Genomic DNA, 286,378 nt, shown 5'->3' with positions numbered 1-286,378 from the left:
ACACAAGTTACACTTTTAAATGCCGAGACAAAAGCAAAATGTAGAACTACTAGCAGCTTTTTCTCTAAAAACAAAACTATGAACACAGTACTGTTAATCACTGCTTGGCAGTCAAGGATACGGCTGACTTGAAGCTGCCTTGGTTTACTCACCACAGCTAGCATGTACTGTACATGTAGGGTGACTGGAGAAAACACTTCAATAGACCTGGAGATTTCACTCAATTATCAACCAAACAAGAAAAGTGGATTTAGAGACAAGCAAGCTTAATCCAATTTGAATTAAGTTTATCCAAATTTCACATTAAAAAAGGTTAAATTAGGTTATGTAAAATGAGGTTTTATGTATTAAAAAAGCATCACAATAAAGGGTAAAGGGCACGTGTTTAATTTCAGTAATTGTATCATGTGTAGTTTTGGAAAAGGTGTTCCTCAGATCTGAGATACAATTCCGATGTTCCATGAAGCAAAGTTGACAAGGATTTATAGTTTGTACTGTATAGCCAAAGACAGGTGGAGCTATAATGCGCAAAACATTAATAATATTAATAATATTGTTCACACTGCAATGCTTCATACTACAGCTATGGCCAAAAGTTTTGCATCACCCTATAGAATTAACAAACTGTGCTTCACAAAGTTGAATGAAACCTGTTGAATAATGGTACGTTAACTTATTGAATTACACACCGCTTTGTAGTTTTCCATATACTTAACAAATGTGAGATTTAAAAATCGAACATGAAATACTGTACTGCTACGATGGCTTTCGGTAGACTTTTGCGATATCATTATGTACTTCCTTTCGATTACATGATGCCAAATAAAAGATCTAAATTATGTTCATAGTTTGTTTTTTTTTTCAATCCTAAAATTCGAACTTTTGGCCAGAGCTGTACAAACCTAACAAACCATCCCCTGTGCCAAACATGTTTCCTTCTCCTTTTTCTTTTAAAGACAGACCATATGTATAAAACAATTTGATGAGCATTGTGACATAACAGCCACTTCACAAACTAGTCCACAACTTAAAACAGAATTAATAAAAAAAAAAAACAGGGATTAGAATGGAGCTTAATCTGAGCCAACGTCCAAGCGCTCTGAAGCTCGCCCGTTTCCGAGAATTAAAAAAAAAAGAAAGAAAAGGAAGCAGCGCTTTCTCTAAAACTGGTGGGGGAGGAGGAGGAGGAACGCTGGGTGTGTTTTCAGGGGTACTGCTCATTGTAGCCCCCATAGCCCCTGTATTCATCCTGCCGTGGCTGGAGATCTGGAAAGAACTGGCGCTCCGCTGGTGGAGCGGCTGCCTGGCGAACGAAGGAGGCAGCCTGGCGAACGAAGGAGGCTGCCTGTTTCTTCCCAGTCACACTGTCAACAAAGAATATGCTTTTGTTCAGCAATCACACCCAACATCTCAAACCCAGACCCCCTAATACCCCACTGCAGTCTGCTGCAAAGCGTGGCTACAGCCAAGTAAGTTTACTTTAGAGAGGAAGCTAAACAACATTCTTGGCAACCCTTTCCATACACACTCCATATCTCTCTCTCTGTGTGAAGTGTGTCCTGTTTTTACAGACTCGCATCATGCCTGGTTGGATGTTTGATCTTCATAACCTTGGTAGACACATTTGAATGATCTCAGCGGCAGTATTGGATCAATTGAATAAACCCCGGGTTGGATGCCTTTGGGTTTTTTTTTTTGCACACACAAAATGTTCAACAATGATGCTGAAAAGCAAATGCAATGGACATTATGAATAAAGACCCCTGAACGGCACTTACTTGTTCTTGTGTTTGGCACCGCTGATGTGTGCCTGGTATTGCTCTACGGAGTTCAGCTCGATGTTACACACTGAGCACGGGTAGCCTTTCACTGTGGAAGCTGCGGAGAGAAGAACACAAACACTGCTCTGTAAATGCCAGTGCATTAAAACCCCACATGCGCTTGTATGAGCAGCACCATGCTGACGCACACGTCCAAGGACAAGGTAGTAGTAGATAGTAGCTGGCTTGCATGTGTTACACACCAGCGAATTCCTAAGGACAGCAGGACTGTGGTTTGTGTGAGCTTCTGAGAGCTGCTTACCGGGTGCAGAGGAGGGGCCAAAGTGCTCCATGAGCTTCACCTTGGTCATCTGCTTTTTGTGCTTCTTGCCCACATAGTGCTGCTTGGACATGAGCGGGTTGTTGAAGGAGGCATGGCAGATGGAGCAGAACTTCTCAGGGTCGTTGCCCGCCGACACCTCTGGGGGCGCACTCACAGGCGAGGGCTTTTTCGGGACGGTCTTCGACTGTGGGTACACTAAAGCGGGGGCAACAAATAGGACATCGATCATCAACGGGACAGGGGTAGGGTAGAAACATTGTAACTTATAAAGAAGTAATTCGAACAAAAGGCAGACAGATATCCAAAAAGCAGTGCCATGCCCCCTCCCCACCCCCCTCACCTTTTTCAGGGATGCCCTGTTCTTTCAGCTTCAGGTTTTTGGAGTGAACCTTGCCTTGGTAGTGGGACTGAGCCACAACAGGGGAAGAGAAGGTCATGTTGCAAACCGGGCAGGCCTTCATTCGATCCTCCTCCCCGTTACTGCTATCCTGAAGAAAAACAAAGAACACACGGTACTTTAAAACAGGACCCTGTGCGTGACATACATTTACCCAATATCCGAACGTCCTACTTCCTGTCCGATTCTCTAGTGTTGTTTGTGCTCAGATCATCATTATTTGCCATGCTTACTAACAACCTAATTCCAGCAGGAACTGCTTTTGAAGAGATTCCTCACAGCTGACTGGGGGAAATATATTACTGTTGCACTGCGATTGCCAATAGATTATTATTATTACTATGAGTTTATTTAGCAGACTCCTTTATCCAAGGAGACTTACAGAGACTAGTGCACAATGCCCCATTGTGCAGTGAAGTTTCACGTTATAAAATGGACAACCTTGAAAAATGTGGGTCAGTGGGAAATTTTAAAACCAAACCAACAATTTGCTAGTGGAAACAGAGCCATATCTTACATTGCTAGGCGATGGTGGTTTGAACTTCTTCACCACAGGTTCTTCATCCTTGTGGATACTCAGGTATCGGCGCACTTTATTTGCATGTTTCATACTCTACACAGAAAGAGAGTGCAGACTGTAAGTGCCAAAACCCCTCAATGACTTTTCATGCATTACACAATTAAATTAATAGGAGACCAATTTTTATTTATTTTCCCCCAATTTGGAATGCCCAATAATGTTTTTTTTTCTCCTCACCGCAGCGGGTCCCCACACAGCACAGACGTTCTGATAGCATGTGAGCGTCCTCCGATCTCACAAGCCTAAAGCCAGAATCGCTTTTACACCGAGCCATCCAGAGCAGAGGTGGGCGGGCTACCGATCCCGGAGAACAGAGATCAGCCCTGCCTCTTATCCACTCTGAATGTGCTCTTTGTCTGGCCAGCAGGGTTCGCTGTTGCGCGATGAGGAGAAGCAATCCCTGCCGGTTTCCCACCCCCCACCCTGGGAGCATCAGAGCTAATGTGACGCCCCCTTCGGATTCCCCAGCAAAGTCCGGCCTCTTTGCACATCCCAGACACGAACTGGCGCCGTCCAAGCTGTGTGACTCATCCTGCGCTTCCAGCGTCAGCGCTTTAACTGGATGAGCCACTCGGGGATCCTTATATATATATATATATATTTTAAATTAGTAAGCTGTTACCTGATAATGTGCAAGTTTCTGTGATTCTGAGATGAGAACAGCGCTGCACACTTTGCAATGGGAGTCAGAGAAGATATCACTGTTTTCTCTGATCATTTTGTTCACTGCAAGGGAAAAACAGCAGATCTGATAAATCTGCATTTTTTTTTTTTTAACATTTTCTAGCTGTTCCCTCGTACGGTGGTCAACATGACTCCTGTAGTCCTGCCAAGCAGTCTCCAGAACTCCACTGGAACAACATCAGCTGGTTATTTTCTAGTTAAAAATCCTAAACCCTTTTGGCCGGTTTCACAGACCCTGATTAGCACTAGTCCTGAACTAGCCAGTGTTAATTTAGGGAAGGTAAACCAAGATTAGTGTTAATCTGGGTCTGTGAAACCAGCCAATAAAGTCCTGAATTATTTTTGTTGTGCTGAAGAAGTAACTCCTGTATTGAGTATACATTAACAGGACCACAAAATGTTTGACATATTTACACAGTACCTCAGACTGGGAACATGGAGTCCCGCGAGGCTCCAGCGTGATTTCCAATGGCATAGGTTAACATACGCTGCAAAGATAAGGCCTTGAGGTCCCACCATGACTGAAAGGGTTAATCTCAGGAATGGTCCAGTAAATACTGCAGCTGTAATGCTCAACCATCATTTTATCTTTGCATGTTGCAATGGATGCGGGACACGTTGCTGACCTCACTGTGAGCTCAGACAGGGCTAAAAGAAGCTCAGATACTGTAAAGCCCGGAATGGCTTGAACAGCCACACAGACGTGCTGTGTACCTGTCTACTGAAAGTGTTTAAACTCAGAGTACAGTGTTCTGTTATGGTGCTTCCATTACATCACAGCTGGCTGACATCCACTACTTAAAATATGACACTGCTGGATGGGCTGTCCAGGACCACATTGGTTTCTCTCTTTTTTTGTTCTATTGTCAGTTGAGATTAATTCCTTGCTGCAGAAGAGAGGAGAGGCCAGCTATTTATAGGTTAAATTAAATTGGACAAGGGCAGGTTAGGTAAGTCTGTGTCATCTTCGTTTTGTGTGCCTGTTTTTTCAATGTGTTCACTGTTGTGCCCAGACACTCATCTACAGCACAGCAGTAGTATTGCACATAACATAATCCAAGCAAATCTATTTTAAGAAAACTACGAACCTTTGGTTTAGGTTGTTTTTATGAAATAAGATTTGTTTTAGTACCAAAATGTATCACCCTTATCAAGTGATCGGACTGTAGCGTCTAATGACGTTTATTACGAGTTGCGCACGCAGCACTACCCTGTGCGGAGCCTTCGTTCTGCAGCCATACACTCTTCCATGCAACAGCAATATCCCCGTCAGTCACTGTGTGCACAATCGCACCACCTTAACTGTCATATCTATGTATCTGCACCATTTTACAATACATATGTTGTTTTGTTTTTTTTCCCCCAAAGTTATGGCAGTGCAACTTCTCGAACTCCACAGAGTTCGCACAAACCGTTTTAAAATTGTTAATACAAACTCGTGACCTAAGCAAGGGGATATACGAGCAGCAGTGTCCCTGCAAGAAGCAGCGTCTCGGGGTTGTCAAAATGATGCGCTATTTATACATTTAGACACAGGCACGTCTGGATTTGCGGTGTGTTTGTTGTTTTTCATTACCACAACGAATTGCAAAAGCGACGTTAATCCCAATTTTCTTAGGCAAACTACAAACCCTCAGAATTGCAACCCCCCTCATCTCTGCCGTCCTGTAGCCGACCTTGGCGTTGTGTATCTAACACACATCGAAGCATCGCTGCGGTTCATTCATTTAGCATCACAGCTGCGCGCACACGAGAAGATAAACACAGCGGTGTCCCAGCGGGCGACGCTGACCTCCATAGCTCTGTCTAAAGAGACTGCTGTCAAACTAACTAGTCCCCGAACCGCACACACCCCGGCTAAACCAGCTTACCCGCCGCAGCCCCCTTCGGTAAAGAAACCGCTCCGTTTTGTTGTTCGTCGTCCATCTTCGCAGACCCAGTCGACACAACAGCGCAGAAGCCGAGAATGACAAACCATCGCGAGAGCTCCGAATGAAGACGAGAGGGGGGGGGGGGGCATGCGCGAGCGGGTCACCATAGAAACCGAGCCGAACCATAGAAAGACCGGCAAGTCTGTGAAACTGTATTTGTATTTGTATTTAGTAAACCGTTTTATGAACAATATGTAGAGTACAATACACAAACAAGATAGAGATAGCGCTAGCGCTTTTTTTCCTTGACCCCCTCACCCTTGTTTTATTATTTAATGTTTTTCATAAATTGTTCGTTGCTGTTGGAGTGCCGTACTTATCTGCACTAACACTGTCAGTATCACATTGCACACGTTAATACGATAACAATAACTTGTGTATAAATGTTGTTGTTTATACAATGAAAAGCTCTGGTTTTACTATAAGGATACATTTAAAAATGAAAGACCTACAAATCCGATATTTATTCTGTGATATTGATCTAGTGTTTTGTGAGATGTCGATGGCAGTTAGTCAGCCAGGTTCCCAGCATTCCGTGCCCCAAGTCACGTGACCGTGGTTGTTGTTGTCTGTGTGCCAGAAGCCAAGTACAGGGGGTCGTATTTTCCGGGAAGAAGTAGGAGGATGTTTAGCGTGGATGTTGTTTTTTATTAAGTAAACACAAACCATTGACACCAGTTTTAAATATTTGCGGAATCGCACTGTTTGCTGATACTTAGCAACTCGCTCCTGTAAGCAGCAACGCTATCGATGCTGTCAAACAAATAGCGCATGTCTGTTTGTTTTTCCCTCTAATATATCCTCGTTGCTTTCTTTGTCGTTAATGCCCAACAGAAGTACGTTTAATAATATAAAAACATGCCACGCAAGAGACGAAATCCCTCGGGGGAAGAGATGGCGGTTTCTAGGAGGACGAGGCAACGCACCAATACCAATAAAAACACCAGCCAGTCTATAGTCATTTCTGACAGCGAGAGTGAGGTATGGCATGTGTCTGTTGTGTGATAATAACACCCAAAAGCTGGCGACTCCTGAACCGCATCTATAGTGAGCGCCAGCTTTTGAAAGTTTCTGCAAACGCGAGGTGGATCGAACATTTTAAAGCCAGCATGATTTAAGGGATGGAAATAAGACCGGAGTTTTGTCCATTCCTGGCTTTACGAGGAGTTTAATAAGACGTATCGTAATTTTACCTGCATTGGGACAATGGTATGGGGTAGAATTAATTTCATATTGTTTGCCTTACTGACTGTAGGAAGGAGATAATGGATTGATGCAGAGGCAGGACGGACGTTCGCGGGACAGAGAGAAAACAAAACGACACAGCCCAGGTAGCGTTGTATTTCAAAATTAAATTGCTTTTCACTTTTTGTAACGGTAACTTGTGTAGCAGCTGGAGTCACTCCAAGTTGTACTGATTACCTAGATCAGACACATCTGCGCTTGAGACCTCTGTGGTTTATTTATTAAAGGTCAAGCAGGGTATCATTTTAAATCTACCAGTTTCTAGCAGTTTTGGACACACGGTGCATCTTTTGTAGCTTTTGTAGAGGCCACTTAAAATGAAGTGAAACCCAGAATGTTTCAAACCGCTGTATTACACAGTGAGTTTTACTGTTGTCCCTGCTTTGGGTTTCAAGCCTGTGTCTCGCCACCCCAGGTGTGTGTCTGTCTGTCAGGGTTTGAAAAGTGAGTAGCATTTTGAAACGCTGTGTTAAAGGAATCCTATTCAAATGTCATGTTTAGATTAAACCTTTCTCAGTTGCCAATGTAAATTACTCGTCCGAGAACTGAACTATGTCCCTGTTATTAAATGCAGTAACGTACAGTGAAAAGCTTGCTTGTAAATAAAGAAAGATGTTCACCTTGCTGCTCATGTAACAACAATACAGCAGCAACCTTGTATATAAAAACAAGGGTTTTCACAGGGAGATGCACTTTGAAACTCTGTGTTACAGGAGTCCTATTGAAATGTAAGTTTGTTTCCTTTATTTATTATTTCAGAGATGACAGAGAAACAGATGCTGGACCTGGCAGTGAGAATGAGTGAACAGGAGGCCAATCAAAGACACGAGGAGGAGGAGGCCCTGAAGAAGGCTATTGAAGAGAGTCTTTGTGTAATTACCTCCAACCTTATTGACTTAAACTGGAGTCTTTATCCACAGAGCTGACTCAGTACACGGAACGACAGTGCAGTTTAACCCATGCAGCCCCATTCCTTCATGTTGGAACTGTGCTGTGTATTGGAGAGTGCTGGTCTTGTGCACATTGGTGTTGGGGAAACTTTGTAACAACATCATTTTTTTAAACTATTGCAGGAAAACGGCGTTTCCCATAAAGCTGACCAGAGCAGAGCAGACGGTGTTCAACAAAACCCAGGGAATAAAGGAAAAGAAAAAATGCACTCCACTCAACCAGATGCCAGTTTTCCAGGAGACTCCCAGTGGGAATCTGTCCTTGGGAATGCTAATCCTAAAGAGCGAAGCCCCGTTCTCGTCTTGGAGAAGCTGAGCCAAGATGTGGTTGGCAGCTGCCAGGAGTTGGGTTTCGTCGCCTGTTCACAAGAATGTCCTTTGACAGTAACACCTCTGTCTGCTAAAAGAACGAGCGAGGGGAACCGATTGAAACGCAAGTTGAGCTTCCGAAGGACAGATCCGGTAGACAGCTATCGAGCCGACGGAGGGGAGGGCTCGTCCGCAAACCTGTGCAGCGGCAAGAGAAGAGGGCAGCAGTGCAGCACAACTCCCCAGGAACCAGAGACCTGTCAGCATCCTGCAGATGACCCCCATTTGCCCCCAGTGCAGGTCAGTGCAGTGCAGCTTTTCAGTGTAGTCGGTATGCAACTAACACAGTCATTACGACTCCAAACCCAATCCAAGATTCAGGTTTGTTTGCTGATACCAGCTTTTGAAAATGAGTTAATATATACAGGGACCTTATAACATTAATTAGTTTCTGTGCAGGAGATTCCAAATAAGATGAGAAGTAGTTCATGATTGATAATTAGCAACTCAGTGCTCATGCTGGTGAGGCGTTGGGTTTGAAAGCCATGGGCCCACCTGAACTGTAACAGCAATGTAAAGTCACCCACCCACACCCCTATATCTGTCTGTCTATCTATCGATCTATCTATCTGTCTATCTATTGATCTATCTGTCGATCTATCTATCTTCTTAAAGGGCTACAGTAACTTTCATTTAAACATTTTAGGAAAAAAGAACATGCCGTAAAACTGAACAGAACAGATCCCCCCTAAGGATGGAAGAGGATGCTTCTCTAAATGTAATCACATTGGACGACTTCCAGGATTCTGAGTCCCTCCTGAGGAGTAGCAGCGGTCCCCAGTGCCTGCAAAGTGGCAAGCAGAGTCCCATACTCTTGTTGGGGAGTCAAGACATGGCTGGCAGCTGCCAGGAGATGAGTTCCCTCACCTGTTCCCAAAGTCCTTTGACATTCTCGCCTTTGAGGAGTCCTCTGCCTTCCGTGAATCAGGATTCCCCTTATCCTAAGAGTCCCACATTCCCTAAAAGAAAGAACGAGGGGAACCGCTTGAGGAGGACATTCTCAAGGAGAGACACGGCACACCGAAATCGAGCCAACGGAGGCGAGAGCTCCTCAGCGGACCTCTCCAGCGGTGATGGAAGAGGGAAGCAGGGCAGCACACCTCCCCAGGAACCAGAGACCTCTTGGCATTGCGCAGCAGCCCCCCGAGAGGACTCGAACACCCCTCTCAGCTGCCCCTCGACACAGGTGGCTACAGAGGGGGCAGGCAGCATGCCCCGGGGAGAGGGCGCGGTGCACTATTACTGGGGTGTTCCCTTCTGCCCCCAGGGTTTGAACCCAGATGATTACACCAAGGTGATCCTGTGCCAGCTGGAGGTGTATGAGAAGAGCCTGAAGCAGGCACAGAGGGGGCTGCTGCGCAAGGCAGAGTGGGGGGAGCCCGTGCTCACAGGCCCCCCTGAAACACACCCCTCCCGCAGGTCCAGGCTGTCCCGACTGAGCAAGGGGGCAGGTAAGAGCCGGAGCTTTCAGGACTCTCAGAGCCCTCGGGACAGCGAGCAGGAGGGGGAAGAGGAGGAGAGCTCTCAGCAGGACAAGGAGGGCAGAGAGAGAAGAGAGGAGGAGGAGGAGCAACAGGAAGAGGAGACGTCCAACTCGCAGCAGCAGGCAGTTAGTATGGGGAGTCCTGTCTAGTTCATTTCTAGATTTTAGTTAAATGTTTTAAAGTGATCTGTGCAACACAGCATGAGTTAGACAGACAGTGTTCCTGTTGCTGAGGCACATGTTTGAGGTATCAGAAGGTGTTAAAGATTTTGTCTCTTCTCTGAGCAGGCATCTTCAGCAGTGATCAGAGCAGAAGGCACCACGAAGACCTGGCTGAACCTGAGGTAAGGGGAGCCAGTGGGATGGTAAAGAGAAACAAATCAATTGATAGCAAGGAGACGGTAATTCAAATGTTTCTAATCGCCTCACATATAATTACTGTGTGCTGGAAATCCTGAATTGTGAAGGCGCTCTTTACAAGTTTACCCATGTCCTAATTTATTAACAAAGGGAATCTTTTTTTTATTTTTTTTGTTCAGCGACAATCTACTTTTTCACAATGTTAACACCTGTATTTCCTGGATCTCTTGCCCCAGTAAGATAGCTTGCTGGTTGTCCAATAGGGCAAAGGGCTATCAGACTCTGTTTTCACGCCTCTTATTAGCACTACTAATATTAATACTGGTCCACTGAACACTTAATGGTTCTGTTGGTTTGGAATATGCAGAGCTGTATAATATGCAGCGGTAATGTCAATAAGAGGTTAGAAATGGATTTTGAAGCATTGGTTAGAACTCCTTTTAATGTAGAGTTTTGAGCACCGTTATGAGTACAGTGTTAACTGTAAAATATAGTACTTTTACAATTTACTGTCAACATTGACTGACCATGGATTAATTGGAATAATAGAATCATGAAATATTGAGGGAGCGCTGTCTAAGCTGTTGCTTTGTCTCGTGCCTCACCTGCTCCTGTTTGCCCTGCAGAAGGAGACACGGCCTGAGGGAGGAGAGGAGCCCCAGAGAGCCAGAGGAGCAGCAGGAACAGAGAGCAGAGGAGGAGGAGGAGGAGGAGGAGATGGACTTGGACGTGTGTCCAGGTAGGCAGACTATTGAACTATATAACAGTAGCGCCTTTTATGTAACCTCTTCAGTTCAACTGTGACAACCTCGGCCAGGTCGAAATTTGATTTATGTTTTTTTTTTTTATTTCATAGTCGCCAGTTTTGTTTTTATAATTTCTAATTAGAATAGCCAATTATTTTTAGGCTCAGCTCACCGCTACCACCCCTGCACTGACTCGGAAGGGCGAAGACGGACACACGCTGTCCTCCGAAGCGTGTGCCTTGAGCCGACAGCTTTTTTTCACACTGCAGACCCACCATGCAGCCACCTCAGAGCTACAGCGTATGAGGACAACGCAGCTCTGGGCAGTTTACAGGCAAGCCCGCAGGTGCCCGGCCAGCATACAGGCGTCGCTGGTGCACTGTGAGCCGAGGACACCCTGGCCGAAAAGCGGAGTGCTTTTACAAGATGCGCCACTTGGGAGCCCTGCTTGATTTACGTTTTTAATCTCTAGTTCAAAAACCCAGGATTATCAGATTGACATTTAAATTCTGATGGCGAATTCCATAATCTGGGATGCACTAGATATTATCAAATATTGTCTGACCTCAAACCCTGTACTCTGCAGGAATGAACGATGGCAGGGAGGCCAGAACTGGTGTAGTATGCACTCTGGATTTAGTACGTGATGAATTATGATACAGTTTTGTTTTGTTTTTTTTGTGCTTTGCAGAAACCCAGCTCAGTGAAGAGTCCAGCCAGCCTCTGCTTAAAGATAGTCCTGCACGGACACAGGTAAGTCTAAATATCTGGGCTAAGTAAAGCGGTTTACTACTTCATTACCCTTTCTGCAGCCTACTAGTTTCAACCACAGAGCTACTCCGCCCCAACATCTAGCTTCTTGTAGACCTGGTGAACTCCAGCTGCACTGTTAACATGAACATATCTTTAGATCTGTGCAGTGATATTTATGGAAGTAGAGTTCACGCTACCAGAACAGGAAATAAGCAGAACTTGCTTAGGGTCACATATACAATTTCATCATACTCGTAACAGAAATCATTATTTGCCTTGAGTGGACAAAGCAAAGCAAAACTAGAGTAGCTTGTCATGTCAACTATACTCTTTTAAACTGATTAGAGTGAAATACAATGAGGGATTTAATAAAAACTTAAAATACCAGCACCTATTAATAAAAAAAAGTTTACTACTGTGCAGGTATACAGGCAAGTGAGCAGAACAAGAGTGTCCATCAATGTCCCACAGCTAGTACAGTAGAACTGTAGTGGACAGTGTGCAAGTGTCTCCCTCTCTGTCCCCAGTCCCTGGAGGATGTTGTGGAGAAGCCGGGCTCAGCCCCCGTGTCACAGAGAGCACAGCGTGTGGAGTGTCCAATCTGCATGCAGAGCTTCCCACAGAACCGCATTGAGATGCATGCAGCCTACTGTGATGGAACCAGGGAATCAGAAGAGCTGGTGGTGGAGGAGGAGGAGGAGACAGCCTCACAGGGTAAGACAGCCAGCCTGCGGGGGAACAATATCTCACATGAGGGAGGCATAGATAACATTCCTTCATTCTTGAGGGTATATGAAACTAGATCATAGTGATCTTTGGATTGATGAAGGCTGTACTTTAGGAACTGCTTGCCGATATTTTATAAAACCTTGCATGGAAATGTGCTGAATAATGCCACTGCTGAGACGAGCTTACACTTGAGACCTATATCATTGCAGAGGGTCACTTTCATGAAGTCATTTTCACCAGGTTAGATAAGATAAGCAAATGGAGGCTATTATATTTATTGAATAGGTTTTCTTCTTGCCAGCCATGCCTAGAATATTCAAATTGACATTAAAAAATCTACTGGATTCTGAATTTACTCCAAATAATGATAATGTACGCTCACAAACAAATGGTGGATAATTCACGGCATTGTAACTGTGGGATGTGTTTGTGTTTTCAGTGATGAGCCTGAGACGAAGCATCAGGAAAGCAGACTCCTCGGATGCTGCTGAACCCAGTCCATCCTGCTCTGACAGGTAAGTGGATACGGCAGCTTTGCAACGGCCCACTACGTCGAATGACACGGTGTTTCGTTTCTGGTAACACATGCACTGTTCAATTCTGTTTAGATCAGCTCAGAAGGAGAAGTGCTACATCTGCCAAGACTGGATTTCAGAAAAGGAGTACCAGAGCCACGTCGATAACTGCATCCGCAGGGGCAGAAACCGGAAAAGGAAGGTCAGGTTTAACCACCGCTTACTGCAGACGGACACAAGCTCATGGGGTCATTGCATGGAGAAGTACTCAAATCCTGCTGTAACATTCACCTCATGCTCTTTCTAAAATGTTGAGCAGTCTCAATGATGTGTATACTATATGTTTGAGAAGAGAGATTTCTAGTAAGGTTAGAAGAGATTTCAAGCTTTTTATCAGACCAATAAAAATAACAAAAAAAGAAAACCCCACATATTTCGAGTCGTATGAACGGGAAGTATCAGTGGAAGTGAAGTGTAACTTTAAGCCAGAGAGTGAGAGTGGAGTGGACAGCAATGATGCCTGACATACCAGGTTAGAGAAAGAAACCCTAGAATGGACAGTAGACACTTTGAATAATTAATTTGTTCTGTATTGCCATTCACAGAAGCTCCTGGCTGCCTTAGAGCATTCAGAACGTAAAGATTCAGGTAAGATTCTTTTTTATTCCTTGTTAAAATGCTTCTGCCTGCTTCAGATATATTATTGTATGATTATTTTAAAAAAGAACGAGTCTTGGTTGGCACATTGGGGGGGTGGGGGGGGGGACACAGGGAGATGTGCTCTAATGCATTTTTTTTACTTTTAGGAAATGCAGAGGTTGGCACTTCAGATTCCTTTTTCAACCACAGAGAAGACGGGTAAACAAAATATGTAATTCATTTTTTTAGAAAGCAAAAAAAAATGAATTCATTAATTCAGTAATTATTAATTATCATGAATAGGAAAAGGGCTAGTCAAAATCAGATGGCCCCCTGGACTGTGATTGCACACCCCTGCGCTGCAGTAATCTGTCGCTCCTTTCCTCTTCAGCGGGCTTGTCTCCTGCCTGGATGTTGAGGAGCAGGAGCCTGGCAGCGGTGGGGACGAGCCTGCTTGCCCCTTCCAGCTGAGCGATTCTCCCATCAGATCCTATGTGCCCATCTCCCAAGCCACGGACTGCCTCGTTGACTTCAAAAAGCAACTAACAGGGCCGACTGAAGGGCAGAAGAGGAAGAGAAAGAGAGGAAGATACAGATGAACAGTTGTGTTTTTTTTTTCCTATTTTTGTTAACGTGACAGGTTATTTATTCATTAAAACATGTACTGATTAAACAACCTGTAGCCCTGAAAGCAGATGATAATTGCTGCCTATGATTGGGTTTGCATTTCATTGTATTACAGGGTTGTTTTTTTTTTTAAAGGAATATTTTTTAAGGAAAAATATGTATTAATATTAATTTAAACAATGAAATAAAACAACTATTGTTTGGTTAATATGATTTTTTTTTTTAAACTGATTACAGACTTCATTACCAAAATAGGAAAGATCTTGACAGCCAGGAATCATTCATTCCTCCTCCATGGAAGAGAACATGTAAGTGATTAGGCTACAGGTGATGAAGATACGAACACAAGTGAAACTCCTATTCAGATTACACATCAAGTTGCACAGTACTACTTGCACTCAAACCTTTGCTTCAAAAGGGAAAATATAAGGGGACAATTTAATAAAATAATAATGATGCAATAAAAAAAAGAATTCACTTTTTTACAGCTGGTGTCTGTAATTTAATTAACAATTTATTACATCAACTGCACTTATTTATTTCAGTCATCCTTTCTTAAACAAGAATATTAAAAATAAATAAATAAACATTTAAATAATGTGCTGGGTCATTCTTCTTGACTTAACTATTACGTTTGGCCAGCCTTTTTGGTCCCCTCGTTCCCTCTATAGTGTGTGTGTGTGTAAGTGTGTATAGATAGATAGATAGATAGATATATAGATAGATACACACACACAGTAGCAAGACATCATGGGTGTGTCAGTTTATATCATCACGTTGTACAGCCCAGTATTAACAGGATTAATTAACAGGAACTTCTTCACAAGCACGTCAACATACTTTGGCTTGCAACTGGAAGTGTAACACACTGAAGGTAAAATACTTTAACTATTACTAAGATTATAAGTAGAGGTCATTAACAATTTCTGAAGATCATTGGGGATTTTGCCAAGGATAGCCTTATAAAGGAGTTCAAATAGTTTGCCTTTAACATGATCCATAAAAATATCTGTAATTGTACTGCATTGGCCTCCAGATATAATAACAAAACAAGAGGGTTCTTTACAACAGCCTGAGCTGCGGCCGTGTGCTCCCCAGGTTCAGCCAGCGCCTGCAGGCAGCTCTGCTCTCGCTGGCCCCGGAGTGCGACATCTCCTTCCTGCTCTCGGAGGACGGCAGTGGGAAGGGCGCTGCCATGGTGACGGCAGTGACCGAGAGGCTGGCCAATGGACCGCACCTCGTTGACAATGCCACTCAGGAGGAGTGAACAGCAGGAAGTGGCAGGGCGTGTGGAGAGGGAGACACGCTGCACGCAGTACAAACCTGCTCACTACAACACTCACAAACAGAAAGTGAAATGAGCACAACATGATCCTTTATTATATGAAGTATGAAGCGTGCGAGCAACAGGGGAACCCTAAGGGGTATTATTGAGAGGGCTGCGCTAATTAATGCTGCTAATGATTTTCACCTCTGGAGGTCAAAAAAAACACAATTAAAAAAACTCCCATTTTTACAACCAGTATTATTGTGTTGATGGCTTTATTCATTTCAATGTTGTTGTTTTTTTTGTAGTACATCAATTGCACTTTTTATTTAACCCTTTCAAGCATGGCGACCTCATTTGGGTATTTCTAAAAAAAAAAGTCTTCAAGCTAATGACATGCAGCGGAAATGACTTTATGCAGTACCACAGTCCTGCACTAGAGGGAGACGCTATTAGCCAGGGATATTTGCAGAGCATAATCATTCGAAATGAGGAGATTGAAATACATGTCAGACTTTAACGCTTTCATGTGTGGTCCAGTGGTTAAAGAAAAGGGCTTGTAACCTGGAGATCCCCAGTTCAAATCCCACCTCAGCCACTGACTTATTGTGTGACCCTGAGTAAGTCACTTAACCTCCTTGTGCTCTGTCTTTCGGGTGAGATGTAATTGTAAGTGACTCTGCAGCTGATGCATAGTTCACACACCCTAGTCTCTGTAAGTCGCCTTGGATAAAGGTGTCTGCTAAATAAACAAATAATAATAGTCTTTATATGGGGACATATGGAAGATGCAAATGCATGATAGCCTCATATGAGGATGCCTTTTTTTTCAATATTTAATGCATGAAAGCGTTAAAGTCTGACATGTATTTCAATCTCCTCATTTCGAATGATTATGCTCTGCAAATATCCCTGGCTAATTATTATTATTATTATTTATTTCTTAGCAGACGCCCTTATCCAGGGCGACTTACAATCGTAGGCAAAAACATTTCAAGCGTTACAATACAAGTAATACAAGAAGAGCAAGAAATACAATAACTTTTGTTCAAGTAAAGTACAAGTTTGACAAACCACAATTCAATAATACAGCAGGTAATAGTGATAGTTACATCAGGATATGATTAAATAGTGATAGTTACATCAGGATGTGTTTAAATACAAAGTACTACATGTTAAAAACTTGGCAGATTACAGTATTCTGAAGTACAGGATTAAATGCAGTAAAATAGGGGCTGATAAGAGCAAAATAAAGCACATTTACATGAAGGGTGATAGTGTCCCAGGATACAATAGCGTCTCCCTCTAGTGCAGGACTGTGGTACTGCATAAAGTCATTTCCGCTGCATGTCATTAGCTTGTGTGTTGTTGTGGCTATGCCCCCGTTCGTTGTGAAGTTCACACTGGAGATGATTACTGTGTGGCACGGAAATACAAATGTATTTCATAACCTCCTGTTGCTGCAAGTATTCCAGGCACTCTATGGTATTAGTTTGTGTGTCTCCTCTATGGTATTAGTTTGTGTGTGTGCTCTATGGTATTAGTTTGTGTGTGTGTTCTATGGTATTAGTTTGTGTGTGCTCTATGGTATTAGTTTGTGTGTGTGCTCTATGGTATTAGTTTGTGTGTGTGCTCTATGGTATTAGTTTGTATGTGTCCTCTATGGTATTAGTTTGTGTGTGTGCTCTATGGTATTAGTTTGTATGTGTCCTCTATGGTATTAGTTTGTGTGTGTGCTCTATGGTATTAGTTTGTGTGTGTGCTCTATGGTATTAGTTTGTATGTGTGCTCTATGGTATTAGTTTGTGTGTGTGCTCTATGGTATTAGTTTGTGTGTGTGCTCTATGGTATTAGTTTTGTGTGTGCTCTATGGTATTAGTTTGTGTGTGTGCTCTATGGTATTAGTTTGTGTGTGTGCTCTATGGTATTAGTTTGTGTGTGTGTGCTCTATGGTATTAGTTTGTGTGTGTGCTCTATGGTATTAGTTTGTATGTGTGCTCTATGGTATTAGTTTGTGTGTGTGCTCTATGGTATTAGTTTGTGTGTGTGCTCTATGGTATTAGTTTGTGTGTGTGCTCTATGGTATTAGTTTGTGTGTGTGCTCTATGGTATTAGTTTGTGTGTGTCCTCTATGGTATTAGTTTGTGTGTGTCCTCTATGGTATTAGTTTGTATGTGTGCTCTATGGTATTAGTTTGTGTGTGTGTGCTCTATGGTATTAGTTTGTGTGTGTTCTCTATGGTATTAGTTTGTTTGTGTGCTCTATGGTATTAGTTTGTGTGTGTGTTCTATGGTATTAGTTTGTGTGTGTCCTCTATGGTGTTAGTTTGTATGTGTGCTCTATGGTATTAGTTTGTGTGTGTGCTCTATGGTATTAGTTTGTGTGTGTGCTCTATGGTATTAGTTTGTATGTGTGCTCTATGGTATTAGTTTGTGTGTGTGTTCTATGGTATTAGTTTGTGTGTGTGCTCTATGGTATTAGTTTGTGTGTGTGTTCTATGGTATTAGTTTGTGTGTGTGCTCTATGGTATTAGTTTGTGTGTGTGCTCTATGGTATTAGTTTGTGTGTGTTCTATGGTATTAGTTTGTGTGTGTGTTCTATGGTATTAGTTTGTGTGTGTGTTCTATGGTATTAGTTTGTGTGTGTGCTCTATGGTATTAGTTTGTGTGTGTGTTCTATGGTATTAGTTTGTGTGTGTGTTCTATGGTATTAGTTTGTGTGTGTGTTCTATGGTATTAGTTTGTGTGTGTGCTCTATGGTATTAGTTTGTGTGTGTGTTCTATGGTATTAGTTTGTGTGTGTGCTCTATGGTATTAGTTTGTGTGTCTCCTCTATGGTATTAGTTTGTGTGTGTGTTCTATGGTATTAGTTTGTGTGTGTGCTCTATGGTATTAGTTTGTGTGTGTGCTCTATGGTATTAGTTTGTGTGTGTGTTCTATGGTATTAGTTTGTGTGTGTGCTCTATGGTATTAGTTTGTGTGTGTGCTCTATGGTATTAGTTTGTGTGTGTGCTCTATGGTATTAGTTTGTATGTGTGCTCTATGGTATTAGTTTGTATGTGTGCTCTATGGTATTAGTTTGTATGTGTGCTCTATGGTATTAGTTTGTGTGTGTGCTCTATGGTATTAGTTTGTGTGTGTGCTCTATGGTATTAGTTTGTGTGTGTGCTCTATGGTATTAGTTTGTATGTGTGCTCTATGGTATTAGTTTGTGTGTGTGCTCTATGGTATTAGTTTGTGTGTGTGCTCTATGGTATTAGTTTGTGTGTGTGCTCTATGGTATTAGTTTGTATGTGTGTTCTATGGTATTAGTTTGTGTGTGTTCTATGGTATTAGTTTGTGTGTGTGCTCTATGGTATTAGTTTGTGTGTGTGCTCTATGGTATTAGTTTGTGTGTGTGTGCTCTATGGTATTAGTTTGTATGTGTGCTCTATGGTATTAGTTTGTGTGTGTGCTCTATGGTATTAGTTTGTGTGTGTGCTCTATGGTATTAGTTTGTATGTGTCCTCTATGGTATTAGTTTGTATGTGTGCTCTATGGTATTAGTTTGTGTGTGTGTTCTATGGTATTAGTTTGTGTGTGTGCTCTATGGTATTAGTTTGTATGTGTGCTCTATGGTATTAGTTTGTATGTGTGCTCTATGGTATTAGTTTGTGTGTGTGCTCTATGGTATTAGTTTGTATGTGTGCTCTATGGTATTAGTTTGTGTGTGTGCTCTATGGTATTAGTTTGTGTGTGTGCTCTATGGTATTAGTTTGTATGTGTGCTCTATGGTATTAGTTTGTGTGTGTGCTCTATGGTATTAGTTTGTGTGTGTGTTCTATGGTATTAGTTTGTGTGTGTGTTCTATGGTATTAGTTTGTGTGTGTGTTCTATGGTATTAGTTTGTGTGTGTGCTCTATGGTATTAGTTTGTGTGTGTGTTCTATGGTATTAGTTTGTGTGTGTGCTCTATGGTATTAGTTTGTGTGTCCTCTATGGTATTAGTTTGTATGTGTGCTCTATGGTATTAGTTTGTGTGTCCTCTATGGTATTAGTTTGTATGTGTGCTCTATGTGGTTCTGAGCACTGTAGTCCGATACACTGTGCCGCTGCATGTTGAGGCACACACCGCGCACAGCCACAATGACTTGCAGCATCGTGCTTGAAAAGCGTCAGCAAGCCAGAGGAAGCAAAGGTATATAAACTTCGGGACAATTACATTGCTTATGTTACGCATGCTCGGTCTCCTAAACGTGCCTTGGCTTTGTTTCAGCGATTTAATATCACGGCAACATGAACTTCACGTTTGCGTTTAAAAAATTAAATAAAAAGTGATTCTGCTGTCTGGTTCCTTATATTTAAAACACACACACACACAAATATATACGTAGGGTTATTTTAGTAGGCTTTTAAAAAATCTGAGTATACATTAATATTTACAGTAACTCGTATTTTCCAATCCCTCTGTGGCCACACCTATATCCTGCCCTAATTTAACAAAAAAGAAAAAGCGTTTTGTTGTGTGCGGTGTTTGCTTGTTTCGTAGCGAGAACCCGGCTGTGTAATTCGATAGGAGTCCGTGGAGAGGGGAGGGGGGGGTGAGGGAATGTTGGGCAGCAATGGAGCGGAGTGCAGTCCAGGTAAAACCAATACAGAATGTAGATTATTTTAAAATAAAACAGAACAGCATTTAAACTTACACACGCACTTTAGATGAATCGAAAGCGAATGGAATTGATTTCGTAACACGTACACTTCGATCGCCGCGCTGGGTTAGCATTTCAGTAAAATAAAAAAAGTAACAAGTCGTGTTTTCTCATATTTCGGGATTGGCTGTTACTAACACGTTTGAAATGTAAACTTCGCTGGAGAAAGAAAGGGGGTGACTTTTCTTTTTTGTTGTCGAGTTCGGGGGGGTGAAACTGTCCGGTGGCGATATTTGTAACCTTTATGTCGATGACAATTTGATTTCTCTTCATATTTTTTTTTTAAATATCAATATTTTCAATACGATATTTTGCTGTTAATGATTAATAACGTATTTGTGTCGTGTCGAATGCTGCGTCTCCCCCCCGCCCCCACCCGGCGTACTTTTCTATATCAAACACAAATATCATTTTGAACAAGAAACTTGATCGCTACTTTTTTGTTCGTTTTTTTTTTTTTAATGCTGAATGTGCAATACAGCCACCAGAGCTGCGATATTAAACCGTGTTTCGACATTTGGGCTTTTAAGAATCGTTTTTAGGTAGAATTTTTTTTTTTTTTTTATCAAACCCTTTTTATTTTATAGTTGTTTTGTATTTTTTTTTAAATGTATTATTATTGTTTAGTTTATTTTAAGATATATTTTTTTAAACATATTGCGTGTATTTGAAAGTTGCAGCCTTTCTGAAATGACGAGGCGGAGCGTTAAAAGCAGTGGTTGGCCTTTTTTTCTCTGTGGAATTTGTAATTTATTTGTGTGCTTCCGAGAAGCACGGCCGGTCGAGCCTGTACTTGTGACTTGATCAGGGTGAAATGTTATTGTCGGATAACGCTGTACTTACACGATTACACGAAGAAAGGAATATGTGATATAAGCAGATTACTCTGCCTACTAAAAATGTTTTCATATCATTTCAATAGTTCTAATTTTGTAGTGCAAGTATTTGCATATCATTAAAATATGTCGGTCATATTTTAGAGCACGGTAACATGGTTTTTTATAGTTGCATAATTAGTCATTTAATGTTTTAATTAAAATATAGCATTTTATATATGTATACATTTATATTAATAACGTGTAAAAAAATAATGTGATATCTTGTAACAATTGTAAGTCGCCCTGGACAAGGGCGTCTGCTAAGAAATAAATTAATTAATAATAATAATAATAATAATAATAATATATGTATATATAAATACAAATAGAACACCTTTCAAGTAATGGTAAAGGTGCACAAAATACAATATACATACACATGTAAAAAAAACCTTATATACGGTATATTATCTATCTATCTATCTATCTATCTATAAATATATATATATATATGTGTGTGTGTGTGTGTGTGTTTGAAAGGAGGTGTAGCTGCACGAAACATCCAGAAATACAATATATATATATGAATTAATTTGTACATTACCTTACACACACATGTACACTGTTGTGCTTTTGTCCTTTGCTATAATATTTAATCAGAGTAAGATGGTTTGGCCAAGGTCACACAGTCTTAAAGTGTTATCATTTGTTATACAAAAACAGGGGATCAGTGTAGTGTCAGCTCTACCAGAATACACGCAGCATGTTTTATATATAGATACATAGATAAGTAGCGTTCTATTCAGAAAGCAGTTGCCATATTAACCAATGAGGAGATGAATAAAGTGAACAGAACACAGGAGATGCAATTTCAGTTTGGATTCTGAAGTGCACGATACTGTCTGGAGATGACACGCATAACATTCTAATACTGCAGTGGGTTACTGATGCCCTTCTAGACTGGCCAAACAAACTGGACAGTAAGCCAGGACTGCCATCACACAGTGGAGGGGTACAGCGCTCCTGATGTTAAGACCACGTTGTGTCTTGCTTGCCTGGACATTTCCTTTGGGTGTGTTGTTTTCTTGGCTCAAAGGGTTGTAGTCGAATTGGGAATTGATTTTAAAAACGAGTTGACCCTGACCCTGATGATGGCAGCCCTGTGTTTCAGGTATATAAAGAATATCAGTGACACATCTTGAGGTTTTCATATATTTGCACACTGCTGTGTATCAATTCCTCACATTATTTCTTTTCTTTAGTGGCTGGGCGCTCCGTGCTGCGCTCGTGGCACGTATGCTTTCTACAAGTCGTTCAGTTGCCGTGGCGCCGTGGCTGCGAGGTGTCCGGCCGTGTGGAGTCTTGGAGAGTTCTACTTCGTGCGCTGCGGGCCGAAGGAGCCCGTGTGCCTCGCCGAGCTCACACTGCTCTGGGAGGACCAGGCACAGCACCACCTGCTGGCCAGCTCCAGACTCTACTTCCTCCCAGAGGACACACCCAAGGGCCGGTCAGACGAGCACGGAGAGGTGAGGGGAGGACGGCGGGATGGTTTGAGTGGGTTTTTATATTTCAAGTATTTATAATTTTAAAGACCAGGGTCCTGGTTTTACACTGTGGGCTGCAAGTTTCTCATAGTGGCAAAATGCAGGCCTACATCTTAACCCATTAAGTACCAAATTCATTTTTCTTTGAAGTTATCATAACAGTATAGTTAAAGAGAACGTTCAAATAAGAGGCAGATGCCAGGTAAAAATAACGCTCCAAAACATTACAAAGTGCCTGTCCTGAGCTGTGGACGGTGGCACTGAATGGGATTAATAGTGACGTTGTTAAAAAGCGTGGCGTTGTTTCTGTGTATGTGTGGTGCGTTGCCTCAAGGATCAGGCTGGGATGAGCCCCTCTTGCACACTCTTCCTCGGCTCCTCACGGGAGTCCCTGGACACACTGAAACAATCTGCAGTGCAGCAACTGGTGCGGCCCCCCAAACAAACGTTTAGCAAAGTATGAAAACCAATGAGGAGATCTCTGTGCATGAAGAAGCACCTTTTCTGTTTAAACGCTTGGTAAAATAGTACGGCGTTTAGGGCTTTTATCCTGGTTTACTATTTAAACATTTTGAAATTTGCAGTCATGGTTTAATGTGTGTGTGTGTGTGTGTGTGTCCAGACCCGAGCAAAGACAATGCACAGTCACAAAGCCCCCAGCCTCTCCTGCACCACTGCGCTGTGTACAGATTAGTGATACGTGTCACAGTGGTGGCTGCCCATCATAAACAAGAGGAAGACACGCTTGAGGAATGGGAAATGGAGCATCCCAGCAGTGTAAGGGTTACAGGCCAGGGATTTCTGACCTTCGGACACTCCCCGCGCAAGCCTCTCAATGTACGGCGGGCTAATGGGACCAAAATAGAAACTTCAGTTTTCTGTGTGTGGTTATTTTTCACACAATGACTCGTTGGTATGAACGATACCGGAGAAGCTTCAGTTTTGGCACTGCTTCTTGTTGTATGTAGGTGACCCTTCCTTTGTCTCCACAGCCTGCTGTACACAATAGCTTGAGAACAGAGACAGTGGTGCATTGTTCCCCTGACTCTCAGGCAATGGGACTTGCTGTCTCGCGCTGGGATAGCAGACTGTCTCGCTGATGCCTCTCCTTTGTGAGCTCAATACACAGGTGTTACTTTCTGATGACCCGGAGGGGGGAGGTGTGGTGTTGTGATGTCATCACGGCACCCATTCTAAAGGCTAGGGTGGGGGAGGGATCAGGGAAGGTCAAGGTCTAAGGACATTGTAAATTACAATCCCAAATCTCTCTACCTACTCCCACCCAGTAGATTACTAAACTATACCAGTGTCATGGATATAGTGCCTTTTATGCACAGTACAAGCATCCTAGGCACTTTGCATTATATATAAACCAAATTAAAAAGAGCTCCCAATCTAAATATCCACACCTAGCCTAGATTTCAAAATGTTGATGGACTCACCGTTCTGGATTGAACCTCAAAAGAGCAGCAAAGACTCTCATTGGATTCCCACGTCACTGTCTTTGAATTGGAGAGCATTTCTTTATGTCCTGTGCGTTTATTTGACCGTCTGTCTGGATGGATGTTTTCCCCAGGATGAGGTGCTTGCTGTTTCTAAGAAGATCGTGATCCGGGTGGAGGACCTGGTGAAGTGGGCGTGTCCGGAGCCGTCCGGCTGGAAACGGAATGCTCGGAAGGACGGCGCCCCTGACAGCATCGGGATACTGCTGTCCGACCAGCCACAGGGGGCCAGCGTCCAGTCTGCGGACAGTGCCCAAGGTAGGGCTGCAATGGAGGGGCTAGAAACAGTTCTAATGGTGAGAAGCCCCCATAAGTCTTTGACTCGCTCGAAGTTCTACACTAATATACAGTATCAATCAATCAATCAATCAATGAAAACCTTTATTTATCCAGATGAGTCACTTGAGCCCACATTCTCATTTCCAATGACGAGCTGGCAAGAGGCTCCCACCACCACAACAAACAACATAAAACACAAGAAATAAGAAGTACAGATTAATTCTTGCCAGCGATAGACGACAGGGCTTGTTAGATGCTCTTAATCAGCTCGCCATGTCTGCTAAGACTTTACATACACGCATTTGACTGCTGGATTCTAGTGTAATAAAAGCAGCTGTTGAAGTCCTCTCTTGTTGGTGGATTCTAGTGTAATAGAAGCAGCTGTTGAAGTCCTCTCTTGTTGGTGGATTCTAGTGTAATAGAAGCAGCTGTTGAAGTCCTCTCTTGTTGGTGGATTCTAGTGTAATAGAAGCAGTTGTTGAAGTCCTCTCTTGTTGGTGGATTCTAGTGTAATAGAAGCAGCTGTTGAAGTCCTCTCTTGTTGGTGGATTCTCTCCCCCTGTCTCCCCTTACAGGTGTGAGTGTGAAGGTGCTGAGCTATCTGCAGTATTGTCGATTCCGCTCCATGCACAAGCGCATGCAGGGTGTCGCACACGCCTCCAGCCTCAAGGACCCACAGCTGTTGGCCCTGGGCGGGATACGGGTGACCAGTCACAATACCAGGATTCTATACTGCCGGGACACGTTCAACCACCCAACGCTGGAGAGCAACACCAGCATCTGGACTGAGTTTGGTAGGTCTGTGTGTGTGCGTGTGCGCGTGCGTGTGTGTGTTTATAGAAGTTTTCTTGATTTCAGCCATTGGGTTTTGTCCAGTTAGCAATCCTTTCAGAGTTTTCATTTTCACACTTTTCCTTTTTCAGGCTTTCTTGGTACAGGAAGTGACATAAAAGCTGGCTACTCTCCCTCTGACCTGGTTACACGTCCTTCGGGACGGATCCATTGTGTGGAGTTCTGGAGCCAGAGATCCACACAATGGGACAAAATGTGTGAAATATACAGAAGAATGTAGACATGTTTTGGGTGGTCTGAAGTCTGGACAAATAAAAGAATCAGATAATACACATTCTGCATGCAGTTTTCCCTTAGAAGCCTAGTTGGGAGTAATTGTATGTTGTCTGCGTGTAGTAAATCGTACACTGGGAATCGGGAGTTATCTGTTCATCCTCATAGAGCACATAGGCCCCTGTTTTGTGTGCATGCGTGATTTTTTTTTTTTAACTGAACCAATCCAATCCCAGGATGCACTTCTTTGAGCATGAAGGGAAGACCCCGGAAGAGAAAAGGAAGGGAGGGGAGAGGGGCGGAGCTTGGACCACCTGACCAATCGGAGGCCTGGATAGAGAGAATGAAGGTAGGTGTAAGAAAAACAGCTGTTGCTTGGATATCAATTTTTTTTTCCCTCTGAAACTTGATTTGATCGGTAACAAGCTCAGGTGTGTCTTATTGTTAAACTCATAGTAAAGCAAGGAATGGATCAAACTGCTATGCAATAGGAGTCTCATTACCATCCCTGTATAAATGACTGTATCAAAAGGAGATCATGCAAAGGAAACCAACACATCAATGACATCTGAAATAAACAACACACAGTAGACTGTTTATCACCTTTCGTTTACTCCAGTTATTTTGTATTGTAATATGTTAATATGCTGGTCTCTGCTGAGTTTAACCTCTCTCTGTTCGCTCTGCAGCGCTGCTCTCTGCTGAGTTTAACCTCTCTCTGCTCGCTCTGCAGCGCTGCTCTCTGCTGAGTTTAACCTCTCTCTGCTCGCTCTGCAGCGCTGCTCTCTGCTGAGTTTAACCTCTCTCTGCTCGCTCTGCAGGACACGGTGACAGGCAGTGTGGAGGAGCAGCAGGACTGGGGGGCTCTGGGGGGGCAGTGGCTCCCCCAGCCCGAGGAGCAGCACTTTCTGGAGCAGCTACACAGCTTCATGAGGGGCCGCAGCACTCCCATCTGCAAGGTCCCACACCTGGGCTTCAAGAAGAGTGAGTGGCACGAGCAAACACAGTGTCTACAAACAAAACACAGTGTCTACACACACGCACACACACACAGCTATTAAACACAGTGTCTACACACACACACAGCTATCACACATAGCTATCACACACACAATAGTCCTGAATTTAGAAACCCTTAAATAAACTTCATAGTAGACACAGGAGAAGTCTTAGTTATTTACAGTTAGGAGTAAAAAGCTTGGTGTGTTGAGTACTGTATTGGCCAGACTTCCCGCCTGAATGAAAGCAAATACCCAGTTCAGTCAACAGATGGCGCTATTACCCTTTCCCTTGCCATTGGAACTGCTTTCCTTTGTATTTCAGCAAGAACCCTGCTTACTAATATAGCAGATACATTTCTTGCCATGTTGTATTTTGTTAAGATTTACAGTCTCTGACTGTAGGAATATTAATGTCTAAAATGGCTGTTTAACCCAGCCCAGTCTCTGACTGTAGGAATATTAATGTCTGAAATGGCTGTTTAACCCAGCCCAGTCTCTGACTGGAGGAGTATTAATGTCTGGAATGGCTGTTTAACCCAGACAAGTCTCTGACTGGAGGAATATTAATGTCTGAAATGGCTGTTTAACCCAGCCCAGTCTCTGACTGAAGGAGTATTAATATCTGGAATGGCTGTTTAACCCAGCCCAGTCTCTGACTGGAGGAATATTAATGTCTGAAATGGCTGTTTAACCCAGCCCAGTCTCTGACTGGAGGAATATTAATGTCTGGAATGGCTGTTTAACCCAGCCCAGTCTCTGACTGGAGGAATATTAATGTCTGGAATGGCTGTTTAACCCAGCCCAGTCTCTGACTGGAGGAATATTAATGTCTGGAATGGCTGTTTAACCCAGCCCAGTCTCTGACTGGAGGAATATTAATGTCTGGAATGGCTGTTTAACCCAGCCCAGTCTCTGACTGGAGGAATATTAATGTCTGGAATGGCTGTTTAACCCAGCCCAGTCTCTGACTGGAGGAATATTAATGTCTGGAATGGCTGTTTAACCCAGCCCAGTCTCTGACTGGAGGAATGTTAATGTCTGGAATGGCTGTTTAACCCAGCCCAGTCTCTGACTGGAGGAATATTAATGTCTGAAATGGCTGTTTAACCCAGCCCAGTCTCTGACTGGAGGAATATTAATGTCTGGAATGGCTGTTTAACCCAGCCCAGTCTCTGACTGGAGGAATATTAATGTCTGGAATGGCTGTTTAACCCAGCCCAGTCTCTGACTGGAGGAATATTAATGTCTGGAATGGCTGTTTAACCCAGCCCAGTCTCTGACTGGAGGAATATTAATGTCTGGAATGGCTGTTTAACCCAGCCCAGTCTCTGACTGGAGGAATATTAATGTCTTGAATAGCTGTTTATCAGGCTTGCAGTATTCCTGTTTCTGATTCGCATTCTTTGTTTCTTTTCTTTTGTTTCCTCAGTTGATCTCTTCCTTTTGTATTCAGTTGTCAAAACAATGGGTGGATATGAAACGGTAAGCCTCTGTATTTTTGTATTTGTTTATAATGTGTGTGTGTGTGTGTGTTTATATAAGTATTGTTTAACCACTGGCTCCAGCAGATGTCATTGAATAGAATTGGGAGCAGTTCAGGTCTCCATGTCTCAGCACTGCATGTTTCCTGCCTCCTGTAGGTGACCGAGCAGAAGCTGTGGAAACACGTTTACAATGAGCTGGGTGGGAGTCCGGGGAGCACCAGCGCTGCCACCTGCACCCGCAGACACTACGAGAGGTATGACCCCGGGTCTAACATTAGCACTAGTGTCACCCTAGATCCCGCTCAGCTTCTGCGTTCTGATGGGATCACACAGTCCCAGGTGCCGTGGGCTGCAGGCTCGTCATTCCTCCTCTTGTTTCTCCCGCTCTTCAGACTGATCCTGGCGTACGATCGCTATTTGAAGGGAGCTGAGCAGCCTGCCCCCCTCCCTAAACCCCGGGCTGGAGCAGCAGCCGACGAGAAAGGGAAGCCGGTGAAAAGAACCGCAGCACAGCCCCCCCAGAAAGCAAAGAAGGTTGGAGTGCAACTCAATTCTTCTGTATGTATCCGGGCTGATCAGCAGGGCTGGAAATCAGACTCCTATTGCAGAGCAACTTCACCCATTCCAGGTTTTACTACAAGCTTGATCAGCCACAGCGTATGGGTAACAAGCTCAGGCGTGTCTCATTAAACTCATAGCAAAACCAGGAATGGCTCAAACTGCTATGTAATGGCAGTCTTACTTCTATCCCTGATCAGTCCCAGTTGTTCTGTAAGGATCACCAGCTCACTGATCGGTGCTTTATAGCTGGGAGGCTCGGTTCAGTTCAGTGACGGTCTGCTACATATATATCTTACCAGCCGGGTTGGGAGATCTGCCCTTTTCGAGTTGAGGGATAGGGTTCTTCCTCGCTTACTCTGAACGGTCCGATGTGACTTTTCAACATGTTTATTTTCAGGATCCCGTGGTGGTCAAGCAGGAAAGCAGAGTGGAAGTGAAGGTGAATGGAAGACCGAAACGGGCCAGACGAAGAGCGGGGTGCGCTTCGAAAGACAGCAGCAAACAGAGTGTCAGAAAGGAGCAGGGCCAGGGACGGGAGCCGGACTCCAGTGCAGGCGTGAGGATACAGGACCAGCAGACGAGCTCCAGCCCTGCCCTGGGGGTGCTGGCCTTGGGCCTGCAGGATGACAGTATCCCCCCTCTCGCTGCCCTGCAGAAGCTGCACCCTGCAGTGGGGGGCTTCTCCCTTCCGCAGGGTCTCTCCCCTCTCGACGTTCTCAGAAGCCGACTCGGATTGGGGCCTTCTTCAGAGGGCCCCGGGTCTGTCTCTCAGGAGCCCAGAAAGACTCTCGTCCTCCTTCAACCTACTGCCGGAGACCCAGGTAAGGAGCCGGGAGACCCAAATCCAGCCCTGAAACCCCATGGAGCACCCTTCGCTGCCGGCCAGGGTAGGTTCCCCATGGCACCCCTCAGGATCATCCCCCTGGACATCGACTGCAGCCTGCAGGTTCAGCAGCTCATGAAGAGCTCTCTGGGCCACGCACAGCTCAGCTGCTTCACCAAGAAGCTGTCAGAGGCACTGGCCCAAGACCTGAGCAAGACCCCGCGGCCCAGGGAGTCCGTGCCGAACACTGAGGAGCAACAAGCAGTCCCTCTGAACCTGAGCAAGCGAGCCAAGGTGAAGAGGCCAGCTGACTGTGCAGAACCCCCACCTCCCTCTCCCTACCAACCCAGCCTCCTGCACTCCTCCTATCCGCTCTACACCCCCCAGCCCAGCCAGGCCAGCCAGGCCGGCACAGCCAAGAAACTCAAAACAGAGCCGGGCCCTCAAGAGCAGGCTCCTGCTGGGATACAGAACGGCAGACTGGGGTCAAACCCTGCTGAAGCTGAAGAGCAGCCTGCAGACCTGAGCTCACCCAGACGGGCCAGAGCAGCCCTCCGAGACGGGGAGGAAAGAGCAGGCGAGCCGGGCTTGAATCTCGTGAGCAGGCCCACATCCATAACGCTAATTCCGCAGGGGGATGCCCCGTCAGACACGCAGGAAACCCGCGAGCCAGCGGCCACCTCCGCCATGTTAGAAGACCGTCACTCTGCGGGAGATCCCTGCACAGGCTCCCCCGCTCTGCAGCGTGCTTTACCTACGAGACCCGGCTCGCGAGGGAGCGTGGCGGCTGGGTCCGAGGAGCAGGGCGGGGCCAGTCCCGCAGCCTATCCCTTGTATCACTTCCGGGGGAGGCAGGTTCATCTGGGAGAGTCGGGAGCCGACTGCCTGAAGCAGGTGAGCTCGGAGATGAGCGCACTGCTCAGCACCGCGTCTGGGGCCCTGCAGAACCAGCACTCCTGGGCCCTGGCACCACATGGCCGCTGATGGACTCGCAGACTCTCAGAACCATAAACTGTTAAAGTTCCCCTGGAGTACATGGGGCAGTCAGGGAGCTCCCACTGTTAAGAATCCTCTACGTTTATATGACCTGGTATCTTTGAAGGTGACACTGTCTGCTAGAAGAGGCGCAGTCTCTGTAATATGTACGTGTATATCTCAAACGAGGTTGGCTGATGCTACCTGATAAAACCTATAGGCTATTGTTCAGTACATGCTGAAAAAGAAGAGGCCAGTACTGTATTAGAGGCAACTATGTCTGGGTTCAATACTTGACTGTTCTAACTGATAGTTATTTAAGGTATTCTCATAATCATTATTTTACGAGAAAGTCGTTCACTAGAAAAAAGATCCTTATTGCCACAAATAAAACTGCTGGTCACCTTGATAAAGTTTAGGAGTGATAAAGTGTTATAGTTATGTTTGGAACTTGCACAGGTCATTGCACAAATCCGATTCATATATATATATATATATATATATACACACTACACTATCTTGATTATATATATATAAAATCATAGTTAGCATAATGCAATTAGGTAGTATTTGTATTTGTATTATCATTTTTTATTCCATTTAAATGTTTCTAATGATGAGACAGTAAGGGTTGCTTAATAAGCTGTAAAGTATATTGCTGTTTGCTTGTATGTGATAGGTCGTGTATCGCAGCACCACATCAGTGTGAGGGGATAGGAGCGTTTAAGTGTGTTGAATAATTTGCTGGTGATTTCACAGTTTCACTACTCAAGGTCCGGCAGTCCAGGTCCAAGGCAGGCAGTCCTCCCCAGCAGCAGCAGCAGCAGCTCTATGAGGACCTGCACTGTGTGCTGGGTGTACGTGTGTGAATAATGTGCCATTGCTATTTATTATTGTGTCTACTGTTTTTAAATGTAAACTGATGCCCTCCGCCAGACTAACGGGAGTGGCTCTTTTTGAATGATCCTTTTCTTTCAATATTCAGGTGCTGGGTAACTCTGAAAGAGCTTGTGGGGGTAGGTCCTGCTGTTTCAGGAAGCCCTCATTCCTCTTTGAAACGTTGCTGTTTTTAGTGATTGATTTTTTAATTGTGTAATAATACTTTGTGGAATCCTAAAGCTAATCGAGAGCAAAGGATCCTGGAATGCAAATGTTTTAAATACAGTTACCACTGCCATGTGTACCAGATTTTATATATGTCAATCTCCGGACCCTATGAAATGTATTACGATGCATTGTTAATAAAAATAAATAAATAAACTTTACTTCAAAATAAACGCGTGTTTGTCATTTAATAATCCATAAGATCGTTTCAATGCAAGTAACAGTTGAGGGCGTCCGAGTGAGTTTGTTGTCTTGGTTTGTCCGAGCCTTTTTGGAACTTGAAATCTGAAACTCCAGTTTTGTCTCTCTGATGTTTAAGCCACTTGGACTGCACCCTGTGTTAAGAAATGTATATACATTTCATACCGGACCTGCCACTGAGAGCCAGCCTGCAGGACACATCTATCATGACGATTGAGTTTAGCATCATAGAGTACATGTGTGTAGTGGCTGAAAGTGGCCACTAGAGGGAGATGTGCGCCAAACAGAGTCGGCAGCATCTTGCTCCGGTTCCACATTTTGTTCCAGTTTCTGGAGAATTGGAAAGGGATCCCTGCTTATAATTTGACCCCACACAGGTTTCTTGCAAATTGTTCCCTCTAAGTAAGGCATGGCTTTGCTGCTGTGCCAGTAACGTTCAAGGCCCTTCAGATATACATGTAATAAAAACGATCAGGATCCTTTCCACGCTCTCACGTCAAGCTCCTCAATCTCTCCTTCTTCACCTGTCTGATTTGCATGCAGCCTGTGGACAGATCGAGAGATTGAGCCTCAATCGTGAGCACTGGCACCGGCTTCCTCCTGCAAGCAGAAGCAAGCAGAACTGAATAGGCAGTCATCTGTACATACAGACACTTACTGGGGCCTCCGTCAGATTCCCAGCCTCAGGTGGGTATAATAATGAGACAGTTCAGTTCTAGCACCTACTCTTCCTGACCTGTATAGCTCCTCATAGGCTGTAGAGAGAGCTCAGAGATACAAAATAAAAGACCCTTTTCTTGTGGAGACATTTTCATACGTATGTAGATTTTAAATCAGAGATTTGCATGTTCCCCTATCACTACTCCACCCTGATGCAATCACCCAGCTGGAACAATAGGGCTCTGTCTCCCTGTGCTCTTCTCCAGGGCCAGGCCCTCGCTCTCCTTCCTCTTCCCTCAGTGAATTAGGGCACTCACCCCAGCTCTGCTTGAGCTCTTCATGCAGTGAAGGAGCACGGCCACGGTCGTCAAACATGCATCCCATCGGACAAGGGTGGCCAATCCCAGTACTGGAGGGCCATTGCACTCCTGGTCTTTGTTCCAATCCTGTGCCAGTGCAATTGCATATGGACTGGAGCTTGATGAAAAGCTTTCCAAAGTTCCTACCAAACACATGAGATGCCTGAGGACACGCCTACTGTTCAGAGTGCAAGGGTTTAGTATTCCATTAATAACAATACAAGTTGCATGAGCTAAGCAGAATCTGCCTGGCCCTCGATAGCCTGCCAGCGAGAATATGAATCACATTTATAGCTCTATTATCATTGCTATAATCATCAGCACACGAGTGAAGGCCAGTCAACCCCCCTGAAATGTTTTTTTTTTCAATAACAGCAAGCCCACCGCAACCTCCTGCCTGCACCAAGACACTGGAGAGGACAGGAACAGAACTCTTTAGACTGACTGAAGCCATTAGAAAGACCGCCGTACTAACACAGCGTGAGGGAGCGGTACCATTGACATGCACTTCATTAGGATCGTCACTGCTTGACTGGAGTCTTCATTTTTAGTTTCTATTCTGATTGTTAACATCCTCTTTGGGCTGAAGTTCTCATCAGCAGGTGCTGTTTTCTGTGCTGCCATCCAGGCAGGAAATGTGTTTGACACAGATCCTCCACGGTATTAGACTATTGAAGCTCCGTCTATACACACAGAGGTAGCCTCAAACAAGCCAGGTTTCTATCCCATCCGGGTTCCAAATCCTAATTTAAACCCTGCATTGCTTTCGAGTGCACAGTGTCAGACTTACAGCAAATGCACATTACATGGAAGCTCACTTATCAGAAACACTGATCATCAGAACAGAATGTGTGGAAAAGTCTGGATTATGAAGTGGCTGCTGTACTTCTCATAGTAAAGTTACACAGACTTCATATGATTACTGAGAGACTGGGCTGACTCTTCATTTCTTGTCAAACTACAGCATGTTATTTAAAAACGTTGTTTACCAAAGCCCTGTATATAGTACAGTGAAGACCTATTGGCACCTCTCTGCATTAAACCCCACGGCAGAGCTCATGCCATGTTGTTCTTCACTGCTGTAGAAACGTGCATTACTGCAGCAGAACAGTAACTATCGCAGGCTTGTGACATTGTTAATGCATTGTTTGATTGCTTCATGTATTCCTGCTTCCTGGCCTTTGTTTAGTGACTGGCCACAGGTCACTTGTGCCCTGCATGCTTCATCCCTCCCTGTGCATTAGCCATCTGCTGTTTGTTCAGTGATTGGGATACGGGGCACTAGGACCCTTCATTTCCAGTCATGCCCCTCCCAATGGAAACAGCTTTCTTCATTGATAAACCACGGCCCCCCTGCCAGCCCCTCCAGTACAGTACAGTCTGGAGCCCTTTGTTCAGTAGGATGATGGGACACTAGTGCACTCGACCCAGTTAATATATGAAGCAATATTGAAAGGGTATGATCCAGTGTTTCACAGAGATGTCTCTCGCTCTGTGACTGCTGACAATACAGTAATGCATTCCTTGTGTGTACGAGGCAACCGGACAGCTCTCTTTTAAAAGATCCCTTCTCTCTAAAATTACATTTAGCTACATTTTTATGATTTCATTTCTGAATGTTAAGGCTGGGATCCCTGCCCATGTTATTTTTGAAAACAGTTTTTTTGTCAATGTTTCTCAAAAAAGGAATGTGAAATCTTCATTTGTTTCACACCCACATTGGCTGCCAAATATCAGCCTAGCCACCTTTCTTCAGGGCGTAGTCACCCAATGAGAGATTGCTTGTTTCGTACAGTCAAGACAGAGACAGAATTGTGTGTGTGTGGCTCTAATGTGAGAAATGAGAGTGGGTTTCCAGCTCAGATTGCAAGAGCAGATGGAGACGAGAGTTCTGGGGCTTGTTTTAGCCCAGTTCCTGCTGGACAGATGTCTGTCTGACAATAATCACCATCACAACAGGCACTAATTGATACCTTTCAGCCAGTCTGTGAGGGGGGCCAGTGATTGGATGGGCGTTGAGAATTAATTACATTTCAAACCACTGTGAGGGGGAGGGGGGAGAAACCTATGCTTTTTTGAAAAGAAAGAAAGAAAGAAAGAAAGAAAGAAAGAAGGAAAGAAGGTGCTGTTTTTTATTGCAATCTATAAATCAATTTGAAATATTGCAAAGACATCTAGAATTAGAGGTATGTCATTATAAAATAACAGTATCTTGCTATCGTTCATAAACATCCCAGTGATAATACAGACATTAAAAATAAATGTAGTTATTAATTTGACAAATGAGGAGAAATCTTTGGCAGGAACATTTGAAATATTCTAAGAGTGTGTTTGAGGGAATGTGAGGCAGTGGAGTAATGTTATTAAAGGAGTTACCCCAAATTTACCTCTCATCAACACCAGCAACATTAGCACTGCTCCCTGGTTTCTTGTGTTGAACATATTTCGTTTTATGCTTGCTATGTTTTTAAACTTTAATTTGGAGATAAAAAAAAAAAAACAAGAACTATTAAAGATCCAAAATATGTTCATCACATATGGTGAGGTTTCCCTGTAATACCCATTCCTGTATATCACATGTGAGACAGTGCTTAGTCACCCCTCTATATTATTATTGTCTAAATCCAGCCTCGCAAGCCTCCATTTTTCATATGCAGTACATCATGTGTTAGGAGTGTTTTGTACAAGAAACGGTATCAAGTTACATAAATAAAGTTTTTCTCATTTAAAAAATGCTTTGGCATTACAGGGTTAAAGCGTAGGACAGGTTATCACCCCCCATTTGAGATGGCTTGCCGTGGATAATCGCATACTGCCGGGGCGCTAAGACCCAGCAGCAGTCCGTGCACCCCTGTATAATTGCCGGCGCTAGGACCGGGTGGCTCACTTGTGTTAGTGCGGAGAAGGACCGTGCTTCTTTGTTCCAATCTCAATTTCTCTCTCTCCTCCACACTGTCTGTATCTGCAGTCTCGGTCTATCCTCTCTCTCGTTATTCCACTACAGTATTAGACAGGTCTGGATGATTGCAAAGACGGCAATATGGCTGTGAACCTCAGCAAGAATCGACTGAACCTTTTAACCGCTTATCAGGATGTTATCGACGAGAAATCCTCCACGAACTGGTAAGAGAAAACAACAACATAATGAACACAAGTCACTTGTGTGCTTAGAGGTGATAATACGCGTGGTCCTTCTTTAATCGCCGCACAGTATGGATACGGATTATCGATGTAAGGGTGCTTCATGCGTCGTCATTGGTGTGTGTGCTGCTGTGGTTGCAGCATCCTTTGCTTTGTTACTGGAAACACGTTTACTAACAGTAAAGCGTCAGCTAGTCTAACAAGCGTGCAGAATCGGGTGCTTTGCATGTTCCAACGCCAGCTGCGGTTTATGGAAATGTAATCTCATATCTCACTATGTGGTCTATTAGCATGTCGATTTAATCCCCCCATAAATACATGAATAAATGAATAAATAAGAGAATCGGAGCCTGTCACATTTCTCCACAAATCCGTTATTTCAGAATATCCCAGAAACGTGTACCCAAAGCCTTTAAGTACTGTTGTATTAATTTTTAAAACTAATTTTTTTTTTTTTTTGCAAATGCCTTAATTAAAAAAAATAAAAAAAATAAAAAAATAAAAAAAATTCTTGCAAAATATTCCATGGGACAGAAATGGTATGGATGCTGATCGATACTGCATCACGGGTACCGTGTTTTAATTCGATTTTGTAAAGTGCTGTGCTAGGAATACAGGGGCGTCCTTGTGTGTCCGGGCTGTGTGAGCTGTCAGATCTGGACTGTTATCCAGAAACACGGTATGCTCGGTAGTTTGGTATGCATCTATATTTTTGCCAGTTTAAACGGACATCAAAGCCCGCTGCAGTATGACTGATCCTGATTGTGAATGAAAAGCGTTTACTTTGATATTTATCATCAGAAGAGCCAGCTGCAGTCTTCCACCCCCCCTAGAAGAACATTGGGTTAGATCGGCAAGGTGAAGCAGTCTGTGCTACCCTCGCATCAGCTGAGCTTTCCTGAGCTGCGTTTGTTTGCATGGGTACACCGGTTGTGACCTCGCTTGATCCTGTACATCATAGTTTTATACACTAGCGTTTATCCCAGCTAGGTAAGTGAAATAGGCATGGAATGGCTGTTGTGTCAGTGCACACATGCTTTCTGTCTGCACTGACCTACACAATGCTGCAGAGCAGGTTTCAAAGGGGCCTTTTCTAGGTTTGATTGAGTCGTTCTCCCTTTAGATAGTTAGCCTGGGTGCTCTTGTGCTTGCTTGCTGTGTTCTGAGGTCCTGCTGAACAGTCTCTTGTATGTAACTGAGAGCATGTGTTCCTTCCTATAGAACAGTCTCATGTGGGATCATCCCTGGGGGGTGATGGTAAGGGTTAACACCTGGTCCAGAATCATTATTCCAAGATGGGCCGGGCGGCTGGGGTGAGGGTAGTGTTGGAATAGGGAGAGATTTGGGGTGCTGTTTACAGCAGCAGCAGTCTGAATTGTACTGTATGAAGTGCAATTAAAATCCCATGCAGAGATGCTGAGATCAGAAGTGTCACCTGATATATAAGAATAGGGAGGCGGTAATGAGTGGAAGCCAGCAGTCCCGTGCTTTGGTGTGTTTTACATTCTTTATCATGCGTTGGTATTTTCTATGCTTGTACCAGGGTGTATACCATTGTAGACTTGTCTTTTTAATTGATGTGCTTTCACTGGGTGACGTGCACCGTTTGAAACAGAAAGCAATGCTAGAGCTCTAACCCAGATGTTAATCCTGCTCCTAGAATCCTGTTGTCCATTTCTCCATGTGTGACTCTGCATTCTTTGTGGTCAGTTGTTTTATGCTTTTTCAAAGTCAAGTTATAAAATAGGTGTTCTCACTAACTAAAGGATGGAACAAACTAAAAGAAGCATGCCAAAAAAGACTTTCTAACTAAAACGTTTAAGCCAAAACAAAAAACAATCAGGCAGGCGCTTCTTTTCCCTTTTCAAGGTCCTGTGGGTTGGGGTGGTGATGCAGTTTGTGAGCCCAGGCTTGCAGTTTTATTTCAGGGTGGGAGCTGACTGTCAGCAGCCTGGGCTTGTCTGCTCAGTGGGGAGCTCTTTCCAGCCGCACCTTCCCTCGTCTCGAAGCCGTCTGCCCAGCCCGGGTCCCAGTCCAGCACCTAGTCCAGCGCCCAGCCCTGCTTGACCTCAACGTGAATTCCAGAGTCTGCTGGCAGGCTGCCCAGTCTAATGTTAAAACAAAGGAAGAGGAGCGATGGCGTTTTGTGCTGTTGTTACTGACCACAGTCTTTTCAAGGATTGCATTTAAAACAGTACCCCCCATTGTCTTGTGAACTATTGAACTGTTTTTCTAATATTCAGAGCTTCAAATTCACATCATGGAGGAGGAGTGCATCATGAAGCACATGTGACAGAAACATTTGGCAAACATTAGGCAGTGACATCATACTAAAACCCACTTTAGGAAATCCATCCTTTTAAAATGATTATTCTCCAGATCATTGACTGCCTCTGTTTACTGAGCACTGTCGCAATTGCCAGGGAAAGCGTAACATCGTTATCTGGTCATAATCGCTGCTACATTGAGTCTTCTTGCTTGACTTCTCCCTTGTTAGTTCGACAGTAAATTCTTGTACAATAGCACTGTCTCTGTCGTTTCCAGAGGAGGCAGGTTTAGCGATCCCATCCTAACGTACAGTACAGCACACGCCCCGTTAAAAACAGCACATGGATCGTACAGCAAGTTCACATTTCATGCCGAGCTGGAACACACAATGGGGTTCTTTCCAGGAAGCGGAACATTTTCTTTCTGTTCTCATCGTGGAATTTAACACTCTCTGAAATTAAAATGTCAGAGTTTCTGATGAATGCAGAAGGGCTGCCTTCGCCTTGTCATGCCAGATTAAACATCAAGGTAATTGAAGGCACCTGTCCTGCACTGTGAAGGAAATGTAAATCGCTACTGATGGTGTGACTCAGCCTTGGGTCGGGGTTTACATAGAAGTGTATTTGGTTATTGGGGACCAGAGTAACCAACCAGCTGCTGCCTGACATGATTAGAATCAAGTCACGAAACAAAGGAAGTGCCACATTACACCCAAGTCTCTTAGATCCAATCACTGGGCCACACTGTCTAGCGGCCCCTTTGCTCCAACCCCTGAGCCACACTGCTGCCCAGTCCCTCGGCTCGCTGTGGTGCACTGGGGTTTGAGATCTGTCCTCTAAATCACTGCAGGAAGAGGTTTATAAAAATAACTAAATAAATAACATAACAAGTGCTCTGGCTTTTCAGTTCTGTACCACATCACGGATCATTATCGCTGTGTTACCTGTTTGACAATGTGAGCAATAATCCTGACCCTATCGGTGCACCAGAGCGGTCATTTTGAAAAGAGCTTTGAAACAGACTTTGAAGTTCGAAGTGTAAAAAGTTGTCGGGATGTTAAATATGAAAATAAATTACAGGTATGTTATTTAAACAGTATAAGGTGGGGACAGATAACGCTGTATTTAAACAGTTGTATAACATGTGGGGACGGGTAACGCTATACTTTTCGGAACCCCACTACTTCCTCTTTAATGATACAGTACATGCTGATGCAGACCTGTCCCTGAAGATCCACGTCGACGGCAATTCTTTAATATCCTCCTATGCTCTGAACTTACAACTATAAAGTATTTGATAAGGGTTTACTGCAAAGACAGTGAATGAGAGCACTGTTATTATTATTATTATTATTATTATTACTATTATTATTATTATTATTGGATGGGCCAGTGACCTGCTCCCTCAATCGATCGTTTCTCTCCAAGTTGTTTTACCAGGAAATACTATCTTTGGCACGAGAATAAAAGAAGAGAAAACCCTTCTTCCTGCTGTGCGACTGTCAGTTAAATGACATGGAAGGGATCATGCAGTTGAATTGAGTACTGTAAATTCAGCCATTGTCAGCAGCCCGACATTACAGTCACACTGTAAAATGAGACAATCCTGTGAATGCAATTGAGGATCAGGGACGTAGAAATGATTCATTGTCCCAATATTAAGTTTTAACATGAGCGAATTCTGTTTTTCCGCAATCTGCAGTTCATTATTTATTAATAATATTGCTTAATAACACATTGCAACTTTGAAACTGACAAACACTAATATCATATTGCAGTCCTTTTGAAAAAAGGTATTAGATTTTCCCCCAATAGCTTTGGTAAAAAATGTCTTCCTGCCACCCCTCAATGAAGAATACAATGAAAACTCTGCATTTAAGACTAGTCAAGAACCAACAAAGTGTGGCCTTAATATTGAAGGTCTCTTACGCTGAAGCCAATGGAATCTGGACTGTATAAATACAGCCTTAATTCAGGGATGGCCTTTGTACTGAGATGGTTGTTAAGCAAGAAAGTAAAATATAAAACCTAAATATTATAAGCATTCTAAAAAACCTAACTAAATATCATAAGCATTCTATAGCCACTGTGGTTCTACAATATTTACTTGTTCTTCAAACTCCACTTGTGATCCTGTGATTCTTGCACAGATATTTTGTTGCAGTTAACCTCTAAAGAAAAATGAAATGTGGCTTCTAATACTCCAAGTAAATGCCGAGAGCCAAGTCTGCTGTGTAAAACCGGACAGGCTGGGATGATATTGTCACAGTTTGTGCTTCAATGTATTCCTTCACTTGTGTCGGATCAGAACCAAGAAAAAAATTGATGGTGGAAATAAAGCTAATGGATTTCAAAGCATTTGAGGTGTTCTGTTAATTTAAGAGCTTGCTTTCATATATCACCCCCCCCCCCCACACACACACACACTGGCTATCATGTGACAGTTTGCAGCCCTGTCTCTCTACTTTTTCTCCATGTTTCATCAGTGAAGCTGAAAGCTTCCAGCTTCTCTAGCCCAATAGTCTCACCCTGAACCAATTCCATAAAGAATAGAAATATTGCACCACACCTCAGACAAAACTGCAGACCTCTGTTCTTTTAAGGGAATGTTTAGGAAAGGGCTGCGTAAGCATGGATTGCTCCTGCTAATGGAATTTCTTGTGGGCTGATTCGTATTTGTGTGCATCTGTCTGGCTCTGAGTTCAAGCCACTAACACTCCTCATGAAACAAACCCTTCCCTTGGCATGTAAACTAACCTCTGCATGAAAAAAACAAAGACGCAAGTCCAGAATCTGTCGGCTTCTCGGATAATGCATTGAATCAAATGTGCAAGTCCCATGGATCGACATGAAAGAAATCATTTCTGTCACACAGCTATCTTTGAGCCGTTCACAAAAACCTGCCGTTCACACCACACTCATGCTTCTCTAATGAATCACAGTGTTATACACATCGGATTTCTAGGGAAGTGTCCCAAGGGTTTCTTGTTGAATTGCCAATTCTGTTTAGAATTCCCTGTTGAAAACCCCTTGTTTGGACAGAATCTTCACAACAGGGCTGACTGGTACTGATGACCCCCCTGTTAAAAGTTCCCTTCGTCTGTATCTTTGAGTCCAGTCTTCGGGAATTCCCTGGGATTCTCCATCAGTCCCGAGTCAGTCTCTTGTATTAAATAGCTGAGCACAACCATATCTCCACCCCCACCCCCTTATCCAGCCCATCATCAATATATTAATTGTAGTCTCTTTATTTTGTATGCCTGGGCAAGGCGTTGGAGAGTGTGTAATATTAAAAATATCTCCATTTACTGACTTCTTTATCAGTTTACAAAAGACTGTAAGTGCTGTTTTATAAAACGCGTGTTGTTCCTCTACAGTTAGTGCCATGAATACATTAGTTGTGCTGTGTCTTCTTTCTTTAGAGGAGTGAACCTTGACTGATAACTACCTCCTCGACCATGCAGTTAATAACTTCATATGAAAAGGCCTTTATCGGTGACATTGTCATGGGCCATATCTTCAGAACGGTTTGTGCTCCAACTGTGATATTTTGCATGTTATCTCTGTGGTGTCCACATAAAAGGTGGCTTGAAGCCAAATCACAGAAGGTTAAATAAAAAAAAAAAAGTGTTGATTTTACATGGAAGGCCTCCTTGTTTGATGATAATGCACTAACCGCTGCTCCAGTACTTTGAAGGCACAACACTTGAATGATTAACCCTACAGTAAATGCTCCTGTTCCCTTTTCTACACCACCACTGCATGGTTTGGTTAAGTGGAAAACGGAGTAACATTACAGCGGTTGAACTGTGGATCTCCAGAGCTATCCCAAGTGGGTTGGGTTGGGTTGGGTTGGTGACACATTTTGGTTTCAATCCAAAACTCAAACCACTGTGGCTTTCAAACTCCCAAGCGCTCCGAATCGAGCAGGACTTATTCTCTCTCGGTAATTGAGCCAGTTCTACCACCCTAAACACTTTCCCATGATTCAGTGGGACTATGAGAGGGTCACTTCGGGGGATCAGTTTCTCTTAAATAACCCAGATAGTTTGGATGCAGCTGGCCTCTTGAGAGCAGTGACCCTGTACCTGGGTTTGATTATGGCTGGATTCATGTGTTTTTACCCCTGGGTTTGCCTGGTCCCTTGTGATGTGCAGCCAGGTACATTAAACATGATCTGGGCATGCAACACTTGATGAAGGGCCTTTCCATTGCTGGTTGTATTAAGCCAGTCCATAGCAAATGAAATGAAAGCGGTGTGTTGAAAACATGATTGATTCCGTGAATGACACACCGGAGCGTGTTGGATATGGTGCTGTGAGGCTCGTTGAAGTTCCTGGAAGTGTGGCTGGTGCCTCCTGTAGCGTTGGAATAATAATCTCTCTGATGTGTTTGCAGGGCTAAGCCCTGGTGTGAGTTACATAATTGGGATGACACGGGGTTGGTCTGTTTGGAAGCTCAGACTTCAGGGATCGAGGGGATGGGAGGGGGAAGTGATCTCATACAGATCAGGGCAGCCAGACATTTCAACACAGCACTTTTACTTTACGCAATCTCATTGTATCCAAGTACTGAAAAACATATTTAAACGACCCTGTGATACATTACCATGTGGTTTCTTTAAAAGAGCTTAAAGTACGTGCATTGCAATTGAATTCTGGACCTGCTATCTCTTTATAGACTAGTGGATTTTAAAAGCTACTAACACTTATTTAAAAAAAATGCATACTCTTCCTTTAATCCACAGTCCTTTTTCTACACTGTAAGGTTGCAGAACCTGTCATGCTTTTGGGAATTGGCTTGCAGTAACAGAGCTAGGACCTTGTGCTGCAGAGGACACAGATCGCTCAGAGAAGCCTGCCTAGCTGCTGGTGCATAAAGATGTCCTTCAGGATCAAGCCTGTTCGTGAGAGCTCTTATCTAACAGCAGGAATTCCTTACTTACTGATGAGAGCAGAAATCCCAGGAGCTCCAATCTGAAAAGATCTGTTTAAGGATCCGAGACTGTATTCCTGCCTCGGAAGTCAGAGTTCAGTCGTCATGACCAGACTGGAACCCGGTTCAACATCTTTCACTGTTCAGGACAGAGAGAAATTGTATATCCTTTTGAGGCATGATTTTTTTCAAAAGCATTCGATTTTTAGAAATGTTCTTTTCATGTGATAATTTCCACCCAATTATATCTGAGCGTGACCTTTAATGTGATTCTTAAGGTCAAAAGTACCGGAGTCCTCATTCGGTAATAAAAAAAAAATTAGCTGCACAAGTTAACTAAAACAAATCGCTGTGAGCACACTAATGAGCACCTTAAAGGGTACATGAGGACCTTTTTATTTGATTGTGTTACATGTTCCCATGTGTTGCTACAGCTGTTTATGTAAGGTGTGTGTATTGTTTTAATTTTTGTACCTGCATGGACCTCTCAGAACTACATTTCCCATCATCCTCCTGTTCACATATGTAACTGAGATGGATTGACCAGTGAGCAGAAGGAGGATGATGGGAAATGTAGTTCTGAGAGGTCCATGCGGGTACATGGGAAGCTGTCTTGAGGCAGGGAATGCAATTTAAAAGTTTAAAAAAAGTGGTCAAAATGTACAAAAAAAAAATTAAAAGCAACATATGGGAACATGTAACACAAAAAAATAAAAAGGGCCTTCTGTTCCCTTTAAATAGGTGAAAGGTGGGGAAACCATCAGAACTCATTTCACAAAGCCTCTCGCTGACACAAAATCAAATGAACTCTTCTCTTCCTTCAGCACGCTGGACTGGGTCATGTTTTTGTATATCGCGAGGATGTGTAACACACACAGATGCAATCTAGCCTATATGTGTGCAACTGCCATCTGAGTCCATGCAAATCCAGAACATTTCAATACAGAGCCCTATTATTGATGGAACGAAGCCTTGCAGTAGAGATTTGTGTGCAGTGGGATCGATGTGTGCCTCAGAAGCTTGCGATGACTGTGTGTGTGTGTGTGTGTGTGTGTGTGTGTGTGTGTGAGAGAGAGAGGGATGCTGCTGGGAGAGGGATGCTGCTGGGAGAGAGGGAAGCTGCCTGCATTTTGCTGAGGTAAGAGAGATGCTCATCACAGCAGAGCGGTCATGCTGGGTAGGATTTTGCTTCAGAGATCCTGTTTGTCAGGTTGTCTCCTGGGCTGCATTGTGCTGGGCATTTAAAAATAAACGCCTACACTAGAACGGCTTGGTGTGATTCTGATTAGGAGGAGGGGCAGTCAGTCTGTCGGTCTCTTCAGTCTTTTAAGCCGCTTATTTTTTATATGTCTCAACTGAGATTCTCTGCCCATCCAGGAAATATCAAGAGTAAAGAAAAATGTATTGATTATTGATCACCATATCTTTCATTTAGCAAGTTTCCAATAAACATTTATTGATCGATTTAATTATCCTGGTGCCCTGTTTTGAAGCATCACTTCTATATCATATTACTAGCACATGCATGTTTATAGTTGTGCTTTTGTGAAGAGACTACACTTGCTTTTTCTTCTATCTTTCTCAGAGCATGTACTGTATTACTATGCATAATAATATGCATGTGCATGTTTTAGGATTTATTGCGAGGCTTTTGTGTGCGTCTTGCTTTTGACTGGTAAAGTGACCCTGATTTATGTCAGATATTCGATTAGGAAATTGGCGGCCGATTGCACTTCCACCAAGGATACCTCCTCCCAGACTAAATCCGTGCAGTATTGTGCTCTGTGCAGTATTTGAGGTGTGGTGCCAGGTGGCCATGCTTCCATGTCACCGTGAGAGTGCTCGGGGTGGGTGGGGCAGTATGAGTGCTAGAGAGTCACACAGAGGGGCTCACTCTAGCCGTCTCACCTGAAAGCAAATTAATATTCAAGCCCCCAAACCACCCACCACAGAGCTAAAAAAAAACAAAGCACATTTTAAACTGATGACAGGGATCAGAGCTGTTAAACAGAATAGGATTTGAATCATTTTTTCATCAGGAATTTAATCTAGAGGCCAGTCTGTGCTGTTCTAACTCGGGCATCCTGAGGGGTTCACTTTGGGAAACACAAACTGACGTGATCACCACTGAGAGGAGGAGCCTCAACTTCCTCCATTCCTTTAGCACTCGAACCACTGAGCTACTCAAACCCACTGCCTTCTGCACTGCAGCCCAGCACTCGGACCACTGAGCTACTCAAACCCACTGCCTTCCGCACTGCAGCCCAGCACTCTAACCACTGAGCTACTCAAACCCACTGCCTTCCGCACTGCAGCCCAGCACTTTCATTAGCCACTAAGCTACTGTCCACTTACTGTAAAGAAAATCATAGAATTGTGGGCATTCCGAGCTGCAAGACACTTTACCTGCTGAGTGCTAATCTTTATCAATGTCGTGCATCCTGTGTGCTTGTCTGTGTCAATGTCATGCATCCTGGTATCCAGTCTAGACTGGAACATCTGAATCCGGTGGAGGACTGTTGTGTATTTCCTGATAGAGATGCGGTTGGTGTGACAATTGGCAGAATGAGTTGAGAGCTGAAGAGATGCATAACCCAGACACATTGTTTCACATAATTGGAGTCGGATTGAGTGGGAGAGAGGCGCTGCGAGGATTTCTACATATTCATGAAGGCAGAGTGATATCAAACGCGTGTGTGTGTGTGTAGCGCTGGGGAGCAGGGCAGCACTGGGAGGATTGTGTTCTTCTGCACAGCTAGAGGAGAGATGCCTGTGTGAGAGATTAGCACTGCGGCTCCTTGTTCTTCAGAGGTTTGTGACCAGGAGATCTGTGAACATTGCAGTGGGTGTTTTCTCATTTAAAGATATTCATTGTGGGGTAGACCCCAATAAGATCCAGATACGTGTTGGTTCTTCTTTGTGTGGCAGCGAGTGAAGGAACAAAGGCTGACGAGAACAGTATTTGTTATGTACAGATATAGCACGCAGAGTTATTCCATACCAAGTTGACCCAAATCCTGACCTGGCTATTCTGTGAGTGTTTGAGAGGCCACACATGTAGGATGAATACATAAGGAGAGTGCTTTATTCAAGACCTATCCAGCTTTCTGATTTTCTGAACTCTTCTTGGCATGGGACGACCCCATTTCGTTTGAAATCGTTTTTATTATTTAGCCAGGGCTTGTTAAACACAATGCTGTTCTTCTCACTAATGCTGTGTTTTTCTTCAAAGAGTGGAGGGGGTCTTTTGTTTTTAATGCAATCTCCTTCCTCAATTGTCAGTGCTGTCAGGTTACAGATAGCTAACCAAGCCCCAAACACCTTACAGCACAGAAGGCTCTACAGAGTGACTAGAGCAAGCTGTGATTCGCCTCTGAGATGTGACAGGGTGACAATCCAGAGCGATGTGGTGGCAGGCAGAGGCACAGAGTGGGTGAACCGTGCTCTTACAGGACAGCTTTCGTTAAAGAGGGATTATTTCTATTTATGAAGTATTTTTACACCCCCTTTTCCTTTCCCTTTCTGGGACCCCCTCTGCCAAGTGGAATTATCCGAGCTGCACTTGTGTGTGCACGAGCTTGGAGCTCTGTTGTTGCAAACCCAATTTAAATGAAGTCTGTCTAGTACAATAGCTCTCGTAACTGGCAAGCCAATTTAAATGAAGTCTGTCTAGTACAATAGCTCTCGTAACTGGGAAGCCAATTTGCTTGAGTTTCTTTTACAGCGTTGGCGGTTTCTTCAGCAGATATTTTTAAAGGTCCTAAAAATAGCCATTTGATTGGTAGTCAAAAGTGGCAAACAAGTAGCTGCTGCTGTTTTTTTTTTTTTTAAGTTGTTTTTTATGGTTGGACAGCCGCACTAATCCATGGATTTCTCCCTCTTTAGCCTTTGAGGCGGGCCGATATAATTTGCTGTTTAACCCGTGAGCTGTCAGGTCTTTCTCTCAGCTGGGGTGGGTCGGGGGGGAGAGCAGCTGACGGCTGCAGCTTATCACGCTTCATGAAGCATCAGTGCACAGCCAGACAGTTGCTGCATAGGCAGGATTTTGTGAAGCTGTAGCGCTAACAACGTTCTGTGCCCACACACAATGCTGCTCAATACTACGTGGGGCAATGCTTATGGGCATCTGAATTGAGACCCAGTAGAATGAGCTTGCCTGGACTCTCTGGGCAAAATGACCTCAACCTCCGACAATGCAGAGCCTGTCTGTGTTTGGGAATGAGCCCTGATACCTCGGGAGACCTTCCAACAGCTAGTAGACTCATGCCAAAGGTGTGGGTTTTTTTTACAGTGAAGTGACCAGTGGGGAGGTGTTGACATTCCAGACAATCGTGAAGTGGGATAGATCTGCAATCCAGATTTGCTTTGTAGCCAAGCAAGTTGTTAGTTCTGGACACATTTTAGAACAGAAAGGGCACAGATTAAAATCCAGCAGCATTCGCTGATTCCCCCGTGTTTATTCCTGGCCCATCCAGTCCTGGTCTTTGCTCAAACCAAGTCCCTTAATGATTAAATTGAGCCAGTTACACACCCTGGTCAGGTGCTTAATCATTTTAACCCTTGGGTAAAATGGCCCTTCAGGACTGTAGTTGCCCACCCCTGATGCAAGACTGTCCAGTTGGATGATAATTTGTTCCAAGCGTAAGGGGTTTGCACTGTGACTAATTCCGCCTGCCGCATCCAGGGGTCCCCCGCGGATTTCTCATGTTGCCTCTCATGGGAACAATAAACAAAGCGTCTGTGCTGCGGGACGGGGGAGTCTCGCTGCTGCGCGTCCGTTAATGATTCGCACAGCCTGTGGGCCTGACCCTGAACACCCACAATGCAATGGGCATAGCCTTGTTAGTCCACTGTGGGGGCGATGCTGGAAGCAACATATTTGAGTGCTTTGTGTTTGTTGGAAAGCGTGCTCTAGACTCCACCTTATCCGCTGGACACAGTGCAGTCTATATCCTCGGTATGTATGTCACCCTGTCGAGTTTTACTTCCACACTGTATAGGGGAGCCCATCCATTACGTATTGCGGTGCTTGGAGTTCTGTGGGGTTTTTTTTTGGGAGCCCTGGTGAATTCCACAGACATGGAGCATTACCAACGCACCCTACCCCGCCACTGGAAGGAGCAGTGTGTGTCCTGGGTCCTGTCAGCTGTCATTCAGACAGGAGCCGGGGAGGCTTGTAAACTGGGAGCCCTGGTGCAAAATATACCCCCTGCAGCAGCAGGGTGAGATCTGCAACATGAGCAACCAACAGAAATTGAATAGCGTCAATCAGGTCATATCTGAATTGAATAGCGTCAATCAGGTCATATCTGAATTGAATAGCGTCAATCAGGTCATATCTGAATTGAATAGCGTCAATCAGGTCATATCTGAATTGAATAGCGTCAATCAGGTCATATCTGAATTGAATAGCGTCAATCAGGTCATATCTGAATTGAATAGCGTCAGTCAGGTCATATCTGAATTGAATAGCGTCAGTCAGGTCATATCTGAATTGAATACAGTCAATCAGGTCATATCTGAATTGAATAGCGTCAGTCAGGTCATATCTGAATTGAATAGCGTCAATCAGGTCATATCTGAATTGAATAGCGTCAGTCAGGTCATATCTGAATTGAATAGCGTCAATCAGGTCATATCCGTGGAGGGAAGCATTGCCACGTGTGCACCAGGATAAAGGGGAAAGATGGTTTAGAGTTGCATAGAGTTTAACAATACAGTTCTGCTCTGGAAAGTCGGTCTGATCCCATCAGATTTTAGAAGTCATTCAATTCTTACTTGTGTCCTAGTGCAGATATAGATACAGTAACCTAACATTTTAAAGAGTAATAAATCCAGCGTTTTATTTTCCCAGTGCAAAGATTAATTAAATGACTCGATCTCTTTTGGAAAGAAATGCACTGCCTTTACACGCTGCTAAGCTGCAACGTCGCTAAAATAAATGTGATTGAAAGACTAACCGTATTGACAAGGCAATCAATAGCGAGCACTCTGAGCTAATGCACGTCTCTCTTGCAATGAAGCGCCTGCTCCAGCATGGGGCTTATAAAACGGGCTCCAGTGGTGGTCCTGTTCAGGCTGCTCTCCTCTGCTCCTCCAGTGCCTGGGAGGGTTCCTGCTGGGGCTCTTAATTGAATCGGGAAGGAGCAGGTGGCACAGCCCCGTGCTCCGATCGGGAGCTGTCAGGAGAAGCATACTCAATATACTAATTGCACCAGAAAAACAAACCCTGCAGCTCCAGCCATGTGCCGGAGTCAACGAAACAAGATCAGGGAATCGCCTCCTCCCCAACCCTGCAGAAACCAGGCATCTAAATATATAAGGTAGGGGTTTTAATCCATTAATGATTCATTGATTAATCACACCTGTGGGCTTTGATCGATTAATCTCGTCTACCAGAGTGCGGTATCAAAAAACGGTGAAAAAAGAAACCTTGGAAAATGGCGGAGGGTACTTCTAAAGGCCTTGGCTGACTGCCAATTACATGCAAGCAAATATTTTCAAACTGTCAATTTATATGTTAGGAAATATGTGTATTAAGCATTAGATGGCATAATGAAACGTTTGCTGCAAACAGCATTCTGTTAATACTTTGTATTATTTGTAATGGTCTTTCAATACAATGTAATCGCTAGCAAACCTGGTGGAATCAGTCGACCACAGATCGGAGGATTAATCGATCGATAGAGAATGTCAAGATTAAAATCCCAAATAAAAAGACATTCCTGGTCCAGGCTCGCAGTGGCACACCTCGCTGCCTGCCTCTGACAGGTGTTGATCCTGAGAGACACAAACCAGAACGGACAGGCACCGGACTCCAGGCACAAATCTTTCAGGAATTTTTCACATTCCACAGGATCAGCTAAATATGTGTAATATGAAATACACTAGCATTCCAAACCGCTGAGGTGAGAGGTGGAACAGGACTGAAAGATAGCCAAAGTACTGTTTGAGAGTTATACACCCAGAACAATAAACACAGCCATGTTTTATCTAGCCATGACATTGAGTTAACCCAGACTCTGAGATAACCACCTCATCACAGAGCCACGCTGGATTTCAGGAGGGTTGAGAAATGCCAGACTCTGCTAGCTTTCAGGATGTGGCAGCTTTTAAAGTGTGGACAAGTTCCCCTTCTTCACTGTTGAAAAGTCCCAGGGATTTGGAGAGTAAGAAGTGAAACCTATGGGCTTGTCATGGAAACCACAGCAGTCTATTGCTGCTTTCTAACCTGAAAGTCAGTTCAGTGATTCATGTGAACCTGCAAGCTTTTATTGCTCAGAGGTTGTTGACAGTCGGTAGGAGTTCTTGGTGATCTCCAGTCTTCAGTATTAATTTCCCTCTCCAGTGTGTTGTTTTTCTCTTGAGCGCCTGCTAGTGGTTTGCTGATGCAAATGCATGCTTTCCCTGCAGTGTGTTCTTGAGGCTTAAGGAACGGTGTAAAGCAGGGGAATGTGCTGTGGTAGGTCCCGCTTGCATGTCCCCATAAGCAGGGCGACCAATACCTTGGGGGAAATGATTTTTCTTTTTTTAACCCACATCACAATGCATTAAAGAAAAATAGATGAAAGAAATGCATTGGAATTTGTGTTCAACAGAACTGTCCCACTGAAACAATTTATATCAATGGATGAAGTGCTTGGACACTGCTTGGGGTTAGAGTCCAGGGGGAAGCGAGGCAATGACATGCAATGCAGTGCACCCAGTGTTCATGTGAGGGCTCCCTCACCCAGGCACCTGGAGTCCTGAGAGCTCATGAGGTCACAATGCAGTGCACCCAGTGTTCATGTGAGATCTCCCTCACCCAGGCACCTGGAGTCCTGAGACCTCATGAAGTCACAATGCAGTGCACCCAGTGTCCATGTGAGATCTCCCTCACCCAGGCACCTGGAGTCCTGAGAGCTCATGAAGTCACAATGCAGTGCTGCACAGCTAGATTCCAGGATTAGTTCCTCTGCACCATCACCACCTCCTCCAGAGCATTGCATGATAAACACATTGCCTCAGCAGAGCAGCTGTGAGCCACTGGAGCAGGGCTCCTGCCTCCCACTCGTGTCAATAATCGGCAATTTAACGGGCCGCTCCAATTTCTGCTTCATACACGCTGGCGCGCACGCACACCGCTTTGGAAGACCTCATAAAAAGAGAGAACATTGCTGCTTACAGAGCGTGAAGAACTGCACTTCAGCACTTGAATTGTCAACGCTTTCCAACAAAAGGTGCTTCACCTGAAGAGGGCTCCAGCTCCTTTTAATATTAATTTTGGAGGATATTCTCATTTGATCAGGTCTGTCCGTCCCGTTATTACAGGGTCTGTTTAGTAGCTGCTGATGACTGCTTCTTAAACATGTATATATTTGACACTACTGCCTTGAAGGTCACATGAACAGAGAGACCTTGCCAAACCAGCTCTGGAAATGACTCTAGAAACTGAGTGTAATTCTTTAAAGCCACATGATTCCTATTACACCGTTGACTTCACAATTGTCCTCCCCTGCCCTTGAGATTAAAGAGTGATTATCTAATCTTTCCAGCAATGGCATGGTTTTATTTTCCAACTAGATTTGAACAGTCTTACTCAAAAACACTGACGTACCGGTAATTAGCAAAAACGGAATGTTGGCTGGTGAAATTCCGTCCTTCTGTACCAGTGCAGGACAAGAGGGAACATTGTGGCCTTTTACAGTATGTGCTATTGCATATACTGTAGAAATAAATAAATATAGTAAAATGCATTCGATTTTGACAGTGTTTCCCGTGACTTTAATAAAAGTGCAGGTGCTCTTAAGCCATATACTGTAGTGGCCTGTTCCTGTGCAGTTCACCTACAGTATCACTGCAGTTCAGATTAATGCACACTGATAGGCAATGTCATGCTACAATTCTCTGGCTTTTTTTTTATAGTGGAAACAAAGCACTGGATAAAATCTGAACTTTTTAATAACCCCTAGCTATAAAGTTTACACTGAAGACACTTGAATTTCATTTTGTAATGACAAAAAAAAGATTTGCAGTGATGCAGAATTGACATCATGGATACAGAGTGCACTGGCATTTCAAGCAGACGTTTCTGACTGGTCCAGCTTGATATCTGGGACCAGGGCATAATCCAGGGGCTTTACCATCAAAGGTGTCCCCCTTTGACAGAGGTACTGCAGACAGATTGGAAAAACTGTGCAGTGTCTGTTCATCCTATAGTGTCCCGATTTCAGATTGGACAGACCGAGGCACCCGAGTATAGCGGCCGATGCAGATTAATAACCATTTCTTTCCTGAATGGGCACCGCACTCCCGAGACAGCCAACCCCCTAAACATCGCACACAGGGGGCAGCGTTAAACAGACGCAGAATCTGAAGCCATGGGAGGCTATCTGGGAGGAATGAGCTGGACCCCTAACTCCTTGGGCTGGACAGTGTACAGAAGCCCTGTCCATTGGGGGAGTGAAGCTGGAAGAGTCTAATGATCTCAGGAATAGGATGAGTGTTGATACTCTGCAGGCTTGGGGGATGGGAGCGGAGCGAAGTGGTGTAGAGAATAATTTACCTCTCTGCTCGTTCAGCACTTTGCCAGGCTTTGTTTCTCGTTCCTCTGTTCTTTTGTCCTCTAATTTCAGCGGATCCCTTATTAGGGCCCAGTCCTTCCTTTTAAATCAAACACTGGCTCCTTTAAACTTTTTTTTTTTTTTTCTGGGCACAATCCCCCCCCCCCCCCCCCCCCGAATTCTTTGGACGCTGCATTTCCTTTTTGTTGCTTTGTTGTTCCGTCTCTCAACGGGAGTGCTAGTCAGCACTGCACTGAAGCTGTTAAATAAGAAACCTTTTCATACAGAAATAAAAGCAGCTGCTTCACTCTGTTTTGCTGTGCTTTTTGATAGATCACCAATGTAGTCCTAGTTCACCAGCCGCTACGTAGGGGGGACAGATTGCAGAGACCCATCTAAATGTTTTCAGTATAGTGATAACCTCTCCACAGTGTGCATGCCTGTACGACTGCCCCACGCAGAACTTCATGACAGATTGCAGAGACCCATCTAAATGTTTTCAGTATAGTGATAACCTCTCCACAGTGTGCATGCCTGTACGACCGCCCCACACAGAACTTCGTGACAGATTGCAGAGACCCATCTAAATGTTTTCAGTATAGTGATAACCTCTCCACAGTGTGCATGCCTGTACGACCGCCCCACACAGAACTTCGTGACAGATTGCAGAGACCCATCTAAATGTTTTCAGTATAGTGATAACCTCTCCACAGTGTGCATGCCTGTATGACCGCCCCACACAGAACTTCATGACAGATTGCAGAGACCCATCTAAATGTTTTCAGTATAGTGATAACCTCTCCACAGTGTGCATGCCTGTACGACCGCCCCACACAGAACTTCATGACAGATTGCAGAGACCCATCTAAATGTTTTCAGTATAGTGATAACCTCTCCACAGTGTGCATGCCTGTACGACTGCCCCACGCAGAACTTCATGACAGATTGCAGAGACCCATCTAAATGTTTTCAGTATAGTGATAACCTCCCCACAGTGTGCATGCCTGTATGACCGCCCCACGCAGAACTTCATGACAGATTGCAGAGACCCATCTAAATGTTTTCAGTATAGTGATAACCTCTCCACAGCGTGCATGCCTGTACGACCGCCCCACGCAGAACTTCATGACAGATTGCAGAGACCCATCTAAATGTTTTCAGTATAGTGATAACCTCTCCACAGTGTGCATGCCTGTACGTCTGCCCCACGCAGAACTTCGTGACAGGGGTTTCTTTGTAATCTATCTGGAATTGTTGTGACCGATGGTTTCCTCCCATCTTGTGAAACAGATGTTGCAGTTTCCAGGGGCAGGAAGTGATCTCATTGTGAATCCGAGAAGTGAATTCATTTCGAAAGAGACTGAAATAAATCCTGCATTTCCTCTACCCCACATCATGCACACACACGCGCGCGCACACACACACACACGCACACACAAGGCATTGTACTCTGAAACACCGCACTGCTCCCTCTTCTGAGCCCAGGCTGAGGAAAGCTGTTCCGCTCTTCCACTGTGGCCGCTTCTCTCTGTCTCTTGACATTGTTTTTGATGAGTTAGAAACCGTAGCTGTGTCTTCACTCCTAGGTTGCTGTCAGGTCGGGGTGTGCTGATACTCGTATCCTTTCCTTTTAAGAAGTATTTATCAGCAGGTGTTAAGTAAATCCATTCATTAACGTGTTGATTTCAAGAAGAGCTGTCCTTCCCTCACCTTTACAAATCCGTATCCGGGAATGGTAATTAAGTTCCACCCGGAGGGTTTAAAAAGTTACGATTTGGAAGTGGGTTTTCCTCTCATCCGGGAAGGACAGCTCTTCTTGTTTTGAAATCCACACGTTAATGAATGGATGTGTTTTAATACCTGCTGATTTTCAATACTTTTTTAAAACCAGCATTCTATCTCTGACTACAGTTCATTATACACTGTTCTGTAATTTCATGCCAGTTTGATCGCCTTACCAAACGCATCGCACTCCTTTCAAAGTGTTTCACAGAGGAGCACATCTAGCACTCGGCAGCTGCTAGCTAGCTGAAAAAAAAAACAAACAAAAAAAAAAAGAAATCCGCTCGGCTGCTGCTGTTTTCTAAATGGAATGAAAGTGGATTTAGCAGACGGCAGCCGGGGCAGAGTGAGCTCATAGTTCAGAGAGCATGGAGAATGTTCTGTGTGGTGATGTCATCCTCCTGTGACATTTCAGGAGAAGGACTGTATTGAACCATGATCTCTATACCAGTGCCACAGGCTTCCTGTATGTCAGTGCTGCGTGTCACAGGATGGTTATTGTTATTATTATTATGACTATCGTTCATTTTCGTAGAGGTGTCAATAGGCATAGGCAGCATGCCTTTACATCTTTATAGTTGGAGGGATCTGTAAAAAGGAAAGAGCAACAGAGTAAGAGATTAATATACCTTGTATGATCTTCCTTTACGAATGGTGAACCAGAAGTGAACAGTGTTACATTTAGACCGTGCCTTTTACATCTGCTGTCTCTCCCTCTGTCAGAAGTCTTAATATGTGTGTTACATCAGAATAATGTACTACTTGCCTGTATAGAAGTAGTGCCAGTGTAGGGTGTGTACCAAGTGCTGACCTGCAGACTCCCAGCAGTCCAAGAGCTGTGCTTTCCTTGCAAGTGCAGTTCAATATCCCCCGTGCAAAATCTCACGTCAAACTCCTATCAATCTGTGCTCTTGTTTTAAAGAAAAAAAAAAAGTTTGTCACTACAAAATGAAATTCAAGTGTGTTTTGGAATGAGGGAAATGTTCTGACAATTCATTAAAACTTCACGCCTTCTTTAACAGTAGGAGGGTGATTTGCCATGGCAGCAGAGAGACGGATTCCTGCACGATTCACTGCACACCCCCAATGTTAGAACAGAGTGACGTGCAGCACAGTAGAAGGTGTTTCACAGGATCAGTGTTCTCAGCACAGTAGAAGGTGTTTCACGTGATCAGTGTTCTCAGCACAGTAGAAGGTGTTTCACAGGATCAGTGTTCTCAGCACAGTAGAAGGTGTTTCACGTGATCAGTGTTCTCAGCACAGTAGAAGGTGTTTCACGTGATCAGTGTTCTCAGCACAGTAGAAGGTGTTTCACGTGATCAGTATTCTCAGCACAGTAGAAGGTATTTCACATGATCAGTGTTCTCAGCACAGTAGAAAGTGTTTCACGTGATCAGTATTCTCAGTACAGCAGTCGATTGTGCTCTTGTGTGCAGCAGTAAGAAGGACACAGACCGAGTCTCGAGCTGTTTAACAGCTGCACAATATTAGTGCAACAGAATCTCCTTTGTTTCCTTTTAAACCACTGCAGACTGACCCCAGCAGCAGCAGTCTAGCCAGCAGCAACATCCTTGTCAAGTGGATTGAGGTCAGAACAGCAGTGTGAATCTGTCTGTCTGTTCGTCTGTCTGTCTAACTGCTAGCAGTCTGCCAGTGGAGGGTCCTGTACTACGAGAGACATTAAATCAAGGGACTTCACTATTATTTATTATTATTTTTAAGGAGAAAAAATGAAATGTTAAAATGAAAGTTATTTTTAAAAGAAAAAAAATCTGTGTACATTTGTACAGCAGTCTTATAGGAAGTCATATGAACCCTATTAAATCCTGTAGGAATCGAATAGAATTTCATCAGATCCTATGGGACCAAGAGGTGTTTGGCAGACTGTTTTAAGCACCCTTTGTGTGTGCGTGTGTGCGTGTTGTACGTAGATGAGGTCGTGTTGCAGGTAGACCCAGCTGGAATTCTGAGGAGTACTCTAAAGCCTGCTTGGGTGTTTCTCATATAGTGCTGGTCTGGTTATGGGAGGCTCCATCCTCCCCCAGCTAGCAGTGCTGTAGGAGCTCCCTGGCGGGGATTTCGGTTTCCATGGTGACCAGGAGGATGCTGCTGGTTGTCGTGGCGATGTAGATTGGGGGGCGATTTTATAGGCTGGTTAAACAGAAATGAGTGGGAGGGGAGGGGTCCCCCGGGATCGACGTGGATGTGACACCCTGGTAGTCACGGCTACAGCCCTTGCACCGGCACACAGCAGGCAGGCAGGCAGGCTGGGCTTGCTATTAGTCAGGGCCAGCTGTCACATGTTACCACTTCACAGCATGCTTCGTTCTCAAGCCCACACTGGCCTCTGTTTCTTCATAAATGTGTTTGTTTTCCTTGACAGACTGGGTTTCTATCAGGGATTTTAATGTTGAAGCTTCACTTTTAATCGGTTTAATCAGGTGAACCAACGTTTATTCTCATATCAAGTCCTGCATTACAGTATATGAATGGTAATATTCTACCTCCAAAAAAGGTTGAATATTATACCATTTAGTACTCCCCAGAACATTTAGAACTGTACTGAACTGTACTCCCCAGAACATTTATTATTATTATTATTATTATTATTGTTATTATTATTTATTTCTTAGCTGACGCCCTTATCCAGGGCGACTTACAATTGTTACAAGATATTACATTATTTTTACATACAATTACCCATTTATACAGTTGGGTTTTTACTGGAGCAATCTAGGTAAAGTACCTTGCTCAAGGGTACAGCAGCAGTGTCCCCACCAAGGATTGAACCCACGACCCTCCGGTCAAGAGTCCAGAGCCCTAACCACTACTCCACACTGAACTGAACTGAACTGTACTCCCCAGAACATTTAGAGCTGTACTGAACTGTACTCCCCAGAACATTTAGAGCTGTACTGAACTGTACTCCCTAGAACATTTAGAACTGTACTGAACTGTACTCCCCAGAACATTTAGAACTGAACTGAACTGTACTCCCTAGAACATTTAGAGCTGTACTGAACTGTACTCCCCAGAACATTTAGAACTGTACTGAACTGTACTCCCCAGAACATTTAGAACTGTACTGAACTGTACTCCCCAGAACATTTAGAGCTGTACTGAACTGTACTCCCCAGAACATTTAGAACTGAACTGAACTGTACTCCCCAGAACATTTAGAACTGTACTGAACTGTACTCCCCAGAACATTTAGAACTGAACTGAACTGTACTCCCTAGAACATTTAGAGCTGTACTGAACTGTACTCCTCAGAACATTTAGAACTGTACTGAACTGTACTCCCCAGAACATTTAGAACTGTACTGAACTGTACTCCCCAGAACATTTAGAACTGTACTGAACTGTACTCCCCAGAACATTTAGAACTGTACTGAACTGTACTCAACAGAACATTTAGAACTGTACTCCCCAGAATATTTAGAGCTGTACTGAACTGTACTCCCCAGAACATTTAGAACTGTACTGAACTGTACTCCCCAGAACATTTAGAGCTGTACTGAACTGTACTCCCCAGAACATTTAGAACTGTACTGAACTGTACTCCCCAGAACATTTAGAACTGTACTGAACTGTACTCCCCAGAACATTTAGAACTGTACTGAACTGTACTCAACAGAACATTTAGAACTGTACTCCCCAGAATATTTAGAGCTGTACTGAACTGTACTCCCCAGAACATTTAGAACTGAACTGTACTCCCCAGAACATTTAGAACTGTACTGAACTGTACTCCCCAGAACATTTAGAACTGAACTGTACTCCCCAGAACATTTAGAACTGTACTGAACTGTACTCCCCAGAACATTTAGAACTGAACTGTACTCCCCAGAACATTTAGAACTGTACTGAACTGTACTCCCCAGAACATTTAGAACTGTACTGAACTGTACTCCCCAGAACATATAGAACTGTACTGAACTGTACTCAACAGAACATTTAGAACTGTACTGAACTGTACTCCCCAGAACATTTAGAACTGTACTGAACTGTACTCCCCAGAACATATAGAACTGTACTGAACTGTACTCCCCAGAACATTTAGAACTGTTGCGCAGGCAGTTTAGATTTGACCTTGCCATTAGGAAAGGCACCAATTGCTGTCCTTTTAATAATAATAATAATAATAATAATAATAATAATAATAATAATAATAGCACATTAATGTTATTCATGTACACACTGGTGTAAACAAGAACATGTGAAAAATCAAACCTTGAAGGGGAAGTGATTGTTCTTGTCCAGAGGAAATAATATACATGAGAAACATAACAATAAACTGTGCATGAAGTATGAGGTTATACAATAGACAAAATATATCAATAAAAAAAAAGATATCGCATAGAGAAATAGAAAGCTGTCTGCATATTAATTATTAACCTTCCCTCTGCGGTAACTTTGAATCTTCTCCAGATTCCGTTGATTTGAAGCTTTCTCTTCAGTGGTTTAGGAAATGTGACTCTGAATTTCCCCAAAAGAAAAAGAATCGTTTTAAAGAGCAATCGAGCACTTTGTAGCTTTTACAGCAAACTTGCTATAATAGATTTCTAGTGCTAATATGAATTAGTCATGTAGCTCGGTTGAAAAACATTATGCATGGCATATTGGGCTAGTTCATCTGGGGGACCGTCTTACAGTTTCTCTGCCTGTCCCATGTACGCATCACAAAGTTGATGAGCGTTCCTTCTATAAACTACAGCCCGTTGTATGCTTCTCTCTGTGACGCTGCACGAGTGAAAGATGTTCCCTCGCACAGCACTAGCTTTATCTGCAGTTTGGTTGTGTTTTAGTGTGTAAAGTTACTCAAATTGAATGTCTTGATGAGCTGGATGCTGTATCATTTAGTAATGGAGCTTGCAGTGTGACGTCACAGCGGCTGTGGAGAGGGACTGGCAGTGCTCACATACTGTTGGGACTGTTTAATGAGACAAGCGGTCTGCTCTCCCTGATAACACTTCTAATCAACACTTAGCGAACAGCTCTCCTATAGTAAAAGCATAGCAAAGTGTAACGAAGCACAGAGACATGCATGATAAAGCATAGGTGCTATAAGGGTTAGAGTTAGAGTGGTTCAAAAATACTGCGCTACACTTTTAGAAGGGATGTTGATTTTGTTCCAGTATCTGTAACCTTTTGCGAGATTGTGAGGTCCCTCTGTGATGGGCACTGGTTTATGTGTGATGGTTGTGAGGTCCCTCTGTGATGGGCACTGGTTTATGTGTGATGGTTGTGAGGTCCCTCTGTGATGGGCACTGGTTTATGTGTGATGATTGGTTCCCCTGGTACCCTGCACCACCAGCTTGTATACAACCAGCTGCCTCAGCGCTCCGTTAATTATCAGGAGTTGAACTCGCGACTTTGTGACAGCATGCCAGATTAGCGGTGAACTGAGCCCTGCTGCACTGTGCCCGTGGGAGAGCTGATTCGTACCTTTCCATTATCAACACTTCAGAACTTGTTGAAGGGCCCACTTCAGCTCCACTTGAGACAGATGCATGTAAAGCCAGGAAAGCGCTCGTGAAGTGTCATTTTCTTGTCTCTGCGCTTCACGACGCAATGTCAAAACATCTATCCACCTCTGCAATCTCACGCTGCACAATAGCAACAGCTGCTGCAAGGGCAGGGGCTGGTGCAGCTGCAGGCTCTCCTACAGCCGCTAGTCAGCAGTGTATATTTTACTTTCTGATGATTCCTTCAGGTGCTGGTAGGTGAGGCTGTCCTTGGCTGTCCTCCTGATCCCCAGCACACTGCGCTGCTGTGCTTGTGCACTAGATGGAGCCGGTTCAGCGACGCCGGATCTAAATCCGTTTCTTTTTTTGCGGCTGAAAGACCAGCATCCCACCTGCTCAGAGGTGACAAACACGCATTTCAGACAGCATTCTGAAAACCTGCTATTTAAGTTATTAACACGTATTTTAAAAATAACTCTGTTTCACAAAGACAGGTTTGAGGCTTCGAAGTGTGGAAACAGCAACTAGGGAGAAGGAACTCCAGCATGGAAACAGGAACGTGTGGTTGAGGGTCCCGTGTGTGTGTGTGTGTGTGTGTGTGTGTGTGTGTGTGTGTGCGCTCTCATCTCTCTGGGCTTGGTGGCTCTGGGTTTTCTTTCTGTCCAAGACTGCTTTCTGCCAACTTTTAAAATGGTAACAGGTTGCCTTGGAAACCAGAATTACTCCCCCCACAAGAAGCCCATTCTGCTTGCTTATTAGTGGTCTTGCATTTAACCAAGCCTGCCCCATTCTGTCGATTTTTTGGGGGGGGGGGGGTTGAATCCATAATCTCTATTGAGTTTTCACACCCAGCGTAACAAGCACGTCTTTGTTGCTGTTAATAAACTGTTTGGTTTGTAAGTAAGGGAGCCTGTTTCGCAGTAGCCAGTTTCCAATAAAGCTGGAGTTTGTTGGGGTGAAATATAAAAAACTTCCCCCAGAAACTCTCTTTCTTCTTTTCCCAGCAAGCTCTCATTAATTCAGCCTCAGGCTTCTGCTGTGGCGACACTTCTAAAATAGCACTGCCTGTCAGTGGAAGGCTGGGTGGTGTTGCTATGCCAACATGTTTTTTTCTTTTCCTCGGGTTAGGAATTGCAATCAGCCTCATCTCTCCCGTCACCGATACAGAACCCAGCATCTTCAGAGTAATGCGAGAGGTTCATTAAATCAGAACGAGAATATAATTATCACTCCCCACACCCTGCTAATTAATCAATTCAGGGGGAAAATAAATAATAGACACTGAAACTCAAATGCAGTTATTTTCTCGGCGCTCGTTGGGTTATTTTTGCCTTTTTAATTGGCGCTCCTGTTTTTTATTTGTTTCTATATTAAGGGTTTGCACAGGGAGCTCTGCTATGCGGCAGGATTCAGTACATGAACCCCTGCAGGAGGTGCTGAATCCCTGGTGACTGGGTTGCAGTGGAGCTGCCTGCACTCAGTGCTCTGTATTACAGTAAAACCTCTAATTGCTTATCTTAGTGGGACCTGGGCATTAAACCGAATTGTTCTGCTAATTGAATTACAACTGTGAAATGGCTTGTATGTTTCTCCCAATCAAGAAACCTCTTAAGCAGGGGTGCTGGCAACCCTTTACAATGTAACAAGCAGCACCACTAGTAACACTACTGGAGATAGTCGCATTGCTCATCACTTCTGTATATCTCCTGGTTCAAAGCTAGAAGTTTGTGTCCTGGGGCCTTGTGTTTCTCTTTCAGAAGTTCTCGGGTGTTCTGGCTTCGTGGATTTGTCCAGATCAGTGTTTAATGGAGGCCTTTCCCGCACTGCTCTGAGATCAGCCCCCACGGAACGCTTTTCCATACAGCAGAGACAGGAAAGCCTCCCCTTATTTAATTTGATGTGTTTACACTTGTCCTACTTCTCAACGGAGCGGCTGCATTATGAATTCTTTACTACAGCATGTGTCCAGGTCGAGGCTAATGGGGGTAGCGTTTACGGCAGCTGGGCTTTGGGATCAAGAGGTTGGGGTTCAGATACCCGTCACCTTTTCTTTAACCCCTTCATGCATGGTGACCTCGTATGGGGGAGGGATACAAAAACTCTCTTAGGTTTTATATGGAGACATATGGAAGACGCAATGCATGGTGATCTCATATGAGGATGCCATTTTTCCCCATATAAAACAATGGAAAAATCTATGAAAAAATGTTCAATGAAAAAATATATTTTTTGTACTATGTGTAGCACTCATCAACAACCAACAACCAATACACTTGCATAATAAACGGTGGCTGTTTGCAGGCTCTCTGACGAAGCCCCGAAATGTATTTGATCATTCCAGCTTTAGAAAACAAGACCATGACGTTTCGACCGCTCGGTCTCGGATCTTGGTTTCCATCTGTAAAGGTAGTCAGCAGCCAATCAGAAATTTGCAGTACACCAGCGGGTGACCTGATTGGTGGGAATCTCTGGCTCCTGCTCCACATTGTTGCCAGGCAGGAGTGATGTAGTTGATGTTCTAATTCAGCAGTAAGACTCCATGCAGTGGGCAGTATTGTCTGGTAATGCCCGGCCCTTAGTGTCAAAGCCAGGGACCACGTATCGGTCCCCTCACTGTGGAGGCATCGCCCCGTTCAGTCCGCCAGCCCTGTGATGTTCAAAGGATATTTTCTAGGTCAGTACTCTTTTCTATGAATAATAAGTGTCAGCTTAAAAGATAATTATTTATAGAGCCTAGGAGATGAGCTAATCACTGACAAACCATCCCAGTCCCTGCCTTCCTTCCTGCCCGCCTGCCTGCCTGCCTGCCTGCAGTGGTGTAGGGAGGGAGGCATTGCAGTAAGGGTGAGGGGGCTGTAGAACTCAGATCCTGTTGTAGGATTTAGTAACTGCTTGAATAACAAAAAAAAAAAAAAAAGTGAATCGCTCCAGGATATTATTAAGAAAAAGACAAGTTATTCCCTTGTGTTTTTTATTCTAAACTACAAAAGGATCCCATTACCATCACCACCTTAATTTCCCTCTCTGTCCCTCCGTTTCTCAAGGGCAGCGCTGAAGCAGTGATAAAGCAAGCTTGTACTTATTTTAATCAATCTATTTATTTTCATTAAATTTGCCAGACGGCATAGCTTGCACGGCCGAGACAAAGCAATTCAGTTTGAAGAAGAACAAGAAGAAGTGTCTGCCTTTGGCAGCGAAAGCAAATCCGCGCAGATTACTTGAAATTACATTTCCAGGGCTCTGGCAGGGTCTCCTTTGGCTCAATTTGTTAGGCTGCGCTGCTGCAGAAGCAATCTGATACCGGGGACAGAATTTTAGATCAAAGGAAAAAAAAAAAAAGAAGATGAAGAAGAAGAAACAGAATGCTATGTCTGTGACAGGAATCTCATTCTCCTCTCTAGTAAATCAGCAGTGACACCCACAGCTCAATGAGAGTGGGTGGAAGCATGTTCCCTTAGGCAATGTGAGCCGGCAGGGACAAGAATATTTACTGTACCACGGGGCTCTATTTATCGAGTACACCATTATGTATGTGTGTGTGATATATATATATATATATATATATATATAATTAGATCATGATGATTATTGTTATGTAAGTAAAATATATTAAGCTTGAAAAAACAACCAGCGTGACTCGTAGGGTTAATTTAATAACGCAAAGGCTTGCCTACGTTGTTTGCTACTTGTGATGTAAACGACTATATACCAGTTTTTTCTTTCTTTCTCGTAATAAAGTGCGGATTGCATTTGGAGGTAAAGGCTTGATAAATGTGGCTCGCAGGGTCTATAGGCGAGTGAAATGGCACAGTATAAGCCATTGACAGTGGAGCAGATGACAGAGCACTGGTACTGGAGCTGCTCCTAACCCGGCCCCTCTTCTCTCCCCGCAGGGCGCTGTACACATACGAAGACAGCACCGATGACCTGACACTGGCGTCTTCAGGGGGTGAGTTCTCTTTAAACACGAGGCCGAAGAACACAGCCAGAAAATAAATAAACCGCACCGGCCTCCGGATTTCCAATTATAAAAAGCAATGACAGAGAAATGCATAGCGGTCAGGCAGACTCTCCTGCCCCGGAGTGTGTTTGTTATTGAGAGTGGCAGGGATATACTGCAAAGAGGTTCTTGTTCGCCTGCCTGCTTGCATAGTGACAGGATGTACAGCATCTGGAGAACTGCTTCTGCAATCAGTGATTGAACTTCAGCAAGAGTACAGTATGCAAGTCACACTTTGAGTTTCTGCTGAATTTGCTGGCTGTTATGAAAAGTCAAAAGCACACAAGAGCTTCTTTGAACACTGTTGTCCTTTTAACTAAACCCTAAAGATTTACAGCTCTGCTGGTTTCCTGCCCCTCTTATACATGTTAAAAGTCTTGCTCATCCCCAGACGCCTCTGTTGCAGGGGAATGCTGGGAGTGGGATCTCTTTGTGCAGCCTGTTCTTCTGACTCTCCCTAATGGTGAGTTGTTTGTGGTGTTTTTTTTTCTTTCTCTCTCTCTCTCTCTCAGATGGGGGTCTGCCAGAGATCACAGTGAGCTTCGACAACACCCGGGTCATGTACGGCTTCTGCAGCATGAAAGAGCCAAACGCTGCACTGCCACGCTACATCCTTATCAACTGGGTGAGTAGCAAACACACGCTCACGCTCCCACAGACGCACATGCTAACACACGCGCAGACACACACACACAAGCAGGAATACTCCTGCCTGTGTCGGTATGGTGACAGCTCTCTCTCTCTCTCCAGGTTGGTGAGGATGTCCCGGATGCCAGGAAGTGTGCCTGTGCCAGTCATGTGTCCATGATCGCGGAGTTCTTTCAGGTCAGTCTCACTGAGGTAACTTCTCACACCCTCTCCTCTTACTCCAGGGCTACTGACCCTCCAATTCACTACTCCCCCTCCCCCTAACCCTAACCCTCTCCTCTTACTCCAGGGTGCAGGACGCTCCAATTCACTACTCCCTCTAACCCTAACCCTAACCCTCTCCTCTTACTCCAGGGCGCAGGACTACTGATGCACTACTTTTGCAATGTTGACAAGTGTTTTTTTCTGAGCTATAAATTCAACTGAGATCATCAGGTCTATCATGCTTATCTTGAGAGGTAATATACTAAACCTTTGCGCCAGTCTTTGTACGAGTCTGTGTACGATGACAAGAAGGAAGGGTTTCTGTTCAATGCAAATAAATCCCATCACTTCCTCTCAAAAGCACCATAAACTTCTTCTGTAAACCCAGCCAGAATGATGGTAGTGTTTGCACCACACAACGTGGAGCGCTTGGTGGCACCACCTAGTCCAGTGTTTGCTGTTTCTCAACGACAGTCCAAACACTGCAGTTAGTGCTCTGACCTTGCAGATACGCCTGTGTAAACTTCTGTTAGTGTACAGTGTGTTCATGTTGAAGCAACAGAGTAATGTGTGGAATAATGCAGAAAAGTTTCCCGTAGAGCATAGCATAGGCAGGCATTGTAAAGACCAGCAAGGCAATGTAAAGCATATTAAAAAGAAAAAACAAACAGGCAAACCATGGTAAGCTCTAGTAAATGCATAGCAAAACTATGGGGAAAGTGTGGTAAAACTGCAGAAGTACCATGGTAACTTCGAGGGGTCCTATAAAGGGTAACTATATATTTTTTTCATGTTTTGTTTTTTTACTTGTTTAAATATCTTATACAGTAGCTGGGACTTCTGTACCCTCTGACACGGCAAGATATATTCCATTGACCAACAGCAGCAGCAGCAGCTGTAAAGGGGGCAGACCTTAGTGGCACTCCCCCTAGTGGTCAGCCAGTAATGAATTCAATGAGATTGAAATAGAGGATGATAAGAGAACATACACAATTAGATACTGAACAGATAATAAAGTGGACGGCTATTTGGGCAAACCAAAGCACTGTACAGTAGGAGGCCTGTGTTTAGCCAATGTGTTCAAATGATGATGAAGCCCACTTCAGACAATGCATTCTCTTTATCTCCCCAGTGCTGTCTTTCACTGGCCTGAGGGCTGTTTGTGAGATTTCTGTTCTTCTTGTAGTTTAATGTGCAGCAGATTCATTCCGAGTCAGACAGACGCCTACTCTCTGTGATGTGTGCCAGTAGCACAGATGGAGACTGATTTAAGTATGGGGGTCAGGGCACAATGAATGGAAATGCAGCTGAACATGTGCTGCAACTAACTTACTACTAACCACGCCCCTGCCGGCCTGCCTCTGCAGGGAGTGGACGTCATCATCAATGCCAGCAGCATGGAGGATATCGACCCCGCGGCTATCGGCCAGAGACTGACCAACGGGACAGCTGTGATCGCCAGTCCTGTGCTGAGCCGACTGCGAATAAGAGAGGAGGAGCAGACGCAGCCTGTGGTGAGGGAGAGCTTTTCAGTGTGTGTGTGTGTGTGTGCGTGTTTGTGTGTGTGTATTGTACAAGATCACTTTGGAGCAGGGGTGTCCAATCACAGTCTGGAGGGCCATTCCATCCTGGGTTTAACTGTTGGAATGCAATAATGAACTGCTTTACGGTCTGGGTGGAGATGGAGGTTCAGTTGGGTCAATTATCCAATTCAAAACAGGATTGGAACTATGAGCAGGACCCTTGCCCACCCCAGTTACCCTGAGCGAGGTGCTTGTAATAACCTACTCTCCTATTCTTCCTGCCCCCCCGTTACCCTGAGCGAGGTGCTTGTAATAACCTGCTCTCCTGTTCTTCCTGCCCCCCCGTTACCCTGAGCGAGGTGCTTGTAATAACCCGCTCTCCTGCGCAGGTAACTCACCCAAACTCCCTGTCTCTTCCAACAGGGCACCTGCTATGAGAAGACCAACGCTGAGATCGAAATGAAAAAGATCAATCGAGAGGAGTTCTGGGAACAAGCCAAGGTACGAGCGTGATTCTGTGTGTGTGCGTGCGTGTGTCTGTCTGTGTGTGCGTGCTCGCGTGCGTGCGTGCGTGTGTGTGTCGAGGCACAGGCGCTTTGTAATATGGGAGAGAAAGATCTCCATGAATCCGGGCCTGGTGACCAGAGAGGACTGAAACTGCAAGGTCTCATCTTGATCAAGGGCTTTCAGAGCTTGCTGGCAGGACCTGCCATCTCTGTGTAATCAAGAGCAGTGAAAGAGGCCAGCAGAGCCAAACACAATTAACCTTTGACATGGACGGCTAGTTCCAGCTGCACATTCCAATACGGCTTCTTCTAATGTCCTGTCAGCAAGTGATGCACACTTCCCTATGTGCTGGAAGCTACTTTCTTTTTAAACTGTCAATGTAAATCTAGAGAGAAACGAATCAGAAAGGTCATTGAAGTCCACTGTCTCCTTGGCTTTGACAGATTAAAATGTAATAGAATGTGAAGTAAGCAGCTTTGCATGATAGCGACCCTTACCAATTGGTGAAATCAAAGATACTGATATGCATTCCTTGAGCGTCCTTCCCTTTCCCTAATTACATCCCTTTGTGTTCGTTCAGTTCGGAGTCATTCTGTCTCTCGCTGTAATGAAATTCAGGTGAATGTGATTGAAATGCAATGGATAAAGGGATGGCGTTGAGGTGCAGTGGGTGGTGATGAGGTGCAGTGAGCAGTGCTGAGGTGCAGTGGGGTGATTGTGCCTGGCTCCACAGCGCGACGAGGAGATGCGGAAGGAGGAAGAGAGGAGGAAGGCTCTGGAGGAGAGGCAGCGGTTCGAGGAGGAGCGCATGGAGCTGGAGAGGAGAGAGCAGGAGGAGCGAGAGAAGAGGTACCATGAGAGGGAGATGCAGATCGAGGAACACAGGTAACCCCTCCGCACCGGCTCGACCTCCAGGCAATTCAAATTGCAATCGCAGTTGAACCTTGGCACACACCTACGCAAGAATCATAACATATAGTCAATTGATTTATATAGTATGTTTCTGTATTTATAATAGAGAGGAAACATGTTCATGCGTGCAGTTTTGTAGTGTAATGCTAATTTAGAATTGTAATTACTGCAGCATACTTGTAAGTGTGACTGCAATTCAACAGTACAGCATTGTGACAGGAATTGCAATTCTGATTGACACCAGGCTGTTTTTTCTCTTGGACAGGAGACAGCAGCAGAGCAAGGAGGTAGAGGATGTGCAAGAAAGGACGAAAGACCAGTCCATTTTTGTAAGAGAAAGCTGTCTGTCTGTGAGTAAAGCATGCCTAGAGAGGAGCGCAGACCTCCCGCTGGCTAGGGGGCGCTGTGGGTTTCCAACCTGACTCGCGTTCTTGGCTTCACTTTGCACAATCGGCCATGCTCACGTGGACCCCACCGGCGCAGTGCATGTGAAACGTTCCTCCGTTCTCAATGTCCAGCGCACTCTCTGCGTAGAGATATGCATAGCTGTCTGTCTTCTCAGTCTGTCTATCTGCCTGCTTGCCTATCTGTCTTGTCTGTGTCAGCTGACTGTTGTGAGGATGCTGCAGATATTTGAATAAAGCTCGGATAGAGTATATCAGTCCCTATAAAGCATTGAAACAAAGATCTGTATTTAAAGCGCAGTGAGTGAAGTCCACCCCATACCTCCAGTGTGTACAATATGAGATCATTAATAACATTGCAATCTGCACCGTACCACAGCACTGCAGTGTTTGACAGGAAGGTATTGAGGGTTGTGTGGAAACTACAGAGTTGACTTTCCATTTAAAAAAACAAACAAACAATGAAACCGTCTTTTTAAAAAAAAGTCTTACCACATTTACAATCAGTGCAGTGGAAATGGCAACACTTTGTATTGAAGTTGCATTAGCCCTCACACATCCTAGTGCTGGAGAGAATCAGTTGATTTGGAGCCCCCTGCTGGTAAGAGACGGGAATGACGGTTTTAAAACGCTGTCCCCCTTTCCCTTGCTCAGGTAGAACAGGAGGAAGAGGCCAGTCAGCAGCTCAAGAAGATGGAGTCGGAAGTAGAGGTGGGTTGTTCTAGAGAGCATCCACAAGGGGGCGCAGCTTAGACCAGAGCGTTTTGTCTTCTTCCTTTTTCTTTCTGACTTCTTTTTTATGTTGATTATCTGGAATGTAGCCAGAAGATGTACGTCCAGTCAAAACGTTTGTCTTATTAGGTGTCCTTTAGTACAGGGGTGTCCAGTCACAGTCCTGCAGGGCCAGTCCACTCCAGGTCTGGATGCGGGTTTAACTGGCTCAGTGAAATAGTTTAGAACAGGGTTGGAACAAAGGCCAGGAGTGGAAGAGACAGCTTTGAACACCGCTGCTTTCGTATTTCTAAACCTTGACCTCTATTAACCCCTTACTTCCCAGCACCCTATTATAAAAACAGTTACAATTCCTGCAGTGCTTTAGAAGCCTCAGACTCGAATCCACCAATCAGCTGCACCAGAAGGCACGGCCACGTAGATAGATGTCTGTAATAAAATAAAAAACAGAAGAAAAGCAGAACGGTTGAAAATGCAAATAAATCTGTGATTTGAAAGAGGTTTAAAAGAGCCACAAAGGCTCAGTTTAGCAGGATCTACTGTCTATAGAGGGGTTGCATGTGGAGTGTGACTCCTCCTCCTTCAGCAGAACCATGAACCCTGACTCGGACTCAAGCACATTGCACACACTGTACCCAGATTATAAAAACATACCGTCACCGCGTCAGACTGCAAAACAACAGTAACATGGTACCCAAATATAGAGATAGTGAAGACCCCGATGAAGGCACTCTCTGGACAGCGTGCGTCAGAACTCCGTCTTGGTTTCACAGGGCCTGGTGAACACTAATCCTGGGCCGGTCGGAGACTGTAGTGCTAACATGGGCCTGTGAAACCAGCCGTTTTTTACTTGACTGAGCTTCTTTAATCGGTTCCAACACATCGTTAATAAAAATTGCAATCCGCGGTATTCTGTTAAAATGAGCTTCTCACTGTGGCAACAAATTACTTCAATTTAAGTCACTGTTAGTTAGTCAATTCAATTGGCTTCAAATGAAAGCAGCTGAACAATTGTGTAAAATGTCAGTTCCAATTCTCTCCCAAGGAATTTGAATTGGGAATGGATTTTAAAAAGGAATTTGAACTGAAAAGCAGGAACCCTGCCCCAGAGTGTGTAAGCATTGTATGTCTCCTGATGCATGTCCTTCTGTGTGTGTCCTGCAGGAGGCAGCAGCGATCATCGCTCAGAGGACAGACAACCCTCGCGAGTACTTCAAGCAGAGAGAGCGGGCCGTGGCCATCAGCTTCGACAGCTCCCCTCTCTCCAGCCACAGGGCAGGTAGGGTCACGTGGTTCAGTCGCCGTGAACCCAGTGATGCAGGCAGCACTCTCCTTCAAAGGCTTGTCTTTGTTTTCTTTACTAATCCATCTGGCACTGTGGACTCTGTTAGTGGCTGAACCGTCCAACCCCATCACTAATAATAAGAACCAGTTACCGTAGCAACCCTCTAGCAGGCTAGGGAAACCACAATAAAGATTCTGTGGGTTTGTGGAGTAATGCTGAGGCGGGCTCAGTGAGAGAGCTGCTGTGGTAAACTACTCCACCCAGATCAGAAAATAGATGCAGGCAGACCTCCTTCCTATCTCAGTGTAAAGATCACTTCACAATGAAGGCCTCTTTTTCACAGTACTGATTGGCTCCTATGGAAAGTCCCCCTCAGTATTAAGGCCCCCACTGTATTCAGTATTAAGGCCCCCCTCTCCAGTCCATCATCTCCAAAACTTTGAGTTGCAAAGTTTTCAGTTGATCCCTTGCATCTCTCAAGGTGTTTGGAAGATCAAGAACAGTTTCTGTTGCTGTTTTTGCGTCGCTAGACGGCATGTCTGTTACTGGTAATGGCAGTGGTCAGTCTGAACTAGCAGCTATTCGCTGGTCAGTGCTTTTCTAAGGGTCGTTGCACAGTGTTACACCGAATACAGCAGTAAGGATCTGGGACTAGGGGGGATTGCATGGAAAGCTGGAACAAGTTTTGCCCACATTTGAAAGCACAGCATATTAAACATGTTCTGGTGAGAGTTTAGACTCGCTTTGATCAGCCCTGTGTTCTGCCTCTGTGCATAAATTCCAGTTGGCTGTGTGGGGAGAGAAGGGTAGCTGCTCTCCTCACAGATCTGCAGCTGGAGAGGGTGTGTCCTGCAGCAGGAACAGCACTCTCCATACCCACAGCAGAGCCACCGCCTCCATCTCCTTGTTCTCCTGCAAGAGAGGAGACAGGCGCCCCCTGCTGGCTCTGAAGCCGCAGTGCGATGACTGTAACAGCAATGGGCAGGCAGGCAGGGTTACTGAAGGCATGACCTGCAACGTCTGCATGACGCTCTCTCTCTCTTTCTCTTTCTCTCTTTGTCTGTCTGTCTGTGTCTGTTTGTCTGTCTTTCGTTCTCCCTCTCTTCTCTGTCTGTCCCTCCCTTCTTCCTCCCTTCTCTCCCTGTCCCTTGTGGCCTCTCTCTCACTCTTCCATATACACACACTCACTCTATTACTCCCCCTGCCTTTCCTCTCAAACCCCACACACCTCCTCTCCTGTCCCTGGCTTATCTCCTTGTCTCCTCACCTGTCTCCCCTCTCTCTCTCTCTCTCTCTCTCTCTCTCTCTCTCTCTCTCTCTCTCTCTCTCTCTCTCTCTCTCTCTCACACACACACACACACACACACACACTCTCAATCTCCTCTCCCTCCCTCCTTTCACACCCTCTCCTCCTCTCTCCTTGCGTCTCCTCACCCACACTCTCTCCCCCTCCTCTCTCCCTGCCTCTCACATACTCTCTCCCTCTCCTCTCTCCCTACCTCTCGCACACTCCCCCTCTCTCCCTCTCTCCTCTCCCTCCTCTCTCCTCACACACACTCGCTCCCCCCTCTCCTCTCTCCCTGCCCCCCTCTCCTCTCTCTCCCCCCTCCTCTCTTCTCCCTGGCCCCCCTCTCAGGCCGCTTGGAGAGCCCGTTCTTGAAGCTGCACCACAGTCTCCCTGAACCCAGCTCGTCCCCCCCTTGCTCCCCGCTGCTGTCGCCCGCCCTGCCCCTCACCCAGCTGCAGCCCAGCCTGCCCGGTAGGTACTGCACTGGCCCTGTCTGGCTGGAGGGCTGCTACAGTGAGACCGCGACCCCCTCGCTCAGTCAGCACCCTGAGTTACACAACTGCAGGGTGGTTTCTGTACCACTGCAATGGTGGGAAAGGTGCATCACTGTAGTCATTTACTATATAGTCCTGACAGACACTCAGGGGGTGTCACTCATGAGATATATAGAAGTGCAGCACTACAAAGGATCTAGACAAACGTTTCTACTCTGTGTGTGTGTCCGTCCGTCCGTATGTAGGTGCGTGTGTCACGTGTTTTTGTGGATTAGGTGGATGTGGATCGTGTGCTTTTCTATCTGCTTGTTTGTTACTAACACACTTATTTTTATTGCCATTATTTTGTATTCTACTTCAAAAATAATTTGTTCAGTTTCCTCCTGGAACCTGGGATTTCCCTGAAGCACTGACCCCTGAATGTCTTTCCAGAAGATGACCTCATCAGTGCCAGCCCTGACCGGAGCCCCACCCCTCTCTTAACCACACCCATTCCCAGAATCGTGACCACACCCATCTTCGAGGAGACTGAGGATGACACGCAGCCGGACAGCCACAGCGACTGGGGTGAGTAAAGAGGACAAACCGAGAAAATCGAAAACAAGAGGCAGGATTCTGCAATAAATGGGCTACATTTAGCCAAAGTGTTTATTTGCAAATAGCTGCAACAACGTGCCAAAGCCACTAACTAGGACAGCTAATCTCCTACACAAGGACACTGTGTCCTGTCTAATGTGTCTGATTCCAAGGTTAGTCTGTGTCAGGTGTGTGACATCATAAACTGCAAGACTGAACAACCTGCCACTTGTGAGCTCCATTCTGATTGGCCAGGGCAGTAAAGCATGACCATCAGTTTTCATTTCAAAGTAGATTAAAATTTGTCTGATTTGCCAGTCCAATTAGAATCTTTTATCATACGATGTCTATTCTATTTCTATTACCTTCTATCACCTGAGTTTATAAAACGCAGTCAGTCATTGGGGTTGTTGTCCTTTAGAAGATGTTCACTTACTTAATTCAAACTAAATATAATGGAAGATGGTTAGTAAATTCAGTTATTTTTAATGTCATCAAAACACTCCTCAATGAATTTGCTTGGTTTCTTTTAGCAGGTCTGAATTATGCCCAGTTTAGTGTTTTTATAGTTAAACAAACGGTCTAGTTTTGGAGTTTCATTGCTTCCTTGCAGCAGCCCCCCCACCCCCCGAGCCTGCCCTGCCCCCCTGTGTGGACTCGTCCTGGGACAAACCTGAGCAGAGCGTCGCCCCTCAGATGCACGAGGAGGAACCCCTCATCTCAGACTTCCGAGAGATGCCCCCCATCCCAGAGCCAGTGCCCCCACCCCAGGACCCCACGGCCAGCCTGCTGGACCTGTGGGACAGCCCCGCCCCTCAGTGTGCTTCAGAGCAGCTGCCCCTGCTAGTGGAGGCCCCTCCCCAGGACTCCTCCTCCTCCGTGGCCCCCCTGCCCCTGCACTCGGAGCCCCCTGCAGCAGAGGGGACCCTCCTGAGCTTCGACGACCTGCCCGAGCCCCCCGCCACATTCTGTGAGGCCGAGGAGGGGGGAGACAACCCCCCCAGTCTGGTGGACATCAGCGGCCAGCACCAGATGACACTCGGGTACCAGCGCGCCCTGCAGGAGGCATCGGGGTCCGACAGCCAGGACAAGGAGGAGCTGCTGATGACCAACGGAGAGACGCTGCAGAAGGAGGGGACGCAGGTAATATAGAGAGGAGGAGGAGGAGGAGAAACAGGCAGCCAGGGTATTCATGGTTTAAAACGCAGGGAAGACTGATGACATCTCTAAAAGCTTTGTTATTTCTGTTATACACCACTAGAGGGCAGCCCAGGGTAAGGACTGTAGTGAAGACAGAGGCAGGGTATACCACCAGTGCGGGGATGGCATGATTTGGATCGTGTGTTTCAAGATTTATTTACATGATTATGGTGGAATAGTTTTGGACAAAATTTTCAAAGAAAAATATATATATATTTTTTTCTATTGCTTATATATTTTTTTTTATTTTTTTATCGAAGGCGAGCGAAGGATATTTCAGCCAATCACAAGAGGAGGAATTCGCCCAATCAGATGAGTGCTCTGCAAAAGTGGCCCCGGGACCCATCTTCTATAATAAGCCTCCAGGTAGTGTTGATGATGATGATGATGATGATGATGATAGCATGTATAGTGGCAGGATGGAGATGAGCAGGGCTGGGGTTACCCACAATGCAGTGTGGCCCTGCACAGAGAAGCTGAGCTGCTCAAACTGTGTGAAATGACAGTGTCTGCTACACCGTGTATTGCATTATTCTAAATCACAGCTACAAAGATCGGGCTCAGCAGGACTTGCTGTCAAACATTAACCAGTGAGGAATGACGTGTGTAAGCGCTGGATAAGATGCAGTGGAATTTCAGCACTGTGACTTGTCACTGCGTGTGGCAGCTGAACGCTGTGTCCTGTTTGTTTTGCTGCAGAGATTGACATCACCTGCTGGGACACGGACCCGGTGACAGAGGAGGACGAGTACGGAGCAGAGGAGTGAAGAGGGAGAGACGGAGAGAAACACTTCAAAAACTAATAATGTAACAATAAGCCTTGCATCAAAAATTCTGTAAAATGAAAAAAAAAAACAAAAAAAAAAACGCTTAAGAGTTCTTGTTAAAGGTGCAGCCTGTTTTTAATTCATTAAAAATATAAACTGTGGGGATTGTGGCGAATCGTGTTGGGAAGGATCTGCTTCGGAAAGGAAAAGCGAACTGCTTAACTTGCAATCAAACTTTTGATAGCCTTGCATTAGATATTGCCTTTGATACAGACTGCCTGTCTGGTTTAGTGGACAGGGCTACACTAGCGTGTTTGTGATGTTGGGGATGAGAAGCACATAGAAAAATAAGGATACATTTTAAAATAATAAATACCCTATTTCCACACCCTGTGCCATTTTTTATTTGTTATCATATTTTCTAATTTTTGATACTTGATCACTTCAGGGCTAACGAGAAGACGAGCTTGGAGGGAAATGGATGGTTTGTTAGATCTTTGTTAAACGTGTTTTATAATTTGGGGCGGAGATTCCGGGAGGTAGCCTTCCCCTCGTCCCCGGTTTACAGGACTGACGCCCCTACCCTACGTATTGAAGTTGGAGACGCACTGCACTTCAAGATCATTCATAGTGTTGGAATTCATATACATGCAGTGCATGTACATTTTTTTGTGTATTAATTGCATGATCAATCAACCCCTAGCTGCTTTTGGTCTTATACCCCCTCTGGAAATCAGGCTACCACAATTATAAATCCTGAAGCAGCGACACTGCGCCCTTGTATTCCTGCATCTTCAGTTATTCCAGAGTTAAAATCGGGGGGGTAAATGTTGTTTGTTGGTATTTTATTTAAACTATCTACCTCTGTTAAATAAAACACCCAACGCAATCGCTGTCATCGGCAATCAAGCTCTTTTTCTGCCGTGTTTCAGTACTACGAGTTTGACCTGCGCTCCTCTCTCTGTGATACAAACCCCAGCAGGGGTGGAGTGTGAGGTATTATTGGAGTTCATGATCAGTCCTGTAATACCAAACCTACACACAGGGGGAGCTATTTACATATCGAGGGAAGCGTATGTTGTGCAGGATCAGAAACAAGCAATAAAAACAATCAAATCACTATTAATAATAATAATAATAATAATAATAATAATAATGTTTACACCTACATTAAAGAATGTTTTGGGATGCTGTGGCTTTCCTTGGGAGAGGACAGGATTCGTTTGTGAATGAGGGAAGGGAGGGGGCGGGCTGTGGTTTTTATGGGGTGTTTTTAATTTTCTTTTCTGCTTTGGGGGGGGGGGGGGGGTCACAAATGATTAAAATGGAGCCGGCGTCTTTAACATTGACTCTGGCCCTTTGAAATAATTCTCTACATTCTACTTCTTGTTATTCTTCACTTCTTCTACTCCGTGGTCGTGTGTAATCCGTTCTCTCCCTCCACGCTGCTAGGAGATGACCCCCCCCCCCCCCTTGCAAGGCTAGCGGTTTCCTTTGCCTTTTTTACTTCATTCCTTTCTTACCTTTTCTTCTCCTCCTATTCTCCTATTCTTCTTCCGTCCGCTTCTCACGCACTCCGTTTTTCAAAATAAGCACAAGATTTGCTAAGTGCTGATGTATGTTAATAAAAGAATTCCAGAAACCTCCATGCGAATGTTTGGTTTTTTTTGTTAGTAAAAGCCGTTCAGTGTTCAGACTGGCAACTACCACTCGATATCAAAAGTCATTGTGTAGATGCAGCAGGGAAGTGAGGTACCTGGGTTGAATATCTTTACTTGGTGTGTATTTTCTCGATTCTTCCAGAGTCTTCCCTTCTGTACATTCTACCCCCAGGACAGGCCTGTGTTAGGAATGCTACAAGCACCCTGCCCCTTGAAACCTGCGCACGTATTCTCAGAATGGAAGAACGGAATGTCAGATGCACAAGGACAGAGAGAGCCGATAATCATCTCGGTATCTAACGCAGGACCTCGAACAAAATGAACTGGAATTTAATCTGCAGCTTGCCAGGGTACTGACGAGGCAAGCAGAGATCAGCATCGCTCCTTCCTTCTCCGTGTAGCTGAGATCCCTCCGTCTGAGAAATGAACTGGAGCATAATAACAACACAGCTGCGTTGAGGCGTTAGCTCCTGGAGCTGCTGACCCCCATCTACATTGAAACACTTTGGATGTTTGCAGAACACAGACTGTGAAACGCAGTGCTGCAGCAGCCGTGACCCGGCCTTAGCAAGAGCAAGCATGGTGCAATGGAATGAAACACAACCCTGCTGAACACTGCAGAGAGACCTGCATTTAAAGTAGCATTTGGAATTCGCATATCATTCTCCAGATAGCATGCAACCACGTGGCACTGTATGTTGCAGACTCAGCTGTTAAAATGAGTTCATGTGTTCACTGCAGAAAGAGAAGCAGTGTCACACCCGTGTAGTTATTTCCTCACTAAAGTGTTTTATGCTAAATGTAAGAAATTCAAGAGCAGTACTGGAGTAATAAAATGACAATGGATTGTCCCGGAACTACATTCTTAAAATGATTAGAGTCCCCAGATATAGGACTGAGTTTCCAGCAATTGTACCAGTTCCATGAACGCACTAACACACAAAAGGTGTTCCAATAACTGCACGCCTGGACCTGCAGATTAACAATGGGCTTTTAAAATATTAATATTTTAATTTAACTTGACTTTACAGATTTTGGTTCTTTTACATGAATATAAGCTATTCAAGTTCAAATTCATGGTCTGACTGCAGCTAGACCACTGGAGTGTGTTTCAACTACAACCCATGCATGACATGACTGAGTACCAGGAAGCAGCAGCAACGTCTATGGGTGAGAAATGTCAGCCTATTCCACACTGAAGTACAAAGAATCCAAGAGTTTTTTCTACAGGAGGAAAGGGGGACCCATGACATCATTGTTTCCACAAACAGCAGCTAAGAATAAAGTACAGGAGCTGTGTGTGTTGCAGAGGGAGGCTCGTTCTATTCTGGGCACAGATGGAATGTTGTTTAGTTGGGTCTGCAATTATGCCGTTCGTGTTTATGCCAGCTGCAGTCTCTTCAGCTAATGAAATAATTCCATGAATCGTGCATGTCGTGAACCATGTAGCTCTGACAGGGGCAGCAGGTCTTTGTAAACAGTATAAAACACACTCAGGGAACATTCAGGCACAAACATGAAACACAGTGTGAAGGCATGTGTACAGACACAGTTTCCTTTATGGTTAAACATTGCAGTAAATATGAAAGCACAAGATGTGCTCACCAGGAGGTGGCAGGTGCTATTAAAAGAAATCCTAATCAGAGATAAACAGCAGCACCTTTAGGGGAAAGTGTTTTTTTTTCAGCACACATTCACACTTGCTTAAAAATCTGCAGCGAATAGTTTTAGGAATCTGTGAAGTCAATCGCTAACATTCATGATGGAAAAATAAACAAGCTACACCATTGTGAGCACACGCACGCACGCACGCACGCACGCACACACCTGTCTGGGAAAGCGCGTGGCTGATCACCTGCTTGGCAGTGCAGAAAACAGCATCTGTCGAGCTGAACTAATGGAGTGGAATGAGCGTCATCATCTGAACCAGCAAAAACTGGAGAAGACAGTAAAACAAGAGCAGTGCAATAACCCGTCTGATACTGAGTACAATAAACAAACTGGAGTGTGCACACTGTCTAGTAACGCTGCACCGGGACGCACTGAATCACTGGAGCTCAACGCAGGGGCATGATAACGGCTCCCCAGGGATCGTCTTCTGTACCTTTCCTGTAAGGTGTCGAATGATATCTACTGGGTTTCAGTACCTCAATGTTCAGTGCTTGTCTTCAATCTCCTGGCTGCGTGGTCTGTTTGCTTTGAGATTTTGGTTTCTAGCGAGGTTGCTTGCACTGGCACAGTGGAAAGTTGCGCGAAGGAGGAAGAGACTGGGCAGGCTTTAGAGGAAGCGTCTCGAAAGCAAGCACATGTGAAAGGGACGTGGAAATCTCATCAGTAAAACATAACAAAACAAAACAAAAAAAAATCAATCGAACGGTTATTTCAGAGCATATTGATAACGTGCTACGGAAACTAAGCGCGTGGCTCTGAAGTAGAAACTCCTTTTAAGGGCTGATCCTGCAATCCAATGCACTTTCTTACTTACTTTATTTATTTATTTATTTATTTATTTATTTACAAGCTACAAAAAGTGCTTTTCAGAAACCTTTGGGATTTGAACACATCTCCTCTTTACCTTAACTTGTCACTAGCGTACTGGAAATGTTAACCACATTCAGCCACATAGGACCCCTTTTATCTATACTATAAAGTAGTTACAGCACTAAAGGTGCAATATTGTTTGCCATAAAGGACAAATAATGACAATGCATTGCAACTTGCAGCTTCACTTGTGCATTGCACCTGCAATGTAAGATCTCTGTATTATTTTCAGTAGTGAAACATCACAATCACTGCATTTGTATTGTTCTCTAGAGTCACAGAGTGCTTGCACGACAGTGGCAACACCCTGTCCCAATTTAATGAACTTCCATTGCTGTTTCTCACATGGGGATCCATGTGACATTTTGACAACACAATTAAACTTCTCCACCTCCATTCAAAGTCGTCCGGTAGGGGGCTAGCTTCCCTCTCAGGGGTAACTTCTGAAGTTTCCAACAAGCAGCCTGTGTGTGCTACAGCTGTACGCTGCTGTGGTTCCCCAGGCCTTGCTGAGGAGTGCTACAGTTTCCCCTCTCAGTACAGAAGCAGCCTGTGAAGAAGATGCAGTCTTTGTGTCCTGCAGCTGTACACTGCCATGGTTCCCCAGGCCTTGCTGAGGAGTGCTACAGTTTCCCCTCTCAGTACAGAAGCAGCCTGTGAAGAAGATGCAGTCTTTGTGTCCTGCAGCTGTACGCTGCCATGGTTCCCCAGGCCTTGCTGAGGAGTGCTACAGTTTCCCCTCTCAGTACAGAAGCAGCCTGTGAAGAAGATGCAGTCTTTGTGTCCTGCAGCTGTACGCTGCCATGGTTCCCCAGGCCTTGCTGAGGAGTGCTACAGTTTCCCCTCTCAGTACAGAAGCAGCCTGTGAAGAAGATGCAGTCTTTGTGTCCTGCAGCTGTACGCTGCCATGGTTCCCCAGGCCTTGCTGAGGAGTGCTACAGTTTCCCCTCTCAGTACAGAAGCAGCCTGTGAAGAAGATGCAGTCTTTGTGTCCTGCAGCTGTACGCTGCCATGGTTCCCCAGGCCTTGCTGAGGAGTGCTACAGTTTCCCCTCTCAGTACAGCAGCAGCCTGCTTGCCCTCCTCACACCGCCGTGCTCCTGCCTATGACTGGGAAGGCAGCGGGCAGAGCCTCAGTGCTCTCGGCCGGGAGGTTGGTGCGGTTCAGATCTGCAGTGGACAGCAGTGTCCCCGGGGAGCTCCACTGTCCCACTCCAGGGAGGTGTATGAACGAGGTGTAGGGCTGCTCCGAGAGGACCGGCTCAGAGAGGGGCTTGTTCGTTTCGGGGTCCTGGTGTTTCCGGGACCCCCCAGCAGCAGCTTTGGTGTAAACGCCCCCCCGGGTGTCGGCCAGGATCTGAGTGTAAGGGGGAGGGGGGTCTTCCATCATCACCGCTTCCTCATAGCAAGGGGGTTTCCCGATCACTTCTGCAGGGAGACAGAGAAAAGCAAAAAAAACGACAATAGTGACACTGCAATAAAACAAAATCCCTTTTTATGCTTCCTGCTCTTTGCATTACCCTGGTACAGCCGCTTCCTTATAACGTGTGCACACCAGACCAGCTAGATTTATAATGTGTGCACACCAGACCAGCTAGACTTATAATGTGTGCACACCAGACCAGCTAGATTTATAATGTGTGCACACCAGACCAGCCAGATTTATAATGTGTGCACACCAGACTAGCTAGATTCCTGGGTTACAGTACCAGGAACTACAGCCCCCAGATAAAGGTCTGAGGCTGAGGTTTACTTTGGAATATGCAAATATTTCCTCACTTCCTCATGTGGACACAAACTGTACGTACTGCCCTGAAACATACAGTTTCGAGCTAGATCAGCAATGGCATATGAAGCTTTACAGCACTGGGTCATTCTTTCAGTATCTCCATTGGTGTGCCATATGTATATATTTGCTGATGATTCACAAAGCTGCATTTACCATCCTAGTTTTATAAAAGGTGGAGAATATTAAACAACAATGCCAGCATGTTTACTTAACAGCCCAGGGTGTTTTACAGCAGCGACATGCTAAGAACAGTTTATATAACACTCTACAGCTGTGCCCAACAGTTTTGCATCACCCTATAGAATGAACTCATTTTGCTTCACAGAGTCGAATGAAACCTGCTGAATAATGGTACGTTAACATATTGAATTACACACCGCTTTGTAGTTTTCCATATACTAAAATGGTAGGCGATGCAAAACTTTTGGCCACAGGTGTAGATCTGCGCACTGCCACCCACGAAATAATACAGCAGCTGCATTCATGTTGAGCAGCTGCATCCTTGAAACACTCCAGCTGACACAGCGGGGTCTACCTTCATTACTGTGCGAAAGCAACATGCTGTACTCGGCTGAACGAAGCCTGTCAAGGGTTTAAAGCTCTGCACATGTCCTGATGTTTCATTATTATTTTAAAGGGGATGACAAAAAAACAAACAAAAAAAAACCTAGTTTAAAATGACATTATGCAGATTGGTTTGCTTTGGCAGTTACAATCTGAGACATGATGCAAAATGAAGCATAAAACTCACAGGCAGTAGGGCTGACTACAATATGTATAACCTCCCGTCAAAAACAGAACAGCTGCAAGGAGCTGACAAAGAGAGAGAGAGGCAGGAGAAGAGAGACTGAAGCTCAGAGCTGCTCAATGCCCCACACTCTCTTACCTCTCTCTTCTCTCTCTATGTCCCAGTCCCCTAAGGCTCTAAGATTCCCTCTCACACATCTCCTCTTGTGTTAAATCAGCATCTGTCGCCTTAATCTCCTACCCAGCCAATTACACACTCCTCTCCTCTCCTCTCCTCTCCTGTCACCAGAGCTGATTTCCTATTGTTTGCTTGTTTTCCACCTAGCTGTGAAGAACTCTAACAGCCCATTCCAGGACCTGACAGACAAGTGCAAAAAAGGACAGCTTTTAATGTAATCCTCTAAACACGCATTCGCTTAGCTTCAGTTGATATGCCAGCAGTGCGAGGCCCTCTCCTGTTATAAAGACTGCATGGTCTTACCGTGTGCGTTTGCCCAGGCGCCGGGGGGTTCCCTGGGGGGGTATCCCTGATACACCAGGGCGTCCATCTCCAGCGTGCGCAGGGTCAGCTCTCTGAGTCTCTCCTCGTGCCTCCTCTTCACCCGGCGCTGCATGTAGCTGCACAGACAGCACAGCAGGACGATCAGCGCCCAGATGAGCCAGAAGCCAGCGAAGCAGGTCAGGAAGGTGTAGGTGCCCTGGGACATCCCCATTGTGAGCAGCGGGGTCCCACTCGCCCAAACCAGCAACAATCACAGACCTGTCTCCACACAGGCTCTCAGCGCCTCACTGGGAGGTTTTAAAACAAATCCCCGAGGCTTGTAATCAAGCCAGCTGCAGCATTTTTAAAAATCTTATCAGAAGTATTTGAAGCACGTGAATGAGTCAGTGCTGCTTAATTTACCAGTGTGTATGATAATCCCTGTATGCTGTGCAACATCTCTCCTCTCTCATACTACATCGCTACATTGAAACTGAAGGGGCTGCCTCCTGGACACATGAATGGCTCAGGTTCCTAATAGACAGGTAGCTTCCAGTGCTAATGCCACCAAAGACACTTCTACCAAGAAACCAGCGCCAAGCCAGCACAGAGCTGAGAAGAGCTTAAAGTCCTGGTGCTTTCAAAATCCCACAGAAAAAAACTCCAAGAAAACTAGAGGCGGATTACACTGCTAGGAATCAGCGATCCCAGCCAAGGATGAAAAGGAGAGAAGATAAACTAAACAACTGCTTCCACTCCAGGCATGCGTTCTGCTGAAGGCCGGGAGTCTAGTGCTGTAGAACACGTGTCAAGGTGAAACGTCTGCCTCCCGTATTGAACTGGAAGAAGTGTGTGACTCAGCCAGAAACCAAGCCCCCACCTGGACTGCAACAGAAGAGAAGAATCACAGCATGAGAGCAGATAGAAGCTGCAGTACTAACCCCTGTCTAGTTTGCACTAGCTGCTACAATGTGCAAGTGACAGCTCAGTCTCATAAAAAGACGCCTTACTGTTCCGCGTAAGGTTGCGTTGCTGTTGCCCAGGATCGTATACACCTGGACTGTCGCTTTACAAACCCCCTGGTTTTCTGTGCCTACTTTGAGGCTTATCAGTGTACCCATGGAAAAATAAGACTGCCCACATGAACATAACTGCAGTTAGACAGCAGCTTGCATCTTATTGTGCTTTACACATTTCATTTCAAAAATCGTCCTTAGGGGGGAAAAAAAAGCCATCAACAGCAATTCTAAAACAAACAATAAAAAACGTAAAGACATTGTGCTGATGACAATTTGAAGTAGATCGCTTTGGGAATTTAGCCTGTGTCAATATTTTTGGGCCGTCTCTTGCAGTCTCTTTTTTTATGTCTATGTTCCCAGGCCTGGATAAAATTAGAAAGCGTGTGTGTGCGTGTGTCTCAGTATGTGTGTGTCAGTGTGCGTGTGTCTCAGTATGTGTGCGTGTCATTGTGTGTGTGTGTCAGTGTGTGTCAGTCAGTGTGTCTCTTTCTTATTGTTTTATAAATAAATAATCACAATATTATGTCTTCCTGTTTAGTCAAGGCTGATGCATGTGAACCATTCCTTTTCTGGAGCGGTACTTGTCTCCTACAAGTCTGCATTGCCACGGCGAGGGCTTGTGTCATGGCTTGTGCCATGGCTTGTGTCATGGCTTGTGTCATGGCTTGTGTCATGTCTAGACCAGATTCCACCCTTTCATTTATTACCAGTGCTTTGATAACTTCACAATAAATCACAATATTTTCTGCTGAGAAAACAGAGTTTGGCTGAGAGCTCTAGAACTGGAGCAGACCCTTTTAAAAGAACACAGAGCTGCTCAGTTTATTTCACCAGGCTTAAACTCTGCAATGCCTCTATCCTGGCAATACTGTGCTGCAGGACATTTCTACTAATGAAAAGATGCATCTGAGCAGATAGATCATGTACACCTGTCCCCATACAGGTGACAGAAGAACAAAAAAACATGCAACCTGATATTTCATTCTGAAACCCCTTTTGACAAACAGCAGAACGAACTTTACCATTGACAGGCTGCACCAGCCAAGAACATTATGAGCTTGTATCTGGGTTTGGCTGCTGCTGGTCTCCATGGTGAGATGTTAATCTCGCTGACCTTTTCAAGCTGAATATCTCTAAAAGGTGAGGCTGTGTTCTTACAGAACAGTGCAACTTAGGTGACTTTCAGTATTCATCTCTCCTTTTCTGTGTGCCCTCACAGGGACGGAAATAAGACTCCAATTGCATAACAGTTTGATCCATTCCTGGTTTTCCTATGAGTTTAGTAAGACACACCTGAGCATGTTACCTATACATTGTGGCTAATCAAGCTCCGAGTAAAACCAGGAATGGGTGACACTGCTATGCAATAGGAATCTGATTTTTATCCGTGCTTTATAATCTAGTTTGAAGTACACGGTTGTATTATTCCTTAAACCTAAATGATGCAATCTCTGTATTTGGCGTTTAAGGACTAGCGCGATGTGGTGTGTGGTGGCGCGGTGCTGGTTTGGGAATATCCAGTACCAGCTTTCATTGGGAAACTTAAAAAAAAAAACAGGCAAAGCAGACTCACGTGTATTAAACTATTTTTTTGTTTGGTGTACATGTAAATATTTTTAAATAATCTCGCTCATAAACATAAACATTAATTGATTCTACCTGGGAAAGATTTCTCGATTGAATAATTCCATCTTCACTCGTATACAAACTGTTCTGTACATTCAAGTTCACAGCGCATTTAAACTGTTTTAGTGAACAATTCTGTACCTGAGTCAGGTAATTTCGGTGCAGGCCGGTTTTTATCACATTATTAGTAAAGGGGGGCGTTTTTGCGGTTTGTCTTGTGGTAACAGACCTTATTTAATCAAAAAAATATATATCACCTTCGAGGTGTAAACATCGGAAAACACACTCACCACTCCTAGGGCTCATAGTCCCCACACCACAACGTGCACGCTATATTTCTTAATAATACAAATGACCTGCATCAGTGTAGCGCTAGTATTTCCTCCCTTTATAACAATACGTGTGCAATAAACATCATATATTTTAAAAGTGCATTTCCTTTGTGGGATAAGCTTTGTCCTGAAGGTAAATTGTTGAACAGCTGTTGCTGCCGTTACTCGTTTCACACACTCTCTCTCTCTCTCTCTCGATATAATAAACAATTAAATAAATATTAAAACAAATACTACATAATATACAGATTAAAAATATATAGAGAGAAATAATAATAAAGCACACCTCAATAGCTTTCCTGCGTCCTCGGCGTTGTTTTTTCGTTTGGAAAGCAGGAAGAGAATTGCTATCCACGGCTTCCAAAAGGGTTTCTTTCAAACGCTTGACTCTTTTCAAATAATTGCATTTGCTTAATTGCTAATGATATGCACCTCTTTCGCTCTCTCTCTCTCTGTGTCTGTTCGATGGCACCGGTCGTTATTCCCTTGGCTGTCCAAATTCATCACATTCACAAGGACACCGCGTATGCTTCAGAAGCACGTCTGTAGTGTCTGCTTCCGAAGAGTACCCAGGCACAGGCACACGCACCGCCACCGCAGCCAGAGCGCTAGTCCGGTGCTGTCTGTCTCTCAGCCACAGATTCCCCGTGTGTTGCGTAAATATACAACCCACACCGTTGTTGCTCAGTTGTCGCTCTCGCCTCTGTTCAGAGTGCGCGTCTAGGGCGAAAGACGATTATTTGCACCGCCCTTCATCATAAATTGGGAGATAACATCTTTAAGACTATTTTGGCTCCTCCCAACGCACAAGAAATCTTATTTAACTACTTCCAAGTGAATTCATTTCTGTAATGTAATCTGCTTCGTCAAGAAAATAATAATAATGTGTGTTAAAAGTGTTTGGAGGCGTAGCCCCAAATACCCAGTCACACTACCGCCAGCAATAAACACCTATGCAACACGTTGGGACAAGAAAACAGGATCTTGTTGCACTTTTGGCTGGTTAGAGCAAAGAAGGGAAGCACAAGGTGCCAAAATGTAAGAATATATTCGGACAAGATAGTCATTTTTGGGAAGATTCTGGGCCACCCAATTGTCCATTGTTCTGTTCCCAGCAGAGGTGTACCCATCTCACTCCCACCCCCAGGTATGCGCTAGAAAACCTATACACCAGGGGTGCCCAATCCTGGTCCTGGAGGGCCGATGCCCTCCTGGTTTTTGTTCAAACTGTACACTAAATTGATTAATTGGACCAATTAAGCTTCTAATAAGGGCTTGATTGGTCCAATTAAGTAATTTAGGGCACAGTTGCAACAAAATCCAGGAGGGACATCGGCCCTCCAGGACCAGGATTGGACACCCCTGTTATACACCATTTAACGGGCAGTGCTGTGTGTGGTGCGCTGCAGTTACGGACTCTGGCCCCTGATGGTCAGATGAGGTTAAAAGTAGGTTCGTCCACTCCTGGTCTTTGTTCCAACCCTGCTAAACCTGTCCAACTGAACAAATCAAACCTCCATCCACGCCTACACGTACTTAATGACATCATTGCACCTGTTAAACCCGGGGCAGCCTGACTCCCCGGGGTCGCGATTGGATACCCCTGCTCTTTTGCCTAGTGGCTAAGACCCTCGTTTGCAGTGTGCGGGTCTAGGTTTGCACCCAGCCGTCGCCCTGTTACGCCTCTCTCTCATACAGCACTCCAGCACCAGTCACAATTGAACAAACAAACCCCAGAGTCCAGCACTTCTGCAATGTAAAATGAAAACATTCTTGGCATCTTGCCTGGTGTCTGCAAGTCATGGACCTGTCAGCGCAGCCCTTTGTGTGCCCAGGTCAGTCTGATCCGCCGAGGGCCGTCACTCGTCCTCATTTCATTAAACCCGAGCTCTTTCTGCCTGGAGCAGCGCAGACAGACGTGTTTATCAGCTGCAGCCGACAGGTGGCTGGCACTAATAGACCAGCACCATTAAAGGACAGTAATGCGTACGTAGGACTGATATATATTTTTTCTTGAATAGTTTCTTAGCTAACATGTGGACTAACTAACCTTGATTTTGATACCAGTGCCCGCGGGATCTCCTTGTTCTCACTCCGCTGTTTCATCTACACAGTAGCAGACCAACGTGACTCTATTTACACCCGTTTCCTGTTATAAATTCAGAGCACGTTTTTACACTTGCATTCTTTTCTGCTCGTGTGAATGTAGGGTCAGGTCATGTGGGGTCTTAGGCTATTATGTGTCAGCAATTCAAATGTAATTCTATACGAACTAACATAAGAGGTTGCATTTTCCTCAACTTTATGCACTAGCTCTTTGTGACGTCCATGTCACAGTCGCGTAAATATTTCAGCGCTCACTGACACATCTTTCAGAACAACGGTTTCCTTTTTTCTTCTCGGAAAGCCCTTCATTTGTAACCCCGACTGTCCCGGGTGACGGTGGACTGGGGTATGAGTGTTCCTGACTGATTGCTGTTGGGCTGCGGTGAGAACAGAGCGTGTCTCAGTTCTCAGACTTTCCCCTCGCTGAAGCGGCTGTTAGTCACGACCATTCTCAGAGCCCTCCCCCCTCCCTCTAAGGGTAACACTACACTTGCTGTTTCTCAGCAGCTCTCGTCTCTCTATTAATGCACCCCCCTCTCCTCCATTCCACTCTCCTTACGAATGCCATAATGCAATTGCTAAAAATAGTCATCTCAATCTGTTTCTAAGCATGTAACATTGCAAGGCTAACATGCTTGCTTTAGGTCAAAGCTAGTAGTGGTCGTTCGGTGTTCTTTAAGCCGTTTCAACTGAAGCCCTCGTACTTAAGAGAAAAAGCGAGGAGATCCTTGAAACCAACAAACCATTTTCATGTACTGAATTTCTGAACGAGTCGTACAGTATTTGTCTATTAACCCTGTGTCTGCCTATTCCATGTATTGTAGACATGACATCTGATATGTTAAACGCTAATTCTGCTACTTTCTGTCTGTCTGTCTGTTTGACCTGCAGTTTACAGTAGTTTTACATGCATTTGTAGGACACTGACCGATACCCGTTTAGTGCCCAGCTTGTTAGTTTTACACGCCGGATCACATTCCATATCGCTATTTCAGGTAGCGCCAGCAAAACAGCAGCCAACCAGCTGCTATGAGATGCCAAATACTGCAGCTAGCTAGCGCTCTGTGCAGCCTCTGGATCTGTTCCTGAATGCCTGGCCGAGTTCAGCACTGAGACTGCAACTCGGGAAGGTGCACGAGTTTCCCGCAGTGCATCCCTGCAGACTGCTTCTAATAAAAGGATTGCAGTCGATTTTTAACTCCATTGATCTCCAGAAGCATTTGTAAAACTGCATGACCTTTGGATCGGGATGTGTCCACACTGGCACATAGTACTGCATCTCAACACCTCCAGCACAGTGCTCATACATCCCTATAGTACACTGCAGCTCAGTTCAGGATGCACAGCCTACGGGAATGCCTCATGCTGCATGGATATCTCCAGAGCTGTTCCATCATTTTCTTCTCAGAAAGCAAACTCCTAAAGATTCATTCTGCCAAATTCTGACTACTGATAGTTATGTCCACAGAGAGTTAATGGGTACCTTCAAACTTGTCCCCAAGCTGGATTAAAACCCAGGGTGTGTGGTCCAGTGGTTAAAGAAAGGGGCTTGTACCCAGGAGGTCCCCGGTTCAAATCCCACCTCAGCCACTGACTCATTGTGTGACCCTGAGCAAGTCACTTAACCTCCTTGTGCTTCGTCTTTCGGGTGAGATGTAGTTGTAAGTGACTTTGCAGCTGATGCATAGTTCACACACCCTAGTCTCTGTAAGTCGCCTTGGATAAAGGTGTCTGCTAAATAAACAGATAATAATAATAATAATAATAATAATAATAATAACCCAGACCACCCGAGTAAAACACACTGACAAGCCAAGTGTTTTCAATGTGCACATTCCCTGTTGAACTGATGACCAGGGAGGCTGTTACAAATGGACTTGGGTTGCTGTCTGTAGAAAACTTGCATAAACAAAATATATAATTTCAATTGCACTAGTTTGATAACAATGGCTGGTGCAACTGGGAAAATAAAAAGCATTGGCAACAAATATTATCCGGTACGTAGTCATGCCGACAGAAGAATGAGGCATTTTTTCAAGGCTAGCCTTTATCTTCTGATCCTGTAATAACGGAGGGGCTGATATAACATGAAATGACTCAGCACTGTGATCCAGTGGTTAGGTTAGCTGAGGCGGGAGCGAGCAGGAGTGTGAAATACAAAGGGAGTTACTCACCTGGAGCTGGCTCGTGTCCCTCAGATCTCTGGTTGAGTCGTGACATTTACTGGAGGAGAGAGGGGGAGAGGGAGAGGAGGGAGAGGGGTGTTGGGCTGACTTCAAGTCTACCTCAATGAAAATGAATGACACAGCTTCCTGACCACATGGTGGTAATGGAGTAACGGGTGTGACTTGTGCCACAAATGACACCCAGACGTGTTAGGAATTTTCGCTGCTGATTTGAGAACCGATGTCATGTCTGCTTTGCGGGGTTGCACAACAGAAACACAGGGATTTGCAGTCCGTGCACAGCCATCTGCCCAGCTGAACGTGCAATAGAGGGACAATGCTTCTGCCCTCAGAAATATTACAGCACCCACCCCACAACTTGGGGAGATTTAGATACAGTGCTCCCTCATAATTTCACGATTCACTAATGGCACGTCTTCAGTAACTTGTACATGTGCTATACGCTGTGTTTTCAAGGTTTCCCTTTTTTGTGATTACAATAGTGGACACACTGTATTAAATAATGTAAACACATTCCAATGTGCTTGATAAGCCAGCAGACCGATCCATAAGCAACAGCACACAGGACGACATGGAGTCGAGACCTTCGCACGCCTGAGATGTGCTGCGAGACGCAATCTGTGATCAGTGGAGTGGCTTCCTTCAGGAAGCTACTGTGCTTATAAAACACTATAGAAAATAACATGATGTCTGGAGCCTTGCGGCTGCAATAAGACAACGGCAGGGGCTGCAGTCTTTTTCATCCAAATCACTGCAGCATTACATAAATCAAAGAAGAGGGAGGAGGAGCATTTGTCTGCTACTGATAAGGGATTATGCAGCTGCTGATGAGCAATGCATCACACTGGATCTCAAGCAAGCATTGGAAAAGATCTTCAAGGCAGCCAGTCCAAGCTCTCCTGATTTATAAAATTCATTAATGTGCAAGTGTGTAAATACTGTGCTACAATACAGAACAGTGTGGTCTTCCTTATGTGATATTGTGTGGAATTATAAAACGGTATTTAACATTAACTTCAGAAAAGCATCGCACTTTTACAATATCTTCTTGTTCAATCACTGTGCTATATTGTGCGATATTTTGGATCGAGCCAAATCCTCTGTCACTCCCATCTCATCACTTCACATGACAGTTAAAAAAAACAATTAAAAAAGAAACCATAACATTTAGAAACAGGCAGATATTAGTGGTGTCGCGCTCAGAAATTTGGAGTTACAGCAACATGCTGCCGTTTCACATCAGGATTGCCTGAAAGGCCAGTTCTCTATTCTCAGCACATTGAACAACACTGCAATCAATGCCTTTGCAAGCTACAGATTTCACCTGTTAAGCAAAACCAACAAACAAAAACACCCCCCTCTACTTGACCTTCATGAGCAATCTAAACACTTTGCTTAGCAAAAAGACCTTGTGAAGGCAGCGTGGGAAGCCATACAAGGAAGAGCACTGTCAAATTGCAAAGCAGTACAGGTCAAAAATGCCTTTTACCAATACCCAGGTTTAGCTTCAAATGTCTTAACAGCACTGTATTTTGCCAGGACATCCTTTAAGAGGTGAATGTTTAACAGATAGTATCACAGTCCCCGATTAGCTCTACTCTAGGACTATATATATACGGTCCCTGGGTCCACTGAGAGGTTCCATACTGCTTGGTCGCTCTTTCTGAAACACTGTAACCAGATTAAAGTCCCATGCCCTCCATGACGTCATGTTTGTGTTCTCTCCTGCTGTTAACTGGTGCTCTCAGTCGTGTTTGGGTTCACTATGTTTTGTTCTTATATATATATATATATATATATAAATAATGACACTGATGTTTTTTTCTCTGTTACAGTAAAAAGAAAACCAAAACCAAAAACCACACCTGTAGACCGCTCTAGAAGTTTAGGAAAGATTATTCCCGATTATAGCAGTACATTAAACAAATATAAAAACACATATATACCCAAGTTCATTTATTTTACAGTACAATACACTTCGTACATGTGGAGGTAAATAATTATTATACAGACAGACAAAGCTTTTAAATAGATTTTTTTTATTTTATTTTATTATTATTATTATTTAAAGTACAGTGCTAATGCCAGCATGTTTGGCCAAGTTTAACAAAAAAAAAAATGTCACAGGCACATGTTGAAAAGAATGATATGGGCCAAGGAAGACGCCATGTAGGTAACATGAAGAGATACAGTAATGACAGGCGCACAGAATTCCTCAGACTCGTGTGAGATACAGTAATGACAGGCACACAGAATTCCTCAGACTCGTGTGAGATACAGTAATGACAGGCACACAGAATTCCTCAGACTCGTGTGAGATACAGTAATGACAGGCACATAGAATTCCTCAGACTCGTGTGAGATACAGTAATGACAGGCACACAGAATTCCTCAGACGTGTGAGATACAGTAATGACAGGCACATAGAATTCCCTCAGACACTCGTCTCTCACGTCACAACAGCATGAGAGCGAGGCCACTCCAGTGGTTGCATACACAAGAAATGCATTTGAAAAAAACCCTGTCAGCTACAGTATGGCACCCCTATATAAAACACTAGAACCTCTACACACCTCCTTTGAACACAGTCCAACTCCCCCCACCCTACTAAGACTAGCAGCTCTTCCTCATTTGCACAGCATGTTGCCGCTTACAGCCCAGGTATTCTCAGGATAGTGGAACATTTTAATGATAAGCAAAACAAGGAGGCCAACAATAGAAGATTCAGTCATACATAAGTTACGAACAACATATTTAGACATCATTACTAATATAACATTATTTAAACACATACCTAACTACAGATAACCAGAGAAGCTGTTTTTGTATCGACACTCAAAAGGTTTTGCCCTGCTGTTACCCACTATGGCACAGAGATTCCAGTTCCACTGTTGGGTCTTTGGCAGCTACACTGAGAGGACTGGAATACACTGGCACTGAAACACATGGCTGTGCAGCTAGGTAAGGGTGCATCACACTTTGCTTTGTTTTTCTTTACAAAATCAGAAATTTTCTTAAACAAATTTGTAACGCATCGTGGGACTCTTCAAGGGTTCTCCAATTTTGTAAACACACCCGTTGGCAACAACAGGGCCAGTTTTTGTCTACCAAGCCCTGATATGGTAGTACATCAATGCATTTTCACAGGTGGGGCATGCCATGAAAACTGTGTGTTACACTGATACACCATTGATATCAGACCCCTGGCAAGCCTAGCAGGTTTGGGGTGTTGAACCTGTCCCAATACACACGAGTTGGAACACTTCGAAGAATCATGAGTTTGTTAGTAATCTGACACTGAAGTCTCATTCCATGCAATCTTAAAATGACAACTTCCTACGTCTATGGAGACACCCGCTCTGCACGACTGGAAGAAAAGCATTAAAAAAATGTTTTAAAAAATAAATAAAAAATCAGGAGGTAGCAGTAAGATGAATTTGCTGATAGTAACGTTTGTGCGGCTGCATGCTGCTTTAAGGAGTGGCGTTATTTTTTTTCAGCTGATTTTCCTCCCTTTTTTTACACGTTGCTTCACACTTCTTTTTTTACTCAATTAATCTAGCAGGACTGGCAAGCAGGGAGAGAACCTGAAGCAGCAGGGGGCTGTATGCTCTAGCACAGTCTGCACGGGACTTTAAAAAAGAAAGCACAGCAAAAATCTGTAGAATCGGACACACACATTCACATTGTACAACTGAAACCGAGGAAGCACCTTTTAGAGCTCAAACCACTGCTCTGGTTTTCAATATGGGAGGGCAGGAAAAAAAAAAAAGAGATTTAGATGAGGTATGGTACTGAATTTGAAAGATGTGGAATAGGTTCCCACCCCCCCAAGATGCAAACCTAGATTGAAGCCAGCAAGTAAAACCTGAATGAAAGGGCACCCCCAGCAGTACGAGCTGATAGAAACTCTGAGGTAGCTGTTCAGACTCCTAGGTATTCTACTGGGGAGAGAACACACAACCCCTTGGCAGTATATGGAGTTAGCCACTTGACTTCTTTAGCAGTACTGCACCAGTCTTGTGGGTTTTATAACAGCGAGGTGAGAAGTGCCGTTGTACTCCAAACAGATGCCTCCACCAAACCATTCTAAATTGAACATATGGGAAAAGAAAACACTGAAAGTGTGGGAATCGTCTGTCTGACTGGTCAGGAAGCTAATCATCCTCTTTTCAATCTGCACAGACACACAACAATGATCTAGCATCACCGGTGGAGGCAAACTCAGAACAACACTGCAAGCCCCATCTCAACCCGTTTTTGCGTCTGTGCTAAAAAGAGGTCCTCTTCCTCAGTTCAATAAACAGCTGTTTGTTTAAGTGTTTTTTATATCATTAAAATGTAGATACGGTTACAAAAATATACATATTCACATCAGTGCAATGCAAGCGAAATGACATAACTGTGACTGAATTATTAACTTCTCCCTCCTGTTCACAGTGTGTCGAACCCTGGCTCAGAAAGCGTTTCAACATGGAAATTCAAACTCAGTCTTGCTCTAGTTTACAGTGTGGTGGTGTCCAGGTTATTGCTAAATAAACAAAACACAAATAAGTCACAATTTTACACTGTACAGTACTTTAGAAGACTGGAATGTATTTTTAAGATAGACAAATAATGAAGATGAGGGAGCTGGGATCTTATCCTACTGTTCAGGAGAACTCTTCCTATGGATCTGAAAGCAAGTCTCTTATTATTCTGTCTCCAAGTAGGATCACCCCAATACTCCATTCTTTTACAGAGAAGGACACAAATGAAACCACGGCAGACAGAGCTGACTTGTATGCAGCAGGATGTAGACTTTCTTCATAAAATAGCTTTTCTTCAGCAGTCAAGTCCCTTTCTTATGCACTTTACCTTACACAGTACCTTAAAGCATACGGGCATACAGTTAAAAAGGCACCTTGAAAAGAGACCACCACCATCACAAGTAAACTGCTCATAACACACCACTAGATTTTAAAGAGCAGTAGCACTGGTTTGGTTAATTTAATCACACGATAGGGAAGATTAAGGGCTGTAACATCTAATGTTGTGAATCGTTCAGTTATTAAGGGGCACACAGTATACTGCACATGAATGCTTAATTTAAGGGTGTGCATGCAACAGTGAATCTAGTACGCAAGAAATGGGAGGCTTCATATTTTAAGCAAGTTTTTTTTTTTTTTAAACCCTTGGTCAAGTTAGAAGCATGCAATATACAACTAATTTACTCTAACTCAATTGGGAAAAAAAAAGTTTCAAATAATTTGTTTTTATAACAGCTCAATTTGAAGTACCTTTATTAAAAAGGTAGTACAGGTACATTAACAAAAAAAAGAAAAAAAAAGGTCAAAATATGAATGAGCCAGATCAATAAGGCTTCACAAGATACCCCAACACAGAGAAAAGTCTTCTGTTTGGCAGAACTCGTGTCAATGTTTTCAGACCGATGCCCACTACTGGTGGGTTCAGGTAGTTACGTTTCAAGGCACTAAAGAACAAATAATAGATGCTGTTAATCATGAGAAAACATGCTTCTTGACAGGTAATCCATTGTTGAAAATGTCCCTGAATTAAATAAAATCAATTGGAGAGGCATTAACATCACAAATCTTAATTGTCAGCCTCCCAGACTGCATGGGCGCTCCCAGACAGGTGAGTGGATTAAGACTCCCGTTTGAACCATTCCAGATACCTCGATCATGATGTATAGACAGTATTGCAGAGTCTTTAATTAACTCCTGCTTTAAGAGGTAAAACACCTGCTACTTTGACAGTACAAAACTAGAACCAAACTAAGTTATGTATTTCAAGCACTCTCAATGGGTTTTGTTTTTCATTTTGCAACATTAACATGTTTTTTTTTTTCCTCCTTTCAAGAAAATAGGTGTGAATTGAAGAAAGGAGGAAACGCTTTGGAAACGTGGCCCTTAGAGTCTTAATGCAAACTACATGCGGAATTCTGAGGCTTGGGGCTCTGGGAGTTCTGAAGGTGAAAAATAAAAGAAGCCACAGTAATGAAACAACAACAGTGAGTTCCAAATCTTTGGAATGAGATAGCACAAAATATCATGATAACCCGTTTAGGTTTAGTATATGGATCCTGCAAGAAACAAAAAACGCTGGCCCAATTTCCAACAAGAATAAGAAAACTGTTTCTGTTGTACAGATTTTACACGACACGAATATTACTTCTGTGTGCAAACAGTTTGCACATTCATAAACTGAGACCCAGCTGAATGACATAGCCTATTAAAAAAAAAACTAAAATTAAAATAAAAAAAAACACCCACAAGATTCGTAAATACAGCAGAATGCAGTGGTAGATTCTATTACATCTACACTGAACTTTTACAGGATTGTTTTTTTATATATATATATATATTTTTTTTTTCATCTCGCCTGTACAATTAAAAGACTTGTCTGTTTTTAAAAGGACCTCTCTTTTTGATCTCTTGTCCAACCCTGGTAAGTCCATACCCTTTGAAAAGAACTGCGGTGTTTCGCTATTGCATGCAAGAGAAGCGTAATGCTTACAGTAAACAGCTCTCATAATTACGAGCACAATATCAACATCCAACACGAGTGGACAGTTAATGATTCATTCAGGAGGGTTGGTTCAATTATGTACAATAGCTTTCTTCTTAACACGCCTGGTGGTAATGCATTTTAGTAAGAGTTATATGCCATCTATCAAAATGTTTTTCAATTAATTCTTTAAAACACCTTGTTGTTTTTTTTGTTAAATGAGTTGATGTAACACCCCCTGGACTATGCTTTAGCTCTAGCTGTCCTTTTCCATTTGAAGGATATGTGGACACACCGGTTACTGACAAACCACCATCATCATAACTGTCTCTACAGGGGACCTGAAGTCTCTCCAGTGCTGTCCCCAGCAGCTATCGCATGCAGATTGCCAGACAGTATATGACAAGTGGAATCTCTCTTCCATGGACTTCCAGTTCATTAGTAGGATATGCGTCTTGCAGCTATCACTGAAGGCAATGGTTTTGGGATCAATCCACTGTATTGGTGTGTCCACAACAGTGTACTGCGGTACCGTTCAGTATAAACACTGTACTGAACCCTTCAGGATACCACAGTCCTGCAAGTCTCCTCACACTTTCAGTGCTGTAAACTGGATGACATGGAGCGCAGTTTGAAACTCATCAGGGCTGAACTCCCTTTTGTTGCCATACCTCACTATTATTTTCCTTAAATAACATTTACTGTATGGCTATATACTGAAAATATACATTCCCATATTTATATATATATAGAATTGTCTTAAATACAAATGTGCAAAAATTGTAAACAAATTGAATCCTTTTGCGGTGCGGATACCTCTCCACCGAGGGGGGGGGGAATGCTTTTTTCGTGGGGTGGGGGGCTGGGCAGCGCGGGACAGGCCCGCTTGGGTCTTCGTCACAGCCTGGTGGGTTCCTCCTCACTGTCGCTGCAGTTTCCACAGCAGTCCTGCAGGGGGAGGGGTGGGGGGACAGCTCTGTTATTAATGGGAAATGTTACAATTGCAGGGATGGAAATAAGACTCCCATGCTGTACAATCCCACAGAGTTGAAAAAGCGGTTCTGTAGATCTTTGTAGAAAGGTACACGAGCCTGACAGAAACAGGAAGGCCCCCCTCTTCCACCACTCTTCGCAAACTTACCTGCCTCCCAAAGAGTCGCTGCAGCAGCCCCTGTTTGGGCTCTGGGGAGGGCTGGCCCCTCCAGTCCAGATCTGGTGGCACTGCCCCATCTGCATGGAACACGTTGAGCTCTTTATAGCACTCCATATCAATCATCTGCAAAGACACACCACCCAGCATCAGTGCACAGAGAAGGGGTCTACAAGGCTTTTGCTGAAGTGTAAAAGCTGTACACACACCCTGCTCACAATCCGTATTCATGACACTACAAAAACAAACCATTACAGTAATGACCGATAATTAATTAAACAATAGTACTGGACATGAAGACTCCGCTGCCGGACAGTTGACCATGTCGGCCACTATCGCGGTTGGCAAATTATTCATTTGACAGAATTCCAAACCTGAATTCTACAGTCTGACTGAAGCCTGCAGGAAACTTCATTTTAAAACTGGTAGAACAGGCTTTGGTACCTAAATATTCTCTCGGCTCCTGGCAGTGGTGATTACAGGGTCTATGCTCACCTCGTTCTGCCAGGGGATGGGGATGCTGCCGGTAGAGACCTTGCTGTAGAAGTCGTTGTCCGTGGGCTCAAGCTCCACCCCCTTCACAGTGGAGAACTGCTCAATGTCCAACACGTCCTTACAGTAGATAGCCTGGGGCTGTTGGGGACACAGGTACACATGCAGGTCACTGAGCAGTAGGGGTTACAGAGAAAAGACAAATCACGATGCTAGGACGACGTCCCGGTTATGAGAACAGCGATAAAGACATAGCGACAGGGTGGCAACTGACTAGAAGCTCTAAAAAGATAAACCCAGCCCAAACAACTACCCAGCCTTGCACACATTGTGCAGCCATAAAATAAATCACAATACAAGATTAGATTATAAGGAAGCTAGCTAGATTGTCAACACCACTCTGTTTTTCAACCTGGTAATAGAAAACCCGAAAAACAAAAGTCCAAATTAGGTGCCGTTAAGTTTTAACCTCGTCATGCATGGTGACCCTTATATGGGGACAGATAAAAAAACAACTCTCTTCTACTCTTTATATGGAAGACGCAGATGCATAATGACCGCATATGAGAATGCCTTTTTTTCTCCCATATAAAAGCAATGGGAAAAATATACTTAAGTGTCCAGAACTACATTTTTTCCCCAGCTATTGTCAATACTTCATGCATGAAAGGTTTCAATGCATGGCGGCGGATCCTAACTCAACTCACGTCGGGAATGAACGGGGGCTCCAGCATGCCTGCCTCCAGCCTCTTGAAATTGATGGACTTGAAGAGCGGGTGCACCTTCACTTCTGCAGCACTGCCACCCCGGCAGCCAAGCCTCTGGATCGGGTCCTTCTCCAGCAGCTGTGAGGAGCAATTCCAAACATCATGGAAACAAGGCACCCATTGCATAGCAGTTTAAACCAATGTGCACAGCCTGAAAATGTATCATCCTTGGCTATTAGTTACTGACAATTGTAGCTCATCAAAGTTTGCAAAGGCAGGGTTTTAAACTGGAAAAAAAAATCTGAAACATATTGAGAATTGGTGGTAGTCAGTATCCAAACATCTGGATAGAACTGACAGCCAGCTAGTTTCAGTCTTCTAGCTGGGGTGTTTCTAGGGTGTAGAAGGAAACTGCATGGTTGACAGGCTACAGACTGACTGGCTTGTGTTGGCGCTGGAACCAAAGGCACCCACCATCCTGCAGAGAGACTTGGCTTCCTCCGAGAACTTGCTGGAGTACTCCTCCTGGACCTCCTTCACCAGCCGCTCCACCTCCTCGCGATTGATCTTCTTCTTGCGCTGCTGGAAGGGGGACTGGCCCTCGATCATCTCGTAGATCAAGCAGCCCAGAGCCCACCAGTCAGGGCTGAAGGTGTAGCGTTCGTTTTTCACCACCTCCGGGGCTGACAGAAGGAAAACAGGGAGGGGGGGGGGGGGGAGGTCAAAGAGAGTTAAGATCTTAACATTAGAACATCAGAGGAAGCCACTCGGCCCATCAGTGCTCATCTGGTTCATCTCAAAACTTTGTCAAGTCATGTCTTTAAAGCATTTCACAGATTCATGACTTGGTAACCCTTTCCATTAGGGGTATGGTTTCAGATCCGTTGGTGGAGTCTGACTCTAACCCTTTGAGTGTACCGGCTGTGAAGGCGAACTGGTTTGTTTCAGAGACTCGGCAAAAGCCATGCCAACATGAGGAAGTAATGTTACCAATTAAACAGGGTCGCCCTCTTAGCAGGCATGTTTGTATCTTCAACTAAAGGAGATACTGAACAAGCATGCACCTATATTGGTAAATGAAGTACCATCGAGAGTCTAGGCAGGTATTGTAAGTGTATGGGCTCAATTCTCATTCTCCTCTTTGAAAAGTACAAGAGGATCTTTCAAGTAGGCCAAGCAGAGGTCAGTGTTTTTCCATGACTGTTTAAGATTTCCTGTGCCAAAATTGGTTGGCATGAAATGGAAAAAAAAAAAGAAAACCTAAGAAAAAAAATAAAAATAAACACCTGATAATGAAAAACAACAGTCATTTTGGGACCAACACAGATGTGTGGATTACAAAGGGGATTAGGAGTTTAAAAACACAAAACAAAGAACACACTAGAAACAACGTCACACTGGCCTCTGGGAAGAAGAATGAAACACCCTTTACCTGCCAGTCAAATCTACTAATGTAAATGGCTCAAAATAACATAAACCAGTCTGGAGGCTGACCACAACACAACGGGATTAAATGCATGATGCAAAATCTGATTAGATCTTGCTCGGTTACCAATGGTAAAATAAATTCTCTTATAAAACGCTGCTAACAAACTTACTAGCTGTGGCTCTGCTGGTAATCGTGCTCTGTTGGTATTTGGAACAGGCAGGCTACACTATCTGGGCTTATCACCAAACGGATACACGATGCGATACAGAAATCCATACAGTGCACTCACCCATGTATCCCACTGTCCCAACTCTGCCTTTGATCGTTTGCCCCTCTGGCACGTGAACAGCCAGCCCCAAATCAGAGATGCGGATATGCCCTGAACGGAGAAAGAGCACAGGTTCAAAAAACATTTTCAACAGCGCCATGAACACACACCACTGAGCGTCCACTTTGAATAAATTTAAATTTCAGACAGCAAGTCCTTCTTCAGCTGGATGGAAAAAGCAGTGCTGTAAACAAGTCATTGTACAAAAAACAAGAATAACCTCAAAGTGCTGCATCCACTGAGGAGAGGTGGAGTGCGCTGGGGACAGGCCAGCAGCAGCAATATATGTGCTTTGCTATTTGTACAGGGACATGAGTATCCTTGTGGTGTAGATGATTTTGAAAAAATCCAAAAAACTTTTGCATTATAACATCTTACTTGACTTCCGAAGTGCAACAGCAGAAGCGCAAAAAAAATTTTTACTATTTATTTTTTATGTTAGAAATCAATTGATAACTAAGTATTGCAGCTAAGGAATTTACATCTTGCACCCTTAGCATACAGACATGCCTTCAAATAAATACGTGAAGCACCTATCCTGGGTGGTGCCAACGCTGCAAAGGTCTTAACGAGTTGAATGGATTTGCAGTTTGTCGTCTTTAGATATCGGTTAAGGGCCCCATCTGCTGGAGATTAGGGGCCCTACAGGCTGTATATAAAACAGCAACATGATTTTCCACGCCACTGACCTGCATACAGTTCTAGGAAACACATCTCACTCTAAAGTGCAAAGCAGTAGCTAATCTTTTTTTCAGTAGAAGTCATCCAAACAATATTCTTTTAAGTACCAAAAGGAAACGAGATGGATTACAGGTTCTATTCAGGGCTCATGTACTCACCGTGGTCATCTAATAGAATATTTTCTGGCTTCAGATCTCTGAAAAACAACATAAACAATGAAAAGAGACTCAACATTTCTGATTTGGTACACAACCCCAAGACTCACCCCTTCCAAAACAGACTAATCAGTTCTATAAGGCACTCATCATTCACGGATACACAATAGGAAACGTGTCTCTAGAAGAAGCGCTGATGTCCCGGTACTGTACGTGCGTACTGTGTTAAGCAGGAAGGAGGTACCTGTACACAATCTTCTCCCGGTGCAGATCCTCCAGCCCACAGCACAGCTCTGCTGCATAGAACACAGCTCTCTTCTCATCAAAGCCTGCCTGTCCCATGTGGTAGATATGGAACTTCAAATCTCCCCCATTCATGAGTGTAAGGACAAGGCACAGGGCGTCTTTAGTCTCATAGGCATAGGCCAAACTCACCTGCAAAAAAGGGAAATGCAGTGTCAAGACCACAGAGTATGGTAAAGCATAGAAGAAAAAAAAAAACAACATGGCAAAACATAGTAAACTATAGCAATGCATAGTCTAGCCATGGGAAAAGTGCAGACAAATCCTTTGAAGTTTTAAAACAGCTCCCATGTACTTACTACAAACCTACTGTTCACTTTTTCCAAGATCTGTTTCTCGTTGAGAGCCATGGACTCTCCCTTCCTCTTTTTGATTCTCTTCTTTTCCAGCTTCTTGCAGGCATACATCTTCCCTGTCGCTCGCACCTGACATGCACAAACCTGGCATGGGGAGAAACGTGAAGGAATAAATACCGTCAGGTCCGCTGTTGTGGGCCCACGTCACACGATTCATTAACTGTTAGTGTTAATGTTATTTGGACTACAATAACCCGACTGCAGAACACCACGGTCCCCAACGGCTTGCTCTGTGCCAGCACCAAAACCCAACGCTCTGTGTTGACTGGAGTAGCACAGCAAAATGTTCTGGTGCTGCGTCTCTACAAGCTTGAATAGCACTGTCCAGTAAATCACAAACCACATTAAAAACGCTGGAACATTTACTCAGCAGCAAGCTTGTAAAGCAGTTCCACTGCTCTCAAGAAGTTATTCATCAGTCAATGTGACTCTAAAAGGGTGCAGAGTGGAGAGAGGATGCAGTCAGAGAGTGTGGGAGACATGCAGCTCTTACCTCTCCGAAGCCTCCCTTCCCCAACACTCGGTACTGCCGGAAAGTGTACTTTGTCACAGGCTGCCTAGAGAACAGGAAAGGGGACAACGCGGCAAGGCTTTGAAACAGTGCGAAACAGATCCATCCCGAGCAGTGCAAATGATTTGGTGTGTGAGCCGGGCACAGCCCCTCATGCTACAACTACACCCACCTCTCGAGCCACTTCCACTGCAGAAACCTGTTGAAGTGCATGCTGTCAAGGTAATCCGCAAAGGGAGCCACGCTGAGATAGCCATGGATCAATCTGCAAGGCAACGAAACCGATGAAAATCTATCACTGCAATTAATATGACGCTTAACACACATCAGCTCAAACACAGCCAGCTGAGCATGGCAACATTTCAAACTATAACACACATCAGCCGCCACCTCTCCAGTTTCTTGATCACATTGGATATCAATTATTTCAGAACCATTTATTGTACAGGAAAATGTTTTGGCAACCATGGGGGAATTCCACCAGGGGGCATCACTTTGCAGAACAGGAAGGGCCCCAGAACACCACGTTGCGACATCCTTAACCATGAAATGTTTCAGTCAGCTGTTTATCATGTTGTCGTGTCAGGAATGCAAGCCACTGTTGACTTGGACAGAGGCAACACTGAGCAAGTAATAGGATAGGCTGCTCCCCCTGGTTGAGATTTATTTATTTAAACCACCAAATTCTGTTCCCCAAGGGCCGCTGAACAGATTTCCAAAACAGTTTTCCTATACATAAATAGATCCAAATTCAATGGGATGTCCAAAGTGCAAATCCCAGAGGAAAGCACATAAACTTGATGTTAAACTGAGTGGTATGAATAGGTTATATATATATATAATCCTTAACATCAAGTAATTTCAGGTACGTTACTGGCCTATTTATTCTTAATAAAATTTAGCACATTAAGGCAAGGGACTGATTTCAGTGATTAACATAGAAGAATAATATTTCAGCAACACCTCTTTTAAAACGGTTGCCTAGACCCCGCTTAGCCCTAATCTTGTTTACTACATGACATTATCGCTGGTGGGGCTACGTGCTTTATATCCAGGCTTGGTTGTGTACATGCATGGGGAATGAGAGTAATGGATTGGAGTGTCTTGGTGTTTGTTAAACGTGGAGACTCACTTGTTGCACTCCTTGAAGAGCTCCTTGCAGGCCTCCTGCTCCAGCCTCTCAGCACAGCTGCACGCCAGCTCCTCTGGGATCTCAGGGACCTGCTCCTCCGACTGCAGGGACACAGTGAGAGGGCACAGCATCAACACCCACAGCAGGGCCAATCCCTTCCAGTCCAGCTCTTTATTCCAACCAGGTCCTAAATCAGTTAATGGCCTCTTAGCAGGTTCGATTAAGGCTTTAGAACCTGCTTGGAGTAAAAACCTGGACTGGATTTTCAAGGGCCACAATTGAATACCACTGACCTACATCAATGCAACTGCACATTCTGCAAAAGGGCTCCAAACTCACACTCCGCCCTGCACCCAGTCCTGGGTTTCACAACAACCTTTAGTTAAAAGTATATTATTTAAAATCATCAGGAGCCAGTAGCTTGATGTTAAATAAACTGTTTCTCATTTATAGCAACTACTGTAGTATTAGTAAAACTACAGACTCAGGTCTGACTTGTTCATCCTGGGATGAGAAGTGTGATCATTTACTTCAGAGCAGGCTTTAAGAGGAGCTCCTGATACTAGGAGCCCATCCAGTACACACAAATCAACAGCCAGCATTGGCAAAGCTATTGCCAGTCTAGCTCTGGGAAACAATACCATACCATGGGGTTCAGGTGCTTGTCTATTAGCTGCTGCCCACACTCTTTTCTCTTCTCATCTGGTGCGACCTCATATTCGGCCTGCGGGGAAAACAAACACAAAACACACAAGCAGATAAGAAGACCAGAATATATGCTCTGATAATCTAGTTAAAGGCTAAATCCATTTCCCCCAGTTATTCCACCTGAACTCAAGATCAGTGTGGCAGGGTAACTGGGGAATGGCCACATCTGTGACTGCTGGCAGGGCCAGAATTAACCCCATCCCTGCCAACCTTACATTCCAACACAGAAACTACTTACAACAGCCAATCAGCAATTCCTGACTTAACTAAATGTTGGGTCAGTTTTCTTTTCTGACACACACACACACACACACAGGTGCCTTCCTAATGGCTCCTAAACTCCCTATTAGTTTAATACAGTACAAGCTGATCATTTGTGTTGTTGCTGTTTAATTGAACATGCAACATTATGCGTGCAGCTGTTAAAGCCCAGCATAACAGTCTTGTTTATAAATGAGGCGATTCGTACCATTCTGACAAACTCCTTTCCACCACCAGGAAGAGCTGAAGCTCCACTTAGGGGTTTTAATCCTACAGACCTCGACTCTCACTCGTGGGTCTGACAAGACTGATAACTCCTTGTGCATATCAAACACCCACTTCAGATTCTCTTCAAATCTCAATAATGCGTGAGCACTAAACGAACACCGGGGCTCCCCAGCTCGAGTGAAACTCAATGGACCAGCCCAGAGTGAATCCCTATCGCCCACCTGCACCCTCTCTGCTAAGCATGAGCCTGCTTGCTGGTTATGACACAGGAACAGAGCAGCATGTAAACATAAGACAAACAAAATCTCCGGTCTCCAGGGAGCGGGTGGGGAGAAATTAAAAATAGAGATGACCCTGCACTAATGTTACAACAGCGCGAATCACTAAACATTAAAACAAAACTGATAGGTGCAATGAAAGAGAGGGGGGAAAGGGCACACAAGCGTGCTGGTTGAGCCGAAGGGACACAGCACGGTCTCGCTTGCTCGTCTGGGTCAGCAAGAAGGGGGCGTGGAATCCTTGAGCTGGTTCCTTACCACAGCGTCCAGGAATCTGACACAGCGTGCGAGCTCAGGCCTGGTGTCGCAGAACTGCCGGAACAGCAGGCGTCCGATGGGCTGCTTCTCACAGAGGTTGTGGTAGTCTTTCTCTGCGGAAAACACAACAACTTTACCCAGGAGTAAAAGCCAAAACACGTGAAGCGACCCCACAGCCTGCAATAACCAACAGTGGACTCAGCCCTGGGAATCCTACCCCACGATGAATAACTATCTACCAGCTTTTTACCTTTAACTGAAGAACTGAATGTACAGTCAATGCTTTTTTTTAAATAGATCTACGCGAATAATAACCTGTGACATCAGCTGGCTTTACATTTTGTACATGAACACACCTTTGCCCGCTATCTATGTTATATCATAGCAGCACAATAAAAATGCTGTGTATTATAAACGTGAACTGGGATTTGCACAAACGAGTGACAGCTATAGTACTGCGCAAGCACATTTGCATGCCCAACAAAGACACTGTGTAAACAAGAGGTATGCAAACATCAGGTAGGGCCAGCAGCAGCCAACATTACCATGTGATTATAGCAATACAAACTACACCATGCTTTTCAATTTCAAACTGACTTTGCGTTTAAGCTTTGGCGTGTTGTTGCACTGTTTAGGGGTAACATTGACATTCTCCAGCACCCCAGTCTGGTGTGTGAGGGTGACTTGTTGCTGCAGGATATCCTGACTGACTATGTCAGGGCTGCAACAGGTATTTAATATCCGGCAACAAATTAAACCGTGCCGTATGCAATGCGTGGAATCAATAGATTCCTGAAGATTTCTGGAACATCAGCAATAAAACCCTGATCAAAATTCATCTACTGTACTGTATCAAGAAGTATGATCATTTGCAATCCCAGTTCAGTTTTAAACAAAAGAATATTTCACCTGTTAAAACATCTGTTCTGAGAGGAGCACTCCTAAAACAGCAGGGATGCTCTACAGCACACACACACACACACATATATATATATATATATATATATATATATATATATATATATATATATATATTCACCTCTTTATGTTTCTAAATGGCCTTGAAAGGTTGGCGCTTATTAAGCATGCATGAGGGATTTGCAAAAACCTTGAACTGTACATCTGCAGTTCTTTTTGTGCATTACAATACGTTCCTCATAGTGGTTTCCTCAAAAACATCCACCTCTGAAACAAGGCACTTGTCAATAACTTTGCAGTATCGAGGATTCCGGTATACTGTATTTGCAGGTCTGTCTACAAATACATACTGTGCTAGACCCCTGTATGCAGATCAATGAGGTTACTTTCACTTGTTTAGTCTGGGTCCCCTGTGACAGATATGTTGTCAGTCCTTTGTTGCAGGAATTTACTTTAAGATAAAAAAAACAGCTAAAACAGACATTTTCTAATAGCAAGCAGACCTTAAAGGACTGGGAAAGCTCTTTTCGTTATCGTTGAATGCCTTCTCCCCCTTTGACATTTTCTTCCCTTTAAGCATTATATTCCGTACTCGGGAGAACACATCCCTATTCTGCTCTCACCTCCAGAGGCTTTCTGTCCTTTGCTAAGTGTATTAAAAAACAACATGAAAACAATATTATATATAGACACACACACACACACGCAGTTTGAATGGCAAATCTCAAGTGCGTAAACTCTGAAAACATGCAAATACCCTCCCACCGCAGGCAACATTCCCAGAATGGACCCCCTTTGGCACCTGTACGTACACATTTCATATACATGCAAAACTTGGATTACTTTGTCCCGGGCTTCCACATTACAGAACCAGTGTAATAGAAGATACAAAGCAATACAACATCATTTGTGCACAGTGGATAAAGCCAACAACGTTAGGCGCTGTCTTTTCCCATTAACCAGAACCTATGTGTAGGTGTGTGTGTCATGACTCTCATACTGACCCTGGTGCTCCTTTAAAAACAAACAAAACAAAAAATTAAAAAGACAACTCTGGCCTTGCCCTGTTTTTCATGACAATTTCAAGCACTCTACACTCACCCTCCCCCCTCCCTCCCTTGCAGTCCAGCCCTTGAAAGATAACACTGACTTCTATTACACGTCAAATCAACCACATCATTCTCTCTTCAACAGCGACGTTAAAGGGTTTGACGTGAATAAACTCGGAATGTGCCAAAGGGGGTTAACTGTAGAAGACCTGCTACAAGCTAGCCTAAACAATTAAGAGGAGCTATATACAATTAATTAAAAGAGGAGATATATATATATATATATATATATATATTATATATATATATATATAGCTATACACACACAGGGTTTAAGACGATGATCTGTAGCTGCATTCTATGGCAGCCCTGTTTTCTCTCTTTGTAAGTAAACACGGAAGCTGTGGGTTTCCTGTGTCACAATGCTCAGATAATCTGCCCAAACCGTCTGCAAAAAGAGGGCATGACATGCTCTCTCCATCCAAAAAAGCAGGGAAAGACTCTGCAGACATGTGCATTTATTTTGCATTTTACAACACTATATATGAACAGAACAGAACCCTTAACATTTAGGTCACTCAGCAGCTTCAACAGATTTTGCGAGCGATAGTGTGTGGTGAAACAGTGAAAAACAGACTTCTCCTGTGCGGTATAAGAGATTTCTCACTTCTCCCTTTAAAACTTAAGGAAACCAAACAACATTTCATAAGCCTTACAATGCTTTGCATAGCAGAGCTTTAAAAAAGAAATGTGTTTGCCTGTGACTGGCTCCAAACTCTCTACTGCAACTCAGACTCGTTACTGTATTAAAAGCAACATGCTAGTTTTGATTTATTTTTGATTTCTTTTTATTGTATGAACAAAAAGGTGAATGTGTTTTGACATGCTGCAGTACACTGCTGGGGGAGGGTGTGCAGCTGCAAGCACAGCCCGTCGCTGGTACTGCAGAGCGTCGTCTTCTTGACATCCTCACCTCCTCTGGGGCATGCAGCAGGTGACAGTGTGGGAGTGAGAGAGGAGAGAAGATGTGGTTTGCACAGGGAAGCCAGTTATCTGTGTGGAGAAACAGCAGCACAGGACCCATACCTGCTGACTTTTTATCTGCAGATTCTTTCACTGAAGCAATCTTGCACAAAGGTTGTACTTATATGGCGTCAATATATTCCTTTCACTAAGAAAGGCTGTGAAATGCCCCTGGATTAAGACAATAATAATAATAATAATAATGTAGAGGGGTGGGTAAGCATTATGTCACATGTGATACAGAAATGGGCATTCCAGGGTTAAGGGAGAGAGATTCTGCACACATCTTGAGCTGAGAGAAGGTTCACAATGTCAGTCGCTCTCCCTGCTACTCCCCTGACTTTGCCTCGCTGTGTTCAGAGCTTTCACTCAATGTGCATTTTGAATAGTTTCACATTTTGCTGCCTATCATTTACACCACTATACAGTACTTAGAAAGCCTGCAACGTTTACTCTGCCTCTCACTAGACTAGCATTCAAGTAGTCGAGCACTCAAATAAGTTTTTATTCTGAAGACCCACCCTTGTGAACAAGAGACATCCGAAGACCATGAAAAAGCAAGAGTTTATCTTTCAAAGCAAAGGACAAAAAACAAAACAAGGAAGGCGGCTATTAAAATCAAAACTAAAATAATATCTGTTTCAATGCAGCCTCATTACGGGGCTCAAAGCTCTGGTTACATATATCCCCAGCAATCTGTTTGTATCTGAAGCAATGGCTCTACACATTTCACCACAGCTCTATGAAACTTCCTTCATCTTAATAAAACTTCATTAACTGTACATATAGGATCCTTCTACTCCTGCCGTGTGTTATTTCTGTCTCTATCGATCGCTGTAAGAGGCAGCAGGAGAGCAGAACCACTTGTGTCCCTGTATGAATAAACAGCCCCTTGGAAAGAGCAGGCTGCATTTTGCCTGTCATGTATTCCTTGTGCAGTGGTCACCAATTCATCATCTGTCCATTTTCTACACAAATACATTATTCTAAAGACACCATTGAGGGTTAGGAAACTGAGGGGGTATTATGAAAATCGAATCCTAGTCTAACTTTTAAAAACAAAAAGCACAGAAACAGTGATTGCTTTGTGTTCTGTTAGTGTACACTGCCGGGGCATCCCCTATTGAGCGTCTATCTCTTAACATAGTCCACTTACGACAGTATAATGTCTTCATTAATCTTGATAAACCAAAGCAAACAATGGATCTCATGACCGCATTTGCAGCTGCAGTTTACTGCACATTCCGGCACTTCTACGGCTGTGTAACTTGTGAAAAATACAAAATACAAAACCCAGTGTAGCCTGAAGGCTTCCCCAGAGATGCACGGTTTATAATCACATGCAAACTGGGGATAAAAACAAATCCCTCCTCGGTTACCAGAACCCGTCCGCAGCGTCGCTATGAAGTGCACGCTTTTGGTGAATGAACAAATGCACGACTAAATAAATAAATAACTAGAAGAGTAATCAGCAAACAAGGGTCTCAAATCGACAGGCAGAAATGCATTTTTTTTCAACACTTTTTTTTTTGCAATTAATTATAGATAGTGATATAATCTTGTAAATGCCTTTAGAAAACATTATTATTAAAACAGAAAAACAGCCAATGTTTTATTAGGTTCTGACTTTTCCATTAAAAAATTAATACAAAAACGGAAGAGCCTTTTTTCCCAGCAATACGCAAAGAAAGCACTTGTTACTGGGTAGAAAGGGCACGGGGGGCAATTAGTCGAATGTTTAATTGAAGCTTAAGATAAACCAAAGCCATGACGATCAATAAGCGATGAAGTGAATAATTGTTGCATCTACAGGAATAGCTAATCTGCAGTTCTAAGTACAGCATGTGTGGTATGTGTATTATTTAAAGGGATCTGTACCTAAATAGTACGCGAAAGGCCAAATAAACTAATAATAAATGAATGCATTACATTTTTAGCAATGGTTAGTGGCGGGAACATTAAGAAAACAAATGCTTTTTCAATTTCATACTGATTGATACCCGCCATTCTGCTGGACTCATCAAGCAGAGCAACAGCCGTCAATGACAGAGCACTCGGGTCCTTTAAAAAAGCAATAGGGAGGTACAGTAATCACAGAACACGATGCTTCTCTGAAATCCTTATGCTAAAGGGCTGACAACACCATCAAATAAAACAAACGCTTTACAACATGATATCGTCGCTGTAGTGAACTGCAATAGCTGTATTGTTTCAAAAAAGAAAAAAAAAAAATTAAAAAATTAAAATGCACGAACATGTAGCTAGAGCAGCAACAACCCTCTTTACTGTGACGCCATGGAAATGCTGGCAGTCCCCTATCAGATAACAGGAAGATGTGCTGTAAGATTATGCAACCATAAAGCTTGGCTAATGATACGATTATTTAAAGAGGCACTGTCCTATTTCTGACGACTTAACTTTCTGATTAAAACTTGAACATTTTGGGAATGTTTGAAACCAATGAGAAAGGTCATTTTAAGATCCCTCCATCACTTTTTAATATAAATTGTTGCAACAAGTATTTCTGTACAAGACTGAGTATTAAATTGTACGCAGTGGAAATATCAGATGTGAAAAAAAGTAGCCCACGCAGTTAGCTTACTTTTATGTAAACACTAAGGCGAACACCTATGTACATTTTTGGTTAGCCACAATTCTAAGCGTCTACCACAACGTAGTCACACTATCCTAGATCCTTAAAGGTTTCTAAAGCTGAGAAGGGCTGGGCATGGTGAGCACTCAGGACAGTTTTGCAACCCTCTTCTCGGAGGCCAAAGACAAGAGATTGGGAGGTCTAGCAAATCAACTGTATACGAGGAGATTACCGAATCACTTTTAAGCATGCCCACTGGTTGGCAGCATCTCTCCAGCAGGTGGCGTCACACTGAATTCAATCTAGATTCTGAATAAAGTTTGATCACGTTTATAATACTACAGCAGCTACTAGGGGTGTGAAAAAATAAATCTTAATATGGTTTAGTGTAAAGCACTGAAGCAAAGAGCATTCCAACTGAATGCAAAATACACCGCTAATAAAATTTTAAAAAAGCCTGTTGAGTTTTAAGAAAAAACATGCGATTTGTTTTTACTAACTTGTTACAAAATCAGGCTGACACAACCCCTTTCCTAACCGCCCCCCTGTTCTTTACTGCAGCATGTGTCAGGACTGTGGAGAACTTCCCCTTCTTCCTCCTACCACAGCTTCCTGTGTCTCTGCAGAACGCAGGGTGTGAGCAGACATGGGGCAACCTTCTTCAAGAGCTACCTGAACCCCCTGCTCGCTGGCAGATCAACGGACCTCAGGGAGCCAGGGCGAAGTGTGCAACGTGCGAACGTGGCCGTGAACTCATGAAGAAAGAAAACAGAAACGTGGAGAGCGAACACTCTAAATCAGACGGCCGTCAATAAATCAAACAGAGAGGTCAACAACAGAACAGTGCTTTATCCGTGGAATATCTGGATCCCACGGGATCCTCTGAAGAAACGTACCTAAACGCTCCTGCAAGCATTCAAACCCAGATGTACCACATAAACAGGTTACACAAATGAGGAGGGGAACGTGGTAAACATGAAAGTACGAGACACACTTCATGTGACACGCTTCCCTTATCCACCACATTCTGCTAGATTGGCTTTGCCACAATGGGGCTGCCGAGTAATTTTGTTTTTGCTCATTTTGGTTGCAGTAATTATTATGACACTGTAAAAACCAGCATTTCATGGCATGTAAAGGATGTTCTAAAGCTAGTGCGAGACATGTGGCTGACCCAAATAGACTAAACCAATAATACACAAAAACATTCTGCACACTTCCTGGAACAAGGGTTGATAACACGGTACCATACAGAACATTCTAACACACAAGTCAACACTTACCTCGCCTAAAGATCCACGCACACCCATACTGTACTTTGATTTTTCTAAGTCTGGACTGTGATCATATACTGGACACGGTAAAAAGCAATTCCTGCAGTACTGCTTACCTATGGTCTGTCGTAGCTCCTCACACAGACTGATATGGGGAAACTGCAGCATCTGTTTCCATTTTTTACTCTTGCCTTTTCTCTTCCCTCCACCTCCTGTTAAATGAAAATAAAACAGACTTCAGGGGCCGCAGATCACTGAAAGCACTTCTGCACTGCCAGATATTCCACCAGCGCGTAACTGAGCAGATCCAAACTCTCATTAGCACCGATTAATATGAACAGTACTGTGTAATCTTATGCAGATGAAGGAACAAAAAACCAACACCAACTAAACAGTCTACGCCTGTATATAGAACAGCAGGCAAGGAAGATTCAACAACCCAATCCCCATAATCAACACCAGCGTCACATTCTGTTATAGTAAAACTGTTTCCAGTTTCAAGCAGCAGTGGGTTCATGGCTTTCTCTCCAATCTATATTAAAAAAATAAAAAGAAAAGAATAGGAAAATGAGATTTCTGCACACGTAAGTGAAAGCAGGCTGCTGACCACAATGACATGTTTGCATTATTTATTTGTATGTTCTGTTAAGTTAAAACCAAGGCAACGTTTCCTTCCTCTTTCATACCCAGGAGACCTACAAAATGCATCCTCTCTTAATCAATCTACAGCCTGGTTTGTTACTCCCTCAAACATATAGCTAATCATTTCTGTTCTATAACTCAAGAGGGACTAATGTCTAATATAAATCTGAGGAATACTTCTAAATATGTATTACGGAATACTGCTGCCCATTGTACCCTGTGAAACTTAAAAAGATTATGCAAAAAAAAATAATTATATATATATATATATATATATATATATATATATATATATATATATATATATATATATATATATATATATATATATAATCCCTTAAATTCAGCATACTAGCAGTAATTCTATCATCTTTGTAAAATAGACACATTACGTGGGTAGGAGACAAAGCGGAGAACTGACATGGGGGAGTTATTTAAATAGCAAAAACAAAGTGCAGTGTAGTTGTGATAATGGGTTTGAAGGGTCGGTACTGTTTGTTAGATTAACTGCGATACGCACACGTCTATGTCTCTTTAAATATCTATGGGACCTCTGAGGCACTGAAATGATGTTTTAATGCAGAGTTAGAGGAGAGCTCTTTAGGCAGTCAGTGTGGGATTCCCACCCTCTGCAGGCTACTGTAGAGACAGGTAAGGATGGGGCGACTGTGTTGAGAGCACTGGTGTGCCCAGACCTGCGCTTTACAAGGAGCTAAAGAAGAACTGCACAAGTCAGGCACAGCTCCAAACACTCTGGGTCACTTGCTGATTGTAAAAAGAAAAAGTTTTATTTTATTTGCTCTTGACGTACCAAAAAAAAAACACATTGATATTTCCATATTCAGACACATCCTGGAAGGTGAAGAGTTTACAGCCATGCAAAGTACAAAGTGTTATTTGTCTAAAATGAAACTAGGGAAAACAAAGAACATGGTCTATCTGTAAATCCACCTGAGCAGCAGCTCCACCTGCACTCACTGCATGCAATGATATTGAGCCAACATTTCTACCTGCTCTCCGAAACCAACTTCATGGTGCTTTGTGAGTTCCTTCGACAGTGTCGGCAATTACAAACAAACGTAAGAGGTGGGATCCTGAGCACATCTATAGACAATCTAAAAAGAAAGAAAGCTGGCAGGAGTGCACAATGAGAGGCAGCTCATCCCATCTCTCTAAACCCGAGTGCACATCACAGACTGGGACCCCCCCCCATTCACCACTGGGCACAGCACCTTCCATGCCAAGGCGTCAGGGGAGTTCTGACTCAACAACACATGTGTAGTGATTAGAAGGAAATGCACTTTACAGAAACTCTTCATTGATTAAGAAAGAGGTTCTACCAGTAGACATGTCAGCAGCACATTTCAATATGATGCTACGATGAGACCAGGGCTGGACCCTTGCATGAGATCAGCTATCTTGTTAACAAGGGTACCCTTGTTGTGATGAGATGTACAGTAAGTGTGTAGGAGTTTAGACATGAATTGTAATATGCATCATCCTCTGTGAGCAGGGATGGGAATAAGACTCCTATTGAAGTGCAGCTGCACCCATTCCAGGTTTTACTAAGATCCTGCGTGCCAAGCTGTGTGACAAGCTCAGGCGTGTCTTCTTAAACTCATAGTAAAACCAGAGATGGATCAAACTGCTATGCAATGGGAGTCTTATTTCCATCCCTGCCTGTTTGTTCACTGACGAATTCACCTCATTAAAATAATCAGATAAGACTCAGCTTATGGTTGAGCATCGTTTGTAATATAGTAAGTAACAGTAATTTTGGAAATCCTATTCCAAATGACAGCGAACTGTAATTCTGTTGTCTGGAGTAACTAGTACAGTCGGTACTGCCAAGCCCAAATAAGTGCGAGTCCGTTAAAACGAAAACTGTGGACTTGGAATAGCAATGATACTGTGAGCAGGACAGAGGCTATAACATATGCATCGAATTATTAAAACTACTACTGTAATGGAAACTAGGCAGAGAGATAACAGAACTGTCAACCCGCTGCAAACTAATATAACGGCATACATTACCAAGACAACGCAACCGCTAAGCGAAATGTGGGCACTACAACTGAACTACAATACAATACATAAATAAAATACGTGAATAAATAAACTCTGCTATCTACACGGCCTGCACCAGCTCGATGAATCCCCAGACTTTCCTTGCAGACAGCGTCCCGCTCAATCGCTTACCTTCTCTCGCCTTGAGCAGCACGGTGTTGGCCACGATATTCTCGAGCTCCATGATTTCCTGGGTTGTGTTGCGTACTGCAGGCGCAGGCCCGGCCTCGTCCCCGGGTTGACAGTGTGAATGTGTCTCGTCCTCCCCCACCCCCCCAAGGCTCAACGGTAGCCTCCTCTGACAATCTCCGCTCTCACTCGCTCTCCGCCCAGAAGCATAGAGCCTCCGCCGCTTTGTCAGTCCCCCTTGTGTTTACTCACATTGCCCGCCCACACGCTACCCGATTGGAGCACTACCGAGTTCTGCTGCACACTTCTGGCACTCTATTGGTTTGATCAGTCGGTTCACGCCTACAATCTGGCAGAAGCCCCCGCCCCCACGTCCCTGAAACGTATAGGGACTCTAGGACCACGGGAATCAGCCACAAAGCTGCGCGGTGATTGGTCATTCACAGGTTAAGCAGGTGAGGTGTTTTCCAGCACTAATCCACCTGCAGCATGATCCCAATACAATTGAATAACATTCAAATAAAAGGCACGTCACACAGTAAACAACGTTAAACAGAGATGATTGTTAGAGAGGAAGTGTAGTTCCCCCTCGCGTAAAAACCCGCCATTAAATACCTGTGCAATCAATAGTAATGTAGTTACTACCAACTGTAGTTAGGAGACTTCACCCACAATGTCACTGACACTTTGAAATGCCACTACAGTTTGCTAGAATAAGCAGCAGCGTGGCCTTCAGTTTGCTGTAGCCCAACTGTATATGTTTATTGCGCGTTTCAAGTTGACTGTACAAGGCTTTGTCAATAACAACCAGTAAATAATTTGGAACAAAGTTCAACTGATAAAAAAAAAAAAAAGAAAAACTATAAATAAAAAAAAAGACAGGCGGCGCTGTTGATCTATACTTTTGAGTCATTAAAGTTTATTATAACGGTTCTCTGTGCTAACGTTGCTCTAAACACATCTGTGCACCGCAGTACCCTGCCTGTTTGTTAATTTGTTTCGTTCCTTGACGTTTCTCACAAGTTTAGCAATGAAACGGGATGCCCTTGGTGCGACTGTACGGCAATACAGGATGAATTTGCTACCCTGCAGTGGATTGCAGCAGAGCAGCTAGGGTGGGCGTTGACTGTTAAAAACAGCCCTGCTCTTATAAAAGTTTACTGCGCTATGCCAGGGGAAACGCGTGGCGCAGTGTAGTAAAGAATGGTGACGTAATGTTGCATATCAGGGCAGTGTGGCGAATCCCACAGAAGCAGTATGTTGAAACATTACTAAAAAAAACCGTGTTCAACTGTATAAGACTCTACAGCACGGCCCAGGTAAAGCGTGCTAACAGAAAACAGAGGCAGGGCTGAAATCTCAGAACTAAAAAGAAAACAATTACCTGGGACACCAAGGTTAAAAACAACAACTGCAGGTCTCTCCTGCCTCTGGCACGTGGTTTGCGTTAACCGTGCTGGATAATGACTCGGTGTCAGATTTCTTTCAAGCAGCTATTCATCCTTTGCGTAATTGCCTCTAGTAACCCACCGCTGTGCACAGATGCATTCCTCCGAGACCTCATCTTAAAAGGAAATGCAAGTGTTGATTAACCCGGTTTGATATCCAGGGATTGGAGAAGGAAAGATCATTATTTGAGCGTTACAAGGGACAGCCTGGCAGGAACCTTGCCTTGCCAATTAAATTGTAAATAAACACGATAACCTGCGTTTTCGATGAAGGCTATTTCAGCTACAGCATAGGGACAGAGTGACCCCCTTGTTCAGCGATGAAAAGCAGCTTCCATTGAACTGTGGTTCTAATGCAGGTGCACAGAGACTGCAGTTAAACTGCACTGCAATAATGACACGCCGTTTCACCAAAAGATCTGTTCTGTTTTTTGTTTGTTTGTAAATAATAAAATATGTCTCGTTATTATTAGGAGGTTGAAACATTAGTTAATGGCTTTTCTGAATCTCGTTTTTTATTCTATTGTAAATGAACTCTAATCTGGCTTCTCATTTTAAACCTTTCATTTTCATCAATTCTGTCATCTTCTCCAATCAAACACAGGAATTCGGATCTGAGAGAAAACACATCTTTTCCATTATCCTAATAAAATTACAGAGCTGCCGCTACGAGGTGCTTAGAAAACGCCCCGAGCTCTCAAAGGAGTGGTTTCCATCCTGCTCTGCAATTTTAAAATAAAAAGCTACACTTTGAGCGTTGAACGCCTTGACGGGGGACAGCGCTTTTAAAATTCTCTTTCACTAAGGCAACACTGCCGTTATTATGACAAATACAAACACTGGCGTGCCGTCTTCATTTTCAAAAGGGCATTTCAAAGGTTACTGTGAGCCGACATTCCACTTCACTGCTTTTGTTATGTCCTAGCAGATAACTGCAGGAAGACCTGGCCCTTATCACAGCTGACCAAGGCATACAGTAAAAACAAATGCAAAGAATTCAAACTGCACCACAGCGGCAATTATTTTGATAGTTTCTGTCAGGACAATTATACTGACAGCTGTTCACAATCAATAAAGGCAGACCTGCCATGCACAGGAACGAGCTGCCCCACCCAACAACAGCGCGACATGACTGCAGTTTAACTAGTGCTCTGAAACCGCAGTAAAACAAAGCATTCATACACGCAGGGCATTGTACCTGCTGACAGGGCATAGTGACTCCAGCCACTGGAATAAGAAATGAATACAGCGCGGAGACACAGCTATGGTCATTAGCATCACCTTATAGAATTAACTAACTGTGCTTCATGAAGTCGAATTAACACCTGCGGAATAATGTTATGTTAACATATGGAATTACATACCGCGTTGTATTTGTCCATATACTTAACTAAAAAATCGAAAAAAATGACTGTTTTTTTTTTAATAGAGGTCTGCTGGTATCTGATATCTACACACACTTTCCAGGTCTTGCTTAATCCTATACTGAGACCTGTCGTTTCTTCTTCAGCTTTGTTATTAGCAGCCTTTGTCAGCGAAACAATGGAGACCTGTGCCTATCTTTGGTGGTGTCAGGCTGTATAGAAGCGTGATGTGAAGGAGGTCTTGTTTCCTGCACTTTACTCTCACAGCCTAGAGGTGAGAGCAGTCACTAATAACGAGGCAGCTCTTAAAACAGGGGTGGGCGTGGAAGGATCCCGAGAGCAGCATGCACAGATCTCATTTGTGAGACACTAAAGAGGCCCTGTGCACGGAACAGCTCAAACGGGGAGGTTGGATGAGAAATTGTGATGCGTGCAGTACATTTAGTACTTTCAGTGCAACATATCTGTGAATCTAATTGCACCCCAAAATGTCACCATCTCTCAGCTGTCTCTTTCAACATGTCTCCCTGGATGAGCTAGTGTCTCCAAATTCAATACACTATAATGGGCCTGTGCTTTACAAAGGACGTGTTGTCATGGCGTCCGGAAATGCACAAAGAACAGCACAGCGATGAGCCTCTCGTATGAACATTTGAAATATGTGCGAGCCCTAACGTGAGGCCATTAGAGACACATGCTGTCTCTCCCTTTGTTGTTTGTCCCGCCTGTACAAAATCAGCTCTTGTTTCGTTTTTTCTGAACTTGTATTTTCTGTGGTAAATGTATGAGGAAACTGCTAAATTACTGTGGCAAACTTTTCTAAGGGATCAGATATGAAATAGGATTTGGGATATAAAGAGAAGGCAAGCTCATTATGCTGGAAGTGTCATTTGATTGCAATTTGATTGCAATTCTAAAGTGTAATTGTTGTAGCACAGTCCCTTAAATAATCTCCAAACACACATATGAACACACACGCACGCACACACACACAGACACACACACACACACACACACACACACACACTTATCAGATGGACTCTTATGCATGATAAGAAGCAGGCTGTGCTTTGTGTTCTTGTAGTGTTCTTATTCTGGTGACAGGGGCTCAGCTACAGGAATAGTCGTCTGTGACATGTCAAGTGCTGTTGGAAGGTACTTATTGCACAATGCAGCACATATACTAAAATTGGTACTAATTGGTTCCTGGGGAGAAAGCACGGTAAAGTTAGTCAGACAGAGAAAAGTATGGAAAAAATCACACAGGCTAATTAAAAACAAACAAAATTATAAAAAAAAGACAACTAAAAAGAAAAAAAGAATAAGAATATATATATATATATATATATATATATATATATATATATATATATATATATATATAGTGAACATCACTAAAACTAAGAAACTCTATGTATACAGCCGAGGAAGGGAGGGAGTGAGGAAGGAAGTGAGGAAAGGATGGAGGGAGGTAGGAAGGGAGGGAGTGAGGGAGGGAGGGATGGAGGGAGTGAGGGAAGAAGGGATGGAGGAAGGGAGGGATTGAGGGAGGGAGGGAGGGAGGGAGGGAGTGAGGGAGGGATGGAGGGAGTGAGGGAAGGAGGGAGGGAGGAAGGGAGGGATTGAGGGAGGGAGGTAGGGAGTGAGGAAGGGAGGGAGGTAGGGAGGGAGGTAGGGAGGGAGCGGGTGTTTTTGATATGGTCGGTGCTTTGTCTGAAGACATTGTTGGAGAGCACAATAGGGGCCCCCGAAGCGGTCTTCATCATTACACCTGAGGGAATGGAAATCAATTCAGAGACGAAGCCGTATTCTGAACAGAGAGAAATCCAATTTGCACCACTTAGAAAAGAGATATACAAAAAAACAAGCTGTGCTCCACACTGTCCAGAGTGTGAGAGGGGGGGTGGGGGTGGGGGGGGGGGCTCCTCTCCATTGAGCAGCCACCCCAGCATGTTCCCCCACTCTTTCTCCTCGTATCCATGGTAACAATGTCGCCCAGGAAAGATGAAATAGCTTCCCAGAAACCGATGGGCTCCTCCACTTTCAAAGCATTTGCAACGACCCAAGATGTCATTTTCCAAAACCGCTGCAGAGAGTTATGAATTTAAAACAGAGGAAGACATCATCGCGCTCCTCCAAAGACAGGCTTCGCTACATTATTCCTGGGTGGCATAATAAACATACCTTTTCGTACAGTTGTGTACTGTATCTTTGATCAGGCAAAAGCCATCCCCAGTACAAACTGCTTGCCAGATACATTTAGATTCATTTGTGAAAAATGACATTTATAAATGATTTCTAAGTGTTTATGAATCTGTCTGATCATTTCCAGATATCCCTAAATATTTGAAGATATCTTAAAATACAAATTGAGATATCTGGAAATGATCCTTTGGCTTGCCATACCTCCTTCCACAAAGGTCTTAGCTCTTGAGTATGTGTCACTGCTGCTCATCGCTCACCATGAGGTCACACTGCCCCCCAAGCTGCAACAACAAGCCTACCTCTATTCTGAGCACTAGTCCTGCTATTGAACTTTGAAAAAGAACTGCATATTGTAGTGCTCTCAATACTACGCAGAAATACTACTACTATTACTGCTACTGCTACTGCTACTACGATGACTACTACTACTACTACTACTACTACTACTACTACTACTACTACTAATAATAATAATACTAAGTACTAGTACAGGGATCAGCACACCCCTATTTTTAAACTACTGTATATAGCCAAAACATGCCCCTATATTTTCATTGTTATAAAACTAGCAGCAAGAATATTAATTTAACAACTGCAACACGCATCTAATTAAAATGACTTAAATTCAGATGAAGTCACATTTCACATGATAGATTTCACACGATATATTTAAGCTGCTAAATGTCAGCATGTTAACTTTGCTAAAACCCTGAGATTACAGAAGAAAGGAAAGGAACATGTGCCTTGGGCAGTCTCTGAGCAAGCTGCAGCTGCAGGACTGTAATACATTAACACTATACAGACAACTGCAGTAGATACAGTCCAACTGCAAAAGCATGTTCATCATAATCTCCTGTAGTTTAAAATGGGTCCAAACGTCATTCAAAACGTGTGTTATTGTTGTTAGCCCTGGTGTCGATCTCCCTCGCCTACGCTTCCAGAATGCTTCAATGGAAAGCGCATGCTGTAATTTTAATTAACCAGCTAAAGCTCATTGAAATGCAAATCTTGTTTACGAGAGCAACCAGAAACAAACAAACAAACTGCAAAGGCTCTTTGAACGTGGTATAAATTAGTTTAACCTACTGCTTTTAAATGTTAATTAGAAGCACTTCATGTACAAAAGAAAAAACGTGTTTATTTCCATATTCATTAACAATAGGCACCTTCAGTCTTTTGTCCCAATGCTCTCATCAACAACACGACGTGCTTTAAACTAGAGCTCCTTTCACACTGGCATGCTCTACCCTGGTCAGAACCTACAGGCGGGTCCCTTATGTGATTTCACACTGCTTTTGATAAAGCAGGGTTGACCTGGGTGACAGACGGCTGTTTGTTATTTCATTGGCTCACGAACGGCCATCAAGCATTTTGTCTCGCTCAACCCGGGTCAAAGCGTGTCGACCCACATCCTGAGGTGGGTTAACCCGGGTATGACCCAGGTACGTAGTTTCACACTACACGGGATTGTGACCCGGGTATCCAGAACCCAGGTCCGGACCTGGGTAGGAGTGCCAGTGTGAAAGGGTCTTAGAGACACATTTAGCACTTCTCAAGCACCTCAGATGAATCTGTATTCAACAGAACACCCATAATCAGATGGAGGTCCTGGTACTAATGGAACCCTGTCAGTAGATCATAGCCAATAAATATCTGGGATTTCACAGAGCTAACAATGCAAATGTAATGCAACGTTTTGGTAACACTTTAAAATGATGATAAAATGCAGCAAATCTTGCAGTGAACACAGTGCAGCTAGCTGTGCTAGACTCCTGATCGCTGGTCACTGGAACGCCTTTGAGCCTGTTTGCAGGAATCACAGGAGTCACGTAATCACATGACTCGTAGATAACCGTGTTTAGGGCTCAATAACTGCATTCACATTCATCAATAATAAGTACCACTCATGTCGTAGCAACAGCACGCTATGGAATTGTTCAAGCATTTTGTCTCGCTCAACCGGGGTCAAAGCGTATCAACCCACATCCTGAGGTGGGTTAACCCGGGTATGACCCAGGTACGTAGTTTCACACTACACGGGATTGTGACCCGGGTATCTTGAACACCCTTTTAAAGGAGACTGTAGCTGACAGATGCAGGGATGTATGGACAGACAGACAACAGGATATGCACAGCAATAAGCAGATGGTGGGGTGGTGGACTAAAATAGGTAACATGGCAGGTGTAGAAGGGTTTGTTATGACTGAATCTGTATTTCAACTCAGCAATGGGCTATACCAGGATCCCAGTATGCTGCGTTTAAACAAATCTCCCTCTGATATCCCTCTGGGCTTCTGAACTTAAATAAAACATCAAATGTCTAAACCTTTTTTTGTAGTATCATTAGCAGGCTATGACTTCAAAGGACACCTCATACTCGGGCATTACAGATATTGGCAGTCAGGGCAATAGGGACAATGCCCTCTCTAGTGTACAGCCACATCAAGACATTTTAACACCAATACCGAGAGTGCTAGGACATGTTTTAAAGTTGTATATCATTTATTTTCAGTCAGGTATTTTCATGAACAGTGACAATGTGTTTTGTTGATGTCTCAGGTCATAGTGAAATATTCTGTAACGTGGCTCATGAATTTTAAAGTCGATCTGCAGCTTGCTCATTTTGAACAGATGGTAAATCTTCAGCTATAGTCATGAACGTGTCAAAGAGAGACTGGATTGATGATTGCTGATATGTTTTTTTTTCTTAAATTCATTGGCAGGTGAGTTCCTTATTATGTGTGGTGCGAAGCTGAATCTGAACCTAGGATGTCTTTCCTAGATGGATGCCATACATGAGACACAAGAGTTTGCAAAGCAACTACATCAACCTCAACCAATGCCTGATCATTTTTCAGCGTACTACATCGCTGTGGATCCTAGCACATCCTAGTGCACCATGATTTGTAATCTTTGCATATTCTTTTTACAAAATCACATGAACATCATTAACAATCTGAAACAGTCAGAATATGAAGTGCTTCTGCTCCTGCATTAGAGCGATCAGTCACCTGATTTACGTCTGTAAGAAAGCCACAGAGGAGCACTCCCCTTCTCTGAAAGTGAGTCATCGGCCCCCAGCTACACTGTGGGGCGCTGTTGAGCCCAACTCAATTCTGAACACTGGACTCTAGCCTGTCTGCATCCCTCTGTCTTTACAAATCTGATAATCAGAAGTAAATTCAGCTGGAGTATATTGTTTCTTCTCTTTCCCTCTCAATAGAGATCCTTGCTCTTTCCCCAAAACCTTGTGCCTCCACATTGTCACTTTCTTCCTCGCATCCTCGCTTTATCCTTCGGATGAGACATAAAACCGAGGTCCTATTGTAAGTGACTCTGCAGTAGCTGTTGATGCAAAGCACACCCTAGTCTGTAAGTCACTTTGGATAAAAGCATCTGCTCAATGACTCATTAATATGAGTGTGATATAAAAGAGAGAGCTGATATCTGTGTTAGGCAGCTGTAAGAGACATGGCAATCACTGTTTATGGACACTGCAATGTGAATTATTTACTGGTAGAACATAAAACCACATCTTCACACGAGCAGAATGCTGAAAGAAAGCGAGTTCTGTGTAGTAACTCCCTTTCATCGTTCTGTAAATACCATCTTGGACGTTTTCATTGCATGACAAATGGACACATGAGAAATGGATAATGCCAGGAAAAGAAAGTTAGAATAGCAAGCAACCCTACTGCAAGATACTGTGGCATTTTTATTATTGCATACGATTGAAATACGTTCTGGATCGGTTTACCCCCTGATTATAAATCTTCTGAGTAATAGCTGTGTTATTACATCGTAATTACATGCAATAAAAGAGCAAGAATCTTTTTAAAGACACTCAGTCTGAGAGCGGCACACTTCACAGGATGAGAAAGATAGCATCAGCAGATGGCTCTTGAATTCCTGAGTATCTTTGTTCTTGATTGTTTTTCTTGTATAAAACAGTGTTTAATGTTAACAAATAAATAGCTGCTAAAGAAACACAAAAAACAAACAATAAACAAATCATACTTTGCTGAACAGAGAACAGTACGTCCTCTACAGCCTCAATGATAAATGCAGCTTGTCTGACAAATATGCAAGTGCACCTGACCCAAAATAGTTTCCATAGAGCTGCCAGAAATATGATTACCACAGCCTTAGAGATGAGCCCTTATCCAGCTCACTAATACCACAGCCTTAGAGATGAGCCCTTACCCAGCTCACTAATACCACAGCCTTAGAGATGAGCCCTTACCCAGCTCACTAATACCACAGCCTTAGAGATGAGCCCTTACCCAGCTCACTAATACCACAGCCTTAGAGATGAGCCCTTACCCAGCTCACTAATACCACAGCCTTAGAGATGAGCCCTTACCCAGCTCACTAATACCACAGCCTTAGAGATGAGCCCTTACCCAGCTCACTAACACCACAGCCTTAGAGATGAGCCCTTACCCAGCTCACTAATACCACAGCCTTAGAGATGAGCCCTTACCCAGCTCACTAATACCACAGCCTTAGAGATGAGCCCTTACCCAGCTCACTAATACCACAGCCTTAGAGATGAACCCTTATCCAGCTCACTAATACCACAGCCTTAGAGATGAGCCCTTATCCAGCTCACTAATACCACAGCCTTAGAGATGAGCCCTTACCCAGCTCACTAATACCACAGCCTTAGAGATGAACCCTTACCCAGCTCACTAACACCACAGCCTTAGAGATGAGCCCTTACCCAGCTCACTAATACCACAGCACACAATGAAAAGATTCAAAGCTTACGTTTTCTTGGGAAGAGGAGCGCTTCTGATTTCAAATTATAAGCCCCATTTAGTCCAAAACTAATTTCATAATTAATGTCACAGAGCAAACGTTTTGCTTAAGGCAGTATCATAGTTGCATGCCTTTACTGAAGAAAGTACTGCAGTGCTTATACTACATTATACTTCATGCACATTTTGCAGTGGGTTTGACTAGCTCAGTGGTTAGAGTGCTGGGCTGCAGTGTGGAAGGCGGTGGGTTTGACTAGCTCAGTGGTTAGAGTGCTGGGCTGCAGTGTGGAAGGCAGTGGGTTTGACTAGCTCAGTGGTTAGAGTGCTGGGCTGCAGCGTGGAAGGCAGTGGGTTTGACTAGCTCAGTGGTTATAACGCTGGCTGATACTGTAGGAAGACAAGGCTTTAGAAACATATAGTGCAAATGCTGTCTGTGAGTTTGGAGGTTTAGCGAGAGAAAGCAAGAGAGAGAGAGAGTGAGAGAGCGAGCGAGGGAGCGAGAGAGAGAGAGAGAATCTGAAAAGACGCTCTGGATCTGACAAGAAACACTGTGCCGACTCCCTGATACTCACTCAGTCACAAAAAGAAGGATTAAAGACACAAGTCCCGGCTCTGTCCTTCTGACCACCAGCAATGACAGGAGCTCCAAGGCTGGTCTACCTGCAGGTCCTTTCAACCGTCATGACAGTTCAAGGTAAGCTTCTCACCTCATGCTCTTTGAGGTCAGACAAAGTATCGCTTGCCATTTGGGAGGGGAAACGTCTTGTTAACTTCTGTTATTTGTGCTACAGATGATAGATACATATTTAGAACGGCTATTTAGAATGTCTGTTGTTCTTCTTAGGTATTAATGTGGTATGGTAGGATTCTGATAGCTATAGTTTTGTTCTGATATGTGTCCCATTTCTTCTATTTGATCTGCATGGCTAATTATATGCTGTGTTTAAAGGGGAGATCTTGATGTAACTCAGCAGAACAATCAGAAGAGCCTGCCTGGTCTTTGTAGTTGTATGGACTCTGGATGGTGTTTTTTCTCTGTCAGTTTAGCACAGAGCTGCTTGCCGTACAGCGGACGGTGGTTTGTGTGAGTGATGAGTATAAACTGCAACGTGCATTAAGTTCAGAGGGGTCTGCCTGGTCCTTAATCTAGGGGCTGTGGACCTGAGAGCCTGCACATTAAACACCTGATTTGTTGTTTAGTTCCTGGTTATATAGGGGATGCCCTGTTGTTGGCACAGTTTTATTTGCAGCATGAGTGTGAGTAGATGAGAAATATAGGTGGAATGTTACATGTTTCCCCAGATGAAAAGGCAGGGAGTATGCTGGCACAAGCCCCGCTGCGTTATCTAGCTGCGCTTGGCAGCAGCAGTTCTTGATCTTTCTGTTTGTAATGTTTGCGTCATTATTCTTCTCTGAAGGCTTTCATGTCTTCCAATGGGAAATTGGTCTCTTTTATTTGTCTTGCAACCGCGTGAGTTTCAAAAGGATCTTTCCTTGATAAAGAATGCATTCCATATGTAAGTAAATCAAAGCTCTGGATAAATTATCAGAGGCTGATTTAAGGATATGTATCTAGTTTGTAGATCTAAAGATTCTGTATCACAAAGCTTTTCATTGAAGCTGAAATTGGAGCGAGGTCTCAGTTCTCAGATCCATTTAGTCCAGATCATCGTGAATACAATTATTTTCTTCAGAAAGCGAGGCTCCCCAGGGTCTCAGGATCTGAGGACCTTTATCTTCAAGTCATGCCTTCACCCAGCAGTAAGAGTGTTTGAGGAAGTTTGAGAAGCATATTTTGTATCCATCAGAACAATAAGTGTCCCGGTGTTGGTGTTGTCTGTGTGTCTCCTGCAGCAGCAGCAGGGTCCTTGCTGGTGAAGAGGAGCACTCTGTCCCCAGCCTGTCCGGTGGGACACTTCCCCTGCGGGAACCTCTCCATGTGCCTGCCCCAGCTGCAGCACTGCAACGGGGTCCAGGACTGCAGCAACGGGGCCGACGAGCTCAACTGCGGTGAGAGATCAGTCCTGGTCTGGAGGTGCAGATCAGTGACAGAAACAGAGGAACACAAAGCACTTACTCTTCAACTGTGTTAAGTTATCAAACTCCGAATGTTACAAAGCCTGGAAGAATTAACAAAGGGAAATGCCGGAGCTCCTAAATTAAGCTGTTTATTCCAAGCTTTCAACGTCAGCATTTTCTTTTCTTTTTAAGACAAAATCAGGTATTATCTTCGCGTGGTGGTAAATGCTTTGTGGGTAAGGTATTTAATCTCTATGGACCAGCTCTAATACCGAATCCTTTAGGGATCATTAGCGCTTGGTCATTTAGAAGATAGCGCTGTACAAAGAGTTAAATGCCTTCACTTGTATTCCCCCAGCTGAGTGGCCTATAAAAACATTGCAATTGTTTTTAAAAAAGAAATTGGCAGCGCTACAGCAGCAGTGATCAGTGTGAGGGTCAGGTCAGGAGCGTGCACAGTGACTCGAGTGAAGCATCTGCAGTAAAGCTACCTGTACCTAACCTGGGGTGGGGATCAGAAGCTGTGCAATGAACATGCGTCTGTCTAACCCACACTAGAGCAGAAGAGAACGCAGTGCTCACTCCAGGCACAGCTTCTCACAGCTCCCCTTTCTCTCTGCAGAGGATCTCAGCGGCTGGTCTGGCATGTTCAGGGTGAAGGGGATACCTGATCCTCAGGGCTGGCATCAGGAGTGCTGTGAGTAAAAGGGATTAAGAGAAATTCAGCATGCTGGGACAATGATAACAAACAGTGCCAAAGAGAGCACCGGGAATACACATGCGCTGGCTGGTTCTAGCGCTATACACACAGTGGTTTGGCTTCCCATTTAATTTAACACAAAGGCTACAATAAGTGATGATCAGTCACTAACACACAAATTCCTCTAGGCTCCTGCTGGACGCTATAACACCTGCATTCCATTCTAGAAATGAGAGCGAGTCTGATGAAAACTACTGTGAGCCCACGACCCCCCCCTGATCCACACGCCTGTTTACCATTCAATTGTAATGCTGTCAGATGTTATTGCACTGGGGTCTGATATTGAACTTGATGATGCAATCATTAAACACAGAATCCACTACGTAATGCAATGATATGAAGCACACTGTGTCAGCTCATACACTGATTGAGCTGCTCTCCTCGCTCATACAGAGACAGCTGAAGTCTCTCTCTCTCTGCTCCCCCAGTCCTCACTGAATACCCCAGGGTCTGTGACTGTCAGGAGACAGAGCTGGAGTGTGTGGATGTCAACCTGGACTCCGTTCCTCGGGTGTCCTCTAACGTCACCTTACTGTAAGTCCTGGTCTCCTTCTCAGTGTTGTAGGAAAGAGCCCATTTAGATCTTCTTGGTAAAACCTTGAGGATCTTGATCAGCCTTTTGGTTTTTACAAACACCTCTGTTGTGCATAAGCTGCAGGCATCTGTGATCATTAAATATAAAAATGGTAAGGTTAGGATTGGAGTTAGGGTTAGGGTTGGGGTTAGGGTTAGAGTTAGGGTTAGGGTTAGTGTTGAAGTTAGGGTTAAAATTAGAGATAGAAAGGGTTAGGGTTAGATAGATAGATAGATAGATAGATAGATAGATAGATAGATAGATAGATAGAAACCTCAATAATATTACTTTCTTTCCTATTCCCTGCAGATCACTCAAACAGAATCAGATTAAGAACCTCCCTGCTGAGGTTTTTGTCCAGTTCACAGAGTTAGAGAAACTGTGAGTGCCATTTCTCATCCGTTTGGTCAGCATCTTTCCTGTGGTATGGGTCATGATCCTGGTGTTGCTGGCATGCTGGCTTGGATAAGTGCTTTTCAGCTGCACTCTGCTTTATTTATTTAGCAGACACCTTTATCCAAGGCGACTTACAGAGACTAGGGTGTGTGAACTATGCATCAGCTGCAGAGTCACTTACAATTACATCTCACCCGAAAGACGGAGCACAAGGAGGTTAAGTGACTTGCTCAGGGTCACACAATGAGTCAGTGGCTGAGGTGGGATTTGAACCTGCTACTATAAGGGTTATAAAGATAGTGGGTTAATTGCAACTCAGACCACTTGTTCAAGACCAGGCTCTGAACAGCAGCACATGTCTTTACTCTGCTATTGCTGCAGCACAGATTGGGACTAGCTACTTAACCTGATAACAATCACAGGTTTTCTTGAAATATCATTGCATTTGTGTCCTGTGCTCTCCGTTTGACATAATAAAGCAGTGTGTTAGGCCAGATACTTTTTTTTTTTTAACTAACTTGTATTGTTTGGGTGTGAACAATTAAAGATGAATTTGTTGAGTTTTTTCTCCCGTTTTCTCCCTGGTCAGGTTTTTGCAGTGTAACTGTATTGAGACTGTCTCCAGCAGTGCGTTTGTGGGGCTGCACAGGCTACAGAAACTGTGAGTGGGTGTAGGGGAGACTGTTACTGTTAGATATATATATAATGCTTGTTTTAAGGCTAATAGCTAGAACTATTGTAAGTCACATGAAGTCCTGCAGAAATGTCATTAACTCAAATGCTTTATGTTTTATATATCACACCAGATATCTCAGCCAGAACTGCATCCAAGTATTGACAGCAGGCACGTTCAAAGAGCTCCACAACTTACAGTGGCTGTAGGTAGTGCCAGCTTGTTTCTCTTCATTTTCAAATGTCAAGACGTTTTTAAAAGGAGCTGGGGTAGTGCCGGCTTGTTTCTCTTCATTTTCAAATGTCAAGCAGTTTTTTAAAGGAGCCGGGTTCGAATGTGCACATTTACAGCGAAGGGCAGCTGGCGCAGGCCTCTGTATTAGGTGACCAAAGCTGTTTGCTCTACTGTATGCTAGCATGTACAGTTTAATGTGTGCAGTGCACACACTGTTTCTGAGTGACCTGAGAGCTGTAGGGTTAAACCCAATAAATATCTGCCATTGCAACCTGCCCGCCCCACAATCCACTTCTTCATTCTTCAAATGCAGCTCTGGACAAAAGCTTTGCATCACCTAGAGTTTTAGGATTGAGACATATTTAAAAAAGAAAATTCTGTACTGATCCAGGTGAATTCATTGTCTTCAACAGTCAGTCTCCATTGTCAGAGGGATTATGATCTAGGCAGAGCCGTCAAAATCCTGTTGTGCTTTGTGTTCTAGAATTCTGGATGATAACCCCATTAAAATCATCCCGAGTCAGCTGTTCATGGGGCTGAAGTCTTTGTTCTTCATGTAAGTACCTGGATAACAGCGAAGATTGCATTGTACATGTTTCATTAATAGATAATTAAAGAGGTTTTTATGGACAAAACATAAGAGGCATTTTGAGACCTTGTGAAATGAACCTTATGCCTTGTCCATTAAAACCTGTTTAAACTGACATAAAGGGCTGCTACGCTATGTTGAGTCTCTTATGTTGTCTCGTGTGATTCCACCTTAAGAGATACTTCATTTCTTATCTTACAATGATGCATCATAGATTTAAAAACTACGTAGATACAAGGTATTCACGTTTTTTGTAATTGCTCTTATTTGAAATCATTCTCACCCATTTATCGAACTTACTACATGCTCATACTGGACTTTACTCCTATAAGCAAATATTTTTACTGCTCTCAGTGGCACCCGCTCTTACATGTAATTATTTACTGTATTCCTTATTCCGATCTTATTTGAATTTGATCTTTTTTGCTACTGATTTTATTGTACTTTATAACTGCTCTTTTCTATAATGTGATATTCTGTAATGTGATATTTTAAAATGTGATATTTTGTAATGTGATACTTTGTACTGTGATATTTTGTAACAACTGTAAGTAAAAAAAAAAGGTATACCCAAAAAAAAAGGTTTTTTTGGGTGTACACAAAAGGTTTAAATGATTAAAAAAATATTTATTTCCGGACGTTTCGGACAAAAGCGCTTCTACACAGCTGAAGACGGGGTCTTCTCTGAAACACCCTTAAATATATATATATATATATTTATTATCATGTAAACCTTTTGTGAACATATTAAAAAATAAAAACTATATAAAGTTCACACAAAAAAGTTTCTGCTCCAAAAAAAAAAAAGCAGTACAAGTGTAGTAGTATAATTGGGTATTTTGTCCTGTAGTTGTGGGTGATAGACTGTGATAAGACATCGTTCAGCTGAATAACCTCCACACAGGGTCAGTGATAAGAGCGTTTCTCCACATTGTTCATGTACAGGTCCATGGTCAACAACTCACTGGAACAGCTTCCGGGAAGCGGCCTGTGCACTGACACTCCTGCTCTCAACTGGCTGTGAGTCGTCACCCTGCCCTGATAGGGACGTGCACTGTAATCAGGCGTGTGTGGGGATCTCTTACTGTCACAGCAGCACAGGGGCAGAAAGACGATAGGGACGTGCACTGTAATCAGGCGTGTGTGGGGATCTCTTACTGTCACAGCAGCACAGGGGCAGAAAGACGATAGGGACGTGCACTGTAATCAGGAGTGCGTGGGGATCTCTTACTGTCACAGCAGTACAGAGGCAGAAAGACGGGCCAGGCTTTTCATCAATGGGCCAGCTGAGAGAATTCCAATACTGAGCTTACAGTTTAAATCTGTTCTTAATGAGTGTTAGAGCAACGGCTGAAAGAGAATGGTTCCAAAGAATAACATTTGCCTGTCTTTCTGTGCTGTGCTTATAAAAGTTTACCAGAGACACTGGATTAAAAACTTTCTCTTTTTTTCAATCTGAAACTAAAACTGCTGTTAGTATTTCAGACAAAGGTGACCTTAGCTAAAACAAGATAATTGGCTATGCTTTTTAAGTCTGTGTTATACGATTCTGTTTTCCCATTGGGATTTGATATAATCAGTGATTCAGTGAATTACATGTTTATGATGTTGATACCCTTGACTGGTTTATGTGTATTTGCAGCTGACATGACTTAAAATGTGTTTCAAGTAATATTTGATGCACCCAGATGTGATAACTTAGATAGTGTTTTGAAGTGTACCCTCTTAAATCATTTTGCAACTGAACAAGTCTCTTTGCTGTTGATTCACAGTGACTTTGACAGGAACCTAATCAAGCAGTTGAACTCTTCAATATTTGTGTCCTGCGGTTTCCTCACTGTGCTGTAAGTACCATGTCATCACTGTAATCTTTCCACATCCCGGATTGCATCACCGGAAGATCCTGGAGTCTCGGCAGCATTCTTTGCTAGAACCTTTTGAGATACCATAGATAGATCCACCCATTTTAGTAAATGGCTCAAGCAAACTAGCCCCCACTGTGGACATGGATTGGTCATCCCACTCCCTTATGAATCGAAACTCTCCATGCAAGTAAAAAAAAGTGCCAAACCATTGCAATTGCAATAGGGATGCTGAATGTATCCCTTTCCTTGTAGAAGTAAGTGACAGGTTTGCAGATTATTATTCTACTTTTTTTTGTGTAACGGCCCTTTTTATTTTGCAGGTTTCTCCGCCAGAACGAAATCAGCGTGATCTCAGAAAACACATTCAGTTCACTTCGGAATCTGATCGAACTGTAAGTACGTCTATGGCAATACTCCAAACCAGGGGTCTTCAAAGCTGTCTCTTCCACTCCTGGTCTTTGTTCCAACCCTGTTCTAAATTGTTTCCTTGAACCAATTAAAACCTCAATCCAGACCTTGAAGTCGTCATTTCTGTTATTGGACCTGCTGTGACCTATGCTCTGCGGCCTTGTCTTCACAGGGATCTGTCAGGGAACAAGCTCCACCGCCTGCCTGCTGACATCTTCCAGGACCTGAGGTCCCTCGAGACGCTGTAAGTAATCTCAGCTCTTTGACCTTTTTTATTGTTTTGTAATTTGGATGTATTTCATTTTTTTTAGTAAAGTGCATCCAATCCATAACTCCATTAGAATGATAAAATACTCACACACAGAAAAATGAATAATGTATATGCTCACATCCGAACTGCTGTCAAAAAGCTCTTAAGAGAGAGAGGAACGTCAGTGCAGACCAGAGCGATCAAGAACAAGTGCAGAGCGGTACTGTACCTCTGTATCGGGTACAATGCTAGAGCACACAGCTTTCATGTCAACAGCTGCCTGATATAAGAAACTCTGACAGAGCCAAGACCCAGCTGTCAAATCTCATCAAACGGGGAGCACGGATTCTTAACCTGAAGTGCTTTTTTTATTGTTATAGGGTGTGCTGATTATTATTATTATTATTATTATTATTATTTATTTCTTAGCTGACGCCCTTATCCAGGGCGACTTACAATTGTTACAAGATATCACATTATACATTATTTCACATTTTACAGATATCACATTATTTTTACATACAATTACCCATTTATACAGTTGGGTTTTTACTGGAGCAATCTAGGTAAAGTACCTTACTCAAGGGTACAACAGCAGTGTCTCCCACTGGGGATTGAACCCACAACCCTCCAGTCAAGAGTCCAGAGCCCTAACCACTACTCCACACTGCTGTGCTGATACTCATACCCGTACTTCTAGTTACCTTTCAGAAGAATGAACCCATTCATTAATGTGTTGATTTCAAAACAAGAAAAGCTGTTTTTATCTCCCACCTTTACAATTGAATACCAATCAGTGGCAATGAACTTCCGCACTGAGTGTTTTAAAAGCTGTATAGCTCACCCGAGGCCGTACACTGTCAATCTCTATCGTTTCATTATATGTAAGTTCTGTCATTTTATATATACTGAAGAGACGCTCATGCAGTGCTAGAGGTGTTGGGTTTGTCAAAGCCCCCCTCATTTTAATGATTGAATCAATGGTGGTATTTAGATCCTCCATTTAGATCAGTTGACTTGAAAAGTGGAGCCTGAGTCCTGGAACTGTTTGTCTTTCAGAAATCTTTCTGGCAACAATCTGAGCCACATTCACCCGAGTCAGTTTGACAGCCTGGCCTGCGTGCGCTCCCTGTGAGTATCTCAACTCTTACTCACCCCTTTGAGAAGGGCTCTGCAGGGTACAGAACAAACTCTCAGCAGAATCTCCACCTGTGGGTGGTGTCAGCAGTGAGGTCATCCTGGAATCTTGGCATCGCCATGGAGACCTGTGGTGGTTAGGGCAATAATAATGTAGTATTATCATTTGTATACTATGATGGTTTAATAATTCATTTATTATTATTATTATTATTATTATTATTATTATTATTATTATTATTATTGAATTAAACTTTAGCTAATAAGCTGTCACAATTGGCTTGCAAATTTCTATTATCTATTATTCATCCCCCACCCACCCACCCAATATAGGGACCTTGACGGAATTGACATCCCGAATATTCACGTGCGGATGTTTGCTCCAATGAAGAACCTGACTCACATGTGAGTATGCAGTTTAAACAAGGCATGATTTATTCTCTGCCTAGGGTCAATTTGTTTGATTTAAACCGATACTGCAGCATTTTTTTTAATTTTTTTTTAAGACGGTGATCTCAAGCGCTGTATTAAAACACAAGTAACGCACTGTTTTCCCGGCAGCTACTTCAAGACGTTCCAGTACTGCCGGCTGGCGCCCCACGTGCGGAGCTGCAAGCCCAACACGGACGGGATCTCCACGGTCCAGGACCTCCTGGCCAGCCCGGTACTGCGCGTCTGCGTCTGGGTCATCGGCTTCCTCACCTGCTTCGGGAACCTCTTCGTCATCTGCATGCGCTGCTGCATCCGCGCCGAGAACCAGCTGCACGCGCTCGGGATCAAGTGCCTCTGCTGTACGTGCAGCAGGGAACCTTATCATTTATAGACCGTGTGTGTAAGAGGGTGGCAAACCTTCTCCAAACCTGAGACCTGAAAACAACAGCCCAGACAGATCTTCTCAAACACCCATCGCTATTTATATAAATGAATATGTACAGATTACTGCCTTGGGTGTGCAATGGACTTGCAAATGCATATCCAATACTAACACTGCTTTGTTTTAAAGAACCTCTACTGGTTTAAGTTCTCAAGCTGAGGGAACACGAAGCCACTTTGTGTCTTGGAACACACACCAGGGGAGACTTTGGGTTTGATATAGCAAAGTTGCCTCAAGCTAGGTCACCTGGTCTCCTGGAACCAGTAGCTTCGTGTTCCTTCATCTTTAGGAAGCAGTCTGAAGTGTTTGCGTTCCCCAGGTGCAGACTGCCTGATGGGGGTGTACCTGTTCTTCGTGGGGGTGTTTGATGTGAAGTATCGGGGGGAGTATAACCAGCACGCCCAGCTCTGGATGGAGAGCACCCAATGTGGGATGATGGGCTTCCTGGCCATGCTGTCCAGCGAGGTGTCGGTCATGCTGCTCGCGTACCTGTCCCTGGAGAAGTGTCTGGCCATCGCCTTCCCCTTCAGCACCATGAGACCGGGCCGCTGCCAGACCCTCATCGTCCTTCACTCCATCTGGGTCCTGGGCTTCGTCATCGCTCTCATCCCGCTCCGCAACCAGGAGTACTTCGGGAATTACTATGGACGCAACGGGGTCTGCTTTCCTCTCTACGCCGACGAGACAGAGAAACCCGGAGCCAAATACTACTCCATCGGGATCTTTCTTGGTAATCCCACTTTTCCTGTCAGCCCGAGTACACCTGTCTGGTATTTTGTTATGGTTTGTTGCTTTGTAGCGTTCAGAGAATGAAGGTCTCTTCTCTCTCTTTTCCTCTCCCTGGCAGGGCTGAACGTGCTGGCGTTCCTGGCCATCCTGCTGTCCTACGTCACCATGTTCCTGTCTATCCGGAAGAGCAGCCTGCACCTGAGCTGCAAGACGCGGCAGCTGCGGCAAGACGTGGCCATGGCGCACCACTTCTTCTTCATCGTGTTCACCGATGCCCTCTGCTGGATACCCATCATCATCCTCAAGGTGCTCTCGCTGCTGCAGGTCCAGATCCCAGGTAACCGTGACGCACCCTAACTCTAAACGAAACTAAGGACTGAAAGGGTTAAATATTCAACACGGACTGAGTGCCTGATCATGTTACCCCCGATTTTCTCCCCATTTTAGAATGTCCATTTATGTTCCCTCACCGCAGCAACTCCCCACACAGGTTCAGTGGGAGTCCTCTGATCCCATGACGAAGCCAGTTTCCTCTTTTACACCCAGGAACTCGAGAGCAGATATCAGCGAGCTACGACCTCTGGAGAACAAACAATCAGCATTCTAAGTTATAGAAACGTTTCATCTAGCGTCTTGAGAAAGACACTTGTTTCTTTCTAATTCATCTATTGATTTTCCATTTCTTTTCATCTTTTATCGTAGACATTTGTCTTTCTCGAGAAGATGGTGTAGTTGATTATGTTGAACGTATTGATGGCTTCCTGACTTGTGTTTCCCCAGGGACAGTGACCTCGTGGGTGGCGATATTCATCCTGCCCATCAACAGTGCCTTGAACCCCATCCTGTACACCCTCACCACCAGCTTCTTCCGAGAGAGGGTCAAGACGTCTATCTCCAGGGCGCAGAGGAGGAACACTGAAAGCTTGTCCAAGAACTCCTCTGCGATGAAGCTCACCTTTCTGAGAATCGGAGGAGCACAAATCTGAAGGGGCATGGAAGTGACACTCACAGAAAAATAGAACAGTATTTATTTATTAAAAAATCTATTGAGTATTGCGTGATCCAAGGAATGGTGAAGATTCCTACAATCCCAAAGAGATCTGACTGAAACACAAAAATATAACATGAGCTGCCGGGATCGTCAGTGGACAGCGCTCGCCATCACAGGGATCAGCTGCTCATTAATTCCACTTGGAAGACATTTTTATATTGATGGAAGAGTTCTACAAGGGCTATTTCAACATGCTTGTTTCTCCGGAGCTGGAGGTGGTGTGGGGTCTTTTCATGCCGTGCTGTGCAGATGGTGGTTGAAAATGTCATGAAAACTTGTTTCATTGTACAGTAGAATTGCAAATTGTCATACAGAAGACACACCACACATACGTTATTGTTGCACCATATGCCTTTGTTTAACCTGATTATGTGCCACAGCAGTGAGCAAGACCACCATACCACTGGCAAATGCCAAAACATCTACTAATGGTTGCACAGGCTGGCTGTGATCTTCCCACAAGAGGTGGCAGGGGCAGGAAGATCATGGTTCAAGGCAATGCTACGGGCTGTTACAATGTTTTGCTGCTAAACCGAACTACAGTATGTCTATATATAGATATACAGATAAACAGTATAGATATATACAAAGATCAAAGCTGTCTGGTATAATGGTAAAAACTGCTGGTGGACTGTTTATTGTAAAACAGACCCAATTCTGAGATAAAGTTTTTATGAGATTTAGAGACGCCTCTGCACGCCAACAAATTCCCGCTGGTCATCTGTGAATAATAGTGGTGCATCATAAACTAGCACAAAGATGGGTGTCAAGAGGTTAGCAGAACTCAGCCTTATAAAAGTTTGCAGCAGTGAACTTGCATGGTCATTTTGCAGTTTACTGTGTTTGTTTTCCAGTCCTGGTGCCTTGTATTACTCTTGCATTACCAGGTGTTCACCATGCTCCACTGCACATCTGTGGCTTACCTTGCTTTCTGGACCTGTGCTTGATTACACTGTGCTTTTACTCTGCTTTCCTACACTTGCTGTGTTTTTACCACGGTATACTGCAGTAAACTTTCAAAAGGGTACATAGGGTCTAGTAAGGGCTCTGTGCTGTGTGATGCTGCCAATGTTATCTCGATACTGTGAAGCTGTGCATCAGATAGCACTAAAATATCTCCATTCTCTCTCTTTTCTTGTGACCTTTGCAGTCTTTTTATTTTTAACAGAAGATTATATGTTACCTCCAAAGATTATTGTATTAAAAAGAGAAGGTAGTAAACATTTTCTTTATATGCACTGTATGAAGCAAAAAATTTAAATAAAAATTAAATAAAACAAATCTACGTGTAATAAACATAACAAGCAGCAACTTGTGAGATAACCGAGTTTACAGTAAATGAGGCATTTCCATGTATTGTCTGGACAGATGTTCACTTCATCAGTGATTGTTATTTTCTATGTACTGGCACTCTAACAAACTGGAAATGGCATTTTTACCAGATTTGAATTAAAGAGTGCTTGGATCTTGGAGGAAGGGGTTGCTGTGTTTCTTTATAATCTCTACCATGGCATGATCAGGTGCTCACCTGTGAATATTTGCAGCCCAGGCACTGACCCAGGAGCACCAAGGATCACCAGGCATCCTTATCTGAAGCTACTGAACCCTGGAAGACTCCTGACCGGCTCCTGGCCAGTAGAGGTCACTGTGGCGTAGCGTTACGGTTACCATATGACTGCATGTACATTAGAACACTTCAGGATTTTCAACCCATGTTGCAATGCATTCTGGTATGCTTTACCTGTCTCAGGTAGACTACACTTACCAGGATACATTAGGTGTGAGTTGAAAAGCCTCTGTCCCAGTGTAGTTGGAGTCAAATGGTAACCCTCTGTGATGTGACCAGACAATCCCTGCTAATTTCCCTTCCAGTGATACTTTTGCCAAGGGCTGAATTTGCATGTGGCTGCCGAGGCTCTGCTTGAGGTCAGCAACGCATTACGTCAGCGTGAGAAACATAGCGCTGCCACGCGCCTACGGAGAGCGATCTTGTTTGCATTGTGTTAGGGATGCTTAAATTAATTTGAATACTAAAATTGTTTACACAAGCCTAAATAAATGAATAAGTGGAATATTACACAAAACGAAGATAAGCTCTGTTTTGTTAAACTTCCACGCCTAGATGCACTCTTGTCCCTGGCGTTTAGGTTGTGCAGTATCATTTGAAACAAGCTGCGGACAGCCGCGTGATTCCTGAAGCAGCTTCATCACCAGCTCTGCTCTGGTTTCTGTCTGCTTGGTAAAGATATCACGTGTGTGTCACATTGTATCCTCCAAAGAGACACAATTTAAAAAACCTTACAAATATCTTAACAGAATACATGAAAACAAATGATTGCACCAAAAAGGTCAAATGTAAATACTGTATTATTTATTTTAGTAGACAATATATAAACAAACAGCATTATGTGGTATGTAAAGAAATGAAGCAGCATTCTAAGAACTTGTAGTTTTTCTACCTTTTACTGCAGGTCATATTTTATAAACTGCTTCTTAAGATGTTACATGATGATATCATAGTCTATTGCCAATGGTTACCGTTGTTATGCCAATACCTCTCAACCAAATTACACAATACACATTGTTTACACTGAAGAGACATTTCCCCAATAACCGGTAAACCTTAAAGTAGATATTATCAAATCAGTTGAACGTCTGTATTGGTTTTATTTTCTAAAACAAAACTTAAACCATTACAAAGTATGTATATTATTATTGTGTGTTTAAAAAAAAAAAGCGCGCCAGCATGCCCGGCCTTTAAATATTAGAGTAGACCTTTTTCTAGCGTCATCCATTTTACACGCCTTTTCATGACGTAGTGCAACATCCGCGGTTCCTGGTGACGTTCCACACAGTGTCTGTCTGGTTTGGGTTTATTATGGCGGCGCTGAAGTGAATGGAAGTGGGTTTCGATTAACTTAAACGCGTTTTTTTGTGACTTGTGAGCTGCAACGAGGATGTCGAACAGGACCGCTTATTTCTACGATCCCGACGTGGGCAACTTTCATTACGGTAAGTGCAACTTTAGACATGGAGGGGCTGGTCGGGGTAAAGAAAGGATTACAACTGTATGTTCATTTAACAGTGTTAAACGGCTGGTAAAAGAGATTCTAAAACACACAGTTGTAACATAGTGTTTATAATTATTATTATTATTATTATTATTATTATTATTATTATTATTGTATAGCTTGCAATACTACAGTCGCTGAAGTATAGTTGTGTGAAACCTCCTGTTTCTGTCGGCAGATTGGCGTTTCTCACAGTGCCTCCTAGATAATAGTTGATGGCCGGTGTATTTTTCTCATTATCCTTGCTCACATTTGTGTATCAATTGGAAGCGCAGCTCTGCTTTATTCTGAATTACTTGTGTGTACTATTCGTATAAGTTTTATTTATCTCTAGTCATTCCAAATTCGCTTAAATAACGTGCTGCTCCTTGTGAATCGGTGAGTTGTGTAGCTGTTTCCTGTAAACTATCATGGGGTGGGATACGTCACGTTCGGGCTGTGTAGATTTTCACATGCTAATGAGATTAATAAGACAGTGCTGCAGCTGCAGGTAATACCAGCACTATGCATGATTGCAGCAACAGCGGGTGAGCTTATCTGAAGTACTAATTCAATAAAACTATTAACCGTCTAAAACAAGTAGGTGTGCAAACATTGATATGTAACTCATTGATTTTTGCTTCGATGGTGGCGTAAAGGCATTAGTAAATTTGTACCACATTGTCAAGAAGGCTTCATGTGCGCACACAAAGTTTTAAACTGGAAGAGTATAGTAAACATAAAGGAACGATCCTGGATGTTAAAAACTGGAACTAAGAGGTTATGTCAAGCACCGTTTGTGTCTGCTTTCTGCTGTACAGGTGGTGGGCACCCCATGAAGCCACACCGCCTGTCTCTCACACACAGCCTGGTCCTGCACTACGGACTCTACAAGAAAATGATGGTACGTACACTTCACTTTTTAATTCTCTGACTATAGCCACTAGACCACACTGCTTCCCACTTCCTCGGCTTTAGACACTTGACCACACTGCCTCAGCTCAATCCTCTAGACCATGCTGCCTCTGAGTCTCTGAGTTCAATCCTCTAGACCACGCTGCCTCCCAGTCTCTGAGCTCAATCCTCTAGACCTGCTGCCTCCCAGTATCTGAGCTCGATCCTCTAGACCACGCTGCCTCCCAGTCTCTGAGCTCAATCCTCTAGACCACACTGCCTCTGAGTCTCTGAGCTCAATCCTCTAGACCACGCTGCCTCCCAGTCTCTGAGCTCAATCCTCTAGACCACGCTGCCTCTGAGTCTCTGAGCTCAATCCTCTAGACCACACTGCCTCCCAGTCTCTGAGCTCAGTCCTCTAGACCTCGCCACCTCCCACTCTCTGCTCTTTCCACAGTAGAAGACGAGATCTCTGTGTTTTTCCTCCCCACTGCAGGTGTTCAAGCCGTACAAGGCCTCTCAGCATGATATGTGCCGCTTCCATTCGGAGGATTACATCGACTTCCTGCAGAAGGTCAGTCCCAACAACATGCAGGGCTTCACCAAGAGTCTGAACGCCTTCAACGTGGGAGACGACTGGTAAGAACTGATGTCTTTCTCAGTGTGTGTAATACCCAGAACCATTGCTATACAGATGATGGAACACTTTGATAAGCCTGTGTGTAAAACGCATGTGCAATTCTATTTGACCAGGTTACAACCATTGTGGCTCTCATATCTCTGTAAGCGAGCCAAGGCTGCTTCTTTTATTTGGAAGGAAGGCTCTGTGTAGTTCATGGTGTTTCTGTTGGAGACTGGAGGTACATAGATGCTGGTCTGTGAGACTGATGGCTCTTCTCTTGTTTTGCAGTCCTGTGTTTCCAGGATTGTTTGAGTTCTGTTCAAGGTACACGGGAGCCTCGCTACAGGGAGCCATACAGTTAAATCACAAGGTAACAATGTAATGGTATGGTGGGAACAGCAGGAAAGAACAAACTAAAACTGACTCTGCTTCTGTCTTCACGGAATACCAGTGGAATGAGCAGAAAAGTTCACCCCCTTCTTACAGCATTGCGTACCCAGGAGACTGGAAGCTGTGCAGTGGCTCTGATGCATTAGGTCTGGCCTCTGATCGTCTGTGGTGTGGAAGCTGCATGATGAGATTCAGCGTTTGTAATAGTCTGTCTCTGATGCATGCATGCAGTTGGTTAAATGTCTTGCTACCTGTAGTAAGGTTGACCTTTTGGTTATTTTCTCTTCTTACCAGATCTGTGATGTCGCTATCAACTGGGCTGGAGGCCTGCATCATGCAAAAAAATTTGAAGTAAGTGTTCAGTGTTATATTACTGTGTGCTTTTCTTTATAATCCTGTGCTCCAAAAGAAAGTTTAAATCATGCTTTGTTTGGTGGGGAAGGCACCTCTCATCCGTGCATGAATAATACAGTGCACCAATCCCAGTAACACTTGTTTATGCCCCTGAAAGCAATGGATTTGTACTTGTGTTATTCATATTTTCATATGAGAAACGTGTGTTGTGTGTTATAATGCTTGCTGATCACATAATAGAATAGGCAGTGTGGATGTAATGCATTCATTTAGCATGTTTTTAGGATCGGTTTATTCCACTTATTCTCTTTCTCTTTTCTTTCTTATCCAGGCATCTGGTTTCTGCTACGTGAATGACATTGTCATCAGTATACTAGAGCTGCTGAAGTAAGATTTCATTTATATTCTGTTTGTTCATTTTATTAGCAAATTGCTGGAACAGACTGCTGAAACCAGTTACTGGCGTAGCTTTAATATGCTCGCCAAGGGATGCAAGCAGACTCCTTTGTCACTTCTGATGCTGTGTTCTGCCATCTAGTGGAAACTTTTAAGTGAGGCAGTTTTAGGAGACTCTTATTATTGGGCATGTTCTGTCAAAGTGGGCAGCTTTCCCTTGTGCCCATGCTTTCATCAGACCAGTGAATATGCCAGTACAATAGTTGCACTGTGAAGTGACTGGTCTGTGTTCTCTTTGCAGGTACCACCCCCGTGTTCTGTACATTGACATCGATATTCACCATGGTGACGGGGTACAGGAGGCCTTTTACCTCACCGACCGTGTCATGACTGTATCCTTCCACAAGTATGGGAACTACTTTTTCCCAGGGACAGGTAAGCAGGACTGTCGCCACTATGCTGTAAATCAAAAACCAGTGGCTTTCAGCTCTGTTACTCCGAATCAGTCAGCCTCTGTGAACTGCCTGTCTGTGTCCCCAGGTGACATGTACGAGGTGGGAGCTGAGAGTGGCCGGTATTACTGCCTGAATGTTCCTCTTCGAGATGGAATAGATGATCAGAGTAAGTCTGCCTTTTTCTTCAACCCCTAACCCTGCTACTCGGTCTATACCCCTGCACAGATGCAGCGCTTTTTAATGCAGGAAAAGATGTTTTCAGTGTGTCGCTAAAACACTGCAACATTTTATATTTGTTTTGGTTAAAAAAAAAATATATATATATATATAATAATACTAAAAAATGCAAAAGCTGACTAGTTTTGGCCCAGCTAATAGCCAAGACATCCCAAAGGATCAGTTTGGAAGAGGCACTGTGGGGACACATTTTAAGTTTAGTAACTGATCTCCATGAACTGAAGATCCGCTGTGTGTTTTTAAGCATGTTTGTTTTGTTTTAGGCTACAGGCTCCTCTTTCAGCCGGTGATCAAACAGGTGGTAGACTTTTATCAGCCTACTTGTATTGTTCTACAGGTAAGTGTAAAGAAGCAGAAACGAAAGACAATTGAAACCGTTGTGTGCCTAGTATATTCAAGGTGACACGAAGCGGAGGGGACAAATACAGTCCTTTTATTGTCTGCCCGTCGGAACTGAAGGCTAAAGTTGATTATGAACCTTACATAGCGGCTAAGTATGTGATTCAGAATTCAACAAGAATAGTTTGGGTGAATGGCTAAGACTTGAGTCAAAAATAACACTAATCATAGAACAATGTAACTTACTGGCAGTTGGCAAAAGCATATTTTTATTGCCTAAAATTGATCCATAACTTCAAAACTCTCCAACAGAATTCCGTGGTAAAACTATAAGAATCGAAGTCAAGTCGACAGTGTTTCTGCTACTGCCTTCTTCAGTGTTGTATTGCAGCCTGTTATCTGTGTGCTTTTGCAGTACTTATTCTACGCTTAAATACCTTGTAGAAGGTGAAGTTTTTATATATTTTTAGACTAGAGAACTGGGTTATATATTTTGTTGACCTGTAAATTTGAGTTGTTTTCAATAGAAAAAAAAAAAAAAGAAATATTTGAGGCTAATAAACATTTCTTTCTGTCATCCTCACAGTGTGGGGCTGATTCTTTAGGCTGTGACAGACTGGGCTGCTTTAACCTCAGCATAAGAGGTCACGGGTAGGTCCAGAGAATAAACCCACCATGACTTCAGTGTTGTGGGAAGGGGAGTAGCCTTGTAGGAGCCCCTGTGTCAGTATATGATATCATTCAGTGTGTGTATGTAGTCTAACTACAGTGAGACCTTGGAGATCTGTGGTGCTGTTAAAAAGCTCCTGATGAATGTCTAATTGTAAAGTGCTTTGCAGTATTGTAGGACACCATTACTGTAGCGAGAGCCTTCCTTGTGCATGTCCTGCTTGTCCATGGCCTTGCCGTGCTGATCCAGTCCCTCCTCTGCTGTCTCTCTCTCTCTCTCTCTCTCTCTCTCTCTCTCTCTCTCTCTCTCTCTCTCTCTCTCTCTCTCTCTCTCTCTCTCTCTCTCTCTCTCTCTCTCTCTCTCTCTCTCTCTCTCTGCAGGGAGTGTGTGGAGTTTGTGAAGAGTTTTAAAATCCCCCTGCTGGTGCTGGGAGGTGGAGGGTACACAGTCCGCAACGTTGCACGATGCTGGTGGGTATCACTTTACAAGGAGCAGTGCTTTCCATTCCCTGGCAGTGAATCACTTCGCACAGATTTATTTTTATAGAACGTGTGTATGTATAGATTTTTCCAGCTGTCCTTTTCTCTCTCTTATTACTGCCTCTCTCTCCACCTTTATACTTTTTGTAATTTCATTTTTATTTTACATGGCAGATCTAAGATCTGTCGTGTTCAATTGATGAAAAACAGTAACAATATATGTTTGTAGTAAAAGGGGGAGGGAAGTAGAAGTGTAAGATTTGCCTGGAGATACACTGAAGTGTGGGAAACACTGCACTAGATCTTAAGCTGTTGTGGGAACAGCACCTGGTTAGTGATGTAAAAGACCTCCTGTTCCCCTGTCATCACGATGCACATTTTAAATCTTCAATATTACAGTCATGACTTTTAAGAACTCTTGGTCTTATTTCATTGCAGGACGTATGAGACCTCGCTGCTCGTAGAAGAACCAATAAGTGATGAACTGCCTTACAGTGGTGAGTATCTGCACTACACAGTATGTAGATGCTCTAACAACCAAGTCAAATAATATTAATCGAAAGCTACCCATGCATTCATACCTACACCACAACAAAGAAACGGTTAGTGAAAGTTACACAGCTTTGTTTGCAGTGCAATTAATGTAAGTGACCTTTTTCTCTCCCTGCTCAGAGTACTTTGAGTATTTTGCTCCAGATTTCACTCTGCACCCCGACGTCAGCACCAGGATAGAGAACCAGAACTCCAGACAGGTGAGTCTTCACTGCCTGCACTTCGCAGTGATTGCGAGGATGGAACCCCATGCATCAACCACAAGTTATTTTCCCATTCACTACCCTGTTTTGAATACATTGAAAAAGACAACGTGTGTCACTGAATTGAAGTATCTTTTAGTATTCCGAAATATAAAATAATGTAACAAAAGTGAATTAACCTTTATTTCAAAGTATACCCCCTCCCTCCCTTTATTAATAGAATACTTTAGTCAGTTAAGCATTTTACAACTTGCTGAAAGCTTTATATGCAGTCAGCTAGGCCCCCACAGTGACATGTTTGGATGGCGTGTGGGCCTGGGCTGAGTTCCTCTTGTTTGTGCAGTACCTGGATCAGATCCGACAGACTGTGTTTGAAAACCTGAAGATGCTGAACCACGCGCCAAGCGTCCAGATCCACGATGTTCCCTCAGACCTGCTGAGCTACGAGCGCACAGACGATCCCGACCCCGACGAGAGGGGCTCAGAGGACAACTACTCCAGGTACACCCCACCCCAGCAGCGCCTGCATGGGACTCGGATCCCCTCCCCCCTCTGTATTGTAATTACTGCCTTACTAGGATTGAACTGGTCTGAGAGCCAAACAATCCAACAACATAGAACACTGAATTATCTACACTCGAATCAGGTTAGAGTTTACTGCACTGCACATAACAGCCTTTTAGATTTAAACCACCTTTTTTTTTCTCTTAGTAATACTGTGAAAATATTGTTAGATATAATAATATTTTTTTGCATTTGTGCTTCTCTATAACCAGGCCAGAGGCATCCAATGAATTTTACGATGGTGACCATGACAACGACAAAGAGAGCGATGTGGAGATCTGATTGGCCAGTCCTGAAAAGGAAGTTGATTTGGTGGATCAAAGAGGAAGTGTGCTCATGGTCAGAACTGAGCTCAGGAAGGGGCAAAATAAATATTCAGTGGCTTTACCTACCTACCTACCCCCCCCAGAAAGAACATTTCCATTTCTATAACTTGGGCTGCAATTAACTGAAAATATGCTTTAACCAGTACAGTCAAAGGGTAAGTGGAGGAATTTGAAAAGAAGTGAAAAGTAGAACCGTGTACACCACCATTTATTTCCAAGCACAGCAAAGGAAGCACTAACTGTTCATAATGCAGAAAAAAACAAATCGGAGATCTGTATGTTGCCTCAAATAGACATGGATCGAGATAATGGGGTTTTTATGCAAGAATAGATGAACTGTGCTGAAGGCTTGGTATGATAATCTGTCTGCTGAATCTGTGGTTCAGTGAACCTAAAAGAACGCAGTCCTTGTTTCTGCTGTGCTGCTCTGCTGTAGCGTGTGTTCATATGAAAAACAAAGTCCCCAAAACGTATGAATTGAAGCCCCAGCCCTGAATGTTTACCCATAGCAAGAGCGACTCTGTTTTGCTCAGAATAACCTGATAGACCTGTGCCAGGCTGAGCCTGTGGAACAGAGTTCTGCACCGACAAGAGTTAAAGTGAGCATCCTGAACACAAGAACAGGAAGCAAGAACGGGTTACAGTTACATTGTGTATGGATTTTTAGATCATGTCCTTTGTATTATTATTGTTTGTGTGACAAGGTTTTTTTTTTTTTTTTTTTTTTTGGTGAGATGCACCACCCACTCGATATCGTGGGTGCCGGGGTCCAATAAAAATCTGCTATATATCGAGAGACCCATAGAAAAACGAAACAGGCTAACACATACTGTACAGCCACTCCCTCGTTTTATCAGGGGCGCCAGGGTCCAGTATAAATCCTCTACGCAACCTGCTTTGTAATTTTTCCAATAAACAGTAGCACACTGTTTTAATTTGTACTGTGAAGGGTAATTGCTTCTCATCAACTTCTGTCTCCACTTAATTTCATTTATCTTCCTTTCCTTTCGCGGACGTCACTGCCTTGTGACTTGTGCTAGTGCATTGCTGCCACACGTGAACACCTCGCTGGCTAAAATAAAAACCGCTTCAGCAAGAAGATATTTAATTTGCTTTGTGTTCTTGTTCAATACATGTGTATATGATAGCAGTACAATATTAATGCTTTGTTTTTAATTGTTTTGTATGTTGTTGTTTGTGATGTGCAGGACGAAATACAACAAACAGTAATTCTAGGTGCCTATGTATTGCAGCTAAGGCATGCACAGTTAGATTGTAAAAATGGGGATCCAACTCCAGGACCGCGATCTATCCGAATCCGCAGTATAGCGTTTATTAAACTGCACCGTTGTAGGACTTTCAAACATCTCTTGTGTTTTTCTTTATCCAAATTCTGATGTCTGCTGTTCAGGATTTGATCTAGAGAGGGCAGTGTTGTGTTCTCAAATACAATGTTGTTTGATTTTATGTGAAGTGTCAAGTATTAGTGGATTGGCACTAGAGGGCAATTCAGTTACTGCCAATAAGAAACAGTGCACTCTGTACTGCTTTTCAACCAGCCTACCATGGCTGAATTTCACTTCCACACACCTCCTAATGTGACATATGGGTGTCATTTTAAAGACCAGCATTTGCATGTATTCAGTATCTGGAAAACAGAACAGACATGCACTGCTGTTTATGTTAAAGATTATTTTTATTGTGCAGCTCTCATTTTTCCTGCTTATACATACACAGTTCAATGCAAGCTTCCTTATACCTGTTAGTAACATAGGGCTCCTTCACAAGCTCATGGTGTTGGAAAGCACCACAAAATAACCCTTTAAAATGCATTTACACAGTCTCAACCTAGAAATAAGGTTCTTGTGAATGCCAAAATCGGGGTTAGTGTAGTACCAGCAGTGCTTTAAATAAATAACATATATAAATATTAGAATCTGATTTACTTTAGAAATAACCCCCTGTACTATAAACACATATTTTATCAACAGTCAGTTCTGTACCATAAAATGTAACCCATTCAAAAAACACACATCCACATAGCACTAAGCCCCTTCACCCTGCTCGGCGTATATAGTTCCTAGCCATTCTACAAGGCAAAACAGACAGCTTCCAGTGTTCAGGCAGTTATTTGCTTAGGAGGGCTGTAAAGCTGTTTCCAAGGATGAACTGAATTGTTTTAATGTGTTAGTGACTGCTCACTGTACTGTAAATGCACTGGGACAACACCCATCCCTCAGAAATCGATGGGTGTTGGTGCTAAACCCAGAAAGTGCAACCGAGTCACAAGGGCGTTGGGTTAATTTAGTGAAAATGGAGAAGCAAAATTTGCTACATATCAACTTCCAAGAAAGCTAATTTGGAGAATAATTCTGAATGTACAACATCGATTGTTTTAGTTGCACGTAACTGGATCTCCCAGACGCAGCAGTCAGCCAGTCTCTTTGTGCCGTTGTGTTTTTGTGCAGTCTATAGCTCGTCGCTCTCGTACAGTGGAGCAGTCTGGACAGGGCTTGCTGGGCTCAGTGACCGCCTGTCCGCTCTCTGCCCGTTCAGTACAGAGTACTGGCTGAATGTGGGTCGCACTTTTAAATGTCTGCCGCTGGGGGTGGACTTGTTCATACGAGCTGAAAAAGAGAGGAAGGAAGATAATTATATAAAACACACACACACACCATGGATGGTGCCTAGGTACACAAGTAGTGATACACCCATTTCATTTTAAGTACCACAATGACTTTTTTTTTTTTTTTTTAATGTTGCTCTGTTAATGGTAAAGCACTATGCCCAAGGGGAGGGAAGTGGTTTTAATAGATGACGATCTTCAGATTGTGTACCAGTAGATTAAGAGATGGCCTCTATCAAACTAATCAAGAATAGAGGTAGCCATTATTCTGTGAGGAATCTCCGACCCGACTGGGAATTGAACCCAGATCACCCGAGCTCAACTAACATGTCAAACTGCCCCGTTCTTAGCTGAAAATATTTTTTGCTGAACACGCATCCGTATTTAACAGCAGTTCATACATCAAGTCTGACTTGCAGGTCAAAGCCGCAGGCTAGCTCTACCATGTGATCCGAGTGTCAGACCCTGGTGACCTGCAGGTTCGATAGAACAGCCTATTAAAGTAATGGAGAGCTGTTCCGTTTCCAGATGGCTGGCTAGTGAGATGCACACAGAAAGCTCTCCCGCTTGTTCAAAGTAAGAGTCTCCAGAAGGAGATTGCATTGCATCTGTACACTTTGTATGCCATCTAAAGGAATTGACCACCTGTTAGCTTGCACTATACGTCATGGACAACAAGGACTAAAGCAAAGGTGAAACATGCCAGGTAAAAACAAAACTAAACAAATTAACGAATAGGCCGGAGTACCTTTCCAAAGGAAGGCCATGTTATTTTTTGTTTCCAGGAATATACTGCAGGTAAATAAATGCATTACTGTATTGTATGCTGCACACACGTCAGGGAGATTGGGTAGGGGACTGTACTGTGCTTGTGACTATGAAGCACAGCCGTGGGTGGTTGTGGTCACTTACTTCCTATGTCCACTCTGGCGTTGCAGGTGGACATCCCTGCATCGTTTATGGCAGACACAGTGTACCAGCCAGCGTCAGCCTTCTCCACACGTTCGATCAGCAGACAGAGGCGACCCGTGTTATCCTGGTACACGCTGCAGGGGAAACACAACAAGTCAAACACCAGCAGTGTCCTCGGTTTAGTGCCCTTCCCTCCACCCACAGCTCTCCAATCCAGAAACAGAATGCAAGAGAGACCCCTGCCACTGGAAACACAATGGGCTTCTTAAATGGTAAACGTTACAGAATAACAGAGATTCTAATTCTATGCAATTCTTTATTTTTACATTTGGGTTTGCAGAAGTTTAGGATTAGCCTTTAAAGGTCACCCAGGCTCTTTGATGTACTGGTGTAATGTAATAAGCCTCAGCACAAGGAGAGTAGCGTCTCTGAATACCTAATTCGCTCGGGGTCCACACGCAGCATCTCGTTGTCCTTCTTCCAGTAGAGCTCCGGTGGTGGAGTGGCAGAGACCTGGCACTCCAGTCGCACGGTGTCGCCCTCCACTGCCTGGCAGTTCTGCATCTTCTGAATGAACACAGGGGCCTGCCTCCTCTCCTGAGCTGAGAACAAAACAGGGAGTATCATAAGCCTGGCACAGTGCGAAATGGATACCAATTTACAACACTACAGTACTATTCATGTTAAATGGCTATAGATAGCAACTGGGCACTTCAGGTTACAAGAACAGAGATCTGGCCCAGGAATCCCTCAACTGATAACAGATCCATCAGCTATTCATCCATCTGTCCAGCTAACTAAACACCAATAGCACTTATAGGCTTGAGCTGCTGCTAGCACTCGGAGCAGATTCAGAAGAGAGGAGGCTGTTACCCACTACAGTTTAAGCTCATAGATACTGACTATCAGCAGCCCCAAAGCTCTCCTGCAGTCACAGTGAGAAGAGGTAGCCCAATGCACAGTAGATTGAGATATTCCAGTTTGTTGAAGCTATACTGGAATGGCTTAAAAGAGCAGTGCAGTGGGAGCCTCCTCTGCCCTTGCCAGCGTCTCACCGATGACATCCAGCTGCAGAGTGAAGCGGTTCTCCCCGGCTCGGTTCCTGGCCACGCACTCATACACGCCGGCGTGGTCCACGGTGACAATCTCTATGATGAAGGAGTGCACCCCCTTCTCACACACCAGCATCTTGTGGAAGTCATCGGGGCGAATGGGCTTCCCATTCAAATACCAGACCACGTCCGGAGTGGGCAAGCCTCCCACCTGCCAACACACAAAACAACCTGCTCAGCACTTCACACATGGATAGATACGTCTTCCTGAAAATCAAAATCACTGGCAGTGCAGCGGGCTCAAGACCTTGAAAAACACTTTGTCCAAATGTTTTTCAATCTACTCATTTCTTAGTAGCACTTAAATGAAATTCACACACAATCCAAAGGGAGGACTGCAAATGGATGCCAAGCTCTGAAAACACCAGAGGGACTGGATCATTCTACAGTTTAAGGCTTTATTATGATGTTGAATTTGGTTTAGCATGTGTCACTACACCCTTTAAGCAAGGACATCTCCGCAAGGATCCTTTCAAAAGCACCGTACAGTACGATGCCTCCGTTTATACTGAAGGACCGCTGGTTTCTCTGTAGAGATCAGCATATACGCAGTGAACCTCCCCTCCTGCTGGGGGCGCTGCTGTACCTTGAAGTCAATCCTGCAGAAGCGGCCCTCCTCCACAGTGAGGTCCTGGGGCACCTGGAAGAATCGGGGGGCGTAGCACTTCTCCTGGATAGAGGCGGTCTCGCTCTCCTCTGATCGAGAGCCAGGCCTGCTCCTGCAACACACGCCCAGTCAGCTGACACAGCGTCCGCACTGTGACCTACAGCCGCAGCATGCATTCCACAAGGGCCCTTGTGTACATGTACTTCAGACTTAACTTCAATTCTGGTGCAAAACAAAGTCCCCAAAAGCTCTTACCCGAACATGAATCAAACTAGGAAGTCACTCATCAGCTCAAACTAGGAGGCAAAAACGTTCGTCTACTTTTAGTTTTATCTTGCAATTTTAGGCATTAAAAAGGGTTGCTTATTAAATCATGAGTACTCTGTATACAGGGGGGGGGGGGGGGGGGGGCACGCTCACCCTCTGCCCCAGCGCAGAATTCAGAGCCAATGAGGAACAATATTTATATGCTAATCAATAATGACATCATACCAGAGCTTTCCTGTGCCAGTCTGCCTTCCGTCTGGCGAGTCTTGCTGAAAAGGGAATTAGAGAAAAAAAAAGGCAGAGAATGTTATGAATAGACTTTGATATGAATTTGACTGAACATAATAACACTGAACTTGGTTAGGGTGCGACTTCTGGCATTTATGGGAATTCAATATATTTGTGTATTAAGTGGGAGGTTCTTTGATCACTCAGTTTCAACTACATTGTTTTCAGTTTCAATATTCCGGTTTTCAGGATTATCTGGGTTGTAAAGAAATCAAAACAGCAAGCCCTACAGCTGTTGAGGGGCGAGGTTATTATGAGAAGCACCAGGAGAGACGACAACACAAGCCTCAACAACAGGCTTATTGAAACCAGGACTCTATACTGTGCACACCGCACTTAACCCATTTAACTCGATATAAAAGCAGGGGTTAAACTGGCGTGGAACAGTCCGGAACGGCGTTCCGCCTCTTCAGGATTCTGTTCCTGGTGTTCTGATTGAAAGTAGGATTCCTTTCCCCTTACACAGGCCACGACCGTTCCACCTAAAATCCCAATTTAACCACTGGATGAGAACCTGGGTGGCACAATGTAGAGAAGAAAATAGCCAGACAACTCAACACGGAGGTCTCCGTTCCTACACTATCACTACTAAAACAACATCACTCATTTGAAGTGCATTAAAACCGGATGAAAAATAAACCATGAAATACTAAAACCATTCCAAAGCAAGCGGAAACCTTATAATTACTGGTTATTTAATTAAACCAAGAAACCTTTATATTGTGATTCGTATGCTCCAAGAGACCAGTGCTCCAACTACTATATAAATGGTGCTGCTAATTCTCTTCACGATAGCCACATTGAGAAGCTTGTACTGATGTTGCTATTTGATTGTGTGTGTGTGTGTGTGTGTCCACATTTAGATATTCCCTAGCCGTTTCCTATCACTCGTCCATGTCTGTGAATAGCATTCCTTTGGTTGCTGGCAGCCCGCTGCTGACATTACTGTCCTCATGTCGTAATGGAGATAACATAGCGATCCCCTTGCGTCCCGACTCCAGGAATGCATCCTGCACACTGTGTCCTTGTGTGTGGGACAGGAATAGCAGGCGTGAATTCACACAGTGGCCTCTGCACGGGCTTATACAGAACACCTCTACCCAGGGAGGACACGCACTTCTGCAAGAGCACACCAGCAGCACGCCCGACCCCCTTAATAGCTTACATTTACTGAAGAACGTGAACCCCAGTTACAGCTCTGTACAGTCCCTGGAGTACGCAGACCTTGATCTTAACAGAACACTCCCCATCCTGGTGAAACATTGCTTCACTCTAATGATCTGTTAGCATGGTTATTAAGAGACGTGTTCGTTTTTGTTTTTTTACTATCACCATTTATTTTTTACATGACCACATAGCGTTTTTGTTTTTTTACTATCACCATTTATTTTTTACATGACCACATAGCGTGTATAGATTTTTGCAAAATGTTTCTCTATCAGTTGAAGGAAAAACAAAACAAAATAATTTCTCTGTACCTGTTCCAGGTGGGAGTCCTCAGAATTGTCCAGATCGAACACAGAGGCTGCGTTATGAGGACCCAGCAACCTGCGAGCCATTCGCTCCTCGTAGGTCAACTTCTGTACAGGGACAGAAAAGGAAAATCCATCAGCACCCCGATACTGCCACAGAAATCCCAACAATCAAGTCTAACCTATCCACCCCTCACCAGTACAGAAACGAAGCACCACCAAATAAGAGTAAAATTAGAATGATCGGTGGCCTCTGACCCGACGCCCACTGGAATTCACTTCCCATGGTTAGAGGCATATCAGATGAAAGCAGGCCTGTTTCAAAGGGGTTCTTAGAAGGGAGAGTTCCTAGAATGGAGAGTCAATCTGGCTACATGGGGAGAGTGGGGGGGACTGAATCAGTGAAGTCAAAAATAGAAACAAACAAATCTCAAGGTTTGATTAAGAAGCCGAAAAGCATGTGCTTGTTACCAGTTTTGTTGTGTAATTCAGGGATGGAAATAAGACTCCCACTGCACAGCAGTTGGATCCATTCCTAGTTTTACTAAGAGTTTAATAAGCTGAGCTTGTTACCTATATGCTGTGGATAATCAAGCTTGCACTAAAACCTGGAATGGGTGAAACTGCTATGCAACAAGAGTCATTTCCATCCCTGAAGACCAAAGCAGAGCCCCGGAGTCACAGCGTGGTACCTGGCTCCCGTTCTGCCGGCGAGCCTCTTTGCAGCGCAGCTTCCTCTCTAGGTCCTGGATGAGTGCGTCCTTCGATCCCTGGATCTGCTCATCTGTGGAGCGGGGGGCGGGCCGGGGGGTCTTCAAGAGGGGCCTGGGGAAACTGATCAGCGGACAACAGCACTTCAGTGTGAAGGCTACCAGCGAACCAGAGCAGCTAAAGCTGTCCTCCTGAAGAGCTCAGTGTTTCAATCCGGATGTATTAAAAGCAATGTATAAAACAGTACACAAGCTGGCATCCAAATTCTGCTGCAATGTTTAAATCTGTGTGACCGAAAGCAACAACATCTAAATCTGGAGTCTCCATTCCACTTGACCTTCACCACTTTGCAGCAGTAGAATGACCCTTCTGCCCCCTTAAACCTGCCTGCCGAAGGAGGTTAGAGGACACAGATGTTAATCAAGGTTTTTTTTTTTCTGTGGATAACATGCATGCCATATTGCTGTTTTGTACAACTGTATCAGGAACAAAATCTGCACTTGCCAAGTCCTGTGAAGGAGTCTTTGTTCAAAAGGCTGTAGATTTGATTTTCCCTCCCCTCTAGTGTTCTGTACTTTTGCTTTTCATCTTTGTGTGCTAGAAACTCCAGCAGGACTGGACAGTATCTCAAAGCGAGCAGCTCTTACCTGTCCGAGGCCGGAGATCCTCTGGGATTTGCAGGCGGCTGGATGGGCAGCACAGAGCCGAGGAAGGCAGCGGGAGACAGGGCCTGCACGGGGGAAGACTTGGGCAGAGAGGGGGAGACGCTGGGGGGAGACGGAGAGGGTTGAGAACACAGAGGGGAAGGAGGCTGCAGCTTGGAGGCGAGGAGAGGCTGGGGTTGGGGGTGAGAAGCAGGCTTGGGCTGGGAGAAAGAGACAGGTTTGGGCTGGGGAGCAGAGGCGGGCTGTGAAGGCAGGATGGAGCAGAGGAAGGCAGCAGGAGACTGGGGGGCGGTGTTCGAGGAGACTTTTGGCATCAGGGTGACACTGGAGCGCATGGTAGAGTGCGAGGGGGCGGCAGGCTGCTCTCTTGGAGAGGAGGGGGTAGACACAGGGGAGCCGAGAGTGGAGGAGGAAGGGGAAGGCTCATGCCCGTTCGGGAAGGGAGCCTGACCCTGCTGGCCTTGCTTCCCCTGCAGGCTCTCGTAGCTGGGCGCTTGGAAGAGCGGCTGGGACTGGATGAAGTGGCGGGGCCTCTCATAGTTGAACATGCTGGGGGGGTAGACGGTGGGAGAGTAGGAGGGCACGTTGACCGTGCTCATGTTGCCGGCGGGGTCCTGCTGCTTCCTCGGCTGGCTTGAGCTGGCTTGACACTGTGGAGGTTCCTCCTCGACTGGCGGGGGTGGCAGTGTGCAGGCTTCGGGTGAGACCCAGGACTGTGCACAGGAGCTGGCTGCTTCAGAGAGGGAGGCTCTGTGCTCCTGCAGATCCCAGAACTCACTGGAATACAAGGAAGGGCAGCAGTTAGATAGGAGCATGAATACAGCTTCTCTATTGATAAAAAAATGTGAGGATGCAATTTGGAGTATCAAGATTAATCTCCTGTTGGTACAGGAAGTTGTCTCTCTAGGTTGCCCAGTGTTTTATTCATTCTACAATATCACCTTGGTACAGCAGCCATTGTAAAGAATTATTTAATCTGTACTCTGCTCACTGAATATACGAGGATAAAGTGGAGACCCCTTATGTCACACTTTTTACATGGAGGGGGAGTTATGCATTTCACATGAGGTTAAATTAATCAAAATCAGGCATTCAAATAACTAAACGCACGCATGTTGGCGCTGTATAAATAAAAGCCCACAGTCGGATGCAAATATTGACTTCCTGCACGGCTGCTCCAAGACATCCATTGAGGCCGTTTGAAACAGTTGTACCCTTCTAGCCAGAATCTCACATGCAGCCCCGCTAATGACCTGCAGGAGCTCAGCCTTCTGTTTTCTCGTGTTCCTTTCTGATGGGTCAGCACCACTGTCTCTGCTGGAATGGGCTCTGGTTGCACAGCCCGTGTACTCCAGAGTTTTGGAGACAATGGAGCTGGAAAGGTCTGCATTGGAATGGAACAAATGCATGGCGATTATGTTCCATAGCGATTACACTGAAGCTAGGAAAGGGATCTGATCTCACACAACAGGTGCTGGCTGTGGCGTGCTCCAGAGTATTCCTCACTGACGCAGATTGCACTGGCCAGGGCTGGACGATGGACTTTGGCAAAAGGGCAAATCGTGCACCCCCAGCCCCCTCTCCGAGCCCACTTTCAACCCAGTGAAACTCTAAATCAAGGATCTTTACAGGACAGGATCACCAGAGCTATCGAGTTTCACTCTTTCCCTCCTCCCTCTCTGTGGTAAGAGCTGAATTCGGAAATAAAAAAAAAAAAAAAAAAATACTTATTTAAACTGTCAGTAATTGATTTTCATGTATTTGAGTTTGTTACCTGGTATAGACATGTAAATGATTCGCATCATCATATCTCTGACTTCAGCTATAAGAAAGTGTTGTTCTGTAAACATATACACTCATAGTACTGTACTGGGAAACAAAATGAAAAAAACAAACACAGATCTACCCTCCTCAACACAACAGCTTAGAGAATTTTTGGCCAGTGGCAAATGTTTGCTACAAGGTGTAGATCAGGTATCCAGACAATACGCCCTCTTCTATTCCGACTCAGTTCCAAGAACTAAACAAAACAGAGTGAATAAAGAGTGTTAAAGTCCCCCAATCTTCCATGACATCATGCATTCCGGAACCCTATCCTAACTGCTGGCAGAATGACACACACTATGGGAATACCCTGCCAGTCCCCCAGCACAGAAATCTACAGCTTTTACTTTCACTGCTAGGGCTGGAGTTACACCGAGCCAGTTAAACCACTTCCATGTGGAAATACTGAAAAAATACAAACGAAACAGAAGTATGCATGCCTTTAAAAACATACAGGTATATTATAAAAAAGACATGATCTAGTACAATAGGCGTTTTGTTTGCCCTTCTATGTAAACAATTGGACTGGGGTTCTGGGTTATATTTTGTTCTTGTTGAATACATGTAGTATTTAAAAGTTGGAAGTACAGTAGTAACTTTTGAATCTCCTTTCCTATACACAACTGTTGTAAAATTACAATTCGCAAACCTGTTAGCACGCCCGCCCCTATAGAACAGCGTGTAATATTAACTATGGGATTCCGGTGGCGTCGATATGTCCTGTGTAACAGGTACATTCTAATTAGGGGTGAATGGCAAGTACGGTACCATTAACACAAATATGTTTAAACAATCCAAATTTATTTAATGTACGAGATACGACCGACTTGAATACATTTCAGCGGAGGTTCACAACGTTCAGCGGAAAGATCAGGAGAGATGAACCGATCATAGTGACTGGCACGTCTTCTGCTAGATACACTGACAGCCTCCGTAGTTTAGTGTGTTATACACTGCGGGTATTATTCTGCAAACGGCACAATAATTAGACATCATTCCACAAGAAATACCAAATCAAGAACACGCGGCTATGGGATGTGCATGCATTCTCCAAGCTGGAAACATGTATTTACCGGTCTCTATTTATTTATTATAATAATGTCCAATACCGTTTAATGGCTGGTTTCACAGATCCATTGGCACGAATCCTGAACAGCCTAATGTTACCTTAGGGTTTAGGTGTTAGTGTTAATCGGGGTCTGTGAAACAAGCAGTAAATGTACAGGAACAAACAAACAATACAAATAAATTACAAGAACAAAAACTGTGCAGGTGCAATTAACCTCAATTAGGATGAATAATTAACATTACTCTATAGCGTTTTCTTCGATTTTTTTTTTAAATACACGTGCACATTTCAGTATGGACTTACCTTAATATAACAATCTGTTGCGGTTAGTCTTCTTTTAACATTGAACACATTCGGGTGTGTACCGCGCAGACAAGTTTCTAAACGGCACGCAACTTTCAAAGTGGTGCAATCAAACCCCATCAGCTGCTCTTATTCACACCGGTGCAGACTGTGACGCGCTCGCGAGGGTCCGCCTGCGCATCCCAGCACCACAGATCATCCGCATTTCAGAGTACAAGTCCCGTTCAAGAACCGCTGTCTGTGTTGCTGTGCGGAGCCCCCACATTCAACTGCGTGTTTGATAACCACAGCATACAGCCGCCAGCACTAGCAAGCATACGTTTATTATAATAGACACATTGTCGCCTACGAAATTAGGACTGGCTTAAGACGTTAAACAAAATATCTCCTGGCAAAATATTTAACAAAACAAAACAAAACAAAAACTTCATTTAACTTCAAATTATCAAATCATTCAAATTAGCTTCACCACAAACTCGCAATTTTACATAACGTCTTTGTTTTATTTAATTTTAATTGTTTACAATTAAAGACGTACATTTTAAACAAAAGAAAGAAAGAAAGTTCATACGGGAACCGAGGCTGGGCAATAATAATAATACTAATAATAATAATAATAATAATAATAATAATAATAATAATGGACATAGCGGAGGCTTTCAAACTTTTATTTTGAAAATAACCCCGGATCCTGGTTTTTTTTCGTGATTCCCATTGTGGATGCTTTCCGCTGTACAATCAATGGACACGGCTCGGTGGCTCGAGCTATCTCCGCACACTGGCGCTTTGTTTGCTCCCCATTCACTTCGCCTGTGCCCGCAGCCCCCACTTTCAGCTCCTGCAAGCACTGGGGAAATGGGCGTGGAGTAAAACCACTCAGGTAGTGAAAAAACACGCGATGTGATGAGCTGGTTCGGTGATTACATTGTGGTTCATGGAAATAACACCACCTTTATGTATTTATTTCAAATCTCAAATTTTAGCAGATTATTTTATTGAGTTTGAGGAACCAGACCCCTGTTCAGTAATGTGTTCCTCCTCTATATCTGCATGAACAACTCCTAATAGTAAACCTACACACCTTGATTAGCCACAGTGTGTATAGCTAACAAGCTCAGGGGTGTCTTATTAAACTCCTAGCAAAGCCAGGAATGGATCAAACTGCTATGCAATGGGGGTCTTACTTCCATCCCTACACACTCACAGGTGACACATACTCATGCTGTGATGATGAGTGCGATCATCCGGTCCTGGTCTCAGGACCCAATACCAGTGCACTGTCTGCTGGAGTCGGTGCAGGATGGCTGGCAGACTCACCCCTGTGTGGAGCTCTCGGTTGGGAGTGGAGGGGCGCTCTCCTCCTCTGGACTGTCAGGCCACTCGGGGGGCGGGGGGATCCCCGAGGGGTCGCACAGGAATGAAGAGAAGTCCTCCTCTGCCTGCGAGAGCTCACCCTCAGCCAGGACCTCGTCCACACCTGCAGAACAAGAGGCTGGACTGAGAGAGGAGCACTGTGCACCTTCTGATTACCTGCAGTGCTTTCTAACACTGTAGACGGGAGCCATGATAAACACACTGCACTGTTTGGGATACGTGACGTGACGTGATACGTGAAGACCATATACCTACTGCAGGGGTGCGAGGTGTCTCCAACATACAGTAACATTCAGACACCCCGATACACAGCTACAAAACAAACCAGAGCTTTCCAAAAGCCATCTGTACAAAATGTTCTAACAAACTGCAGCATGTGATGCAAACCTTCAGACACAGTGCCTAGGTGGTATGCAGGTGTCTATTCCAACCAACCAGAGAGTTGTACTTTATCTAATAAGTCAGGGTGCCATCGGTTTCTAACCCTAACCCTCCCGTCCAGATGAATGGCATCGTCTAAAGGCCTGGGCTGGACTCACCGGAGTACACCTCGAGCAGAGCACTGCAGGACACTGTGCCGTACTGGTTACCCGCCACACACTTGAACAAGCCAGAGTCCTCTGGGAAAGCCTCTGTGATCACCAGGGTGCACACCTCCTCTGAGGGGGAGAGAGGGAGAGGCAGGATGAGAGGTAGTGAGAATGTGAGGGAGAGGGGAAAGCAACAAAGAAGAGAGAGAGAGAGAATGTGAGGGAGAGAAGGAGGGAGAGAGAGAGAGAGAGAAGGAGGGAGAGAGAGAGAGAGAGAGAGAGAGAGAGAAGGAGGGAGAGAGAGAGAGAAGGAGGGAGAGAGAGAGAGAGAGAAGGAGGGAGAGAGAGAGAGAGAGAGAGAGAGAGAGAAGGAGGGAGAGAGAGAGAGAGAAGGAGGGAGAGAGAGAGAGAGAGAAGGAGGGAGAGAGAGAGAGAGAGCGAGAGAGAGAGAGAGAGAGAGAGAGAGAGAGAGAGAGAGAGAGAGAGAGAGAGAGAGAGAGAGAGAGAGAGAGACAAAATAAACTGCTTGTTTATTTTTGTTAGGCTACTGTAATACATTCCGATGCTAAACCTAGCTTTCTTCAAAGTCAGCACTGGAAGAGAAATGAATGATATAAAAGTGTTTTTGAGACCGTTCTGCCTTCTGGTGGACATTCAAGGCATAGCAAGGTCATTGCCCTGCTAGTCAAATAAATGGTTCACTTAGCTGTGTCTCTAGTTTCATACATAATCCAGGTGTTATATTTGAATACATTTCAGAACTGCAGTTGAACTTACCAGGCACTGAGACGGAGCTGGCCTCTGAAAGAGAGATAAGGGACCACAGTTAAATACAGACTTTGTCTTTTTATCACAGTTCATACTATAGAATTCTTTGACCCTACCTATACAAATGTAATGCCCAGTTATAAGTCTGACAGATTCAGTACTTGAGTTTTTATTAAATTGACTCAAACTGCTGAACATTTTATTAAACCATTTAGACTAGACCACACTGCCTCCCAGTCCCTCAGCACTATCTATTAGACCACACTGCTTCCCAGTCCCTCAGCATTATGTACTAGACCACACTGCCTCCCAGCCTCTCAGCTCCCTCTTATCTCTGGTTGGACTGGTTTACGGTTAGACCACACTGCCTCCCAGCCTCTCAGCTCCCTCTTATCTCTGGTTGGACTGGTTTACAGTTAGACCACACTGCCTCCCAGCCTCTCAGCTCTCTCTTATCTCTGGTTGGGCTGGTTTACAGTACACTGCAATGCTGTGACAGACTGCACACACTCTTCCTGAGGATGCGGAAGTCAGCCGAGTCCAGGATCTGCTCCTCCTCTCGGAACCAGAGCACCTGGAGAGGGGGGGTCCCCCGGATACGGCACTCCAGCACCACCAGCTGGCCCTTCACAGTACTGATGTCGTGGAGGCACTGAAAGCAACATGAAACTTTACAATGAGACATTTCCATTGCAGTTTTGTACTTTACCCATGCGTTTACCACTATACACATAGTATGGGTTGCCATATTTTTTTTTTTATTGTGCTTACTGTGGTTTCACAATCTTTTGCTGCACTTTGCTATGCTTTACCTTCACAAATGCTGGGGTCACTCCTCCATTTCCTGCATAGTTGTGGCTGGAGGAGGGACTCTGGGTCTGCAGTGAATGGAAGAGGGAGATATTCAGTGCCTTGGGACTGGTTAAACAGTTCACATAAAGACTCACCAGTAAAAGGTGTGTTTTTGCATTGGGGCTGCAGGGCGCAGCGTACCTGCTGGGAGTTGATACAGAGCGGCTGGGCCAGGCTGGACTGTCTCTGCTGGAGCACGGCGCTGGAGGAGGAGAAGGAGGACGAAGACTCTCTCATACAGGACGAGATGGTCAGTGACACAGAGGTCGTCTTCTTCTGGACCCTGAGGGAGAAACACAGTGAAGAGATACACAGTCCTGACACACAGACACATAGACGTACTGACACACAGACACACAGACCTACAGACAGACACACATAGACATACTCACACACAGACACACAGACCTAAAGAGACACAGACACACATGACAGAGCTACAGCACACACATGCAGACTCGCTTAGAGACACACACACACACAAACACAGAGCTGGTGAAATGTTACTGATTACTGCTAAAGCCGGTTTTGAGTGCATTTCCAATTTAAAATGAAGCCTGATTTGTTTATATTTTATTTTCATTCTTCTGGGAGGTGCATTTATTGTGATAAGCGAACGATTACGTTGAATATAATTACGTTTTGTCGCTACATTCATTTACTGCTGGTTTGACTGAGTTCCTTTTTCATGCAATTTTAATGAGTAAATGTGAGCACAAAATCATTACAAAAATAATCAAATCACATTGGAATCCATTAAGCAACTGTAAGAAGATTAAAAACGTCTCGCAATGATTAAAGAGGCAATAAGGAAAGAAAGCAGTTATGAAAAGCCTTGGATGGGAATTCCTTTACAGTGTTTACCAATGTTCCATACTGGGGCAGCAGTGTGGAGTAGTGGTTAGGGCTCTGGACTCTTGACCGGAGGGTCGTGGGTTCAATCCCCAGTGGGGGACACTGCTGCTGTACCCTTGAGCAAGGTACTTTACCTAGATTGCTCCAGTAAAAACCCAACTGTATAAATGGGTAATTGTATGTAAAAATAATGTGATATCTTGTAACAATTGTAAGTCGCCCTGGATAAGGGCGTCTGCTAAGAAATAAATAATAATAATAATAAAATGAGGCTTGAGTACTCGGAACAAACTTAGTCGAGGTTTAGTGCTCCACTGTAGAGAATGGAGAGTCCCTCCCACTTACTGTGCCATGCTCCTGCCTGCTACAGGATCAGTTGAAATCTGGTAAGACAGAGGAGACAGATTAGAAAAGCAACGCGACAGTGAAGCATGCTGAGTGAAGCACAGATCAAAGCTGTCCTCTCTATCTCGCTTGTGTATTAGATTAGATCAGAACCACGGGATAATGTAGATCTGTCATCCTGCTCAGCCCCCCATCATGGGTCTGCTGTCCTCCTAGTCAGAAGCAGCCGACAGATCGTATGAAACTACACCACCGGCAACATTATTACCGACCACCCATTTGAAATTCAACTTCTTGAACCAGTGCAAAGCTAGTTACAAAACTAGCTTCAGCCTATTGAAAGAAAGTGAACACAGTGGAAAATCAATTACAGCACATCACCTCAGTGCGGCAGTGCAGCACACAGTCACTGTGAACAGTACCAGCCTGCATGCTGTGGAGGGCTGCTTCCATAAGGCAAGCCCAGTGCACACGGTGCATGAGTTGAGCGCACTAGCTTTGCCAGCAGATGGAATATCAATATTACTATGGCTCTTCCTCTGTCTGATATTCTTGATTATACAGGGATGGAAACAAGACTCCTGTTGCATAGCAGTTTCACCCATTCCAGGTTTTACTGCGATTTTGATTAGCCACAGTGGCTAGGTAACAAGCTCAGGCGTGACTTATTAAACTCAAGGTAAAACCAGAAATGGATCAAACTGCTATGCAATGGGAGTCTTATTTCCATCCCTGTTGTACATGTAAGGATTCATGATTCCATGATTAGCAGAGTCAGTTTCACTTGAATAATTAAAATTTAGTTTTAATAAAAAAAGTAGTAAAACTCTTAGTTTTTGAATTTGAGTCTCTTAAGTGTATTTGTTTTTAAAAGTAAGTAAAGGGTCAGGTTTGGTCCTATGTTTAATATTTGAAAGGTGGTCATATTTAGAAGGGCTGCACAGGGCAGGTTGAAATGGCTGTAGGCTATGTGTTGGAAAGGCTTGCTGTGGAATAGTGGCAACATTCGGGAGAGGCCTCCCCTGTGCTTTGGGTAAATAGCAGCACCCGTCCCGGGCTGTAACACTACCCCCACCCCCTCCCCCTCCCCACAGGACAGAATTAGACTGCGCTTTCCAAACACTGCAGCGGCACGGCAACCTGACCCCTCGGAATGCTGAGCTCAAAAACAACAAGAAGAACAAGCTGAGCAGGGGACGTGACTTAAAGAGCCTCCTCACGGTCCATCCCCTGGGGGAGTCCTGCTATCGCTGGGATTGACATGACTTAAAGAGCCTCCCCACGGTCCATCCCCTGGGGGAGTCCTGCCATCGCTGGGATTGACATGACTTAAAGAGCCTCCTCACGGTACATCCCCTGGGGGAGTCCTGCTATCGCTGGGATTGACATGACTTAAAGATCCTCCCCACGGTCCATCCCCTGGGGGAGTCCTGCCATCACTGGGATTGACATGACTTAAAGAGCCTCCCCACGGTCCATCCCCTGGGGGAGTCCTGCCATCGCTGGGATTGACATGACTTAAAGAGCCTCCCCACGGTCCATCCCCTGGGGGAGTCCTGCCATCGCTGGGATTGACATGACTTAAAGAGCCTCCCCATGGTCCATCCCCTGGGGGAGTCCTGCCATCGCTGGGATTGACATGACTTAAAGAGCCTCCCCGCGGTCCATCCCCTGGGGGAGTCCTGCCATCGCTGGGATTGACATGACTTAAAGAGCCTCCCCACGGTCCATCCCCTGGGGGAGTCCTGCCATCGCTGGGATTGACATGACTTAAAGAGCCTCCCCACGGTCCATCCCCTGGGGGAGTCCTGCCATCGCTGGGATTGACATGACTTAAAGAGCCTCCCCATGGTCCATCCCCTGGGGGAGTCCTGCCATCGCTGGGATTGACATGACTTAAAGAGCCTCCCCGCGGTCCATCCCCTGGGGGAGTCCTGCCATCGCTGGGATTGACATGACTTAAAGAGCCTCCCCACGGTCCATCCCCTGGGGGAGTCCTGCCATCGCTGGGATTGACATGACTTAAAGAGCCTCCCCACGGTCCATCCCCTGGGGGAGTCCTGCCATCGCTGGGATTGACATGACTTAAAGAGCCTCCCCACGCTCCATCCATAATTTACAGCACAGAACCGCTTGCAAGGCTTTTTACTTTCACTAGCTTCCTCGTTAATGGATGGAGCTCATACAGTGTATCCCAGCTCCAACTGCTGCAGCACACCCGCTTTATATAATATATTGGTACACAATATACTATAGTTTTCTGTGTTAGTTTTGCTAATAATTCAAAAGCCAAGAAAAATCACATATATATCACATGCTGTATCTATAACTATAAGTAATATTGTATAAGTCACAGGAGAAGATGAAGAATGTATGCAACAGGTAGCTCTAATAGCTTCATATAAAAGACTCATCTAATTACTACTGCAGAATGTGAGCTATTCAGAACAATGGGGATTGCTTGTGTGTCCGTGTGTACACTGCTGGTTGTGTTTGTGCTATTGGGGTGCCATTGAGTTTTGAAAGGATTGCAATGCACTGCCTGCGACCACTGATTGCTGTTCTGTGTCACTTACAAGAAACAGCAGCAACAAGTTTCACACTTCACATCCCTCAGGCATTAAAACACACAGCCGCAAGCCAGGAACAACAGTACAGAAAGCAATATTCATTCGTTTTAGATGTCGACATTAAACATTTGCAAACTCTGAGAAGGCTGTGTTCCTAATGTAATGGCAATCAATTGTAGGTCAGGCAGACTGTAATCAAACACAAGGACTCAGTCCTTTAATCTTGGAACTGTTTCTCTTATTTTGTTCAGCTTGCATTGCAATGCTATTTATATTGATGAATTGGGAGCTTTTGACAAAGGGCTGTAGTTAAAACACTGAATCATATGGTCAATAATCTGTGGGCCGTCAAGGATAAAAATGCCTGATTGGATGATTCATCCTATTCTTTCTGCTATTCTGATATGAAAGAAAATAAGCAGCACAGCTAACACTGTGGAAATACTGTATGGGACTGTGCAAACAAAAGGGGAACAAAACGATGTGTCCAAGGTGAAGATTAAATATAGAATTCCATTTGAACTTCCAGTCCGCACACATGGAGGTGCTGGCAGGATGCTTTTCTGCTTGCTATTGATCGACTGCCGGGTCGATTGACACACTCACTGACATTTCTTGCTTGCTTGATTGATTAAGATAAATGGTTTAGCGGGGACGCCCCCCCCCTTCGCCCCCCCATTTTCACACGCGTTGAAGTGAATCGGTCTTAATCAACTACCCCTTGCCTTTGTTTTATTATTATTATTATTATTATTATTATTATTATTATTATTATTATTATTATTATTATTATTATTCACAGGTAATAGCCCACTTGAGATACAGTCATATTGTTTTATAGAGTATCCTGATTGAAGCCCTTTTTTCAATAGTGTTGCTCATCCTTGGTCATTTCCCCTGGAGAGTGAAATGGACCTACACCTTCAATACCTTCTTATCTGTCACTAACCAGCCAGCTGCTGCTTCCACTACTGACTGACATGCATTCTATTGCATGCTAGAGCACAGCACAGCCCAGATACCCTGCTAGTCATGTGTTCATGTCATTAGGGGGTGTTGGGGTATATTTGGCTGCACTAAAGTCGCTATATTATATTACTTTTTCATTTGAGTGTCAGCTAATAGTTGTTGCACAGCCACATTGCCAAATGAAAAAGCAAGGCCCTATATAACCTAGGAACACTGTCCTCCCCCACTTGACAAGAGCAATGGCTCTGTAGTAGAAATGCATTTCACAAGCTGCTGATTATAGATCATCTAATCATGATAAAAAGCGTGCTCCAGTTATTTCTTGCACAGCATGCACAAAAAACGAGACCTAAACTCTGTTCCTTTCATTAATGTGTCCTGTATTTCACCATGGTAAATGCATGGTACAGTATATCATCGACCAGTGGGCACAGAGAAAGCATAGAAAATCATGGTGGAAAACCACAAAGCACTGTAGTGAAGTTTGACAAAAACATGAGCCTTATAGACTGCAATTACATCCACCAAGATACAGTAAGATTAATTCACTGTGATCAATGCTTTTGAAGAATTGATTAAATAGATTAATAGAACAAAGCTCAGCTGTGGAAATGTGTGCATGGATAAGTACTGTGCTGTCTGGGATGCACAGCAGGAAGACGACACTGACTATCCTACCACTTTATACAACCGCCACAGCACTGCTGTTCTACTGGCATAACTGTGTGCTCATTGTGCATTAGACTGCTCCATTATTCACCTGTGTGTTCATTGTGGAATTAGACTGCTCTATTATTCACCTGTGTGTTCACTGTACAATTAGACTGCTCTACTATTCACCTGTGTGTTCATTGTGCAATTATTATCCAGACACCACTTCACATCAATCCATCTGATGCCAACAAGCAAAACAGGAAGCCAAGGTACCATGTAAAAGTGTAAAAGTTAAAAAAAGGCAAAAGTTAAGTAAAACAAAAGAGCATTCTGCTGCTATTGCTATCATTAGCGATAATAATAACTCCATTGTGCCATTTTGAATCAATATAATATAGTTCTTACTTGGAAGCAGAATGAAATACAAACAAACAAAAATACATCTGTAACTTCATATGCAACTACAAGAAACTAAAACCTGTGTCTATAAATATTTTTATTTTTTAGTTTCCTAGTTTTATCTCCCTGTGTCCTAACGGCAATAAAGCATGGAAGGGGCACCTGTATGGGGGATTAGAGACACGCCCCTTGCTCATTATGCTCCCAGGGGCGTGGCTCTCCCTGTGACTCCGCCCTATGGAATGCTGGTCGTTGCGTCTCTAAACTCTGACCTCCAGAATGTAGGCATCCCTTTGTTGTTGCAGTCTGTTTGTTGTATATTTACCCAAAAGAACAGACTCCACTTAGATCCATTGAAGGACCATATGTTTGATTTTGTTGTTATTCTATATGAACATTTATTAGACTACGTATAGAAAATATTTCATTTTTTTGTTTAAATGCTTAATTAAAAGCCCCCCCCCCCCCCAACACACACACAATGTGGATGCATAAATAAGCACTTTTCTTGTTTTATGTTATATAACAAAGGAATTCTAGGGAATAGTTTTATGAAGAGGCAACTTTTTATTACAGCATTTCATTGTTACCATGCCAGTAGCATACAGTTTATATATATGGGCAGCAGTGTGGAGTAGTGGTTAGGGCTCTGGACTCTTGACCGGAGGGTCGTGGGTTCAATCCCAGGTGGGGGACACTGCTGCTGTATCCTTGAGCAAGGTATTTTACCTAGATTGCTCCAGTAAAAACCCAACTGTATGAATGGGTAATTGTATGAAAAAATAATGTGATATCTTGTAACAATTGTAAGTCGCCCTGGATAAGGGTGTCTGTTAAGAAATATAAATAATATATATATATATATATATATATATATATATATATATATATATATATATATATATATAGTACATCTTTAAATTAGTGCCAGTAATATGTTGTGTATTCAGTCAAATGTTACTTTCTAATTTCTACAATAACAATCAAAACAAAGTTTATAGTTTACACACCTTCCAGTCAGATCAATGGGATCTCCTGGGAAAATGCCACAACATACAGTATCTCAATGTTTTGGTTTTACTAATGCAGGTATCACAGAGCACAGAATACATTCATTCTCATATAAATACACATTCAGATTCCTTACCAGCGTGTATCTCTGCAGTTGTTAAGCAAACACCATTCCATTAATTCAGAGAGTACTGGGCGTCCCTTGATTTCTCCCAGTCAGTGAATCCCGTTGCTGCTCTAAAAGGACTGACCCCCTCGCACACAGGCTCCACACACCACAGTGACAGCTGGACTTCATCTCATGAGGGGGGAACTACTTGGCCCGGTCCGAAGGCTCCAGATGTCACATTAGTGTCTGAATCGAAGTAAATGGAGGAAGTGAGCTCAGGATGGGCTCGGGTTTCAAACTCTCTCCACACACCAGCTGACTCCACACTTAGAGGGAAAGAGAAACACTTCAGCATCAAATATAGAAACCACCCCCAGACCAGAAACTAACTCACCATGTGCCTACCTTTCACTGCACGTTCATCTGCAGCTAACCCCTTGGTCTCTATTGCCTTGTCCATAGGCCAGGGAATAGCTTCTCTGCCTTGGTCAGTCAGGTTTGATGCAACATTATTCACCTGTATGTTCATTGTGCAATTAGACTGCACTGGAACATGCAGAATGAATCCAGTGTATTCAATGTCATTCAAGTAACAAGTTAATGAGCTAATTTAGCTAAAAGCTGTCCAACAAAAAGCTTCAAATCATTTGAAAGACTTACAAAGACTTAATTACCCCTTCAAATGTTCCCTTCTTTGTGCCATGTTCCATATCCTTGAACAGCATTGACAACCCCCCCACACACGCTCATTATCACCATTACATCCTGACTCCTTTCCCTTATTCCTAATGACCTTGAGTCTATTTTATACCTCTGGTGAAAGAAACAGAAAAAATTAATGAACTCTATACAACCTTTGGAAATGTAAATGTCCCGAGCCACTCTGAAGAATGTATGTGTTTATATGAGCTTTAATGACTCATCGCGTAGGTAGAGATGAAATGGATGTAACATGCCGACCCTCGAGAGAAAGGACATGACAGAGGCACAGAGAGTGGAACGGGTTGGATCCCAGTCGGGTAAGCGGCTCTAGATGCACGAAACACCCTGTGACCTTATCATTCCTGCAGTTTAGATTGGGTGGGTCTTTAGATTTGGAGCATCGCTAGAAATGCTCAGCTCTGGTTTTCATGCCACATTCAACATCATGGTCCCGGATGGTTGTATCAGGGTGCCGTGGAAATTATTCAGAACAGTATTTCTCTATCAGATGTGTCCCAGCTGTAATCTGTGCCTCCCTGGTCCCTGTGCGATAAGTGCGCATGAAGAGAAAATAGCAACTTCAGTTGACTCCAAATGACCTCTGACCTCTGTGCGGTTCTTGCCCTGGTAACTAAGCATCGCTCGGGGGCTTGGGTTTCTTCTACAGGCCCCGCCTCCGCATGCCAGGCATATCCTCGGAGCAGCAACTGGACCAAGCAAGCCTGCCAGTGACATGAGCTGAAGCCATGAGCTGGGGCAGTGCCTGCTGGTGAATTGAAACTGTATTATACAGGAGGGGCATCTTCTGATTCAACCTGTCAACAGACAAGGGCAGCAGTGTGCAAGAACACAAATACATCAGGCTCACGGTCCCAAGAGCAGGACCAGGTGCTGACAATTATTACAGGAATAATCAACAGCATTCAAATGGCTGAAGCTACAGCACTGGAGCTTGACGGATCATTTCAAATGAAACATACATCCATGTTTATTACAGTAATATTTTACTGACACATTGCTAGTGTCTAGTCAGGTTGTGTTATAAAGCAGTTACAAGGTTTCATAGCATGTTGTTATAACTATCACATGTTGTTCATTACATCCTTTATAACGCTGTGAAGATGCTTTAAACATTATTAAGTGTGAAGTGTTAACACAAGCGTTGCAGCAGTATAGGCCGTTACCATTGTACAACTGACCTGTTCAGATTCCCTATCTGTTATGCTTGGGTTCTTCTGAATATGTCTGTGTATGGATTTGACTGTTTTAAAACGCTTTCCGCTCAACGCAGCAATTCCCCACACAGCTCAGGAGAACGGCGGTTTCAGTGGGTGCCCTCTGATCCCATGACCAAGCCAGCTTCCTCTTCTATGTGGCCGTGCTTTTACCAGGTGAGCCACTTGGGTACCGCAGGAGTCTGCATTTGAACTGGATTCTCATTCATGTAACCTGGCACGTCGGAATGGGCCGCTTTCTTTCAAAGGAGGTGAGTGAGAGCAGCAACTTGGAACTGTGGGGGATGCACATGATCATCAGCTCTTTGCAAAGAAGCCAGAGCTCTGCTTCACGAAGAAGTTAATCAATATGAATTATTATAATCAAGGCCGTAGCCAGCTACGAGGCACCCGAGGCACTGTTAAAATCATACTAATCATTATTTATTTCAGCTCTCTTACACGTTGATGTGCCGAAAAATAAAATGCATTTCATCCCTCGTTGTGTGCCTGCATTAATTCCCAGGTCCCGCTGATATCTACAGCCTCTGTGCTCTTCAAAATCTGTCATTGCAGACTACAGCGACACCGCTCAGTTCACCCCACCATAGCAGTTAAACATCCATAACCCAGTAAATGAAGCATCTGCATACTCTGTAGATCAAATCTATTATTCATAAACATTTTTAAGGAGTGTTGAAGTGAAATGTACTCTTGCATGTCAAATCTCCCCAGATGTAAACATCAACAGCACTAATTAGCAATAGAGTTGTAAGCAAAAACGTGTTCTGTTTTAAAGCTAAGACAGTGATTCTCTGCCAAGGACTCCAGCAATAACCCCTGAGGACTTGTTGTATGTCTCCTGTACCTTATTCCTAGACACACCACATTGAGTCCCATTGACTTGCGCTGGCACAGACACTGTGTAAGGCTGGGCTCATCGGCAGTCTTATCGACCGACTTCCCCTCTCCAAACCATCCCAGGCACAAATCAATTGCTGTTTATTTCAGCACACAAAGCATTCCTGTGGGTCAATTTAAAATAAAGTGTATGAATTGAATAGAAAAAAAGAAATATTTTACTTGTTGGATTCAAGAACGTAATTCCCCTTAGAATAAAATAAAAACTAAAACAAGCCAGATTGAAACTGCAATACAAGACTGTGTGGTTAACGTGACAGGATCTGCTGGTTTTATTAGCTGTGCTGCTGCTCGTTTTACAGCCGGAGCCGAGGCAATTTTGTAGATTGCAAAATTATGAGCAGGATTTTTTTTTTTTTTTTTTTAATCATATAAAAATGTATTGTATTCTCCAGAAACAGTGGTGTGATTACAAGAGCTCCTTGATAGGGCCAGGTACAGACTACCCCCAAAACAGGATGATCAGTTTGTATCACCTTCTCCATGAAAACCATTGTAGAGATTGCAGGTCTCTTTATCTGTGTTCTCCCATAATCAGCGCTCAAAGCTATTAAGAGCTCCTGAGATCAAAGTGGCGGTGACCCAGCATCTGTCTCTGGCTCTCTTTCATCCCTGAGTCTCGGCACTGGAGGGTCAGCTGATGTAGCTTGTGGTATTAAAAAGTCCTTGCAGTAATACTAAGAGATTGATTTGGCAGGAGGAGTAGATCTGTTTTTTATTTTCACCCAGTTCACACTGTGGCTTTTCAGCAGCAGGTTCTGACCTTTAAGAGGTGTTTTTATGTAGGTTAACATCAATCAGCCTTTACATTTTTTACACAATATGTCCCCATCAGCCTTTCCCCCCGGGAGTGGCTGCACTGCTCCCTGATGAAGGATTTTCCCATTGAAATCTCCATGTTGGAAATGGCTGACAGATTGAAGAGGATTGCAGTCTCTTCATCAGCCCAGTGCGTTTTATTCAACAGAAAGAGACAGGCCTGTGAAGTGAATGTCAAAGTGTACATCAGCTTTAAGTTCCACCTCCTTACTGACATGCACTTTAACTTGCTCAGGTAACTTCACCGTTAACTGGGTTGCTGTGGCCAGTGGGAGTCTCATCAAGAGATATTGAACGACTTAGCTTGCAGCTTTATCACATGCTTGCTTCTCAATGGATTTATCGATTGTATTGGGCTTCATGAAGATGTGATTATTGGTAATCATTTGATTAGTTTACTTGCATACAACACGTGTGAAATGTCTACAATTTCTGAATAAATAACATTTCTAATCAATGCAACTTGTGATATTGTAAGTTTCAGGAACTCTTCTATTTAAAACCATTTTCACTTTACTGTATTTATACATTTTTAATGTGTAATTTCAAATGCAACCTTATTAATGTTGCTTAAAATAGCTAAATAATAAAACATTTAAACATTTATTTCACACAGAATCACTACACCTGTATTTCGGTATTTTTGTAGGTTCTTTCCAGGGAATCTTGAAATAGAACGAGTTCTTATCACATTTGAAAGAGCAAACGCGCAGCAGAGACAGAACCTAGCAGCTCAGGGGGAGAGGATAAGACTAGAGTGAGCGTTTCTCAAGATGCACTCGCTGCTACACACTCCAGACACGTTCAGAGGCCTTCTGCTCTAATCCACTGACAGGCTGCACTGCACTGGGCTATCAGCTCATGGTTCTCTGCTTTGCCTTCGGTAAAAGATAAACTCACGTATTAAACCACATTACAGAAACGTCTGATCCCAATTCAGTTGACTATTCAGTCAAGACCAGTGGGCACCTTTTAGAATATTAGACGATCCTGGAACAATGCAGAGCTTTAGAAGAAAGTGAGAGAGGACTGTAAGAACAATCCTGTGAAGAGGGTCAGTGTTCCTCTCAGTGCCCTCAGTGGAAATGCCTTTCAGTCTCCTCCCATAGGTTTCCCACAGCAAAGTGCAATAAAGCACAGTGAAAGCACGGTAAAGCACAGGCAAGCCTGGTAAAGAACACGACATACCACGGGAAACTATGGTACATGCATTGTACTGTATAACCATGGGAGGGGAATTGCACTGACAATTACAATGCAGACTTCACAGTGACTCTTACAGTGAACTGGAAGTAACAAACACGGAAACTGCTCTACAATATACAGACGTAAACGTTTACTACTGCTTATAAATACATAGAACAATGACATCTGAAAAAGAGGAGGAAGGGCTGGAAGAAATGGCTATTCACATCCCAATTCTTTAGAGATAAGAGTCAGTACAAAGACAGCCTGTGTTTGTGAAGAGACTCTGTAACCAAGGAAACAAACAACATCAGAAAGAATTGCATGCCAGTATATGCATCATTCTGTAGCTTATTTATGTTTTAATTAAATGTGAATGCCAGAAGGATGCAAAAGGTTCTGGAATCTCAATCAGACTGACATGAGGTTCTCATTACCAGCAAGGTCCTGGGCACACACAGACAGCAAAACAAGAATCACTCAAAGCAGCACCAAAACCAATACTCCTTACGAAGATCAGGCCCAAGCACGTGAGCAGCATTCTGAAGAGAAACTGATTTTCTACCGAGCAGACTTTGCTGTGACAGTGCAGGGGCATTTAAATTACTATGGCAGCAGCTGAACATCCAGGAACATCTTTATTCAAACATCGAGACAGTTGTAATCGAGTGTGTAAAAAGATCTGTCCTCTAAATCACTGCAGGAAGAGCTATTAAAAATAAAAATAACAAGTGCTCTGGCTTTTGTGTTCTGTACCACATCATGGCTTGTTAATGCTGTGTTACCTGTTTGACAATGTGGGCAATAATCCTTACACTATCACCAGTGCACTAGAGCAGACATTTTGAAAAGAGCTTTGAAACAGACTTTGAAGTTATAAGTGTAAAAGTTGTCAGGATGTTAACAATGAGAAGATCAATTACAGGTACGTTATTTAAACAGTTGTAGCAACATGTGGGGACGTGTAACGCTACAGTCCACTACTGTTAGCTAGTTGTTGTGTTAATGCACCTCAGAGTACCACTCATTCCTGCTGCAGGAGGCTCTCTGGGGGTTGTTGGTTCTGGGGGTTGTTTCCTTATGCTTATTACTAGATTACTGCGTATACTCTGCACTGGAGACAGGGAGACAGTATCCATGGAAACACCCAACCTAAGCACCACCTGATGGCCTTTTACATCCTAATTGTCTCATTCTCAGTTCCCAGAGTAGGGCCAGAGTACTGGGTATATTATAAAATAAGCCATTCCATAATAATGGCTATAAATGTGACTCACAGCAGGGTGGCTGACGGGTCTTAATTAGCGAGCAGTGGTGGGTAGGATTCCGTAGTCAAAGACCTTTAAACAAGTGTGCCACTTGAGCAGAGGGCCAAAAGGGTTTCTGCTCTGTCCTGTAGCTGCTGTTGCAGCAGCTCATAGTGCAGCAGCAGCAGAACAGTGCCACGGTTTGTCTAATTAGTAAGCTTTTCATTGGCATGGGTATGCAACGCAGGGAGTGGTGCAGAAACTCAGCGTACCGCCTTCACCTTGTAAAGAGCTTCTTATCCAGTATCCAGGGTCCAGGTGGGAGGAACAGGAAGGGATCCACAGCCAGGTTTGCAGGTAGACCAGGGAAGGTGAATTAATGAATTGGGATCATCATGCATAATCCTCGTCTAGATTAGCCAACATGCGTGGTGTAATGACACTATAACCCTGCTGGCTCAGGTGTCTCCAGCTCTATAACTGGATACCCTGCCTGCTCTGCAAGGCCACTACCTCTCTCTCCATCTGCCCAAAATGAACATCTTTTCTGGGAAGAAGTTCAGGTGCTGATACTAGGCTCATTACAACCGCAGTGCTTGTCAGAAATCCCTATACAGGTTTACTATATTAAAAGCACAGCAAAGTGTAATACATGCACAGTGAAACCATGGTAAAGCATAGACAAGAATCATTAAGAATAGGGAGTTATAGTAAAACATATTAATAAACATGGCAAACCAGGGTAAAGTAAACTAACCACGGGGAAAGCATGGGAAAACTGCAACAATACCACGAGAACCTTTATAAGGGATTACCAAGTCTTTTCGAATGATTAGGTCTAATCCTAACCCTAGCCTACATGCACCGAAGTTACTTTCTTGCCATATCATTGCATATTCATACTGGCCTGACACCCAGCTCTTTTTTGATTTCTTTCTTTTCATTTTTTATTTGTAACCCCCCAAGCCATGGTGTTTTGTATCTTATCAGCTCAGAGGCATCTGGACTGGATTGCTTTGACATTTATAGTCGTTCAAATCTGATGCAAGTATGATAACCTCCCCAGTGGCTCAATCAGCTACAAATTAATTCTGCAGCTTTACATCAGCTTGGGAAATAAAGGTTGTAATGTGCAATGAGGAGATGATATTTTGATTATGGCAATTACTTTTCTAATATTCCAGTTCGTGATCATATATTAACTAAACCCACAGAGGGGAGTCTGTCAAGATAATTCAGAGAAGTGTAATTATTCACAACATCCTTGAGTGACTATTGCGATGACCAGTATAACACTGGACATGACCATTTCATCTGATCAGTTTCACTTTTCATTTGTCTATGCAGATGTTAAACTGGATTAGATCGTGGAACAGTGACTGTCGCCCCAGATGCAACTGCGCCTCATTGTTCTGACAGAAAGCCATACAAGGGTACCCCATCAAAACCAAGCCGTTCTCACTGAATGCAATTCTGAGACTCAGAGCCGCACATCCGTGACTGCTGGCTTTCGCTCTTGAAATAAATTTATTGGTGCAATCTGCAGAGATCTGTAAAAGGCCTTGCATTTCATGGATTGTAGCTTGCAGAGAAAATAGCAGCTATAGTGTAGGTTTGAACAGCAGTCCCTCTGTGCTCCCGTAACCCTGCTCAGCACTGGTGCTGGACTCTGAGATATTGTACAGGAGACGGCTCAAATGGGGTCTTCACCATCACAACACATTTAACACGTGATTTCTTCAATTGCCTTCATTTAAATCATCACCTTGTACTGTACGTATGGATTAATAGGAACGATGTCTTAGTTTGAATAATTGTTTCATTTTTTTTTTTGCTGTGTTGGTTACACAGCATGAAATTCATACATCTAAAATGTAGATATCTGCAATTCGTCGCCACACAATATTCTAAGTCAGCTGCTCTCAAACTTTTGGAAACTTGGGTCTGCTGCGTAACTCCCCAATATACCCCTTTAATTAACATATTATAGAAATATATACATATGTACATTTTGAACATTAAAACATAGTATTCTTAATCAGAGAGACTTTCAGAACACCTCTAAACAAAATGTTCACTGCAAATCACTGAGCAGGGAACAACAATGACAAAAATAAATAAGTTGGCCTGGTGTGGTTGTTTCACACCCTCTCGAAACCTTGTTGTGCACCCCTGGGGGTAGGAACCCCCCCTTTGAGAAGCCCTGTTCTAAGAGCAGTGCATCAGCTGAACGTGGTCATGCTCTATATTAACCAGGCAGGAATTAACATGGAATTTCCTGTTTCCCATTAATAACAGTTAATAACAAGCTAATAACAGTTTAGTGTAACTCAATCGATTGTCATTGCTAGTAATAAATTGCATGAACAGCTCTCTGACAGCAGTCCAAAGGACTCCACAGTTGGGTAGTTTCATCAGGTTCAGTCTTTTCAATTCATTTGATATCGAAAAGCAGTGAAATCTGGTGACCCCAAGGGAGCCCTCTGGAAACTGAAAGAAATTTAATTTGACATGAGCTGGAGATTTGGTTCATTTTCCATGGCTTACAGTAAGTACCGTATAGGAGTCTTTCTTATCAGTCCCTTCCCGAAGAAAGCCATTGGAAAAATAATGAAATCTCAAAGTGCCTATTCAGCTTGCAGAAAAGGGCAAGTCAGCTGAAATTGGGATACTTCAAAAGAGCCATACTGTGGGGCTTAGCAAGGCTTAAGTGGCTGAAGAGCCATTGACTTGACAGCCCTGCTCTGATGGTTAGGACAACCCCACCATGCATTTTAAAAGCTTAGTGACAGTGGAGAAAGGTAATGACCTACTCCCTGCAGCTGGCTTGCCATGCCTTACCTTGTAATCTCAGCTCAATAGACTTCACCTAAAGAACCGTTTAGTTTTGTGATCTCCTGTATTAGGACAGGGTCACCTGTACCTGGAGCACAGTCCAATTCAACCAATACAGATTACATGGTTTTGCATTCCTGTGTCGGAGCTTTCCAAAGGTCCCTGCTGTGCCCTTTAAAGGAGTCGCTCCATGGTGTGCTGACTGTTTGAGGCTTTTGAAGATGAAGGACCCCTGACACCTCGGGTGATGTGCGTGCTGCTGGTTCTTATAGATATCATTCTTATCCCACCAGTGACGCCAGAGCCAGCAGCCTTTGATGTGCGCAGCATGCAGTTCATGCTGCTTACCTTATATTTGAGCAGGAGAAAGCCAGAAAGTGATGCCTTGCTCAGCTACTTCGATGACCCCGATACCTCGGGAGATGTGTGGGTGTGTGAGAGGTGATGACAGCTGATATGAACACTACTGGTAACTAAGTTGCGTTTCTTGCCAGTATAATACTGTTAAAATGGGAACTCCCGTATGTTCGAGGTTCCCTTCCTGTACAGTAATAAGGACTCATCCAAACTAACTATTTTATTTTAGCTCTTCATAGAACTCATAGTCCCAATATGTGCTTCAAAGGATGTAAAGATGTATCTTAAGTCTTAGCAACAAGCAAGAGAGCTCACCCTTGGAAGCACACCTCAGTCCTGCCCATCAAACTTTAGCCTGTCTTAGGCAGACTGCCAAATGCACCCTATTGTGTCAGATTTGGGGTTTGGACTAATATCCACTGAGTGCTGTTTTTCTGAAGCTCTAAACTGAAGTGGCACCATGCAGCCCATCCTGACAACATAGTTTATCGATTCACAGCGACTACGTTTCAGTGTTAAGAGCTGCTGGGCTTGTTTCCAAATCATGATTGCTGTTAACAGCTCCAGACAGAGCAGACAGAGAGTGAGACTGCAGGTGGAAGTGAATGCCATTGGGAGCCTCTTTGTAGTGAGGCTGCAGGTAGAAGTGAATGCCATTGGGAGCCTCTTTGTAGTGAAGCTGCAGGTGGAAGTGAATGCCATTGGGAGCCTCTTTGTAGTGAGGCTGCAGGTGGAAGTGAATGCCATTGGGAGCCTCTTTGTAGTGAGGCTGCAGGTGGAAGTGAATGCCATTGGGAGCCTCTTTGTAGTGAGGCTGCAGGTGGAAGTGAATGCCATTGGGAGCCTCTTTGTAGTGAAGCTGGTTCCAGCACTGGCAAGGGAACTGAGCAGGCTTGGCATTTTAGCTTTTCAACCGGATAATCAGACCTCCCTCGGTCTTGACATTTCAGAGGAGTCTGTTATTAATCAAGCCATTACCCTTATTAAGCATGTCGCTCTATAGCATATAAACAAATGTCATTAGTTTAGAGGTTCCTATCAGTCTTGTATCACTGCAGATAACTAATTAATTTTCATATGATAAATACTGTATATAATTCAATAACCCTGGAGTCAATGGGAGAGGGGGGCGTTTCGCTTGCGAAAATTAATTTAGGATTGCATTTAAGCATTCATCAGCTGGGTTTTCATGTAAACAGCTACTGTTTTCTGCCAGCCACAGGAAATTGATTCAAAGCAGTGTCTTAACACAGGCTCTTCAGAAATCCTGACAGATTGCAAAGGCTCTTCCAGCTGGACTGGGGTTCTTAAGGAGAACTCTGCAAAGAACACGGGAAAGAGATAAGTGAGCTGTAAGAGTGTATAGCAGGGAGTAGGTTATTACCAAGATAGATGGTAATAACCTACTCCCTGTATTATTTATAAGCCTGCAGTGACGTTTTAAAGTTTAACAATGACTTTCATTTATGAATTAACAGTTGATGAGAGGCACCTCATATTTCACATGTTCTGAGACAGTCTGCACACGCACTAGAGTGAGCAATCAGTCTTTCTACAGAAGAACTCAATTGCACGCTGGCGCTGACAGCATCAGGTGACCACAGTTGCCGTTGCTTCCCCTGGTCTGTACCTTAAGGACATGCTACTGCGTGTACCGTACTGGATAATACTCTAGATTATAAATCCTTCATATAGAAGGATTGAAGATGGGCCGATATCTCCTTTCTCCAAGCTCCTCCACTTACTGTTCCACTTGTTGCTAAGCAACTGCCGTCTCGTTCTAAATGAGTTTTAAAAAACAGGCCATTTTAGAAGGAGATGTTTGTCAATTAGAGGAAGGGACACTGCAGGGGTGAACACAATCAGCAGCTTGGAATACTGCACTATACACACCATTAGAGTGCAAAAACAAGATCTGGGTTCTGGCACACCTGCCCTTTAAATGCAGCCTCTAATTGACAAACATCTCCCTTCTGAGTTATTCAGAGCATCCTGCTGAATACAATGAGAGAGGCCAGCGCCACACTCCCCAGCTAAGCATTTGAATCGATTGCTAACAAGCCTCATCAGACAGGCTTAATTACAAGGGTCTGACAATGAGCATGCACAATGAAATGCAGTCTTAAAGCTGTGTTCTGAAACGCAGTCTTAAAGCCTGTAATTCCACAAGCCTCTGCCTGAAAGCTTTTAGAGCTTCACAATCGGAGCTCCTGTGCAGTGCTTGTCTTCACACAGTACAGGCAGTTACACTAATTAGTGCCCGAGTAGAGATTACTCCATTGGGTGCCTCTCAGTAGGAAGTTACTGTTCTTGAAGAAGCATAAACTGCAGCACAAGTGATTAGTATCCCCTAAATAGCTGCGGGTTTATGATGATCGGCACTTTGCTGCACTATATTAAACTCGTTTTTTATACTAAGTTAACTTTGTTTTTTAAAGAAGCAGGAACTGCTTCCCACATTTACAGGAGTAGACAGTCAATAACAACTGTGCACAAAACAGCAATACAAGTGATGCTATTATCATGTATAGATGTATGGTAAAAGTATTTTTGTTTTCCCACAAAATAATATAAAGTTATTAACTGCTTTACAGGGTCGGTGGGTTTCAATAACAAAACAAAGAAGATATTTGCAATGGTTCAGTTTGCTCCGACGTGCCGCATGTTGAACCTGCCCAGGGCACATGGCTTCAGATGTAACACAGACAGTGCTGTGTATGCATTCGTCAGAGGAATAAGTGAGATAAGAACATGCACTTACTAGCAGAGAGTCCACGGACCAAGTTAGTAGTTTTATTGGCAAGAAGAGAGGCCCATATTAGTGTGAGTGTCAATCACTATCATGTGTTTGAACCAGGTTTTATTCAGCTGCTTCAGAGTGAATCAATGGGTTATATCAGAATCCATAATGAGTATAGTGGCAAGAGTACATTCAAGTACAGCTGCTCTGTATGTCTATATGAATCCATTATCAATTGAATTTCTATGTTAATCTCAATACAATAAAGATGATCTGCAGTAAAGAGCATTGTGAACCTAGCTCTTAATCTGTCAGAGTTGAGATCGTAAATGCACAGACTATACAGATTTCCTTTTCAGACTTATTCATGAATTATTGAAACTCTTTTTATTGCAATGTTAAAAACGTTTCCCTGCCGCTAACCAAGTTAAGCAGCTCAGCTGCCGTGCATCGCTTGTGAAACGATTCATAAACAGGGCAATGCAAGCAAACCTTTTTGAAAGCACTGCAGACTCAGGAAAAGGTACAGCTGCCAACCTGTATACCTTCATCAATCTCTACCAATCCCCCTCTTAACCTGGACTCCTGTCCAATTAAAACAGCTCTTTAATGAGTCTTAAGTCGCTCAGCATGCGGTTACAGATGATCTCCTGAAGCATTCCTGAAGTGAACGGCGAGGTGTAAAATATGCATACATCACCCTGCTCATTCTGCCCTTTACCAGAACTTCAAGTAAATGAGCCTCCCCCTCATTTCAACATGCTTCTTAGTGTTCTGACAGTGAGGTTTCAGTTAATAATAAAGACAGCGGGCTGTGGCTCAGGGTTTAGACCGCTTCAATCAAATCAGATACTGTTAGCCTGGCACTGTACTTTGTGCTCTGCTGTGTAGTATAGGAGTCTTCACTACCTCAGTCAAGTGACCCCTTCGTTTCTATCTTAAAACACATCAGGGTTGTGTCCGAGGAGCTGAGTGTACTGTTTGTGAAGAGAGGAGCTCTCCTTGACTCCTGATTTCTTTTTGCTTTAGTTTAAGATTGATAGTGTTGCATTTAGGTTTGGATGTGCTTCTATTTTACCTAACAAGGACACGAATATTCCATCGTGCTTGTAATGAAAGCATGTGATTACTTGCTAATGTATAAATACTTCAGCTGGAAGACTGAGCTATAATACGCAGCTGTGTTTGTAACAAGATGAGAGAGCTCACACAGGTCAGGTTCCTCTGTGCTGGGTCTTTCAAATGAAACATTATTGCTGTTCTTTAGAAGGGTCTGCATTCCTTTTGCAGAACTGAATAATTCTGTTATCTCTCTCTCTCTCTCTCTCTCTCTCTCTCTCTCTCTCTCTCTCTCTCTCTCTCTCTCAAGAATTTGAGCAAATGAGGCTGACATCAACTGAAGAATCCACCAGCAGAAAATGCATGGCAACTGAGTTACAAAAATAGATATAAGGAGAACACTTTCCATGAAGTGTCTCTAACTGCTGTGTATTCACACTGTAGTTCCTTTTTAATTTTAATCAAAAACATTTATAAAAAAATGCAAAGGAAATTAGTTTTTGCATCTCTAACATGAAAATCCTACAAAAAATGAAAAAGAAATGCACTTAATTCAAATAATTCCTCTATCAGAATCACAACCTATTTAAAGGCGCAGTTGCCCGTATGTTTTATTATTTCAATAATAATATATAACCATTCATATCACCTATTCCACAGTCCGAAATCTGCTCTACCAAGCTAGACACTGAGTAAAAGAATCTAACCACTCAAATCTGCAGCTGAAGAACTGAATACCAGGCCAGTTAATTAGAACCCCCCCCCCCCCACCCCCCCTGCACTATCATCGATCTGCCTTGTTCAAACAATTCAGACATCTTTGGCTTTTCTGTTCCAAGGAAACCTACTTGGCAGAAGTACTGCCTGTCTCAGCTGTGCACTAACAGCTATATAACTTCAAAACCACATGCATGATAAGTGGTTGCTGGTTTTTCTATATTTGATTCTGAATCGTGCTCGGAAACAGCAATGAAGTAAGAACAGAACGATGACAGGCATGTCAAGTCTTGCTCAGTGCTTTCAGAATCTCACCCAGTTCTCTTTTTCAATTGTCACTCATTGGAATGTTCTGACCCTGGCATCTCTGTGACGAGGATGTATTTCATGAGTGCTGCTTCTACTGGTGTTATTATTGCAAAGGAAGAGAGGATGGTTCTGAGAGGGTAACACAAAAATAACCAATGAGCGAGGAAAGACATGAACACAGAGGTCTGAATTGCTGAAGTCTTCACTCATGAGTAGATTATTTTTTAATGATCCACAAAGAACCATGTTCCCTGTTGATTCTGTGCATAATGAACCCTTTACTTATGAGGATAGCTCTGAATTGAAAGCTTGTTTTTGGGACTTCATTGAAACATGAAAAAATACATTTTGGAATCGGTACACCCTCCTCCTGCGTAGTACAATGGCTAACACAGACTTCCAATTAACTATTTCTCTGAGAAAAACAACAACCTGCTCATTTCACAAAACCAAAACCAAAGAGCAGAGGAAGGGAAAGTCTTGAGTTGTTGCTTTTGCATGGTGTTCCATTGTCACAGAGTTGATTAAACACTGAAAGACTGAGCAGACCTGCAATTGAAAGTATGGGAGGAACAAAGACTAGGAGACCCTGAGGGCGAGGATTAGCTGTAATTCATGTTAACAATACCCACTTGAAACTTTCCTTGTCTATTATAGAATCTGGAATTTTGTGAAAAAACCCCAGATAATCTCCCCTTTGCTGTAGAGGGTTATTAAAAGGCAATTTTCTTAAACAAAGAGGCTTCTCCAAGACCCTAATGGATACACGACCCTTATCTTGCAGGAAGGCTTTTCTCTGAGCAGCTGTATGGTCTGTAAGAGGATTGTAATCTCCTCAATGCAATCTTCAGCATATTCCTGCAGCCCATCACAGTGAAGCACAGAGATATTACAAATGAAACGTCTCTCCCCCTCCCTGCCGTTTACACTGTGCCTGGATCTCAACTGAACGCGAGAAACGATGGGAGAGACAATCGCGTTTTCTGTTTACAAGTCAGTGTAGTTATGTGCTCAGATCATTTTATTCCCTGTTCCCTGCAGGCATCTGGTTGAAAAGTTATAACGGGCGGCAGTACAATAAACCCATGCAGTGCCCTGTTCCTCCCAGTATCCAGTCCTGCTCTACTTTATCACCTACCAAGACCAAGCAGGATTTGTATTTGTTCATTCGATATCTGCACGCACCTACGGCTAATATCCATAAGAAGTGCCTAAGCGGTAAGACTTATTGAATTATTTTAGGAGCTATAGAACCTTTAGTGACTCTTTACCACACATGAACGAGGATCTCAAGATCAGAAGCTATTTACCACTGGCGGTGTTTATAAATGAATCCCAGTCCAGTGCAAGCTCACCCTCTTACTGTGTAAGAGAAACGCTGCTTGCATTGCAGTCTTCCTGTTACACAGCTCCTGAATGATCTTCAAGGATGGGCTGTGCAACGGCTTGTATTGTAGGGTGGTGTATTCTGTCACAGCACAATGGAACAAAGGTAAACCTCGTGGAGAGAGGGAGCTTCAGACTGCCTGCACATTTACATGGTCTGAAATCAGATCTCATAAGGACTGGGATGAAAGAGACAACCTCAATGATTTCTGATGAAAGGTTCTATTGGTTTATCTTTAACAACATTGCAGATGAAACTTTTTTAAGTTCTTCTTGTTGGTTGTTGCAAAGATGTTTTTATTTTTTAAATGAGATGCCCATTTGAAAGCGTTATAATAAATCTTCTGCGGGTATAGCATGCATAGAGATGTACTGAGGCTGACAAAGCATAACGTTTCAGGGAAGAATAACATTGGCAGAAGCAGATTGCTTGTTTCTTTTTGTAATGAATCCCAGAGGGAGTGTATTCGAGAGACTTATGAGTGTGATTTTTCTGCACTGAACTCCGTCAAAATGGCTTGATCTCATTTCACTGAGAGATTACAGACCTGTAATCAACCACAAGGACTGAGATTGATTTTCCTTTTAAATAGGTGTTATATTACAGTATGTGTGCTTCACCGAACCAGGAGCAGATGGAATATATTGTTATTTCCTTTTTTATGAGCAGATGGCAAAAAAAAAAAAAAGTTTCATGTGGCTGGTTGGAAATTGCACTTTTATCTCAGATACAAATTAGCAATATCATATTTCAAAACACACACACACACGGCACCATTTTATTTGATCAATAATAAGGTACACTACAGGCGACATCAAATCATCCCATACAGGTATACATTCAAAAACACATTACAAAACAGTACAAGTACACTTTTGACATGTACTTCAGTGTGCAAATACATTGACAAGCAAATCACAAAGAGCATGAGCTTTGAACACTCCACTATCAAAACCCAGCAATGCACTGAGCATGTAAACATTATTGAAGAGTCCATACCGAAACTTCACAGAGCAAAACTGGTCATATTACCATGAGCTTTAAACAGAAAACAACAGGAAAGCCATGGCTTCGTTTAATTATTAGGAAAATATTTGAAATGATATCTGGAAAAAATGTTACGTTTTTAAATTTTTATTTTTATGTAACAAAGCTTTAAAAAAATGTACAGCGTTATCACCAGGAATGTCAACATTTCACAAATCAGTATTTCACATTAACATTAAAGAGAGTAAAACCAGCTTCCAGGCGTCCATGGCAACCTGTTACAGCACACAGGGACACTGTAGTAGGGACCATCAGACAATAACACATGTGTTATAAAGGGTATTATAAACAGTGTTACATGGTTAATATTAATAACAATAACAGGGTACAGCAATACAGTGTCATAAAAACATGTAACTAAAGCTTTTATAAAATATATATAAGATGATAAATTATAAGATAAAATGACATTGTAATAAACGGTTGTTCTCTTCTTAACCTTTAGTAACACGTTTACAGATGTTTTATAAACAGATCTAAAATGTGACCTGGTTAATAATAACCTCCTCTGTCTATTTGTTCAGTATACGGAACATTTTTTATTTTAAAGTGCCCACGCTACAGTCAGCCTGAGAGCCCTCGGGTACGGACGTTCAGAATACTGAACCTTCAATATTTCAGGGTCCCAAATATTGGTCTCATATGTTGTATGTTTCTGTGATCTCATGTAAAGCAAATTTTGTTTTCTTTTAACAAACCTGGTCTCAGGAGTGAGGAGGATAAGAAGCAGAAACAGATCAACCAAAACTCACAAGCAAAAACAACAAGAAGACACATTTCATAAATAAATAAATATATAAATATGCTCCACAGAGGAGCACACTGTCGTGTGCCATTGATTCCATGTCACTGAGTCAGTGTATCTCTACACTGATGTTATAACAGCTCATATATTTTCATGGTGTCTTACGCAATCCCAGCTGAGAGAAGGCAGCCTGGGACTGCTTTCCAATTGCTGCCATCACGCAGTATCATCACCAGACTTAAAATAACCATCAAGAAGAGAAAGCCAGCTAGCAGGTATCCCCAAACTGAACCATCGAGAAGAGAAAGCCAGCTAGCGGGTATCCCCAAACTGAACCATCGAGAAGAGAAAGCCAGCTAGAGGGTATCCCCAAACTGAACCATCGAGAAGAGAAAGCCAGCTAGAGGGTATCCCCAGACTGAACCATCGAGAAGAGAAAGCCAGCTAGCGGGTATCCCCAAACTGAACCATCGAGAAGAGAAAGCCAGCTAGAGGGTATCCCCAGACTGAACCATCGAGAAGAGAAAGCCAGCTAGAGGGTATCCCCAAACTGAACCATCGAGAAGAGAAAGCCAGCTAGAGGGTATCCCCAAACTGAACCATCGAGAAGAGAAAGCCAGCTAGCGGGTATCCCCAAACTGGAATAATATAAACACACAACTTAGAATCAAATTGTATACGCCCATACAGAAACATGCCATGGTGTGGCTCCCTACAGTGCTATTGTATTCCTTATACTATACTATTGTAAACTGATGTCTTTCAGCCTGCTCCATTTAACACTGTAGTATTATATATGGGATGATGGTATATACTGTTAAGGCACTAATAGTAATCGCTTATTATGTGTAGTGCCTACACTTCAGCATTTTTGTCCGATGCAGCGGCCATTACCTGCTAGATAACTGACTACTGTGGCAATTAGGTGTCCTGAGCCAAAGGCAATGAATTATCTACAGGGAATTATCCTCACACAAGGTAGTAATTTTCAGGCAAACACATGTGGTGTATGAAGGCATTTTTCAATGTGTTTTTAGACTGTATTTTGGACTGGATCACTTTGGCTGCTTGACATTCATGCCGCCATGATTAGTGACTTTCAAGATCCTAAGGTCTTGTTGGCATTTAGAAGGACTCTACCTGTGGGATAATGGCCGCTCTACTCAGAACCTGATTGGCTGAGACAATCAGTGAGGCTTATGTAATCTAATATATTATACACAAATTAAATATATTGGATTTGACTGAATGCTACTGCATGTCTGTCCATTGAAGTTTCACAGGTTGTGATTACACCTTATGTTGTGTAATGCTTCAAGATCATAAATAAATGAACCAATGTCTGAAATATGGAATCTAGTCTCTAAGGTACATTTGATTTACAAATCAAATAAAGAGATGCTTGGCTCCATGCTTCAGCCAGTGGAGCAATTCCCAGGTGTACCTGTAGAAGAACAGGCCTCTGTGTAGCCCTAATGCTACCCCTTCTCCCATAAAATGTCTTATAACCCTAGCTCCAAGTTTTTAGCAGGCATGTTGATATTGTGCATGTGATCGTTGGACTCTGAAAATTATTTTATGTTTCTTATATAGTGAGCATTCAAATATATTTGCACAGAAAGATACTGTATCAGAAAACAGTCAGAGTTTTAATGATGATACAGTGTTCCTGTCACAGATTACTTCAAACATTGTTTTAACGTGAATCACATTAACTCTTTTCCTCCACAGCACACAAGAACAACAACAAGACACCTGACATCAGCGTTTTAGAAGGTTGATTTGGTCCATGGTTCATCAGTGACAGCTCAGCCTCCTAGAGCTCACTGGACAACTGGGTGAGACGGAGCTTCATTGTTTTCTAAAAGCTCTCCTGCTAGCTGTTGAGTGGAGCATTGTGGAGTTTTAGAGATGCCTTGGAGACATCTGTAAGCATGTTGGACAGCCCGATGTTCTCGTACTCCTCCTGCTCAGCCTTGCACCAGCACTGACGCAGCATGGTGTTGAGATCCTTCTGGAAGTTCTTGTTGAGAAAGCCGTAGAAGACGGGGTTGATGCAGGTGGACAGCATGGCCACCAGGTGGCAGAGAGTGAAGACCAGGTTGTGGTGGCAGTTGAGGAGGACCTCGTGGTTCCAGTCGAAGATGATGTTGAAGATGTTGAGGGGGAGCCAGCAGACGGCGAAGCCCACCACAATGGAGATGAGCATCATGTTGATGCGCTTGCTCTCGCTCGCCCTGGTCTCGTTCTCACGCAGGCGGTCCACCATCCCGCCCCGCCGACGCAGGCACACGAAGATCTTCAGGTAGCACACAAAGATGAAGCACAGTGGGGCGAAGTACTGGACCACCAGCAGGCAGGTGGTGAAGCCCAGGCGATCCCCCTCGGAGGGCCAGTCGTCCGTGCAGGCGTACTTATCCCTGTAGAAGCTGGAGTGGGCGGTGAGGTTCTTGAAGGGCTCATCAGTCAGGTGGTGGAAGACCAGGAAGGGAGCGGACAGGGTGGCCGAGGCTATCCAGATCAGAACGATCCCCCAGTAGGCGTGGGAGATGTTGGGCTTCCATCCCCTGGGGTTGACGATCAGTTGGTACCGCTCGATGGCGATCAGGACCAGGGAGAAGATGGACACGGAGACAGACATGCACTGGATGAAGGAGCTCACCTTGCACATGGGCTCCCCGAACACCCAGTGGTCCATCAGTGTGTAGACCACGGTGAAGGGGATGCACATTATGCAGATGAGCATGTCCGACAAGGAGAGGTTAGCGATCAGAATGTTGGTTACGTTATGCGTCTCCTTCTGCCTTTGGATGATGATGATTAGGCACAGGTTCCCAAAGAGGCCCACGATAGTCACTACACTGTAGGCCACCACCAACACCAACAGGATGTACAGAGAAGGCTGGCAGTCATAGTCAGAGAAGTGGGGCCTCCAGCTGCTGCTGTTGAAGCTGCCTATTGCCGTCCAGTTGGGGAAACTCTCGTTGGTGCCGTGTGTGATGTCACCCATGTTGTAGAGTCATATAACAGGATTGCCAGCCACCAGCGTTCAGCTGTAGACAGCGGAACCTAATCCTTCAGCAACGCAGTCTGGACATGCATCCTCTTTGTTATTTCTTGATATGGGTATCAGAATGAATTACCTGCCTGATGCATCTCTCTGATAAGCCGATGTCCTCTTATTCAGCTCCTGTGTGGCTCCTCAGAAAGCAGGTGGTCTTTCCCTTCCTCGAGGCCAGGTTACCTGCCAGTGCAACAGTACATCATCAATAAAACAAAGCAAACAAAAACAACTGGCATTTCTGAAACCATTTTTTTTTGTTCTTTTTAAATTTCAATTACTGCTTTTCACTTGGGTGGGGAAAAAAAAAGCAAGCTCGTTCTGCCAGTGTATTGTTCCCGAGCATTTCAAATTATTTGATGGCATTTATTTTATTTTATGAGCTGGGAAGACTGCGGCCCACCAGGATATATAGATATCAATTCTGTAGTGTTCAGTTCAGCTACACTTGAAGACTGGAGGCTCAATAAAATGAACATGATGTCATGAATCTCATTGAACTGCAACCTCGGTGTGTGATGACAGGGAGCAAGTACTTATACTGAGTATCAGGAATTGAAGAAGCTCTGAAAAAAGACTGATGAACAGTACAAGCTGGACTGGAGCACAGCATGCATTTGCTAAACTGCTACTGGGTTTGGCACATTTTCAGTGCTTCTTAGAACGCCGTTTGCCAGTGTTAGTTGACTCTTTTGTTTGGGTGCAAGATGAGGGCATTGAGGCAGCTGGAAATGTGACTGTATGGCAGTCACTGCAGCTGTGCCACATTGTATTAATATCCAGCAGTTATATGTGTATGTTGTATTTGTTATGCACTAGAAAGTATAACGGGAATAATCAGGTACCAGATCCCAGTAACAGAGGGAATATTTACACACGACTGAACCACAGCACATTTAAATCAAGTGTGGTGCAAGTTTGTTCTGGGACTGCAGTGCACCTGCATGGCTATAATGACACGTCTAGCAGTGTAAGTGCATGGCTGAGGGTATATTTATTCACATGGTTTGGGTCGGCTATGTGCTTTAGCTGTGAGTGCTTATCTGTGCTCTGATGTGTCTGAAACAACCCTTGTGTAAAACCAAATAAGTCTGAAAGGTGACGCCTTGAGGAAAACATGCCCTCCGAATTCAACAAAAAGCTAGCGACAAAGATGAAGGGTCTGAATAAAGCAATGCATTTCACATTCACAGAAGAGCCCCCTTCATTGCAAACGGGGAATGTGGGCCCCCTAGAGTTGAGAAATGTAATTGCATCTGACAGGGTTGAAACGATCCCCCCAGTTAAATGAATGCATTAAGCCTCATTACAGAAGGACAGCCTTTCCTTGAAGATGGTAAGCGCTGTAGGTTAATGAACAGGTGATATTTAGCAGCTCATTTCAAATTCTTTTTTTTCTGTTTTACTTTAAATACAAGCTTTCAGTTCTGTCTTTACTAATTAGATTGAAGTACCTTGACAAGCTCTAGTGTTACAATTTGCAACTCTCATTGTGTATGTACACTTCCGCGAGGGCTCAAGGCTTTGCCCAGCAGTATAATTATATCCATTTATCATTAGTCTTCATGCATCAGACCTCTGGAGTGCGGATTCCTGCTGAAAATTCTAGCAACATTCTGTTGAACTGATGACCATTTACTGGTTTCATGCCAGTTACTTTACTGGTCTACAAAACCCCAGAGCTGGTTTACAGCCAATTAGATGCATTTAGCAGTGCAGATACTGATCACCTGATTGATTTTTTACCCCTTTAAAAATTTGTTGTTTTTGTATGACCAACAATAAACGGGGGCTATTACTTAGCAGAATTTCCAACAGGGCAGTTCAGAATAAAGCCTACAATGGCTGGATGAGTAGCTGTATCCAAACGGATTGTACTCAGTACTCAGGGTGCAATGCCCGTGGGGTTTGTGCTAGCCCTGGACCAGACTATAGAATCACATTTCTATAGTGGCTTCTCTTATAAAAGTCTACTGCAGTAAATACGTATGGTGAAGGTATTGGAAGAGACACACCAGACAAACAGAAAGATAGAGGTGTGTGCAGGTACTGGAAGAGACAGGCAACCGACAGTGAGTGGAAGGAAACACAATATCAAACCAGATGCACCTACAGTGCTAAGCACTACCAAACACAATGGACACAGAGGTAACTGGAAAGAAAACTGGAACTTAGCAGTTTATTAAGTATTGTAAATTCCTCCTGGCTTGATGTAATGTGCACTGATGTAAAGCTCTAACATTTTCCAGATTTTATATTTGATTAGATTTTTTGGAAAAGAGAGATACATTTAGTGAGAGTGACAGATAAATTAATAAGGCAAAGACCTCTGCTGTGATGAAAACAAAATAAATATTCTTCTTTTTTTTTTTTAAACTGCGTGATACTGTTTCCCCATATTCAAACTCCTTCTTAACATTTGAATTAAAAAGGCATATTACATTGTGAAAGCTCTCTTACCTTTCTTTTTATAATAGCAGACAGGAGGGAGCGGCCCTTTACTCTTAGCAAACGGCTGATCTTCCCCGTCTGCAGCCAGCTCCTCAGATAGTGTCCTGTGCACAGAAGAGGAGAGGGAGAGGGAGGGAGAGGTCCAGGTGATCTGATTGACAGCGAATGAACATTCTTTCCTGGCTGCTCAGAGCCTGTGGGTGATAAAGCTGTAGTTTGCAACAAGCAGGCAGCGGTGATGTGATCTGCACCAATGAAGAGGCAGCAGGGCGGAGCCACATAGCTGTGCTCTGAGGGGGAGATGGTAAGGAAGGGATGAATGAGTGATGGACATCAGGCAGTCTGAACCACAAAAACACTTACAATGCAAGAGAAAGGGAAGGATACAAAGAAAAGAAGAAGGCAGTTAACTGCACTACATCTTAACCCTTTAAGTATCTTTTTACCTTTTAGCGACATGCTTTTTTAAATAAAGAAAAACATTAAAATCTGCATTTCGTGGTATAGGAATCCTCAAAGAAAATTCCATTTCTGACCAGAAGCTAATGACACAGAACAGTTCACAATAACAGAAACAGTTAAATGTATTATTATTATTATTATTATTATTATTATTATTATTATTATTATTATTATTATTATTATTATTATTATTATTAATAGCATTACATTTCTAATAGCAGTAAGACCTGACCCACGTTCTTCCAGGTTAATAATAGCTGGTGTAAATAGTCCTCAGAATGATATCGCTGGGCCCTGCTGACCTCTGAACCTCAACGCAAACATGCTTCCCATCTTAACAGACGGCTGGAAATTCAAGAACAAATATTGACAAATGTACTCGTTTTATTGGGTACCCGACCCTATAAAGGTTTCCCATTGTAAAGGCATAGTAAAGTGTAATAAAGCATAGCGACAGCAAGGCAAAGCACAGGTATGCATGGTAAAGCCCAGACAGGTGTGGTAAAGCATATTACAAAACAAATACATGGCAAAGCATGCCAAACTACAGCAAATGCATATTATAACCATGGGGAAATACATGGCAAAGCATGCCAAACTACAGCAAATGCATATTATAACCATGGGGAAATTCATGGCAAAGCATGCCAAACTACAGCAAATGCATATTATAACCATGGGGAAATACATGGCAAAGCATGCCAAACTACAGCAAATGCATATTATAACCATGGGGAAATACATGGCAAAGCATGCCAAACTACAGCAAATGCATATTATAACCATGGGGAAATTCATGGGAAAGCTGCACAAACATGGTGGTAACCCTTTCTAAGGTATACACACTGCTGCGTTTTCTGATGACAGACCCACAACAGACCGCCCTTGAGTGGCTTCCTTTGCATAACAATGCAATTCAACCTGCCCCTGTATGCAGTGCCATCGTTTCAGATCTCAAAGTCTCCAGATCGGCCTCAGAAAGATGCTATTTTAAAGCAAAAGTCACCAAACACGCAGAGTACATAGACACACCAACTACACAACGTATGCAGCGTGTAGTCCTATATCTAGAAGTACGAAAATGGTCGCCCTGGACTAGATCAGCCTATGACAAATTGCCGTCGTTGTCTTTGTTCATTACGTATCATTAACTGCTGCACTTTATGTAATGCAGAACACGCACGTTATTGAATAAGGACTTTGACAATCTATATTGTAACGGTTAAATCATTCAATCATTCTGCTGTGGTTTAACCTTTTGGAAATTTATTAAATTCCCTTGGCTAATTTGCACTGCTGTTCTAGGAAAAAAAAAAAAAAAAAACGTTTCCACACATCACCAAAATATGACCGCAATATGCTAGCACTGCCACTAGAGGGTGCTGTAGCTCGTTACAAACATTCAATAATGTTTTTTTTTTTTTCATATGGATTACAAATGTTTATCGAATACAATTTATACATTTTCACCTGTGAACGCAGAATAGGACGACGGCTTGTATCCTGGCATTGAGGTTCACAGTTGAGCATTGCTTTGCATGTTAATGAATGCTGCTTCTTCCATGGTCTGGGGAAAGTTAAGCATTAATAACCCAACTCTCTGCTATCGGCTCTCTGCTTAATAGCACTGAATTTAGAAACACTCAAAGAAACCTCAGTTCAATGACAAGCGTTTTGCTTTTTCAATATCTTTAAGACCGTTTAAACACTGGTCATTGCTTTTAAATTTCATTTAGTGTTTCTCTATATATTGCCGCAGCCTGTTCCAGGTGTAGACAATGTGGTATTTAATGATGGCTGTGTTTCTATACAGCTCAATACATAGCCAATACAGCACAGAACCCAGGACCAGAGGACACAGTTGGAAATCAAGTGGAGACAGACTTAGGACAGAGGGGAGGTGACACTTCTGCACACATCATCATCCTCATACTCTCAGTAGCAGCTAGGGAGAGTAGTTACCTTGACACCACTGAAAGATCTATGGATGGAACTAGCACTACACCAGGTGGTGAAAGTGTGACTGACACAATTGCTCACAGATCCTGAATCAATTATTACAGTATGTGTGCTTAAAGGTGATCCACTGGGTAAAAGCTGGCATAAATATACCCACCCTCGGCATTTAAATTGCACATAGCAATTGTGCGGAACAACGCTACCAGTTTCATTTTTAGTTTCAAGGGTATTTCAGCAGCGCGGTTGTGATTACATGGATTATAAAGACTGCTCCGAGGTGGTGTGACACCTCTTTATTTAGCTGCAGAAAACAGTGTTTTATACGCCACTGTTTATGCATCTGAATGACTTCAATGAATTATTTTGCAAGCTGCAATCAGTGTAACCTTGGCACGATCATCTAAACCCCACCGACAGTTCACTGTACAGAGGGTGGCTGACATGGTTTCCAGGGAAAGGCAGCATGCGTTTAAATACTGCTGACTGTGAGGGCTCTGTCAAGGGCACGCTGTCTGTAGAGTGGAGATCATTATTTACAGCACAGCTAAACACACATTCAGCAGTCAGTGACCCCAATGAAATGCACTTTCACAGCACAAATAAGAATGACACACTTCTACACGCCCCTTAAGGGCATGGATTAAGTATTTGCATACTTTAGTAGTGATAAAACAGATTAAGAAAAAGTTTATAACAGGCAAACAACCCACAATCATTCTGTACACAACATATCTTTTGTATTATTATATTATATTATTGTAAGAGGTTCCGTTCAGCTTTGTTTGACAAACAGTAGAATTATTTGCTTCCGTGCTGGCCACACCTGATTATATAGCCAAAAGAATAGCTGGTATTATAAGTTCCAGTTCCACATCTTTGATAACGAATGATGAATGATAAGGAAATGTCAACTGCAGTTGACATGCATTCTGCTCCTGTCACATTGCAGCACTGCTTTTGAACAAAATCCCAGCCGTTAATGATGGGTTTATTACATCTCTTCTAGTATCGAAGCCTGTAGTGAAGACTCACCTGCACGGCATTGCCAGGATGAAAGCTGCCACATGTCTTGTTTTGTCCATCGCTCTCTTTCTCTGCTTCACCAGTAAATAATGAGTCAGTTTGTATTATTATTATTATTATTATGCACTATGTAGAGAGCATGGTGCATCTTATTTTATACTGGACCAATGCTTGTGTGTCTGGGTGGGTGCAGGTGTGTTTGAATGTCTATGGAGTGGATGTGCATGTGTTTATTTAATAAACCGGGGATCTCTTATAATACAGTGGTGTGTGTGTTAGAAGTATCATACACAATAGGACATTTTGGTTTATCTATTGGGCCGTGAGCTCTGTATTTGTGTTATTGTTAAATAAACTGAGTTATGATATTGTTATTTAGTCATTTAGCACCCCAGTTCACTTTGGGGTGAACTATGCATCATCAACACCTGCTGCTGCAGAGTCACTTCCAATAGGACCTCGGTTTTATGTCTCATCCAAAGGATGGAGCACAGGGAGGTTAAGTGACTTGCTCAGGGTCCCACACAGTGAGTCAGTAACTGAGCTGGGATTGAAGCTGGAACCTCCTGGTAACAAACAAGCCCCTTTCTTTAACCACTGGACCAGCGAGCCGGTTCTCAATGGCTTATCAACGTGTAAAGAGCACAATGCCTTGCTGAGAGTTGTGCATGGAGAGTGTCTGCTGCACAGTTTGTGTTGTTGTCTGATTGTGGTGTGGTGCTCTGTCTTTCAGCTCTGGTGAGAGGGAGCCCTATTCCTGAAGGGGGTGAAATGGTAATTCAATTTATTAAATGACTTTGTCTTGTGTAATTTGAATGCTGGCTGTCTATCTAACTCTGGGTTAACTGTAACTTCCATTTCCCAAGCCTGATTGCAGGCAGTACCCCCTGTCTGCCTGCCCACGGAACTTGGACCCAGTCTGTGGCACTGATGGCGTCGAGTATGCCAATGAATGTAGTTTGTGCCTGGCAGTCATGTAAGTGCTCCTGTCTGTACTGTAGCTGTGTTTCCACTGCACCAGAACCTGGTGTGGACACGCTCCTTCAACAGGCTGTTCCAGCACAGGGTGGGACTGAAGTCTGCTGTTCAAAGGAGCAGTTTGAGTCTTTTTAGCTGTTGATGTGAGACTTCAGACATGCACCTTCTGTACAGGTAACTTGTCACAAGAAGTCTCAGAATGGCAGAATAGAAGTGTTTGCAAATGAGGCTGATGAAACACCCAGAACTCTAGAGAGGAAGATGACATTCCTGAAAGAGAGAGAGAGATTGCACCATGCTGTCTCCTGTACCAGGGCTGTACTTCAGATCAGAGCTGTGCTGTATTACATTTAACTACTATCCACCAAAACAAGACTTGACATGAAACTACTAGAGTACAGTGTGCGGCGCCGTGTAGCGGAAGAGCAGTGGGCATTTTAAAAGTGCTCTGGGTCCACACGACCCGTGGATAGAAGCTGCTGGTTAAACAACCTGAGCTTGGCAGAACTGTGACGTAGAAACAGAGCTTTTTAAATCTGTCATTGATGTAGTTTATTATGTGTAATGCATTGATACTGCCTGAGAGGTGCCTGTTGAAGATCAATGACACACAGAGGTAACCAAAAGCTGACGAGAAGGAGACTGCGGTTGTGCAGGAGCTGAAGTTTCACGGTTGATCTTGGTTCGAGTACTTTGCACACTATTTATTTACACTGTCTTTTTGCTTTTTTTAGGAAGGGAAAACAAAATGTCCGAATCGCCTCTCGTGGCCCATGTAAGCCGTGGGTTTGAGTGTTGGGCTGCAGCTGCAATAAACCAAAAATGAAGACGCACCAATAACTGCTGTCCTGTGATTGGTCGTCCCCACCTCCCACTCCCCCCACCCCCGTTTTACAATGGCATATTAAGTGCCTTATTAAAATAAATAAGCAAAAGTATTGATTTGCAGTGTCTGTTTGGGGTGGGTGCATGTGTTACAAATTCCTGATATTTGACAGGCTTGGAAAGCAAATGTTATTCACGCTATCATTCCAGTAAGTACTGGCACAGGAAAAAAAAAAAAAAAAAAGATTTAAAAACACAGCAGGTGAGACATTCATTTTCATGAGCGTCCTGTCATCCAAAAAGTTTGTATTCAATCTATAGAAAGCAAGGCAAAGTGATTTATTTTACAATTAAAAATCCCCCCCCCCCCCCTCTCTCTCTCTCTCTCTCTCTCTCTCTCTCTCTCTCTCTCTCTCTCTCTCTCTATGGAAGCAGTTTCATTTTTAACTACTTATCATAGGAAATGTAGTTTTTCTTTATAGATAGATATATAGATTACAGGGATGGAAATAAGACTCCTACTGCATAGCAGTTTCACTCATTCCAGGTTTTACTATGAGCTTGATTAGCCACAGTGTATATAGGTAACAAGCTCAGGTGTCTCTTGTTAAACTCACAGTAAAACCAGGAATGGATCAAACTGCCATGCAATGAGAGTCATATTTACATCCCTGTAATCTATAAAGAAAAACTACATTTCCTATGATAAGTAGTTAAAAATGAAACTGCTTCCAGTCGGCTATTTCTTCTTTGCCGACAGAAAACATGGGGAGGGTTTCTGAACCTTTTTAATAAAAAGAGTTTCAAGTGAGTTAATGCTTCATGAGATTTTCAGTGGGGGCTCTGTTTTGTGCTTGTATATCTCTTGTTTAACCCCGCCACCCCTCCTCCCCTAGTGAGCGTGTTCCTTCTCTCGTCCAGCACGTGACCTGTAGGAATACCCTCACCTGGTCTGAAACATTTCATGTCCTTTGGGGGTTCCCACGTAGACCCAACGTTAACTGCGGGACAATGAGACGTCATTGAGTTTTTGAACCCACAGGGGTCATTCAGCTGTACGCTGGTATGGGCTTAAAGTTTCTCGCAAAGCTGTCTCCCGTGTCCCCTCCCCTCACCCCATAAGGTTCACTGCAGCACTCATTCTTGCACTAATAAAGAAATTCAACAACAAAAAAGTTCTGCCTGTTTATAAATACAGTTGTTTTTTTTTTGTTTTTTTTTGGTGACGTTGGAGTATCCCCTTATCTTACAATGGTGACTTTTTTTTAAATTAATTAATAATAATTGTATCCTATACGTGGTGTATTCGTTTTTGCACGTCACCACTTCAAATATGAAGTCATTGGCAACAACTTTCAACAGCAACTCCCAAGAAACAAGAGATTTCGTGACATCAACAAATAAATAACTCCGGTGTTGAACCATGTACCGCTACTTTCATCTCAGGGTATTGCAACACATTAGTATTATATTATAATACTGGGCTTGTAACGAGTCACAGGGGCGGTTTGATACGCCCGGGTGTGTTTTCAAAGATACAGATTACCGCTGCCCTGATCATTGCTACCCACGGGGGAGTGGGGCCGGGCAGGGGTGCGAATATAAAGAACCCGGATGAGACAAATCCAGCATTCTTCTTGTTTTGAAGCGTTTACTGAAGACAGACTGAGACGGATAAAGACTCACCTGCACAGCACTGCCAGGATGAAAGCCGCCGCGTTTCTCGTTGTTTTGTCCGTCGCGCTCTTTCTCTGCTTCACCAGTAAGTAATTTAGTTTGTATTGTTGTTATTAGTATGCGTTTTATTTTATACTGGGTGGATGCGTGGGGGTGCAGCTGAGTGTTGGGATGTCTGTGGAGTGGATTATTAAACAGTAGCTAAGGGTCTCCTAGTAATAGCAGTGGTGTGTGTTATGTACCTGTCGTACGCAATATATTTTGGTTTGTCGGTTGGTCCGTGAACGCCGCATTTCATTATTAAATAAACTGAGTTATGATGTATCTTCGTTTTTCTGTGCCTATGGACCTACACATCCGTTGGATTTTTTGCTTGTAGGATGAAATGCTGTCTTTTTTTACTTTGCACAGCATATTTAACATGCTGTTTAACTTCTGCGTCTGTGTAGTGTTAACGCTATACAGTGCACTGCCTCACTCGTATTCACGTTATTGAATGTGGCAGGTTCTGCCGCAGGCGCACAAGTTATAACTGGGGCTTTGATTTTTGGTGCTTTTAGCCTGACTCTTCTACTCTAAGAATTCAACTAATACCCGTTAAGACCATTCGCGTATCTCGTACACAACTGAGAATCGTGTTAATAATAACAATGAGTTAATGCACCTCCCTTTTCTTTTCTTCTGTTAGGCTAAGTTGGCCAAGCCTTAATTTTGATTTAGCAAGCATTACCTACAAACGACATAGTAACACCTAAGCGACTGATCTTTATTAATTAAAGCTATACTGAGAAATTGTGTCTTTGCTGGACAGCCTAATCCTTCTGCGTGACTGTTTTTGCATTTAATAAAGATGAGTCGCTACTCCTATGAAATGAAAAAGTAAGACTTGCGATTTAATAGCCCATGTAATTTGATAGAAAACCCCTGTCAATGAAATCAATGTTACTGTTAACACGAGTCTCAGTTGTGATTGAGATACAGGAAAGGCTTTAACGGGTATCATTTGAATTCTTGAATGAGAGTTGAAAATGAGAAGCCCTAGTTCTAATTCATTTGTGAACTTTGTGCAGCATGCAGGACAGTCCTGACAGGACAAGTGTCAGCTCAGTTCAGTTCCTACCCTAAAGGCCTTTTGTACAGACCGTATGTAAAATGAACTGAGCACCAGACCTGGGTTCAATTAGAATTATGATTATGTAGATTCAACTAGAAAATAACCTTGGAATTGCACACTGACAGTTACAGCGCTTGTTGAGCCCTGGTCTGCTGTGCCAGGGAATGGCGAGGGTTGTGCATTGAGTGTGTTGGAGCTGCTTCAGCGTTTTTGTCTGATTTGAGGTGTTCTGTCTTTCAGCTCTGGTGAGTGGGGGCCCTGTTCCTAAAAGGGGTGACATGGTAAGAATTGGATTTAATTTGATTCAGTTTTTTGTTTGTATTCTGTTTGTTTTAACTCTGGGTTAACTGTAACTTCTCTTTCCCCAGCCTGATTGCAAGGCGTACACCCTGCCTGCCTGCACACGGGACTTTAACCCCGTCTGTACCACTGATGGTGTCATGTATGCCAATGAGTGCATGCTGTGCCTGGCAATCATGTAAGTGCTCCTGTCTGTACTGTAGCTGTGTTTCCACTGCACCAGAACCTGGTGTGGACACGCTCCTTCAACGGGCTGTTCCAGCACAGGGTGGGACTGAAGTCTGCTGTTCAAAGGAGCAGTTTGAGTCTTTCTAGTTGTTAATGTGAGACGTCAGACATGCACCTTCTGTACAGGTAACTTGTCACAAGAAGTCTCAGAATGGCAGAATAGAAGTGTTTGCAAATGAGGCTGATGAAACACCCAGAACTCTAGAGAGGAAGATGACATTCCTGAAAGAGAGAGAGAGATTGCACCATGCTGTCTCCTGTACCAGGGCTGTACTTCAGATCAGATCTGTGCTGTTTTACATTTAACCTGTAACTACTATCCACCAAAACAAGACTTGACATGAAACTACTAGAGTACAGCAGGCATTTTAAAAGTGCTCTGGGTCCACACGACCCGTGGATAGAAGCTGCTGGTTAAACAACCTGAGCTTGGCAGAACTGTGACGTAGAAACTGAGCTTTTTAAATCTGTCATTGATGTAGTTTATTGTGTGTAATGCATTGATACTGCCTGAGAGGTGCCTGTTGAAGATCAATGACACACAGAGGTAACCAAAAGCTGACGAGAAGGAGACTGTGGTTGTGCAGGAGCTGGTTTCACAGTTTAGTAGTACCTGGGTTCTACTAAGCTGAAGCGTGAGCAATTGCTGTAAGCTCTTAACATAAAGCGTTAACTGCTTTGCAATGATCTTGTTTAGTGTACTTTGCACATTTTATTGACTTTTTTTTTTTAATGTAAAAGGGATGGAGAAGAGAGAGCATTCGTCAGAATCAGGAAACGCAAAGAGTGCTGAGTGTTGGACTGCAGCTGCAAGAAACACAAGAATGAAACGCAAGCGTGACTGCTGTCCTGTGACTGGTCCCGCCCGCCTTTTAAGTGTGTGTGTGTGTGTGTGTGTGTGTGTGTGTGTGTGTGTGTGTGTGTGTGTGTGTTTTGAATGTATTTTAATATGGATGTTTAATTTAAATAAAGTAACCTGAAGTGTTGATTTTAAATATTTGCAGTGTCTCTTTGGGGTGGGTGCATGTGGTGCAGTTGTGTATGAGGGATGCAGTTTCCTGACTGATGGGCTTGGAAAGTAAATGGTATGCATGCTATCTACCACTAAGTATTAGCACCGGTTGAGGAAAAAAAAAAGATATATATTTATTTTCATTATTATTTATTTCTTAGCAGACGCCCTTATCCAGGGCGACTATACAATTGTTACAAGATATCACATTATTTTTACATACAATTACCCATTTATACAGTTGGGTTTTTACTGGAGCAATCTAGGTAAAGTACCTTGCTCAAGGGTACAGCAGCAGTGTCCCCTACCAGGGATTGAACCCACGACCCTCCGGTCAAGAGTCCAGAGCCCTAACCACTACTCCACACTGCTGCCCATTTTCATGTGCATGCTGTCATCCAAAGAGTTTGGCTGAAGTGTATTTGATCGCTAGCAATGCTCTCAAAAACAAGTGGCTTACTTTATTGCATTAAAAAAAAATAATTATATAATATAACTAGGTGACGTTGTACTGGAATGCGTGTGCAGTGAACATGCATGTACACGTGCAAATAGAAGCCGATGCTGCTGACAGCACAGCCGGTGTTTACGCACCCATGTGTGGGTGTTACTCAGACGTGCCCTTCTTCAGTGTGAGTCATGAGCAGGGCTGGGAGAGGTGGGGCTGGAGCTGCCTGAGCCTCCCCTACAGTCACTCCTCCTGCACCAGCAGCACTGGGGCTCCACCAGTGCAGAACACCGCGGAGTCCAGCTGCTGTATCACCAAGTTACCACTGAACGTCAAGAACGAGACCGTCAAGGACAGGATTGAGTAATAAAATCAAGGTGCTAGGATTGTTAATGTGAGAGATTGGGAAAGCCAGAATAACATTTACAAGAGGTTTCAATAACAGAAGTACCTGACTCTGATATAGAACTGAACTGTGGAGCTCGGCTCTGTGAGGTCTCAAGTGTTACACTACCCAGGTAGACGTGCTATGTGTGCTCACAACCTGGGTCTAGACCTTCTATGAAACCTTCTGGTCTGGATTTAACACCATAGTGGCCAGCCGGTCTTCCTTGGCGTTTCCTTTAGCAGAACCCTCAAGGGCCCCCCTTCCAGTGAGATATCTATACAATCCCCAAGTTCACTGAAAACATTACTTACTCAAAAATCATCTCAACCTAACAGCAGCTCTTACAACAAGTGCACCTGGCAAACTCTGCTGCACAGTGGATCTGGAGTAGGACTGACTAGGGCAGGCTGCCCTCTAGTGGATATATTCCTGGTATCACATGCAGGTTCCTGTGTTGCTGCCGTGATTGGTCAGTAAAGACAAGGCGCTTGAAGTGGTTGTTTGTTCCCTGGGAGAGGCAGAATTCGCAGTCAGAGGAATAATCTGTATTTCTAAAGAAACTGTGTTGAAAACACTACCCACAGAGAATCACAGGGATGCTATAGATATGCTAGAGAATGTCTATAAACTTAACTGATTTTGAATGGTTAAGTATTGTACCGGTTGTTCAAGCGCAAAAAAAAAAAAAACCGAACAAACAGAAAAACGATTAAGTTTCCCGACACTAACCGCAACGAATACATTTCTTTACGTCAAAATCTAAGAGACATGCAAATACAATATAGTCCAAAACAGAATACATGTAGTACGTACGTTGTATTTATTATAATTATAATTATAATTATAATTATAATAATAATAATAATAATAATAATAATAATAATAACAACAACACTGTAAATAGTTGACATGGTGTCGCTGCTGGTTCGGTTCGCTTGAGCTGGACTCCTTTCAGACTCTAGTTTTCAGTAAGATAAAAAGGCAAAACAAGTCTATGGAAAAGTAGGGGGATTTTTCTGTATCTGGTAAGGCAGGGCTTCTGTTAAACTAAAGTGAAACTCTTCAGTAAGACACAACATCTGGTTGGCTTTCACATCTCGTGTCGTGTTTTTTTTTGCTGTCGTATCCGCGGTTGCTATTCTGTCACCTGATTTTTCATAAACTTTAGTTGAAACTGAAAGTGATCCAGTCCAATATACAGCTGATTCCATCACAAAGTCCAGTTGCAGACAGCCGCCACAATGGGGAAGATCTATCAGATCTATGTGATTGGGATGGAAGGGAAAAAATGACAATTGATGTCGGGGAGTCGGAGGAGGCGCTCAATGATATGACTGCGCTGGTGTTCAAGAAGATACTTCTGCAAAAACTTCCAGGTTCACGTATGTACCCGGATTGCATCGCTTCCACTGATGTCTTTGGTCTCTGTCTGGGGTGTTATTATTAACGTGACAGAGCTGTGTTTTTATAACAGTGAGCTCACATTACAGTGTGAAACAGCATATACGATCATATCAACCATTTAAAGTTTATTTCAAAATCTAGACACAGGTATGTAAATGAATGGATTACAATGTTGTGTGTTACATATGAGCATTCATATGTTTTAATTTCATGTGCAGGTTCATTTAATTGTGACAGTAGCCGAATCAACCTGGGAATAGGAAGGGAGGTTTGTAGCTGTGTCTTGGCCTGCAGCTGGTACAGTGAAAATAAACAATAAGATAATATTAGATTTTAGTTTGCTGGTTTTTTTTCACAGAAAGTGCAGAGGACTTATGGCTATTATTTGGCAGCAAGCAGCTAGAAGATACCGACAAGTTTTCTGCTCACGAGATCAAGGACAAATCTACCGTTCTCATGGTCCTGCGCTTGCCAGGTGGAGGAGATGGGAATAAACCATGGGAAGAACATTGAAGATTTTAATCAGCGAGTTTAATATGTAAAACACACACAGAAACACACTGATACAGTACTGTGCAAAAGTTTTAGGCAGGTGTGAAAAAATGCTGTAAAGTAAGAATGCTTTCAAAAATAGACATGTTAATAGTTTATATTTATCAATTAACAAAAGTGAGTGAACAGAAGAAAAATCTACATCATATCAATATTTGGTGTGTCCACCCTTTGCCTCAATTCTTCTAGGTACACTTGCACACAGTTTTTGAAGGAACTCGGCAGGTAGGTTGGCCCAAACATCTTGGAGAACTAACCACAGTTCTTCTGTGGATTTAGGCAGCCTCAGTTGCTTCTCTCTCTTCATGTAATCCCAGACAGACTCGATGATGTTGAGATCAGGGCTCTGTGGGGGCCATACCATCACTTCCAGGACTCCTTGTTCTTCTTTACGCTGAAGATAGCTCTTAATGACTTTTGCTGTATGTTTGGGGTCGTTGTCATGCTGCAGAATAAATTTGGGGCCAATCAGATGCCTCCCTGATGGTATTGCATGATGGATAAGTATCTGCCTGTACTTCTCAGCATTGAGGAGACCATTAATTCTGACCAAATCCCTAACTCCATTTGCAGAAATGCAGCCCCAAACTTGCAAGGAACCTCCACCATGCTTCATATTTCAAATTTTGACTCATCAGTCCAGAGCACCTGCTGCCATTTTTCTGCACCCCAGTTCCTGTGTTTTCATGCATAGTTGAGTCGCTTGGCCTTGTTTCCACGTCGGAGGTATGGCTTTTTGGCCGCAAGTCTTCCATGAAGGCCACTTCTGACCAGACTTCTCCGGACAGTAGATGGGTGTACCAGGGTCCCACTGTTTACTGCCAATTCTGAGCTGATGGCACTGCTGGACATCTTCCGATTGCGAAGGGAAGTAAGCATGATGTGTCTTTCATCTGCTGCAGTAAGTTTCCTTGGCTAACCACTGCGTCTATGGTCCTCAACGTTGCCCGTTTCTTTGTGCTTCTTCAAAAGAGCTTGGACAGCACATCTGGAAACCTCTGTCTGCCTTGAAATTTCTGCCTGGGATAGACCTTGCTGATGCAGTATAAATACCTTGTGTCTTGTTGCTGTGCTCAGTCTTGCCATGGTGTATGACTTTTGACAGTAAACTGTCTTCAGCAACCTCACCTTGTTAGCTGAGTTTGGCTGTTCCTCACCCAGTTTTATTCCTCCTACACAGCTGTTTCTGTTTCAGTTAATGATTGTGTTTCAACCTACATATTGAATTGATGATCATTAGCACCTGTTTGGTATAATTGTTTAATCATACACCTGACTATATGCCTACAAAATCCCTGACTTTGTGCAAGTGTACCTAGAAGAATTGATGCTGTTTTGAAGGCAAAGGGTGGTCACACCAAATATGGATTTGATTTAGATTTTTCTTCTGTTCACTCACTTTGCATTTAGTTAATTGATAAATATAATCTATTAACATGTCTATTTTTGAAAGCATTCTTACTTTACAGCATTTTTTCACACCTGCCTAAAACTTTTGTACAGTACTGTATATATATATATATATATATATATATATATATATATATATATATATATATATATATATAAACACTGTGTCAGTTCTTTTATTTGATATTGTACAACTAATTAATAGAATACAATAAAAGTTAGTGATCATCCTTTAATGTTGATAATTGTTTTCTTTCTACTTTTCTTTGTAAATTAAAGTGTATAAAAATGTATAACTAGGTTCTGAACCAAGAGTTAAATTGCCAATTACCAAAGCTTGAGCCACGTCATGATACAGAAAGGCAGGGCTTTCACTGCAGGCTTCAGTTTGAAAGAAACTCAGAACTAGCCTGCTGACCAAGAACATCGACGTTCACAACCCAGTGTTAAAACATTTCATCAACTTCATCGAACGCTACTCATGGGGAATCATTTAAAATGAATAGAGGGGAATGTATTATGGGTACTACTGTACCAATGTTATTGTAATAAGTAACAATTGAAAACAATTCTGCCCCAGTACAAACTTTATTTAATGACTCGTCTATGTTGAGATGAGTCTGTTTGTCCTATTGTTTTGCTTTTAACACAATGATAGAGAAACAGTAATACTGTAACCCCCACAGTCCCCCCAAAAACAACTTTCGGTAAATGAAAACAGAATTCATTTTACGGACGTAATGAATAACATGAACAAATATGATGTGTGTTTTTGGAAAGTATATCCTTATGAAACCCCTTATTCAAAGTGGATGTCTGTAGGAATTAGCTGTGTAGTGGAGGACTGAGATGTAACTCAAAGACGGCTGTGGCGATCGTCCCTCCGCCTCCCGCCCGGATTGGTTCTCTCCAGATTTGAGATTGACAGTCGTCACTGCGCTACTGAAGCCAGGATCCAATGCATTTTTCTCTCCGAATAATGAGTAAGAACAAAATGACCAATGTATTATTTGTACTCTGAAAAATGGCCATACTCATTAAGAACACTTGTTTGTTCTCGTTGCTCGGCACGGCCCTATCAGATCCCTGTTAAAAGATCACACTAGTCCAATGTACAAGAACACAACATATTTATTGTTAGAAAACAAAGTGGTTTATTTTACAATTTAAAATGTTTTTATTTGAATTTTATTGATTTTTTTTATAAATTCAAAAACAGATGAACTAGGTGAATTTGACAGTATACTGTACTGGAAAGCAGTAACGTGTGTGCAGTGAGCATGCATGTACATGTGCAAATACAAGCACGACAGCCCGGGTGTACGCACCCATGTGTGGGAGTTACTCAGACATGCCCTTCTCCAGTGTGAGTCATGAGCACGGCTGGGAGAGGTGGGGCTGGAGCTGCCTGAGCCTCCCCTACAGTCACTCCTCCTGCATCAGCAGCACTGGGGCTTCACCAGTGCAGAACAGCTGCTGTATTCCCAAATCACCAAGGCAAAATCACACACTAAGCAAGGGGGTCAATCTTCACAACAACGGTATGATTTGAAACCAGTACTGTGACATTATTACTTGGTATAAACTGAGGTCCATGAAGTTCACATGGGCACATGAAATGATTGGAGCGGTATATTAATAGCACCCTGATGGTAAACTGACAAGACGTGTAACTTGTTTGAAAACCATCAGCCACGCAATGCCAAGAAGCTGTGACTGCCATCCCCGCCTCCGGCTTGGCATCTGTTTCTAATTCAAAGCAAAAAGAAAAAGGGGCAAAAGCCAACAGGGGCAACATTTATACAAGTGCAAAAACACAACAGCAGACCCTTCCCGTTCCATACACTATGCGTGCTTATTTGTATTTCATATTGCAGTGGCCAGCTTGTAGCAGTGTGACATCACAATAGCAGCTTCGTGAGCTCCCCGCACAGATAATGACACAGATAATGAAACGGTTAGTTACGCCACTGAGAAGCGCTGTGAACCCTCTCAAGACCACACGTTTTTTATGGTTTATCTCTGATGTGTTCTAACCACCAATAGGGTGGCTGTCTCTCTTGTAACAAGCCCGCTTACAGTGATCATGAGATAACACCTGAATATAACACACTTATATATTTCAGAATACTGGCTATCGCATTATTTTGGAACATTTTCCGTAAAGCTTGGGTTGTCTAGCTTTGCAATATAAAACACTGTTTTTATTCATTTCTTATTTTATTTTTAAAAGATTTTATTTCAATAGCTGGTATGACACCCTGAAAACCCCAATAGCGTCCTGTAGAATTCGTTTGGTCGTTTTTAGACCCTTGGTAGCCTGTCCTGTTGTGTGCTGTGCTCTTCTGCATTGTATCTTTTCACGAAGTCGCTTGATTGGGAAAGTAATGTAACCGATTTCACAGTTGCAATTAGCTGAACAATTCGGTTTTGCCCTCTGGTCCCATTCAGGTGTGGATTACAGAGCTGTTACTGTTCACACTTTTCTCAGTTTATCTGAATGTGTTCATTTTTCCAGCTGGGTAGTATTAGTGTTTTGTTTTTTTAAACATGGTTAAAGCTTTTAATAGCAGTGGAAATAAGCATGCTAATAAACACCCAGTAAGATCACTGAAAATCCAATTATACAAAAACATGTATTTACAAATATACCCAAGTAAAAAAAGAGAGGAAATGAGCAGATAGACACCAATCTTGTCTGTAAGCATTCTACCAGCTTTGGAAAACCTGGCAGCACTGGTGGACAGCACTCAAAGCAGCCCTATCATGGACAAACATGTGTGGCGGTTTGTCAAGCTGGGTAAGACTGACCTCTAGTGTGCATTCTTGGGATTACACTCTGGGAGTATGATTGTATTCTCGCCATTCAAACAATTCCAGCTGACAGCTGCTGGTGAAATTCAGAATACTGAACAGACTAGTGATGATTTAGACCTGCTTTAGATCTAATGTATTTCAGCTACAATTGATTTATAGCATTAAAATATACAAAATATTTGTTTTAGTTTGTGTGTGTGTGTGTGTGTGTGTGTGTATATATATATATATATATATATATATATATATATATATATATATATATTATTATTTATTTCTTTATTATTATTTATTTCTTAGCAGACGCCGTATATATATATACACAGACGTAAAAGAGTCAGTTGGAGGCGACAGCTTGTTATATCTATTGTCAATAGTGCAAAAGCTTCCCCTGATAAGGCACCACGAAGTTATAATCTGTCTCACATACCGGCATGGACATACAGGTTCTGGCTCCAGGGACTGTGATGTCTTCATTTCTTAATAGTCATCTGCAGTGCATTCAGTTTAACCACTTGGATCTCACAATCCTTGGTGCAATCTATTCCTGCAAGTGTGTATTTATTTAAATTGGGAAAAAAAGGTCTAGCAATCGATGCCGAGCTGCAGAAATGAAATAATAAAAAAAGACCCAACCTTCCCTCACCGCTCAGTGAGGTATTCCTTCCTGCATTGGGAAGGAGGGGTTCAGCCTGGAGCCTGGGCTATGCCTGCTTGCCTGGTAACAGTGCATTAAGGGAACCAGGCTTCACTGGACCAGGGTGGACTCTGGGGGGGTAATGTTAGCTTTACTACACACACCTGCAACTTTACCACTGTCACCGTCATTCAAGAAAGGAACACGATCAGGAAAAAGCTCACTAGCACCCTCTAGTGGAACACTTCTTTTACACACCAATAAAAAGACTATTTACTTCAACAGGGTGTAAGCGTCACTGTGCCAGCTTAACCTTGCAGAGGGAGAACGGGACGACGAGCAGCTCTCTGTTACTTTACTGCTGCGTTTAAAGGGTCTACTTGTAGTTTCACAGAGCCCGATTAGCACTCATCTTGCACTGTCTTACCTAAATTAACAAGAGTAAGTCAAAGACCAGTGCGATCAGAGCCTGTGAAAGCAGCTGTATAAGTGTGGTGGACACGTTCCGTCAGCTAACCACTGATTGGGATGCTACCAAGTTCTACCTCATTTATCCAGACTGGAATACAATACTGTGAGGTGAAGACAGAGGACGTTTCATCAACACTGGACTAGCGCTGCTCCTGGTATAGATAATAAACTGGACCCTGACCTCTGGGGTGGTAGAATACATGTTACATTAAACAGGATTAAAAACTGCAATAAAAAAGCTGATTGTCTCATTGACATGTTTCACTCCTTGGATTAGAGTCAATGCTGTTTGTTTGTTTTTTTCTGATAAAAAGATGAACCACTTAGATTTACATGCTGCAAACTGCATACTGTAGACTTCCAATCGCATTGCATTAAACTGCTCCCTTAATAAACCCCTTTAGAAAATGCATGTACTCCACAAACATGCTCAGTAGCTGAACAGTATAATTGCAGTCCTCTTGATTTCCCCTGTGAAGTGGCTACACTGATTCAGGTACATTCCCCTGTGCGTCCCATTACCTGTGGAAGTGTAGTGTGTTACAATACCAGCATACAGCATGCAGAGTGTGTTCTCTTATAGATGAGGCACGTGTGTATATATATATATATATATATATATATATATATATATATATATATATATATATATATACACATACGCTCTTCATGGGCATGCAGAACAGAGGTTCAGTTCCATCCTGCATCACAGTCAAGGCACTGGGGATCCATTTTCACTCTGGGACACTACAGTACAGCGATATGAGGTTTCCATCTCGCCGTCAGTGCTGCCGGGGTGTGTGACGCCCATTCCTCCCGGGAAGGAGCGAGAGTGAAAGAAGGGAAACGGGAAGCCGATGACGAGGCTGAGCTCCCGGGGAAATCTCTGAAATTCACGGCCTGTAAATCTTAATGACGTCTTTGATAGGCCGGCGGCAGATGGGACAGCAGGCGTTGATGTGTTTCTTCAGCTTGAGCCCGCAGGCGTTGCAGAGGCACATGTGCCCGCAGGTGTAGATGACCGTGTCCACCTCCTGGTCGAAGCACACGGTGCATTCTCCGTTCTTGCTGCCCGGGGGCAGCTCCGGGGGGCAGAAGGCTGGGGAGAGGGGGGGGCTCAGGGGGGAGCTTGGTGCCGTCACTGGAACACAAGAAGACACAGGAGGTTACCCTCCACTGTGCGTACATGAACAATACAGCATGCATGGTTAATTAGATTGTCTTTTGATTTTTGATTTTTTTTAGAAGGAGACTACCACAATAAAAAAAGAGCCTTTTACACCCTCACATAAAAAATAGTGTGATTGCATGAAACAGTATTTTGATAACACTCTTATGTCAACTTGGATCGTCATTGTATATTTATGTTTTACTGAATTATTGATCATGAAAATTCAGTGCTTGGGTAATGGGTTCCCATGCAAAAATAATTACAGATGCATGCTGAAAAATAAAAGCATTTCTATGCAACTGCTTTACAATGAGATCGATGAGCTGCCATATTTAAAACTGTTAATATTGTTTTGATCTCTTGGTTTAACTGCTCCAAGTCCAGAGATGAGGTCTGACGTACCGAGGGATGATTCGGATGCTGAGGACGAGCGGTTGACGCTGAAGGCCAGGTCCGAGTCGCTGTCATCGGGGGTCCCTCCGGGGGATCCGTTCGAGGGGCTGGACTGCACGGACCCTGCAGAGCGGAGAGGGGATGAGTCAGGGGCGGGGCCAGAACACCACCTCACAGTGCAGACTAGACCTCCACTCCACAGGCAGAAAACATTGTAACAGCTAAAATAGTTACAGGCTCATCCAGCACTAAACACAATTCAGAAGTTACTGTAAAGATCTCAATACAGTCTGGTTACTGATATTCTACAAAGGGAGCATATGATCAATAGAGATTAAATTAGGTGGGTATAGAGGATTCTCAAACTCTGCAGAGGGGAAGGAAGACCCTTCTTATAACCAGACCAGGTGTATTTCCAAGACTGTTTCACATGGGGGCTATTGAAAGAGATAGTGAGGATCTCCTGAGAGGGGGTGAAGATCTGGGGGTTAGGGAGGGAGAATCTGGGAGGGACAGAGGGAGGATCTGGGAGGGAGGGAGGGAGGGAGGACCTGGGAGGGAGAGAGGGATGATCTGGGAGAGAAGGAGGGAGGATCTGGGAGGGAGGGAGGGATGGGAAAGGGAGGATCTGGGAGGAAGGGAGAGAGACAGAGAAGATCTGGGAGTTACAGAGGCAGGATCTGGGAGGGAAGGGCAGCAGTGGGGTACACACCCAGGATCCGCAGGCGGTTGACGGCTCCGTGGAGACTGAAGAAGGCCCAGAGAACCTGGGAAGTGTCGACACAGAGCAGCCTGCCCCGGGAGGCCCCGTTCACCCCGTGGTGGACCTCTCCGCTGGGCAGCAATGAGAAGCTGAGCACGTCTCCGGGGCTGGGCACAGGGAAGCCTTTGTACACCACCCAGTACTCCTTGCGGTCCAGCAGGAACTCGGGGTCCGACGGCAGCTCGCTCGTCCGCAGGGTCCCGGGGTCGCAGGAGGTCACGCCGAACAAGAAGGCCCCGAAATATGGCAGCCCCAAGTGGCCCACTTCCACAAACAGGGTCTCCCCGACGTGTAGGGGCCGGTCAGTGAACAGTAGAGTCCGGCTGCTGTCCAGCCAGTGGATGCATGCGGCCGTACGATCAGCAGACAGGCTGATGTCCGAGCCCCGCACTGGGTGGAAGTGCAGGTCAGTGTCCAGCAAGGGGGGAAGGCCCCGCATGCCCCGGGATGAGGAGGAGGAGGAGCAGCAGGGGGGGAGCTGGTGGCAGTTGCCCAGCTGCAGAGTGGCGATCTTGGCAGCGGCAGCTTGGTTTGTCTCGAGCTGGTTGTTGCTGTAGTTGGCTGAGTCGTGGTTGCTCTGGGGGAGGTAGGCGCTGAGTCTGGCTGCGCTGAGCCGGCTGGAACCCACACTCTCTGCAAACTTGCTCTCTGAGGGAGGGCAAGAGGAACACAGAGTATCTGTTTAACATACTGTATCATCACTTACTGTAGCTAGCTCTGTGACTGAACTCATACACTAGATCCTTTTTTTATAGTCTTGCATGAACCTGTCGAGTTCATTGTGATTTCATTTTTCTTGAAGTAAAAATGTTAACCCTTGTTGCTGAGCTGCTCTGGGGTTTCATGTTAGGTTTTGCAGGCTGGCTGCAGGGTTACAAAATGTTCTGGATGACCGAAGTACCCACCAGTGCTTTCCGTGGGATGCTGAAATTCCACAGCAGCGCAGGAACAGTTATGGACAAGCAGCAGGCATTACCAAACATGGCCAGGGCTTCTGACAGACAGAGGCTAAACAGAAATCCAGGAACCCAGCATAGGGCCCCCAACTCTAAAGATAACACTGTGTGGCGCAGCACTGAGAGCCTAGTGGGACGTACAGGCTGGTCCCTTCAGCACTAACAAGATAGCAACCAAGGCACCTCTCTTAGCTTCTCCAGAGCGCTAATCACACTTCACTTGTGTTTCTATTCATGGCTCCCCATCCAAGTGGGACTGAAAGAATCTACCCTTAAAACCCCCCTCACTCACCCAGCAGCGTGACCTCCTGTGTGATCCCGTAGATGTCTATGATCGCCCACAGGGGTCCCCCGACACTGACTCCGCAGTGGAAGAGGAGAGGGTCCCCCTCGTTGATGCTGTAGAAGATGCGACCATGTCTGTCAGCCCAGAAGGCCAGCACAGTGTCCCTCAGGGCCAGCCTCTCTGGCAGAGCCTTGGCCCAGAATCCGGGCCGGGTCACCAGGTCGGGACAGGCGTACTTGGGGATGTCAGCGGGGCTCAGCTCTCCGGGGTCCATGCTGGTGAATCCGAAACGCAGCGCCCCGCTCCAGCCATTGTGCACCCCAGAGAGCTGCAGCCGCACCTTCTCGTACAGCCGCACGGGCCGCTGGCTGAAGGCGATCCCGTTGCAGAAGCTATTCTTGCGTGTGGCCCTGCGCAGCTGAGAGTCCAGCCGGATGTTCTTGCCCTTGGTCTGGGGGTGGAAGCGTTGGGGCTCCAGGATGAGCCCAGCATGGGGTGCAGATGTTCTGGGCAGAGTGTAGTAGTGTCTGCTGGGTACCGAGCGGCTCTGAGGGTTCACTACTGAAAAGAAAACCGGACAAAAAGGGATCAGCTTCCTCGGGGCAGGTGTTGTGCAAGATATTACTGAGAGAACCTGCAGTGCAGTGCGATAGTTATTATTACAGTGTGTGCCTAAGTGGAAGATTTACTTTGCAAACATCTGGGTAACTCCCATAGCAAGACCCAGTCACAGCAGTGTATTCTTGTGTTAGGCACAGCGTTCATCTCTACTGAATCACAGCAGTGTATTCTTGTGTTAGACACAGCGGAGAGTGCAGGGAATGCTTGCAGTGGCACTCTCTTCCCGAGAGGTCCTGTCTGTTCTCATGCTGGTCCTTGGATTGAAGATGTTTATACAAGGCAGTCCTCCAAACAGCACATTCACAAGCCAGTTGCGTAAACAGCGCGCATTCTTATACATTCACAACAGCATTTCACAAGTAAAGGAACTCTGCATGCCGGCGGGCATCACAGGCACATAGATGCTTCAGTGGAACATCTGTTCTCCTGAAATCTCCAAGGATACAAACAGAAACCCTTCCACTGACGCTGGAGTGGGGAGGTGTGGGGCTCCCACTTCCTGACCTGACTGCTCTGCCAAAAGTCTATATATAAATAAATAATGAGTTCAACAAATAGCTTTAGTTAGATGCAGTCTCCCCCAAATTAGCTCTGGAACTGTAGACAAGAGGGGGAGGGGAGGGGGAGGGCGAGGGGAGGGGGAGGGAGAGGGGGGAGGGAGAGGGGGAGGGGAGGGGGAGGCAGAGTGGGGAGAGGAGGGGGAGGGAGATGGGAGAGGAGGGGGAGGGAGAGTGGGGAGGGGGAGGGAGAGGGGTAGAGGGAGGGAGAGGGGAGGGGAAAGGGAGGGAGAGGGGAGCGGGAGGGGGAGGGGTAGAGGGAGGGCGAGGGGAGAGGAGGGGGAGGGAGAGGGGAGGGGGAGGGGAGGATGAGGGTATGGGTGAGGGGTTGTATTAACAGTTTGTTTATAGATCTTGCACTGATCCTGAGTACATTAAGATTAACAATGCTTTTCACATGCTTGCTGAGGCTTCTGTCAGCAGATTATTTCTGCATGCTTTTGTTTTTTGTTCTAATAAATAATAAACACCCAGAGGGAATATTTTCTTTCACTGTGATTCTCATAAAAAGACCACAACAGACTCGATTAGCAAGAATAACACAGACACTGTACTACAAAAACACCAAGACCGTCGTCCTTTCATACATAACGATTTCAATGAGAGTTTAAACCGCAAACCACCATTTACACAAAAGGAAGCGATCCCTGCCAGGGATGCTCTCCAAATGTATCAGAACAGGATTCTCCCTTCCAAACTCTAAAGACGAACCATGGACTTGGCTCAGGTGTGCATGCTACTGTGGGGACTTCCCAGAAAGATCTCCCTTCCAGAAGAAAAACAAAGTGATAGCGACTGGCACGAGATGACAAGAGGTACAAGAGGATCCTTCGAGAAATCTGCTGGACTGACGCCATGGACCTTACTGACGAGAAATAAACAGGACGTTTACATTGGGGAAAGCAGTTTGTTAAAAAGGGAAGCCACTTTCTGCATTTTTCCTTTTCCTTTTGCAAAAACACAAAGCACACCTCGACACCTCATTGTTTTCATGACAATGCAACACCTACAAAGTATCTATTGTTGTTACAACATGGACACAGGCAGTGTCAGGAGCGTACAACCTCAAATAAAAGCATGAATACAATATTTCAACAAACAGAGAGAAGCCCTGAGAAAAGCGCCTGCTTTATTAAGATTAAAATCCCTCCCTTAAGAGCTGGGGTGATGAGCTCCCCTTATCTCTACTAACTGTGAGCCATGTGTTTTACATCACATAGGCTGTAACTGGGGTTTGAGGGAGAATTTATTTGACAAATAAAGAGTCAGGGGGATGTACCAACTAGCTTCCCGAGTCTGGAACAAAGCCAGGTATGAAAATACACTGTGATGAGATGAGGAACCGAAGGCACAAGAGAGGATAAATCTGCCCAACCTGCTGTAAAGTTTATGAAGCCCTGTGATTAATAAATCACTGCTTTTATGAAGCATGGGATGAGAGCCACTGGCCTTCACTGCACTGTACATCCGGATGTCTGGACTCCACTCGTGGACACTGGTCAACTAAAAGACCCAGTACGGGGTGCGGGGGTTAGAATTAAAATCATAAATTACAACCATACAGCTGCCGATGAAACCCTACCTGTATTGACTCTTTGCAATACCACTTTAAGATTTGAATGGCTACACTCCTTCACCGTATCTAGTCTATAGCCAACATATACACGTATTGAAGCAACAGTAATCTCTGTTGTTTGTATTTAAGGTGGTATTGGGAATAGAAGCTTGTAAATCAGTCAGCTCATATACTGCATGTGTGTGTATGATGCGGAGGGCATGAGAAGGTACATGAATTCTGTTCAGAGAATCTTAAGCACTCCGAATTGTATTTATATTCCTTAAACGTAATAAGATATGGTGCTGCACTGCATTTCATTCTTTATTTAACTGTCTTTGAAAGAGGTCAATAAGATCCTTCATGTCCCTATGGGAGCGCCAGGCTGGAGCTCAGGGGGAGGAGTCACCAGCACCAGATTCTTCAGGGGGAGGAGTCACACCCCCAAACAAACCTTTTTGGACAGGTGAGCTAGATGCAGAGAGGTGCATTCTACTGGCCTTTCGAGCTGCTGGTGTTGCTGGATCTGACCAGGCTTCAGGGAGGGGAGGCTGCAGTTGCCTTGTTGCTGGATATGACCAGGCATCAAGGAAGTGAGGCTGCAGTTGCCTTGTTGCTGGATATGACCAGGCTTCAAGCAGGTGAGGCTGCAGTTGCCTTGTTGCTGGATATGACCAGGCTTCAAGCAGGTGAGGCTGCAGTTGCCTTGTTGCTGGATATGACCAGGCTTCAAGCAGGTGAGGCTGCAGTTGCCTTGTTGCTGGATATGACCAGGCTTCAAGGAGGTGAGGCTGCAGTTGCCCTCTGAAGTTGAACCAGGCTGTCCTGTCCTCTCTTGTTGCAGTTTCCAGCAGTGTACTCTCCATCTCTCTCCTGCTTACATGGATTTCCCTGCCTGCATAAACCGTGCAAAGGGAATCCTGCCAGAAGGTTGGTACAGTAGCCAGTAATGTTTAAATCTCTCTCTCTCTCTCTCTCTCTCTCTCTCTCTCTCTCTAAGTATATATATGCAATATGGTTAGAAGTGGCTTCAATAGCTTTCATTTCTTATTGTATTTTTTTAGGTTGAATCCACTTCACAAGGCAGATTGTCTAAATTGAAAATATAATGCGTACATCTCTCTCTTTCAGACACCCATGGGTTCCCGCACCACTCTCCACAAGCTCTGCACCAACCTTGCTTCTTTTTATATCACCTCTTGATTTATAATCAGGCTATACCCAGAAAAGCCCAGTTATCCTGCTCCGAGAAACTATCGATAGACTTCCTTTCCCACAGAGGCTGTGTCCCACAGAGGCTTCATCTTACAGCAGACTAGGCAGGACTGAGCTCCATGAAGTGCAGTGAGTGATCTCAGCCAGCTGTTTTTAGCAGACCCTTCCCGGAGGATTCTTTTATTTTGAGCTATTTGAGAAACAAATTCTGTAATAAGAATGGTTACGAACACGGTCGTCGTCGTCACTGAATACAAGCTGTGTTTGTTTGTTTGTTTGAATGTCTGTGTCAGCGCTATCTACCGCAGACGTGCCAGTCCCTCAGCTCTAACCATTAGAACACACTGCCTCCCAGTCCCTCAGCTCTAACCATTAGAACACACTACCTCCCAGTCCCTCAGCTCTAACCATTAGAACACACTACCTCCCAGTCCCTCAGCTCTAACCATTAGAATACACTGCCTCCCAGTCCCTCAGCTCTAATCACTCAACCACACTGCCTCCCAGTCACTCAACACCAACCACCAGATTAACCACAAATCCAGTCTGCTTTACCAACTAGGCCGTATTGATGCCTTTCCTCCATCTTTAGGCCACACTGGTGCCCTGTCCTGCGCTCTTACAAGTAAGCCAGGCAGTATGGTAACACCTGAAAGAATCACTTCTTTATCAAGGACTATTGCCATGCAGCTGAGGTGCAGGGGCAAAGCTACTATTATTGTATAAGCTGTAAGCACACAAAAGGCATCTGTTGCAGTAAAACTCATCTGAGCTAAAATTCAATCTGGAAAACAACGTATGTTAGTAATACACGGTTTATCACCAGCTCTAAATATTACAAATAAAACAACCAAAGTATTATGGAATTTATTGTGCTGAAGAAATCATTACTGCAGTCACTTTTTCCAGTAACTTCACTGTCTGTAGCCAAACACACAATTGCTCTGCAGCCTTAAAAATGTCATTCAAAGGTTGCAATAAACACGCTTGTTGGATCTCTTAGCATTTGCAAAGAAAACCTTGTTATCTTTTAGCAGAGGGCCCTCACAGCATGCTAAGAGTCTGCCATGCTCCCAGCTTGGAATCGGATGCCCACAGATGAATTCCTTGGAAAGGCTGAAACGGATTTAATAAGATGAAGCTCTGAAACCATTTATAGGGAAACCTATTCTATAATCATTAGAGGCTGTGGTGAGAGGTTTTCTCATGTCTGATAGAGAACAGATGTCCGTAATAACACCAGCTCCATCAAAAAGCGAGGCTATAAAAAACTATTAGTGGTGTTTTATTCAAATCAGATGTGCGCTTTATTACAGAATGTGGGATTTCTTTATTGTCCATGTGAAATCTGAACCCAGATCCAGGAATGCATGAACCGCTGTTTAGATGCAGGGCATCTTTGTTGTTGTTGTTTGTGAGAAGCTGTTTATCCAACATAACACCTTCCGCACTGCACTGCAGCCCAGCACTGTCTCTAACCACTGAGCTACTTAAACCCACTGCCTTCCACACAGCAGCCCAGCGCTGTAAAAACAGAGCGACTCTAACCCACTGCCTTGCATACTGCAGCCCAGCACTGTCTCTAACCACTGAGCTACTCAAACCCACTGCCTGCCACATTCCATTTCAATATGTGTGTTTTTTATACATTTGAAACAGTGTCCTGGGTTGATTCGGTCCCCTTTTTCACATTTCTTTTTCACACAAGACCCTTGAGACCACAGGAGCAAGCCGTTCAGAAACATTCTCCCCAACCCCTCTTCTCTCTGAACGCAGTGGACTTTAAAGCACCCTATTTAATTGCAAAATAAATCAACGTGACGCTCAGGTCAGTTAGCTTTGCATTGTACTGCAATACAATCATTTCCAGCCAGCAGCTATATTTCAGCTGCTGGGCTCTGCTGCTGCTGTGGCTGCTGCTGCAGCTGCTCTGAGCTGATGTTACTGCACCTGTGAACCAGGAAAAGGCTTTCCCGGCTCCAGATCTAGGACTGCCTGCCTTCACTCTGAATCACATCAGCGGGAGTGAGGGGGAGGCACCGTGCTGCAGGGTACATTTCCCAAGTGCTGGACCTCAGCCAACAAAAGCTACTTTAGAGTCCAATCTTTCCCCCTGTCTTCATGGAAAAGGGGCTGACTGTTCAAAACCATTCCGTAACTTGATCACTCGCGTGGATACTGAATACGACTTTTAACAAGGCAAGACGAAGTTCCAGGCTGAGATCAGACGAGACCTGGTTGATGCTAACAGCAAGCTGTGTTCCCTTTGGTTATCAGGCGCTTCCCAATGGAAATAACCAAGCTTCGAGCCACGTGACCTTTTCCCTGGGCCAATAAGTGTGCACGTGCATTCAAAGAGCATGTCTAGGTATTTATATATCACAGGTGATGCAATTACATGGTAAATGGGAAGCCCCTCTGGATTCAAAAGCGCCTCTGTTCCTATAGTTTCCCGGCAGTAACATGAAAGGGGGATCCTCGGAGACTGAAGTCAGGTTTTCCACCTCCTTCCGTTTCGCATGGAGCAATGCCAGTCCGTTCCACCCATGGCTTTCTATATCAGGTCCGACAGCGCTAAACCGTAACAACGACCAAACAGAGCTTAAAAAGAGAGTGCTAGAGAACAACACACCGGGTTCATTTGGCCAGCACTTGATTGCAGAAGTGGCTTTGTAATATTGTTTGAGTATTTCACTGTAAAATGCACGGACAGGTACAGCGCAACTCTAGTCACTCTGCCAGTATTTGCATTAGTTTTGCTGCGGGTATAAAATATCAATTTTAACATCTAAAAATCTTTAATAAACAGACAGATTAAACTGACTAGCATCAAGGCAGACAAAATACATCTTACTTTTAAATAGCTGAGAACTATGACACCCACGAAGACAATTTGTAAGTGCAGGCGCAGAGGGTGAAAAACTCTTCAATCACACACAAGGGAATAGTCAGGAGACAAGAATCTGCTCATCTCTTGACACAGCCATGGAACCACCATATACAGTGTTGCGCGTAGTCTTTTTACACAATAAATCACAGACAGCTTACTTTGCTGCAAATACAGAAATGCTTTTTTATGTTTACATGTCAGAGTGTGTTAAAAATTTTTCATCGTGTTTATGTGATAAAAGTACACTTTGTGAAATATCTAAAAAAAAAATCTCTCCAGCAGTAAAGTGGTAAATGATACAAGCTTTTCCCAGGGTGTGTTGTTGACATTCCACAGAGCTGCGGCACCAGACTAATCCATGCAGCCTGTAAACATCTAACAGAATGAAATATACGTTTACAGTATAGAAGGTCGTCACTCATTCATGCTGCTGTCTAAGCTCCTTATATCACATACAGCATTGCACTGAAGATGTGGATGCAGTAAAGAGCTCTGGGTGGGTGGAGCAGTAGAACTAAACAGGCCAATTCACGAAGCATGCACAGGAACCTGATCTAATACACAGACAGATGAGCCGATGCAATGCTGTGATGAACCAATCAGCCGGCGCAGACGGCCCCTGATACAACAGCATGAGGGCCAGGCTGTAAACCCAATTAAACCCAATGGTATACAAACACCAGTCCAGGTTAACAGAAGCATGACTTTGTATTACTTCTCTGTAACAGTTGCTATAGGGTTCATATTCTTCACAAAGGACAGTGAGGATGAGGAAGTGTAAATACTAGTTTTTGTGTTTTAGCGTGAGCTGTGTGGCGTGTGCTTCTTCTGGAACACTAAGAGGAACTCTCAGCCATCTCTCCCGGATTCAGAACGCACCGGGGTCCTGACAGCACTCAAGCACAATCACAGGAGCACCCTCCTCCCCGAACCCCAATCTGAGAGCGTGCTTCAGCAGAGGCAAAAAACGGTCATGCTGCTCCGTTTCAGCCTGCGGGATCTCATGAGTACAGTCACAGCGGGATATTGCTGCTGCAGTACAGGAAGTGCCTTGACAGCAGGACAGAGTGGCTCTACAACCAGGTGCAGCACAGCAGTCCTAGAGTCTGACCGATACATGGCCTGCAGATTGAGGGCTGGATTTACTAATCATCCATCAAGTCTGGACCAAGCGAATTCCAAACTGCTAAAGTTTCAGAACTATCTAGAAACATACAGAAAGTTCCTGTGGGAACTTCCAGGGATATTTATTGGTCTTTCTTAAATGTTTTGTTTTGTTTTCAGAAGGAAATAACAGCTGTGGACTGTGCATGGTGGTAAAGGTTCTGTGAACATAACCCTGAGCGTCTGTTTCCACAGCAGCTGCGTTGAGTGGCTAAGTTACAATCACACTTTAGTATGAGGACTTTAGTATGATGAGTATTTACAAGGAGCAACAGTTTATTACATGTAACATTTGTAAAGCTTCAAGTCCTGTGAGCTTTACAGCCCAGGGACGGAAATAAGCAGTCTGATCCCTTCCTGCTTTTACTATGAGTTTAATAAGGCACACCTCAGCTTGTTACCTATACACACTGTGGCTAATCAAGCTTGTTATAAAACCTGGAATGGGTGAAACTGCTATGCAATAGGACTCTTATTTCCATCCATAGAGTTGAACATGCTTATAAAAAATATATTGCCATAACCAGTTATTATGAAAAGCTAATGTTGTTCATAACGTCCTTTATAACATGTCTACAGATTCATTATTGATTGGTTATAACTGACGCTTATCATGAAAATGGTCTAATGGTTGATAAGGCCAGTCAGGTATTATTTAGGATGTAGGTCTGGTATAAAAAGCTACTTTCCCATCAGTTCCAATACAGTCTGGCAACACAGCCCCAGCCCCAGCTAAATTCCTGTAGTAAACAACATTGTGTCATTGCAGCATGAGGGTGCGCGTCCTGGGTTCATTTAAAGCGTTGTGGAATGCTCATATTTTCACAAGGTCGTTTTAAAACTGCGCATTTCAGAATCTCAAAGATAAAACGTGTTTTGCATTCATCCATGCATCCACCCCGGTTCACTGACAGCGCCTCTGCATGCACGCCACACTGAGTGACGTACCTGCACAGTACAGTAGAGTAATTCACGTTGTGGGACACAGCGGGGCTGGGTGCAGTCGGCCAGCAGCTGAAACAGTGGCGAAGGGCTAGCATTTAGGGAAGGACAGTTGTCAAGCCGAAGGTCCAGTTCTTTGAAACAGGTCACGGCGATGAGCGAGTGTTTCAAGCTTGCAGTGCGTGATTCAGTCTAAGTTTAGCAGAGCTTTCACTAGAAACCAGAGAAACTAAAGAATAAAAAAAACACACGTGCGCTGCTGCGACTCACTGCTGTGTCAGTGGAAATTCGACTGGACTTCTTTTAGGTTCTTAACTAATCTAATCTCAGACACTAACGTTAACGTTTACGGGGGAAAACGCGCATATTTATAATGTTTAACAGAACACATCCGGTCTGTTTTTAATATCCAGCTTTTGTTTTCATAATAATAATAATAATAATAATAATAATAATAATAATAATAATAATAATAATAATAATAATCCATCCTTCCATTATCTGTAACAGCTTAATCCTATAGAGGGTCACGGTAATAATAATAATAATAATAATAATAATAATAATAATAATAAATGTGTAAGCCTATTACTTTTCTAATAGTATTACTCATGTTGTAATTGCAAGCCATGGAGTGACAATCTAGTCAAATTCTGTGTAGTTAAATGATACCTATTGTTAACCTATAAGCACACTATTTCGCATCTTTAGTGTCGATTTATTGACTGGAATGTAAAGCCGCAGAAAGATCCACGCCGCTCAAGCCCACACGCTGTCTTTCACAAGAGATCGACTACGTGCGGAGCCCCTGCTATTTCCAACAAATGTCAAAGTGACAACAGGCAGGCAGCCGGGAGTCCGAACCAGCAAAGGGGTCACACACATGATCGCACCGGCCAGCTGAGCCTAGTCCTGCTAGATACTAATCCTGTGAGGGACGGGGCCCAACTTTCCATTCTGCACGAAACTGCAGTATCTTTTGTGAAGGTGGCATAAATACTACAATAATAATAATAATAATAATAATAATAATAATAATAATAATAATAATAATATTTTGTAATTGCTTAGTTATTTGTTTGTTTGTTTGATTTTTATTTATTTTTTAACCTCAATGCTTGGACTCGAATGAGACCCTGCTGGGACTTTAGCAGTGATTTCTGACGGCTGTTCCCTCTGGTCAGTGAACCAATCGGGTTAAATCGGTGATCATGGTGGGTGTGGAATCTATCTACTCGACAGCTCTCCAAGGAGTTAAAAGCTTACCAGACTGGTCATCACTAGTACAATACCAACTGGCAACGGAGAATGGCAATGTTACCGGGGTAACCAGTCTATAGAGCCGACGTATATATTCAAAATAACACACACACACACACACACACACACACACACACTTAGAAAAATAAATAATTGTGCAAGTATTTATCTTTTTCATAAGGGTAACCCTAATGGTGTGCCACACGAGACCTGTTGCGCATAACTGATCCATTATGTCTTCCCTCGCATATTCTTCTGAAAGCACCAAAAATATGTAGATTAATAACCAGATCAAAATGAAAACAATGACCACAAATACATGGATTTCATAAAAAAAAAAAAAAAATTAAAGCAGCTATCTGGACACCTAGCCTACACATCATTATACTGGTTATCTCGGCGACGCCAGTAATAACTGCTAATCATTATTACTGCCATCATTGCCATTCTCCGTTGCCAGTTGGTAATGAGATAAAAGAAAAAGAGGCGGCATAGCCAATACAAGGATTGGGATATTACATGAACACTTATTACATAAATAAACACGTGAACTAGCGGGACCGAACGCACAATAAACCAGTTTACAGATAGATCACCTACAAGCGCAAGCCTATCCCTAGTTATTATGAAAGACTAAAGATGACTTTCTATCGCCGTTAAGAACCGTCTCCTCAGCACAGTCCCGTATTGAACCGTCATTTATACTGTGCGAATGCACTTAATCTGCTAGTTACCCCTGCCTATACCCGCTCGGTAGCCGTTATACTCCCCACACGGGACTGTGTTAGGGCTACCAGAAACACAGAGACCGTTTAGAGAAAGCATGCAAAGGTTAGGCATAGTGGCATGTGCCATTTCAACTGAACGCATGTTAATATTGCAACCCCGTCTTAAATACACACAGCAAAAATAAAAACATATATATATATATATATATATATATATATATATATATATATATATATATATATATATATATATATATATATAAAATCCGAAACGACAGCCACACAACATGAAGCATGAATAAAATGCCCATACCTGACACCGGTTTGTGTGCTGTATTCCCCATTATTTTCTTTGCTCAAATGAGAACAAGTGAATTCCAATTAGAAAGCCCTGTCTTGCTTCCATTTATTTATTCGCTCTAGTTTTCTGAGGAGGATAAAATGCTGTAGCCTATACAAAATGATTTGTATAATGGTTTCCAATGCTTCCAAGGCGACCTGGTTTAGCAGCGCGCAGGTCCGAATCTCCACACTCGCTTACTGCTCATCTCGTCTACTGTAGCGCTCGCTGTCAGTGAGCTCCCCTTATTGCCCCCCCCCCTCCCTCTCTCTCTCTCTCTCTCTCTCTCTCTCTCTCTCTCTCTCTCTCCCCCTCTCTCTCGTCTCGGTCTCGCCGCCGCCGCTGTTTAAAGCTACAGCGCCAATTGCAAACTGGGCAGCAGTGATTGCAACTGTTTGTTAACTTACAGTAGTGAGTTGAGATGGACTTCTCGAGCTCCATATACAGTATACTACCCTACCTCGAGACCACGTCTATAGTTGTTCACAGTATGGTATATTTTTTCTTTTTCTGTTTTTGTAGCTAACACAACTGGAGCGACATGCAGTAGTGAGTATTGTGCATTTATCTGTGGTCATTAATTCCTCAGCCACGTCAAACTGAAACCGGCCATTGACAGCCACTGATGACCTGACTCGCTGACAACGCAGGGTGCCAATGACCTCAACAATAATAATAGAACCCTTTTTGCACAATCACAAGCAACTTCTTCCTCATCAATGGGGATCTATTAGCCACACAGACTCTCGGTCAGTTGTACATGACAGAGCTTTCCAGTCCAGGCTAGCAGTCTGGTGTATAGCTCATACTGCATGAAAATCAAGTGATGTGAAAGTGTACTCAAGTGGCACTGTAATAATGAGACTGTTCTTCTTTCGTTTTAACCCCCGACGGATCAGTCACTAGACAGATCGATCACTTCTAAATTCTGGTTTGATTTTGTCAGCGTCCCATGTATCTGAACTTTACTAGCTTGCATGGGAATGTGTATTTACTAGACAGATGCCGTTTTCAGTGTTTTTTCCCCACGTGAAGGCGTGCAGTAAAACTGAATTTGGGGCTGTTCTGTTTCAAAGCAGTCTGAAGGTCGATTGTTTTAACGAATTGTATATTTCATACGTCGTTATCAAAAGCTGGAAGAAGAAATTCATTCCCCTGTAAAGCAAGAGAAATGAGGTCTGAGTCTGACGCCAAATGCAATTTGCACCAATTACATCGATGTTGCAAAACACTTCATACGGGTCATAGATTCAAATATATATATATATATATATATATATATATATATATATATATATATATATATATATATATATATATATATATCGACAGTTTGATTTTCACATTGCATTTTGGTGTAAAGAGCTTGGTGAATCAGGCTTAGCTTGAGACCTCTATGAGAGGTTTCCACTGTATTTTATCATGGTATGTTTTAGCATTGCTTTTCCCCATTGTTATACTTGGCATGTACCCCAGTTTAACATGGTTTGCCAAGTTTATTAATATGTTTTACCATACCTTGCTGTTATTTACCATGCTTACCTATGCTTTACCATGCTCACCTGTGCTTTCACCATGTTTTATTACACTTTGCTATGCTTTAACTATGGGACAGTTTTATAAGGGATATAACAAAAAGCCTTCATCTGAAGCAAGTAGCAGAACCTTTTGGAACACAGAGTAACCAATGGTAAGCTGGCACAAAAGACTGAACTGTTAAACTGAGTGTAATTTTAATGCATATTAGTGTTAATCTGAACACAACTGATCAGCGTTTTGGGAAGACTTGTGCTGAAAGGTGCTATTTATGTGCAATGCTGCTGCTGTTTGTAGGACCCTGCAGCTTTAAATTCAGACAGATGACTGCGGAGCAGCGTCTACAGCTTTGCAACTGTATGGCATGGTGTGGAGTGGATTACAAAACTGCGGTAATCATCTAAAGTTTGTCTTGGCCACTACGTGCGCGAGTGGCGAGGCCGCTAGTGTACAACCCAAAACCAGCAAGGGAGGGACGAATGGCAGCAATCAGCTCCCGACCGCAGCAGATGTTACTTGTTCACAATACAGTGTCTGTTCCTTGTATAGGAATCTGATTCCTAAGATGGTAGTTGTTATGAGAATGGAAAAGAGGCCAGATTGATCTTTGGGGACACATTTCAGCAGGGCACATCTCTGACATATGGTAGACAGACTTGTTTTTTTTGTCCCATAAATGCTGCACACGAGACACTTCAGGCACCCATTCTTCTCTTGCATATTGCAGACTTCAAAACGTTCTTCCCCATCAACATTTCTGCACGCTGCACTTCTGCAATCCGTGATTAACCACGTTTTTACAATGCTTTACCATCATCACTGATTTACTGTTCTTGCCTGTGCACTGCCATGCTTTCACTATGATTTTACAAATCTTTACTAGGGATAACCCCCCCCCCCCCCCCCCCCCAAGAAAACGTATCTGTATGTACATTGGAATACCCAGCACAATACAACTCAGAAAATACAGACCTCCATGTTCCTCAGCTTTAACCACTATTCCACACTGCCTCCAAGTTCCTCAGCTTTAACCACTATTCCACACTGCCTCCCAGTCTCTCAGCTCTAACCACTATTCCACACTGCCTCCCAGTCCCTCAGCTCTAACCACTATTCCACACTGCCTCCCAGTCCCTCAGCTCTAACCACTATTCCACACTGCCTCCAAGTTCCTCAGCTTTAACCACTATTCCACACTGCCTCCCAGTCCCTCAGCTCTAACCACTATTCCACACTGCCTCCCAGTCCCTCAGCTTTAACCACTATTCCACACTGCCTCCCAGTCACTCAGCTCTAACCACTATTCCACACTGCCTCCCAGTCCCTCAGCTCTAACCACTATTCCACACTGCCTCCCAGTCCCTCAGCTCTAACCACTATTCCACACTGCCTCCCAGTCCCTCAGCTCTAACCACTATTCCACACTGCCTCCCAGTAACCTCAGCTCTAACCACTATTCCACACTGCCTCCCAGTAACCTCAGCTCTAACCACTATTCCACACTGCCTCCCAGTAACCTCAGCTCTAACCACTATTCCACACTGCCTCCCAGTAACCTCAGCTCTAACCACTATTCCACACTGCCTCCCAGTAACCTCAGCTCTAACCACTATTCCACACTGCCTCCCAGTCTCTCAGCTCTTACTGCTCCTCAGTGTCTCAAGAAGCTATTTAATTGCGGTCCCTGATGGACAGGAAACCGAAGTGTCTAACTTTAAAGCATTCTCCTCCGCCACTCAGTCCCAATGGAAACAACAGCGAAATGCTCGGGTTGGTTCATCAAGCAATACGAATCCATTGGCAGGGGTAGAGGGTATTGGAAAGCGTGTGGTTTACAAGGAAGTGAGGTGCTGGGGCCGAAGCACACTGAGTGGGTGAGTGAGATCTTGGGGGCATGAGGACAACAATACCAGAACATAATCAGGCTGTATCGTGTTTCACTGTACAGATTCATTAATCAGGGAGATGTCATTTCTCTCATAGATAAATATAGTCACACAGACGTCATTTACAGTTATTGTAAAACTCCAGGAAGCAAAAAAAAAAAAAAAAAAAAAAAGTCCAGTCTGTGTAATGTAGGGTTTACAAAAAAACTCTTTTCAAGTTTGCAGTAAAATGGTACTCATGACAGCCGAGTGAAGTTAGACTGCAGATCAATGGTCATGTGACTGCAGTGCCGCTGCTCTCTAACTACAGTGCCCGAGCTACACTGGAGAGCACTGCTCACAAGCTCCAGCACAAGATGTCATTACAATGCAATTCCAGGGTCAGTCTAACTGCTTTCCTCGGGGTTTCAGCGGGTGCTGGTGTTTGTTGTGAGTCTGTTTAATACAGAGCCCACCTAACGCAATCAAGGCCTTGATGTGTGCAGAGCACCGGGCGTACTGGGACTCAGACTCGGCTCGGAAATCCTCCCCTCCCCACAGCCTTGACCACAGGGATCCTCTCAATCTGTTTCCTGCCCGTCCGACTTGGCAACGGACATCAGTCTCATCATCCGGGAGCACATTTAAACAGCTCCTTGAGACATGGAGGAGCTGTCACCTAACGGTAAGAGCTGAGGAACTGGGAGGTGGTGAGCAATAGTGGTTAGAGCTGAGGGACTGGGAGGTGGTGAGGAATAGTGGTTAGAGCTGAGGGACTGGGAGGTGGTGAGGAATAGTGGTTAGAGCTGAGGGACTGGGAGGCAGTGTGGAATAGTGGTTAGAGTTGAGGGACTGGTTTAGTGGTTAGAGCTGAGGGACTTGGAGGCAGTGTGGTTTAGTGGTTAGAGATAAGGGACTGGGAGGTGGTGAGGAATCATGGTTAGAGCTGAGGGGCTGGCAGGCAGTGTGGTTTAGTGGTTAGAGTTGAAGGGCTGGTTTAGTGGTTAGAGCTGAGGGACTGGGAGGCAGTGTGGTTTAGTGGTTAGAGCTGAGGGACTGGGAGGTGGTGAGGAATAGTGGATGGAGTTGAGGCACTGGGAGGCAGTGTGGTCTAGTGGTTAGAGCTGAGGCACATAAAGTATTATTTTTTAAATGAAATCGGCTGTAGTGTTTCAGTGCAAATCTAGTAACCACTTAGCACTAACCTAACTCTGTTTTATGCGTAGAGTCAAAATGTTTAGTAACACAGTTTTATTTTCCTTTCAGTGAACAGTGATGCAATGCCTAGTGAATCTGAACCCTATCCTCTAGAGATTTCTCATCCACCAACACCCAGAGCAGCATCCAGGAGCGGCTCCCTTCACTGAGCCACAGCTGTTTGTGAGGGGACAGCCTTGTGCACATGCCGGCCCCAAGCTCCATGTTAGAGGAGAGTGGAGTGGATTGAGCTTGCATCCCTGGCTCCCCTCGCCTGGGGGGGGAGGCTGCTTTGTGGAGAGTGACATGCTCACTCGGAGGGGCTACCCTGTGTCAATATCTTCAAAAAAATCATTTTTAAAAAGCCCTGAAGACCTCAGGGAGAAGGAATGCGGGGAGGGAGCGAGGGTGTCTGTGATAGCCTGCCCTGCGCGGCTCCCCTTCTTGTGATAATGGAATCTCTGTTCGGTGTGTCAGTGGCTGAGAAACAGGAAGAGAGCAGGCATCATTCCAGGAACTTGAGCTAAGTGGCACACTGCAGAGTCGCTGTCACCTTCCGGCTGCTGATACGGGCCGCTCTTCAGGAACATGCTGCCCTCACGATGGGGCACCTCCAGCTTCTTAACGGGACGCACAGCTGGGCACTGCACATCGTTCAGCTCTACCGCCTCCCTGCTGGTGCTACTGAGGAGTTTTTTATTTTTATTTTATTTAACACCTTCAGATTTGGCACCCAACTCAGATCATCCCAAAAATGTGATTTTTGCATGGGTTTATCCTAAAACCAGCGTGTGGAAAATGGACTAATGCAGTTAGTGCTATATAATCCCATTACAGGGTTAAAGACACTGAGGTCGTTCACATGACATCTAATGCCGGCTCTCTGAGAGTATCTAAATACTCTATTATATAAAGTTGGCTCCCTGAGACATCTACGGCCAGCAGGGAAAAAAAACAAAACAACTTTGAAATGAAAACAGTGATTATTAGTCAGCTACGAATCTCTGAAGAACTTCATTCAGTAAGCGAGTAGCCTGCGGCCTTGCCTCTGAGTAAGCCCTTCTATACAGAAGTAGAAGTAACTTGTTTGTGATAGTGTGTTTGAAAACGATCTCGAAATGCTCTGATAATGAAATGCATGTTAAATGTGACCCCCGACCCCCTTGATAAACACCGTTCTCAACAGCATAAAGAATAGACCTATTATTTACTGTTTCAGGCTGCCTCATTGTTATCATATTAGCACACTGGCTGGGAAATCTAGGAGGCCTGAGATAAACAACTGCATACTAATTCATAATACTTTTTTTTTTATTTTTTACTTGAAATACTTTGTTGTTTGGGATCTGCATTGGGTTATGTGGTGCAATCAGTGCAGTTCTTAATACCACAGCTTCTCTTTATCTGCAAAAGCACAGAACAGAATAATATGATCCTCTGTTTAAACCAAATGTGGAGAGAATGAGAGAACTGTGGATTGCAATATGTACGATTGGTCCTCTGCAGGTGCCTTTGTGGCAAGATGGAAATATAAAAAAAGAAAGAGAAAGAAAGAAAGAAAGAAAGAAAGAAAGAACCAACATGCACACAGCACACAGATGCATTACAATCCCCACATCAAAGACATCAACATGGACAAAACAATGCTCTGTGATGCAATTCTTGGTTGCTGACGCAATGAAGCTCATTTGTAATTGTAAGAGAAGCGCTCTGTGGAAGTGTTAGCAGTGGATATAAAGCAGCAGTCTGTATGCTGATGAACATGCGGAAAGCCTTGTGATTCGTTGCGTTTGTCTGGCCTCTGATCCAGACAGGGAACGTTTGAACTCTGGGCTGCGGTTTGAGATTAGGCCTTACACTGCACTATGCCAACAATTCAGTGATCACTCAGGGTACAGATATTTCTTTCTGAAGCTGACAGAACGTCCTGGAGGACACAGCACCTCTTTAACATGCAATCCACAAACCTTCTTCAAGCTAGGCAGACTTCAACACCCCCAATCAGAATTGTAAGGGAAAACTGTAAGAAGCTATGTCAAGCACACAAACGTTTTGGCTAGAAGGCATTGGTTGAAACTTTCGTCTTCCTGACTTCATTTCGTACAGTCTTACCTCTGAATCTTTTTTCAACTTTTGCCGCAGTATTTATAGAAGAGCTGAAGGCTTACGGTCCTCTGAAGACACCAAGAGGTCTATGATATGTGTTTGATCGTGGTCCCTCAATTGAAGGGGTTAACACGCTTGGATAGGGTATGATCATGTTCAAGGCTGACAGAACACAAACAGGGCATCCCCTAGGCCAGAAGATAAAAACAGCCCATGCTGTTAGACTCAGAATTCTCTCTTTGTTTGCAGATTTCGAGAAGTCCAGACAGACGCAACAACAAGAACACAAGGAATCACATGATTCTTGTTTCTTTTTTTTCTTTTGCAAGAAGGTACTGTACTGTGTTCTGTGGTTCTGTGTTCTGTGTTCTGTGTTCTATGTTCTTTGTACTGTGTTCTATGTACTGTGTTCTTGTTCTGGACTCGCTTTATGTTTAGTGCCACCTAGTGGTAATTCTCATTATTCTCCAGTAAAGCAACTACTTCCTGTGTTATGTTAGGTTATAGGAAGTGAGAACCTAGAGGTTTGGACACTTACAGTTTATACATGAGGCTAGTGTTGTGCAATGCTTGGCAACAATCCTGCGTCATCCTCACTGCGTAGTTCTTAAGAGAGCAATATCTGTAAGTACGTTTATTATTTACACAGATATCATTGATATTAACATATTATTACTGAATTAAGTCATTATTTTTGACATGTTTTTAAGATGTTTTTCATTGATGTTATTTAGCATGTAAGCTGCATTGGATAAGCAGCTAGTTAGCTAGCTAGCTATTTAGTACTAGTTATTCGTAGCTACTGCAATACTTACCTTATACTCATCTGTTTTATGTGTAGTTCATGCTGTTAATTTACTGCACTTAGGCAGCGTCATGTGAATATTACTTACATTGTTGTGAGAATGAATACTTACATGAGTACGCATTTGTGATTTGTATTTGCAGTTTCACACTTTTATTCAAGTAAAGCCTCTAAAGATACACCCTGTCTCTTGGAGAATCATTTGAATGAGTGTTTAGGTGACTGGATAGTTGGATACGAGTTACATTCAACGAGGCCAGTACAGTGAAAAGATAGCTTCTGAGCAAGAGCTATCAAAAGAGACGCTGGATTCTGACTGCAACGTCATTTATGACACCAAGGCCAATAATGTCATCCTCAGACAAGCACGCCAGACAGACAATACTACGCTCTCCTCCGGTCAAGTTTAGCCATTAAGATGGAAGGCGTTAGCTGCTGTGTCAAGGACCAGCGCAGAAGTAATTAAGACGAGCGCTAGGGCTGCAGCAGCTCGAGCAAGAGCCGCTTATTCTAGAAGAGAGATTGAAATGAAAGTAGAGAAGGCTAGTCTCGAAGCAACTCTGGAAGCATTGCAGCAAGAGAAAGAAGCTGAAGCCGCACAAGTCGAAGCAACGGTGATGGAGGCAGCAGCTGCAGAATTTGAAATGGCAGAAGAGGAAAATAAAGTCGTCCTCAAGCCTCCATCACAGAGCCCACAACAGCGCACCCGTGAGTACGTGAGGCGTCACCCTGACGTCAGTGCCAGCAATCAGGCACCTCAGGAGAGAGACGGGGATCCAAGCAACATCTCACAGGTAGACACATTCCCCCATGTACCAGTCTAGAAAAGGCCACGTCATCACCACCGCATCCAGCAAACGATGCCACGCGGCACAGTTGGAGAGTGAAGCCAGAATTGCAGCGTAGCTCTCCCTACCCTAACGACCAATCGCCATACAGAGCCACCGATCGGGCTCATTTAAGGGACAATTCAGCCACATCTGAGCTCGCCAAATATCTAGCTCGGAGCCAGCTCGTGTCTTCAGGGCTTACCAAATCTGACGATCAGCCAGAGAACTACCAAGCTTGGAAGTCATCCTTTCTCAATGCCATTGAAGATTTGAAGCTGACCGCGGGAGAAGAGCTCGACTTGCTCATCAAGTGGCTTGGAAAGGAGTCGGCAGAACATGCACGAAGGATTAAGTCAGTCAACGTTAGATATCCACCTACTGGACTGAAGATGATTTGGGAGAGGTTAGAGGAGTCTTATGGTTCACCAGAAGCTATCGAGAAAGCCCTGTTCACAAAGATAGGAAACTTCCCTAAGATATCCAATAAAAACCACCAGAGGCTTCGCGAGCTCGGAGACATGTTGCTGGAGCTAGAGGCGGCGAAGCAGGATGGGTACCTACCCGGCCTAACGTATCTGGACACAGCCAGAGGAGTGAATCCCATTGTGGAGAAGTTGCCTTATAGCCTACAGGAAAAGTGGAGGACACAAGGGTCAAGGTATAAGCAGGAACACCTCGTCGCCTTTCCACCCTTCTCCTTCTTCTCAAGTTTTGTGCACAGCGAGGCTAAAGCATGAAATGACCCCAGCTTCGACTTCTCCTCACCCCCTACTCCCCCTGGTAAGAGAGAGCAGTTACCCAGAAGTCACAGCAATGCGCACGCGCCTGTGTCCTTCCACAAAACCGATGTGTCTTCTCCACGTACACCTCCGAACACAGACAATGGAGAAAAAACAAAAGGAGATCCTGATAGACAGTGTCCAATCCACAGAAAACCTCACCCGTTGAAGAAATGCAGGGGCTTCAGAAGTATGTCGTTAGAAGATCGCAAGCAATTCCTGAAAGAGAGATCTCTCTGCTACCGCTGCTGTGGTTCAACTGAACACCAAGCAAGAAACTGCAAAGTAACTGTCACGTGCTCTGAGTGCAATAGTGACCGGCACCTTGCAGCTCTACATCCTGGACCAGCTCCATGGGTTTCAAAACCTCCTCTTCCTCCCTCAGAGCATGGCAGGGAGGAAGAAGATCCGTTCCCTCCAGCTGTTACATCCAAATGCACAGAGGTATGTGGAGAAGGCTTTAGTGCAAGGTCATGCGCCAAGATATGTCTGGTCAATGTCTATCCTAAATGCATTACAAAGATTCTTCTCCATCAGAGGTCCCGCCAAACAGCTACGATCAGACTACGGTAACAATTTCGTCGGTGCTTGTAAGGAAATGAAGCTGGATTCTCCAAGCCCGGACCAGACAAGAGTGGAGAAGTTTCTCCGCGATCGGAGATGTACCTGGGTGTTCAATCCCCCACACTCATCGCATATGGGTGGCACATGGGAGCGGATGATTGGGATTGCACGGCGTATCCTGGATTCCATGCTCCTTCAGGTCGGACGTCCTCAGCTAACGCACAAGGTACTAATCACGCTTATGGCAGAGGTCACTGCCATAGTAAACGCAAGACCTTTAGTTCCCGTGTCGTCGGACCCTGAATCGCCTCTCATCTTGACCCCATCTATGCTTCTGACACAGAAGATTGGTGCACCACCTTCCCCACAGGTTGACTTTGTCAAAGGAGTGTTTAGCTGACTGGATAGTTGGATACGAGTTACATTCAGCGAGGCCAGTACAGTTCTGTAGTTCTGTGTACTGTGGTTCTGTGTACTGTGTACTGTGGTTCTGTGTTCTGTGGTTCTGTGTTCTATGTTCTTTGTACTGTGTTCTTTGTACTGTGTTCTGAGTACTGTGTTCTGTAGTTCTGTGTACTGTGGTTCTGTGTTCTGTGGTTCTGTGGTTCTATGTTCTGTGTATTGTGGTTCTGTGTTCTGTGGTTCTGTGTGCTGTGGTCTGTGCACTGATTGGTACCACTGATTCTACATTAAAAGATCCACAGAACTGAATCACGTTGGGGATATTCGGGCCCTTGTATTGTACAGCAACTATGCTTCATCTGTCACACCCTCAGCTGTAAGTGTGAAGGGCTGCGCTGTTTTCTGTTTTTAACAAACACTTTAATATATAGTTAGATCTTTCGACAAAGATTTGATTCCAGAAAGTTCCAGTGCTCAGCTTCGAAGCAGGTGCTGTGACGTAGCCGTTTCACCCTGCTGTGTTCATGTGTTTTACAGCATTCACTGTACACAATGTGTTTTTAACAGCCCCAGACAGATGGTGACTCAGTGTGCTGGTGAGGTATGTATCCATGTAGTATGAGCTCTCAAAATCATGACAGACTCTTATAAACAACCGTGCTATCTCACAATTTGTATAGAGATCCAAACCTTCCATTTTTTTGGCTGTGGAAACATTATTCCTTAGCAACGCTGCCAAAAAGAGCTGACATTAGACTGGCTGTTTTGTGTTTAACCAAGCCATCTCCCCCTGTGACAGCCCCAAAACGAATGAGTCTTAAAAAGGGAATGTTCACAGCGAAGACCGTCACATTCTCATCAGTCACACAGGAATACTTTTCACTTCCCCGACCCGTGGAAGAATGACGGATCTTTACGTTCTCTCGGTGGAGATCGATATCGTTTCACCTGAGGCTCCACCACCTGGACCCCTCCCCTCTTCGATTTGAAAAGAAGAGAGTTACTTCACAACTGACCATGCTTTCAGTGTGAGCTCATCTAACCATAACATTCACAATTCATTCAGATGAAGATTGGCTGGGATTTAAAATGAATGGCCTTTTGGTGATTTGAAGCCCTTTTTTGTTTTAAATACAGAGAAACATGATTTCCTTTAAGAGGTCAATATTTAGTTTTTGCTGGAGTTTTATTTTCCAGGTTGTTTTCAATGTTAAAGCCCACTGATATTTTTAAATTGAAGTTTGTCTTTAGCCGTGAATTTGTTTTCTGCCTGGCTTCCTAATTTTATTTTGTACAAACTGATATGAGAATCAGCACACCTCTAGCATCCGGCATTAACAGAATTCAACACTGGAATTCAAACCATTGCTATAGTCAGCTCCTTGAAATGGTTGACTTCATCTAGTTTGGTATAGGAGCATTTATATTTAATGAATTCAAAAAATCATAAATTCGGAGTTAAAGCCAGAAATAAACCTGCTGGTGACGGCACTTTCCAAAACGTTTGTCTACTTTACAGTGTTCCCCCTTATTTGAGCTATTTTTTTTATTATTATTATTCACGTAATTAGCTATTTACTCTCGGCTCTCTTTCTACAATAAATATGCCTGAGCTTGGTTTAGTAGCTGGACTCTTGCTGTACATGTGAAATGGCTTTGCTCTGATATTAAACAGGACTGTCTGGTTTGGACAGATCCCTTGAATGATTTTGGCATGACTCGTCTGATCCCTTTTGTGCACTGAAGCTGCACCAGGCCCCCCTGAGAGCCCACACCACAACTTATTATTATTATTATTATTATTATTATTATTATTATTATTATTGTTATTATTATTTGTTTATTTAGCAGACGCCTTTATCCAAGGCAACTTACAGAGACTAGGGTGTGTGAACTATGCATCAGCTGCAGAGTGATTACGTCTCACCCGAAAGACGGAGCACAAGGAGGTTAAGTGACTTGCTCAGGGTCACACAATGAGTCAGTGGCCGAGGTGGGATTTGAACAAAGGAAGTCCTGGTTAGAAGCCCTTTTCTTTAACCACTGGACCACACAGCCTCCTCTACCACACAGCCTCCTCTTGATGTCTGATTTTCTTTATGTCTAAACTCAGGAAACAAGCCTGGACGTGTCAGGTGTATGACGTGGGCGAATTCAATTTATTGTTCCATAGAGTTGCAAACAATCCACGTGCATCCTGTGAGGCTGCAACAGAGCTGGGACGTCCCAGCAGAGGCATTTCAATACCACAGTGTGGTCAAAAAAAAGTCCCTCTTTTTACACCAGCATTACTATGCATGAAAACAAATTCCAATCACTTAACGTAACGACCTGCCAATGTCATTGCAGAACACAAGACAATATGGGTCCTTTTCACAATTATTCTCAGAATTGATATAGTATCACAAGATTAGCTCACTGACCTCAATGAACAGCTTGACTAACCCAGTCAATGTGAACATAAGGTTTAGCTTCGCTTTTGAACAACTGTTAAAATAAAAACGCAACAGTCTTGTAATTGCCAGTCTTATAAAACCCAGCTGGTGCAATGTGGAAGCTGGTGCTAGCGACCCTGAAATGCACAGAAGTGTATTCACTGGGCATATGCACAGAGACGAATCCTGGGAGTACGGTTTAAGTACCAGACAGCGAGAGGAGGCCTGTTAGCATCACAGAAGAGGACGAGGGTCACCTACTTCAGGGATTCAATTGAGTTGTGAAGCTTATGGCTGCTGTGCACCAAACATAGGCAAGAGATTGATCCAGAAGAAACCGTAAATTAAGCTGAAGCACAAACTGAAATGGGGAGTAAAACTGTGTTTGCAGCACCGTAATCTGCAGAACAGTCTGCCTTGTATGGCCTGGATGTTAGCTTCAAGTGCCATGATAAATCAGGATGTGAGAAGGACCGGAATGAAGCCGGGAGATGGGATTGGAGCCCATCAGGGTCATGGGGGGGTCTAAGAATGAAATGTAAAGGGGATTAAAAAAAAAATAAGTTACTGCGCTTGTTAATAATTGGTTGTTTACTGAAACTATGTCCTTATGTGGATCAGGGTTGGCCACTGATTCCCACTTGAGGTAGAAATGCGTGTTCATGTTAAATCAGCTGCAAATTTAACACTTAGAAATGTTCACCAAGCTGCTAGCAGAAACAATGTCGATGTTATACAGCACATATTTTTTTAACATGTATTTTAACTTAAGATGCATTCTGGGCTATAATTATGCATCCATTTTTGTTACAGACGGCCCAGAAAGTTAATGGCGAAATCACGGGCTAACCTGTATTTAGGAAACCTCTGTGATGTCATCATTTCCAGGCCTGCTGATTGGAAGGTCAGTCTGAGCATGTGCGGCCTCTCTGATGGTCTAGTTTGTAAACATGAAGTACATGGATATATTAAAAAGATATTGCCATTGTTTAGACAATAAGGCAGTGAAACAGTTATTTTTTTTCCTAGACAACAACTTGGAATAAGAAAGAATCATAGAAAACAGCTGTGTACCAACTGTAAAGCCAGTATTGGTGTCAAGTACAGAGGTCCTGGCCCTGAGAGTTTTATCCATGTTTACAGAAGCTCACAAGCACAAAGGCAAACAGAAAGAAAGGGATCAATTCAAGAACACCCGTCTATCTGAGGGTGTGTCCGTCATGCTGGAAATAACGCTGTCCCAAGAGTACCGTACCCCTGCCCTGTCTCGTAAGGGGGTGAAGTGGGCTTGGGGAGGCACGGGGTTGCTAATTTAAGCACAAAACAAAACAGTTTTGTTTCAGTGGTTTCAATGCTGTTTGTGTTGACAGGATGCAAGGGCAGTAAAGACCTTGGCTGAGAACTATAGTCATACCGGCAGCATTGCCATGGCTGTCTCATGCCTCAGGAAACATGTATGAGGTATTGACTGATAATTCAATTGAGTTTAGTGTGTCTCAGAAAAACATTGGGTCAGGCAATGAATATGGGTCATTAAATCCACATAAATGAACAGGGCTAAATTCAGAATGAATTGCTTCAGAACTATTTGGGGGTTATTCCTGTGGTATTCAGACGGGATTCATGATGAATTTGCAGGCACTGTTTTAAAGTGTTACTCGATTTCTGCTAGTTTCTTTCAGTATTTCTACATACCTGTTTTAATGTACCTGTTAACCCTAGAGTGGAACTGACATTCCTTTTAATTTAACCTGCAGTACTATTTGTACCTCTGTCTGAACAGCCTATCTGTTGTACTGTTCACAGGTGATAATGCAATCTCTAGTTGTTCACAGACAGGTTCAAGCTTGTCAACGAGAATGGCAGCTAAGCTAGTTATGGTGAAATCCAGCCTGCAAGGGAGTGAAAAAACAGTTTGTTAGCACTGCGCAAGAAGCTGGGTTAAAAACAAAAGCAGCGACTTGGTCTAGTGTAACAGGACGGAGGCTGGGCGGTGCAAGCGAGCATCTTAACCGCAATGCAAGAGAGTCGGGCTCATCTGCACTTCGTGGTTTTAGAGCTTTTAACCTGCTCTCATCTCAGCGACAGGACCCGAAACGGCAGGGCACCACACAACACTGGCTGCTGCTCTTGCAGTAGACTGAAATGCTGACATATAAAGTGTCTTGTTCAATAAACTCCGAAGGGTCCTGATAGCGCTGTAGAGGAAGCGTTTCTACACTGGGAAGCTCAGGATTACACACTGTAAGATGAACAGCCCACCCGAGCCCCATAGGGAACATCAAGACTCGGATATGATTGCAACCAGATTTCATTAAAGAATGTTTCTTGCGGTTTTGTGCTATAGAAATATGACTCGGTTTATTTTTCTTTCTTTGGGATCCCTATTTTTGTATTTGATCTGGCTTCCTGTGTTTCTGTAAGCAGTCTGTACGCGGGGCGTGGGATAGGAGTGACTCCGAGAAACTTATTACAGGAATCCCAGCGTCCATCCACCAACACTGTATTTACACAGCTCCTATCGAGGGATTACCTCAACACCCCTTCATACTGGACAGTGTAACAAGCCCCTATTCACAGAAGAGATGACAAGCCCTCTGGGACTCTTTTAATCATCACATTTTATTTGAGCTCTAGTTTTTATTCATTGAAAAAGGTCTTGTATTCATTCGTTTTTTTTCGTTTAAATATGTTTAAAGAGAGATTGGGTTGTTTAAAGACAGAGCTAGGCTGCAGTGTGGATGGTTGTGGGTTTGAGTAGCTCAGTGGTTAGAGTGCTGGGCTGCAGTGTGGAAGGCAGTGGGTTTGAGTAGCTCAGTGGTTAAGAGTGTTGGACTGCAGTGTGGAAGGCAGTGGGTTTGAGTGACTCAGTGGTTAGAGTGCTGGGCTGCAGTGTGGATAGTAGTGGTTTTGAGTAGCTCACTGCCACAGTCCACGGAAGCCTCTGACGACAGAAGGTCACAGAAACAGGCAACTGGAACAGGGCAGACTTGGGAAAGCATTTCAGATTCAGACCAGTTAGCCAAGAGATTCAGAGATAAGCTGCAAGAACTAAGAATAATATAAAACTAATCCTGGCAAATTGTCTAACTCAGTGACCACCGGGGAAGATGTTGAACACAGAGAACTGTAAGAAAACAGTTTGGCTAATTTGTAAACACTGCAGACTGCAGAGAAGCAAAGGGTGCAAGCAGGAATGTGAACCTTTAGATTGTTCACGTTTTACTCCCTTCTTTCAGCATTAAGAAAAGCAGTGGGGTGCAGAAGCTCCAGTACATGGTTTTTTATTATTTATTTCTTAGTAGACGCCCTTATCCAGGGCGACTTACAAGATATCACATTATTTTTACATACAATTACCCATTTATACAGTTGGGTTTACTGGAGCAATCTAGGTAAAGTACCTTGCTCAAGGGTACAGCAGCAGTGTCCCCCGGATTGAACCCACGATCCTCCGGTCAAGAGTCTAGAGCCCTAACCACTACTCCACACTGCTGAAGGTTTTGCTGATTACCTTCCATTACCATTAGCATTGGAAGCACCGCAAGCTAAAACAACAGCGGCAACAATTCATTCTCCCACATTAGCACCCCCAGAATCTCACTTCACGTCACAATTCAGCGCAGAGCACTGGAATAACTTCACAGTCAGCCAGCAGGCTTCATTTCTTTGTTGCCAGAAAGCAGAATAAGGGCAAGAATTTTAAAGCAAACACCCAGAACGGAATAACTCCGTACAGCACGGCTTCATTAACACAGTTTATGTTTTGCTGTGGAGAAGTGTCCCGAGATTAGAAGTCACACATAAATACTGTCCACTTGAATAATGGTTTAAATTAGGATAGTGGATCTGTTTGAATAAGTTGGCCAGTATATGCACTATTAAGAAAATAAAAACTATAAATTACTTTTTTTCTCTTTCCTGTATTTTACTGTTGATCTATAAGACCCGATAGAAATGTTAAGAGATCCATGACAGTTTTAGGGCAGCGGTGGTCAGATTAATTGCAGTAAATTGAACACTGATACCAGTATGAACAGTACATCACAGCCCATACATATGGAGACTGAGACGATTGGCTCTCTGAATACACTGGTCGAATTAACCTGATGGATGTTGCATCTGGAATCTGCTAAGCGTGCAAATCGACTGCACTGATGAATGGAGGCATGGTTGGAGAGCCATCTTCCGCCATCTTCATTGATGGAGGCATGCTTGGAGAGCATGGGCGCTTCCCATCTTCCGCCATCTTCATTGATGGAGGCATGCTTGGAGAGCATGGGCGCTTCCCATCTTCCGCCATCTTCATTGATGGAGGCATGCTTGGAGAGCATGGGCTCTTCCCATCTCCCGCCATCTTCGTTGATGGAGGCATGCTTGGAGAGCATGGGCTTTTCCCATCTCCCGCCATCTTCATTGATGAAGGCATGCTTGGACAGCATGGGCTCTTCCCATCTCCCGCCATCTTCATTGATGGAGGCATGCTTGGACAGCATGGGCTCTTCCCATCTCCCGCTATCTTCATTGATGGAAGCATGCTTGGAGAGCATGGGCGCTTCCCATCTCCCGCCATCTTCATTGATGGAGGAATGCTTGGCAGCATGGGCTCTTCCCATCTCCCGCCATCTTCATTGATGGAAGCATGCTTGGAGAAAAAATAGCAACTGATTGACTGTCAGTGTCATATGTAGGATAAAACCAAACTGATTTCACGTCTGCCCCCCCGGCATGCTCTTAAAGATACCATCAGACAGCTCCTACAGCACATCTCTTATTGAAGTTTACCATAGTGAAAGCATCGGAAAGTGTAATAAAGCCTAGTGAAAGAATCGTTAAGCATTGTAAAGAATAATAAACCAGGGTAAACTTTTATAAGGGATAACCTGCAACACAATAAAATATCGCTTGCCTTGTGAACACTGGAGTGATTGAAAGGTTTTCAGCAGATGGCATTTTTTGGATAACTCCACGTGACCTTCCCTGCAGTGGAGTCATATGTGCCATCCAACCCCTTTGAAGCAGTCAGGCTTGGCAGTCATGCTGCTGCCTCAGTGCACCGGCACATGATATATCTTACATATAAGAACTCTGGGAAACATCTGTCACATGCATGAACCCTGCCTCCTCTTTATGAGTCACTGCAAACCCTTTCAAAAGAACCCCCTTCGTCCGCAGTTTACAAACTCCATAATCTGGTACTTCCCGAAAGGGCATCGCTGCCTTTACAAAGAAACGCAGGTACGCAGATGTTTCAGCATGTGTGTCACTCCATCGCACCGTGGTCATGGTAACAGCACCAGCCAAATCTTTGAAGTTTTACATTTAAAATGTATGATTGAAGTTAAGATTTGTCGTGCACATGCTTTGTACCGAATGGATTTTACGGGAAATAAACTTGATATTTCAACACGTTTAAAAAGGCAACAGCTATTTCTAAAATGGCAGGAATACAGCGACAACTACACTGCGACTCCAATTCTGTGTTGGAAAGTCAAATCCCTGCTAATGAAATGCCTGGTTAAGTAGGACACTCTAAATGTCATTGGCTTCTCCTCTCTCTCTTGCGCTGAACACACAGAATAATTGCCGTCCTGGTCTCCTCATTAATGCTTATTGTTTTTCCAAACGTATGACATTTGCAGCAATAAACTTTTTTAACATATTGCAATGATTTGCAGGGAAATGAGATGTTTTAACCCTTAATCACTGGCCCATATGCAATGCTACACATCACTTAATGTCAATTAAAATGGTGACAATGAGTTTCTTGCATGCAAAATTCACTGTTGCATCCCACCCGGTCAATGCTAAATAAATACCATAAGTAAACCAAGCTACGTCAGTGTAAACAGACTGTAAATCAGATCATTATTTCTGGAGTTTGGACAGTGCCAGGGTGATACAGACGGTTATAATGAAATAAAGTTGTGGATTTTAAAACTTTCTGCCAATCCAGTTTCTCTTCAAAATTAAATCGCCCCAACATTTGCTTTTAATTGGAGTCATTTTAAAGGAAGTCTGTTGAAAATGTGTTATGCAGATTTTTCAGATTACCGCAACCCAAAAAAACTCCTTACATTCCTTAACCAAAGCTAAAACAAACAAAATTATTCAGCTGTTCCTATGGTTTAATAGTTAAAAACTTGTTTAATCTTCCTAAAGAATAAAACATGCAAGTAGCGTAAGGATTTTGTGACGCTGATCCCCGACAGGTTTGGATTATTCAAGAAACACAGAATCGTGCATGGTTAACAGTATCTGTTTATCTAATATAACCTACACAAACTGATAATGGAATTTCATAAACACAGACAACCAATCGAGAGTCCCATTCCCCCTGGTGGCCAATCGGGTGTGATGTTTGCCTTTGTTCAAACAACTTCCTATTGGCCGTCTCCCCCAGTCCTGAACGAGCTGTCCTCCTATCCTGCAGCAGATTGTGTGCTGTCCGGACAGGCCTCTCTCTCAATGTGCCGGATGTTATTTCACACTCTCAACACGAGGATCTCGAATTAATCAGCAGAGCTTCCCCCTGCCCACGGGTCACTGTGTGCTTCCTGATCAGGAAAGGTGATCCCCAGCCTCTGCAAGCTGATAGTGCCGGACGTTCCTGAGCCTGCCTTGTAGCTGTCAGCTCCCGGTACCAATGTGAATTAATGATGCTCTTAAACCACCTGTGTAACCCATGCTTCCTATGCATTATCACCTTGCGATTGCCAGCACAGTGATGTTAACTGCACAGTGGATCAGAAACAACAGGCAAACTAAACATGGACTGTATGTGAGCAAACACTGCATTGCTTAGAGCACATCATAATGCCAGTGTAACTGCAGGATATACGCCCACACTCACACAGAGACAGGTGTCAGGTTTCTATCATCCGGAAACAGAAAGAGTCACACCATATATTGGCTATATTCAGTCTTAGATAAAGGCCTAGGTTGCCAGCACATTTTGGTCAGCCAAGGTGTTTATATCCAGTGGAAATATGACTTCAAATGGGGTAAAATGTTCAGGGGGTTAAAATAACAGATCTAGCTGCACAAAAATACCCAGCATTTGAAAGCTCCTTCAATAATATCGTTTGCCACAATATATTATTTGTAGGTTTTCCCCCATGCTTCTCGTTTCACTCTGCATTTCCCATTGTTTACCCTGGTTTGCCATGCTTATTAATATACTTTGCCATAACTTGCTATTCTTTACAATGCTTACCTAAGCTTCAGCATGCTTTCACTATGCTTTATTACACTTCCGGGCGGGAGGGTTATCAGCTGACAATCTGTATTTTGTGTTTAAGTTGTTTCTGCTTTGCTGGGGACGCAGGTTAACGAGTGTAAGCGCCTCCACTCCTCTGCCCAGGGCTGGCTAACCCTCTTTACTTGCCTGTTTCAGCTGCAACTTCAAGGCAGGTGTAAGAGGTAATGAGGCTGTGAATAATATCCTCAAGCTTCATCATAGCTCTGGAATCAAAACAGAAATAATAATAAAAAAACAAACAGATATCACCTACAGAGAGAGAGAGAGAGAGCGGATATGAGCACTTTCACATCATCCCGTGGGCGGTTGTGAAAAGCAGGTTCAAAATGTACAGAAACAAAAATCTGTCAAAGACGACACGACGAGTGCGTGTGCAGGGGTGGGCATGTGTTCATCACCCCTTTTATTACGTTCTTCCATGTACACACACAGAAGTCACCGTCATGTAAACACAACAGAAACAGAGAGCAAGCTGCAGTCATGCTCTGCCTTGATTGTGACAGCGTGGAAAGGTGGCCCTGGGGGCAAGACCCTTTGTTGTCGGTGAGTGATCTCCCGGTTTCAATTTGTGAAACAACAGCGTGGGCCAACAGAGGAAATGAGTTTACAATTCAAGCTTCCTGTCTTCCTTTGGCTGGAGGGTACCATCCTGGGGCTGGAGCCAACCCCTGCCACCATGACAACGCTGGCGGTGATGTGGCAACCCCCCCCCCCCCCCCTGCCCCCCCTGCCCGCCCTGCCCCAGCCTGCTCATCCTAGAATGTTATCTGGACATCTCTCAGGTCACACAGGCAGGGTGTGGGTCTGCCAATGTATCTATTGGGTGGAACGCTAATGACATTTTCACTGTTCATTTATTGGCTCAAAATGATTCCAACCCCACCCACACACACACACTGTCTCCTTTTAGTATAAATCCTGACCACTCCTCTCTCTTTCCCATGATAGAGCCTGTGAAATGTAAAATGCCAGAGGGGGAATTTAGTGATTTAAAGATTGCTGTTGGATCGAGCCTGTTACTGCGAAGCATACCTACAATAGCGCCTGTTCTGCTCTAAGCAGATGTCGCACATCAGCCCTGCTTCCCCCAGCCGTCCCATTGTTCACTCGATTCCTCCTCATCACAAACGGAAGCCAAGAGCAACAGACAGCAAGACACAAGGCTTCAGGAAACTCAGCTTTGATTGAAAAAACACAGCTTCTTGTTTTCCTTGTTTTTTTTCTTCCTTGGATGAGTTCCTTTGGCTTCCATACGGGTTTCAGCGATCAATCCATTAACTAGCTGGCTGTTCTGTGCTTATCCTACAACAAAGTCTTGAGACTGTTAGAGGTTCTGGAAGCACGCCATGGGTATGAATGGGGATGATGTGGATCTGCTTCTGCTATGAACAGGACTGAACTGTAGGGGTAGCAGTACAGCACCGCTGAGTTGAGTACGAGGGTCCGTCACAGAGTGGGAGACACCCAGGACTGAATGACAGTGAGGGGTGGCCTTTCAGGTGCAGCGACAGGAGCACACCTACTGTATCACCTGTCTGAAGTGTGTCTGGTCATGGCCAGTGCTCTAGTCTTCTCTACATTCCCTACATTCAATAAAATCCACCTAAAAAATCCACCCGTAAGAAAAACTCAAAGAAAGAAACTAGTAAAATTCTATTAGCACTAGAACGTAGAGTATTGTAAATGAGCTCAGTAGACATTCACAGGGATGTACAGATACTCTGACTTTCCAAGTAATTCCCTTTACTTCTGGTTAAACTCCACAAAACAATACAGCTCTTGAGGTAAGTCAAAGGAAAGGCCACTTGTACCTGAGGAATCGGTTGCATTGGCCACTTTGTTAGACATATTTTCATTGTGAGTTTACAGCCTCGGTACGCTGGCTACAGAACAGTAAGAGAAGCCAGTGCCCTGGGCTTCACTCAATATGGAAATGAATTGCCATACACGTAAGGGAAATTCAGCATCTCTTATTGTGAAATGAACATGCTTCTTAATAGGATTGATTAGTTTCAAAAATCCGTCTTAAAGGAAATCACCCTGAAAACCGCAGTACTTGCAACACCCCCCCAGCTTCTATTACATATGAACTTATACAGAACTCTGAGTTACAGCTTCAAACTGTTCATGCACATAGCTACGGGGCTCATTCACATCTGCTACTTCCTTTTTTTTTTTTTTTGTTAAAGGACTGTCCAAAATAAACAGCTTGTTAATTTAGCAAACCACTTGAAGACCGCTGTAAACTGTGGCCCCTCCAGATGCTCTCTGAGTCCGAGTCTGGTTTATTTATGTGCTTCCAGTATCCAGATAATCTCAGGATGCTGAGATTGCCCGCTCTTCTGTTCTTACTGTGACTCTCAATAGAAGGCTTGTACGTGCAGCCAGAGGGTGAGGTTATTAGCTGTTTCCTCTAAATAGTCAGCTCACCAAGTAACGTTTATGTTAAGTCTTTTTGTTGTTTTTAATAATAAATAAAACGGGAAACATATATAATGCAGCTCTGTAAGAACAAAGTGCAGTTAAACTGAATTCTGACTGCTGCTCCACACTCTGCAGCTCAGCACTCTAACCACTGAGCTACTCAAACCCACTGCCTTCCACACTGCAGCCCAGCACTCTAACCACTGAGCTACTCAAACCCACTGCCTTCCACACTGCAGCCCAGCACTCTAACCACTGATCTACTCAAACCCACTGCCTTACACACTGCAGCCCAGCACTCTAACCACTGAGCTACTCAAACCCACTGCCTTCCACACTGCAGCCCAGCACTCTAACCACTGAGCTACTCAAACCCACTGCCTTCCACACTGCAGCCCAGCACTCTAACCACTGAGCTAGTCAAACCCACTGCCTTCCACACTGCAGCCCAGCACTCTAACCACTGAGCTACTCAAACCCACTGCCTTCCACACTGCAGCCTAGCACTCTAACCACTGAGCTACTCAAACCCACTGCCTTCCATACTGCAGCCCAGCACTCTAACCACTGATCTACTCAAACCCACTGCCTTCCACACTGCAGCCTAGCACTCTAACCACTGAGCTAGTCAAACCCACTGCCTTGCACCCTGTATCCCAGGACTTTAAACAGAGATACTTCACTTGCAGTGGCCTCTTGTTTGAAGACAGCAGCCAAACTGAACATTTGTGGTAAATATTAAAAACAAATCTGCCTTGAAGCAAATTCAGTTTCATCCTCGCCACAGAATTCAAATTTACGATTCTGTCTGGAAAATTGTTCCCCAAGCTCCACATTTTATCAAAATATTTGGAATAAACAGAACCCTAAATCTCACTGGACTAGGAAGACGGGGCTCTGGGTTTGGGAAAAAAACCAAAATGAATATTTATGGGCTTTTTAAAAAATATTTTGGTTCTATGAGTTTGTGACTAGTCACACTGACCTGCAGCTGCACTGTAGTGTACGGGGCAGGGCAGCCTAGTGATCACTAGACTGACCAATGCAGCTGGGCTCTGGGAGACAGAATTCTGGTTATTTACTATGCTGTTCCTTTACCATGGTTTCAGTGCTTTATCATAAGCCTTTACTATGCATTTAAAATGTGTTTCTAAACCATATATATATTTATATATATATATATATATATATATATATATATATATATATATATATATATATATACACAGTATAGATAGATAGATAGATAGATAGATAGATAGATAGATAGATAGATAGATAGACAGACAGACAGATAGATCTCATCTCATGATGCAGTCAGAGCAGGTGGAAGCCCACACTGTCAGCTCATTATATTGTTGCTACTGGTATTATGAGGTGTTATTACCTGAGCTGTGTCACTGAACACCAAGGGGCACCCTGGGGTCTTTCACAAAGCTTCCCCTCCCTGGGAGTAATGTAAGGACTCTGCCAGTTAGCTGGGAGAGGAATGGCAAGGTTGAGCTATTAACAAACCCGACTGTCTGACTGGATGACTCAATGAAAAGAGCAGCGGAGGCGTACAGAGCCGCACTGCAGACTGACAGACACTTTACTGTTTCATCTAGTCTCTGGAGAAGCTGTGGAGCAATCTCTACAAGTGTAGGAGTCCCAGTGAGCACTGTATCACTCTCACTGAGGCACTGGAGCCCTGCCCTGGGATACCCTGCACCTGGACCCCCTACCTAATACAATCACTGTGTTACAGGTTGCTGTGTCCCTTCCACAGCACAGCACAGCGTTACAGCAGCAACGTGTCTCTAAAAAAATATATCTTTAGAATTATTTAAATAATCATTTAAAAAAAAAAACCCATGCTGTATGCCGTACATAAGTATAAACCTGGGTCGAGGGGAACTAAAATACAAAATCCGGTAGAGTTCATGAAAATCATGAAGATGGGTTAAAGATGAGTGTGCTATCCACTCGCTGACAGGAGCTGGTGAGCAGACCACAGCCTTATTAGCGAGATGGAAATGGCTTTTTCTATTATTAGCAGCTGCCACATAACTCATCTGAAATGATGAGGTTCAGGATAGGAGTCAGAGCAGCGCTCTCCTCAAGTGCAGTAAGAAATTGCACAGTGTTGGAGTGGCCGGCGAGATGCAGAATTATCACCCCGCTCCGGGAGGCACGCCTGCCCTCACTGTGACCCTCGGAGCCACTCAAGCTGCTTGCCATCGTTACACTGGAATTATCCAGCAAGCGACAAGAGGGCATTTTATATTCATAATGCTGTAATCCTAATCATAAAACCTTCGCTGTTTAAATTGCAATCACACGAATCGTCACCTTCTCAGCAATAAGGCTTGCTTGTTTACGAGGGGATCCAGATGCAGTTTCCTCCTGCCTGGAAGACTGCAAGTAAACAATGTTACTGTGTGAGCCTGACAAGAACTCTCTCTCTCTCAGGAAGCTATGAGCGACTTCTGCAAGCTCCGTTTGAAATCAGAAAATTCAAAAAGGGGGATTTCCTTTTTATTCTTAAAATGGAATTACAGGAAATACCCGCACATGTGAGATTTTCATCATGGGCTCACTCTGCAATAGCCTTCCTATAAGTTTTGCACTTACCGCAGATACATAATGGCATTAAATGTCCGTAGAATAGGAAAGCAAAACATTTAAAACTAACAGTCCTACCCTAACCCTGATCTAGCATGACCATTTCAAACCACCTCTTTGATGACACATGACGCTACTGTATAGTGCAAATGAAGCAACAGGAAGGTGATAGCAGCTAATTTGCTCTGAAAAAAGGGAGACAATATACAGACATTTACAAAAAAGAGGAGACCATTCAGTCGATCAATGCTCGTTCAGTTTCTAGCTAGCTGATGGACCTCAAAACTTTGTCAAGTCAGGTCTTAAAGAAACCCCAATCGAACTGTCCCAGACAGCAGTGTGTGACGACTGGACTCACAGTTCTACAATGTGAGGAGTGCTCCATCAAACATCATTTCCAGGTCTAACAGGTTAACCCAGCTCTTGCGTTCCTGTTACCTGCTCTTGGGGTGTTCCCCGACACCGGTAGACAGTCCCAGTCCCACACAGCCTCCCCGCGGATCAGCCTGTCATCCATCCCTGTGCTTCAGAATGGGGTTAGATAGGTCTAGGTGGGGTCAAGGGTTAAAGGTCTCTCTTGTACCTCTCTGGAGCTCTGCTCTGTCCTGTAGATGCTGACCGGGCTGCTACTGCCTGCCTGAGTGCGGATAGCCTGCTAGGTGGTGATGTGATCACAGCACTGTTCTTATCACCGCGGGCAGGTAATTAGAGCAGGAGCTCCTATTCCTGTAGGAGGGAGCGGACAGCCTGTTTCCATGGAAGAGCAGCTGGGATGTGTGCAGCACCCAGACCAGCTTGGGTTTCCAGCAGGGACCCCCCCCCCCCCCCCCCCGAGACGCGACCAGATCTGTAGTCATCCTCTAACTTCCAGCTCTGCAGTCAGTGTATTTTGTATGCGTGCTGTATTCACCTGTGTGCCTTGATGTTGATACTGAATCACTGGGGTCCTTTAAGACCCAACGAGTTACGAGGATTGATGATACAAAAAAAATGAACCGGCTCTAGAGCTGAAGCAATATGATATCTAGAATCGCGAAGAACTATCCTAATTAATGAGCACACCAATGACGATAATCGCTTGCCTTTCATAGGCACAAACCAATCCCTGTGTGCCGTCCAGCAAAATATAACGAAAGAGATTTCAAAAGCTTGATGCCAAAAATCTTTTTCCTTGTTTACAAAACTGGATAGCAGCATTCCTTTAATCCACCTGTAGCCCCCAGTATTGAGACAGAGCTCTCTAGATTTCACAATGGAGTTAGTGTCTCACACAGAGAAAACAGGTGGGGCAGGTAGGGTGGCTCAGAGCCAGCAAGTTCAACTGGCATTATAGAGAACTCAGTACTGGGGATGTGAGAGCCAGCTAATGCAATGCAGTACTAGTATAGAGAACTCAGTACTGGGGATGTGAGAGCCAGCTAATGCAATGCAGTACTTTTATAGAGAACTCAGTACTGGGCATGTGAGAGCCAGCTAATGCAATGCAGTACTTTTATAGAGAACTCAGTACTGGGGATGTGAGAGCCAGCTAATGCAATGCAGTACTAGTATAGAGAACTCAGTACTGGGCATGTGAGAGCCAGCTAATGCAATGCAGTACTAGTATAGAGAACTCAGTACTGGGCATGTGAGAGCCAGCTAATGCAATGCAGTACTTTTATAGAGAACTCAGTACTGGGGATGTAAGAGCCAGCTAATGCAATGCAGTACTTTTATAGAGAACTCAGTACTGGGGATGTAAGAGCCAGCTAATGCAATGCAGTACTAGTATGGAGAACTCAGTACTGGGGATGTCAGAGCTATCAAATTGAGTACAGGATATGAGAGAGGACTCAGTGATCAGTGAAGCAGAACAAAAGAAACAATAGCACATTCTTCTCCATAGTAGCAGATTAAACTGCTAATAATGTTCAGTGTAGCACATTCTGGATGGACTAAAGAGCTATGAGTGAGCTGAATAGCAATTAGAAGACAATTAGCCAGATGGTGACGTCACAATCATTTCTCTTTCACTGCAACGCCTGCTGGATCCTGGATTATCCCCTGGCCCACATCTTCCACAGTCTCGATGGCTAATTATACCCCAGAGCTCATTGAATCTGTAGTGAGGGGGTGGAGGATTAGCTGACAAGCTATAGGGGGATCTCACCCTTTAAAAACACATCTGCAAAAATAAAACTAGGATAAAGCAGGCAGGTTTTGGCCACTGTTGATCTATAAGGAGGCTGTGTGGTCCAGTGGTTAAAGAAAAGGGCTTGTAACCAGGAGGTCCCCGGTTCAAATCCCACCTCAGCCACTGACTCATTGTGTGACCCTGAGCAAGTCACTTAACCTCCTTGTGCTCCGTCTTTCGGGTGAGACGTTGTTGTAAGTGACTCTGCAGCTGATGCTACCCTTAAGGGTATAATATATCATATATCATTTAGCCCAGGTGCACAGAACTTCAGCGTTTAAGAGTTCAAATGGACTGTCTGGACTCCACACTATGAACCCTCTCCTGAAAATCTCACCTGCCCGTCAGGAATCTGGAACAGTCCCTGTGCAAACACCACACACGTGGTGAAAGCTGACATGCAGCAGAACACTAGCCTGCCCGTCCGTTACTGAGTACCAGCTCCAGGGGTCGTATATCGTCAAGCCCCTTGATGTTTTGTGGTTTGTGCATGGTCAGCAGTGCAAGTACTCTTTTAAAAAGGTGTTGTCCCCCACAGTGCTTTGTGGTCCCGCTCTCCCTCCGCGCATGTATCTATATTAATGACCCAGATCACGTGCGCTCGCTACCTAAAGCAGACTGCTCAGAAAGCTCAGTGACTGCTGAGCTTCAAAGCAATCTATTGATGCTCCGAGCTACCTTGTGCTTGCAGTAGAGAGACTGATATCTGCCCCCAGCTGAACACAGAGCTCCACTGTGCAGCTGCTGTTCGCTCCATCAATAGCCTTGCCTCTTGTTAAAGTCACAGGAGCCCCCCGGGTCACTGTGAGCAGCTTGCTTTACAGACACAGTCCACAGAGCCAAGCCTGCCAGCGCTCTGCAGGGCCACTCCCAAACACATGGCAGGTCACAGGACCTTATGAACTAGGGCCTGTCTGTGACACTGCCTGTGTCTGTCTGCCTGTCTGGGTCTGTTTCTCTGGTGTCGCCAGTATAGGTTATTGAGGGATAGATCCCTCTTGTTAACTCACTACCTGCGCTCAGTGTTTGGGTTTATTGAAAGGTCTATAGCAAGCAAGGAGTTTATCATGTTAAGTGTGATAGACAGACAATGATCAGAGCATAGGGGTCGACATTTCGAACAAGGTAAAAACAGCCGATCTTAAACTCAGACCTTCACTAGGGCGCACCTCGGTCCTCATATCAGTGATGAGGAATGCATGCAGACAGCTCGTGGAAACTGAGGTTGCAAGGAGGATTTGCAAAAACAGGAAACAAGATTGTATAAGGCAGAGTGGGGATCCCCTGAGCAGTAGGGAGATTCCTCATTGAAGAGTTGAGAGAAGGGGCACACTCTTGGAAAAGCTGCTGTACAGGGATATTAGTTTACCCTCCTGTGCTGCAGGGAGAGTTTTACCGGCTCACTGGCTGACTCGTTCAGTTTAAATGGCCACAAGCACAGACTGCGCTCACTGAAAACAAGTGTGCCGGCAACACAAGACAAAGCCAGGAATGAATAATAGAGGCTGGTTTAAATGTTTAACTAAGCACTGTCACGGCAGCGAGCAGCTGGGCAGCCTGTCAGGACAATGCCATCAGAACAAGCTTCATAAAACATTTACTGCACCTGCATGCACCACTACATCATTGAAGAAAGGGTTAACCCCCGTGTGTCAGGCAACTACAGTAGAACAGGGCTGCCCTGCACACTGTGGGTCTCATTGCCGCACAGTACTGTACTGCATTCGGCTGTTTGAAAAGCTGTCAACGCTTACCTTTAACCTCCCTGGGCCTCTCTCAAGCAGGTGTGCTGCGAGCTGGTTCTGTGACTAATGTCTGCTGAAGACGGTGCTGAGACCACCAGAACCAATTTGAATTCAAACCAAGGCCTCCAGGGGTGAACTATTAAATAGTCTTCTAGCTGTTTGTGAAAGACAACTGCACACTGAACCTTCATTTCCGTTTTCTTTAAATAAATGCTCAGTTTATCTGAAGACCCTCCACAGTGTACCTAATTATGACAACTGGGCCTGTAGGAAGAACACACAGCCTTCCTTTTACAATGCTGGAATGATTGAAGACGGGTCGCATGTCGTTTGTGTGAAGAAGACTGTTTAGTGTGCTCTATATGTATCCCAAAGGTAAGCTTAGCTTGGGTCAGAGGCAGGCTCCCGTCACCCTGACAACCATGACAACAAACCAACAGAGGGTCTCTGGGGGCAGAGCTATGAATAGCAGGGGGAAGATCATAGGAAGATTAATGAGATGACTGTGGGACCGGAAATATGACAGGGCGAGGACAGGGCTGACTGAGTGAGAGAGACAGATTCACTGGATATATTGATAGATTGAGAGATTAATAGTAGGTGCATAGATTCACATAGAGAGATATTGATAGATGCACCAACAGCTATGCAGATTCAGACAGAGATAGATAAGTGACCGTTATCATATATAGCTATATCTATAGCTAGATATAGGAACACTTATCTATATATCTCGATAGAGATATCCTTTATGCTAGACTGTAAGATTATGATTTGTCACTGCAATCCAAGCAGCCGCTCAGATTTCTGGATCTATTTTGAATTTCATTCCCGTTTAGTTTTTAGAAAAGCGTGTTGAGCTGTGACGTCATACCGGTCTCCTGGTTACCAGCTTCATCAAGGCTTTAACAGATTCGAAATCTGTGTGACTGGAAACTAGCCCGAAAAACTCGTAGATAAGGAATACATAAAAAAAAAAAAAAAAACATGTGGTAGTTTGGGCATGGCAATCTTGTGAATAAACACTAAAAAAAGATAAAAATATCAATTTAAAAATAGTAAAACTCGAGCACCATATGACATGAATAACTCAAAGCATGTCTCTCTGATAGTAAATCCAGTGTGATCCGGTAGAGGCCACCTCTCTTTATAAACGATGATGTCATTACACTCTAGTCATGTCATCACACGCCTTTCAGAACAGAGCTGAGCGTTCTAGAACAGCCGCTAGTGCAGAGGAAATCTGGTAAAAAAAATATGACAAGTAAGAAAATACAAAAAAAAATTACATACATGTACAAGATTGTTTAGAAATATATTTTAAACAAATCTTATTTAGGAATTCCTTATCTTTTGCTCAGCCCCCCCCCCCCTCCCCTAATAAACTTCCAAGATCCCAAGATAAGAATCTCAAGGCCATGAAATGTTCAGCTAACTGTTGATGCAAGTAGATGGATGAATGAGGCATTTTCAGACTTTAAACTACTTTATTATAATGCTGTTGCTGGACTCTTTAAAGAGTGGAACATGTCTTGAAAGAGTCCCCTATGACTGGCTGCTTCAAGAGTTGTAGAAATACTGAAAGAAACTACTTTAGAAGGAACTGACTGCTAGTTGAAACATGTGTTGAATATCATATTTCTACAAGTCCTACAGAGAGCTTTATGGATGCTTGAAAAGTTGGCAGAAAACGTTGCCTGGGTTTCATGTGCTTGAGACGTGCACACTCTTATTGTATAGAAATGACTGTGTCTTGACTGTGGGTCCGAGCAGCACTTGCATTGCCTGCTGTATAGCATGCAGAAAAGCTAGCAGGCCAATGTCTAGTTATAGCAGGGAGCTGTAATGGGGTAACCTGGGGGTCCGAACCCCTCTGTAAACACTGACTCACTGCCTGAATAATAACAGGCAGCTGCTGGGCAACATTGCCTCCCGCTCTGGGGTTTTCTCAAAAATAGATTGGGTGTAAACAGAATTCCAGAGATAAAAGAGGAAAAACAACAACAACTCAGCATGCTTAGAGTTCCAGAGCAGTGAAGAGCCTGCAGAATCACAGCACTGCCATCTGCTGGACACCTATAGCACTGCAGGCCAAATCACTAATCTATAGGCTAGCAGAGTAGGTAAAACTTATGTCAGGTGTACAAACGTTTTTGGCTTGTGCCTTCACCATTACCAGCACTGAATATTTCCTGTCCTCTCTCCCTTCATTTTTCCATTACATATTCAAATTGTACCTTTTTTAAATAGTTTATAGTGAGTGAAATGACAATTGGACTTTTGTTTGTTTGTTTGTTTGTTTGTTTTAATCGTTTTTTGATTATTAAAAAGTTGGGAATCAGGGAAACAAAGTTAAGAAAACCTTTGCAAAATTCACCAGATTCCCAATTGAAAAGCAGCAGTAGTCTGAAATCAAGTGGCAATGGCGTTACGTCAGAAGGAATCGAATTGAGGTACAGTCCCTCATAGCCTGAGCTCTTTGTTTAAAGCTTGTTATCCATTCAAACAAGCTGTCCTGTTACTCCCCATCCTTTAACCCAGTCCTTAAACCTCACTGCAAGCTTTACCCATTGAACACAGCAGTTCTGAAACTGACATGGCTTAATGCATTGCTTATACAAAGAGCTGCCTCTTCCCATGTTATTTGGTGGCAGCAGTGGGATAATAGTTCCTTCTCTGCTGTGTATATATTCTGAGAAAGAGATTTGTACATTTTTTCCTTCGTCCTTGTCTCATCCTAGGAGAGCCAAACTGCATTCCTTACCTCCCACGCCCCCCCTCCGCCCCCAGCCATCTCTTCCCTTTACTTCCTTTAATTACTAATCCATCCCTGGGAAAATATGCTCTCAGATGAAAATTTCACAGAGTAGGATTCTGCCAAACTCTCTCTCTTCCCATAAATGAAGGCAAAAGGGTCTCAGTTCATTTGGCAACAAATTCCCAGGATCAAGTAGGGACAGTCTTCTCAGGGTCAAATTCTCTGACACCACTGTTTTGGGAATATTTCACAGACAACACCACTGACCTATTTTTGTAAAAAAAAAAAAAAATCACATAACAGAATAGCATTGTATGCCAAACATTTTGAAGCACAAGTGTGAAGCACAAATTTCAAACGCCATAGCTTAGTCTAGTACCAGGTATTTTAATCTGGATCCCGGCTAAATCTGTCATTTTAGTGATAGGAAGTGTTTTGTTCTTGTGTTGAGTCCCTGATAGTGAAGGGCAGTGCCAGTGACACACACTGTGACTGGACATTGACGCTCTCTGACTGTGCATGTCAACTTCATCAGTGTGGTATCCCTGAATTTTATACATGTGTTAAAAACAGGTACTACCCTTTCAGCTAGAACTATTTTAGGCGAAGCCTTGACTGTAAAGGCAACTACAAAGATGTTTTTCGAACTTCCTTGTCTCTCCCCCTGCTATGCCTCAGCAGATAAGCCAGTCTCTTTGAGTTCTGGCTCCTACGCATTACAGCTGCTCAGCTGCTCTACACAAAGTGCTGTACTGTCTACTTTGTGTTTAACTGCACTGATAAGACTTGGCCAGACTGCTATACAAATGCATCACATGCTTAGTTTTTCCTGCTCGCTTGACAAACTGCACTGCCAGGGTTTGTGTGAACTGTCTTTGGGACAGCCGAGGTATAGCCTCATACTTTTTTAAAAATAATTTCTTTAAGTGCTTGTTGTAAAATATTATCAATATAACAGCAAACACAGGTTTACATTTCTGTTTAGCTTTTATAAGCTACAGAAACAGAAGCATGGTAAGCCTCCTGAATCTCCCTGGGTCAGGAAGGAAAAGGCTACTGATCAACTGATCACACTAAATCAGCAACTGCGGGCTCAATTCATGCAACACCTGCACGGTAACAGACAAGCCCATTGAAAACCCTTCTCTTCATGCTGCGGTCCAGTGTATCACCAACCAGAACAGCCACTCCAGCCAGGATTTAAAACAGTACCCATCTCTGGAGCCACCTGCACCCTGACTGCCTCCATTCTTCAGCAGCACAGACGGGCTGGAAGGAAAAGTCTTTCAGCTGGGAGCGACTGTTCAGTGTCTTGTTGCTAAGCAGTGGACGCGCTGTGCTGGATAACTGCTGCTTAAGCAGCTGAAGACTTCATAACAGCACCGCTAGACTAAACTAACATGAAACAGACAGACGTGTAAACCTACTGCAAACTGTGGTGAATGATTGCAGCACAGCTCAGGAGTCTCATCTGTGCATCAGACAGCACTCTCCCCAGAGCACCGCGGGTTCATACGAATGTCTACAATAAAAACGGTATCCTGCAGCACGGCATACATTAAATTCAATTACTTCAATGTGCAGATTGTTCCTGAAGAAACACGGTATTATATTTAATTATATTGAAATTCTGACAAGGGGATCTGTTGTACTAGCACAGGAAACTGTTGAGCTGTGTGCTCCCTCTTTCCAAATGAATCTCAGCCATGAGAAAAGGCTGATTTCACAGATCAGCTCTAATCTTGCACTGCCTAATATTACCTTAGCTACGGCAGTTCAAGATTAGTGTAAATTGTGGTTTAGAAAACCACCCTATGTTATATGTATATATGTATATATATAAGCTGCCACTGCTCTCTCGTTCGACCTACAGGTCGGGCAAGCCCACTCACAGCTGGGGCATTGTGTATTCTTGATGGGGTAACAGAGCTGATTTTGTGGTTACTGCACACTATGCATACACAGGTAGGTCATAGGTAGGACATCTTTTTAATAGTAAAAGACCATACTGGGCATATTGCATTCTTCCCTTTCTGACATTTCCAGGTGGATAGTTAGACATTAAGAGAGTGCACCATTATAGGGAATAAGATCATGAGGTGCTTCTGTAGGCTGATGCAGCAATGAGAGATCAGCAATAAGATCATGAGGTGCTTCTGCAGGCTGATGCAGCAATGAGAGATCAGCAATAAGATCATGAGGTGCTTCTGCAGGCTGATTGCAGCAATGAGAGATCAGCAATAAGATCATGAGGTGCTTCTGCAGACTGATGCAGCAATGAGAGATCAGCAATAAGATCATGAGGTGCTTCTGCAGACTGATGCAGCAATGAGAGATCAGCAATAAGATCATGAGGTGCTTCTGCAGACTGATGCAGCAATGAGAGATCAGCAATAAGATCATGAGGTGCTTCTGCAGGCTGATTGCAGCAATGAGAGATCAGCGTGACAGTTTTCTGGAGACAGTAAAGGCACTTCTTGCGTGGTCCGAATGTGTGTTTATGCACATTTGTATTTCACTACTCAAACAAAGGGATTAATACAGAATTGAGATAGATTGCTTTACATTGAGATTAGCAACACAGTTTGAGAACGGAACATGCTGTGGTCTGTAGTAAGCAGTGAATATGTGAGGATCCATTTGATAAGGTTAGATCACAAAAGATTGTACTGTCTGTTCGTATTGTTATGACAGATCCTCCACATTGTCTTGTGTTTATGCACGGTGATGGTGAAAAACACCAGGGGCTAGTTCAAGCTGCTCTGTTCTCTACTATCATACAGCCTTATTACATACACTATATTATTACCCTGCTTCTAAACAGATGGGACCCCATAGGGTTTAATAAGCAAATTAAAATTCATCTCAATTCAATCAGCTTGGCTCCAGTCCATCAACGCTGGCTTCTCCTGTCAATTCATTATACACAGGGCTTGATTGGGTGAAGGATACACACAGAACAGACACAGGGCATCATCCTAATTAGAGGCAATTGGCTATAATTTACAAAAGGGATTATTCAGCCTCCCAGTGAGCTAGTCTGAGAGCTGATAAACTCATTCATGGTGAAGCCCTCTTTGTGAGCAGCTTGATATACAGTGTGGAGGGACGGATCACTCTGTGTGTCAGCACTGACACTGCTCCCTCATTCCCTAGGGTGGGTACACTGCTCCCTCATTCCCGAAGGTGGGTACACTGCTCCCTCATTCCCTAGGGTGGGTACACTGCTCCCTCATTCCCGAAGGTGGGTACACTGCTCCCTCATTCCCTAGGGTGGGTACACTGCTCCCTCATTCCCGAAGGTGGGTACACTGCTCCCTCATTCCCTAGGGTGGGTACACTGCTCCCTCATTCCCTAGGGTGGGTACACTGCTCCCTCATTCCCTAGGGTGGGTACACTGCTCTGCTCCACTGTACTATTCTCTACTATCATACAGTAGCTGGAGCATAATGTAACAAATATCAATCCAAACTCATGTGTTTAAACAAAACCACAGAGGACTAAAGGAGGCAAATGAAAGCACAATTTATACTTTTTAATATCATGAAATTAGTGACAAATGAATGTAACTGATCATGAAATCAATCTTCAGAGTTGCTTGTTATTGGTTTCGTGGATTTAACGGTTCACTGAAATATGCACATTGTATCTGATTTGATGTGCATAGGTTGCTTAAATTCAAATGCCATCTCCTCGCTATTTAATGCTATGTTATATTTTTGTGCACAGGTATTTTTTGGTAGAAATTCAGGTTTCGTTTTGAAAAGTAGACGCCAGTGGCTCAGTGAAGTGGTTATAAGTGTGACTAAGCCTTACAGCACTCAGAGCACTTTACTGGCAGGTTTATCTAAAGAGCATTTGAAATCTGGCAGATGCTCTACCTGCTGGTTACATGAAGGTCTGATCCACATGAGGGATTCCAGGGGTCTGAGAAACTGGGATATGCTGAGATACTGATTTCAAGAGAAGCTTAGAGTGCTGGGCTGCAGTGTGGGAGGCAGTGGGTTTGAGTAGCTCAGTGGTTAGAGTGCTGGGCTGCAGTGTGGAAGGCAGTGGGTTTGAGTAGCTCAGTGGTTAGAGTGCTGGGCTGCAGTGTGGAAGGCAGTGGGTTTGAGTAGCTCAGTGGTTAGAGTGCTGGGCTGCAGTGTGGAAGGCAGTGGGTTTGAGTAGCTCAGTGGTTAGAGTGCTGGGCTGCAGGGTGGGAGTCAGTGGGTTTGAGTAGCTCAGTGGTTAGAGTGCTGGGCTGCAGGGTGGGAGGCAGTGGGTTTGAGTAGCTCAGTGGTTAGAGTGCTGGGCTGCAGGGTGGGAGTCAGTGGGTTTGAGTAGCTCAGTGGTTAGAGTGCTGGGCTGCAGTGTGGAAGGCAGTGGGTTTGAGTAGCTCAGTGGTTAGAGTGCTGGGCTGCAGTGTGGAAGGCAGTGGGTTTGAGTAGCTCAGTGGTTAGAGTGCTGGGCTGCAGTATGGAAGGCAGTGGGTTTGAGTAGCTCAGTGGTTAAATTGCATGGCTGCAGTGTGGAAGGCAGTGGGTTTGAGTAGCTCAGTGGTTAGAGTGCTGGGCTGCAGTGTGGAAGGCAGTGGGTTTGAATAGCTCAGTGGTTAAATTGCATGGCTAACACTTAACCGGTTAACAAGTGGAATAGTGCCAAAGAAACAACAACCTTTTATCACTGGCTATGAATCTCTAATTAGTACTGGACTGTTACGGATAGGCTTGTATTACATAGCAGATTGCATAGTTAATTAGGCTAATTGTATTTGCAGAGTTCTGTAAGTGGCAATTCAATAATACATGCAGTCGGTATTCATGTACCCTTGACTTCCCCGTATGCGTTACTCAGAATCTCTTCAGGTCCAGTTCTCCCTAAGCAGAACAGCGGCCCGTGTGCTGGCAGTAAGGAAAGCCACAGCGCGCGACATTAACAAGGTTTCAGACTCACCTGCGTCGCTGCCAATCACCGCCAGACTCTGAGCGCCTTTGAGTCGGAAAGACAGCTCGGGGCAGGGCGGTCTGCTGAACAAGCTGGAGTCGCCGTTTCCCATTTTAAATGTGTACGTTTGCAAAACAAATACAAAAATAAATAAAAAAATAAAAATAAACTTGCAACATAAACGACAACAAACCCGAGTCGTATAAAATACTGAACGATAACAGGCGGTTCAGCGCAGTTGTGTCGTCTGCTGCTTCTCTGTGCGGATTCAGCAACCCACATGTAATGATTTGAAAAAAAACAAACATATAACAGAAACTCCCGCCTGGGTTTTGTTTAAAAGATACAACAGCAACACGTGCATATATTTGTATCTGCCGTGTCCAATAGCGGCCAGTGGTGAACTTGAGCACCCCCGCTGAGGGACGGGTTTGGCAGCGCTGCTTTAAAACGTGCCAGCTTGCTCTCTATTCAACCAGAAGCATTGCATTGCATTACAGGTCGTGTGCACACACAAACAAGCACAGCGTGTTTTAAAACCTTCCCATTTATTATTATTATTATTATTATTATTATTATTATTATTATTATTATTATTATTATTATTATTATTACTAAGCGTGCAGTATATACCGTTTGGCATGATACTGTACCAGTATGTTGCACTTTGACACAGAGACAATATAACATGCTTGAGAATATAAAAAACAGTATTTTCTTAAGAACATAAGAAAGTTTACAAACGAGGAGGCCATTCAGCCCATCTTGCTCGTTTGGTTGTTAGTAGCAGAAAGAAATGGCAGTAGCTTGTATCAGCCTGCCCAATAATTACTGTATGGAAACCGAAGCACGCACCTAAGCTTCTTGAAGAGTTAACGGTAAAAAACGTTTTTGTAAAAAGTTTTGTAACCGTTAAAAATCAAGACGAACGCCACCGCCCAAGCTCACAGTGCTCCACAAACAGAAAGCAGGCTAGCGGCAGCTGGAAGAATCGGGCTCTTGAAATCTGGAAGCTCGTTCTGGGACTTAGCGGCTGGCATCAATGTAGCTTGATTTATGGTAGCGGTTACTTTGGTTACTCTGTTTAATATTAACGTATAACCCTGATAGATTACTGGACGTGGATACACTATTCTGCTGTGCGTGTTTAACAGTATCAGTATATATAATCTCAGCGTGTGTTCCCTACACTTCCACAGTTGTTACAGTGACAGAACTCAGCAGTACTCAATGATAAGGGGATGGGGTTCAGTGTCAGCTGCGGGGTCCCCTCTGGTTGAAGCGTGTAATATCTGACAGCCATTAACACCAGGTTTCAGACTGCTGTGTGCCGCTTGTACTGTACAAGTCATGTCATTTTCAGAGCTTGCACTAGAGGGGGCCACAGCAATGCATAGAGATCAGGAATTAAATACCTTGTTAACTGTGTCTACCTGCTGTTCACCAAATATCCAGGAGAGGGCGAGCTCGTACTTCTCCTGCCTGCACTGAGTGGTTTCCGCACAAGGCTCTGCCGTTGCTGTATAGTGATTGAAATGTGGATCATGCCATGAGTAAGAAACATCACAGCGTGAGTGAGCTCAGATTGCTTCTCAGCACGTCCCAGGATTGTTGAGACTGTTGAACAGAAGCAGAGGGTGCAGAGACGTGTGGGATTCTGGTCATTGAGGAGGGGCTAACCACACAGCCACTATAGGACTCTGATCATTTGACACACATTTCTCAGTACTGTAATTAGATGGTGTTCAGGTGCATTCTGATTGGTAGTTATTGGCATTGGCATCGTTAATCCTTACTAATATAAAGACACAAGGTAAAAGGCTTGCTGAAGGCATTGTATCAGGGTTCATCTGAGATGCAGGAGCAGTGTTTTGTAGATAGCTACATATATAGATAGATAGCAGGGGTGAAAACAAGACTTCTGTTGCATAGCAGTTTAATCCATTCCAGGTTTTACTATGAGCTTGATAAGCCACAGTGTATAGGTAATAAGCTCAGGTGTGTCTTACTAAACTCCTAGTAAAACCAGGAATGGATCAAACTGCTATGAAATGGGAGTCTTATTTCCATCCCTTACTTGTAGCCTATTCAGTGTGAAGTGTAGGTTTGAGCTTGTGGTTCGTGAGATAGGGGGTGCAGAGGAACAATATGCTAGGTAATGTGCTAAAGGCTTTATTACTTTGACAATATTACATTTTCTTTTTTTTTTTTTTTTACCTTTAGGGAACTCTGAGCAAGTCACAAATAATGAAGTGTACTAGATTGTGTCCCGTCTGCCCTGTTTCTGTCCCGGCTCTCAGACTCCTCTCATTTGGGTCCTTGTTCCCCGGTGGTCGTGGCCCTGCTAGGTTACCAGGCTCTTGCATGAGTAACATTGGCTTCTTCCTGCGTCAGAGGAGCTGGAGTTTGTTCCCAGTGAGGAATTAGAAAAATGCTGCTCTCAGCCCGAGGCACATCCAAACGGCTGGGGCCTCAGATTCACGGTTTATTTATAAATCCCCAAACCCCAGAGCTCTATTAAAAGCACTGCCTCTCAGATCCTCTATCTGTACTCGTGAATAGGCTTTCTCTTAGATCCAAAGTTTCTTAAATTAAATTTGCTGGCTGTCTGATCCCCAGTAATGAGTTCTCTGTCCTGTATTGAATTTGCTGGATCACTGGATGTTTATCTGAAGTCTTACGAGGGCTATACATGCTATTAGTTATTGCTGTTCTTCTGCTAATATCGGTGTTTTAAAAATGCTAATATGCTTTTCAACAGTCGCACACTCCTCTCGCACAGCTTATATAGACCCTGTGGATGATGCAGCGAACACACAGACAAAGGAATATTCTAATTCTACACGTTTTCTGTAATAGGTAGGATAAAAAAAAAAAAACATGGTAAACTTTTAACAATATATATTTTTAAAATCACATACTGTTGCTCATCTGTAGTCACTTTTCTACTCCCTGAAATAACATTTCACTCTTTTGTTTTATGCACATAGAAACTACAGGAGTGGACAGGTCCTGGGAAATCTCCCAGAACTTTATATAAACTTTGATAAATATTTTTAGGGAGCAGCTATATTCAGCAGCACAGACGAGCTTTTATGTGCAATGTCTGGAAGCAATTTGCATCACACTTAATCCCTGCTGTTCTTCGCCCAAGACAAATTCCATTTTCCATACCAAATAAAGGAAGGATGTGCTAGGAAAGAAGTGGAGTGCTGCCCCTCCAACGCAATGCAAATACACCTCATTGCATTTTCATGACTGGCCCTGGCACATCACGATGCCTGTCAAAGCAGCGGCTTGATTAGTCCTTTTATTTGTAAGATTTGTATCAAAGGCCATGCCGGTGTATAATACAGCGTGTACTTTGATCCGATGTCCCTTTTGTTGGTTTCTTTATAATATATCCTAATTGACCAAAAAACATTTCTCAAGTTAGAATAAAGAGATCATTTGCATTAAAATGTGGCATTTACAGAAATGACCCCCCCAAAAAAGTCAGGCCAATAAATATGTAATATAAACAAAGCCAAGTCAGTGCTCCATTGGCCCTTGTGCTTTCAAAACTTTCAAACTCTTTAACACTTACTCACTGACATTAAAAACGGGGGTCCTAGTCAGTCACGCTCAAGCAGACATGTACAGACGTGTGTATGTGTGTGTACAGAATGTGGGTGTTGGGCAGCAGGTGTGTGCTGCTGTATGTTCTAGGCTTGCATGCTCAGGTGTGTCTGGTTTGAGCGCGGCCACTTCAGGGTCAAATCAATCAAGGTCTTGTTTGAGAGTCCTAGCCAAGCCAGACACATTTCCTTAATGCTGCACAGATGGATCTCTCAAACAATGAAGAGCCTGAATTCTTGTAGCGTGTAGTAACAATCAGACAGAGATCAGTGCTGGGGAGCCTCCAGGACCCGGGAAGCCCCTCCTACTGGACCTGCACTTGGTTAACCTCTCCATTGCGACATCATCACGTTTCCCAGCCCTTTCGCTGTGGCGTGTTCGACCAGCACAGAATCTTGCACATTGGTGTGAGTCCACAGCAAGCTGGCTGAAGTTCAGTTGAGTTAATTGAATGCATAACTTGTAAACCTTTAATTACTGTACAAAGTCACTTTGGTTTTAATCTGGGTTAAGCCCTAAAGTTTCTTGATTGTGTTTACTGCACATGCCTTTGGGTTCAGGCTCAGCCAGCTGGTAAACACTTTACAGCACAAACCTTTTTCCTTAACAGCGATATTCTATCCGGTACTACAGCAAAACTACACCCGCTATATAAATGAGGTAGGGTGATCAGATGATCTGATTCCAGTTCACAGTACATTCAGTGGGTCTTATTCACAAAGCATTTAACCCGGTGCCAACTGCATGCTTCAGCTCTCAGCACACATGCTGGTTTATATGTCTTGATGGATGGATGTTTTTGTTTCTATGATGGTCTGCGACCAATGCAAATGGATTTAAAAATGTGTCTGGGTCTTCTTAATAATAGGGTTCCACGAAACACTGAGAACAGCTATGCTTTGTACTTGCTTTTAATAAATCCATGCTCATAATTTTTTGCTGTGTCAGTCAAACAACCTCCTGGTTTTTTAAATGAACCTCCTGGTTTATATATTTGAAGCTTTGGAACATCAAACTTTTTAGCAAAAAATAAATTAAAAAACTAGGACTGGGAAAATGCTTTTTGACTATGAACAAAATGTATTAAAATGCTCCTGATAACGTGATGTGATTTCTATAGAATTCTATCGAATATGTTTTTATCTGAAACAGCCTGGGTTTATCTGGATGGCATCTGTTTCCTCAGAGGAATTTGGAGAAGTGTCTGCTGCGTTTTGATTAATCTTCACAACAAGAGCTTTTGGTTCATTTATAATTGCCTGTGTGCACGTCAGGGTTGGGTTTCTGCAGCCAACCAAACACACTTGAGCAGGAGACAGGTTATTCATCTCAAGGGCTTGGAGTGGAGAATTGGAAAGAAAGAAAGAAGGAAAGAGAGCTCATTGCATGCACCCTCACCAGCAAGCAGGCACAAACATCCATACAGTTCATTCCTGTCTGTCACGTGGTTCCTCGGTTTGTTCTGCCCACATACATTGCATGATGTTGCTATGGTTACTTTGTGGGGTAGCGCAGCAGAGCTGTATAAACATCTTTATAATGTGTGTATGTGAACTGACAGCATTTTTTTCTAATTACCAGTACATTTTTGTTACATTATCACATTTAAAACAGTCCAATACGATATCTTACAATTTAATTCAGAACTAGAAAACACAGAGGGAAATACTGAAGGAAACTTAGTAAATTCAATGGCAAAGGTTTCTCTCTTCATTGAAGGTGTTTAAGTGAAAACGTGTCGTTGAATTGACTAAGTTTCTTTAGTATCTTACCATCCGAGCTGCAGTTCAATGTAAAGCACACTGCCTGTCCTCTGACTGCTATGCATCATACACTGAGTATAACAGTAAAGCAGCACTCAAACATACTGGCACTTCAACAGAGGAGACACGTGGATTGAGATTCAAAGGTATGCTGATTTGAATTCTTTCAACCTGGAGGAACCCTTGAGATCGATGATCTCATTTTCAACTCAAGAACTGTTCAGTATAATGGGGACGTGTGCTTCTTTCATAGTTTGTATGCTTCTACAACAGCACCCAGCACAGAGCCTAGTGGAGACCCGTCTAGAAGAAGAGGGAGCAGACGGTTAAGTGAGCGCTCTAATGCAGGTTAGAGCACCAGTCTTATTATACAAACACTAAGGGGGCCACAGCAACCCCACATACAACAGCGTGACAGCCTGCAAAGAGGGACTCCCCCAGAGCCACACTGCCACATGTACAGCATACTGCAGACTGTGTGGAGCATGAAGTCTTTTGTACATCTATCTGTGAAGTATTCTCTCTCTCTCTCTCTCTCTCTCTCTCTCTCTCTCTCTCTCTCTCTATTTCCGAATTCTGAACAGGTCAAAGAGAGTTATTAAAAACGTGTATCAGTGTTGAAGCAGAGCTGCTCTGAGCCGCAGTTCCCTTGCTCAAACTGCACACGAACATACTGCACATAACTTACTGACTCCTATTACAACATGCTGTGGGTCAAAGTGCTTCTGAACTGTCCCTCCTGCCCTCCAGTAACCTGGATTGACCATCTCCTCTCTACTAGCTACACAATATCGTAAACTCGAGGTGACTGACGCACGGCTAGTCTGGTCAGAGGTAGCGGCTGCTCTGGTTTTGGCTCTGAACCAATGAGAGCTCTGGGGAGTGATGACCTCGGCGTCTGAGCACAGAACCCCTCCCTATCAGGTTGCTCCCGATTAGGCTGGCATTAGCGCAGGATAAGCTGCTGAAAGCCTGAGTGTAGGGCTGACGTGGTGGACATGCATGGGGAGGAGGAATGAGAAGGGTAATTAGAGATACTCAGTGCCTGCGAGGTGACAGTCTTGATGGTGAAACTTTCCACTGCTTGTGTTTTCACACTGTCTCAGTGCAGCCCACAGACCTTTATCAATCCCTGGGCACACTGCAGATACTGATGGGCCTTCTATTGAAACAAGGGCAAAGAACTTGACTGTAACAAAGAGAAAAGGAGTGTGCTTGTGTGAGCCTGTGGCTCTATCTAATAACAGTTTCCACTGTATTTTTGCACTGTAATGTTTTGCAGTTTGACCATGCTTTTCCTGTGGTTATACTGTGCATTTACCATAGCTTACTGGGGTTTGCCATGTTTACAATGCTTACCTATGCTTTATTACTCTTTTGCTATGCTTTTACTATGGGACACTTTTATCAGGGTTAGTATATGAAGTATTGAGTGCTTCTACCAAAGCAGAAGAGTACAAATCTTTTATACAGCTCCACAGTAACATTTTTATGCCATGATTTTGTCATCACAGTCAAACCGACTAGCCAGTTCTACAGCCTGAGTGCTGCTCTGGTTAAAATCGTACTTTAGCTGCTAAAGCTGTACTGTCGCTGCACCTGGTTATTTCTTTACAGGACAGTTTGTATACGATCCTGAATCTGTTTTAATGGACATCGCAGAGAAATAACTAATAGTATTTAATAAGCAATTCATAAACAAAAATACATTTTACTGAAAATGCTGAATGAAAGCCATGTGCTTGTAATAGGTATGCGCTGTCTGGAATTGGAACAGTGACTTTTGCCACTCTTGACCTTTTGTGATTCTGGGCTGTAACCTTGCACAGTAGGATATAAATGGTGCAATGTCTCTTTTTTGACGGTGAGGAAGCTGTGCTTCTTTTGAAAGTTTCTAGCCCTGTAGCTGGATGTTATCCTCACACAGTGTGCATAGGGATGTTATCCTCACACAGAGTGCATAGGGATGTTATCCTCACACAGAGTGCATAGGGATGTTATCCTCACTCAGAGTGCATAGGGATGTTATCCTCACTCAGAGTGCATAGGGATGTTATCCTCACTCAGAGTGCATAGGGATGTTATCCTCACACAGAGTGCATAGGGATGTTATCCTCACACAGAGTGCATAGGGATGTTATCCTCACTCAGAGTGCATAGGGATGTTATCCTCACACAGTGTGCATAGGGATGTTATCCTCACACAGAGTGCATAGGGATGTTATCCTCACTCAGAGTGCATAGGGATGTTATCCTCACACAGAGTGCATAGGGATGTTATCCTCACACAGAGTGCATAGGGATGTTATCCTCACTCAGAGTGCATAGGGATGTTATCCTCACACAGAGTGCATAGGGATGTTATCCTCACACAGAGTGCACAGGGATGTTATCCTCACTCAGAGTGCATAGGGATGTTATCCTCACACAGTGTGCATAGGGATGTTATCCTCACACAGAGTGCATAGGGATGTTATCCTCACACAGAGTGCGTGCCTGTGTTTGTTGGGCTCCCTCGATTGGCTTCCTCTTTGACTGGGAAAGGGACAGATAAAGCTGTGTAGCATTGTGTTCCAGGAGGAAGGCAGGTTGGTTAGTTTTGGCTGGAAACCGCGCCTGGAGCCAGTCTCTCTAAACTTCCCGCTTGAAGAAACATTGAAACTGCAGCAGGAAGCCTTCAGGCTGCTACCACAAAGCCTGGAGGGAAGCAAGCATTGCATCGCTACGGCAACAGGGGGTTTTCACAAGAACATCAAGATTATGTCACCTAGCAGCTGGTAACCAGGGCTTTACATGCCTGTTGTGGTAACCATATCTCTGAACTTGAATTTTCCTTTTTTCCCCGAGAGAGCAAAATATAAGCTGGCTGTAGGTTTATCTATCACAGGATAATGACACATGATTTTGAGTTTTGTGACAAGGTGAAATTCTTTTCGACCCCATCTGTTTACTAAGAAAAGAAAAAAATGCGCAACCTAATGTCAATATTGTGTTGGTTGATAACTGATGGACTTTGCATGGCACCAAAATAACAAACTTTAAGTTTTATCAGTTGTTTAAGTTGTGTGCTGCTACGAAAGCTGAGTAAACTGCCTTTGGATGTCAGCAACCTTAAAACAAACATAGCTGATTCAGTAACGCATGAGCTTACTTCAATTCAATGTATTTCACAATGCATGCGCGTGGCAGGATCTTCTGATTGGGCTGTTCTGTAACTCTCTCTGGATGGCCAGTTTATTGGTGGTCTTCTGTATTCTGGTCAGTGTGAGAGAATTAGGGAGACCGATGCTGTGCTAATCTCCCTCACAAACATGCTTTCTGTCCATTCAAGGCCTTCTCTGTTGCAGCCTTTTCACAAGGGATAATGAGGAGAATAGATGTGAAACACTCGCAGGATCTTTTGCATTTGAATGCCGGGTGAAAGCCTCTTCAGTGGTCGTGCTTTTCTCACGCGGCTGGCAGCTGTCCCTGTTGTCTCCACTCTCCGGGGCGCGTTCATTGTCATTTACAAGATCATTACCCCTTAATGCCTGCTGCAGCAGATACACATCTACACATAGAGGGCAGCAGTGTGAAGTAGTGGTTAGGGCTCTGGACTCTTGACCGGAGGGTCGTGGGTTCAGTCCCTGGTAGGGGACACTGCTGCTGTACCCTTGAGCAAGGTACTTTACCTAGATTGCTCCAGTAAAAACCCAACTGTATAAATGGGTAATTGTATGTAAAAAATAATGTGATATCTTGTAACAGTTGTAAGTCACCCTGGATAAGGGTGTCTGCTAAGAAATAAAATACACATCTACAACATTCCATATCAATTGCAAACCCATCTATCATCTTTTTTAAATTTTTAACTCACCATGAATCTTAGCAACCAAGAACAAGCACTTACACCGCTGTATTACATATAATACAGGACTGTGACACTAGCAGCAATTGAAGTTAGCACATCGAAGTGAGCAATTAGATTGATAGCATGAGATTACCTATAATGAAGGACACAGGGTGTGAACAAAGGTCTCCAGCTTCCAGTGAGCTATAGGAGTCTGTGTCTGGGATTATTACACTCAGGCTTTCAGCATTATCTGTTCTTTTCAATCACATTTAAAAACATGCGTGTTTGTGTTGGCTTGTTCTTGAGTTGGATGGATTGGCCAATGGCTTTTTTATTTTTTATTTTATAAAGATTTTACTGTAAAGCGTCCTGGGATGTTCTGCGTGAAGAGAGCTATATGAAAGCAAACTGGATTGCATTGTATTGCATTCCATTGCATTGCATTGCATTGCATTGCATTGCATTGTATTGTATTGTATTGCATTGCATTGCATTGCATTGCATTGTATTGTATTGTATTGTATTGTATTGTACTGTATTGTATTGTATTGCATTGTATTCTTTATTGTTTTACCATGGCTGTGTTGGTGGATTCCATAACTGGGAACGTATTTTGTAACAATCGAAGCATGACTTTTACATCTTCTCTATAGCACACTGACAGTTCCATTCATAGCCCATTGCCATGTCATCTGTTTTTCTTTGGAGAGGAAGCGTCTCTCACACAGCAAGGCTGTCTCTATCTCTTCAAGTCTTCAGTGCAATGATAGTGTGTAAGGAGGAGAGCACGTCTCTGGGCTAGGCAATGCTCCAGCAGGTATGAGGCAGGCTGGCAATAGGAACACGTATAACGGTCTCTATTCATGAAGCTTGTGTAACAGCGAGACGTTCCACTGGAGTCAGTGTAAAATGGCTTTCAATGGATGTACGGAATGCTCTCTGTTGTACTTTGGATTTTTTTTAAAAATGTATTATATAACTGACACACCCCCAACTTTACAATGCTTAATAAAATACAATATGAATGATCATGGAACAGAACAAGAGGGTTATACCGAAATACCTAGCTGTAGCCAAACATATCCAACCAGCAGAAAATGAATTTTCTAGGAATCTCCTAAAACAAAGGGTGAACGTTGCAAACCCCCCTTTTTCTGAAGCCTTGTACAGTAATTCATTCGTTCAACCACAGGCACTTCCCCTCTTTGCTCTGCTTCACCAGCCTTCCTTTTCTGCACTGGTATTTCCTTTTCTGCTAAACTGCCTTTTCTTTATGTTGTGCATGCTGTAGGTGCCTTGTTATTTCCTGCCTACTTCAAACAGAGAGCCAGTGACAGAAACAAGTGCTTACAAAAACAAGCTGATGTAATGCATGACACAAAAGAACCCCCTCCCCATATCTATATCTATCTATCTATCTATATATATATACACACTGTACTTACTCAATAGGCTTTAATCCCCTGTTGAAGTCTTGCGTAAGGCCTTTTCAAGTTGTAAGCATTGTACACCGTACTGTGTTACCCTTATAAAAGTTTCCCATAGTAAAAACATAGCAAAGTGTAATAAAGCTCAGTAAAAGCTAGGTAAAGTATAAAAACAATAAAGTAATTTGTTAATCTCTTTTTTTCTGAAAGTGACCCCTACACACGTAGTTTGACCCAGCTCAAATGTACATACGGTTTAATGATTCATTCAGCCCTGACCACTGCGCTGTAAAGTCACTGAAACATTAATAGTTGCCTGTCTCCTAACCGTGCTGTTTGAAGCCAGCCACACAGTTTTCCGTTTGTGGGAGAGCTCATTTGTTTCAGAAATACCAGCTTTCTATAGGGATTTAAATAGAATTGAAAATGGAAGTCACTCACGTCAAAGTGTTTGCAGAAGCTGTCAAAGAAGCATTTGCATGTTTCTTTCAGAAAAACAAAACAAAACAGAAAAGACTCAAATTTCTGGATGTTTTCAATATTTGTATTTTCACCAACGCCAAATTCATGATGTGTGTGTGTGTGTGTGTGCGTGTACGTGTGTGTATAATTTGCATGAATTCAGGCGGCGTGATTTGAAAGGGGCTTTGAAAGCTAATCATTTCAGTTTTGTGGAAAGCCCGTGTCGGTATGACTTGTTCACACTGGGAATAACCGCTGCTCTCAGCCCTTGTATATAGATATCGCTCGTCTGTTTACAAACGGGCCAGAGAATGAAGTCAGCCATTGTGTGCCACTGTCCCCTGGGATTCCCTCACAGCTCTGTTCATTCATCTTTCTCACTGATGATTGGCTGTTCAGAGTTATGGATGGAGATGACTGAATAAATACAAAGCGCTATTCACACATCCTTGTCTCTGTTCATAAGCCCTTCAGGGGCTCACACACTTATCTACAGCCTATCCAATAAGGGCTAATGGTGACTGCGGTGGCGTTTGTGATTGGTGGATCTGTATATAAGTAATTACATACCAGCTGCATACTTGTGACTGCAAGAGAATCAGGCTATCCGGTTTGTAATCCCCATGCTAACAGGACTGGGGATCAATCATCATTCATTTTACCCTTACACACCTACCACATGGAGAACCAGGACAGAAAATCATCTTTATGACATTTATAAAAAGTGTGCCATACCGTTTCATCGCAGGTTATTAATGGAATTCATCAGAATCCCAATGGAAGTTAATGACAAATAGACTCCACTTGTCATGTAATATCTGGTAGTGTAGTTAGTAGTATTATCGTTTTAATACACAATATGGGTGCTCTGTTCATAAACTGGAAGCAGATTGTCTACCCCTGATACAGACCCATTGCAAAATCTTGTTCTGTAGTTGCTTGATGCTTTGCCCCTTTTCAAGCCCAATCCTGGGGCGCTTTGTGATGCGTTGAGGATTCCTGACCAATGAGAGCCAACTTCAGACCATGGGCCTCATTGCACCTGTGACCTGAGCCAGATTTCTAATTAGGTCTCCCATGGCCCTTTGTTTAAAAAGATCAATACAGCCCTTATAAAAAGTTTTGTGTTTTTCACTATGGAGATGGAGCGATGTGATCCAGTGATGTGTTCTATAAAGGGAAATTATAATTCACCCGCGTTTGTTTAAGGGACAGAACAACACTATTAATTTAGTAAGATATTCACACACATGTTTTTAAAACACTATTTATTTCTCGTTTTCATAAAAAAAGGTATCAATTTAACATATCAAAACAACATGTATACAAAATAAACACACACGTGTATATATATATATATTACTTTGGTTCATAAATAAATAATCACATCAGCAGCCCGTTCAGAATCCCCCCCGTTGTAGTGCTTTTGGGGGGGTCGTTCAGAGAGCTGTAACACAGTACCGGGTAACTGAGGTATTTTCATTTTTCCTGCAGACACAAATATTGGAAAGGTGAGAGTTGCTTTGAAGGCAACTCGCTGTATTACATTTTATTTCATTTAAATGGGACGGTCTCAGCAGGGCTTGCTGGCCCCGTGATCAGAGCATTCACAGAGAGGCGTGTGGCGAGAGATTTAAAATACATTCTTCAGGTCAGGGTAAGAGCAGGAGCTGCAGGTTACAGTCACGTGAACCGTTAGAAGTGAACGATTCACAAGCAGACACCGTCCCTTTGAATAATAATACAAAGCACATCGGAAATGTGGGATGACCACTTGGAAAAGGACAGCAGTATGTATTACATTTGAACCCAGATCTGCCTACATACAGGTCACTTGGAATTACAATTAATGGGTTAAAACCTGGTTTGCGACAATAAAGCTACCGGATAACAAAAAAATTCAATAAAAACACAAAGATTCTGAGACTACGATCTAGGCCAAGGGGACTGCTTGTGCTTGTTAACAAAAGAGCAGCGATTATCATTCAGGTGAGACGTAATTGTAAGTGACTCTGCAGCTGATGCATAGTTCACACACCCTAGTCTTTGTAAGTCGCCTTGGATAAAGGCGTCTGCTAAATAAACAAATAATAATAATAACAATATTCAGATACTGGGATTGATCCGAGATCTGGATTCACAGGTGGCTTCTTCTAAAAGACAAAAGTTCCTTGGGGTCGCTTACATCAGTACATCAGCTCTCTTAGGCGCCTTTCCAGAATGTCCGATTGTTTCTCTCTATAGGGTGGATAGACACAATACTGTCATTTCAGGTTATTGCACTTCTTTGGTAGGAAGTTGGGGAGGGTGGGGTGTCAGTCTTTTTTTTCTGTCCTTCGAAACAGTTTTAGTGCTTTACGATACAGAACAGAGGACAGGGGGTGTGTGAATTCAGAGAGCTTTCTTAACCCACAGTTCTTGGCTCTCAACCCACTGTCCCTTTCTGCATTTGTCTTAGCGGAACCACTTTTGGTCTTTCGCTCCAGCCGTATTCAAACCCGTCTCCCTAGATGAGCGATCCACTGGAGGCGGGGGGTGGGCGGGTTTCTCAAACCACAGACTCACAGGAGAGGGTCTGCTAGATCCAACACTGGACTCTCTTCCGGAGCCACGCGATCACATCGCCCAGTTAGAAGTCTTTATAAGTACAGTAAGCCACCAGTCTGACTCAGCAGCTGGGGGAGGTGGCGATGGGGCTGTGCAGGAAGGAGAGCGGGCTGGCGGCTCGGTGGACTGGGAAGTTGAACACCGTGCCCGTCTTCCCCCTGGCAGGACTGCTCACCTCGGCAGAGCAGGAGGAGGGCGCCAGGATCTGGGACTCGAACTGCAGCAGCTGGCCCATAAAGCTGAAGTTGGGGGAGATGATGCTGCGTCGCTGCTTGACAAACTCAAAGGCCTCGTCCAGCTTCACCCGCCTAGTCCTCATGAGGTACGCCAGGCAGATGGTAGCAGAGCGGGAGATGCCAGCCTGGCAGTGCACAAAGACACAACCTCCTTGGTTCTTCACAGAGTCTGAGGGAGAAAGAGAAGGAGAATACTGGCTTAGTACAGGACCACAATGGGGGGTGACATTGGGAACACTGCAAATCACAGAGGCACATCCAAGATTAGTCTTAGTTTCAAGATACATACATTGTTTGGCCAGTCAAACATTTATCATCAGTAAATATTGTTTTAGCAAAAAAAATAATGCCATATGTGTTCGTTTCAGATTGGTAAATGAGAACTCTTTAAAAGAAAAGGTCGACAATGCCTGATTAAGAAACAGGAAGAGGAGTTAAATAGTGAAAACAAATGATGGGGCGCATTCCCTTGAGGACAGCTCGAACAAAGCCTGCCCATCACGAGCCCAGGAGACCTCACAAAAGAGACGACCTGCCTCCTGCTGAGAGGCTCCATCTGCGAGGAAGGCCAGCAGAGGGTTAGAGAAAGGGCCTTTTGTTCCACACTAACAATGGGGCCCCTGAGCTTTCAAACACCAGCACAGCCGCCCAGCCACACTGCTCAGAGGCAGCCTGTGGGGTAGGTGACACCAGCCTACACGATCACTCGGGAGGCAGGCTGGCAGATTTGGAGGGAAAGATTTTTTTTTGTTCAAATAAAGCACCCCAGGGGACGACAGTTTGGTGCACTCAGAAAAAATAGAAAGAGAAGGGCTTGCAATTGCAACATTTAAGTTAGGGACATATACTATTTAAAAAGCGGCCATTGACAGTGAATGCAATGGATACTGTTGTCGACACAAAATGAAGGCCAGTTAGATTTTTTTTTTTTTTTTAAGGTGGAAACCAAACTGTGTGTGAAGAGCAGAATGCTGTCAGCGTTTTTGTTTTTGGCCTTTCCCTCTCTCGCACATATTTAAAAAATAAACAGGACACGCTTTGGCAGACTGCATCAGACTAGATTTTTTTTTTTTTTTTTAAGTTCGCATCAATTCAAAACAGAAAAAGCAGAAGTCTCCGAGGGCTTGTTTTGAGGAAGCGAGAGGGACGGTGGAAAGTGACAGTGCTCACCGATAAACTCGATGGCTTCGTTGAACCAGGAGCTGATGTCTGCCTTGTGGTTGTCCTCCACTGGGATGCTCTTGTACTGGTAATGGCTTTCGAAGTGGTTGGGGCAGTTGGCGGAGACGTTGATGAGGGAGGTGATCCCCAGAGCGTCCAGCATGTCCTTTCTGGAGGCGTGGTAGGCACTGCCCAGATAAAGGAAGGGAAGGATTTCCACCGGGCCACCCTGTGCAACAAGAAACACAAAGAATAAAGATTCGGTCTGAATTGGAAGTAGTGTATTGGTACCTTGAAATGAGTTGACCAGGTCTCCCTGGAAAAAGAGATTTTAATCTCAATGGGACTTTCCTGGTTAAATAAAATACAAATAACATACAGAGGACAGTCTAGTCAGAATTGAAAATGCACACAGCAAAACCAATGCCAGTGGAGTGTATGAGCTACTGAAGCTGGTGGCTGTTTGCTGTAACTGTGTCGACCTGTTTTATTTTGTTCAGTGTCATTGAAAGGTGTTGTTTTTAGTTGATTGTAATACCAAAGCTGTTTGGAACCGGAACATAAAAACAAAACAATGGACTTGTTTCTTGTAAAATGAACTCACAACGGAACCATGACAAAAAACAAAACAAAAAAAAAAGAGGAAGGGAGTGCGAGAGAAAAAGCCCCATGAGGTCATTTCATTATGAGTTTGTCTTTACAGTTTACTTGATCAAATGTATTCTCCACTCTTTATTCTAGGATCGCCGACCCACCTGATCATAGAGCGGTGTCCCGCAGGAGGTACAGCCGGACTCGGCGCTGCCGGGCTGGGAGCTGGCGCTTAGCGGCAGGCACAGACCTTGAGGAGGGGAAGGCTTGGTACATAACTCGGGAAACTCAGAGGAAAACATCTCAAATCCACCTGAAACACATAGAAGAGAAATAAATAAATAAATAAAAACGACACTCGGAAGTTAGTTAATTTTGTAACAGTAATCTAAACAGAGCCCGCTTCCTCGTCTGTTTGAACACAGTACATGCTGGCCAGGCTTTGTTTAAAATAATATCGAGGGCTTCCCCTAGCTCTTACCTCGGAGCAGAAACACCCTCGTCCCGCAGGGGTACCGGCACAGGGCACAGACAGCCAGTAGCAGGGTGCTCTCCTTCTTCACCTGATCAAAATCCAAACTTCTTTCGTCCAGGAACACCACCGCCTGGTACTCGCCCGCCAGGAGCCGGCTGCGGGTCTCTTCGTTGGGAACAATGTGCTCCAACCCGAGCCCCCCTCTGGCTCTCCGCCGCACGATGGTGCTGAACCGCACGTTAGCGGAGCCCGGGATGTGAGCGGTATTGAAGGCGAAGAATGACCGGCAGTCCAGCACCAGGCAGCCCGGACCGTCCCCCTCCAGCAGGCTTCGGAAAGCGTTGCAGTCGATGCTGGGCACTTCCATTATGACCATACTAGTACACTTTCTAAACGACAAAAAAAAACGCGAAAAGCGAGTAGTTTGAACCTTTCTTCTTTGTTCGACCTTTAAAAAGCAGGTCTAAAGTATGGTTGTTTTAAGAATTTAAAATAAATAAATAAATACTTTTAAAAAATGTTCTTCTTGTTGTTCTGTGACGATAAATCCGTTTCTTTGCTTCTCGCTCGTCGTATCCTGCCTGCCTCCCTCGTTCTGCGCTTTTTATACAGCACGCAGTGCGGTTTCATTGTGAATGAGAAGGCTGATGACGTTGGTTTTTGCCCCGCCTCCTGCCTGATCTGTCCCAGTTTTCATTCACGTCATAGTGTACCAAGACCAGCCAGATATCTGAGCACAAAACAAACTGATGTCAGCTGCCAGCTACGGGAACATTTCCAAGTTTACAAACGGCGTTGCCTCAGTGTCTGTGGAGATCTGGAGATGTGTTTAAACCTGTTGGTAAAACACACGAGAGGCAACATGGCACTGTATAATTTTATGAGCTAGGTTACTGGGAGACAGTGTGGCTTAGTGGTTAGAGCTGAGGGACTGGGAGACAGTGTGGTCCATTGGTTTTAGTTGAGGGACTGGGAGGCAGGATGACCTATTTGTATGAGATGAGGGAGCTATGAAGAAGTAGAGGTTTGAGGTGTGGCTCAAGGGGGTGTCAGTTAGTCTACATGGGGAGAGCAATTCATACTAAAAGTGAAACAAGTTGTAACCTACAAGAAAAACAAGGTGATAAATGTTATCATTTTTAAATTATGATGCTATCGGCAGTATATGAGCAAAACAATCTTTGAGATAAGTTTCAAATGACGTGTTTATGGTTACCAATAAAACCAATCATAAAACAAACAAACAAAAAGGCTCTTTAGATCTAGAAGTTAAAGATTTGTGCAGGGGTTCAGTCTCTATACAGGGTCTCTGTTCAGTATGTCTGCTCATATTCAATCAATGCACAGATCTCAAACTCCAGCACTGCACAGTTCTGTATTTCATACAGTCCCCGCTCAAGACAACATGTTTAAAATACTGGAAAACAGACAGTTGGTCTAACAGGTGTTTCAACATGGACAAGGATTCCTGTGGACATCATCAGAGACAGGTGGTCTTTTTTTATAGAAATGGTCTTATATACAGCTTTCTCTGAATCGCAATTTATTGTAATGCTTTTATATTTCTTAAAAATGTGCACACATGACGGCATGCTGTAAATCAAGAGCTTCAACAGCAACCTTAGCAGGTTTGAACAAATCCAATGATGCTATTGTTTGTTTTTCTGCCCTTTATATATACATATATATCAAACAACTGTTAATGCTGGCAATAAAAGTTTATGCTTTGTTTTGAACAGCGAGTTATACAGCGCGTCCACTTCCGGGCAAACAGAGAAGCAATAAAAAAAATAGTCATAAATGGAAATCATTAGGACTGGTAAATTTCCACAGAGGGAGGGAAGTCGAGGCAGGTGGCAGTGACCAGGTTAGAAATATCCGTACAAGGCTTGTTACCTGTACCAGGAGTCAGGCCTCTGTTCAGGCCCTGTTCATCAGGATTTCAGTCAGCTGCTTGTGTCATGTTAAAGGTATGACACCCGGTCGCTTTGTACTTTTCAGTTTTTCAGTCTGAACACACTTCCTACAGACCCCTGGCCTACTCCCCAAAGTACCACCCAGAGGTCCTCACAGTGCAGCGCCCCCTGTAGGTTGAAAACAAAGCGTTTTATAAGTTCAGCAGAAAAACAAAGCCCTCTGCACTTATCACCATTAGAAAGAAACACCCGCATACATAGATCACTGTGGAAGCCTACATCAGTGAAGGCTGCGGAATGGAAAAATACAACTCTGTTCATATTTGAAATAGCTGACTGGGAGTGCTCCCAGTGGTTATTATATTGAGCTGGTTGCAAGGGGGGGAGTTTACAGTGTACAGTTTTCAGTTTCTATTTGTTAATGCTTCTTGTATCAATGCAGACCACCCAGGCTGACCGTGTCTCTGCTGCTTAATTTCTAAACAGAATCAAGTAACACTAGACCACTCTTAGGTTTATTTTGAAGCCTTTATTTAGTCTGTCTAAATCTGTTTCCTTGTAAACAAATGTATCAGTCTGCGTTGTGTTTCCTACTCAAAGGTCAATCCCCTGGCGGCTTGCAATCTATTGACAGGCTCTTCCGTCACCAAACATCAAGACACCCCCCCAGTTTACAAGGTGCAAAGTCGGCTTCTGAAAAGGGGTCAGCTGCCCTGTCCCTGGTAACACACCACGGACTTTCATCATACGGTTTGGTTGTTTTCAGTAAAGCTTTTGAATGTTTCCTCCCATGTTTTGTGAGATGAAAAACACCAACATGAATGAATTAAACTAGCAAGAAGTAGCTTAGTAGCTGCTAGGGGTCGTATACATTCCTGTCATTGAATTCAGTCTTCTACTTTAGGCACATTTATTTATTTCCTTTTTGTGACATTTTTTTCTTAATTCATTACTGTATGTATTGTTGGTTTGCTAGGTTTACCACTCTGTAAAAATGGACACACTTTCATCTTGCTTCAAAATAAGGTCTGTATTGTTTTTTTTTTATTTTTTTATATAAATTATATTTTGAAATACATTTATAGTTGCCACATGGTATACTAAAGCAATTTTTCTGCTTACGTTTAAAGCACATGAACTAAACCTAGCAATAAAAAAAAAAAAAAATGGACATTTAAAACTCGGGAGTTTGTAGCCCTGTGCTGTTGCATTGTACCCCAATCCTAACAGAAACAAAAAAATAATATATTCTAACTATATAACTAGATACCTGTAATGATATAAAACTACACAACAATTACGCATAACAATTAAGCAATTGAAACTGAATGGCCATTCGCGGCAGTGTAGAGCTGAATGTGAGCCCTGACTGTGAAGTAACAGAGTCAGACTGGCACACAATTACCTACCATGCACTGGGACTGAGCGACAATGGCTGGCATCCTGACCATTGTCAAGAATGAAAGACCAGTGCTCAATGCACAACAGCAGAGAAATACTTTTTAAAATGTTATTCCTAGTAACGGTTGTCACACTAATAACCTCAGCCACTGTATTGCAGTTTCAAGCACACAAGAGTGGTACATTTAGAACCAGGCCAGTCTTTAGCCAGCAAACCCAGAACTCCTTCTTCAGATACTGTATATGGGCATGATGGCTGTGTGTCAATACACTGTTGACAGTTTGTTGACATGATGTCAATAGTAAGCTCATAATGTTGGCCATTCCATCAACTGTGTATGTCAGCATCTTAATAAATACATCACAACAATCATTTCGACATACGCTGGAAAATTGGGAAATCTTTTGTACTTATTTATTTAATGAGTCATCCGCATGTGCTAAAAAACAAACAAAAACAGATGCTAATAAATCTGTTAAGAGTGTTATGAATCAGGCCTAGGGTATGCTACAAAGGGTGTGACAAAGTATGCCACAGTACAGTTTCATTTTCCATTTTCTTCTTGCCAGGACTGGAATTTTAGACTTAAAAAGTTTATAACGCTCATTTCTCTCTGTAATTTTGTACACTGCCCTGCTATGCTTTACCAGTACCTAATTTACTTTAAAAAAAAAAAAAAAAGCTTTTGAGAAAAACTTGTGTTATTCCCAGGGGTGGAAATAAGGCTCCCATTGCATAGTAGTTTTATCCATTCCTGGTTTTACTATGAGTTTAGTAAGACACGTCTGAGCTTGTTACCTATACACAGTGGCTAATCAAGCTCGTATTAAAAGCTGGAATGGGTGACGCTAAAGCTTTTAAAGGATCTTTAAAAGCTAAAGGTGTCTTTTAGCATTTCTAAAAAGGAAGCACACCCCTCATTACACACAGTGCTTTGTCAAAGTGCACAGCGAATACTATGTGGCTAAATTTATGACAGTACGATTAGTCAGGTACTTCACACCTAACTGCAGCAGAAACTGAGTGCTAGCTGTCTCTAAATCACTGTGACCAAACTGTGGGCCTTGCTTAATGTCCCACAATCATATTGCATACTACACCAATCTCCATGCTAACTCTTACAACACTCTTCCACAGCTGCATACTCTGTGCTTCCCTAGTTCTCTAAAAGCAGTTTCAGAACTTTGAAGCCACACTTTAATTAAGTTTCTGTGATCTACAGGAGCCTGAAAGACCTTCATCAAAACAAAAACAAACACTGGAATAAAAGGGGATCTCCTTGTACTGTCTTTTGTTACACTGGCATTTTTACAGGAAACACCTATTTAGCACATAATATGAGAACAATAACCTCTTTAAGTCTCCCCTTCAAAAAAGTTTGCGAACCTCTGACCTACAGGGTACACAAGCTCACAAACGTCTTCAGTTCGTTAAGGGGATCATTCTTAATCTCACCTGGGTTGTTGGCACCTGGAACAAAGCTTTTTTCTTTTCTTGACATTTTTTTTCCCCGCCTCTGCTAATCTCGATTTAAATACTACAACAGTGCGATCAAATTACCCTTACCGATTAAAATTCACCTGATAAACAAAGGACTAGGGCGTCCAGGGCAGGTTTAAACTGGCTGTGTTTCTCTGGTATTGTCAGCCTCAAGGGTGAGGGGCTGGGGTCACGCCTGTTCAACACGGGGAGTGTTGCTGTGCTCTGGTAGCTCCAGGGATCCCCAAGGCTGCACAGAAATCCACCGTGCCAGCAGTGAATTTCTGTGCCGTGAATAACAAGGCCCATGACAATTTCACTGTTTCAGAAAGGAGGGAAGAAAAAGAGGGTGTGTACTTGTACCCAACTGAAAAAAAAAAAACCATGGGTCTGGAGAAAAGACAGTCATTTCCAACAAGAAGAATGAGTCACCGAGCTGCGTAACAACAGAAACGAAGAGGAGGAGCGAAGGCAAGTTGTGGTTAATGATTACAGACAGCTCTTCAGATAGAATGAATCACATTCAGAAAAACACCAATGAGAGGCAAAAACATCAAGCTGAAAAGCAGGGAAATCCTGAACACAACTCGACAGCTACTCCAAAGGCTTGATCGTTTGATTTTGCATTGCTCTGAATTATTATTAACCCAATTCAAAGGTAATGGGCTGAATTACAGACCAGTCTGTATGCAGTGGTCAGAGACCACAAGGGCATCCCTGGTCATTGCTGACGTCTTGTTGCTAATATAAAATCCTCCAGCCATGTGAGTTGTTTTTATTTTGTTTTATTTTTGAGGCGATGTTGTGGCCCTACGATTCGGTGGTCCTGAAAGCTTTACAGCAGCAGTTTTGACGGGCGTATGAAAATTGTTTTTTTAATATTACTCAGTATCTTATGATTGAGTGTTATAGTTATGGTTGGAGAACCAACAGGTTTCAACAATAGTTCTATAAACACTTAAAACAGAATCTATAAATATATTTAAAATTGTGATCAATAAAAGGTCATAAGACATATTTTGTTTTGCTGATCGCACACCTTATAACATCGATCTATGTTATTCACACTGAAACAGTGTTATGGGTTGTGTCTTGCCTTGCATTGGTTTGTTTAGTTTGATCCGTCTTTCTGGCTCGCTATATGATCCTGGGATAAGCTATGAGTCATATAGACAAGTATGTCAGAGCAGGAATACTCACAAAAATGACTAGAATCTGAGAACTTTGATGAGGGGATCATTTCCGAGATCTTTACAGAACATTCCAAAACATTCTCTGGAAAATTCTAGAATATGTAAAATACACACAAACAACATATAGGTGTTCTAAACAACTGTTCTAGAATAACACTAGATTACCACTAAACTCGACTTTGCCTAAATCAAAACTAGGCAGTCCAAGATCAGTGTTAATGTAGATCTGTGAAAGCAGTATAGTTAGTATATGGATCGTAGCATTGTGTATAAAGACCTTGATAAAGATTCACATTCTTTCCAGTGTTTCTTATTCTGCTTTGGAGTTCTTAATGTCATGGATGAAGCAGAAATTACAGGCATGTTTGTGTATGCCAAAAGTAAATAATGATACAAACTATTAAAAAACATGAAATGTGTTTGCTTTGTTTACTATTACTATATCAATATATACAGTATATACGTAGGTGCACATTGTTTATTTAAAATGTATATATTATATATACAACTCGATGGAAGGCAGATTGCTTCACAAGGGCCAAAGTTTAGTTTTATATGTAATTATTAACAACGTCTACAATAAACCAAACACATACTGTTCGGGCGAAGGGTAATGGCTCGTGATATGTTTTCTAGTCATCCAGCTCTGAACCCTGTATTTCAACTCCTGGGAAATACCTGAGCTGGGGTATGAAGGGTGGTGCTGTCCCACCCTGGAATCTGAGCTAACATCACAGTGGAACTCCCAGGCAGCACCCTCAGGGCTATCCCGGACACACTGTGTACTGTACACACTGCCTGCAGGCTTTCACTGCTTGCAATGGTCTGTGATGCAGGCATGTGCGTTACATGATTGCAGTGCAAGAGGTTTGTGGTTTTAACCTATTTCCAAATAATCACACAAACCTGCGCTTAACCTTAACCACAGCTGTCTCGGAGAGAATCTGAAAGCTCTTACCGTATTTACTGCTCCCGTAAGAGAGTACGTTTGAATGGTTTTAGTTGATTGCAATTGTTCTTGGTTTATTTTCTCCAAAGATAAGAGTTTAAAGACAATTGCAATAAATGTAAGGAAAAAAAATGAAACTATATAAATAACATGAGTGATGTTCACGGCTGTTTTATCACAGCCTGAATTTAAGCTGGGTGGCCAGAGGAAAATATTCTGTGTGTTTCACCCAGAGGTTTTAGAGCCAGATCCCAGGTTCAAATATAGAAATCGATGAGTCAGTCAAGGCAGTGGGATTGGAGTGGGATTTCTCTCCAGCTTGCTCAAACTGTAAAGCACCTGAAAGCCCTGTGCCTCCTGGAAGCGTCCTCTCTGAAGACTGCCATCTGTGTCGAGGAGCTGGAACTGTTAAACATGTCCACTCATTCAGCTGTGAAGAGGAGAGAAAGATATTAAAAATGGAGCCCAGGGGATGTCCCGTGTATAGAGCTCTTTCAGTATCGGTTTGAGTAGCATGCCTTCCATCCTTCTGAGCCGCAGTACTGTATTACCCCAAGGAGGGATGTATGGGAAAACGATGTCATAGCTAGGGTGAAAAATTACATTTGTCATCAAGAAACTAGACAAAAACTGCTTATGAATTGTGTCCAACGACAACATCATTTTTGTTAACTCAAACTCACCAAACATATATTTTAATGATCTCATATCCTTTCTAAAGTTACAGTCATTCCTTGACTATATTAATCGGCTGCTGTTTTCTCCACCCACTGGAGTGATTTATATTACTATTGTACATACAAACAAATGCAAGGGAAGGACATTCAAGAAAACGATTGATTATATATATATATATAGATATGTTTATACTGAGGCTGTAAACTGTCAGTTAGTGGTAGTAAAAATGTCGGATGATCAGTTTTTCAAACACTCAGTGCGGAAGTTAACTGCCATTGATTGGTACTCTGTTGTAAAGGGGAGGGAAGGACAGCTTTTCTTGTTTTTAAAGCAATTAATCAAGTACATTATTATTTATTTCTTAGCAGACGCCCTTGTTACAAGATATTACATTATTTTTACATACTATTACCCATTTATACAGTTGGGTTTTTACTGGAGCAATTTAGGTAAAGTACCTTGCTCAAGGGTACAGCAGCAGCGTCCCCACCGGGGATTGAACCCACGACCCACCGGTCAAGAGTCCAGAGCCCTAACCACTACTCCACACTGCTGAATGGATTTATTTAATACCTGCCAATAAATACTTCTAAAGGGCAATTATAAGTACTAGTATCCTCACGTAGTCTATTGTATTGTATTTGAATATGGTGCAGTTAACCTATAGAATATATATCCGTTATTTGGCATACTGTAGGTTCACACATACAGATGACCCTGTCCCTCCAGGTGTCTCTAATGACTATCTGCTCCTAGTTTGAATATTCATAGCAATGGGGTGAGATGGTGTTTTCTGAGAACCGTAAGTTCTCACAGTATCAGCTAACTCACAGCTCATTTCATCAGAGGGGGTAACCCCACTGCTTCCTGTACTGACAATGACCTAACCAGCAGCTTCCACCTACAGACTGCTCTCTCGGTGCTCAAGAAAGTGTTAGCAAAAATAACCACCGCCACTGCCATAGTGGAGCCCTCAGTTATCACTTCACACATGCCCTGCATAAACCCCAATTACCACAACTGCTAATTCCGCTGAAGAGATGCTCTTTGACAAAAAGACAGACCTTAATGAATGATTCAAACAAAGAAAGGGCAACAGGATGTGGGAATGAAACAGATACATGTACGATTGAACAATTGTAATGATGTCAAGAAAGGGGATAAAGATTATACAGAAGAACTTCAAAGTCCTGCATTTTTGAACTGATGGTCTAACCCAACACAGCACTTGAAACCAGTGTACTAAAGCATAATAAAAGCATGGTTAAACATAGGTATGCATGGTAAAGAACAGCGAGGTATGGTAGAACCTGTAGAACTCCTCTGTTTGTATCCTGGGACACTATCACCCTTCATTTAAATGTGCTTTATTTTGCTCTTATCTGCCCCCTATTTTACTGCATTTAATCCTGTACTTCAGAATACTGTAATCTGCCAAGTGTTTAACCTGTAGTATTTTGTATTTAATCATATCCTTATGTAACTATCACTATTTAATCATATCCTGATGTAACTATCACTATTATCTGCTGTATTATTGAATTGTGGTTTGTCACACTTGAACAAAAGTTATTGTATTTCTTGATCTTATTGTATTGCTTGTATTGTAACACTTGAAATGTATTTGCTTACGATTGTAAGTCGCCCTGGATAAGGGCGTCTGCTAAGAAATAAATAATAATAATAATAATAATAATAATAATAATAATAATAATAATAATAATAATATGGCAAACCAGGGTATATTCAGACATGAACAGCCTCCATTCCTAATATGCTTGTAACTCTGAGGTTCTGCTTACAGATATTGCAATGCATACACAGAAATAAAAGGGCTGAGTAGCCTCTCCCTGTCAGTCCAGGCTTTAGCCAAGTACCATGAGGTGGAGAGAAGGGCACTGTACCTCAAAAACATGGTACGACCCAGACAAGGGGGGAGAAGGGCACTGTACCTCAAAAACATGGTACGACCCAGACACGGGCAAGGATCAGAGCTGTGAAAAAGATATGGTTTTATTATTTATAGTCACTGAATTTATTTAGTTTCTTTGCGCATTTCTAAATTATTATTATTAAAATATCGAGTGTTTAAAAGTTAAGATTGAAAGAGACATTTTGGATCATCCAGGGGGGAGAAGCTGAGGGCTGAGAGACATGTTCAATCCTCCAGGGGGAAGAAGCTGAGGGCTGAGACATGTTCAGTTCTCCAGGGGGGAGAAGCTGAGGGGTGGAGGAGATGGGAGCAGCAACACAGGACCACACAGGTGAGTTTCAACAGGTAGAGCGAGCATAACATTCAGTAAAACACTGTATTACCTTCCAAAACACTATAGTTTCCTTTAATAGTACAGTGTACTATAGTGTACTATAGGAAACCATGGTGATTTTAGAATGTGCTATAGTATTTTTTTATATGGTTCCTTGTTAAAGCAGAACCACCAAGACCAATATTGTGCAAATGATTTAACACTGGACTGACGTCAGCACTGCTTGAGAAACTGCAGATACATTAACAGCAGACGAAAGTGTTGAACTCCCCCTCTGCAATAACCACACACAGAATTACAGATATTACATCAGCGTGCATTTCACTTCCCGGTAATTCAAAACGAACTCATCAAAATACTCAGAGGGATTTCAACCAGGCAGAGATGAGGAGAGGGCACCAGTGTAACACAAAATACTCAGAGGGATTTCAAGCAGGCAGAAATGAGGAGAGGGCACCAGTGTAACACAAAATACTCAGAGGGATTTCAAGCAGGCAGAGATGAGGAGAGGCCACCAGTGTAACACAAAATACTCAGAGGGATTTCAAGCAGGCAGAGATGAGGAGAGGCTACCAGTGTAACACAAAATACTCAGAGGGATTTCAAACAGGCAGAGATGAGGAGAGGCCACCAGTGTAACACAAAATACTCAGAGGGATTTCAACCAGGCAGAGATGAAGAGAGGCCACCAGTGTAACACAACATACTCAGAGGGATTTCAAGCAGGCAGAGATGAGGAGAGGCCACCAGTGTAACACAAAATACTCAGAGGGATTTCAACCAGGCAGAGATGAGGAGAGGCCACCAGTGTAACACAAAATACTCAGAGGGATTTCAACCAGGCAGAGATGAAGAGAGGCCACCAGTGTAACACAAAATACTCAGAGGGATTTCAAGCAGGCAGAGATGAGGAGAAGGCACCAGTGTAACACAAAATACTCAGAGGGATTTCAACCAGGCAGAGATGAAGAGAGGCCACCAGTGTAACACAAAATACTCAGAGGGATTTCAACCAGGCAGAGATGAGGAGAGGCCACCAGTGTAACACAACATACTCAGAGGGATTTCAAGCAGGCAGAGATGAGGAGAGGCCATCAGTGTAACACAAAATACTCAAAGGGATTTCAACCAGGCAGAGATGAAGAGAGGCCACAAGTGTAACACAAAATACTCAGAGGGATTTCAAGCAGGCAGAGATGAGGAGAAGGTTTTTGGTGCCAGGGTTTGGTTGTCCCTGAGGGTTGAGGTTTATTTCAGTTTTACCAGAATTACGGGACATGCAGGCTTGGAATTTGGACATGGGATGTCCAGTGGGTTTGTGTAGCTCAGTTCACAGTGCTGGGCTAAAGTGTGGGAGATGCATCAAGGAGTCCTGCCCCTTTATTAGAAACAGGGCATCTAATATGATAGTGTTCCTCTTGCTGTGTCTCTCGACAGAACAAGCTCCAGAGAGAGCTGATTTTACAAGAGCAAGCAGGTCACGTCTCTCTCTCTCTATATTTAAATAAAGTACAAATAAGATGTCAAAAAAGCAACTGATAAAGCACATTTCGTGAGCACCACAACACATAACAGAAAATGGAAATAACAACACAACCCAGGATGCCCTACACAGAAATGCTGCAG

General features: G+C 43.7%; 13 protein-coding genes and 1 pseudogene across 38 annotated transcripts; 7 read left to right on the top strand and 7 right to left on the bottom strand.

Annotated features, from left to right (window-relative positions):
• Window positions 1–371: 371 nt before the first annotated feature.
• On the bottom strand, window positions 372–5,762 carry LOC117973692 (zinc finger protein 346-like). The gene is made up of 7 exons (XM_034926768.2): window positions 5,636–5,762; window positions 3,703–3,806; window positions 3,018–3,113; window positions 2,444–2,591; window positions 2,083–2,298; window positions 1,779–1,878; window positions 372–1,364 (listed from the first exon to the last, which is right to left on the bottom strand). The coding sequence occupies exons 1-7, from the start codon at window positions 5,688–5,690 to the stop codon at window positions 1,205–1,207; spliced, it is 879 nt and encodes a 292-aa protein (XP_034782659.1). The 5' UTR covers window positions 5,691–5,762; the 3' UTR covers window positions 372–1,204.
• A 440-nt stretch (window positions 5,763–6,202) lies between these two features.
• On the top strand, window positions 6,203–15,568 carry LOC117412990 (BRCA1-A complex subunit RAP80-like). 4 transcript variants are annotated; one of them, XR_009308253.1, is made up of 16 exons: window positions 6,203–6,676; window positions 6,951–7,026; window positions 7,700–7,812; window positions 8,014–8,499; window positions 8,906–9,868; window positions 10,031–10,086; window positions 10,729–10,841; window positions 11,540–11,601; window positions 12,129–12,315; window positions 12,770–12,845; window positions 12,939–13,047; window positions 13,451–13,493; window positions 13,652–13,703; window positions 13,876–14,086; window positions 14,349–14,419; window positions 15,210–15,568. XR_009308253.1 is itself a non-coding variant. In XM_058997175.1 (15 exons), the coding sequence occupies exons 1-14, from the start codon at window positions 6,554–6,556 to the stop codon at window positions 14,081–14,083; spliced, it is 2,667 nt and encodes an 888-aa protein (XP_058853158.1). In that variant the 5' UTR covers window positions 6,203–6,553; the 3' UTR covers window positions 14,084–14,086; window positions 14,349–14,755. The 4 variants fall into 4 exon arrangements, 2 of the variants coding, with proteins under 2 accessions (XP_058853158.1, XP_058853157.1); XR_009308252.1 differs by lacking the exon at window positions 15,210–15,568 and adding an exon at window positions 15,148–15,162; XM_058997175.1 differs by lacking the exon at window positions 15,210–15,568 and having other exon boundaries at window positions 14,349–14,755.
• A 4,325-nt stretch (window positions 15,569–19,893) lies between these two features.
• On the top strand, window positions 19,894–31,393 carry LOC117412754 (AT-rich interactive domain-containing protein 5B-like). Its single transcript, XM_058997166.1, has 10 exons — window positions 19,894–19,998; window positions 22,145–22,408; window positions 24,003–24,186; window positions 24,783–25,001; window positions 25,509–25,621; window positions 26,094–26,256; window positions 27,703–27,755; window positions 27,914–28,011; window positions 28,150–28,291; window positions 28,716–31,393. The coding sequence occupies exons 1-10, from the start codon at window positions 19,978–19,980 to the stop codon at window positions 30,123–30,125; spliced, it is 2,667 nt and encodes an 888-aa protein (XP_058853149.1). The 5' UTR covers window positions 19,894–19,977; the 3' UTR covers window positions 30,126–31,393.
• Window positions 31,394–35,310: 3,917 nt separating this feature from the next.
• Window positions 35,311–74,503, top strand: LOC117413383 (drebrin-like). 15 transcript variants are annotated; one of them, XM_058997151.1, is made up of 15 exons: window positions 35,311–35,563; window positions 63,469–63,524; window positions 64,088–64,200; window positions 64,326–64,400; window positions 65,795–65,941; window positions 66,374–66,451; window positions 67,191–67,342; window positions 67,635–67,698; window positions 68,428–68,484; window positions 69,670–69,784; window positions 71,427–71,549; window positions 72,005–72,139; window positions 72,762–73,291; window positions 73,609–73,714; window positions 74,048–74,503. In XM_058997151.1, exons 1-15 carry the CDS (start codon window positions 35,481–35,483, stop codon window positions 74,113–74,115), a joined length of 1,902 nt encoding a protein of 633 aa, XP_058853134.1. In that variant the 5' UTR covers window positions 35,311–35,480; the 3' UTR covers window positions 74,116–74,503. The 15 variants fall into 15 exon arrangements, with proteins under 15 accessions (XP_058853134.1, XP_058853132.1, XP_058853133.1 ...); XM_058997149.1 differs by having other exon boundaries at window positions 67,635–67,719; XM_058997150.1 differs by having other exon boundaries at window positions 64,326–64,415.
• Window positions 74,504–77,317: 2,814 nt separating this feature from the next.
• Window positions 77,318–85,491, bottom strand: LOC117431143 (proline-rich protein 7-like). Of its 4 annotated transcripts, none has more exons than XM_058997162.1 (3): window positions 84,597–85,491; window positions 81,334–82,218; window positions 77,318–79,744 (listed from the first exon to the last, which is right to left on the bottom strand). In XM_058997162.1, exons 2-3 carry the CDS (start codon window positions 81,563–81,565, stop codon window positions 79,401–79,403), a joined length of 576 nt encoding a protein of 191 aa, XP_058853145.1. In that variant the 5' UTR covers window positions 81,566–82,218; window positions 84,597–85,491; the 3' UTR covers window positions 77,318–79,400. The 4 variants fall into 4 exon arrangements, with proteins under 4 accessions (XP_058853145.1, XP_058853146.1, XP_058853148.1 ...); XM_058997163.1 differs by having other exon boundaries at window positions 81,334–82,213; XM_058997165.1 differs by having other exon boundaries at window positions 84,743–85,491.
• Window positions 85,492–90,545: 5,054 nt separating this feature from the next.
• On the bottom strand, window positions 90,546–115,249 carry LOC117413199 (G protein-coupled receptor kinase 6-like). Of its 3 annotated transcripts, XM_058997145.1 has the most exons (16): window positions 113,788–114,119; window positions 111,063–111,158; window positions 104,090–104,202; window positions 103,003–103,080; window positions 102,357–102,457; window positions 101,397–101,489; window positions 101,207–101,270; window positions 100,657–100,797; window positions 100,299–100,489; window positions 100,058–100,095; window positions 99,180–99,269; window positions 97,936–98,144; window positions 97,462–97,599; window positions 96,758–96,895; window positions 96,254–96,388; window positions 90,546–96,060 (listed from the first exon to the last, which is right to left on the bottom strand). In XM_058997145.1, the coding sequence occupies exons 1-16, from the start codon at window positions 113,837–113,839 to the stop codon at window positions 96,010–96,012; spliced, it is 1,728 nt and encodes a 575-aa protein (XP_058853128.1). In that variant the 5' UTR covers window positions 113,840–114,119; the 3' UTR covers window positions 90,546–96,009. The 3 variants fall into 3 exon arrangements, with proteins under 3 accessions (XP_058853128.1, XP_058853126.1, XP_058853125.1); XM_058997143.1 differs by lacking the exons at window positions 90,546–96,060; window positions 113,788–114,119 and adding an exon at window positions 115,169–115,249 and having other exon boundaries at window positions 96,067–96,388; XM_058997142.1 differs by lacking the exon at window positions 90,546–96,060 and having other exon boundaries at window positions 96,067–96,388; window positions 113,788–114,124.
• An 8,854-nt stretch (window positions 115,250–124,103) lies between these two features.
• On the top strand, window positions 124,104–136,585 carry LOC117973836 (relaxin receptor 2-like). The gene is made up of 19 exons (XM_058996718.1): window positions 124,104–124,255; window positions 125,416–125,571; window positions 126,203–126,277; window positions 126,769–126,874; window positions 127,224–127,295; window positions 127,900–127,971; window positions 128,117–128,188; window positions 128,295–128,358; window positions 128,664–128,773; window positions 129,752–129,826; window positions 130,579–130,650; window positions 130,992–131,063; window positions 131,252–131,323; window positions 132,389–132,460; window positions 132,800–132,871; window positions 133,028–133,257; window positions 133,660–134,070; window positions 134,188–134,406; window positions 134,850–136,585. The coding sequence occupies exons 1-19, from the start codon at window positions 124,195–124,197 to the stop codon at window positions 135,053–135,055; spliced, it is 2,289 nt and encodes a 762-aa protein (XP_058852701.1). The 5' UTR covers window positions 124,104–124,194; the 3' UTR covers window positions 135,056–136,585.
• A 1,331-nt stretch (window positions 136,586–137,916) lies between these two features.
• On the top strand, window positions 137,917–146,015 carry LOC117412944 (histone deacetylase 3). Its single transcript, XM_058997141.1, has 15 exons — window positions 137,917–138,132; window positions 138,992–139,074; window positions 139,561–139,703; window positions 139,975–140,056; window positions 140,371–140,427; window positions 140,762–140,817; window positions 141,128–141,261; window positions 141,367–141,447; window positions 141,782–141,855; window positions 142,444–142,508; window positions 142,908–142,997; window positions 143,445–143,503; window positions 143,679–143,758; window positions 144,105–144,262; window positions 144,538–146,015. The coding sequence occupies exons 1-15, from the start codon at window positions 138,078–138,080 to the stop codon at window positions 144,605–144,607; spliced, it is 1,287 nt and encodes a 428-aa protein (XP_058853124.1). The 5' UTR covers window positions 137,917–138,077; the 3' UTR covers window positions 144,608–146,015.
• Window positions 146,016–146,328: 313 nt separating this feature from the next.
• On the bottom strand, window positions 146,329–167,186 carry LOC117413513 (myotilin-like). The gene is made up of 17 exons (XM_058997140.1): window positions 166,971–167,186; window positions 161,232–161,269; window positions 160,173–160,314; window positions 159,992–160,057; window positions 159,690–159,831; window positions 159,189–159,212; window positions 158,421–158,540; window positions 157,825–157,984; window positions 153,294–154,088; window positions 152,628–152,769; window positions 151,942–152,043; window positions 150,401–150,444; window positions 149,888–150,020; window positions 149,245–149,452; window positions 148,626–148,791; window positions 148,190–148,323; window positions 146,329–147,278 (listed from the first exon to the last, which is right to left on the bottom strand). The coding sequence occupies exons 2-17, from the start codon at window positions 161,237–161,239 to the stop codon at window positions 147,121–147,123; spliced, it is 2,544 nt and encodes an 847-aa protein (XP_058853123.1). The 5' UTR covers window positions 161,240–161,269; window positions 166,971–167,186; the 3' UTR covers window positions 146,329–147,120.
• A 15,997-nt stretch (window positions 167,187–183,183) lies between these two features.
• LOC117413125 (neuropeptide Y receptor type 6-like) lies at window positions 183,184–190,015 on the bottom strand. Its single transcript, XM_058997139.1, has 2 exons — window positions 189,749–190,015; window positions 183,184–187,471 (listed from the first exon to the last, which is right to left on the bottom strand). Exon 2 carries the CDS (start codon window positions 187,235–187,237, stop codon window positions 186,104–186,106), a length of 1,134 nt encoding a protein of 377 aa, XP_058853122.1. The 5' UTR covers window positions 187,238–187,471; window positions 189,749–190,015; the 3' UTR covers window positions 183,184–186,103.
• A 6,513-nt stretch (window positions 190,016–196,528) lies between these two features.
• Window positions 196,529–199,300, top strand: LOC117431428 (serine protease inhibitor Kazal-type 2-like). Its single transcript, XM_058997138.1, has 4 exons — window positions 196,529–196,748; window positions 198,018–198,058; window positions 198,146–198,255; window positions 199,047–199,300. Exons 1-4 carry the CDS (start codon window positions 196,601–196,603, stop codon window positions 199,096–199,098), a joined length of 351 nt encoding a protein of 116 aa, XP_058853121.1. The 5' UTR covers window positions 196,529–196,600; the 3' UTR covers window positions 199,099–199,300.
• A 1,986-nt stretch (window positions 199,301–201,286) lies between these two features.
• Window positions 201,287–203,429, top strand: LOC131699608 (uncharacterized; annotated as a pseudogene).
• Window positions 203,430–206,658: 3,229 nt separating this feature from the next.
• On the bottom strand, window positions 206,659–259,107 carry LOC117973663 (E3 ubiquitin-protein ligase NEURL1B-like). 4 transcript variants are annotated; one of them, XM_058997134.1, is made up of 5 exons: window positions 258,706–259,107; window positions 211,020–211,571; window positions 209,721–210,419; window positions 209,018–209,131; window positions 206,659–208,585 (listed from the first exon to the last, which is right to left on the bottom strand). In XM_058997134.1, the coding sequence occupies exons 1-5, from the start codon at window positions 258,806–258,808 to the stop codon at window positions 208,338–208,340; spliced, it is 1,716 nt and encodes a 571-aa protein (XP_058853117.1). In that variant the 5' UTR covers window positions 258,809–259,107; the 3' UTR covers window positions 206,659–208,337. The 4 variants fall into 4 exon arrangements, with proteins under 4 accessions (XP_058853117.1, XP_058853116.1, XP_058853118.1 ...); XM_058997133.1 differs by having other exon boundaries at window positions 211,020–211,574; window positions 258,706–259,106; XM_058997135.1 differs by lacking the exon at window positions 258,706–259,107 and adding an exon at window positions 222,259–222,518 and having other exon boundaries at window positions 211,020–211,574.
• An 11,942-nt stretch (window positions 259,108–271,049) lies between these two features.
• LOC131699670 (dual specificity protein phosphatase 1-like) lies at window positions 271,050–276,949 on the bottom strand. Its single transcript, XM_058997131.1, has 5 exons — window positions 276,765–276,949; window positions 274,875–275,703; window positions 274,558–274,706; window positions 273,812–274,031; window positions 271,050–272,810 (listed from the first exon to the last, which is right to left on the bottom strand). The coding sequence occupies exons 2-5, from the start codon at window positions 275,242–275,244 to the stop codon at window positions 272,467–272,469; spliced, it is 1,083 nt and encodes a 360-aa protein (XP_058853114.1). The 5' UTR covers window positions 275,245–275,703; window positions 276,765–276,949; the 3' UTR covers window positions 271,050–272,466.
• Between the last annotated feature and the right edge of the window lie 9,429 nt (window positions 276,950–286,378).

The sequence above is a fragment of the Acipenser ruthenus genome, chromosome 23 (genome assembly GCF_902713425.1).
Source record: "Acipenser ruthenus chromosome 23, fAciRut3.2 maternal haplotype, whole genome shotgun sequence".
In the NCBI taxonomy this organism is placed as follows: Eukaryota; Metazoa; Chordata; class Actinopteri; order Acipenseriformes; family Acipenseridae; genus Acipenser; species Acipenser ruthenus.
The sequence above is the reverse complement of the archived record's forward strand: the minus strand, read 5'-3'. Positions and strand labels throughout refer to the sequence as shown.

What these genes read in the sequence shown, in the direction of transcription:
- LOC117973692 (XM_034926768.2), bottom strand. Translation starts at nt 5,690, where the DNA reads ATGGACGACGAACAACAAAACGGAGCGGTTTCTTTACCGAAGGGGGCT. An exon ending in ACCGAAGGGGGCTGCGGCGG is followed by an intron (nt 3,807 to 5,635) that starts GTAAGCTGGTTT and finishes TTTCCCTTGCAG; the next exon opens with TGAACAAAATGATCAGAGAA. An exon ending in ACAGGGCATCCCTGAAAAAG is followed by an intron (nt 2,299 to 2,443) that starts GTGAGGGGGGTG and finishes CCCCCGCTTTAG; the next exon opens with TGTACCCACAGTCGAAGACC.
- LOC117412990 (XM_058997175.1), top strand. Translation starts at nt 6,554, where the DNA reads ATGCCACGCAAGAGACGAAATCCCTCGGGGGAAGAGATGGCGGTTTCT. An exon ending in AGTCCATCCTGCTCTGACAG is followed by an intron (nt 12,846 to 12,938) that starts GTAAGTGGATAC and finishes AATTCTGTTTAG; the next exon opens with ATCAGCTCAGAAGGAGAAGT. An exon ending in TTCAACCACAGAGAAGACGG is followed by an intron (nt 13,704 to 13,875) that starts GTAAACAAAATA and finishes TTTCCTCTTCAG; the next exon opens with CGGGCTTGTCTCCTGCCTGG.
- LOC117412754 (XM_058997166.1), top strand. Translation starts at nt 19,978, where the DNA reads ATGGAGCGGAGTGCAGTCCAG. An exon ending in ACACCTGGGCTTCAAGAAGA is followed by an intron (nt 26,257 to 27,702) that starts GTGAGTGGCACG and finishes TTGTTTCCTCAG; the next exon opens with TTGATCTCTTCCTTTTGTAT. An exon ending in CCCCCCAGAAAGCAAAGAAG is followed by an intron (nt 28,292 to 28,715) that starts GTTGGAGTGCAA and finishes GTTTATTTTCAG; the next exon opens with GATCCCGTGGTGGTCAAGCA.
- LOC117413383 (XM_058997146.1), top strand. Translation starts at nt 35,481, where the DNA reads ATGGCTGTGAACCTCAGCAAGAATCGACTGAACCTTTTAACCGCTTAT. An exon ending in TAAGAGAAAGCTGTCTGTCT is followed by an intron (nt 67,720 to 68,427) that starts GTGAGTAAAGCA and finishes TCCCTTGCTCAG; the next exon opens with GTAGAACAGGAGGAAGAGGC. An exon ending in TCTCTCCAGCCACAGGGCAG is followed by an intron (nt 69,785 to 71,426) that starts GTAGGGTCACGT and finishes CCCCCCTCTCAG; the next exon opens with GCCGCTTGGAGAGCCCGTTC.
- LOC117431143 (XM_058997162.1), bottom strand. Translation starts at nt 81,565, where the DNA reads ATGGGGATGTCCCAGGGCACCTACACCTTCCTGACCTGCTTCGCTGGC. An exon ending in CGCCTGGGCAAACGCACACG is followed by an intron (nt 79,745 to 81,333) that starts GTAAGACCATGC and finishes GTCTCCCTGCAG; the next exon opens with AAGTGATCGGGAAACCCCCT.
- LOC117413199 (XM_058997142.1), bottom strand. Translation starts at nt 113,839, where the DNA reads ATGGAGCTCGAGAATATCGTGGCCAACACCGTGCTGCTCAAGGCGAGA. An exon ending in GCTGCTCAAGGCGAGAGAAG is followed by an intron (nt 111,159 to 113,787) that starts GTAAGCGATTGA and finishes TTCATTTAACAG; the next exon opens with GAGGTGGAGGGAAGAGAAAA. An exon ending in CTCTTCAAGGAGTGCAACAA is followed by an intron (nt 101,490 to 102,356) that starts GTGAGTCTCCAC and finishes GTTGCCTTGCAG; the next exon opens with ATTGATCCATGGCTATCTCA.
- LOC117973836 (XM_058996718.1), top strand. Translation starts at nt 124,195, where the DNA reads ATGACAGGAGCTCCAAGGCTGGTCTACCTGCAGGTCCTTTCAACCGTC. An exon ending in GGCAGCTGGCGCAGGCCTCT is followed by an intron (nt 128,359 to 128,663) that starts GTATTAGGTGAC and finishes ATTATGATCTAG; the next exon opens with GCAGAGCCGTCAAAATCCTG. An exon ending in CTCCATCGGGATCTTTCTTG is followed by an intron (nt 134,071 to 134,187) that starts GTAATCCCACTT and finishes TCTCCCTGGCAG; the next exon opens with GGCTGAACGTGCTGGCGTTC.
- LOC117412944 (XM_058997141.1), top strand. Translation starts at nt 138,078, where the DNA reads ATGTCGAACAGGACCGCTTATTTCTACGATCCCGACGTGGGCAACTTT. An exon ending in CGTGGGCAACTTTCATTACG is followed by an intron (nt 138,133 to 138,991) that starts GTAAGTGCAACT and finishes TCTGCTGTACAG; the next exon opens with GTGGTGGGCACCCCATGAAG. An exon ending in GACTCTACAAGAAAATGATG is followed by an intron (nt 139,075 to 139,560) that starts GTACGTACACTT and finishes TCCCCACTGCAG; the next exon opens with GTGTTCAAGCCGTACAAGGC.
- LOC117413513 (XM_058997140.1), bottom strand. An exon ending in AGGACTCCCACCTGGAACAG is followed by an intron (nt 150,445 to 151,941) that starts GTACAGAGAAAT and finishes TTCCCTTTTCAG; the next exon opens with CAAGACTCGCCAGACGGAAG. An exon ending in ACTGGCACAGGAAAGCTCTG is followed by an intron (nt 150,021 to 150,400) that starts GTATGATGTCAT and finishes CGTGTGTTGCAG; the next exon opens with GAGCAGGCCTGGCTCTCGAT.
- LOC117413125 (XM_058997139.1), bottom strand. Translation starts at nt 187,237, where the DNA reads ATGGGTGACATCACACACGGCACCAACGAGAGTTTCCCCAACTGGACG.
- LOC117431428 (XM_058997138.1), top strand. Translation starts at nt 196,601, where the DNA reads ATGAGACAAATCCAGCATTCTTCTTGTTTTGAAGCGTTTACTGAAGAC. An exon ending in GCTCTTTCTCTGCTTCACCA is followed by an intron (nt 196,749 to 198,017) that starts GTAAGTAATTTA and finishes TCTGTCTTTCAG; the next exon opens with CTCTGGTGAGTGGGGGCCCT. An exon ending in ATGCTGTGCCTGGCAATCAT is followed by an intron (nt 198,256 to 199,046) that starts GTAAGTGCTCCT and finishes TTAATGTAAAAG; the next exon opens with GGATGGAGAAGAGAGAGCAT.
- LOC117973663 (XM_058997133.1), bottom strand. Translation starts at nt 258,808, where the DNA reads ATGGGAAACGGCGACTCCAGCTTGTTCAGCAGACCGCCCTGCCCCGAG. An exon ending in GGTGATTGGCAGCGACGCAG is followed by an intron (nt 211,575 to 258,705) that starts GTGAGTCTGAAA and finishes TTTTCTTTTCAG; the next exon opens with TAGTGAACCCTCAGAGCCGC. An exon ending in ACAGGAGGTCACGCTGCTGG is followed by an intron (nt 210,420 to 211,019) that starts GTGAGTGAGGGG and finishes GCCCTCCCTCAG; the next exon opens with AGAGCAAGTTTGCAGAGAGT.
- LOC131699670 (XM_058997131.1), bottom strand. Translation starts at nt 275,244, where the DNA reads ATGGTCATAATGGAAGTGCCCAGCATCGACTGCAACGCTTTCCGAAGC. An exon ending in GGACACCGCTCTATGATCAG is followed by an intron (nt 274,032 to 274,557) that starts GTGGGTCGGCGA and finishes CTTGTTGCACAG; the next exon opens with GGTGGCCCGGTGGAAATCCT. An exon ending in CGAAGCCATCGAGTTTATCG is followed by an intron (nt 272,811 to 273,811) that starts GTGAGCACTGTC and finishes TTTCTCCCTCAG; the next exon opens with ACTCTGTGAAGAACCAAGGA.